General features: G+C 40.2%; 2 protein-coding genes and 2 long non-coding RNA genes across 7 annotated transcripts; 3 read left to right on the forward strand and 1 right to left on the reverse strand.

Annotated features, from left to right (window-relative positions):
* The first annotated feature begins 40458 nt into the window (after nt 1-40458).
* Nucleotides 40459-52636, forward strand: LOC109194740 (uncharacterized). Of its 2 annotated transcripts, XR_002056500.1 has the most exons (4): nt 40459-40531; nt 51198-51284; nt 51834-51930; nt 52434-52636. It is a non-coding gene; the product is annotated as an uncharacterized LOC109194740 (long non-coding RNA). The 2 variants fall into 2 exon arrangements; XR_002056499.1 differs by lacking the exon at nt 40459-40531 and having other exon boundaries at nt 51022-51284.
* A 28294-nt stretch (nt 52637-80930) lies between these two features.
* Nucleotides 80931-229130, forward strand: man1a1 (mannosidase, alpha, class 1A, member 1). Its single transcript, XM_003456632.5, has 12 exons — nt 80931-81673; nt 119893-119989; nt 142319-142434; nt 150460-150540; nt 192489-192583; nt 207933-208056; nt 208458-208551; nt 215637-215752; nt 219068-219287; nt 219991-220163; nt 220429-220544; nt 226461-229130. Exons 1-12 carry the CDS (start codon nt 81164-81166, stop codon nt 226585-226587), a joined length of 1869 nt encoding a protein of 622 aa, XP_003456680.1. The 5' UTR covers nt 80931-81163; the 3' UTR covers nt 226588-229130.
* A 4925-nt stretch (nt 229131-234055) lies between these two features.
* LOC112842378 (uveal autoantigen with coiled-coil domains and ankyrin repeats-like) lies at nt 234056-236806 on the forward strand. 2 transcript variants are annotated; one of them, XM_025898732.1, is made up of 3 exons: nt 234056-234567; nt 234924-234953; nt 235105-236806. In XM_025898732.1, exon 3 carries the CDS (start codon nt 235598-235600, stop codon nt 236516-236518), a length of 921 nt encoding a protein of 306 aa, XP_025754517.1. In that variant the 5' UTR covers nt 234056-234567; nt 234924-234953; nt 235105-235597; the 3' UTR covers nt 236519-236806. The 2 variants fall into 2 exon arrangements, with proteins under 2 accessions (XP_025754517.1, XP_025754518.1); XM_025898733.1 differs by lacking the exon at nt 234056-234567 and having other exon boundaries at nt 234813-234953.
* Nucleotides 236807-240060: 3254 nt separating this feature from the next.
* Nucleotides 240061-242231, reverse strand: LOC109194734 (uncharacterized). Of its 2 annotated transcripts, XR_002056494.2 has the most exons (5): nt 242065-242231; nt 241658-241750; nt 241103-241275; nt 240938-241014; nt 240061-240687 (listed from the first exon to the last, which is right to left on the reverse strand). It is a non-coding gene; the product is annotated as an uncharacterized LOC109194734 (long non-coding RNA). The 2 variants fall into 2 exon arrangements; XR_002056493.2 differs by lacking the exon at nt 241658-241750 and having other exon boundaries at nt 242065-242228.
* Nucleotides 242232-257739: the final 15508 nt, after the last annotated feature.

Here is a 257739-nt window from a genome sequence, read left to right on the forward strand (position 1 = left end):
ATATAGTTTGATGACCATTAGAATAGATTCTGGGTTTTTCTAAAGTCAGTAATCTTTAAAGTAAGATGTATAGTTACTGTAGGTGTGTCATTTCAGCTTCTTTACCGTCTTTCCAGCTTGTTTGGGAAAAAAACTTACTCAAACAGCACTTTCATGCAAGTGTCTTAAAAAACCCATTCATCCATCCACACACAAAAAAATGATAAAAATTATTTTCTTCTAAAACCTTTATTTTCAAACACATAATTTTTTGTACCTGCGGGCCCTCACTCTGCCACTGTTTAAGTTTTTTTTAACTAAGCTAGTACTACTTGCATAACTTCTTTTAAGACACAAAATGTTCTCGTTTTGGGAAAAGAAGTTATCAGAAGTTTATATAAACTGATATTTTATATTATATGCTGCACTGTATTTGGCAGATATGTGACAGCGCCAACGCTGCTCACAATTCTCAACACGAAAACATAAAAACAATAAAAGCAGCAAGCAAGAAAAAAACATAAAAGCAAGAAGGGTAACATCAAAGCAAAAGATAAAAGAAGAAGAGATGTGAACAATTAATTAGAAATCATTACCTGAATGTTTTTCTATACCACTGGGACTGATTACACGGATTTAGCAGCCAGAGATGCTTAGACAGTTTGATTCAAAGTCTAGAGGCCCTGCTGGCACAGAACCAATCACTGCTCATTTCTATTCTAAACTTGGTGTCATCACCATATAGTGAAGTAAATCCAAAGCTCCAAAGCCAGGCACTAGGACAATGTATATGATTAAACTTACCTAAAATTATTTGCAGTCTTCAATACTGATCAGTTACTGTAACCACTTCAGTGCTTATGTTTTCTTACTTGATGAATCAGACGCTACTAAATTAGACCTTTCTTTAAGAAGCTGCTTAAGAACACACAGTTTCTAATTTGGATTTGGGAGATAGATACTACCTCTACTTTAGATATTAGGCCTAAAACTTTCCTTTTTTATAAAGCACATAGTTAGGGTTGGATGAGGTGACCCTGAATTCTCCCTTAGTTATGCTGCAATAGGTCTAGGCTGCTGGGAGATTCCCATGATGCACCGAGTGTTTCGTCTTCAGTCACCTTTTTCACTCAGTGCGTTTATACACCTCTCTGCTCTCTTCATCCACTCACCCAGTCGCAGCAGATGGCCGCCCCTCCCTGAGCCGGGTCGCCAAAGCTCTTGCTCATAGGGGGTCATATGATTGTTGGGATTTTCACTGTTTTCTTTATTTTATTGTAGGGTCCTTACCTTACAATATAAAGCACCTTGAGGCAACTGATATTGTGATTTGACACTATATAAATAAAACTGAATTGAATTTAATTAAAAAACACCACATTTTGCCAACCTAGCTGTCAGAATGGGTCGATCACCAGTGTGACTAAACCCTTTATCCATGTTCCCACATGGTATACAACCTTATATGCTGTGAAATGCTGTCAGCGTAGAGCTCACAGACATTAAGGCAGGCAGCACAGGTGTACAGAGTACGGTTAAGAGAGGATAATATTTGAATTGGCTTTGTTTTACCTCACATGTCTGGATCAGCCTGTGAAACCAGCTCAAGGGATTTCTGTTTCCTTTTTTTAATAATACTAATTTATTTTATTACTAAGATAATATGAAGCCCCAACAGTGAGTGTATGTAAAATATGTATGTAGCTACCGTCACATCTGTAAACTGTTTTTGACTACTGATGTCTTTAAATACTGGGTATTCACTAATTTATTTATCTAACTAACGATTGATGAGAGCTGGATCTGACTACAAAACCAGGCATGTGCAGACAGTGACTTCTCAAAATGCAATATTTTATGTTTTGTTTTTTGATCATCAAAGCTGTAACCAATAATTCAGTATCACTCTTCAATAAATGAGACTTAAAACTAATGGCTTAGAACAGAAACTCATTTGGAGTTTGTTTCCATCAATGAAGAAGTAGGGTTATTTTCTTATAGATTTCAACAGAGTCAGACTTTTCTTAAGCCAAAGGGGTCGCCCCCTGCTGGCCATTGGACTGAAGCAGTTTTTAGGCACTTTTGCATCGGTTTAACTTTTCGAACATTCATCTTTTATTCTATATAAAGTCTGTAGGCTCTAAAAAAAAATTATTAGTCACATGTTAGATTCATGTCATGTTTTTTTCTGTTTTGTGCATTTGATTCATTCATGTCCTCTCGTTGTCCAAGTCTGTCTTTTCATCTCAGCTGCTCACATGGCTATCCTTAAAATGCAGCTGGGCAAGAGGACCAGAAAGGCATGTCCTGCAGCATGTCACAGCCTGCCAAGGTTCATGTCTGCAGCATGAATGCCAGTTTTACTCCCCGTCTTGTTCTCAACCCTTCTGGCTTCATCATACATAGAAAAAGGCCTTGATCGGTTCACTTGATTCATCTTTATTCATCTTTATTCAAAACTACTTTTTTCTCCTTTTATTTTTACAGCAGGTAGATGGCAAATGGCAAAAATATATTTTTTGTCCAATTTCTGTTATGGCAAAGCGCAGTGTGAGACTTTGTTACAGACGATTTTACATTACCTGAATAAAATTAATTTAGAAGAAAATAAGTGTCAGCAGTCAGGGCTGGTACATGAGCTGTTGCCACAGTAGGTGTTTGTGAAACCTTTATTTTTCAGCTGGAAGATGTTTTGACTCCTTTGGTGACTTTTATGAAGCAGGAGCCCAAAGGTAGTAAAATTCATTATGCTGCCTGCTTTATCTCAATAGGTGTGAATCATATCACAGCTATCTCGAGATAAGTTACTTTAGTTAAGTCAGTCAGTTTCCAAAATCAAAGCAAATTAAATGTGGCAACTGTATAGTGTCTCAAACCATTGGCCAAAAACACTTCAACACCTTATCATAAAATCATTTAAATGTGTTTTCTCATGTTTAAGATCTGTTTTGATGGTGTCCGTCTATGTTATTTCACTCATCTCTACTGTATGTCGGACCTCAGGGCATGGTCACTGTCTTCAATAAGCTATAAAAAGGCAGAGAACTGGATCATTCACTGGAGCAACAAACTAAAGTTGAAGCTAGTCTCAAATTGGAGCCCTTTAGCAGCTCACAGGGTTTTCCATCACAGAAAAGTGATGGAGAACCCTGTTAACGCCATTTAGTCGAAGAATGTGTTTTGGGGTTGTTTTTTTCTATGGAGGACAGTCTGGCAGAACGCCTACAGGTTGACACTCCAGACTGGATTCATACTTTTGCAACACAGTGTGGGAGGACTATCTTTTGGGGAAGCCAAAAAGTTTTAAAGGAAAAAACTTATATGCTTTAACATGCAGCACCAGACTAGGGGCCAAAAGGAGGAACAGAGAAGCTTGGGATTCCCACATGTTTAATCAGAACCTTTAAAGTTTTCCCGCTTTGAGGTCAGAATTGGAACTCTAAATTTAATCTGACAATAAATGCACCAACTAGATGCATAGCTGAAAGTACAAACATCATATGTCATTGTTAAGTGATGTTTTTTTTCCAGTATAGCCCAAGCCTGTAGTCATGCCTCCTCCTCCTTCTCACCTCTTACATCCATTTTCAGTCATCCATCCCTCCTGTCTTTTACACAGTCCACAGCATCATCAGTTTGCTTGTTTTCTGCAGTCGACACAGCAGGTCAATCTGACAAGGACAAACAAGACACTGAATTCTGTGGCAGCTTGACAGCGTGTGTGCATACCGCATGTATACTGATGCATACAGGCTCAAAGCCAAGTCTTCAATCAGTTTACTTCCTCTCTTTCTCCCGTTTGATGATCTCTACATAGACAAGCTTACACGTTACAGTACGTTTCTTGTTTTCAAAGTCCAGTAATAAATTTCGTTATCATCATGCTCATCATCCTCATCAATAGACTGCATATAATTTTTCATCAGCCAATTAGGTGTTTCTAATCATGAAGAGTAAAACCAATGACCCTGTGGTGCCAGGCAGAGCATTCTTATCCCAGGGTTGTAAATACTGCTGTTTCGTCTGAAGTTGCATGTGTCAGAGATATGCTTAAGGTGCTTTTTAAGTGTTGGTGCTTTGATGCACAGGTTACTGAATGCTGACAGGAAAAAGATCTTGTGTGAAAGAGCGACAAAGTCTGTATAAGAAGGTGGGATGGGTGGTGTCTGATTTGGATTTTGCACTTTTGCTGTTTGGTTAGGATCAAGAAAAGGTTATGATTTGGGCTGAAATATGTAATTTCCTAAAACAATATCATGTGGGTCCAGAGCAAGCATCCATCTACATGTCACACGCCGGGTGTGTCTCACCATTGCAATAGCTGTTGCATCACAGCACCAACACAAAAGGATAACCTCTGTGCACCTCCCAGAGCTCTGATACATTTGCAGTATCAAGGCTGTTGGTATGTGGTCTTCCAGAGTCAGCTGTCAAACTTTATGTTGATTTAGTTTTAGCTTGTTTTGCCTATTTAGACTAAAAAAGCTTTGAAATGAGCCATTAAGTAAGATAACTATAAAAGAAATGATAAAAAGCAAAGACAAAAAAAAACCCCCACTGCAAACCAACTCATCACTATCTGATTCTACAATGTAGCCGCTAAATTACCTGAAGAAATTATCTCAGCAGGCTACTACCCTGATATTTTCATTCCTCAACAAATGTTCAGCAAAGTGACATAAAAGCCCATTGTTCATTGCTTTGTAAAATTTGAGTTTTACCAAATCAGCAATTCTGATTAAAAGGGCAAAAGATGTTTGTTTAATCTGAAAAGGAAAAAAAATGCATAATTTAGAACACGAAGCTTCAACAGCGGTTCCTCCTGTTTAAGCCTTTCACAATTAATTCCACAGATGAATTTCTGACAAATGAACCCCATCTCCAGCTTTCCTGGATTGTCAAAATATCTCATCTGTTTTTGCATACGCTCTCCCCCTGTGTGACATTTTCTAGCTTCCAAAATAGTCCAAATCATGTTAGATACTGCAGGTGTCTTCCTTGTTCTGTTTAATGACTGCAGGAGCTTTTCCTGAAATCACAGCAGTAGACCGATACTAACGCCAAAAGCTACATGAAGCTCCGTCTTTGTCAAAGTCCTATCCATCTGGTTGCAGGTGGAAAACAGGAGAACCCAGAGAGGGAATGTAAACACTGTCAAACTATCATACCCACTACAATGTTGGAGTGCTGAACAATCAAGCCCATGCTGCTCTGATGCAAAAACATTTTTTTTAAAAAGCATCAGCCATTTGGCTTAAGGAAGCCAATAGTTCAAATTAAAATCTACTTACAGTCATCAAGTTCTATTATTTATCTCAAGGACAGAGTGGATAAAGTACAATTTGTTCAAAATATGCATGATGTAACTCATAAAAAAAGGATTTGCAATTTTAATAACACCTAAAAGGTACTTACACAACTCAAACCATGCTAAAAAGCCATTCACACACACTGAATCGAAAATCAATAAAGAGGTGTGCAACAGGCCTTTCTGTGACAGAGAGGAAATTATGAAGTGAGGTGAGAGGATGATGAATGGAGGGTGCTGAAATGGGTCCCAGGTGTACAGCTGTATGGCAGGTAAGGACAAAGGCAGACAGAATGATCTGTGATGATGGGAAACAGATGACGGAGCACTGGAAGGAGAGAAATGACAAGCTGAAAGGAAGAAGGAGGGAGAGATCTGATCACTGCTGGCATTGTTGCCAATGCAGGGCATATTCTTATGTAAGATTCGGTGTCATCAGCCGAGGCCATTGGGGGCAACGGCAACAGAGAAATGCATGCCGGTGAAATAAATTGAGGCCCTGTAGGATTCTGTTTTTCGCCCCCAACAGAAAGTCGTTTCCACAAGAGACAGCAAAGTCAAAAATTCAAGCTTTCAAATATAATGCTGTCTCCTCAACAGCTACTTTGAATAGGAAGAAACCGTGTTTCTATTAAGAGTGTTCTGTGAATGGTTAATACGGGGTATTTTCTTTTAATTTATTATATTAGATGTTTTTTTGAGGGTTTTTTTTTTGGAGGTTTGGGTGATAGATCAAACATCCAAACTGTGGCTATCCATCCCCCCCAAAACAGTCATTGTAGAAGGAACCAGTGCACAACTGACACTGTATGAAGACATAATGAAATGTGGGTAAATTCCCAGGCACTTCTACCAGCCCATTATTATGTAGGACACACAATTGAAAATTTCTGCTTCTCACTGTCACCCACCTTTTCTTCAACTCTGAAACTGCACATGTACACCTTACAAAAACCATGCAATGCAATCTAAAACCAACAGCAGTGCAAATGTTAACTCAGTGGAAATTAAAGGAAAGAATACAAGAAGCTGGAAACCGAAATATTCTTTCTACGTGATTGATGGCGAGCAGACATCTGTGTATTTATGTCTGCTATGTGCCCTGTGTGTCAGTGAGAGATATTGTGTCTATTGTTGCTATTTTGGTAGCACAGTCCAAACACGCAACAAACCGGTTATTCAACTGACAAATGAATATCTGGATGAAATGTTCTTTTCCTTTTAAGCAGGGAAAGCCGAGCGCAGAATAGATTGGAGTGTGAAATCCCAGAATTGAAATTTAATAGGAAAAACTCTACTTGTTTGGACAGCAGAGGAGTACTAAAAGTTGTGTGTTTACCCACCGTGTAAAAGTTTAATAGCAAAAGTATATTTGTGGAAAGTAACAAAAGCAAAACGCCATAAGAAAACACGCTGGACCATAAGAGAAGAGGAAAAGGAGCACAATGAACATCCACCAGCACACATACATGAATGAACAGATACAGCACATACTGCTTATATGTATGAGAAAGACTGATGTAAAGAGACCTATAGGCAGGCAAGATCTCAGAGAGAGTGAAAGGTGGCAGTTAGGGATAGATAGGGGTGTATATCCCAGAAGACGGGCTTATCCTGTGAGGTAAAACAGCGCAGGCTGGTCATCCAGAAAATAGAAAGTGAAAGGTGTTTTAGAGAGAGACACTGGATAAAAGGTGATCCTCTCTCACTCTCAATCCCCCACCGGTCGCCCAAGCCAAAATAAAAGCTGTCTGAGTGCTGAGACAGGAGCAGGGACTGCTGGAAAAAAATGGAAAGAAAGGGAGGCTCAGTGCTAAAATGTACTGTTGACATCTACTGTATGTGGAAGTCAGGGGGGAAAGGAATGATGCTTCTCAGCTATTGTGCAGTAAGATTGGAACTGTTCTTCCAGACTACAGTGGCTCAGTTTGAATTTTGAGTTATCATAATGCTTCTAGAAAGAATTATTATCTTATCTGATCATCAGCAGGGTGAACAGATAAGCTGGCCAAAAGAGGAGAGAGAAGCCACTGACATCAAGACAAAGAAGTTCCTGACCGTGCATGGAGGGTTTCACCCCAAATCCAGCACCCTGAGACTGTATGCTAAACTAAAGGAAAGGAGGCCAAGGACTGTGAGTGTCAGAACCACTGTCCAGGAACATGAGAATATACTTAGGCACCAGAAACTCAAGAAAGAAGAGGAGCTAGAGAAGAAATCATCATGGATGGACAGGCTCCTGCACGGTATGTACCACCTGCAGAGAGAGGTCCTTAGAGATCCATAGAGGCTGGGGTCTACCACACCAGACAACATCCTATGTGCAGGCTGTGTAAAGATGCCCCTGAGACAATCCAGCAGGGTGAAAGACACTAGCAGGCAGGGCATGCATGGAACGCCATAACCAAGTGGCCAGCATAGTATACAGGAACATCTATGCCGAGTATGTCCTGGAAGTCCCGAGGTCAAAATGGGACACGTCCCCTAGGGTGGGTGAGAATGAATGAGCTAAGATCTTGTGCAAGTTCCAGATACAGACAAACTGGTGACGCTAACCAACCGGACATGGTAGAGGTGGACAAGCAGAGGAAGACAGCTGTAGTGATAGATGTAGCTCTACCGAGTGATAGCAACATCAGGAAGAAGGAACAAAAAGCTGAAGTACCAAGGGCTGAGAAAAGAACTCTACATCTCGGTGAAGGTAACAGTGATCCCAGTGGTAATCGGTGCAGTGACCCCCAAGCTAGGCGAGTGGCTCCAGCAGATTCCAGGAACAACATCCCAGGACCAGAGCTTGAAGGAGATATACACTACCAGTCAAAAGATACACACCCACTCATTTAATGGTTTTTCTTTGTTTTTATTCAAACACAGGTTGAAAACTTTAGGATAATCTTTAAGATGAATTTGACATTTGACAAATCAGTTCTGTGGTCAAGAGCACGTTCTTCCAGCTCGCAGACTACTTTTCTTCTTCTTCTTTTTTAATAAAAACCATCAGATCTGGGAAGTGTTATAAATGTTTCTACTACATCTTGTAGACTACTGTAATGCACTGTATACTATTGCTCATTTACAACAAGTCCAAAATGCTGCAGCCGTATAACTGACTGTGATTAAAAAAAGAAAGATCACATTACTCCACTGTTGGCAGCCTTGCATTGGCTCCCTGTGCATTACAGGATTCAGTATAAAGTGTATTGTCTGTGTTCAAAGCCTCTGAACAAAGACACAAACACTCTAAGGTCTTTAAATCTAAGATAAATACATGTGTTCAAGCAATAACACACATTATAGATCATGTCAGCTTAACCCCAACAGATATAACAGTCAAAACTTCACCTCCACTAGCTGAATTATAGACAACCCATTTTGACTGTGTCTCTCCAACTTCATTTCCAGACTTGTTCAGTCTTCTGATTTTGCTTTTTTCTCACTGCAAAGTCTGGCTTACATTAAAGAGAGCTGTTGCACCACGGTGTCAGTGGTGGTGATGATGTGGTAGTCTGTATTCTTCTTCACTTCCCATTTTCCCATACTATCAAAATCACCTCATTCAAATCTGTCCACATTCTCTGAGCCACTCAGGCCCTAGTTCCTGTTCTTTAAATTCATTATGATCTGTCACTCTTCCTTTTAGGTCATCTATCGTGAAACCCTCCTCCTCTGCACCTCCAAGTGTATGTGGGTTGTCCACATCGTCTCATCCAAAGTTTCTATCAACCATCTGCTCATTCTGCTTAACCTCCACAAACAGTCAGACTCCAGTGGATCAGGCTACTCCCTCCTACGTTCATTACCGATTCTGCTCTGATGTCACATCTCTTTGTCTAACCAACAAAAATACATATTTTTTTCCTTCCAAATGATCTGCCCTTGTTGAAATAATATCCTGTGATGTGTGTAGTGGTGTTATTTCCGAGCCTTGTAGTGTGTGCTTGTTAGAATGAAGGAAAGTTGTGTTTGATGTAACCCAATTTCAAAATGAGTTAGGATTTTAAGGAAGCTGCAGTCTGAGCCTGGCATATAACGGATGTCTCCTCTCTGCTTCTTCGCCACATTGTTCCTGTCCTTGCAGCAACTGGTTTACATGTAAAAAGCACAAAAAAAAAAAAAAATGCTTTTCATGCTTATATAGAACACTTATTATCTTCAACTGCATATTACACACAACAGGTTTCCATTGAGACTGTACGTTTTCAGCCAAAACACCCTTTGACCAGATGTTTTCATATTAGTGCACTCATGCTGTTACATATCTGAAACACAGCACATGGTGCTGGATGGACAATCATGACGCTATCAATTCTGCTTCCCAGCTAACAATTACCTTTTCAATTCACCAGAATCAAAACCCATTTGCTTGTTCAGAGAGAGATTCAGACTGGGGACAAAAAGATTGGAAGGCAACAATGGGCAGAGAAACAAATGATGTAAGCTGGGGATTATAATTTAAATAATTGCGCCTCTCGTGACCTCAGCTGCCGTTTCTCATTGCCCACTCGTCGATCTGGATCGCTCAGCAAACAATAAATAAACATCAAAGTGCGACTCTCAGGACAGTTCTCTCGTTCGCTCTCCTCTGAAATTCCTAACTCTTCCCGCTTTTCTCACCATTATGACTGCTTCACAGTAAATCAGTGAAGCGAAGTGACTTTCCAATTCAAATCGTTTCTAAAGCAACACGTTCAATTTTATGATTAAATAAGCCGGAAATATCCTCCCAGCGGGGGATTCTGCAGAAATTAGATTTTTACAGAGCAAAGGTTTCTTATAAAAGAATAAAAAGGCCGCTGTTTGTCATCTCTCATTAGGACAGACAGAGTTTGTCTTCTCCTGGTGTGACATGCCGTTATGTTAGGCAAAGCTGCGATCAGTGTTGTACATGTAAATACTGTCACACTGCAGAAATGGAGAAGATGTTTCTTCAAAGCGGAGCAGCATTGCCTACGTCTAATGAATTATTTAAAGCAACAAGGCAAACATGATGCGTGCAGCACTCAAATATAGGTAGACTGAGCGCATGCACACCGACACATACACAGAGAAACATCTGAGTGCAGCCAGCCAAAAATCAGCAGGTGCATCATACATGTATTTAATCTGTGAAACACGAGATACGCACCTTCAGAGCAAAGTGCTGCTGGCAATATAACATTCCAGACATGTGTAGGGAGTTTAATTGCCCCTGAAATGGCTCATTTGACATCATAATTGTACTGTTTCCATAAAATCCTCAAGTTAAATAAAGACATTTCCCACAGTGTGAGGTAACCACTGGTGGTGCTTATTGAGCTCCTTATTTTTTGATTGAATTGCGCATTGACAGTCGTTTGACTAAGGACTGTAAGTTAGCGCTCTTATTTTAAGAACGTGGCAGATTTAATTATCTCTGATTTACGATCACAACATTTTCAATTTCAGCCCTAAAACGTCACCATGAAGGTTGGCTGCAAAACAGAACAGTGCTCAGTGTCAGGCAAGCGATTACAGATATTTTTATAAGTCTGTGCAGTCTTATCCTGGAAGTTTTAAAATAAATATAAATTACGCTCTCAGTGTGGTAGCAGTGCATCAGTTCTTGTCAGGTGTATGGGAGCAAAAATAATTGCACAAAGTACAAAAGAAAAATGTTAAATTGACTGGTTCTTCTATAGTGCTTTTCTAGTCTGCTTAAGCTCTTTACGCTACAAGCCTCATTCAAACACACACTTCCAGCTATTCGACATTCATGCAACGATAATTGCATCCAGAGCAACTCTGTGTTGCATGCAGACTGGAACAGCCAGAGATTGAACCAACAACCTTCAGACTGGTAGATGACCTGCTCTACCTGATAAGTGAGAGCAACACTCAAAATAATAAGGAGTGAGAGCAATGAACTCAAGTGCAAATATTGTGTGTGCAGCAAACACTCAACGTACAATCATTTATCTGGAAGACTTGTCGTTTTACTGTTTTTATACTTGACCAGCCACCATGCAGAGCTCTCAGTGAGCATTAACACCAAGCTCAGCACTGACAGAAATTAAGAAAAGCAGCGCTACTTTCTGCAGTTTTAAAGCTTTTATAGATCAGCTCTCAAAGGCAAAGTGTGTCCTGACATTACTGACCACAAAGAACAAATAACTTTTTATGATTCCAAGCCCAATAAGTCTCAGTTAGGTCATAGCTACTATCTTACAAAAAATAATGACTTAATCTCATTTTTAAATTATGATTAAAACTGACCACAAGTATAGAGGCAACCAAACCACTATTCATTCTTTCAGTAATACTTCACTGCCTGCAATATATCCCCTGTTCCTGAAAAACACCCTTTGAGAGAGACGTAAAGATCTTATAATCCTCTGGTCACGTTGCCTGAATTTGTAGCTATTTAAAGCAAGCATGCACACATGCATCTGTAAAGTAGGCTGTACACTCACTCAACCCTCAAATAGTCCCAGGAAGAAGCTGATTCTTAACTGTGGATTATTTACTTTTTGATATCTAATCAACAGTAATAGCTGTTGAGTTGAACTAAACCATCTGGTGCTGAGGGCACTTACTAATGACGTTTTTCCACGATGGAAGATCGGGACAGCACAGTGATGAGTGAAGAGACTGAGAAATGACTTTCCATATGCTGAGATACTTTATACTGATCCGAGATGATTTAAGCTAATCTGGCAACACATCCCAGCGGCAAAACGGGTCACGACAGTGACAGCAGGATAAAACATAGATGACACTGAACTACTGAAGAGACACTAGTTTGATTTGCTGTGTTTGTCCATCCCCAAAATACAGCAGTCTGAAATTTACAACACAGGTACAGTTCCCAAGAAAGATATAATCGAAGGGTAGTCCTTAATGCAATTTAAGGCACCACTAATTTCTGTTAAATAGGCAGTGAATCAAGTGACTTTATGTAATGATGTGATAAAGGATGAACTGAGAGACATTCACCTCAGAGAGTTGTTTTATTGGTGAGATGCTCACAGTACCCAGATTGCCCAACAGCAAACATCAATAAAACACATCAAGAAAATTAACAATTTAATGTAACTTTTAAGCGTAAGTGCCAAGTTATTTTTAAATGTTTAAATTATTGTGAGATTGAACTCAACCAGATGTTCTTTTAAAATCCATTTTTTTAAAAAAGCATTTAAACATGGCAGTTTATGGGGATTGCCTCACTTTTGATGCCAGCCTCCAGTGGCCAGTTTTTGACACTTTCAGTTTGGCTTTATTATTCAGTCCTGAAGGTGTTCAAGTCTCAGAATTAATATTCATGATGTGTCTTGCTTTTCAGCATGCAAATAGGCAACTGTTTGCATTGAAGTTGGCCAATTTTATCCAAAAGTCCTTAATCTTTTTTTCCTCTCCCTTCCTTATGCAAATCTTGGAATGAAATGACCCAGGACGTTGCTGGAAGAAATTAATGCTCCACAGACATTTTGTTTTTGGCTCATGTTTCTTTCTGATCACACCAAAGCAGCTTAAACCTTACAGGCACAGCAGAACCTTCTTTGGACAAATTGAATTGCTCCTTATGTGGCCATCAACACGCACATTCTGCATAAAGATAAAGCATTTTTCCCGTGCTTCCTGTACGCTTCAAGCAATGATTTCTCAGCATGCACCGAAAAGCTCACTCCATCATATAAAATTAATAGAGATGGGAACTGGTCACTTGCTAAGTTTTGTTGGTGTGGTTTCACTTAAAATTGGGGCAGCCACGGTTGGTTGGCGGTGCTCTGACTGATTCACTTTGAAGACACTGTAATTTGTGAAACCTCAACTACAATCTCCAGTGCTAGGCCATGCATCATATTTTGAGTACTTTAAATAGCTATGAGAGTAAGGTAATGCCCTCCGGCTGTTCAACCTGTGTAAAACCACCTATGAATCGTAACCAGAGCCACAAGGACGATGAGTGCATTTAAGGGCACAAATGAACGAGTTAAATTCATCATCTAGTGGAACATAACTATCTCCCATTGCCAGGTAAAATATTCATGTATCCTCATCTGACATTTTCTTCCCACAGACTCATACCAGCATTGAACTGATATGAACAAAACTGAGCCTTTTAATATGTAGCGCACATGGATGCACTTTAAACAGAATACAAAGTAAGAAGAGCTGATGTAAAGGTTTCAGTTTATTTGTCTATGTGTTATTGACATAACGGTACGGGCTAATTAATAAGGAAATTTGCTCAGTCTCAAGTATAAGCTCCTTTGCTACACAACAGATTTATACTTCAAAAAATGGTTTATTTATGACATGAAACTAACAGATCAATACTGAGCCGTAAATACCAACAGAATCTAGAACGCCTTTGCAATGATTATCCACAACAGAAAATCCACTGCTGATTATCTTCTTACAGTGATATATTCTGATGGGAAACCTTTGATCGTTAGCATTTGCCAGAGAACACCAGAACTGGGAGCACTGTTTTCTTCACAGATTAGCACAGGTTCACACTGAGCATAAGGGAAATATGTGAAAAAGTTGCACTGCATCAACATCACCCACCATGACTGGTTTGGTCAGTGATGGTCGAAAAAGGCGAGTGCTGGGATGCGAGCAGAAGTCCCACTAAATTATACGAGGACCCTTTCCACCCTGATGGAGTCTATTTTTGGCAGTATGGTCAGAAACATGCACGAGTACCCAGCTCGAGGTTATTATGTAGCTCTTCCTGTTCCTCCTCATACAAAGATGGCAATACCAGTTTTGTGGCCAACACCTGCAAAATCATTCCTTTTGGGGGGGTTTCTTGTTGTTGCTTTTTTCCCCAGTGCGCCTATTGTCATTTTCATTTGCCACTGAAACAGGTGTAATGCATTCAGAATGGCTTACACTTCTTAACTGAATAGACCGATATCAGTGATGTCTACCACTTTGTGTTATACAGTGATGATCAAGTGTTCCCTTAATTTGTTTGGGCAGTGTATACAGACGTAACAAAAATGGCTCACAGATTATTATCATCAAGTGTTTCTTTTGTTTTGATCCACCAGTAGAACATTAAATGACTATAAAACCTGCACTGGTATTCGGGTATTGTTGCCTATATTAGTACTTCGTTCCCACGTATATAAAATATCACAAATATTTTACATGGTCAGAAATTATGCCTATGTATCGTTTAAACTCCTTTTCTTATTATCAAAATCAAATCAATCAATACAGCTTTCAAAACTCCCCTATCAGTAGAGCTATCATAATAATGAACACTACATCCTTTAAAGCGTTTCCATTTAAAGATTGAATCAACCACCTTTCAAGGGAATGTGTTTGATTTTCAGAAAAGCTACCAGGTAAAAAGCACTTAGCTTAGAGAACAATTTTCTTAAAACATCAGCAATTACAGCTTATGGCCATTTCATGTTTCACACATGGCTGACCATGTAGGAAACACAGCTCTCTGTGGCTTCTTCTGTGGCTTAAGCTGCTGCGCTGCCCTCTTTAGCTATATTGCCAAAATATAGCAACATTTTTAATGTTTAGAGAAATATCAGTTTTTAAGCTCTGGATAGCGTTTTTTAAATTACGTCCACTGCAGAGGTATTTCTTTGAGGAATAACCTTTTGTGCTGAAGTTTCATTTGTTCATGTTTTTAGAGAGAGTGCTGTCGTTTTCTATGATTTTATCTGGTTCTGCTTTAATTTGATATCACATGAAACATTAACTCAAGAGGTTGTCAAGTCAGCAAAAGGTGTCCTCCTTGCTCACACTCCAACACAATGAAAACATTGCTATATCACAGATTGTTAGCAATGTGCATAATGTAAAGCTAAGCACAAACACACAGAATCGCATTCTGTACATTTTAAATGGTCCACGTGTACACACAAGAATCTGAACTGGTGCCAAGCATGACTTCTAACCTGTGTGTGTGTCAGTGTAGAGGTGAACAAATCTTAATGGGGAGGGAGCCATCTAACAGACCGACTAATCGCTAACACAAAGGGCTTTTTTCTTGGTCTGCTGCCATCACATTTCACTTTGTGTATAATCTAATCTGTTTAATATCCCGGGTAGTCCTTTCCACCCCAAGAATGCTTAGACAGACGTTTTTACCATAATTGCCTCATAGATCAGGGTTGACTGCGTGAGGCCACAGTATCCAGGTGCTGTACATCAGCTGATCACAGCTTCAGATACGAGATAACCCTGCCTCTCAAGGTGAGTCGGCGTGGTATGTGCGAGTGTGTGAAGCAGTGAGTGTGTGAAGCACTTAGGCTCAACAGGGATGCTGCATATAAAACGGCAGCTCCTCAATGTCAGAAAAAACTCAGCTGTGTGTGTCCTACATTTTATATGCTGAGGTCAGCCTCATTATGCTACTGTAAACTGGTGAGGTCAGGACCCTTTGACCACTTAAAAACCTGCACACCTGTCTGTACAAGGGATGGATACTAAAGGGTGGTATTATATCAGCCAATGCAATTCAACTTTATTGATATAGTGCAAAATTACAACAACAATCACCTCAAGGTACTTCACATTGTAAGACCCTACAGCAATACTCAATCACATGACCTCTGTGAGCAAGGACTTGGCAACAGTGGGAACAAAAAACTCAATTTTAACAGGAAGAAACCACTCGGGGAGGGGCAGCCATCTACTGTGACTAGTTGTGGGTGATCGGAGGAAAAAAGGACAAAAGACATGCTGTGGAAGAGAGACAGAGATTAATTATAACAATTAAATGGTGGTGTATAAAAATAGTGAGTGCATAAGGCGCTCAAAGTGACCACTGCCAGATAAAGAAAGGAAACTATATGCACAGGTGATAAGAACTGGACACAGGTGAAACTAATCAGTGTAGGATAAACAATCACAAAGGTGGGAAAACAAAAGAAGTAAAAGTAGAAAGAAGGTCATTACCAAAATAAAACAGGAAGTGGGAACAAGAGATGACAAAAACAACATTATAAACATGATTACAAATATCAGTTAAATCCCATTATGACTCAGAACTCTGATATTAGACAGGAAGCCAAGACCGTGACACAAACCGATCTTCTGTCTTTATGCTTCGAAAGTTGGTGCAGAGTTCATTCTTCATTGTAGGATAAATACATAATTTTGGTCATTTTCGTTTAAGTTCTATGAACATTTTAATTTTTTTTTTTTAATAAACACAATGACATTCACTATTCGCCAAAAAAGCTTGAGCCAAAACAGAACAGGTGGGCTGTTATGCTTAAAACACAAGATGCAAATTCAGGGGATGTTCATTTCCCCTTGTTTAATCTCAGTTTTTGGCAACACGCTCTCATTATTCATCATGAGGTTTCTGCACAGCAATTCTAGGTCAATCAGTTGTTTACTGTTGGTCAACATTTCTTCCTGTGCTGCTCATTTGTTTGTACAGTGTAACAACAAATCAGCTAATTTAGCCTGCAGCTGTGCTCTGACAAGGCATTTAAAACAATATGAACCCAAATTACTTGTAAAAAGAAAAACATTCTGTGTTTTTATTAAAAATGAAACTTTACAGCTGACATAGTTCACTGTTTGTACTCCCAGAAACTAACTCAGGGTTAGCATCTGAAAGCTGAGGTGGACTACATTTTGCTGTAGTATATGAAAAAAAATGCAATGGTTTCAAATGCATAATAATCCAGGCATCATTACTCGGCCATCAGTCTTCCCCAGGTCCTGTCTGTGTGACTTATAGTAACTGCTTTCTCTAAACCTCAGCATTTCATATTGCTCACTGGCACAGTCTAAAATGAATTTTAGTCCAGAGAGACATAACCCTGCTGGAACAGGGCTGTCTTGGGATTTTACAGGTTTAAAAACTGTATAAATCAGCTCAACTCAGCTGACTCCCCCTGCCAGGTTTTAAGAACAACCTTGAGCTAAGCATACAGAGTAACAGACATCTGGCTGAATCTATGCAGTCACAGCCACAAATAAAAGTTAAGAGTAAGGATAAATAACAGCACTTCAGCAAATGGTAGAACATTGCAGCCCTGACTATACATTGTAAAGCAGGGCTTTTTAAAGACTTTTAATGACTCATTGCCCGTTTACAGAGCCAGTATATGCTTCATGGCCACACGGGAAAAAATGCATAAATCAAGAACTTCAGGTTTCTGTAAGTTGTCTGTTCAGAGAACGGCAGTTTATGCTGGAAATTGTTATTCATAAATTCAGTCTTCTTTAAACACTGAGGCGGTGGTTACATTTCTTGACATTAGCTGTCCATTTGTCCATGAACTTGTTGGCCATTAGGATTGGCTATGATGGCTAAAACTGAAGCGATGGAGTGATTAGTCACATGGTCCGGTCACATGGATGTAGTCTCACGTTTTACCATGAGGAATGAAATGTAAATGTGTATATAGTCTTAAAAATCGACCTGAAACTGTGGAAACATTCCCGTCTTCACCAATGTGAAACTTTGTTTAATGAGGAGCAGTTAAACTTGAAACATAATTCTTTGTGGAGATGAAAAGGTAAAAGTGGAGCCCTGCTGTGTGAGCTATTAGTGTGAGCTATTGATCTTTTTCTTTTGTAGAACTTAAGACTTAATTTTTAGGGGGAAAAAATGCTCCTTGGTCTTCTTCTGTGCTGATATACAATAGTTTGACATGTAATGAGAGCAAATGAAATATACAATAGTGCATTCTGTCCTGGCCTCCAACAGCTTTGGAGCTGCATGTAACCCTGGTTATGGATTAATCAATAAGAATAAAGAAGATATGACTGGATCATATCAGAAGTACTAGCAACAGCAGGAGTCCAGGGATCAAACATCAATAATGAAAAGAAACGCCGCAGTATATTTTGCACAAAATGTGTATTTAAACACACAGCAGCTGCAGTGCAGGTATCTTATACAACTATTTATAATCCAATAACAAACTAAAATAATGGAGCACACAGGTGAAATAAAATGTGTCTCTCAGCCAAGTGTGTAGGTGAGTGTCTGCTGGCAGATTGATCACTGAGGCCCAGTTTGTGTTCGTTTGATCATCCTGCCAGACTCTAAAGTGGAAACAATCTGTACCAACATGTACCACAATCTCATCAGAACCATCCAGTTACCTGGAACTGAGGAATCGCTTCGATGGAAACTATGTGCTGCACTGGATTTGTCCTTCAATCCACTGTTTTACCAAAAGAAGAAAACCTTATCTATAAGCAGGTCACATAATCCATATGGTCACATATACAGTTATGAAGCGGCCACACTCACTCCTAATACTCAGTGTGAATGATGAGTATCAGTGTAACCTTCAATCTCTCATTTTATTTCTGTTGTACAACAAGATAAATTACTTTGAGGTCATGTTATGCTAAGTGAACCAAAATCCTATTAGCTTTACAATGTTACAGAGAAACAACTTTAGTGTAAGGTTCAACAACTTGCTGAGCAGGGTGACATTGGGAACAGGAACTCATACAGGAACTCAGTAAGATGGATGCATCAGAGCACAACTTGGGGTTAGTGTCTTGCCCACGGATATTTGGAATGCGGACTGGAGCACCCTGGGATTTAACCACCAACTTTCCAATTAGCAGATGGCTTGCTCTACCTCCTGAGCTACAGCCGCCCCGATTGGTTCAGCCATCTTTTTTTGCGAGACGTTCTGCTTGTTCTTTTTCTTGCTCCCTTTAGAGGTCATCACAGGGGTCATCAATCATGTCCCTCCATCTCACCCCATCTGTAGCATCATCTTCTGTTACAACAACCGACTGCATGTCCTCGTTCACTGTGAACCCCCACTGTCATCATCCTCTGTAGCTCAAAATCATCATCAGGCAGTTCAAGACAATTTTTTCAACTTCTTGAGAATTTTTCGGCCTTTCTTAAATAAATCACTCCCACCACACAGCACAGATGATGCGATCTGGGTCTCCAGCCATAACTGAGCAGTTTTCTGTAGTTTTCAGAAGAATTTCTCACCCGCCTGGGTGAGACTGAACATATTACAGTAGCATTACAGTCCTGAGAAGGAGGACATTCAGAGGGAATGATATGAGCTGCTCTGCATGCAGCAGGCCATCCTGTGCCAGCTCAGAGCACATGGAAATGCTGCCTTTTTGTTTTGTTTTGTTTTTTTGCCCGCACACATACTGCTCGAACTGCACTCCAGGTTTGCCTCCATCTCTCGTTGTCCATTTTTCATAAAAGAAAATCGAGTTAAAGAATCACCATTACAACACACTGGATGAGATCCAACACAAATCATAGCGGTATAAGTATAATGTGGACACAACGCTGCTTCCACTGTGAGATCTGCAAATAACAGAGACACTGAAAATGATCAGAGGTGCACAAGAAGATGACTTTTTAAATGTTTATTCATGTAAAGCTTTAAACTTTTATCAACATGTTCTCTGATCTCAGAACCATTGGTGAAACCCTGTCTTTGTCCTAGTCCTTGTTGATCCACAGCAAGCTGGACTGGACCAGAATCAACAACAAATAGAAAGCTAGTGCCGCTCAGAGGCTTTAGAAGAGGAAGACATTACTGGAAATTCAGCTGATAATTACTCCATTATAAATAGTCAAAAACTATATGCAGTTTTATTTTTAATTTATTTATAAAAGTGCAGGTATGCCCTGCATGTGCCCCCGCACGCAGCCACTCCCACTCTACTGTCACATTTACAATGCAATTCAGTGGGAAACACTACAATGTCACGTAAAGTGGAATTAAGTGTGACAGTTGAAGTAGCAAAGCAAAATAATAACGTGGGTATTCGTGAGTATTAAAGAGAGATATAAAGAAAAGAAGGACTAATGAAGAAAAAGCAAAAATGACTGTCTCTGTGAAAGTGGAAGGAAGCAAAATAATCCTTGATTAATTATACACTTAAGCTGAAGCGAAGCAGTGGCCAACCATTGAACTCCTCGAGGGAGAAACAGAGATACAAACACTTTGCCTCTTTTGTTCTTCCTCGTTTCTTTTTTTATACAGTTTTTTTTTATTCCTCATCCATTTCCATCTCTACTTTGTCTTTTCCTTTAACTCTTTACTCACTGTTCTGTTATTCTACTCTGGAAACTCCTTTCTATTCCTTCTCAGTCACTGTTTTCTTATACTTCTCTTCAAGTCCTTTATCCTCACGCTTGTCTTCATGTTCCTTTTGCCTCTTTGTCTTCCTCAATCCACTGTTGAGAAGGTTAACCTGTACTCAAAGCCCTGAGAACATCCTACAATAATACCACAACTCTCCTACACACACAGAAATAGATGCACACTATTACACACCGACCACTGTTAATTCCCCAAACCCTTGAGCTTTCCTTTAAAAGGCTACATCTACAAAGGCTCAAACTGTGGATGTTCCTTCACTGCAAACACTGCCTGATTGTATTGCCCTCACAGCAACCTTGAGAAAACTGGTTGTTGAAACATCAAGGTGAAAGAATCCATTGCTGCATTCTCAATGAAGCCAGGTTCCTGGACAGGAGAGCTGATCTGAGAGGATTCAGATGGATATTAGCAATAAAGAGGGGAACACGTTTGAGGAGCCAATAGGTCAATCAAAGGACGACAGAGTTCAGGCTCATTTTCAAGGACTTCCAATTGTCAAGCAAAATAAATTTCTGTAGGTCCAGGCATGCCAGGTCAAAGAAAATGTAACACTGACAGCTCCACTGTAGCACCAATCAGCACAAATTTACAGACCTGCTGAATTTTGAGCTTTTGCTGTGAGAGCTGAAGAGGCATTATGGAGTGAGCAGCATCCAGCTGTGAGCAATTTCAATATCTACAACTGTAAAGCTGACTCACAGCTCTCTGCTGGATTTATACCAAATATTCAGATTAGCATGGTAAAGTGCTATAATCATTCCCATTGATATTTATGTTGTGAAAGCTTTTTCCACAGTAGGGAGATTCTCAGCTGGATTCTTATCACTACAAAAAAAGGGAAATGAAAGAAAGGTAAAGCTGCCTATACTTTTAAAGCTTTGGCATTCTGGAGAAGCACTGTGTAGTAAAATCAGTCCATTGCAACAAAAAACCCAAATCAGTGGATTATCCTTTCTTTTCCGATGCAGATGCATTATATGGAGGCCAAAGTTGATCAGCCACAGCCAGTACTGACCACAGCTCATTAGCTGTTCTGCACTGTCAGATCAGAGACTGCAGAAAAGAAGAGAGACTGTTTACAGTTATGAGTAGGGGGTGGAGTGGTACGTGTACATATCCCAAACAGTTAGCTGCAGGATAGTCGTCCTCACTTCAGTACTCATTATATCCAGTTGCTGTCAGGTGTACTGTGTACTCCCAAAATGATATCCTAGAGCACAAGTTCAACCTAGAAGATTTTAGCAAAATATTAGTTGTTCTTCCTCAGTTATAGTATGTGCTTCATTTAAATCTTCTCTTTAAAAAGCCCTGGTTAAGACACGCACACGAGATGTTTTTACTCACACCCTGCACCACGGACAATGACTGGTGGTGATGGTTAGCAGGTTGTCTCCACTGACTACAGTACTATGCAAAAGTCTCAATCCACTACTCATGTCTTCATAGTCTGCTAGGAAAATTGGAAATGTGTAAAAATACATGGAAAAGCAGTATACAAGGCAAAAACAGAGTTTATACAAGCTAATAAAGTCAATATTTGTTAGCTGTGTTTCATTGTTCTGTCAAATTGTTTCCACACTCTGTCAATAAGTTGAGGTGTGGGGCCAATAGTTTGAAATGAAACTGTTGTCAAAATACATTTGAAGCAAAGATTTCAAGCCTGGACTCATCACTTATCACTGCTGCCACTGACTTTTCAGTCCAATTTTTTGTGTTATTATACCTAATGCCGTGGGTTTGTCTGGTTTTACCTGCCTTGTGAAGCCTTCTTGACAGCAAATCTTCCACTGAGACCATTTCCGATATGGATTTGACACTAATGTTTGTCAAATCCATATCGGAAATGGTCTCAGTGGAAGATTGATCAACTCTGCTGGATTGTTTTCCTGCTTTGCAAGGACATGACTTTCAGATACAACAGATGTTGTTTTAGGTCTGAAACTTCTTCTTTTGTTCTTCACTTGTCCGTTTTTATCTTGTTTTATTCGTAGTTCAGTGTTACGTGGCTAATTATTAAAAAAGAAATGCCATTTGAAATGGTCATGTACAAGGACTGGACTGTAAATGAGTGAAAAAAGAAGTCAAACAAAAGCTTTTAAAAACTTGCAGAAAGTCTTGAGAACTATTGCTGGCCCCAGGCTGGCTCCTTGGAAGAAATTTAAAAAACAAAAAATAAGGAGTGGCTCAAGATTTTGGCGTGGTGTTTGAGAGTGCAACTGACATTTTATCTAAGTCAGTAAACACAAAATAATACAGAACAAAATATGGTAAAACTGTACACCGTTATCTCCCTTCTGATATGAGACCAGGAGATGTCTTATGACTTGAAGGCTTGGGTTATATTTCCACCCAATGCTTTGACATGGTCTTGACAACATGTTATAAGAATTAATGGCATATATATGGACGTCTCATCGGATAGCTACTGTGACTGTGTTAGCCACTAGCTTTCTAGATCAACATTAGAAAGTCTCTAATATTATCATGTATGAATGTTACTAGTCTTGAGGACTTAAAGAGGTATATATATATATATATGTACTTTTTTTTATAATGTCACAAGAAACTGATTTTTAAAGTCTGTGCTTTATAGTTATCCTGCTGAGCAGGTTAACATTTCTCATTTTAAGACATTGCAGTAACTGAGAACATAAAATCTTCTGTAGTCAACATAAACTTAAAGGGCTGTTGCCTGTAGCTTATTCAGATTCAAATATCAGCCCCGGGCCCCACCTTCTGACTTTCTGCTGCATACACAATACTTGGCCAGCATTGTTTCTTTGACTTTGGCTAATACAATTCAGAGATCTGAGGGCACTGAAAACCTGATTATGCTGCTCCGGCTTTCCACAACACTGCCCGACAGTCTGATGCTAAGTAAGTAAAGTGATTTGCTGCTGAATTAATATAGTCGTTGAATAATCTAATTAGGATGCGGTTACAATGACTGTCAGACTCTGTTAGACTTTCCTGCTTCTGCTCCCAGAGGACAGGAGGTTGTAAGCTGCCATAAGACACAGGGAGAGAGGCAGGGGTATTAATCAAACACACACCTGAACTTCATCGACTCATTTTTCATTCTGAGGAGAGTGGACGTAAATCTAAATGCACTTTATACCAGTTATTTACAGTGTGGTGTTACTATTACTGGAAAGCTGAAAGGGTTCAAATACACCACCACTTCTATAAATCTCAGTGTTAATATCATGCATGAGTACATTTTTCACTGTTAGAAATATGTGTGTAAATTTAAAACTTGATGCACTGTTCCTTCTCCTATTGAGATTTACAGTATTTTAAAAACAGCTTCAACAAAATCGTGTGAAAGTCTTGATTTGTTATTATATTAAAGCAGATTTACTGTTTTTGCGTTCTCCTTTTAACCTTTCAGATTTTTTTTTTTTTTTTTTTTTAAATGGGGGAATTCAACTAGGTTATAGACCTGCATGGCAACTGTTTTGAAGGTAAATCCTTCAAAGCTTAAATACTCTGGTCACTTGGTAGAAACCATGAAGTTCATTGCACAAAAACTGCTTTTTGTTTGTATCTATTGTAGCCGTTAAAGCTGTTTTGAGTTTGATTAGATGTTTCCCACAGTTTTAAATTCTATTATCTAGACTCCAACTAGAGATGCACTGACTGTGGATCTCCTAGTCAAAGCGTGACCTGCCAATACCACAGTTTTATATTGAATGCACAAAATAAATAATGAAACTTCCTCCAAAATGCAAAAAGTTACAGGATCCTCTCTCACCCCCGATATTTTATGTCGTCACATTTTATACTAAACAAAAGCAAGTGTAAGGTGGTTTCATGGTGGTCCATCTGCAGTTTACTTTGCTGAAATTTGCATCTTCACTCACAGTGAAGACCTTAAACACTAATGGGATGTTTGTGTAAGGGTGAGTATGCACAACACAAAGCAAAGCAGGACTAAATACTGGAGCAAGCACATATCTCCGCTGCGTAGCGTCTATCACTACCCATCAGCACAATATAAACAGGCAATATCTCACTGTGCTGTCTGGGGAGCTTCTTGAGCTCACAGCTAAAGTCAACCACTGCCAGCTACAGTCCAGGACAGACAGACTGCAAACCAGGCCAGCAAACCACCAGGAAAAACACAGGAGCATGGTTAATTAGCCCTTACTAAAATATAAAGACAAGGGCAATAGCAGTTGTCCACTAGTAAATAAAATATACACCATGAAATTTGCAAATTGATTAAAAAAAAAGAATAAATACTTTTAAAAAAAATCTGTTGTAAGTGATTTCTTACTTTTAGACACGTGGGTTAGTCTGAATCTTTATCTGTAAAATCAACCATGAAATTATCTGTAAAAATAGCTTTAAACACACCTTAAAGACACTTCTAAAGATTGTTTGGTCAATATTTTAATGTATGTAGACAAGTAGATGTGTAAGAATATTTTTCCCCCGAACTTAATTCCACTTAATAACTATTTAACCCTTTCTTTATCTGAGGAACAACAGTCAGCAGTGGGCAAAATATGAAACATATAGCAGTTTAAAAAGCTGGAATTATATTCGTTTTTATCAGATGTGCATGTTACTTTTACTTTTTGGACATTTTGAAAGTAGTGATATGTTAAAACTTACACTGTGGGTACTCTTGATAATAGCTGGTAAATAAATTATTCTTCTGGTTACAAAATTGGTAAATTCTCTAAATTGTTTGTTTTGTCAGAACATAAAAAACAGAGAAAACACTGTTTCTGTGTAAGATTAGCAACAGAAAGCTTGAAGGCTGAGGCAATCTTCAAATATCAAACTCAGATTCTCCTAAACCACTCTGCACTGCATGTCACTAATACATTGCTGTGATAAACCACTATAGTTTTGTACACAAACAAGCTGTTTTCTTACCCTTTTAAAATAAATGTAGAGTTCTCGAAACATTGCTCTGAAATGTAGCAGGCTTTCAGCCAGCAGTTTGAGATATTTCCATGATATAAAACAAAGATAGGAAAACACGGTCACACATAGGGTTCACAGATTGTTCAGTGCAGATAGTAAAAAGCCCAGAGGCAACAGTGAATTTTTCTATTCCAAATAATTCAGAACGCAAAAATTCCAGGATGCAAAAAACAAAGGAGAGAAGTGCATTCATCGGAAAAACATTTGTTTATGTTAAACATCTATATGCCGCTTTGGAACAAACATTAATATGAATAATTAAAGAACTTTATGAAGAAATAATGCCACTGCTCAAAACTACTGCATTTGCCTTTATTTAGAGATGCCTCTGGGGGGGTTTTTACAGCCCCTTCAACTACTGAAATACAAAAAATGTTTAAGGTCATTTCACTTTATACCAGTTATTTACAGTGTGGTGTTACTGTTACTGGAAAGCTGAAAGGGTTCAAATACACCACCACTTCTATAAATCTCAGTGTTAATATCATGCATGAGTACATTTTTCACTGTTAGAAATATGTGTGTAAATTTAAAACTTGATGCACTGTTCCTTCTCCTATTGAGATTTACAGTATTTTAAAAACAGCTTCAACAAAATCGTGTGAAAGTCTTGATTTGTTATTATATTAAAGCAGATTTTAAGGTCATTTCAAAGAAAAGAAAAAATGTCCTTAAAGTTTGCATAAAATTAAAAGTAAAATCACATGGATTTTGAGGCCAATTTGCCATTATTTCCATGGTCATATCATGCATAACATAGACAAAGGTAGACACAGGATTAAATGAAGTTGCTTTCAAATACTTTTTTACTGATTCGTCCAAACAGGATTGGTAAAAGTTCCTTAATTAGCTATTTTGCATTATTTAATACAGACTTTCAATGGCTTCACCCACTCTCACTCACACAACACCTCGAGCAAATCACCAGTTACCATCTGCTTTATGACTTTCTAACCCAAAAGTCCAAGGTGGAAAAGCAAGAACAATGGAACAAAACTACCTGCTGTGCAACAAGGACCACTCTACATATTTAAAATGTAGGGTTTATTAGAAGTCAGTCAACCCAACCGTAAATGTCAACAGAAATAGTATAATTAGAAAAACAAAGGGAGAAAAAAGGAAATGCAATTATATGGAAAACAGTAATGATAAAAGTGTGAATATTTCTGAAGATGAATGATTATGTATATGGAGAACACAATAATCCACCTCATCATCACCCACTTGTGTTGTTCTTTGTACCTCCCTAAATCAGGAGTAAACCTCTCAGTAACGTAGCCATGTTGGAGACAATATCAAGCAGTAATTATTCTCAAGTCTTTTGGCTTTCTCCTGAGACATTGTACATTTTTGGGAGAGGTTTCATTTGGTTGTTTTCAAAAGCCTGAGGACATTCCTTGGCCATGTATAGTGTTGTATTCTGGTAAAATGACTGGACATATTTTGTCAAGTCAGATATCCATTCATAAATCAGTTAGCAGCCTGTGAAAAAGCGATAACAAAGACAAACTGGACCCACCAACACAAGCTGAAAATAGTAAGTGAAATTCATTGGTTCATAAGGTAAGAATTCAAGAGGAACAATGTTGACAGAAATGGAAGAAAAAGAGGTTGAAGACTACAAACCACAAAGACAAGGAAATTCTGATTGTTCTGGGTTGCTGTATTTATTATTTGGTTATGTTCTTTTAAATGTGAAAGCAATCCAAAAAAAAGGGAGCGGTGAAAAAAGTGTCAAGGAGAACAAAGTGAAAGGGAGGTGAAATCAGTTTTTAGAAAATAACCTTTGACCTGAGACAGCTACACTGTTGTAACTAACAAGAACAAAAAGTGTGAAGCAAAACTTCACTGATCAAATGAAGTTAAATCCACAAGTCATTTAAAAAATAAAAAATACTCCTTCACCCAGACGAGTAAACAGCCACAACCACACAACTCAAACGCTGCCAACACAAAGGAACTCTGGCCTCAGCCATCTCCTCTCTGTCAGCTTAAGGACTCCCAGGCCTAAGTGGTGAGGGGAGTCAGTCAAGGAGAGAAGAGAGAGAGAAAGAGCAACATCCCACAACAACCCACGGTTGGTCTGTGGGGACATAACAGTGAATTCATAAGCAGAGACCGAGGTTTGAGATGTTTTAGAAACTGCATCAACATTTGACAATTTACCCATCAGGAAGCAGCGACAAATTCATTTTCATCGTTTCTTTCAAATACCCTTCCCTCAGTGTTTCTTGGTTCTTTTACATTAAAAAAAAACATGTTTGAGTATCAGTATCAGCCTTTAGAAGTGATTGTGGAAATGGGCTCATTCAAATTTTATCCTCAACTTCTATTTACACATTATGTTAATATAGGAATTTGCTGGAAACATTACACATAGATTTTGGTCCACACTCACATGACATCATCACACAGTTACTGCAGATTTGTCAGCTGCACATCTCCCAGTCCACCACATCCCAAAGGTACTATGTTGGATTGGGATGTGGTGCCTGCAGTGAACTCACCGTCAAGTTAAAAGAAAAATCAGTTTGAAATGAAGGCAGGATGGATCCGTGCTTTCATGTTGTTTACAACAAACTCTGTCCCTACCATCTGAACATCACGGAACAATCAAGAATCATCAGGCAACATTTCTCCGATCTTCTACTGTCCAATTTTAGTGAATCCATGTGAATTGTAGCTTCAGTTTCCTGTTCTTAGCGAACATGAGTGGCACCGAGTGTAGCTGGATGCCACTCCTGTCAACCTGTTGTGCATTTAGAGATGCACTTCTGCACACCGTGATTGTAACAAGTGGCTATTTGAGTTACTGTCGCCTTCCTATCAGCTTGAAGCAGTCTGGTCATTCTGCTCGGACACAAACGAGGCATTTTCTCCGGGAGAACTGCCGCTGACCGTGCCTGCGTGCCTAAATGCACTCAGTTTTTTTCCATGTGATTCACACAAATATAAAATAAAAGTTGTACCTCAGATTATATATTATATTGTTTTTGTCATCTTATAATAATATGGCTTAAGTAAAGAAGATTACTTGATTCACTGGAGAAAATAAATCTGAGTGAATACAAATGTAATGTGATTAAATCGGTGATATTCACAACAAAAACAAAAAGATACAGGATACATTTGCTCAAAGCAGAAGACACTGGACATTTTCTTACGTCATCTCTCAGAATAAACATCCAGTCGTTATGGAACAATATAAACAACTGATAGTGGCTGCTGCATACTACGGTGGAGAAATACTTTGCAGTAAGTAGGAGATAAGTAGGTTGAAAGGTTTCAAAAACAAATAACTCTCACAATCAAATTCAACAGTTAAAAAAACCCACAACCTATGCTAGAACTGAAACTTTAAGAATAATAAAAATACAAGTAGTTTGTGCACAAACTATTTTTCAAGCAGGATTTTTTTTCCTGTGTAAGATACTCGGCTATCATCGCTGCAGTCCTATTATTTGAATTAGTTTGCTTGCTTTTTACATGTGCAGCTATACTGACAGTATCTGTAAGTGTGGGTGAACTACACAACAGCGCTGTGCCTGAATCCCAAGTAGACTCTGATAGAAGACTGAAGCTGCTGTGCTGCTGCTTTGCATGTCGACACAGCATTAAACACAGGCAACATTTATTTAATATGACACAGCATGACTCGGTATTATATTCTTTATATGAATGATGCAAGGTATTAAAATATCTGAGTAGGTAGTAATCCTCTTAATGCAAACTCAGTTTTGAATGGACGTGACGTTAGAGGTTGTCAGTCTTTCTGCTTTGCATTCGCCAGCACACAGATCCATGAAGCATTTAAGGTGAGAGGGATTTCTTTCCACCAGTCACTCAGCTCAAGAGACTGTCGACAAAAAATAAATAAAATAAAATAAAAGTAGGGAAGTTATTCTCCTCACAGTCGATGGAAACTTTTGCCTCCACTTCTGAAGAAAATGCGAGGACACCTCTCAAGGTGAGGGACTGTCCGCGAGAAGAATTTCATTAAACGAAAAAAAGCAATTACTATCTGAGTGTAGGTAGCACAGTGTTTTCAGCCCACTGCAACTGAGGTCAGACATCCTCATTATGACCCATCCTCTTCATTAGTGTCCATCAGGGAAGTTTATATCACATACAATTTTGTTCTGTTTAAAATGCATAGACGGAAAGTAAAAAGGAGTAATCCGTTGTCTATATGGAGGGAAAACCACAAGGGTACTGAAACGCATTCACATTAATTCTGTGTCACTGTGTCTACTACATTTATCTGAAACTAGTTGCAACTTAAAAAAAAGTTTTAAGGAGTCCATTGCTCAACGAACATATGATAACAGGGTCTGCAACCAGGCATCCAGATCAATTTAATGTTAAACTCTATTAATATAGTGCTAGTTCAATGTTCAAGTACTAATTGAAAATTGTGCCGTAGCACAGACAGAACAGCAGGGCTGCTTATGTTCAGCCACTTAATTTATTTTCCAGCATAGAAGAAAAAAGACATATTGTATCTAACCTTGTTTACAGTGATGATTGATGTAACCAGCTTCAATAGTGGCCATAAGTGGATGAATATCAGCAAAGCAGGTAAAGATGTATTAGGTTATAATAGCTGGCTGGATGGAACATTTCTGTGTGGTTTCCATGCTCTCCCTGTGTCGGTGCAGATTTTCTCCAGGTACTCAAGCTTCCCCCACAGTGCACAAACCTGCATGTTAAGTTAACTGCTGATTCTAAAAATCAGCGAAAGGTGTAAATGGGAACGTGAATGGTTTGTTTTACTCTCTCTGTGTTACCCCTTCAATAGCCTGCTATGTCCAGAGTGCACCCTGTCTCTAGTCTTTGTCTCTGTATGGACAAAATGTGTTTCTTCCATCGTATTTACTTCAAATAAATACAATTGCTGCAGTACAATAGGGCATGTCCACTGAAGCTTAACGACTGGGACCAAGAGAGGTGGGGAGGAGTAACATTTCTTAAGTTTCTTATCATTATTGTCTTATCATTTCTTAGCATTTTGCCCCATTTTCTGGTCAATTTTCTGATTCTTTCCTATAAATTTCTGTATTTTGAACTTTTGACTTTTATATCTGTATATGTATCTGTATATGAGATATATCTATATCTATCTGTATCTCAAAGTAAGTGTCTTTTTTTTGTACAAGATGATAAACCTGTTCAGCTTGCTCTGACTGGAAATATGAAAATATTAACATATTCTAACAGCTGCAGAGACCCATGTCCTGTCTCTTTTAGACAAATTGATGCAGTAAGATTCACGAAGCAATCTATGTCTGCAACTGTAGGCAGTGCACAATAAGGCTATTGCCTATATGGCTGGGTAATTTATATATTCTGCAGACATGGGCATGAGCTCTTCGCTGTATGAGTCAAATAAAATGTAAAAAGTTGAAATTTTGATTTGTTTAGGAAGATCACAGAGGCCACGAAATGTTAAAAATCACACTTTTCAGGAGGAAATGCACATTTTCAGTTAAGAATTATGAGATTTGTTTCACTCTCTTGTTGGTCAAAACTTTCACCCTCAGTGATTTTCTTTTTAAAAAGCCCAGGAAAATTATCACTGCCATCTGTGCACAGCTGTAGATTTGACTACAACTGCTGCTTGTCATTCATGGGTGAATTTGCAGGAAGCTTTTTAAACTTCACCATCACTCTACAGGTAAGTTCTTGGACAGTGAGTCCAAATGTGTTCTGTGTAAGAAAAATGTTACTCGAGCTGAGACTCCAGCAGCTCTCAGCACTTCTAACAGCATCCTAAAACACCGACTGGAGTGGTTAAAGTGCCTTTTTATTCAGTGACACCCAATCCAGTGTCTGCACTGAAAAGTCTGCAGATTTTTATTCCAACTTAACATGTCATAGTAGCAGATTTCTCCAATTTCAGTTTCTCTAAAATGAGCTGCTGATGCTTGATCATGCATTCATACAATGAAACAAGCGCTCAGTAGCAATAAAATTGAACAGTAAGATCAAAACTGAAATGTTTTTGAGGAAATGTGGCCTCACATTTGTATCCCTCTCTGCCTTTTTCTTTAAATCACTGATTACTTTACAGTAAATGGAATGTACTTATATAGCACTTTCCCACTCTATTTGAGCACTCAAAATGCTTTTCCACTACGAGCTTCCTTCACAAAAGCAGTTTTTTCGATGCTTAAATGCTTTCACTCAATCTCCAACAGATGCATCAGCAGCAAATCGGAGGGCAGTAGCTTGCCCGCAGAAACTTGGACATGCAGACTGGAGGAAAGAACAAACTTTCTTCTACTGCCCCAATAAATGGAGAATATTCACTGTAAATATAAAAATTCAATAAAGATAAAATGCAAAAGCAGTCAGATGATTCTACAAACATTCCTTTGCATGGTTTAGGAAGCAAAACATGGGCCAGAAAAAGCCTGCAAATATCAGTGTTTTTATTTCCTTCTTGACAGAAGGACGACACTGATTGAAGAGATTTTTAACCATGAAATCAGGGCCAAAAAATCAAAATCATGCCCAATGGAAATTGGCTAATGAACGTGCTTCAAATGATATGGCTGGTTAAAAGCAAACAAAATTATGCTAATGTGAGTTAAATGCATAGCTTTTATTCTTTGTGATGAAATCTGCACAATGAAAAGCTGGTGACACATTCAACATTTGCTAGTTGGTTAAATGCAAAAAGCTGCAAATGAATATAATAATGAGCATTGTTTCCTCAAAGAAGCTATGATATCGAGTATTAATCTTCAGTGAGAGTCAACTATAAATAATGTGTTAGTAAAAAGAATCTGGCCGGCATTGCTTCTCTGAAAGTCCGCTTTACTCTGCAGTTTGAGGACTATTAGCTCAGAACTAATTATTTGCATTGGTTTTTACTTTCTTGGGTTCCCTGGCCTTTTCCCTAGGATCTGTTTCATCACAGCGAGTCTAGCCTCAGGCGTTTCCTTTCTCCACTCAAGTGTACAAGAGACTAAGCATGCGTTTTATGCAGTGGAGTTTCAGAAGGGTATAGAGAGGAGAATTTTTTTTTTTGCTGTTCAAAAAAGAAGAAACTTTTTTCCTGTCAGAACATAATGCCTCAAAAGCCTCCCAACCAATGCACTCTAAAACCATCATTCATGTCTTGCAGAGCTGAAAGCTAAAGTTAAATAAATTATGACATCTATGAGATGCACACCTGTGAACCCCCAATATATTTGTCACTCAGAGAATAGAAGAAAAAAAACATGCCACTGCTAAGACTAGTATGTCTTCTTGAAACTAGAAAAATAATCACATTAGTCTTTTTTATTTGTCCTCCCACCACCTCCATCTCTGTCTTCTTCACCACAGTCATTATGTCTCAATGATCCCCTCTCAGTCCAATTCTCCCTCTGTCTCGCCCTCCCTGCCAAAGTGCCTCTCTCGGCAACAGTAATTCTCATTAATTATCACTGCAGGCATGTTCCGGTGCCAGAGAGCCCCAGGTGTCGAGCCTCGGTCAAACCTCCCCGTTCCTGTTAGGGGGGAGTCAAGCTTTTCTGGAACAGGCAGGGGGTTAGACATCTTTACCACCCATCAGTGCAACAGAGCTTAACTTTATCTCAGAGATAGGGGCAGATTAATGAGCTGGTTTCACTGATTATACAACTAGAGTGTGATTGTGGAGGCCACAGTCAGGTTTTTTTTTTTCCCAGTGGGAGATACACAAAGAGATTGTTGCTCCTTCACCTCAAAAGGAGCCAAATGTATGGTTCAGGCATCTGGAATAAAACCAGAACTCACTAGACAAATTGTGTCATTTGTTTAGCCTGGTAGCACCATGGGATCGGGAATGCCCTGCTCAGTCACTGCACCCTGACTTACTAACTTACTTACCTTACTTACTTACCTTAATTACCTTCCTTCCTTCAGTCAGTCAGTCAGTCAGTCAGGATGGATGGATGGATGGATGGATGTTCATCTTGCACTTTTTTAACAAATGGGTTCTTGATTCAATCAATCAGTCTGCACTAATTTTATTCACATACTTTGCATGTATTGCATTTTGCTGTTATTTATGGTCAAGCTACTTTCTTTAAGCTCCTCTGCTCTAAGCTTCAGTGTGTGTATATACATCTGTCCATGTGCAAATGCCCTCACTTTAACCCACACCTAGCAGAAGGATGTCAGCCATAGAGAAAATAGTGAAGTGAAACTAACTTTCCTCGAGTTCAAGACAACTTAAAACCTCACAAGGTGTACCAGGGGAAAATTTCATTTGAGTTCATTAACAGTTGTCAGGTGTCGGTTCATCAAGATGAAACCTGAGTATCTGATCAGTAAATATAAGATTAAGTAAGTTACACTGAGCGACCTCCATCATATTTGGTTGATTCACAGCAGTGAAAGAGCAATGGTTTTGTTGCCTATTCCCTCAATTATTTCTAAAATTAGCAAATATAATGCATTTATTTTAAAAAAAAAAAGATATATATACTTTTTTTTAATTTAATTTTTTTTTTTTTGTTTCAAAACAAACAAAAAAAAGAGGTATGACGGGCATCACCAGGTAGGGAGTTTGGCACTGACTAGAGTATTTTTGGGGTGTAAAGCCAGTCTCACGAAGGCAGCTGCTGGTCCTTTCTGGACTGCCTCCAATGCAGGTAATTCAAGGCGCAGCGGAAAATAGAGGTCTACGCTGTAGTAGATTTACCATGAGTGACAGAGACCTGAAACTGACAGTGAACTGTCTGCACTGCAGAAAACTTGACCGTAAGCAACCAAGAGTTAAAGGCAGCTGCAGGCTGTCATTAATAATCTTTCAAAGAAAACCTTGTGAGTTTTACTTCCTTTAGATTCCTGTTGTTGACCACAGATTGTCCTGTAGTCAACTTGGCTCAAAGTGAACCTAACAAGAAGAAAGTCTGAGCTTTCAGAGATGGCACTGAAAAAACAAGAAGTGCACTTTATTTATAACAAGAAAAAAATGAGTGTTTCATACTGTAGTATACAAAGGATAATCAGTTTATCCAGATTATTCTGTTTTCATAATCACTGAAAGCAAAATCCTAATTAAAATTTAAAATTTGATTAATCTCCCAGCCCAAGATTAACCCTGGAAAACTATTGGAGCTTCCTCCTATAAAAATAACCACAAAAGCACAGTCAACCAGTCGAATCTGAGACTTCAGTTTTGCTTTTGACTATATTTACATTATTTTTTTAAGAGAAAAAGGAATCCTGGACACCTCAGGTTCCAGATTTGTGATCACCTTTGTCTGAATGGGTGCAAGGCCTCACATGTCCGTGGTTCTTGATCCAAGGCAAACTGTAGTAGTCTGAACAAAGTATATTTAAAGCAGACAGATAATGTGCAGTGTCCCAAAATGGATTCTAAAATCTGGAAATCTTAATGCACTGTGATGATAAAGCAATAAAAAAAAATGTATGTACTGCTGTACAGTACTTGCATCCTACTTCCTGTATTTTCTCATTTAATGGTGAATAGGAGATCACTGTTTTTTTATATGTTCAATAATTTCAAATTACACAGTTTTTTGTTTGTCTTTAAAGTTCCTACTAAGTCAATATGACTTTAAGTTTAAAGCTCCTGGCTGAGTTGCAGTTTTTGGTAACGCAGTAAATTAATCAAAGATCAACGACCCTGACCAGGTCTTTAATATTTGCGCTTCATAAATCAGCATTATTGAACATTTCCTACACTGAGGAGTATCCTCATGTTTTAATGTGACTAAGAAGCCATCCTCCTGTATCACAGAATCTATTCCACACTAACTGCATGTGTCTGTGTAAAACACCTCTGCAAGCGCATCTTCCCAGAGTAATGGACTTGACTATAAAATAACCAGATTGGACAAGCACAAAGCCCCTCTCTAGGCCAAATAACGTGATGGTGTATAGGAGCGGGGTAACACAAACTATAAGAATCAGACAAACACTCCCTCTAGCCAAAATGGCAGATAACACAGAGGGAGGGAAAAACAGCCTTGGAGGATTAGAAACGTGTACGATCTCCTGGGAAAATGAGGAGGCTCTGGATAATAGAGTAATCCAATCTACATCAGCACAGCTTTATAATCCTTCACCTTTTTGGCCCCTATCCCACCATGAGAGGATGTTTTTCTTCATCTCTATGACAACATAACATCTTCCAAATACAATACGTGATTGAGAGGCCACAGTGTCTCGTTAACACTTAATGAAAAATGTGATGATATGCGGTGTTGTTTATCGCAGTTTTGCAAGATATTCTTATGGCTACAGTGCGCTAAGGATTGTACGGTTTTCAGCACAAGTGATTTTTAGTCAGGCAACTTCATCCTGAAACTTCATTACACCCAGATTCAGAAGCAGCTGTAATGTAGAAAATGTTCTGTTAGGGCTCTGCACAAGCCGCGGTGTGGCCATTCCCCCACATACCACCTCCAGCCAAGTGAAATTAGATGTATAAATCTACACTCAGCACTCCAACAGATATTCAGCAGAAGATAATTATTCCATTACGCATATTAAAAATCACAAAAATACATGGCTTGGAGCAGACAATCTCTCCTTGTGAGGCCTTACGTAGCATTGATAAGCAGAAGAGAACCATCAGTACGTGGAAATGATCTTAAGGTGTGCGGCTGAGTGTAGCAGCAGCAAACGGTAGAAAGGCAGCTCAGCAGTGGAGATGTAATTATGATATGTCATATAACCATACTGCTGAAATATCTTTTAAAGCATGGCATGAATGAAAAATGAAACAGGGACAAGAATCAGTATTTGTCATGAAACACAAAAAAAAACATTTGTAGGCCACTTGCAAGACAACAGTGAGGTTGTCATGCATGAAGGAAGAATACAATATCATAACCTGGGTCCAGTCTACATATCCTCACCTGTGATGACTGACTTTAATGCTGCATCCTGAAACAGTGGAGAGTGGAAACAATAATACAATAAAAAAAATATGCTTTCACTGTCAGTCCGTGAAATACTTTATATCAGCAGAGATGACGTGGTTCTATCTCTGCTGTCAAAGTAGAGGTGGGGTGGTGATCCTGGTGCAATTCCAACCCTACTTTCATCCATGCATGGTCTTTCTGTATGGCAACAAGCATAAACTACCGCAAGCTAATTTTGGTTAATGCCTTGTGGCCTAGACACCGGACCCCGGCCTTGCAACATCTGATTGCTATGGAAAAATGTTACTACTCCAGCAGTTGATGGGTGGTTGCTTGAGGTTACTGGTGGTCACCAGCACCAAAAATATTCTTTAGATCGTGGCTCAAGAGTTGGCAGTTCGTCTTGTAATCGGAAGGTTGCCGGTTCGAGCCCCAGCTCCGACAGTCTTGGTCGTTGTGTCCTTGGGCAAGACACTTCACCCGTTGCCTACTAGTGGTGGTCAGAGGGCCGGTGGCGCCAGTGTCCGGCAGCCTCGCCTCTGTCAGTGCGCCCCAGGGCAGCTGTGGCTACAATGTAGCTTGCCATCACCAATGTGTGTGTGAATGGGTGGATGACTGAATGTAGTGTAAAGCGCTTTGGGGTCCATAGGGACTGAGTAAAGCGCTATACAAATACAGGCCATTTACCATTTAGATGGCTTTTGCACTTTAAATATTAAATGGACTAGTACATGTATAGAGCTTTTCTACTCTGAGCACTCAAATCACCTTCTTATTACAAGCCTCATTCACCTATACACATCCATAAAAGTACTTTTTGTCGATACCTTAGTGCTTTTAACCTAACCCTAACATTGTGTAGGAAGGCTTGTGTGGTTGCATGCTAAATAAAAAGCAAATGCAAAGGATTGATAGCAGTAAAACTCTGTCTACATTTATATCAAAATCTCCAGATCAGAATTCCCTGCTTGAACTTGTTGATCTGGATGCACTGGAGTTACTGTCTGTAGCATCCTGCTACAAGACCTTGGTGTGAAGGTGATCATATAAAACAGTTTGCCTACTTTTCTGTCTGGAGGTTTGCAGATGTGGAAACCAGAGAGAACATCATGTTACTTCCTGTTTTATTTTGTTACCCCTTTGTCTTGTGTGTATATTGGTTCAGTTAGTTTAGCGTTACTTTCCCCAATTGCTTGCACCTGTGTTGTTTTCTGCAGCTGTTATAACTTCCTTGAGTTTAAGTAGCTTTAGTTTCCCCTCTTTCGTTGTCAGCGCATTAGTTAGTCCCAAAGTGTGGGGGCCCGCCCAAGTGTGGGGCAGAGCCATTGCAGGGTGGGGGGCGCGGTATGAAAAGAAAAAAAAAAAAAAGAGCGCTTGGACACTGTGGACAGGTTTTTGACGGGGCTCCCACACAAACGCAAAGCAGGAGATGAAGCATCGCCAAATATGTTTCCAAACCAACTTCCTTCCAAGCCAAAAACAGGAAAATATGGTGAAGCATATCTTCCCTTTGGCTTCACCTGCACAAGTGCCAAGGTAGGTCTCCCCTGCAAAATTAGTTTCCCTGCGTCGGGAGCAGCGCTGGGCTCTCCAAATCACGGACAAACAGGATCCCACATTCTTGATTTTTAGTTCACAAACACTTCTTGTAATAACTACTCCTGACATTTTGGACATGTTAGCTCTTTATGCAGTAAAGTTACAGCGGGATACAAATAATATCAGGCTGATCCTGCCGTATTTGTTCCCCCGGTTCAAATCACCGACAAACAGTATCCCACAGTTGTTTATGTTTTTAAACCCATTTTGCACAGAGAGGCATTTTTTGAAAAATGTATTGATAGCAATGTTGAATATTATTACACAGGAAAAAAAACAACTACACGTAAAATAATTACACCGTGACGCCTCTGCCTTTCTAAATGGAGGGACAGTAACTGCGTGTGTATATGTAAGCGTGTAAAACCTGAAGATAGAGACAAAATACTGTTACTGTTAATCTGAGTATCTGCCATTCTGCAATCCAGCTCATGTAAACAATAACGTGGCGCACAGCGTGACGTGAAAAGAGGCACATACCTTTGACGTTGCGTGACGAACTCTGTAGTCCTCGTCCACACGTAAACGCAACAAAGGAGTTTTAAATAATCTCCGTTTTCGGTGAATCGCAACGCCGTTTACGTGTTGACGAAAAGCCCAAACGCATAGAAACAGCTGCGTTTTCAAAAATACCCGTGTAGGTGTGGACGTAGCGTAAAAGAGTTAGTAGTATATTTTATTACTGCCTGTAATTTATTGCCGTTTACTTGTATTTGCTTAATTGTTTACTAAATGTTTGAGGTGTGAAATAAACCGCAATGGAGTTTGTAAACAAAATATGGGTGTGTGTGTTTGGAGGATGTGTTTGTGCGGGGGGGGGGTTTAGGTGGTGGGGGGCGCGAACATTTTTCTTGTGAAAAAGGGGGGCCTGGCAAAAAAAGTTTGGGAACCACTGAGTTAACCCTTCCTGAGATGTGTCTAGTTGCTTTATGTTCCTCATCTTCTCTTCCTACTGGATTTTGTTCACTGCTGGACTCTGTTACTTTTGGACTGTATCCCAAATGATCATTAAAAGTACATTTTGAGTTTTCAACCAGCAGACTGCCTTGGTCTACATTTGGGGTCCACTGCCACAACCACTCTCACCATGACAGGTGTTATGTCAATCAGGATATAATTCTGGCATGTTAAAAATATTATGTTTAAATGCATCCCCTGTGTCTGCAAAAGAAAACATGAGTTTGAGAGAAACGCTCAGTTGTAATTGAACTAAAAAGATGAAAATATTCTTGCCGTGTTTATGTTCCAGACTATTTTTTTCAGCTGAAATTCATACTGATCCTATAAACACTGCACTGACTGCAGTATTAAATAATAAATAACCTAATATGGGTCCAGCTTATAAGACCAATGTGATTCCTGAAGTCTTTTTAAGAAAATAACATTCAAAAACTTTCCCCCCCTCGCACAAAACACACTTTGATTATAACTTGATGCTTCAAACTTGTTTTTTTTCTGAGACAAAAGGAAACCCCTCAAAATAATGGCAACAACGAGAAGCACAAACACACATATGTCACAAGCCAGGCAGCCAGCAGAAGAAAAATGAGCCGAATAGCTACAAGAGACTCATTCAATATCAATAATAATAATACACACAATGCACTTAGATTGGCAGCAGTATAATTTAGTGGAATATCACACAGCCATATTAGCCATAAAACACATTTGAGAGAGCAGCAACAGCCAGCCAGCTATATCACCTGACACATAAATGATGAACACAACCAATATCCATTCACAAAGTGCATTTAGAGGAAGCTGCAAACATTTACCTCCATACTCTGTATCCCAGTGGAGAATGGATGCAGTGACAACCTCCGACATCTACCAAAAACAGCAGGCTTATCACAAAACCAGCCGCCAGCTCACTTTTCTATATAAAAACATGACTTTGTAAAGGAAACACTCGTTACACCCTACTTCGCTCAGTAATAAATATTCACTAAAACACACACTTCAAGACCAAACACAGCAAAGGTAGAAACAAACTGGCTTACCTGTATACCATACGGTGCTTTCCTGGTTCACTTTCTCGTTTAGGTAGCTGGGTCTTCTTCAATTTTTCAAACTCCCCACGTTTCCATATTTACAGGCTTCAAATGCCCCAAAAGAAAAGTAAATGCTAATAAAAATGAAAGTAAATGAAAATGTAAATGCTAATTTAAAAATTAATAAATAATAATTATAATTCCACGTAGGTGAGTTAGCTCCAGAGTGCAGGCACTGTACAAGTTAAAGTGGAATAGCTTGTGAAGCTTCTGTTTCACCTGAGCACTTCCTGTCATGACAAATCACCTACAAGCAGGCCCGGAAGGCAGCCTAGCAAAGCAGGCTTAGCATATCAGGTGTGTAGGCCTATGTAGTTTAGTAACGTAACTCGAAATTTCAAAATACTCAGTAAGCTGAAAATGTAGCCTCATTTTTCCCAGTGGGAGAAACAAGATTTCATAGTTCTTCGATATTAAAGTATAAAAAGAAATGTTCAAAAGAGATAAACAGTAAGGTTATAATGTCGAAGTCTTTAATTCAGGGAAAAAATGTCCACGAGCAATTTTAAGTTACCATAAATAAACTTAGATTAGCGTGATAAATATGAGGAAAATATAAAAATGAAAAAATCTCCTTTTTTTTGCCTTTACTAGATGGTGGATCAGTGAAAAGTAGATTTAAAAAAAAAAAAAAAAAAAAAAAAAAAAAAAAAAAAAAAAGGGGCAGAATGCAGGAGAAGAGGCATGGCAAAGGATGGCAGGTTTACCTGATATTGACTCGAAAAGGTAGGTTCTTGGTGAAAATCTATTTTTATGAAATGTGTATTTAAAACAGGCATTTTTAATGTCCTCCACAAGCTTAGAGGTTGTCATATCGTGTAACATTGACCAAACTAAAGATTTATTAAGTTTTGAATTGTAACACTTTATATAGAGCCAATTTATATAGAGTTACTCTGATTCTTGAAAGCGTTTTAATGTAGACGGTGTTCAAAAATAAGACCTTTATTTATCTATGTTCATCTGAAGCAAAGCAGGAAAAAAATTAAGATTTTATATACTTTCCCTTTTGTTCCAGAGTTCAATTTATAATATTTAAAGCATAAGAATCAGTTTTCCCCTGTTCACTGTTTCTTTAGTTACTGCTTCCTGCCCTTATGTGGCAGGGCAATTTTGTAACTAGCAGGCCCAACCCTGCTGCCCTCTGCCTGCACCCTGTCACCCATGGAAAGTGCCCAGAGGTGCCAATTTAAGTACTGCACACTTATTTAGTCAACTATAAATACACACACACATTCGTACACAGGCTTGTGCATGCCCTGTATAAATGCTCTAAGCAGTCATTATTCTGGGTCCTGGCACTGGACTAGCAGGGACTCAGGTCACCTCGTGCATCATCCTCACAGACTTTAAGTTATGATGACAAGCACTTCAGGCATATCACGCCTCCCTTAATACGCTGTATCTAAAGATCATGTTTAGCAGTACATGAATCTGATTGAGAGTGCAAAACAGGAAAGTTGTACTTTTTGGTTTTTTTAGTTTTTATAATGTTGCATTTTCGTTACATCATATAAAGCTGAAATGAAGCCGCAGTGTTTGCTTTCACAGCATAAATAACATCTCGAGCTACAAAATCCACAGCAGGACCAGATAATTCTTGCTTTGCATAAGCCCCTCTTTAAGCAATAACACACTTGTTTATCTGCTCTCACAGAAATTGTGCTTTTCACTATCTCTCCAAAATGATGTTTGTTTTTACAACGAGAGCCAGGATGAGGCTGAAGATGAACAGTTTGTCTCACTGAATTTTCCTTGTCTGGTCCATGAATTTGACTGCATGAGTATTTATTTGCTTCACTGACAGTTTTTTTTTTTTTTTGTTGTTGTTGTTGTTGAAATATTGATTTAAAATTTAAATGAAGATTTGATGTAATTCTAAGGTAATACATCAAATAGATTTCCTGTTTGCATTATCTTGGATCACCTGTACAACCTGCAGCCTCAGCCGACTGACTTTAATGATTCCATCACAATTGTCTGAAAAGTTGACTTTTACTTCTTGGTGTAGCTTTTTCAGCTTCTTTCACCTGCTCCCTTTCACCGGCAGATCATCTGCCTCCATCTCACCCTATCTCCAGCTTGCTCCTCTGCACATCCTACTTCACTACACCCACGAACCTTGCCATGGTCTTCCTTTTTTGTCCTGCTTCAATCTTCAAAATCCACTGTCTCTCCTCTGTTCATGTCCAAACCATCTCAGCCATGCCTCTCTAACTTTGTCTCCAAAGCGCTCCTGAGCTGTCCACTCTCAATGGAAATCTCAGAATTTTCAGATCAGAAACCTACAGATGGCCCACTTGTCTTTTTCTCACTGCCACCATCTCTAAGCCATACATCCTTGCAGTTCCCACTACCATCTTGTAAACCTTCGCTTTCACCCTTGCTTCTATCCTTGTGTCACAAATCACCCTTGACACTTGTCTCCATCCACTCCACCTTGCCTGCACTCTCTTCTTCACCCCTCTTGTGCGCTTTCTGGGGTTTTTTGGATGGTCAAACACAGATTTGCTTCACTATTAAATGGTTTAGCATTAGAGTCAAGGTATGTTGTGTTGTCTGCTATCTGGATTCCGAGCTAAGATCAAATAATGACTGTTTTCATTTAATTGTTACGTCGTCTTGTGTTAGGTTCCTATTGCCCTCAGTATGTCCTGTCTTTGCCTCCCTAACTTGTCTGTATATTTATGTGTCCTTCTTCCTATTTTTTGGGGGGGGGGATTCTTTTTCCTTGTTTTTTCCTCGTTGTGCTTTTATTTTGTGTCTTTAATCTTCTCTTCTTTGTGATTGCCCCACATGAATTTCCAACCTGTTCATACCTGTGTCAACTTGTGTAATTTGTCTCCTACCTACATACACACTTGTGTTTCCCTTTGGTTTTGTCGCTTTATTGTTTCCTACATTTTTGCAGTTGACCAATAAGAGCTCATTTTCTTATTACATTGCCTGAGCGCTGTCCTCAACATCAGGGGGTCTTGCTCCATGTCATTCCCTCGATCCCACTACCTTTCTGTCACTATCCAAAAAAGGGAAAATGCCAAAAATTAAACCCATCCGTCCTGTTATTTTTCACCATAAGTTGATAAACTGGATTAAGAGAGAATGAAGACTTTATTGCATAGCTTTATAAAGTTTCGCTCTCTGTGTAAAAGTAAGCACAACAGCCACACAATACTTCTGATAATGTTCTTCAAATACGTATTGTTATCTTTATTTGTGCCAGCAGCAGTAGATTAATGTAATTTCTCAATACAAAGCTCCATGTTCATCCAAGCTTCCTATAAAAAAGACCAGCTTAATAAAAATTGAGATACATCATACTGTAATCAGCAGCTGTACACCCAGGGGGTGCATTACTACAAATGGTCATTAAAACACTGACAGCTACAGGAACGTATTACCTCCTATAACTGCTGAATGGAACATTTTGGCAACATGCTCTTTTTGTTTAACAGTTTCTAGGTGTGGGTGAATTTACTGCAAACAAAAGTATTTCAGATATTATGACAGAGAGTTATGCTGCAGGAGTTTTCAAGAGGATGCCTAGTGCATCAGAGATGAGAGATGGCAGTAGCTGTTTCATAGGTACAGATCTTGTGTTTAGGAAATGGAAAGGGAACACATGAGGGTCGAAGTGAATTTGCTTTCATGGCCCAATCTGAAAGCAGGCGCTTGCTTGATCAAGTCGACATTTAGCTTGAGCACAGAGGTCACTCCACTGCTTTTGTGGATTGGAATTAAATGAGTTTTAAGATGGGGTGTACTCAATTTAGGATGAAAGAAAGGAGCTTAAACGGTTCTTTAAGGTGAGCTGAGTCTGTATGTTTGCACCAAAACTGAAAATCAGGTGACTTCAGAAGCTTATTGATGAAATCACATGTTTAGAATCGATTTAGTCTCTCATGGTCTCAAAAGGAAAATTTAGCTCTGAGTTATTTGAGTTCTCTTTTTTTAATTTCCTCGAAATTGATGTGTTTCATGCAAAGAGAAAAAAAAAGTCTGTTTACACAGGAATGTGTGCTTTGCATACTTGCAGTCCAAAGACATGCATGTAACATTATTTGTGTTTCTAAATTGGCCATATGTGATTAGACAAAGCGTTTAAAGTACACTGAATATAATGATTCATGAATGCGTGTGCAAATAGGTTGAGCTAACCGGCTTTGAATGGTAAAAATAGAAATGTTAGTGCATTTCAATACTGGACTATTTACATAGATGTTTTATGTAAATCAGTTATTCTTAGTTTTCTTTGGTTGATAGTCATGTTTTTTCACTTAGTGTATTAGTTCTATTTAAACTAAGCAGCCTGTCACCTTTAGTGAAGTTAAGAATTTTATGATAGATAACATGTCAAATATCATATCTCAGATTATATTAGGGCATAATAGAAATAATAGAAGCTGTCATGGTCCTGGGCCACGTTGGCCCAGTATTCTTAGTTTTCATGTGTTTTGTACTGTTCTTTCATTATGCCGTGGTTCCTAGGTTCTGTTAAGATGTCCCTTATTTTGGTTACCCCCTGTGTGCTCCTCTGTGTATCTGTGAGCCCTCGTTTCCCCTCCTTGTGTTTCATTCCATGTCTCCACTTCCCTCGTTACCCTCTGTGTATTTATGTGCATGTCTCTCTCAGTTCAGTGTCGCTTCGTCAACGTCTCTTTCCCGAACCTGTGTGCCTTCCCGTGTTCCCTCGGTCTTCTGTTAGCATTCCCAGTTTAGTTCTGTTTCATTGTATAGCCTGCAATAAAGCAGTGATTTTGAGTTCAGTTCCTGTCTCCGTGAGTTTTGCGTTTGGGTCCTCATCTGCCTCCACACAGCGAGTTCATGACAGTACGAAGCGACACTGAACTGAGAGAGACATGCACATAAATACACAGAGGGTAACGAGGGAAGTGGGGACACACGGGGAACACAGCTGACACAGATAATCGTAACAAGACATGGCAGGAGAAACGCGACACTGACGGGAGACTGTCAAAGTAAAACAGGAAGTACAGAGGTGCAGACAGGAGGAGAGAGAGACAGGAGAGCACGGGGAAAGCACAGGCGTAGCGGGCTGGGGAGACATGGAATGAAACACAAGGAGGGGAAACGAGGGCTCACAGATACACAGAGGAGCACACAGGGGGTAACCAAAATAAGGGACATCTTAACAGAACCTAGGAACCACGGCATAATGAAAGAACAGTACAAAACACATGAAAACTAAGAATACTGGGCCAACGTGGCCCAGGACCATGACAGAAGCAATAGCCACAGTTTACTTCTTCTACTCATTTAAATGGTTACCAATTGATGTTGGCACTTGTAAACCAGAGTAGGGTAATTTAGGACCCCATTATTCTTTATACTGGAATGCTTCTTTTAGCAGCTCTAGCTAAACTGTTTCTTTATCTATGATAGATATTCTGCAATGTTCTAACTAGTTATGGTTTTATTTTATATACAGTCTGCAAGGTCTGTCATCTCAGTTGTGGGCAACTGCAACCGACAAATAAAAGCATTTCTCAACTCAACTCAATCATTTTTATACAAAAATTAGCTTTTAGCTTGACATTTTCACCAGAACTTCACGCCAAACTTGGGTGGTTTCAAAGGGATGTATAGCCTGAAACTTTCATCTACACGTACAACACAGCAAAGGATATTGTATATTTGGCCTAAGCCATAGGTTACTCCAAAAGATTACACGAAAAGTAACAAAGTCTTATTGAGTTAACTTTAAAAAGACAAGTTGTCAAGCAGCTCCACACAACTGGATTACATAAGGCATAAGAAATAGTTTAAGTTTGCTTGACTGGTTTCTGTTATTATGGTTTTTTCATTGAGTAAATTTGAAGCACTTACTTAACACAGGGGGGTCCACCATATTTTAGTGAAATAACACAAATGACTAAACAACAAATCGTTCCTCCTGTTTCCTGTTCAAACTGATAGTAGATTGAAAAAATCATAGTTGGAACCACTGTTACCAATAAAACTGTCACCATTGCTGCTTGGAGACTTTAAGGTTAAAGACAGCATAGTTTTATGATTCATTGCAAATTATTTCAAGGATCCTTCAGCTGTAAAGTTGTGTACTGCATTCTGAGCATTTCAATTGGTCTTTAGAGGAAACTTTAGGTGGAGAAACTGATATCTTTGTATTTTCTGTGGTGGATTTAGTTCAGTGGAAATGTTGAACATCAGTGTTTGATGGTTAACCAAGAGAGGAGGCTGACAACAAACTCCAAAATTCAGCTTTAAGCCTTTGATCACCGACACTTATATTCTCTCATCGTACTCCAAAGTAGCTGCGCTGGAAACATCTCCGGTTAGAGTTGTCTGCAATGGGCCTGGGAGCAAAGGCAATATAGAAATCTTCTGACAACAAATCAACAGAACCGGCTCACGAGATTGAGGGTGAACACGTTGACCCTTGAAACTGCAGTTTGACAAAGAAAAAACTTTGACTTATGGTCCCCTGAGCTTCTTTTCTGAAACGGTGGGATTATAGCAGACATAACAAAGAGCTTGTTCTATTTCTCAGTAAGTGAATATGGAGAAAGAAATTTCCATTTTTCTCCGTAGTTAGTCAAAAGATTTTGTTCCGCACTTCTGATACCAGAGGCTGTTTACACAATAAGTAGAACAAACTGCTATTTGATTTGAATTACCATGAATTTTAAAATCTTCTCTGACCTTTTTAAGAGAACAACAGTCCCACAGAAAAAAGCAAAAGTGCAGAAGATTAAGCTTTGAATAATCCAAACAATAAGGCAGTTTTGCAATAAGTTTACTTTATTTGTGTTGTCAAAGTAAAAAAAAAAAAAAAAAAAAAAAGACATGTAGCTACAATCTCTCTTATAAACGTAAAATCAGTTAACCCACCTTTCAATTTGCAGAAACGGAAAAGTTAATTACATTTGCATTATATCCCAGTGAAAGCAAAATTTGAGCTATGAATCTTTGCTGTGTCACTGTTAGTGTGTGGACATTTGTTTATCCTTTTATTTTATCTACACTCTAAATGAATTATAGCAGCAACCCTTGACATTTTGAATGAAATCGTGTTAGCCCTTTAGAACTGGGATGGATGAAGTTTCACAGCGTTACATGAATGCAGAGAAACTCGAGCGTGACAGTCTGCCTGTGGACAGATGGTCACCGGTGCTTGTTGCACTGCAGAGCTATAAAACTAGCATCACTTCCTTGTACTTGGGAGGAATATGCAGCATGGCTTCAAATGCATCAACGTCATATCTAAATCTGCATTGTACAATTAATTATCTGTCAGATATATGAATATTGTTTACATCTAGGCCCTGAAATTAGCTCCTGATTTGTTTCTTTCACAACAAATATCAGTACAGATCAGGTCAGTTTTTTAAAGGTACAGTCAACTGAATAGAAGACAAGAATATACTTAATTATACATTGATTAGTGTGTACGTATGACTTCCAAAAACTGATATTTTCTCATGGACAACCAATGAATCCATTAATCAGACTGGACACTGGTCTGTGAATACGGTGGCCGAGATGGATATTGTCACATATGTAGTACACCAAAGATGGAGAAAAAGAGAAGTCATAGGCATTCACAAGCCATGGAGGCAAATTCTATTTCACATCTGCACCCTCAGACTCAAGATGTAAAGAATCAGACCTGTGTTTTATCTTAGGAGAAGATAAGAAGTCCTAATGACCAAAGAAGCTAAGCTTACGCCAGCAACTTACCGACAGAAAAGGTCACCATATCCTCAACACCTCGCCTCCCCATCGCTGTCATTGGACAGAAGTGAGCTTCACTGACTCATCGGCTCATATTTAAGTAAATGGATGTAGACGTTTCTCACTAGACATTGGCAGCTGAGGTAAACAGTGGACAGACAGCCTTCCACAGATCAGACAGAAAACGAAAACAGAATTCAGATGTCTAGCTGTGAGATTTTACACTCTGTAACTTTAAGATTGATAGATTCTTCTGTGTTTTTAACTAGCTGCCAAATACTTCAACAAATGGCATACTTGTTTCACTCCTGCGTTCTCTTTATGTGATATACAAACTTAGCGTTTCAATTTAGACATTACTTGCACAAAACATTTTTTTCTTTTCTGCAGATGGATCAAGTTATGCTGAAAAATGACCTTTAAATAACTACTGTTGTGAAAAAGTTTCTTCATGTGAAAGGAAATTTATTAGACTCAGATGTCTTATGCAGGGGCATTTATTGCAATAAGCTCCGTATCAGAGAAGCAAAGATGACCACATACCATCAAATTTGGAAGGGTGACCTTTCAGGGCATATTTTCACTCAGTCTCCATGTCTACAATTTGTTCTTATCAACTTATCTAGCCAGGAAGGTCCATGTAATTCTTATCTCATTTCTAAAAATTGGATAACAGTTCCTAAAATTAGATAAAGGATGCTCTTGCGAGGCTTGGGATGTGTGCAGACCCAGTTTCAGTGATGCCCATGCCGAAGTCCTGAGTCATTTGCAGAGACTTGCGGATCCTGTTCTAGCTAGAGGCCCGGCTGTGTATCACTTTATGAGATTTTACCAGAGAGAGATTGTGATCTGCTCTAAACAGAAACCATGTTTTAGAACAACATAATCATTAATCTGAATGAAATTTGTCCTTGTTGAAGGTGTGATTGATGATTGTCTATCATTTTGTGTATCAGTGTGTGTGTGTGTGTGTGTGTGTGTGTGTGTGTGTGTGTGTGTGTGTACTAGTAATTTTCTGTAGCTATAATTTACCAATGTCCCCCAAACACCTTGCATGCGGGTAATTGGTTGCTATGAAAGCTAGCAGACACACAAATAATGTTATAAGGATACACCCATTAAACATTTGAGAATGTTGCTGATAATAAACACAAAGCACATGAACCGAGCACAGAGAGCAGGGCTAATGCTAATGGATCCAGGTGGGTGATAAATAATAAGGGGAAGTCACCTTGAATTTATAATGTCACAAACACAAGCATGCAAACGTGTTGCACTGAAGTAGTTGCTGTTACTGTGACTGTTACAAACTGGCTTTTGGTCCAATCCCATTAACTAGTGGTATATACAAGGTCCACAAAAGAACACATATAGCATGATACAATTTATCAACTTTATCTGTATATTGACAGCAAAGAAATATGTAAAGTTTTTCCACTCAAGCTCAAAAAGGCTCTCAGTGGAATAGGGCTAAAGAGTCAATTTTGGAGTAGTGTGGTCCTTTGACTTTACTCAGGAGTGATCGCTTTCAGGAGGGACTCTTTGTATAGCATAAACGGTGAAAGCTTCTCAGGGATGTGTGTTTGGTTCGATAGATGATGGGTTTCTGGGTTTGGTGAGGTGTTTTGAGGATTACCAGGACACCAGACTGAGCATGAATCTAGCAAATGGTAGGTTTTTTCATTGTCTGTCGGGCTGCTGACAGACAGCCAGACACATGTGTCCTTCCTCCCAGGCAGAGTGGAGCAGACAGCTGTCAAAAAAAAATGGAAACTTTGGTAAAGGAGAACCATTTTTAGCCAAACTAGAAGAGCTGCTCAGCTGAACAACCTCAAACTTGGCACTGCACTTAATGTAGTCCCCAGCAATACAGCCACCAAATTTGAAGTGGATTGGATGAATGGTTGTAGACAAAAGCAAAGACCAGATAGGCAGACTCACACTTGCATACACATTCCTGGATTGATTAGTGAGATTTTGATTCAGGTCTACACACAAAGGCAGTTTAGGAGTCCACATATGATTCAGTGGTTTGTTAGCTATGCAGCAGTGAGGCAGTCAAACGTATCAGACAGCTGTAGCCATTTTAAAACCATCATGCTCTTATGTTGGGATTGCTGGCAGTATTATCACAGCAAGTCATGTCACTCCAGCTTAGACGCCTTGCAGGGAGCCCAGGTCGTTGTTTAGCTGGATGGCATCATGCCTCTGCTGAGTGCACAGCAAGGTTATGTCATTCCAGCAGGCATATACACCACAGAGGAGTGGCTTCTGCCAGGCTGCATCACAGCATCCCAGCTCCTGTCTGAATGAACACGGCTTATCCTCTCCACAGTCTCACTTTCTGCCTCACAATAGAGCTGCTTTCACATCACCCGGAGGCTGTCAGCCAGGCCGCAGTCGCCTCACTCTCAGCTTACCGTAAATGAAAGCAGCGACAGATAATTAGGTTTCTGAATTATCTAGTATTTGCACACATCAAAAGATTTAGCAGGTGCAAAATAGGCGGGGAACAAAAAAATGAAATTTGGTCCTCGTAAAAATCAGAGCTTTCTTGTTAACGTGTAAGCAGTTTAGAGCTGTAGACTTATGTTGTCCGTCTTGTTGACTTGTGCTGGTTAATTTGCTATTCTCCCTCTGCTTCTCTTAGTAGTTTTATTACAGCTGCCACTTGAAATTCTTCCACTTTTCAGAAACTGTAACTTTTGAAAGCACAGAATTTTCCAATTTTTTCATATATATATATATATTTTTTTTTTTTATCTTGGCATTGTTGAAGATTTTTCACAATGCATCACTGGCTCTTTATCTTGTGAGATTGTTTATGATACATTCATTTGCTGTCTGTCCCGAGGCAGAAACTTGAAAGCATTTAAAATTCAGCATATTGTGTCCCTGTTTTTGTCTTTTCTGTTGCATAAAATAATATTTAAATGCCAAAGAAATCATCTCTGCCGAAAGGACTAGCACACATCATTTGGCATTAGATAACTCTTGTTCCTATTAGCCAGCGGTGGATAGTTAAGCTGTTTAGTCACGATTAAAAGAGAAGAGCATAAAATGGGGAGGGAAAGATTTTAGTTTTTAAATAATGAGATTCACAAGAAAATCCATATGTAGATGGATTAGCATGACACGCGCTTCTAAAAGTCAAATCATCACAACATACTGACATTTTAAAGTTTTAAAACTTTCACTGAAATTACTTTTGTCGCTCAGTTTGATTGAGGAAAGCCTGGCACCATAGAACTCATTAACAGCCAGCCTATTATTCAACCAATTGTTCTCTTGTTTTGGCATTGGTAATTTGTCTACACAGGAAAGGAAATTACTTTGTCTTTGGTAGTTACTCATTAGAAGTGTGGTTCATTAAATTCTCTGACCTGACGTCACAGTAGATTTTTCTTGCTGGTGCAAAATAAAGGCATTCATTTATTGCAGTTAATGGCTTTTCCCATTTATATTTGACTTGTCCTTCCTGGACGACACAGTTTCCTAATGAGAAGACACGAACCACATATTTACCTCTACATTGTGACAGGAGGTATCCCTTTAGAATTAGTGTAAAAAAAAATTTAAAGCAAAAGTGAAACACATGATGTGATACTGGACTTGAAGGAACCTATGAGTTACTGCAAATGCGACTGTCCTAGCCTTCTCTCATAGAGTCACTCCACAGTCAACAGGGAAACGTGAGCAAAACAGACGTGCAAAGCAAAACAGTTTCAGCTGTGAAGTGGCGGGCAGATTTATCCTTCCACTGTAGGTAAGTGTACTTACTTCTCTTCCTTGGCTTACCACATCCATGCACATGAATTAAAATGCATTTATTCCATGCCACGATCAACTGCCTCAGACAGACTAAAATAAAAATAGCACTGCAACCTCCTTACAAGTAGGAAAATCTACTGGTGATTAGATCAAATTTTAATTATTCTTTTATTTATTTATGATTGCCCACAGGTTTAGCACACAGTACTTTTGCACCTATAATTTACAGGTGCAGACAGATTGCTACCATTTTGCAATCTTTCTGATTTAGTTTTCCCCAAAAGGTGCAACTCATCTTGCAACTCACCAAGTACATCAATTCTTGTGAAGGAATTTCTGAATTTCTCATTTAAATCTTTGATATTCTGGCTGGACTCTGAATGTAAGTAGTGTGAATTTCAGGGCATGTAGACAGCAGCAGATTTTAAATTCATCTGTTAATTTCTGTATTGTCACAAGCAGATTGCATATAACTGCTAAGTTAACCCAATTCAATTGCAAACTGATGGCAGACTCATTGTGTTTTATTACCATTTTATTGCAGTTGTGAAGCACCAAACATGCGTTGAAACTGGCAACTGACAAGAAAGTTGCAAGTAGTCACAGATGGGGTCCCTGTTTTCAAAGCAACCGTTTCAAAGGTAACGAGATCACAGTTTTATTAAATGTGCTTCAGTCTCCAACCACTTAGTGTGACTGCAGCATGACTGTGTTGGCATTCTGGATTAAAATAAAGCTGTATTTGTAGAAATATAAGGTGTAGGAGGAAAGCGCATTATTTTGAGACTATGTTACCAGACAACCTATAATTCTATACATAGATATATACTTTTTATCTCCTGTTGACAATAAAAATGAACATCCACCAGGTCACCGCTGAACTACTTAAAAGCAGTTAGATTGCAACATGCTAAATCATGCTTTGTTATGCTTTCAGAAACTAGAAGGTGTTACCTTTGAAATCAAATCTCTTACATGCATCCTGGCCTTACACTTAAAATAATTCCTTTTGATTATCTCAAATAGAAAAAGGTGGAAGCATGAATTTTAACACACCCTCACTTCTAATCCTAAACAAGTTATCAGCAGTCTGTTGGCTGTTATTAGGTAGAAGTAATCATTCTTTTTGTATTTATTTACATAGGGGATTGACCTGGTTAGCTCAAACCAGACCAATGAGCAAACAGAGAAATGGCAACTGAGTGGGAGGAGGCTTGTTTTACAAGGATGTAGGTATAACCAGAGCCTGTTCACCTCCAGTGAATGCCATTGTATCGAAATTGGCTGCTTTCTACCTCGAGGAGCTCGGGAATTTGTCCTTGATGAATGGGAGTGAAGTCGGTTAAAAGGCAAATCAAATTATTTACACCTGCTCTTCCCTCAGTGGCGTCCGTTTCCAAACAATAGCTACAATAAATGTGGCGACTGCTATCAGGTGGCTGCTGAAATTCTTTGCAGCTCCTTGTACCATGCCCCAGTAAAGTGGCTTGTGGTGTAAGATGTCATCAATACTTATAGAAATATAATTTATTACAAGGAAATGTCTAAATATGGCTGTACTGGTTGTTCCGACGTCTTATATATAAAATATAATGAAAAACTCTTTATTTCAGTGCATTATTGATTTTTTTTTTTTACTGTAGCTCTGTAGGACTAAATTCTTCTTACCCTGCACCCATGGGTTTTCTCCCTATGCTAAAAATTCCTGGTGAATTCTTTTTATTAAAAATAGAATTTAACAAGCATTTTTTCCTCTTGCAGAAATAACATAAAAAAGTCATTTAATGAATTAATAAAATAGGACACATTTACAGGACTTGTTATTTTGAGATTTGGCAACCACAATTAGAATTGTTGTTATTCTCACCCATTGCCCTTGGAAACTGAAAGGCACTGAAAAGCCTGACACATGGTGAAGTTAAAGAAGTGAGCAAGTCTCCCAAAAAAATGGAAAAAGGTACCTGGAGTGCTGGCAGCTGTGGCGAGCAGCACTGTGCTGAAAGCATGATGAAAACAGGGCTGCACTTGACTACCAATCTACCACCCTTGGGAAAAGGGTGTAGATTTTGAATGAGCTTGATATCCACTGAATGAGAAATAAATGCTTCTCTTAAGTACCTGTCAGCAATGTGAGCAGAGCAGCAGCTGTGTTACGCTTCACTCAAAGCTTTTTAAAGAATCTTTGGCTGAATACTTAGGATGTAGGGGTTAGATGAGCTCATAAAAAAAGGAAAATGCTCACATAAATGCATGACAGATTACGTTTTCATTTGACCTTTCAGACTTGGAGCTGACACTTTAAGCCAGAGGAGTTTTAAGCGAGGGGAGAGAAAAAATCCATTCCATAAGTAAAACCAAAAACCAGGATTTGATTGTGATTTATTTGAAAATACAGATGAATATGATACACATGGCAATCTTTCAGTGACTAAAAATAAAATAAATGGTAAAAACAGGCATTAGAAAGGAAGAAATGTAAATTCAGATGAAGGTTTTTTTTAATTATATTGGTTGGTTTCCATGCATTCCAGGAGAGGATGTCAATTTGGTGGAGGACTACAAGAATGTGGGTGTCTACACTGACAGCATACTGAACTGGAAGATCAACACCAAGGCTATATATAAGAAGGGGGTGAGCTGACTCTATTTCCCAAGGAAGATGAGATCCTTCAACATGTGCAGCAGACGGTGGAAATATTTCACCAGTGCAATGTACGTAGTCTGCTAAGAGAGCGGCACCGGAGCCGATGCAACCGACAGACTGAATAAACTGATCAAGAAGGACCACTCTGCAGCCGACTGCAGGTGGAGAGAAACTGTATGCCATCAACCTGATTACGGACAGTGGTGCCCCTGTCCCACTGCTATGTACAAGATGTCTGCTGAGACACCCAGTGAAATTTAAGAGATTTACTAGGTCCATGTTAGAAGGTTACCGGGTTTACCAGCCCGGAGAAAAAAATGGTTTGGATCTTTATGTTTCGCCTTTTTTAAACTTCCTGATTTGTCTTTGTTTTGGGTGTGTGATTGTGTAATTAGGTTTAGAATAAGATGAAAACATCCCTTCACAACAGTAACCCTACATGTTGGCAGATGACTTGTCCTTCACAAAGCTTTGAATCACACCTAGAGCACAGAAGGTCTTTTTATTTTTGAAAAGTGACTCAATTCTCTATGGTCTCCCTGCCCTCCTCATCTGCTTTGTCCATTTGACATGGCTTCTTGGGAAAAAAAATAGTGCTGGCAGTATTTTAAGTGAAGTGCAGCAGAGAGACACTTCTGGGACTTTTCTGAAATGCAGGTGTTCCCAGGGGGGCAGACCCAGGGCATCACACACCGCTGCAAAAGGACACCTTGTGAGCAAATGTGACCCACCACCCAGTTTGACAAATCGGCATTATTTGATGCCCTGGGAATGAGAACAGGGATTTTGGAGAGAAATGATGGATCTGGGTTTTTTTTCCTAACAGACTGATTCAACTGTCATCTTATTTTTAGGATAACAGGAATGATAAGCTAAGTTCATACCAGTTCTTTAATATAAATAGAGGCTACAGCCACGCTAGTGGCTCTGAGGCTTTACAGAGGCAGTTTGAACAAAGACGTTTTTTAACATCTAATGTATCTAACAAAACCAATCTGCAAGCATTTTTCTACTGCTGTTTGAATTCTCTGCAGATCTGCCTCGGAGTTTTTCCTCTCTTTACCTTAGTTGCCAATGTTGAGTGAGAGGCATCCACCTTTATTTGCTCTGTAGGAGGCTGTAAAACTTTCCCAAAGGATCCGAGTCAGTGAAGCTCACTTCTGACCAATGACAGGAATACTGAGGTGAGTTGTTGAGGATATGCTGAGGTTTCCTGTCAGTAAGTGTTGCTGGTTTTGCTTCTGTTAGCCTCTTTAAAGTGGATCTAATGCTGGACTCTGACTCTTGTTGTCAGCTGTCTGAAAATCCTGCATGTCTAATCTGCTGGTAGTAAATAATTGTGACAATATCAGATATAAATAAGCATGTTTATGCATGTTTTCATTTTTTCTGACTTCAGTTTAGAAGATGAGGTTTGAGGTGAAGAGGAAGACATTTTATTAATATGCCGGTTCAATTTTCTCTTTCTTTTGCATTTTTGCTTTTTTGGTGAAGGGTGGGGTCCCACCTGCTCCTGTGTATTAACATTTATGAGTACAGTATCTTTTTTCCCATTAAATAACTTCAATTTACTGACTGCTTACTGACTGTACCTGTAAGCTCATGGACATCTGAAGAAACCTGCCCGTACTGAAACTTGTGGGAAGTGAATATTTGGATTTTACTGGAGTTTGATTTTTAAAGCCTGAACCTGCTGCAAACATTGACCCGTTGTATTTACCTGTGCTGCTCATTTAAACCGCTGAACCTTTTCCAGCCACTGAGTCTTTTGGGTTTGCCAGATATTGGCACAAAGATGTGATGTTTAGTGGCAAAAGCTAACAGTGCGTTACAGTGGCAGCATAAACTAAAAGTCTGTCAACCAGGAAACGATCTTGGTGCTCTGTTTTTGTACTATGTTTGGCTTTGATTCAATTGTTCTTTGGTTAGGTTTGCAATAAGAAGGTAGTTTGGATTCAGATGTGTTCAGTCACATCAACTCTTCACATTAGATGAAGGATTGTTTTGAAAAGTAATACCAAGGGCTCCTGACTGAGTGTGCTGTAACCGTTGCAGCACAGGCTCAACAAAAAAAGCACCTTCAGCATATCTCCTGCAGACTCCTGCAGGTTTGACAAAATAGCAGTATTTGACACCCTGGAAGCAATAAACCAAAGCACTGCATGACATGAAAAGTCATATCACCAGGGTCCAAAACCCAAGATACCTTGGAAAAAGAAGTTTGATGAAATAGCCCTGAAACAAGGTGTGCTGTCTCTCTGTAGTTTTTAACCATATTCCAATCATTAGTAGAGTTTGCTCTGAAACTTCTCTGCATGTCATCAGATGTAAGCAACAAAATGAATGAGAAATTTATATATCCGGCTCTGAAGTATGGGCCTTTTTTTGCTCCATCACAAGAATTGTTAACGATCCCCTTCAAACAGAGAATCTGCCTCCAAAGCTCACAGACTGCATTAAGATACAGTGAACGCAACCATGACACAACCATTTCAAAGCAAGTCTGTAAAAAAGCTACAAAATCTGTTAATAAAATGCCACGTTCCTCACCTACTACATGAGCTACATCACCTACTAGAATCAATTAATGCAGTTCTAATTTTAGCATGACAGGGAAAGGGGAGAAGAGAGAGAGGCTGGTGTCTGTAAGGTATGTTCAGAGTGTGGATGCTTCGTTGTCAGGATTTGGAGAGTGCTGACACAGTGCTCACTGTAAGTACAGTGTAACTTCTGTGTCCATGCTTGTCAGTCATCTCTGGGCCAAGTTCCTGCTTTCTCTTGCTGTTAGGGACTTTAATGATGCTGTACCTGTCCTCCCCTCATTTTTCAATCTTCTTTTCACTACAGCTCGATTCCTCTATCCTTTACTCTTTTCTGCTCCTCTCCCTTTATTCTCTCTGTTTTGCTCACATCCGGTCCCCCTGCTTTCTCCTCGTCTTCTTCCTCCCTTTTATCAGTATTCATGATGATGTGGCCTAGCTATCCTAATGAAATGCTGTTGCATTTAGAAATGTTGGAGTGCTTCAGCCCAGCCACCAGACTGCCAGCTAACTTTGGATCATTATAATGAAAAATAACTGGGACTTCCCTAGAGTGTGTGTCTCTGTGTGTGTAAGAGAGAAGCAAGTGAAAGTGTGTGGGTGTTGCAGGATTTGCTATATTAAAAAGGATGACAGATATTAAATGCACACTTTTATCTTCTCAAAGCATCGTCATATGATCATATTTAAATAATAATAATTTACACATTTTCAAATATGAAGTGAGTGTGTGTGCATCTCTACCTGTTTGCATGTGGGTTTGAAAGTCCCATGCTTCTGGTTGACCCATAAAAACAAGCCATGTCCACACCATTTGCAGATTAAATACAGATTAAAAAGCCCCATTCAGTTAGTGCTCAAAGCTGTTCGTGTTAAATGTAAATTACTTCTATAGAATTGTCACAACAAACTATGACTCCAATGAATGGCATGAAAGTAAAAACAAGATTCCAAATTCTTACAATAAATACCAGGAAAGATGAGTCAGTGACATCAGCAACAACCATGACCCTGGTAAGATGAAAGAAACGATGAGAATTTAAATGTTACAAGGAAAAAATGTCAATAATAATATTTTTGACTTATGAGTGTTTTTTTTTTTAATATATATATTCTCACAGACTATATAAAGTTTCCAGGAATCTGAGTTTTTTTCCATGTTGTGCTGCTATTGTGCGTTTCTCTGCTTGACAGATTAGCCATTACTCTCTGGTGAATAACAACCTCATCTGATTACAGTGCAATGTTTTCCCACAGATCTTAGTTCTTATTTTCATAGATACCACACAGTAGTGATGCGCGGATCGATACTGAAATATGGATTCCTCCGATACCAGTTATTTATGTTCTAGAATCGATTCTCATATTAAAATATCGATATTTTAGTAATTTAGGGTAGATTTGTAGTTTATCATTAACAGGAACACAGTGGAAAGAAACTATATCATTCGGATCGTCTACACTGGAAGGAACTACTTCCTCTTCCGCCTTTCATAGTCATGTGCAAAATACGGCTGTATAAATGTGTTACAGCCCCTGGCGTGCGCACTCACAACAATGGCTGAGCCTAAACGGAGTCATGTGTGGACGTATTTTACCTCCACAAACAGCCGAGACGTGGTTTGCGATACATGTGGCAAGAAAGTGAGGTGTTGTGGCAACACCACTAACCTCGTCAAATACCTCAGAGTAAATCATATCACAGAATATGACGAGCTTATGTTGCAGGCGGGCAAGGTGTTCAAATAGCGCACAACTTCAGTTTTTTTATTTGTATATGATGAATTCTGCATTATTAAGTGATAAGAACAAGTAATCTGATGTCCTGTAATCATTATGACGCTATAATTTGAGATACAATAAAACATACAATAAATAAAATACGTTTTTGTACAAAGTTTTGGTATCGGATCAGTATCGTCGATACCACCCTGAATTTTACTTGGTATCCAATCGGAAAGGAAATCAGTGGTATTGCACATCACTACCACACAGGTAGTCACTGCTGTAGACCAAACTCTCCAAACAAGGCCTCCAAACTTCCCATATCATAACTTTATAGAGCAACTGTGCGCTGCACCTAAACAAGCCTGATCTATGAAGGACCCACTCCCAGAGCCAGCTTACCTCTGCCAGTCACAACAGGACACCTCCAGAGGTGCTGTGTCCATGCCCTGATAGGTCAGAGCTGTGTTTGTGGTAGGACAGGAAAATGCCGTGATAAGGAATGTATATACCCAAAATACAGACTTGGAGGCTGGAGCTGAATAAAAAGCAAACTAACCCATATTTAAAAGAAGGAATTTTTCAGCAAGTGTCAGAAAGCAAAGTCGATAAATACAAATGACAAGTGGAAGAAAATAATACCCAGGAGGGAAAACCTCACAGGTAGACACAGAGAGTGAACACTGGATAAACCCTATGATGCATCACGGTACTAAGGTGGGGAAAACACACAACTGAAAGAAAGGGAAGCAAAACTAAACACAGTGTACACAAGATGAGAGACTATCAAAAGGAAACAGGAAGTAGCCAAAGGCAGGAATACTTAACACAGAAACATAGACTTAACAAACATGGGAAACACAGGAACTGAAGCTAAGAGAATTAACTGGACAATAACTATGATACAAATGAGAGCCTGAAGGGAGAACAACGTCATGGAAAACAAACGTAGCCAGCATACGTCACTCTGTGACAAAAATAAAAAGCAAACTAAGCAGGAAACATGACAAATAAAACTAAAATGTTGAACTCAAAGCACAGGTTTGAAGACCCCCAATCATGAAACCTATGTATTAACCAGGGGGCAGTGCTGACTCACGGGGCTTTTTGAGTGGCTACAGACATTCAGATCTCATTTCTCTGACAACAACAGACCAACATATTTTGCTCCACTCACCAAGTGAGATATCACAGCTGCCCAGATATCTATTATGTGCTGTCTATAGTAAGCTTGGTTGCAGTCAATCTTCACAGGTCAGTAGCAGTCAATGGGGAAAAAACATAAACACATGCACCCAGATGCACACACCTGCTGTTTGTAGCAGCGCAGCTGACTTTGCATTTACAGTCTTTTTTACAGCTCGCTTATTGGCTTAGCCAATGCTGACTTTGCACTTTGCAGCCAAAATGAAATAACTGTAACGCAATATGTACAAGCTACAACAATAGATTTCAGCGTCCATATACTGTATTCGAGTTATAAACCATATCAACAACCACTCCATAAGCCATTCCTGTCAGTCATAGGAAGAATAAAAATACTTTATGGATGGTTTGTAATAGGTGTGCACAGATAAAAATCAAACTGAATTAATCACCTTAATTTATACCAATAATCTTCAAATATGTTTCAGGGATAATCAGTTTATAACTATGTTCACTATTTGTTATCAGTGACACACAGGTTATGTGTGGATTATTCAGAACAGGCTGATAACAACAGCCAATCTTTTAAATCATCATCCAATGTGACCTTGAACACCATGTCAGGCGATTTCATCAGCTTTTCTACAAAGCCTCCCAAAGGGTCCTTTACACTTGATTTAACCTGGATTTCACATGAATTTCATATCTGAGCACAGACTGTGTGATGATGCATGTCTTTTGTTTCCATCTTTGACTCTCCATATTCAATATGCATTTCTGTTGCTTCCAAACTCACATCTGTATTTAAATTCAGGGAATGGACTTGAAGCAATTTGCTGAATTGCTTATGAAAATATGCATTATGAAATGAAAAGAAACAAAATGAGAGAGAAACAGTGGGAGTTCTTTATGGTGCTTTGTGATGCATTATTGTAGTAGACCTGTTTATAATTCAATTGAGCATGAAAATGTCCTAATTTTGTAACACATGTTTCATCTATAGATAATCTTCATTTATATGTATTGAAATAATCTTTTTTAAGCCTTTGGTGATTGCAAAAATGACCAAAGGAGGCCTCAGATAAGCAGTGCAAACGTTAGTGATTGAGGTTGCGTAGCCATCGATCGTAGGCAACCTGAGAGTGGAACAATCTCTAGTGATCTGAAGCATAAACTGAGTTTTGAGCCTTCCATTCGTTTCCTCAACTGAATCATAACAGTCTTCTTTGTAAATGTGGTGGTTTCTCCAAGCAACAGGGATGGAGGTCCTTGCGCAGGACCCTCCACATAATACAAATGATATTTTTCTCCACTTTTTCCTCCACCATCTGTAAAAAGCTGGCAGGCTATTGTCATCACTCCCCTGAGCAGGCAACGTGGACACCCAACTTTGTGAATACAGTCTCAATATTAGTGACCTCAAGGTAAGCTCAGAGGTAAAGTTTTCTAAAAATCTTGAATGTGATATCTCAAGAAGAAAGTCACCTAGGATTTTCACATTTATGAAAGAGGTGAATCTACTAAAAATCTCACGAGTTCACATCTCGAGATCACAGATCAAGTTTTCGGAAAATCTTTTCAACGTGAAACCTCAAGAAAGATGTCACCTAGGATTTTCAAATTCATACCATTGGTGCATCTACCAGGAGGCTTAGAGGTAGCAATAGCAGCTGCCAGTATTTTTTGTTCAGTTTTTAGACAAACCAGCAAACCATAACTTAACAGTGGTTTACCATCAAATGTGGTCCAGAAAGTCTCCTAAAGATGAATTATACTGACTTTGTTGATGCCCTGTCTGTCTCCAGATAACCTCAGTCACAGCAGAGCTGGTGCAGGACAAGCTTTACCTCCACGCTGTTTGAGAACCAGATATTACATAGCTTTATGTAGCAGACGTTAGGGTAATATCAATGGGACAAACAGAATCCAGGCTGCATATGTCATCATTGAATTTTTGATCCTCCAATATATGGATCAGCAGCGTGGTGGCATGCTGGTGTCAGCTTTCTGATACTGATACCATCCAGTTTTGTTTTGTTTTGATTCAACCAGGAAGTAACATCCTTGATTAAGATTCTGGCCTCCGAGGGTGTCAACATTAACTACAACATGTTTTTTTTCTGATTGCAGTAGAAATTAGTTCTCAGGTCCAGGACCAAGTTGCTGTGAGGCATCAGTGCTAACCATGCTGTATTTTCCTTTTGGTAGAAATGCATAAAATCGGTTATAGAATTGATCCCAGAAGGGAAAAAAAGGTACCTGCAGGTCATCAACACGTTCATCAGCTCATCAAGATCATCAAGTATTTAAACCCTATGTCACAATGGCCGAAAGCCAGTACCAGAACTGGACTCAATCGCAGAAACGGCAAAATGTTTTAAACTACCACAGGTTAGACTTAACAGTACGGGGCACCAGGAGAAATGACATGTAACTATGGCATGTGGCGTGGTGCCGTGGTCGTGGACCTAGACGGGAATGGGACTTGGAGGAGCGACTGGAGCGTGACAGGTACGGCTGGAGGTCGTACTGAGGAAAGAGGAGAACAGCGTTAGAATGGTGGATATCTGGATGTTTACCTTACTCGTAGCTGGAGTGAAACAGGCTTTGAGGGTGAGACGGTGAGTTTCCGGGTGAGTTAGATGGTGCGGACTGGTTGACCTGAGTTCTGCAGGATCCGATAGTGTGTGATGGCTGGAGGGCAAGCAGGTGAGGCTCAGAGAGATTTCCAGAGTAAGATAATTATCCAAGACAAGAAGCTGAAACCAAAGGCAAGTGTCGTAGAGAGTCCAGGAGAGCTAAGGCACAGGAAAAGTAGATATAAAAAAAAACCCCACACACTTAATAACAAGAGCATGGAGCCAATTACCAACTTGGAGTAGATGACAAACTGTCAGTGAAGCAAAGGCAACATAGAGCTTAAATCTCTCAGCCTGATTGCCTTGAATCAGCAACCAGGTGCGTGGAGCTGCTGGAGAGGTGGCAGCCCTGCCCAAGGGTGGAGACTAGAGAAACAAAGGAACCTGGCGGAAATTTCCAGCCACTCACCCAGTTCATGACACCCCAGAAACTATGCTAGAGAATTTAGTCGTCCAAAGTGGTGCACTAATGCTTAAGCTAAGTTTAACTTTTTTGTACTGTTTTTTGTGGTTCTACTAACCTTTGTCATATGCTTAGGTCTGGTTCTTTCACTCATGTTTGTGCTCGTTGCCTACCCCAGATTTCCACCTCTACCTAAGCCTGGACAAAGCCAACATAATTTCTTTGCTTTGGCATAATCTCAGCGCTCATTAGCACCAGCAGTACCTCACTGAGTTTCAGCCAGTTCTTCCCAACACTCTCCAGCCACTTGTCTACAGGGTACTTTGTACTCATGCATGTGAACAGACAACATATTATAAACGTTACTGTGTGTTAGCATGCTCTAAGAAAGCTACCTTTGAGGCCTAAGTAGCCCCACTGAGTTGCTAACATAGTGGTAGACTCTTAGCATACCATTGTCCCATAAATTGGAATACTGCATCGTCATTTTAATCAGGAATTTGCATTAGAATTAAGTTCCTCACAGCAAAAAAAAAAGTAAATAAACTGCACAGGCTGGTGAAATGGACTCAGAAATGCAGTGGAAAACTTAAAGCAGTAAATCTTAAGTGTTTTGGGTTTTAGTTTAGCCACAAGTGTTATGAAATTGTCATTGATGGATGTCTGATGTTGAATATATTGCACATGTCCATACAAATCCATACAAATAATCAGTATGTATGAATTTTGGACTGAGGATAATCTTGTTTGCTGTCATGTACCTGTCATCATGATCCACAATATATCACAAAGATGCCGTCGCTGAAGTCAGCGCAGTTAACTAAATGCTGCTTGACCAGACAAGTGTGAAAAGGTTTGCCTCATATCAGTGTAAGTGCTGTCAAAAAGATGATGGATGATCTAGTCCATGAGGCAGAGTGGATGGGCTACAACGCACTTAAAAAGGCACTAACAGACTTGGTTCTACTGGCATGACTGGACCCTCAGATGAAAATTAAAATAGTTTTGCTAAACCTGCTAATTACAGTAAAAGGTGTCCAAATGCAGGCGGTTTGATTATGGATGTGAGACATATCAGCTGCAATAGAAACTGGAAACAGTGACGTTCTTAATCATATAAATGCAATTTAGTTTATGTATATTTATTTGCACTTCATGACATAGAAATGAACATAACTTTTCAGGAGATGCTCATTTTTAGGGTCTTCAGTAGTGCATCTGGTCTAATTTAAGTTGCCACATGGCTGTGGCTCAGAATATAAAGCAGGGCATCTACTGGAAGGTTGGTGGTTTGCTCCCTGGTGCCTCCAGTCTGCATGTCAACGTGTCCTTGGGCGAGACACTGAACCCTGAGTTGTGCCCGATGCATTCACTGATGTGTGAATGTTACACAAGGTGCTTAGGCATAAAAAAAAAACACTCTGTGATTCGGTGGATGAGGCTTATAGTAAAAAGCACTTTGAGTGCTTAATTAGAATTGAAAAGCACTTTATAAGCACCAGTTCATTTACTTCCTATTAAATGTTTTACTCCACCTGAAGGACTGATACATAGTTGGTGCATTATATTACTATTACTGTTAATGAAATTATTGTCACTGGGATATGGATACCAAATGGCCACAATAGCACAGTTGTCTTTTAGTTCATTTTAGTTAATATACTAGAAAATTGGTTTAAGAGGGTTTAAGCGCTGAAAATAAAGCATATTTAACGTCAACTTAAGACAAACAATACATGAAACAACTTCACTTATCCTCCTTTCAGCACAAATAAGACTCGTATGTTTAATATAGTATAAAGAATTCAGATATAGGCATGGAGGGAATGCGTAATGAATTCATGCTTTATTTTAAATACATTACACTGTGAGCCCACTTACAGGGAGCTGCCTTGGACCCCCTGCCTCTGTGCCGATGGGAACCTTTTCAATTTGAATGTGCCCAGATAAACATAATTGCAGAATCATGTGTAGGCTCACTCAGAGACATGGTAAATGTATCTGTGCCAGCCTGCAGCAAAAACAAACCATTTAAATGGAGTATTTCATGGGACTGTGACATGAACAGCGTTGGCTGATGCAGCAGAAGTCCTTGAGCATGAAGCAGGAGATGAGTGTGCTCGGGGCTGCAGATGAGTTGGTCTTTCCAGTTTATTTAATGTGAGTTTAGTTAGAACAGTCGCAGAGCACAAAGGAAAAAAATCTGCACTGTTGGGCTGTCTTAAATTTGTCTTGTCCACACTTTACTAATTATAGATTAAAGTGGAGGAAAAAACAACAAAAATGACACTGAAACATCACATATAGCGCCACATATTTGATTGCTGCATTCACTGTGTAATACCTCAACAATAATTCACAAAAATGTAGCATCTACATAATGTGCTGATGAATAAGGTAATGTATCCAGTAGCTTGTTCTTCACACACTTTTTTCACTCACTATGTGTTTATGCACAACTCTGTATTTAAATCATTAGTTATTATTAATTTCTGGCTTTTCCTGTTAAAATGATGTTTTTCCTTCCTACAAAGCATTTGCTCATAGAGGGTCATCAGATTGTCAGGATTTTTCTCTGATTTCTCTGTATAATTGTAGGATCTTTACCTTACAATATAAATCACCTTGAGGGAACTGTTGTTGCAATTTGGCACTATGTAAATAAAACTGAAATGAATTTTCACAAAACAATGTAGTTAGGTGATCTTTAACGTGGTGGTAACTTTTTATATGATCAAGAATAAATCATCTATAACTCCAGTCTACTTTTTATATCGTTTTATTTCATCTTGCCACGCTCTGTCTGTGTTTTATTTACAAAAAGCAACATTTCATTATTTTATCTAACAGATAAAATAAGTAAATAAGTAAATTGTCAGTGACTTCTGAGATAACATGTAAGACCTTTTCTATCTTTGCATGCTGTTTAAAAAAAGATAAACTCTGCATTCAACGGTGAAGGCCAATGGTGGTTCGGTAAAATAACAAGACCTGACTTCAATACTGTTTTAACCCTCAGCTTTAGGTAACATAACTATCTGTTTACAAAGGATTTGAGTTCAAGTAGACCCTCTGTTTGGTCTTGCCCTCGGCTTTTCTTTCTGGTGTCAATACAATCTGCAGACAAGACACAAACAAGAACTACTTCCTTCTTCAACTTTACAAATATTCAAGTTCAAATAAACACCTTAAAGGTTCAAACTTGGATAAAATTGTTATATATAAGAAAAGAACATGAGAAAACATGAGAGCTGGAGATGTACCAAGGGCTCAGGGTCCAGTGGTCCCAGTGGTAATCAGAGCGCTCGGTGCAGTGACTCCCAAGCTAGCTGAATGGCTCCAGCAGAGACAACATCTGAGATCTCTGTCGAGAAGAGCGCAGTCCTAGGAACAGCTAAGATATTGCGCAGGACCCTGCATTTCTCTGCTTTCTTTTTAAAGATGTTTTGCATTCATGTTACTCCCACAACTAGACTTTAACCCCCTTCAAATATCAACCACTTCTGCCTGACAGCTGTTATTTTTCCAGTGAGGTGGACCAGAGTTGTACCAGTAAGACAGCAACCCACAAAACAAAAGTTACTCTTAACTCATAAACATGAACGCATGAATGCCCTTGCTGCATACAACTTTAGCTTAATGAGCCAACAAATAATGATTTACTGAGGAGAAGTCGACCACTACAGGTAGCATTTGCTGCTGAAGTTCAGACACAAGTGAAAACTGTCCAAAATAAACCTTTTTTCATTATCTGATTATCTTCTTGTTTCTGCAACTTCCTAGAAAAAGGTAAAGGGCACATGAACCAATGTTTTGGTTTGAAGAATTAATCTTAGAAGAATCATTTGAGTTGCTGTCTTCTTTTACTCAATTCGTAGAAGCTGCTGAAAAGTGAGAAATTTGAACATTAATCCTTTTTCTGATATTTCTTTGTGGGATCAGCAGAAGCTTGGATAAAAAAAATGTTTCTCCCTTGAACTACCTCGCTGTCATTTACAATCTCTGTCTCACAGTCATGGTGCGTGGGGCGGTAATGGGAAGTGAGGCCGCATTGTTAGCTGTGAATGCGTGTGTCTGCTAATCGCCTAATAATTGGATATGATGGCAGAATGTAGGCCCGTGATGATGAATTACCGGCAGCCGAGCAGTGAGCACAGCAGGTAGGTGGCAGATGCTGCAGGTGCTGAGTTGGAGAGTCTTGTGGCTTCCTGCTGGTTTTACCCACCCACACACACACACGCACACACACGCAGATACTGGCACATGCAAAGCACACAACTGTGTCAAAGGCACACGCTACAGGTGAAGAATCTGCATATACGTAGGCTTCAACATGACAGTCGCACACCCATAGGAAGACTTCAAACGTAATGTCAGAAGGATACAGATCAGTCATAGCTTTGACACACACTCACACATTCACAGACTTGCAAGTCAGTCATATGGGAAATCCACTGGAAGAGAGCTTATATAGAATCTGCTCCCCATGCTGAGGAGATCTATCTCATGTGGCTAGCTGCACAGACTGCTGAAGAAAACTTGTCTAATCTACTCTGTGAAGCGGTGGAAGTCACACTGGTTCAATCACGGTTTCGGAGCTCTGAAGGAAAAGGGCTTCCTGCCATTTTCTTTTGTTCTTTCATTTCATTGTGAGGGCTGATTTCTGGCCTGCATAGAGTTGTCATCCCACAGAGTCAAGCTCGATTAAACTGATGAGATTGGCACTTGATTTCCCACAGAACTGAAAAGATTTATTCCACTTAAATCTTTCAGTGACTTCCTAATCAAGGCTCAAGAAAATAACTAGAGAAGCAACAAGTATCACTCCAGGAAATTGTGATTCATGAAATAGACTGTGCCTTAAAGTATGTGATCTAATTGTGTCAGGTTGTAAGTAGGGTTTGGTTGGATTTTTATGTTTCCTGATATGTTTTTTTCATCATCTCTCTAGAGTTTTTTGCTTCCTGTCTTTGTCTCATTTTCTTGGCATTATAATTATGTATATTCTTAGCACCATCTCTCTTTTTGTGCCTACTATCCCATTTTATTCCTCCTTTTTCTGAATATTTTTCCATGTATTCCTTGTACTTTCAAAGTTTTGAGATTGTTTCCCTTTTCTTTAAATCTATAAATGGTGTCTTTTTAATCACTAAGGGTCATGAAATATGCATTTTTTCCTACCTGACTCCATTTGAATCCTCATTTTGATCTTGCATAACAGTTTAACTATATTTTCATTCAAGGGGAGAAATAGTGCTCCTCAGAGATGGTGTTTTCCTGTTGTGCTGTGTCATATGCTTACTTTGCAATAATGCTGAATGACAGGCAGCATATGAATGAAAAGAGTAAATTCAGTAATGGCTGAAGCTCACTGAACTGTAAGATTATTGGACATGGCCGCTGAGGCTTGCTGCACTTCTCTCACAGCACCTACAACGTCCCCTCCCCTCATCGAGTGATACAGAGGACTTGAGTCCTAGTCCCAACAGCAAGCTGAGATTGTGTGGCTTCTCCAGCAGCATTAAGCACTTTGGTTGATGGATGATATCCATGCCAGTGATAGTAGATTTAAAAACTGGCTGTTCTAGTGTCTGAGTCCTGTAGAATTTAAAGAAGGAGAAATAAAAGGAAAAGCAGCAGGACTTAGGATCCAGAGCAGTGGTGAAACAACAGAAATTACCTCTATAGTAAGACATGTTACACTTTTAAAAGAGTAAATACATTCCCTGTCAGGCCATTGGCTTCATTACCATCTTAATCTAACCTAATCAGTCTTAGTTTAACTTTAAGTTAATAAGTATTGACTTAAAACATGCTGTTTATGAGCATTTTGCATCAAGAAGGTGTGATCAAAAATCCCCAAGACTGAGCACAAAACAGAAGCACCCATCCATCCATCCATCCATCCATCCATCCATCCATCCATCCTCTTCCACTTTTCCAATTCAGGGCTGTGGTGGTGGTTTCTCCATGTAGACAGGCCCTGGCCAGATGGTGGATTCAAACCTACGATCTTCTTACTGTGAGGTCACAGTGCTAACCACCACTCCCCCATGCTGCCCACAGAAGCATCCATTTCTCCATTTTTTTTCTCCTTATCAAATTCACAGTCATGGGGGGTACACCCTGGACAGGTTGCCAGTCTGTCGCAGAGCTAACACATAGAGATGGACAGCTATTCACACTTACATTCACACTAATGGCTGATTTAGAATCATGAGTTAACATACCATGCATGTCTTTAGACTGTGGGAGGAAGCTTGGAGTACCTGAGAGAACCCACGCGGGCACGGGACAACATGCAACCTGCACACAGAAAAAGCCCCAGATGATCAGTGGATTCAGGATATTCTTGTTATGAGGTGACAGTGCTAAGCCCCACACCAGTGAGCAACAAGAAAAAGTTCTCTTTTTGTGGATGAACGTGGAAATTGTAAATGTGGCATGCTGGGAGAACGATGAGTGAAGATTGTGCTGGCGTGGGCAAAAAAAGCTCTTTCGATGAGCTGATGCCTCAGATTCTTCACGCAAACTCACAATAAGGAATAAATTCACTGTTCACTACTTTGTGAGTGTGGAAAACAAGGACAAGGTCCTGGTCACACTCATTCAAATGAACACTGGTGGATCGAAGCTCAAGACCCATCACTTTCGAACAGAAGTTGATGCTTCCTCTCTGCAGGTGTTGGAAGACCGTGAAGGGGAGACGTCCAAATTTAAATAAAGTGTTTTTTCATTTATATGAGCTGACTCCTGGAGCTTGTTGATCACATCTTTTATACTCAATGTTTAAAACATTCTTCATTATCTTGATTAAAAACAAAAAGCATAAAACTTCCTTGTAGGATTAGTGATAGAACATCCAAAAAAAGCAATAGGCAGTGATAATGAGTAAGGACACAAAGCTTGTTTTTGATCTAATGTGCTTCTCTTTGTTTTTATATTATACAAAATGTTCACTTTTTCTGGTAGTTTTGAATATTTGTCTTTGTTGTGATCTTTTATTCCTTTTGTCTTCTGCTGAACAAAACCCAAATCAACAGCTTATCAAAAAGAAAAAAATCTGTTTCAGTTGACGGCATTCTCATATTATTTTTCACAAAATTCCAGCAGTCTAGGCTTAAATGAAATGTTTTTTGACTTGCACCACTGCAAAAATTGATTATCCTCCCTGTTAAATAAAATTGAATTCACATCTCAGGTTTTTGCTTTGCAGGTTTTTGCCATTGCTGCAGATGTGCTTGCTTGCATGCCTGCTGTCATAGCGTACAAATGTTAAATGATTCAGAACTAGCCCCAGGACAAGATTTGGAAAAGAGTACATTTCAGCAATGACAGAAAAATAGAGAGAAGGATCCCTAAAGCCCAGGCAGAACTCTGTGTTCCACAACAATCTTGTTGGATTGTCAAGGACCTCTCAACTTCATCCTGCTGTTCACAGTCAACAGTTTTGGAGAGCTGCAGTTTTCTCACCTCTTCCCCGGAGAGTCACCTGTTCAAAGGGTGCACTCTTAACAGCACACCTGACTTTTTCAAACTGTTGTCTATCACCTAGAGCTCCTCCATCATGCCCATTCATACATTTATTTGAGCGTTTATAAGGCTCATATCATGGATTAAAGCTGCTTTTACCTGTGCTCGCAGAAAGATTTCATAGGTCAAGTTTACAAGGTGTTGGCATCTCCTACAACAATGATTTACTTTCACAAGTGTCAAGTATGATTTAGGGAAACACTGTGTGAGCTGTATGCTAGAAAATGTCCATCAGACATTAAATGAGCATCTGCTCAAAAGCCAAAGAGGATCCTACATAAACTGAGGATGATCTGTTCTTCCTGAGATATGAGGGCAGATTCTTGTTGAGGTTTTCGCCAGCTCCACGAGAATTAATGGGATAGTTCCCACAGTTTGTCTAAAGCAAGGGTAGGGAACTCCAGGCCGCGAGAGCCGGGGTCCTGCAGGTTTTAGATGTGTCCTTGATCCAACACAGCTGATTTAAATGGCTAAATTAGCTCCTCAACATGTCTTGAAGTTCTCCAGAGGCCTGGCAATGAACTAATCATTTGATTCAGGTGTGGTGACCCAGGGTGAGATCTAAAACCTGCAGGACACCGGCTCTCGAGGACTAACGTTCCCTACCCCTGGTCTAAAGAGGTGTACACAGATGACTGACAAAAGAATAAATAAATAAAAGTTTATAGTGTCTGTGTTTCTGAAAATTCTTGAGCAATGCAAGAACATTTGTCCAAAAAATCTGACCTCATTTGGTATTCGATGGCACTAGAAAACACTTTTTAATGGACCCGTCCAAAATCTGCTTAGCTGCACAAATGGGTTCATTGCAAAGGCCTCTGGCTTATAAGGAGCGTCATTTTCATACTCATCAAATCATTTAGTGACCCCTGAATGACATTGTCATGCTGGAAGAGACCACTCCCATCAGGACATGAGTGTTTCATCACAGAGTAAAAGCGATCGCTTAAACTTTGTATTGATTTGCAGTTACCCTTTCCTCTAAGCGGGCAAATGGGCGCAAAACATGCCAGCAAAGAGCTCTGCACAGCATACAGATGCCTCTGCTGGAGAGATTGCACGTCAAGGTTTTCCTTTAAATTTGTATATATGACAGACTTTAGTAAGAGTCGGTTTAAGAAGCTTAATGCAGTTATTTTTTTGGCTTGTTGATCTTGACTGATAATATTTAGTCTCTCCTTGAAGGTGCACCAATTCAAAGAGCTTCTTTTTTCCCCCCTCAGCTCTATTGAAAGGGGCCATTTTTCAGCTCATTATTTTGGTTTTATGGACTTCAACTTTTCTGCAGTTTTGCTATAGTCCCCCACCCCACCTCCCCACCCCCAGATGATGAGCTGATGAGCTTTAATGAGATGTTATACCATATACAAAAGCGGGTTTTGGAGGGTAGAGGGTGTTTGATCTTTTTTTGTTATGTTTTTTTACACCAGACATAAGCCAAGGTTTACTTGGCTCATGATGTCTTAGATGATTAAGAACTAAAGGGATGCGGTGCACTTATACTTTGCTGACATATTAATTACAATGTAGGTCCATCCTACAGCTTATCCTCCTTTATTGCTTGTTTTGTTTTTTGTTTTTTGCATGTACAAAATGAAAATCAGCTTATATCGATGAAGACTTAAATCTAGCATCTGAGAGTATTAAAAAAAAGCCAAGGTTGGGGGTTGATCAAATTCCCATAGACATCTACACAATCGATTTGCACCTATAAGAGTTGCCCCCCTGCTGGCCATTAAATGAGTGCAGGTTTAAGGTGCTTCACATTAGCTTCACTTTTTAGTCTTGGAAGTTATGTCTATCCTCTGGATACAGTCTTCAGATTCAATACAATAAATTGCTACCACCAAATGAAATATGAAGACAGCTGGAAACATGTTTGAACAACAAGAAGTTAAAGAAACCTCATCTCAGCAGTAACCAACAATGGACACTTAATCCACTTAGAAAGAGAAAATGTGATCCCTTTGACATTAGTTTGACATTTTCATGATCACATGTGGAACTGCTAATAAAAAGTATGCAACACACAATGAAACTGTCTAACTGCATGACTACTCACTGCCCACTTTGTTAGGTACATCTTGTTAATGCAATCTAGGCATGTACGCATGATGAACATTCTGATGTTTGCTTTGAACTGCTGAGTTCAAAGCAAACATCAGAATGGGGGAAAGGGTGATTTAGCTGGATGTGGTTGTTGATGCTAGACAGGCTGGTCTGTGTAAATCAGAAACTGCTGATCTACTGGGATTTTCCCAAATTACCCAAATTTTCCCATCTCTAGGGTTTACAGGGAATGGTCTGAAAGAGAAAAAATATCCCGTGAGCGGCAGTGAGGGAAGAAAATGCCTTGTTGATATCAGAATTCAGAGGAGAATGCGAGACTGCGACGACCTTGTTTCGATTCCGCACGTCTTCTCCCACTCTCTCTCCCCACTTTCCTGTCTAAAGAATCTTCACTGCTCTGTCAAATAAAGGCAAAAATAATCCCCTTAAAAAACAACCAACATATGTAGAAGAACAACCAGTCAACCTTGAAGCAATAGAAGACAACACCAGACACCCCTCCTGTCAGCTAAGAACAGGCTCACAAACATTGATCAAAAATTGGCTGCCTGATCTGATGAGTCTCAATTCCTGCTGTGACATTCGAATGGGGTAGGGTCCGTTTTGGCATACACATGAAAGCATGTGATCAATCCTGCCTTGTATCAATAGTTCAGGCTGGTGGTGTAATGGTATGGGGAGTATTTTCTTGGCCGACTTTGAGCCCCTTAATACCATTTGAGCATCATTTAAACACTGCAGCCTACCCGAGCATTGTTGTTGACCGTGTCCACCCGTTTATGACCACTATGTACCCAACTTCATCCACAGTCACCAGATCCCAATCCATTAGAGCACCTTTGCGGTGCGTTGGACCAGGATATTCGCGTCATGGATGTGCAGTGGAAAGAAATCGGCATCAACTATGTATGAATGAATGTATGAATGTTTCCAGCACCTTGCTGAATCTATGCCATGAAAAATAAAGGTGGTACTCTTCCACCTGTCCTCATCAGGGTTAAGAAGGGGGCCGTACCATAGGGTGAGATGCGTGGCACCTTTTTAAAAAACATATGTACAAAGTTTAAAGTATTTCGTGGTGATTATTCAGCTGGAATCAGCATTCTAGTTTGCACAAAGAAAAAAAGAAAATCTAAATCAGTGTTACAGCACATGCTGTTTTTTAATAAAAAAGAAGTATCTGATCACAGTTGAGAGCAGGGTTAGCAGCATCACTCTGTACCTAACTTTGTCACAGTTGAAATATCTAATGAAAGATGACCAGAAACACACGTCAGAGACTGTATACGCTGGCCTGAGCTTTCTTAAGTGTCTTAATTCTGGACACTTGTTATTGCGTTCCAGTAATGTTCCCCTGTCATTCAGTCTCTTGTATTCGTCACCGTGTGAATTAACATATTTCTTCTTGCTCTTATTAAAGAATTTTCAAAATAATTTGACTTCTGTCAGGAACGAGGGGAAGGGACTGCCGGGGAGCTACAAGTCTCAACCCAATTAGTGACCTCGTTCACTGAGCACATCGTGTCTTTTTTTCCCCTCCTCTCTTCATCACGCTTTCTATTCACTACCACCCTACATAACCCTCCATCCTCTAAAGCCATCCTTTTCTTCTCCACAGGACCTTCTGTACTCCCTTTTCTCTGCTTTCTCCTGTTTCTCCCTTCCTGTCTCTTCGCGCAAATGAGTCCATTTTGCCCCGGGGATGAGACCACAGTGGTTAAATCAGATTGGGGCGAGGTTATATTTGGACTGTGGAGAGAGAGAAAGAGAGAGAGAAGGAGGCATCAAACAGCTGGGTGGTGACTGCATGGCCTATATCAGCAAATTGGCTGACAGTGAATTCTCAGGGCACTTTGAGCTAACAATATTAGTAATATTAGTTTATTAAAAAAAATCTCCAACTCATTTGAAGCTTCCTTGCCAATTATAATGAACACACATCGAGGAGATACAGCCCTGAGCCACAGTGCTGTTATGCAGGAAAATAAAACTGGAGATCAAACTGTGACCTTCAGCCAGAGTTAAACAAATATTTGACAATGACTAAGATTCAATTATAACGCTTTATGCTGTGATCCAGATTAAATGAATAACTGAAACAGACAGATAAACGTTTTGACTTGTTTTCGCAGGTTTTGTATGTTGCAGAAATAAAGACTATTAAAGGCTTTAGGTTCCCTTTAGTTTCCTCAGATTTCACAAAGACTTTCAGTGCCACATGGAAACCACCAGCATCTCTGTGCCAACTGCTATGATTCATACTTATATAATGGCATGAGGTGTGTGGAGGCACTAAGAAAACAAGTGAAGGAACATAGTTTGGACAGTGGCTTTCATCCTCCACCAATTGTACCAAACTTTGCCTCAGAGCCACAGTTAGAGTATATTTTCATATTTTACATGAGTTTGTTTTGCTTTTTAATGGCATTAGTTTTACGTTAGTTTCTAGCCTTTTTTGTATCTTCATTTTTTTCATTCAAAAAATTCTTATAGTTTTTGTCAATATCAGTATTTTAGTTTTATTAGTTTTATTATAACAATGTTCAGGGGTATTTATTAGGGGCAAGATTTCAGAAGTTCAGAACAGGCATTGCAGTAGAAAAACAGCTGGCAGGGTCGCTAGGTCTTGAACCCAGGGTGTTTAAGTTTGACTCTATTAGTAAAGTTGCTATTTTCCTTTATGCTATTTAATTTATCCTCCGTTTGTAGTATCTGTTTGTATTCATTTTATGATATACTCCTTTTGTGATCCCTTTCTGTTTCCCCAGTCGTGTCCTCATGTCTGTCCGGTCTCTCTGTGTCCTGTCCACGTGTCTGTCTGGTTTTGCCATGTAATAGTGTCAAGTTTAAATGTTTGAGCCTGTGTTTTGGTGTTTCTGTTTCACTTTGATAGTTTCGTGTCTTGTGTGCTTCGTACGGAGTTTCGCCTTCCCTGTCTAGTTTTCCTGATTCGTTGCAGCTGTGCCCTATGCTCCAGTGTTTCCCATCTCCCTAATTACCCGGTGTGTATTTATTGTCTGAGTTTCCCTCTGCCCTTTGTCATGTCCTCCCACACGGCAGTGTGTTTTCTTGCCCTCTGTTATAATCAGGGTTGGTTAAATTCCCCATTCAGCATATGTTTTGCTTTATCCTATTAAGTGAGTTCAGCATTAAAAGCATTTTTTGTGTTCAAGTCATGTCTCCTGATTCCTGCACAGGGATCCACTTCCTGACTTCCACACTGTGAAGCCAGTTGACTCGCAACCATTTAGACATTCCAATTGTGCTAATCAATGTTTAGGAATTAATATTTCCTGAGTTTTATTATGGCAAGTTTTGCAAACACAAAATATTGTTTCAATTAGTTTTTTTCTAAAGTCCAGTTTTTGCTTTTAGTCCTGTGAACTAAAATTGGGCACTGTGGGTTTTAAGCAACTGGATAAGACAAGCGATTAAGGAAATTCAGGGATAGACTAAAATGTATTTCAGCGTATTTTAATGTGGTTTTAGTTAACCTTGTTTGGGTGTGAAGAAACTTCACAGTGTAACCAAGTATGTGATCAGCAGATTATGTTTTAAAAAGCGTACATTTGAGAAATCCATAGTGGGGAGATGAACTGGAGTGCACACCGAGTAGGAAAGTCATTAAAGCTATTGTCTAAAAATGAGAAACAGCAGACAATTATGCAGCCCTACTTATCTTTTTAATGTTACCACTTTGTCCTCTTGTGCTGGCCCAGCCTTTGTTTTCTGCATCTTCTCTGCATTTAGTGGGTGGGGGCAAACCCAGTGCAGTCAGTCATCCATCCTTCCACGAATCATGTGCTGCTCAGCTCTCTAGAAAACTTACAAAATAATCGGTTGTAATTCTGATTTTGATTGATCCCCCCGAGTGTGCTAGCCTTTTTGGCTTTCCTGAATGTTGCCCTGCTCTTCTCTGGAACAGCGCTCCCTCTTCGCTGCCAATTCTTTGCTGCTGCATTCAACACTACTAACTGCTACCTCTGCTTCTGCCTCAGAGCGTCCTACTAAAAAATTACGTCTCGCCTCCTTTTGTTCATTGTTTTGCTTTCTGTTCATGTCAGTTTCAGTGATCTCATCAGGATGAATTCAAAAACTGACATAAAATTTTGTTACAAACTACTGTGAGAAACCAGCCATTCAATGACTAAAAAGAACATTCAGTTTCAAACAAACGTTTTCTGTGGTTCTGATGGAGACCTTAAAATATATTGGAACAATCACACAGCCTGCATACATGAATGCAAAGAAAACTGAACCTGGGCAATAACATAAGTCCCATTAGACATTGAGTGTGGTGAATATAAATTAGGAGGGTGGTGATGGTGGTACACTTACGTAGTGTTTCTACATGAAAATTCTATTCTGGTCTCTCATTCTCATTCTTCTCATGTTGCATGGGGAACTTGCTGAGCAGATCCCCTTGAGTGTCATAGTACACAATGATGTGTACTGAGCTATTCGCCAACAATGGACAACAATGGCAAATAGCTCAGTGGGTTAGGACAAGGTTTAAGTAATGTCACAGTTGTGGGTGTGTGAACACCACCCTCTTTGTCGGTCCAGCTGATGGACAGATAACAATTCAGATGTGTCTGTTGCTCTTTGAACCAAGAAGGATGTGCTGGCTACAGGATGTTGCAGTGTCTGCTGGGATACTAGCAGACACTGCAACACTACTGGAACGACAGTGATGTTGATTATAATGGTTGCTTTGAACCTATACTGATCTGTGAAAATTTCACAGCATTAATATGTCTGAATTTAGTCACAATTTCAGCAATTTTACTCCACTCTTTTACTTACATGTATTTGTAGGGATCCACCCACGTATATAACCATGAAGTGGCTGTTTTTTATACCCAAACAACAAAAACAAGTTCTGGGTTATATAAATTCAGAAAAACGCTCACTAAAGAAACTCAACCTTGTTATTTAAGATAGAAAAAAAAGCGGCCTGAAAACATCAGACCAGATCCAACTGGATGAATCTGAATTTCTTTGCTTGACTTTGAAATTAAAAGAAAGAAACATGATTGCTACAACAATCCTAAGTATTTGGCGATATACTGTACCATAGATTTCTCTGTTAATTTTGTTGAGTATATTATCTTCTATGATAGCTGTCCACTAAAGCAGGTGATCCAACATAACATTCAGATGGTTCAGTTCCACCCCTGCAGACTTAGATAAATACATTTCATTCTCCCATCAATCACGATAAAAGAGCGAAGGCCTCATTCCTGCTTAAAAATTCAAAACTGATGTCTACAAAACAAGATAATTCATCGCGGCGCAGTAAGAATGACACGCAGTTATTGTTGGTTTGAAGGCTTCATGTGTTTATCTCCTTTGAAGAGACGCATCTAACATATCTTATGAATTTAAAATATGTACACAAAAGATTTCTCACTTTCTCCGAGTGGGGTTGCAGCTGATTATTTTTGATTTTTATTATGCGGGACTGCTGACATCAGTAGATTTAGTAGAGTGCTTGCCTCCAGTGTTGACATGCTGTCACAATAGTTTATGATGTGAAATGAAAAATATTGCAGACTACAAAAAATGCCCCTTGTCCTATTTGTAATTGCCATGTAAAGGTCGACGTGAACAGCTTTCCCCATGGGGTTAAAGGAAAATGAGTACAAAAAACTAAGTACAACTCTTCATTTCTAAAATAACTCTTAGGGACCTTTAAGATCTAATAGTGTAGGAGTGTACAGAGGGGACTTTTTCTTTGAGTGAGCCTTAAAAGTGGGTTTATCCTCCAATGCTTCTCTACAAGTTAAACCAGCCTCACAACAAAGGATTACTTGTTCCTCCTCACCTAGAAAACCACAGCACCACTGGGAAGCTGTTGTGTTTTTCAGGTTGAAAAAATACAAATGTGACTGAAAAAGCTAAAGCCAACCTTCGTGCAGTGACGGAGTAAAGACTGTCAGTTGTCAAAACTGTTTCCACAAGAGAGTCTTAGTTCAATATTGAGATGCCACGCATTTCATCTAAGATTTAATTTTCTGCTTGAATCTCGGAGAGAGAAAGTAATCATACGGACGTGTGTCATCATTTAGACAAGTTGTCATCCCAGCATTGGAATTTCAAAATGGCAGCAAGCATCTGTCATCCCCAGATTAGACTTTCCATCTCTCCACAGGTGAAGTATGGTATATACTAACAAAGATTTCCATCCAGACAGTTTCCACTTCTCTAAGCTCTGTGATTCCTATTGGCGTGACAGTAGTTTGTCAGACATGTATAGAAATGTAAGCGTTTATCAGCCAGCAAGTAAGATGAACTTTTCAGTTTGAAATCAGGTGCACACACACACATCAGTAACAGAGAAGAAATTCAAAATAGATTATTTCAGTTCTCTCTTTCATAAAACGTGCTCTTAGCTGTAGCTAATTCCAGTCCCATTTAAGGTTAAATTGCATGTTTTATAACTGTCTGGTTCCTCGAGCCATTACGAGTATGCAGTGGAGACAATTGAAATGATTGCCATTTATCTCTCACATTCAAAAACGGACTAACAAAGATCGTGGATCTCATCAGTAAAAATCTATGTGTGCAATCATGCATGTGTGCATGTACTTGAGCATCGCGGGACTGAGGTTTTGTCCAATTTGTTAAGCCTATGAATAATAATCAGTACCCTGCACAAATGTATTATATGAGGTTTTCAATGGCTGTCAGCTGTGTATTATGAGGCGCGTCACTTGCTGCACTTCTGCATAAACAAGTCTGGCATTTTTCTCTCTATAGCTGCAACTCTCTAAAGATCAGACCACGTTTTATGAGTGATCAGCTTAGAAGTCTTGGTAATTGCAAAAGGTTCACACAGGTCACGTTAACAGACAAAACAATCTGACTGATTAACACGTAAATGGTTGTACTTTTCATGTCTTTGTTACAACGCTGAATAATCTATCGCAGCGTGTTGGAAAAAACAAGTCAGCTCAATAGGCTGGATATAAAAGATGGATGTAGTCACGGTGATATTCCCCACTTGTTAGTGAACTCTGCGTTCTGAAGCCTCCGTTTTAGCTTTTATAACGATAACCATCTTCATTTCCTGAAACGAAAAGTGGCCATGTCTTAATAAACAGCTCATGATTAGCCTTGACATAATCTAAGAAAATGATTTGTAAAATAAATAAATAAATCTAGGTAGCAATTAGCTACAGAGACCAAAAAAATTCTTTCACCAGATTTTAAACATGTTGACATTACGGGAATAAAATCGGAATCTATGAGGACTGACCCTTTTGGAACAGCCTCAAATGGCCATAAAGAGCAGCTGGCGTTTATAGCACTTCTACAGTGGCTTCATTGTTCTTATATTGTGTTTCCGGTTACCAGCCTTCTTTAATAGTGTCAGTCACCATCTGATGTTTCCTGTAGCTGCTTATAAGCCTTGCACAACAATCAAAAGGAAATGTAGACCACCACTTCCTCCAAAAGCCTTAGTGCATCAACATTGGAGGAAAGTCTTGGTTGAATAGCCCTATTCAGGTCATGGCAGAGCATCTCAAGGTCAGTACTCTGACTTCATTTTCCACTACTTTCAACTGCTCTGATTTACCTCTGTGCTTTGAGTCTTTCCATTAAGTTTTAAGTCATGGACCAAAGCTATGTATTGTCCTGAAAGATTACTTGATGTATTCTTGAATTCATTGTTTCCTCAATAATAGAAGGGATACAAACTATCTCCAAACCATGATGCTCCCTCTGTGATGCTTTGTGTTGGTGTGTAGTGCCTTTTGACTGCAAGCACTGTGGATTTTTACTTTCTAGATGAGCATCGAGGTCATTTAAGACATGGGGGCGTGTTTTATTTTTTTTTAGTGACCAGTTGTTTCCTTTGAGGTACCTTTCCATTAACACCCATGGTGTTCACGTGTCCTAAAGTGGACACATGAACAAAGATTTTAGCAGGTTGCAGATATATCCGTAGGTGTTTCCTGTTTCTCCTGGCCTCCTTTTCAGCTCTTTCACCTTATTGCACTCTTGGTGTGATCTTTGCAGGACATTCACTCTTAGGCAGTTCCTTCATTTATTGTCTTATCATACACCAGAAACACCAAGGCCCTGTGAAGGTTGTTTTCATGGTTCACACTAGCCAGACTTTCTTGAGAAGATGGACGTTTGTCTTTGATTATATATTCGTTTGGCATGCAGAACATGAGATTCTAGGGTTTTCAACATAAAAGTCAATAAGGTTTTTCCACATCATCTGGCTTAATGGGCCTAAAGCCACTATTGTTCTGCCCACCCTCAATCCCCCCCAAACATGTTAAAATTAACAGATCACATGACTGAAGTTCAGACAGAAAGTCACATGATATGCTTTTCTCATTTGTTACAGAGGACTAGACTTACAAATGAGCCAGTGAGGAATTTAGCTTATGGCAAAAAGGAGTATTTTACTTTGTAATGCAAAACTGTTAATACAACAATAATAAACTATTACTACAAGTAATGTGCTCTGTTAACATGTTTGAAAAAAATAAAAGTACAAATGTATTAGTGTTTTATTGTTGTTGTTGTTTTGTATGTGCTGTTGTTAGCTAATCATGGTTGTGTTGCATTTGTGCATTGCATTGCAGTGCATTCTATGATGCTTTCAGGTAATTCTTAAAATTCCTCATTCAATATCATACCTACTTGTCTGTATGTCGGAGAGATGGTGGACAATTTCGTCTAATAAATCCTACTTTTGTGTATATTGTTTAGGAAAGTAACAAGCTTAAATGCCCGTGTGTTACATTCCACTCCAGCCCTCTCCCCGATTAGTGAGAAATGACGGTTTACGAGGCTGTCAGCGCTTTTATACCGAGCAGTTAGCGGGACACGCCCGCATCCAAGCTCCCACCACTCACAGGGACGAACGTGATTCGGTCATCGCGGCTTTCAGTCACGCCCATCTACCGTGGCTTCCTGTGTGAACCGTTGGACTCGCTCTATCTGCAGCGAGTCTCCGGTATGGACACAAGCTTCACAGCAGAACTTTTCACAGGAGATTTTATCGCTGTTGTTTTCTATCTGACACGGCTCGTATCACTCGGAGATGGATTTCTGAACGGAATAAGCCGAAGCTGAGCCCGACTCTAGTTAAATCTCCCATTTGAAATCGTTTTATGTGTGTTGTTTGAGTTGTTAAAGCAAGAGGGGAAAATGCCAGTTGCAACTCTTCTGCCTTTTACCGCGACCCCGAATAGGAAGTCTGCCAGCCCGACTTCTTTCAGGTTGACAGAAAAATTTATTTTGTTATTAGTGTTCAGCGCTTTTATAACCCTGTGTTTCGGGGCAATTTTCTTCCTTCCGGACTCCTCCAAGCTGCTCAGCGGAGTTTTCTTTCATTCCTCCGCGGTCGAGACGAACACCCACACCGGTCCGGACAGCAGCGACGCGGGTTCGGCTGGAAACGACGACAGGCTCCTGGCAAAAATCAAGAAAGACCACGAAAAGGCTCTGTTAGAGGCTAAGGATACTCTACAAAAACTTCCCGACGTGATACAAAATGACATTCTAGCTGATAAAGCGAAAGTTACGAAGGAGAGCATGGGTAAAGGTGGGAAGGATGGCAATAATTTACCTTTCATAGAGTACCACCGCCCGCCGGGGGCGACGGGACTAGAACCCCAGGACCCCGAAACCAGGGAGAGACGGGCTAAAATCAAGGAGGTAAGGATCTGGAGAGGATTCTTGTCAAGCTGAGCTCCTTCTAAAATCCGATATTTTAAATGTGCCTCGGCGTGGGGCTGTTTAGAGTCATGGGAGAACGTGACTCAACATGTTATAGGGATCGTTCACAACCTGTCTGCAATTCGGCACACACATAAAATGCAAAAAAGAACTAATGTGAATGTAAATTTAACTTTAGCCACGACAGTCTTGTTATCCCGAACCGCTGATTTACTTCTCGCAGAGCGGTGGGAGTTGGTGAACACCAGGTACACAATTAATGATTTTTAGTTAGTCGAAACAAACTGTGAGGTGGTTCTTATAACCGAAATTCACAGGATATATGTTAATGTTTATCTAATCATATTTCCACGTGAAGAGATCTCTGTATGCTCTTCGGTGTACTTGGCAGTTTAATTAGGGAGCTTTTTGAACGCAGTTAGTAATACCGTTTTGCCTTTCCACTACACCGGGGGAAAATCAGGAATGCTTGCGAGATCCACTGCCCCCCTCCGGGCTGACCTACCTGTCTTTCAAGTTTCCCAGTCTCAGGACAATAAGGGGCTGGTGCAGAATCAACTGGTATTAGTTGGCATATTCTCGGATGGTGGCTGGGAGAGGGGGGGTAAAACACACCTTTTGCATCATTTCATAGATCTTTATGTGACCTAGATTTTCAGTGAGCTCCATCATTCCTAACCTTAATGGATTTGTTTTAAATAAAAAACGAACGTGTGCGTCTCTCTAATTAATACTATTAATTATTGCAACAGAAGCTTAATTCACTCTTGTGTTTATTTACAGTGGTAGTGTCACAGCATCTGTGTTTTTCGTTATTGAATGTTTTTTTGGCACAGCAGATGGAAACAAAACGTTAGCCTTGTTGCCTGCAGCAGGGTGAAAATACCAACAGGTAGCATGTCTGCTATTATTGTGTTATGCCAGTGCACAGTGTGTGTGTAGAAATAAGGGGAAATCCCAGCCTTGAAGTCGCAGAGGTGGTTTCAGGCAGCATCTTATGAAAGCAGCCAACCTGCTGTTTCATCTGTGATGTTATGATCCTCTCAGCCCTAGACTGTTACTAAAACATCCTCACTAAAACGTTAAATCAGATCTAAACCACTGTGATAGTCGTATGTGTTTGTGTCATTTTGAAAATGTGCATGGGTTAGCCAAAGCATTGCAGGTGATGATCTCAACACTAAACATATGTTTTGAAAAGTCCAAAGAGGGACTTTTTCTTGATAAAATGCAAATTGATTGTGGTGCCAAGACTTGGGAGAATCTATAAAAACAAAAACAAAAGCATTGGAGAGCAAAGAGATAGGAAGAGGGTGACGACAGATCTTAGGGGGTTAAAGCTACCAAACTAATATAGTGCCTGTCCTCTTGTGCTTCCAGAATTCCTCTGACACATTGGGGCATGGACAAGGGGGGCCTTTAGGGTTGTCATGTGGTGTCTGGGGACTCCAGCTTATTAAGCCAATCCTATGGGTGCTGAATTATATCTGCACATGTAGTTTTTTTTCTTTGTTTTATTCCTTGAGGTGGTCGTTGAGGAGGCTGCTGCAGTCGCAGTGTGTCTGCCTGTTCTTCAGGTGACTGTTATATGCCAAATTAGCGTCTGCAAGAAAACCAGGAGAAGATTTCCTTGCAGAGCATTGCCTTGTAACCAAATAACTGATGTTATTCACTTCTCCTGCCGGTTTAAATCTTGCAGCTGACCGGTGACGTTCAACTCTGTGAGGAGGCTTGATTACTTTTTCACGGGGGTGCACTAATAGACACACAGAGAAACCCGCTGAGTGAGTGAGCACAGAAGGGTCCTGATTGAGAACATGTGGCTGATAGACACAAAATCATGTGGGCTGATTTGAAAATCACTTGTAAATCAGATATCGGTGAGTCATTGTGAAGAAGGTCAGGATATGACCTCCGGCATGGCCTCCAGGATGTCTGTAGACCCGTGGTCAATATTAGCAGATACAAAAATCACAGCAGTGGATTAGGCTGACTCCTTAAATGATCCCTGACATTAAACCATGATATTTTTACTCTCAGGAGAGAATTATAATAGGGTTTTTACCTCAATACCAAAAACACCAACCAAATCATCAGGATTGTTGTATGAAAATATAGTTTAGGGATTTACTTTACTCAAGAGTGAAATGCATTTTTGGCAGTGGCCAAAAAAATGAACAAACAGACTCACTAAAGTAACTGCATGGAGACCAGTTGTTTATGAAATCTTGTCATTTAACATTGATGTAGTTTACTGAAGCTTTATAACAATTTAATATGGCAGGAGATTTTATTGATACATCACACTGTATCTGTACTAAAGCCTTTTTCTAGTGTCTGTTATTAAAGACACAATGTACTGCAGATGGTTGACAAGCCAAGCTTAAGATGTGTCAAGTGCCATTAAATAAGTCAGAAGTCCTGCGGTCATGCCGTCAGCCACATGAATGTGGCATTAAATAAACCATGTCAACAAGAGGCCACTCTCTTTACAAACTAAGCCATGCCAATTGTGCATTTACATGTACCCACGGTCTTCCTGCACTTAGTATCATGGTGTTAGGCAAAATAACACAGTGTTAATGTTTGTGTTTTGTTAGTGAGCTCCTAAATCCCATTTCCAACATCCCAGCTGGGTGTTTATGCTTTAGAGTTCAGCTGTGATTTTAATAACCTGGGGGGAAAGTCAGCACACAACTGTCCCATTGAAAACACAATGGTTCTGAACCCTGTGGGGTTTTGAGGTCAGATTTTCATGTTTATAAAGTACAGTTGTAACACATTGTATTGCTGCTTTGTTTTTTGTTTTCAATAACAAAAAAATATTAAGTGCTGTACACAATGCTTTGTTTATTTTCTTCCATTTTTGAAAATATCAGACGCTGTGTCAACTTGCATGCACCGTTATAAGTTTGATTCAGGTCAGGTGCTCTGTTCAGAGCATATTTTTCCTTCATCAGGAGATGAACTGTAACATCCTGTAGTAGTAAATCATAAAAAGATCCAGTAGTGCTTCAAGCAGTAAAATGCAACTTTTTTTCATGAGATCAGCTCCTGTTTGCTTGGCAGTAAGAGACTTTGAGCTGTGATCTTCGTTCAAAACAAAATCAACTATGTGTTTTATTGTTAAATGAGTAGACTGAGGCTAAGGGGAGGTCACTTTAGATCTCACCCAGACATGCTTGTTAATCTCAGTTTCTGTAAGTCATAGTGTTGCAAAAATGGTCCAAGGCAGAAAATCAAACGTGTGAGGCTTCACCAAACCCAACTCTAATGAAGTGGCTAATAAACATATTGTAATCTTCTGGGAGAAGCCACAATGCTTTGAACTAGAAAACAACACTACATAATAGTTGCTTTATGGTTTCTCATCATGGAAAAAAGCACGTGGCATATATAATAAAGGGTCATAAGAACTCAAAAGAAGTGTACTGACTAGATGTGTACTTGTACCGATGAGATGGTTTGAGCATGTGAAATTGTGAATATATTGGAGAAAAAATGTTGAACATAGAAGAAGACCACAGAGGAGGTTTGTGGATGTAGTGAAGGATGACATGCAGAACCGGCTGTTGGTGTAACAGAGAAGATTGCAAGGGATGGGAGATGGAAGAGGTGGTCGTTGTGGCGACCCCTAAAGGGAGCAGCTGAAAGAAGCCTCTTTAGTCACCGCTGTTGATTTGAAACCTCCAGTAGTAGCTGACAGTTAACAAGTGCAGTAAAAGAAAAATAGCTTTTTTTTCTCCTATCACACGTTTATTACACTGGGGAAGTGGCTTCAGAGATATTAGCACCCTTAAAGATTACATAACAAGTATGAAGCTGATTTGCATGAAATTTAAGCACAGATGAAGGAAGAAGTCATTCAGTTTCGTTTTGAGAATCACCGACTTGATAAGGATAAGCACAAGATGATGGATGGATGCATTGTTCACGGTGGGGCATGTGCTGTATCAGTGCCCTTCTAGAGATTGCTGAGTTGATTTTAGCCATTCACTTAGCACAGTTGGACCACACGGGTCTCCAGGCTTGTGCTGAACTCCTCTACAGATCACACTTTTATCTTTCTGCCCCTTCTGTAAAGCCAGTAAATTTGCTGACCAAACACACTCTTACATGCACCCCATGATCTTTTGTGACCTCCTGTGATTTTTCTTTTTTATGTGGAGGATTTTTAAATTACTTGAAGATCAACTTCTGAGATCTGCCATCTCCCAGCTAAACTTCACCATCTGATCGAGTTATCAAGGGATCAGCCCTGCACTGAGCTGTCGTGTCAGCGGGCGCATGTTGAGTTTGAGATGGGCAGAGCGCATACAGCATGGGTCGCTCTGTAAAGGATAAATAGCTTGTTGGGAGTGACCGCCACAATCCTACAATCAGCTGAATCTGTTTGTCTGACTCAAATCAGGCTCTCTGGAGAACCCCGCCTCCCCACTGTCAGGAGCCCGGGCTTTCACTCGCTCTAACAGGGGCTTTGGTGAGAGAGCAGCGGGAGGGTAATGATGAAAACCTTTACTGATAAATGGATGGGAAAATCAAAGCTTATGAGGTTGACATAGCAAGCTACTTTTCCATTAGTAACAATTTCTTCACCAAGATTAGATTGGATGACATTTCAGTAACATTTGCAGGAAATTCCCCTCCTGGAACGCCTTGCGATTTCATGAAGTATGAGAAATTTATTTTCTACATTTTTATTTTAACACAACCTTGCAATGCATTGAATAACAGTGGTTCCAGTGATGCAGATTGAGCTCTTGTTAGTGGTTGAGTTAATGGGCTTATTGCTGACCCGTGTGCTCTGCACTTCCTTTGACGTAGGCTAACCACAGGTCAGATGCAAAGCCATTATGCTTTGCTGTGGACATGGACAGCTGGAGACCTGATGGCCAAGTAGCCATTCCTGTTATACTTCTTTGAAGTCCACCACCTGGGGTGCATGTGTAGTGTGTGGATTGCAATGCAAATTCTCCACACGTAACTCCACGTGTACACAAAAAACAAGCAGGCGCCTGGCACCCACCTTCTGATGAAATTTGTCACTCATACCTGAGTGGGCCCTAGTGGACGTGGAAAGTATAATGAAAGCTTGAGGGTAGTTTTCTTATTCTGTTCGATTTGATTTGAATGTGAATGTGTAAACCAGTGTGTTTAACATTATTGTCAGCACTGTCTTCTGTAGCTCACAGCGTCTTTTGAAGTTGTTTTTACACACATGCAGTAGCCACAAAGCTTTTTAGGTATAGTTTAGTTTTTAAACTTGTCAGCTCCCTAACTGCTTTGGTTGAAAGAAGTAGTTGGATCTGTTGTTTCTCAAAAACCAAAAAATGATCGGCGATGGTGGACAAGTTAAAGATGGTCCTCCCGCAGTGCAGTCGCCTGTATAACATGATAGTTAACATGTCATAACATTCATTATAAAGAGACTGTTTAGAGTCACTTTCTTTTTTTGTTTTGTTATGACTGTGTCAGATTAAAGAGGCCATTTCCCAGTCTGCAGTGAGCTGCATATTGTCCACAGCTCTTGTTGGTAGGCAGCATTCTGTGCACCATACTGTGCCCTCCCCCGTACAATGTTATGCAAACACAAACATTAGGGAAAACGCCATCCCCGTCTCTTTAAGTTTCAAAGACAGAGGATGAGGCAACTGTTTGCATTTTTTCCCATCTTGTACTGTGGAAATTTTATCTTTCACAAGACATTTTTAGCTGCTTTTTTAGACCAAACAGTCCAAGCATTTTTTTCTACCAGTGAAAAATGCTCTTTGTGCTAAGAGTGAGCACAGCCTTAGTTTAGGCAAAGCTGCATATAAGAATGCAGATTTCTGTATCAGTTTGATAAGGCACACAGATACAGTCTTTCACCTACCAACTCTCCTATAAAAGGCCTACATGATGCCTGATTATATCCATAGGAGCAGGTAATTGTTGAAAAACAGGAAGTGGCAGTCACGTGCCTTCTGCCCTCCTGTGTTTAAACCCATGCTTCCAAATTGTGTTAACATTGTCTTTGACCATTCTTGTATGGCTTCAGGTGATGTGTGGATGCCAACAAGTCAAACGAGTATGCCACCTAACAGGAGAGGTTAGCTACTGTTAATAAGGTGACTCATCAACACTAAACATTCCTTTGGAAAGAAACGTGGCCTATTTCAACAAAGAGCTCAGGCTGAACCAGAGGCAGCCAGACTGTTTATTGGACTGTGTGAAAATGTTTAATAATGTATTGGAGACGAGTAAAGTACTGTATATGCTAATGGAGTGGTGACACGCTTGCAAAAAACAAATTGCAGTTGTCATGCTATGTGCAAATTCTACAAGGGGGCTGTCTGAAATATAATCAAAAGAAGAAGTGAACACGTGTCAGATCACATAAAGGCTGTGAGTACATTTTGGTATGCTATTTGCTGTGCCTTGGGCACAGAAAGTTTGGAAGCCACAGGCTTAAAGAAAAGTGAACCTTTCTAGTAATGCCTGTGAGAAAACGTGACTGCAGGCTTTGTTCCAACTTGATTCTCCCGGCACTGTTTAGAGTTTGTGTGAGAACGTCAAAAAAGCAGGGACTGGAAAAGCATGTGAATACAGCTTAAACACTGCAGGCCAAAGTACATTTGAACAGTAACAGGCAGAAATTTAGCCACAGATCAAATACATCACATGACAATTTGAAGGACATGTCATCCTATTCATACAACCATGAGCAAGGTATCAGTGCTGGAACCCAGACTGTTCTCTAAAAAGACGTGTATTTTTCTCCAACCTGATTATGAAAAGCTGTGAGACAACAGAAGAAACCCTCGACAGCTGCTAGTTATGTGCCTGCCCTGTATATACAGAAAACCTAGCCTAATGGCAAACACATTGTCTTGCCCATTCCCCATTTTAAAATGCCTCCTAATCCGTGTCTGAAGGTTCACACATTTTCACTTTGGAAAAATGGGCCACTGTTATCAGTTGACGCCTTAAGCTGGAGTATTTAAAGTTGTATAGGAAGACAAGGAGTTAGGGCTTTGCTAGAAACTTATTTAGAGAGGTTAAAACTATTATGGCTCTACTTGAAGCCTTAGTAAGGGGTCACAGGATATTATTAAAATATAGGCAGAATTCATACAGTTTCTCCTGGAGAACTCAAGTAAGGTTGTAAAGTAAAGTCGGTATCGCCTCGGTGGGGTGACTGTGCATTATGAATTTCTGATCTAGTGTGCCCCTTCGTAAAGACATACCAGCAGTATAAAGTGCAGACATAATTGTGCTTATGGTTTGATTTTGAAGCCAGAGTTGAATCACAACCTAAAACACACCTTGAAACTTTTCCTTTAACGCTGGGGATGTCCTCGTCCTTAAAGACTCAACATTGAAGCTCTATATTTTGAGGAAGATTTTCGGTGCAATGAAAGAGTTGTTGCAATTTATTATGCACACACTCACCTTTTCTGCTCTGAGCAACTGCTGCTGTCCTAAGTGACTCATCATCTTGTTCCTTGGTGAGTGTTTGTGTGTGATGAGGTGGAGCTTGTTGTTGTTTAGTATGCAGATGAAATGTAAATGAGTGTTTGGCTAGCTATAAGGACAGTGTGCCTGCAGTATGTATCTTAAAGGACACTCACTTGTCATCCTGTCTTTCCTGTTACCTCTGTCAGCACAGACTCGTCTTTAAACTTTACACAGTGGAAACTCTAAGGAGGGGCTTGTGCGACCACATCCTGCTGTTCAGAAAACGACAGATAAGGTGCTGGTTTGTGAAGGTCTTTGGTTATCACGAAAGCCAACTGCTGAGCAGTGATGAAGCATTAGTCTTCACTTTCTCTTCTGACATCTGTACAAGCCAGTCATTTCCTTCCCCTTTATTTTCTTCACTTTCCTCCGTTCTCTTCATCTTCTCTTCTGCTACCTTCTCTGCTTTTAACATTTGCTGTGTTAAGGATTCAGTTCAGTGGTTTTTGCCCACTCCCAACACAGTTATGTGCTTTACACTGTGTCTGGTGTGTGTGTGTGAGTGTGGGTGCGTCTTTGCAAGCAAGCATGTGTTTCACAAAAAAGTAAAAGCTGCTTTGCCAGGCTTTGGAGCCTGAAATAAAATTCCAAGTCTTTTTTTCAGGGTAACTTGGCAGCCTCTTAGTCCTATTTCTGTATTGACCCTGTATGTGTGTGTCTGTGTGTGTCAGATAGAGTTACTGCCGGCCCCTCCAGGTGCTCTGTTTAATTGTCTAATGGCTATAATAGCTGAGGCCCACAAGCAGCCCAGCAGCCTCCTGCAGAAGTGTGTGTGTGTTTATACAGAGTAAAGGACTTGTGTGTTTGCCAATCCTGACAGTGGAGCCTCTCTTCAATAGCAGTGCCATTATTTTGTAAAGACATTAGTCATCAGTAGCTGTGTTTACTTGGAATCTTTCATGTCAGTAATCTGAACAAAAGCCCGATCGAAATGGAATTGCCCGACGTAACGCTTTAATCTGAACAAATTGGCTCACTTGTAAAGTAATTAAATGCTTTAAACGTTTTTATAATTTGATCTCCAAATGAAGATTTGTCATATAAAAGGCCCTTTGATTGTGCTGTTGTTTTATTTTAAGGCTATCTAAATTGTCTTTACATGCACTCGTATTTAAATGAAATCGATAGATGTCACATCTGTTTTCCAGTTTCACAAAACTGACTCTATGCCCGGCTGAAAGGAAACTAACATCTGGTTTACTTCTTCTTCAAAAAGCTGTGTAATTAATATGATTTTTATTTGAATTACAGTGTTAGCTTCTACTGATTATTAAGATAGGATAATGATTGTTGTCCTGCATCTACTTTATTCTCTGGAGATGCAAATATTAAGGAAAAAATTCTGAATTCACTTCCCACCAGGCAACAGCATGTTTAGTTCAGTTTACATTTATTTATTTTATTTATTCAGTTTGTAGTTGTACTTCGTGGAAATGCACTTAATTTTTTTCTTCTTCTGTTTTTAAAACGTAAACACATCACAATTTTTTCAAAGTATGTCAGTAGTGGAAGTAAATTCTGTATTAAACTCTGTATTAAATTGTGTATTTTGTATTTACTTTGAAGATTGTTCTCCACGCTGAATGACCCTCAAATGACAACACATAACTTCGGCAGACTTGTGACATATTAGCTTCAGCTTGTGGCATTTAACCTAATTTTAATGTTAATTGTTCCACACTGCACTTTTTTGACGGCTAGTTGTCGTTTCTGACTTTGAGTGTTTATTCTGTTTCTACAGAAGAAGGCAGCTGGGAATAGGAATAGAAAAACCACACATTCAGACACATATTAGCTTGTTATCTTGCTTAAGCAATTCAAGCATAAAATATGTATCTGTATAGAACAGAACTTTCAAGATTTGGTTGTAAATTCTAATTGTTAATGACTAAAAATGTTGTATGTATCAGGATGTGTACTTTCTACCTTGTGAAGACAGATTATACTGCACCTCTACCCTGAGGCCAGGACACTGGGTGGCACGAAGGGCCGAGGAATGAATACTGTATTAGTGTAATAAAGTCACTGTGAATATACGGTCCTAGTGGATAGCCCACAAGCCTTTGGATATTTTAAATCCATTTATTAATATAGATCGTTACTACAAGGCTCTTAAAGACTCAGTAAGGATTGATTGGTGCAGTGTTTGGGTTTCTGGAAGGTATATAGTATTTTGTACTGGGAGAGGATGAGGATGAATGTACTTGTTCCTGGTCTCCTGGCTGTGAGGTCTCTCTAATGACTCAAGGTGAATGATAGGGGTAATTCTGCATATGCGCACATACACATGCACGTACACACATACTCATCCTATTGCTGCATGGGTGTCATATTTGTGTCTATGTGTGTCTTGTAGCCTTTGAATAGTCAGATCATATCACAGGGTGATTTCCTGCATCCCACACACAACAGACCTAAATGCACTGAGGTTATGGTGTATATTAAGCCTATAGCCTGCATCCATCTCAGTGTACATCAAGGCCTTTACTGCTGTTGTTGCATCCACCCTCCCAGCTCCTTTTTACCTCATGCATAGTTATTGGTCTGATAAGCATACAGAAATTTTATATCTGCCATGTGTAATTGAAAAGCTAAAATATATATATTTTTGTTGGGTACACTGGTCAGACAAAACGAGTAATTTCAGTGTTTTATTTTCAGCTTTAGAGGGTCATGACATTTCACTGGCGAATGTCATCGATTCACTGAGAAAATTGGGAGGCAGATTTACCAATGCTGAAAATAGTTTGCATGTTAATATTTCGCAGCTTTCTCACACATAGACTTTACTTTGTCTGTATATTTTAACAACTCAGTGTAATAGTTTTCTGGGGGTTTTTCTATAATCATCTGAAGAGCAAATGAAATAACTCTATCTGCCCTTGATTGACCTGCGAATCTTCCCATTCCCCAACGTGTTCATTGTTTTGATAGAAATCAATGTTTTTCCCCAAAAGCTGATTTCATTCCACTGTGGGATAGACGCTGAGCACAGGAATGCCAGCTGCAGTCCATGATGGTGGATTAGTTCATCCACAGGGAGAGAGACTCACTGGAGTTGCAGCTGATAATTTCTCGGTTATTTATTAGCTTCAAAGTAGTGTTGACAGAAAAAAATATTTGCAGAAGAGAAACTGCTGCCACAAATACATCATATTCTGTGAGGAAACACTGTCTGGTAACAGTAATTCATAACATCGATTTGGACTGGATCTAGAGATTAATCAGAATCAGAATACTTTATTGGTCCCTAAGGGAAATTATCTTGGTTACAGCGCTCCAGTACAAACAGTAACAAAAACAGACAATACAAGAAGTAAGAAATAGCACAATATGTACAATATATACATATATATAAGTCACTTACTAATAAATATCTGAATAAGAAAGAAGAGCATGTGCAAAAAAGGCGTAGCAGTAGCAGTATACAGTGTGTTAGGTGGATGAGTGTCTATACACCATTATGGCGTATAGACTGGCATAAAGTCTAGGTTATTGCTTACTGGAGAACTAATTTTGATTTACAAATCTTGGTAAGGTATTAGCAAGTTAAAAGCATTTTATCCTGGGCTTCATTTCGGAGGTTTTGATGAATTAAGATGTCAGGCAGTGCCACTTCAAACTGTTAATACTGCATGTTTTTAAGCATTAAGTGACATTAAATGAACACAGTTTGCTGCACAGGATAATGATGTTTTGTTATGAGTCATATTGTGAATCTGGAGGTTTGAAATGTGCCTTCACTCATCCAACAAAAGTAAAATTGTCAGCCTGCTAATGCGGCAGTGCCTTTAGCGTAGACACCACTAAGAAGCTAGCTAAATGAAATGTCAATAACGATTCATAAGTAACCCTTCGTGGGCCCTCCACGGATCATCCAGATCACCTCTGTCTCCTTCAGCCCTCTCTCCTCCCTCTCTCCTCCACTTACATCATATTTTTTAAGCTTCCAGAGTGCTTGCAGTCTAACCATCAACAACAGGCAGAAACAAACTGAGGGGCTTTTAAAACTGTCTAAAGAAACACATGTATTTGTAGTCCCACATAAAAAGATCTGAAATGGATTTGTAGGTTGGTCTGAAGGAAGTCTTGTGGTGTTTCAATTGGTACTCTCACACTCAGACCTCCAGTGTACACCGGCTGACATTTTTACCTAAAGGTGAGCTTTGCTTCTCTTTACCAAGTCCTGTCGATACACCACAGGCTTTGGCTGGCAGTAGGTAATCAAACTGGTTTTTGGCATTGGTGCATATGTGTGTGTGTTTTCTTCATCTTCATGCTGTGGGGAATTGCCTATTGACAGATTTCGGTGACTCTACCACTGTGACTGTGATTTATCTGTTGTAAGAGAGCATTGCACGTGGATTCTGTTCTTTTTTTCCTACAGTCATTGTCTTTATTTCCACTCACGTTCCTGTTCTCTTTTTACAAACAGAAATCATAGTCATATATGACAGGGCTGTATTTTTTATTTTTGTGTATCTGAATATACTTTGATAAGAAGGCTTCTTGCTCTCTGATCCATTTAGTGTGCATTAGTATGCTATCAGAAGTTTGCGGTGAACCCCTACACATCACTACAAGGTTTTTAATGTGAAACATTTATAGGGAGTGTGTTAACTGCAAGGTAAACCTGGAACAAAGAAAGGAATCAAAACTTATCAATTAATTAGCGAGTTACAACAACAGTGATGTTGAAAGGAGAAATTAGGCTGCTCAGAGTGCACTGGGGCATTCAGTATGTCATGAAAATGTATTTCATTTCATTCGAGAACTATTATATGGATAATTAGTCCGTCTTTTCGAACCTGACTGTTGTTTGAAAGCAGGCTTTTGTCGTGTAAATTGGACTATTTGTAGAAGCTGAAAAAAAGAAAACAGGGAAAGAATGGGAAAGATGCAGGTCCCAGGCTGGTTTCAGATCTGGAGTGCATGCTGTGGATTTAGTTTTAGATCATTAGCTATCTGCAGTGGGAGTGCAATATTATTAGCCTCTGTTTTCCTTTATACAATAATATATGCTTTGTAGTGCTGCTGCATGGACTTTGGGCAAATACATGCATGTAAAACATGTTAATGACCATCCACACTTGTAGATTAGTGAGGCCGGGAGGTTAGATTGTCCTAAAATAAACAATCTGACCAAAAGAGAGAATTGAAACAGAAAAAGTGATTTAAAGTCGTTTAAGAAGAGGAAATATTTAAATTTCTGCCAAGATGCATAAATTCAACGCTGTGAGTCTGCTGATCTCAACTAAACCAATATTATTCTTTGTTGTAATGACTTTAATCTTTAGTCTAATCACTTTGTTTTAATAGCATTACCCATGTGAGAGGAGCTCGTGATTAGAGTATCTGTGAAAACAATTAGATACTAATGACAGAAAGTCAAGAGAAATAGTTTTGTTGAAACACTTTTTTTTAACTTCTTAATCATCACTATATGATAGTATAACATTTTTATGAACCACCTACATTAGAATAATAATTTAAGATTGTGTGAGGATGGGCTTCATCGCTCCTATCTGACTTTAAAACTGAAAATTATATTAAATTCACATAGATTGATATTACTTGTCATGTTGACTTTGTGTTTATTGTTTTTTAATTCTTTAAACAAATTGATTTAACTGTTTTTGTAGTTTACAGCGGTGTGATCTATATCCCTTTGTTAAGTACTGCAGTCAAAATGGGTCATCTTTGTCATTCATGTAGATCTGAGGAGGAAAGTTAATGACAGTCATGGGGAAGTATTTCTCTGTCATGGCTTTCATTGTCTGCATGCCTGCTGCAAAGGATTTTTGAAAATAAACAGTGGGATAATCCCTTGACTGTTAATTAGCATGATAAAAATGTTTGTTTTGTTTTTAAGTGTGAGGAAATGGGAGCATGGGCTGCGTGGCGGGTAACTTTAACTATCCTTACAGTAAAATCAACCAATAAATCAACATTTTAAAGCTGGCATTTAAAAGCTTTTCTTCTCAGGGTGGTTTACATCTTTGTCACATTATTTTCACCCTTAAAGAGCTCGCACCCCTGAGCCCTTTCGCGTTCTGACACACAATGATAGACGAGAACTGAGCTAATCTTGTTAAAAGTTTCTTCCCTTTATACAAGACACTGAACTTTCATATTTTACATTTGATGCCAGCTGCAACAAACAACATTGATTTGAAAAGATTGAAAAGACCAGTATTCCCATGAGTCAGTTTAGAAGGGCTGATTTCGTCTCAGAGGAATACGGTTTTGATTGAAGTTCAACATACAGTAACTTTGTATTGGGATTCTGATAATGATATATTTTCTTGTGTTATTAAGGCAAGCTGTAGGTGGATTTCTGTTTACTGCTGATAAGTGATGTTAATTCTGGTAAGCATTATGGTTGTTTAAAAAGTGCATAAATATAAACACAGAACAACAGTCATCTGATATATATATATATGTGTATATATATTATTTGTAAAAAATAAACCCTGAACACAACATGTCAAAACAAGTCAGTGGTGGTGTTTTGGTGGATTGGAGTTCCTCTTTGTAACACCTAGAAAATGATCAAAGTTCAGGCCATAATGATCACATGTCATTTGATAAGAGGTCACAGTCAGCTGATCATGTATCCTATAAGGTTAGGTTACACCCACTCAAGTTTCCTGTTCAAATAACTGGTTAGCTTTGATGTCAGCATATCTTTATATGCTGCTCAAGTTTTTGATAATCATGTAGAAAGTCCAAGAACACAAATGTGCAAATTCATCTCCCGTCAACAACTTCTCTGCGTATTCTTGGCAACCATGAGCTTTTAGAGGCTGGCACAAACAGGCTGGCAGCTTTCAAATGCTTGAGTTGGTTTGGATTTGAAGCCCTTCAGGCTGTGTTCTCCGTAGGAGATACGGTATTTTGTGACCAAGCTTTGTAGCCCACTGATGGTGAATGCTCTTGGATATTCAATATTAGTGCGTCTCAAGCACTCCAGGGGTTATGGCCGGCTGATTCTCTTCTCGTAATCCAATTCAGACTAATACCCAGAATCACAGGCTGTCAATCACATACTCCATTTATTTTTCAATCTCCCCTTCCTTCCTGCTTGCCCTTTTTTCCCAGTGTGAAGGCTAGCATTTTAAAACTGCAGCCCCTGACTTCTTGCATATTATATCAGCTAAAGACCTGCTGATCTCCTTTCACAGGAAAAGAGTGGAAGGATTTTGTTTTTTGGGCTCTTGCAGGGAAAAGGTTGTGTAGCATATTGTGATTCAACAAGTGTGTGGCTGTGTAGACCACAGAAAAGACCTTGTCCTGCTTTGTACTAACTCTTATTACAAAGTGAGAAACTTTTACTGCTACTGTTGTTATTGTTGCTGCTGCTGTGCTGTGGTTTTGGTTTGAATCTGGATGCTTTGTCCTTTCATTCAATCCAAACAGAGCAGCTGAAATAAGTTTTAAGAGCTCAAGCAGCATAATAACTTACATGTCTAACTGATTAAATAGTCTTGGAAGCGGGGCCATGTTATCCACCAGTATCTGTCAAGTAATAAAACACAGATTAAAAACAGAGTTGATATATATTTTTCTGTAATTTCTAAACTGGTGCATCCAAGTACCATAAGTTGATACTGCTTGCTGTCCAGGATCATCAAGTCATCATCAGGCATTTGATCAGGATGCCTCCTGGATACCTTCTTTTCAAGGTTTTCTGGGTTGACCTAACTAGGAAGGAATGCTAGGTTGGACCCAAAATGTGGTGGAGAGACTGTATCTTTCCCTGGGAGCGCCCAAGGATCACCTCATAGTAACCGGAAAATGTTGTTGGGGGAAGTCCATCCATCCATCCATCCATCCACCCATCCACCCAACCATACTCAGGTTGCAGTTAGCAGGATACAACAAATATTGTTATCCTCAGCAACACTTTATAGTTCCAAAAGAAGGCCCCCAGTAATTCTGGATTCAGTAATGGATGCCTGGAAGCCACTGCTATCCAACTTTGGATAGGCAAAAGCTGATTGATCTGCCTTATTAAGATGTAACAGAATTGAACAACAGGGCAGTGAAAGACTGATGTTTTGGTGAAATTATGTAAATATATATAGCATCTACTTATTAATGTTGCTGATGATAACACAGTCAACTTAAAGGATTGCCTTGTGGACTTGGAAGTTCATGTTCAATACTGGAATACTGAGATCAGCACCTTGAGATGTAAAGTCAAGATGCAATTATGCTGAAATACTAAGAAACTAATGACATCCAAAAACATTTCAGAAGACTACTCAATGCCTGCTGCGAAGGAAGCAAAATACTGCTTATCAAATCCACGCTGCCTGTATATAAATGTCTGAGAAAGAGGGTGAGCGCAGTGCCAGAGTGTCTGTGCATCACAGTGAATGTCAAGTTTAATGACCAAGTGGCTGTTACTTTGGTCATTAAACTTGTTTTCTCTTTGTTTTCGCAGAAATGTTCATCAGGTAGTAACAATGCTTTTCTCTTTATAAGGAACTTTCCCAACACAGCTTTCCTGCACTTTTATTTTTTTTAAAATTACACGCCCAACCACTTCTGTCACATTTATGCCATCACCCTTAACTTTTAGGCCACCCACCACATTCTCCCAGAACATAAGATGCAGAAAGTTGTCCATGCAAAATTTTTAATTGCTGTGAATCTTAATAACTCAGGCCAGACAATTCACACCATTGTATATGTTGCCATGCTTTTATATAACAAGGTGCAACATGCTCACAAATTGCTTCAGATGGCACTGAAGTAAAAAAAAAAAAAGACACCACACGGCTTGCAGTTTTGTATTCAACAGTAGAATAAACTCAGAGGTTAAACCCCAATTTGTTCTCTAATGTGAAGGTAGGTACTGTAAGGCTAAGTAGTTTGCCTTCTGCCTACCTGTCTTCTCTTTATTTATGCCCTCTCTGCTTTTCCCCCAGTGGTTTGAACTTCAGTGTGCATCCTTTTTTTCCCCTCCTGTCAGACACTTGCACTGGCTCTGTGCTGTAATGTGCTCAGTTCAGTTTACTATGGAGCGAGGCAAGCCAAATACACAAGCTAAATTATTCAGCCCAGCATCCTGCAGCCACTCTAACACATAGGAGAAAGACGAGTGTCTTTGTGTTATAATGGTAATAGCTGAGAAGTTGCATTCAGTGTGTTTTTTTAAACAGTTTAAATAAATGGAGTTAATGTGGCTTGAACACAGATGTTTGTGGGCATTTTGCAACTTTACTAGAGGTAATTAAATAGAAGAGTCAGCAAAGGTATCACACAACCATTGATCCAGCCATCCGTCCATCTGTCCATCTTCTGCAGCAATTCTGGATATGAGTTGTAGGGGCCATAGACCCAGACCCCCTTCCCAGCTACCTCCTTCAGCTCACCTGGGAGGATACTGAGGCATTCCTTTGCCAAAAGTCAGACTCTCTACCGAGTCTTTAGGGTGGGACCCTAGTGACCTTGTCCTGGTTTTACCTTGGGGTCTCCTAGTTGGCCAAAACGTCTCACTTATAAGCCATTCAGGAGACATCACATCAGAGATTTATTGAGTGCAAAAGGTCATTATCACCAAATAACTACATCTGTGTAGCCATAATGATCTCAGAAGCCGTTTTCATAGCCATGAGCTAAAACTCTCGTCACCTGATGTCGGCTGTTATGACTGTGAATCTCGGTGTTTAAACACATCTACCAAACAGCAATAAATGTATCCCCGTGGCACTAAACATGACCAAACGCCACACCTTTTGCTCCAACTCATTATCTTTTTTCCTTCTTTGTGGATTTACCTGTTTTATAGATTTTTCTCAGAGCAGACAGTGTTATGGCTGAAAAAATCCAAGCATATCTAATAACATCTATAAAGGCTTTGTTTTGCCTTTTAAGTGAGCCAGTAAGTCAAGCCGGTGAGTCAATATGCACAATACCGAGGCCGTGGTATTATGTCCTCCCACAGGTTAAATTCTCTAGCAGCAGGAGCCGGTGCCCTCACATTACCCTCACTGAATGGTATCTTTACTTTAATGGTCACATAAATAAAGTCGGGGCATTTATGAGCCATCGAGAACTACTGGAGATGACTTGCGCTTGTGTGTTTGTACCACAGCGAATGTAGTTTATATTCAAGCTTACTCTCTGAATCTTTAGGTATCTTTGTAGAAGTGGTCTAGGAGAGTTCTTGAATTAATTTATGGGATTTTCTTTTCCCCCACTAAGGAAAAAGACTGATTATCACTGGGAAACATTGACTAATATTACAGAAAACTCTGGAAAAACAACAGTTATTTCCTGTTTTGGTTTCTTCTCTAACCTCTAAACTCTGTGTATGTCAGTGAACATATGTCCTTAACACCGTAGATTGATGAAGATTGACCCCACCCCCACCAGAGACTGCTCTAAAATTACCGTGCACAGTTTGACTTGTGACGTGCTAGCTTTACCAGGAGGAGTTTGCACATCTATGTGTTTATGTAAAGGCGTTCCGAGCAAGATATTTTGACAGCTCAAGTCATTTTTTGCTTTACATATTTATAGCTGCTGTGGTTTCTAAACACTTTCAGCTTGGAATAATGCCACTGAGTCGATTGTGTAATAGGAGGAAGGGAAGAAACTTCACAAACTAGTCATAACGGTTACATCCTATTACAGTGCCACACTCAAACTCTTTAGAACGACTCATTCTTTCATGCATGTTTGTAAAGGCAGACTACACGGCTAGTTGCTTCATTTTATACACCTGTGGCAATGGGTGTAAAAAAAAACTGACTCAGTGATTAAGAGCTTTGTCCACATAGTATATGTTTTACTTTTCCTGAGCACTCAGTGGTTTTACACTACAAGTCACATATACCCACTCAACAACACATTCATACAGTGTTTTATTAGATGCTTTCACTTGTTTTTTTTTACCTTTCATGTGCACACACGCTGATGATGTATCAATGGCAATTTTTGGGTCATTATCTTACTTTCTGAGTTATAGCCGCAACTGTTTGGCTGCCTTTTCTGTGACCTCAGTAACCATTTTCCTGCTGAGTTTCCTGCTGGGCTCATTCTGTAGATTTAGGTCTTAATAATACCAGCAGCAATGTTGATTTTGTGAATTACAGTCCCTGTGCAGTGGTTGTACCCTCATTTTATATATGCAGTCTATGGAAACAGCCAGAATCTGGATTTAATTTGACAATTAATCCAACAAAAACTACATTCACATCAAATCCTCCGGCTGAAATCCACTTGTAGAAAGTACGCCAGTCTCACACAGCCACTTCTGCTTTTCTGGGAGAGGAAAGATTAGGACCGATCTGTTTCACAGAAAAGGAAGAAAGGATTTGGGCTGGCCATGTCCTACCACTGCTCTAATAGTTACAAATGGAAGACTTAAACTGTTTTAGCTGGCTAAAGAAGATGTATTGGATTAATGCCCAGATAGTGCAGTAGAGGGATTTGTGGGTTTCCCACTGGGACCTTTCCTGGACAATTTCTCCTGGAGTTTATCTGTGTGTCTGGGATGAAAATATATTCAGAGAAAAGCTTTGTTTTTGTGGGAATTAATAAATTGTTTCTGTCTTGAGTGCAGCAACTTTATAAGCACATTTTAACCAACAAACTGAAAAAGCCCATTCTTGTTTGGTCTGAACTTGTTAATGTATCAGGTAGGGTACCAGAGCTTTTACTGTAGTGCTTAAACAGCTGACAACTTTATCCTCTGCAAGGTTGCACAAATTATAATAAAAAAAAAGGTAACACCTGTTTTCCTCTACCTTTTTTAGGATGCTATGTACCACATCCAGCCTTTAATGTGATATTCAGTAGTCCTAAACTGTACTTCAATTGGTTTTTAATCGCTGCATCTTCCATAGCTGTAACTGTACAGTAATTATGGCTGTGACTTTCCAGGTAATTTCAGGTAAAAGATTAGAAAATTCCATGGCAACCTCTTTTTAATAGGGAGCGTAATTACACTGGAGCAGTGTGAATTTTATTTGGTCTTTTTAGTGGAAACAGTCTAATTGTTGCATTATCACAAGTTGAATTGTCAATACCAAGAAAATAATGAATCTAAAAAGAAGAACAGCATCTGAAAAATAATACGTAACAAGAGAACCGTACATGTTTTTCTGTTCCTGGTTTTGCTTTGACAGCAAATTTCCCTCATTTATGTGGATGGTTGAAGACAATGAGCCTCACATATTTTATGGAAGTCTATGGGAAAACTGCCTATGACCTCAGTGAAAAGTTTACTGATGGTTTCAATTGTTAGTTTCCAGTCTAGCTAAATACAAATGATGTTCATTTATATGTTATTGTTGCTGTAGGAGTCAAAAAGCAAGGGTTCTTTGGGTTCTTTGGATTGATAGCTTAGATCTGTACAAGTGTGCAGTCAGATCCAACAAGCTGGTGGTTAGGAAAACACTTAGATTGAGGCTTCATCTTGGGAATACAATGGGAGTGGCTGCATCATCCTGCACAGTGTGGCAGGAAGTCGTCGGACACAGGAGTGGTATAAAGAACTCGGTCAAATTTTTATATAAAACGGCCTCATGCAGACTAAACCCAATTGTGAAATGCTCCTACAATGATTTTAAACTTTGCAGACGATAGTGGGTACATAATGATGGTCATGCCCATAGTTTGCAACCCTGTACTGGGTGAGTAAACATGGTCTACATGAAGTTAAGTGGGAAGCATCAATTAAAGAGTTGCAGTAATCCAGGCCCATTTGTTTCCACTTGAACCCTAGTTACCAGTCCAACCGATTAATTGTCCAGTGTCATTGTTGATGTCATAGAAGTGTTTGAAAGCATGTTTAGTAAAAAGGTTAAAGCCATAATAATGTGGCAGCGGAGACGAAAAGCTTTTTAATTTGTTTCTGTCAAATGGCCAAAATGGTCCGTTTCCAGATTTTCCCCTCAAATCAGCCAATTCAGTTTCCAAATGTTATTCGCTGGCCCAACTCATTTGAACAAGTGCATTTCATTTTCTGGCGTCCTCTGCCGTTGACTTCTCATCTCTGCCAACCTGTTAAGCAGATGAGTGATGAGCTCAAGCTCGGCCGCCTCCTGCCTTCTCTCCCGCCTGCTTGTACTGAAGTGGGCAGTGGACGTAATAGAGGGCAGCAGAGAAAAATCAATTTGCTTTTCGCAAAGTCTTCATTAGTTTGCCTTTCGTCACGTCCTGGGTCAAACCCAGTTGGACTGCATCCTACAACCAAGAGAAAGGTCAAGTCAATAATTGTGTGTGCACGTCTTCCGATATAGCTGTACAGAGCCTACTGCGCCACTGGGAGTTTTGAAAGGGAGTGTTTACTGCTTAGAAGTATGGTGCCAAAGTCACAGTGAAATAACAACTTTTGCAAACTGTGTTTGATAATGCTCAAATAAGTAAAATAATCAGAAGATGTTCTTTTTATTGTTTAGAAAAAAGTTGCCAGGAAGGAAAGGAAAATTTGGCTCGTAGTTCAAATTCCTTTCCAGCATTTTGAGCCAATGTGTTGTCAGTGACCTTTCTCTTGACCAAATACATCAGGGTTCCTCCTGCATGTGAAAGATTTTGGCCTTCTACCAAAGGATTGTAATAAATATTTTTAAACTAGTTTCTCTAGTTGTAGTGCAGCCAATAGCTGTCACAATAATTTCAAAAGTGAATGCAAGCACTAGATTTGTTTGTTTGTCCCCCTGCAGCACTGAAAAATCCAACTAGCCACTTTACTTTTTACAAGATGTCCAAGTTATTTTACCACAGTTTCAATCAGTGATTAATTTGATTTTAGTGTTCTTGACTATAAAGTAGCCAAATGCACAAGATAAAAAAAAAAAAAACTTCAGCAGGTTTTTTTTGGTCTATGTGCAACAAAGAAAAGAAAAAGTTGCATTTGAAATAATCAAACTATATGACGCATTTTGTTTTGACAGTGTATAGAAGGAAGTACTTTGTTGGAGCTGTAGATGTGATTTGGAAAAGCTGTAAGAAGAGCAACAAGTCCACCATTGAGATTAGGCTTAATCAAAAGTATTACCTCTATTTCAACTCCACAGATCTGGCAGAGCATTTTCAAAATAAAAAAAGTTTATACATGGTTTATACATGGTTTAAAGAATGATTTCACACTTTTAAAGATGATTGTTACATTGTAAAGCTTTAATACTAAATTTGACACTAAATTCACTCAAAAAGACAAATCCATGTATCTAAACAAAAACATTTTTTGCTCATGGCTATTTTTCAATCTCAATTTTCAAACAGATGTTGAGCTCAATCAAAATATAGTCGTGACATAGTTTATGTGCCAATTTTGATACTTGATACGTATCCATTTATATATCCATTTATCCAAATATTTCCCTCGAGTATTAAATCATCCAGTGCACTAATTGGGCATGATTTACTTGATCACAAGAAGCATTTTTTTATTAATCACATTACCAGAAACAACAGGAAAATGCTTGATATTATTTTAAGTAAAGAAAAAGGTCCTTATGTATACATACATATACTCAGTTTGTCATGTTTTTCTGCAGATAAAATGGAAACAATGACGTCACCACTTTTTTAATGTTCATGTTTTATTGTAACATCTTTGTTGGTGATAATTGAGCTTCCACTTCCACTGTTATTTAATGTCAGGTCTTTAACCAGTCAGTCACAGATATAGATTTTCTCCCTCTCTTCACTTTCATCCTCTCCCTTCCTCTGCGGACTGCCGTCGGCTACTATTGATTAGTGTGTATTGTTGCTTTGTAGGTAGGCTCGGTCTGTTGACCATATCATCAACACTGTTAGGCACCAATCAGGCTCTTGGAAGCAACACATTTATGACCCTGATAAGGCCAACGAGTTGTGGTACAAGCTTGGAGGGACAGTCTGTGGAGATTTAAGAGATTTTACCTGTATAGAAGAAGTCCTGGGACCCCCACCCCCCAAAAGGAAAATCCACCCATATTATAATAACATTTTTATGGTGAAAATGTTAATTATTTATTAGTATTTAAATACATTTTCAACTAGATTTGCTGTAATACAAGATAGATTTGAGTATATCATGGCTATAAACAACAACATCCATGGTCACCCTCCAAGGGCTGATTCTGAACCAAGAAGAAAACACTGGATACAGCAAATATTAGATGTGCTGTCTGCAAATGCTGCCGAATATTGTGGGTTCTATCTGCCAAAAAAGAATAATTGCTTTGAGTGAAATTTGCCATTAGCAGCATGAAAGTATAAATCTTACACTTTTTTTCATAGGTTTGTAAAATGTCAGTTATGTGGTGCATATTGGGTGTTAAGTTAAACAACTATCATTTAGCCCACTCAGATTTCCCCAGTCCCCCTTTTTGTTGTTCTTTCCAGCCATTGTTGTTCTTTAGAATGCTGCGTTTATTATTATTTTAATCACCACATGAACTTTTTTTTAAAAAAAAACTCAGTTTTTTAAAATAGCCTTGTGTTTTGGTGTTCTTTTTTGAGAAAATGACTTTACTGAATTGCAACTGAAGTACTCCTTGAAAGAAGTCCAGCTTTATTTAGCCAGGGAAGGTTTGACAGGATAATTTGTTCGTCTCTAGCTCAGAAGTGCTTTTTTTAAAATGCAGAGAAAAACCTCTGAACCCTATCCATTCAACAGAGATTACTAGATACTGCATCAGATTGTGTGTGTGATAAAGCAGACTGTGTTATTCATTATTTTTACTTTGTTTTGATATAATAATATCACAAAGATGTCTTCCAAAAACATGAGTTTGACATGAAACTCAGCGATGTTGTGGCTGCTTCTCTTTCATTTAACCTCAACTCGTCCTGCTGATCGTGTTGGGAATAAAGTATTAAACTCAGGATTTTGCCAGCAGACTGTGAGGAAGCACTACAAAACTGACCCATACAGTATATAATTGTTCGAAACACTTAACTGCTTAGGAAATCCTCCCATGATCCCTTAAGACCCCGGGCCCAAGAGAGGGATTTCTTCCTGGGTTTCTGAGCGATGAGGACATGTGAGGAAATGGGGTGGAAAAATGGCGAGGTGGGGAAGTTGTGTCTCAAAGCGGCAGCAATGTCAGGGATTTGTGGGCTGTATTTTCTGATAACTTCCATTGGCACAAAAGCAATTGTGGCTTCCAAGGCATTGTTTTCTGCTTAACTAAGTCAGCACACAGGGGAATTGTCCTGGGAATAGTGCACTGATCTGAGTGACACAGCTCTCTTGTCCTTGGGGCTAATTGCATATGCATTCATGCTGAGTTAGTGCTATCAAACCAGAACTCTGACAACAAAAACCTGTCAGAATTACAGCTACCGTCCTATATCTCAAGCTCAGTTATGATACAGCAAATACAAGAGGGAAGTGCCTCTCGTGTCATACTTATGGTTACATTTAGGTTTTTTAGCTGCCAGCTTCTTCTTTGAAAATGCCAATTCATGCTCATTCTTAAGTCTGAGATGTGCACGATGTGATATCAGCTGAAGTCATCATAGTTCAGGCTGTTGGAGTTTTCTATGGCAGCTCTGGATTTTGACTGCAAGAACTCAATTTTCTAACTGACATCTTTGCCCTGTGGCAGTGGTGAAAGTTAAATTGTTTTGATCAAGCTTCCAAGTTTTCAAAGTTTGGAACATCAAGTTCACTGTGAAAAATCATCTTTGTATCAAAGTTGTACTTATCATTGTGAGGGTTAAGGCAAAAATCTCAGGGACTAATCATGCTGATGGAGATGCTAATATATTACCACTATTATACATCTAAAGAAGAGCTTCAGCTCTTTGTTTCATTTTAATTTTTACTAAGATCTGGTCAATTCTCCCATTCATCTTCTCTCATTTATCCTATCTGGGGAAAAAAGTCACTGTACCTTCCTTTCCCCTGCCTTTAAGCTAGTCTTCTTTTGATTGGTTGCCCCTCATAACAGGTTGAAACCTGGGTGGGTGTGGCTTATATTCTATGGTTTTGAAATGACCATATAAAGTAGGGGTGGGGAACTACAGGCCTCCAGTGCCAGTGTCCTGCAGGTTTTAGATATCACCCTGGGTCAACACTCCTGAATCAAATGATTAGTTCATTACATTACGACTGTTCTCTCCTCTGATCTCTGTTTTGCCATGTCTGCTAGTGAAACTGGAGCTTAGGAGAGACCCGTAAAGTGGCAGTATCATTAGTTATCCGTGTTATGTATCTTACTGAAGGTCACCAGTGATGTCAAATGTACATACTCTGACCTTTTGGAAGAGTTCCTCTGCTTTATATACAATGATTTCTCTTCATTCTCATCAGCTTACATAAATTAACATGTGTTACTGTTCCAGATAGTTTTCCATGTAAATGCATTTCTGTGAGTTGATGGATAACTTTTATGACAATAAAAAACGGAACACATTATGCTTACTGTAGACAAACTACATGACTGAAATGATGTTTTACAAATTGATTTCCATGCCATAGAGGGAGCAAATGACTGCCTGGGAGGCACGAATCCATGCTGAAACAAAATCAAAAACACTGCAGCATGTTGGAAAATAGTCATCAGTTAAATGAAAATGTGATTTATAGTAAAAGAGTAAAATGATAATGATCCGTCACGCCTTGAGGAACGAAAGTCTAACTGCTACTCGTCTACAGCTTTTACGCCTTCACACGTAAATCCAAATCTTGTTGCTTTCGTGGAGCCTTTGTTTCTTTCATGCTCGGGTCTGGATAAGCATTTTGTGTCACAGGCTTTCACTTTGGTTTGATTATTTTTTAGTTGCCTTGTCACGAAAAAATCTGCCCCTTTATTTCACCCATTAAACTGCAGCTCTGTGGGGAAATTGCTGCACCTGGGTTACTGGCCATTATATTTGCGATGCTAATTATTTGTTCCTGCATTCATTTCCATGTCATACATGCATAAAGAAATACTGAAAATACACTGGCTGCACAAAAGGCACCCGCAACTGCTTTTGTGCTGTGCCTGGATGACAGCGTTTGAATGGTAGTCAGTGTGAACCACCTAACACGGGTGTTGCTATTAGCTCAGATAATGGCTGCATTGTATTGTATTTAGGTGTGCTGCTTGCATGGTATTAGTGTTGTGAACAGAGCTTTAACAGCTCCATCTTTTGTCTTCACCCAGTGGACCCATTCCCTTTGCCTCTTGAATCTTTTGTATCTCATTTTTCATGTTTTGAACATAACGATTTCCTTCACCAAGTTTCCTGTGCAACGGCACAATAGTTCATACAGTCTTCCAACATCCTCTCTAATATACAACGTTTGATTTTAAAGTTTCATAAAACTTGAAAGCTTTTTGTCCGATCTCCCATGCAAGATAAGGTCATCTCCTTGTGCATGTCCAGTCAGCTTCAAGAAGAGCAGAGAGTTTTGAGATTGCTTCCTGGAAGTCCCTTTCTTCCTTCTATCAACTTTATTTCAAAGTGGTGCAAACACAATGCTAAATGGGGTTGGCTGAGGCTGTTTTGCCTCAGTGTTGGAGATGCAGTGCCCATTGTGGGGGTTCAAGTTGAAGGCACTACTAGCAGATGATAGCTAGATAGCAGATGATCCAGAACATGAGATCAGCTGAATCTATAAAATTTTAAAGACTTTTGAAATGTAACTTCTAAAGCTCCACTATGATTTGTGACATAGTATGCATCTAATTATTGCCAGGTAGCTGCAGTGGCTGTCTGGGCTCAGAGATGGAAATGAGAGGCAGTTTTCTGTATCCCCAAAATAAATCAGGGGTTGGATAACAAACAGATTCCCAGTAAACACTCAGAGCCTGATGTGAAAAAAGCAAAAAAGCCAATGCTAGTACTTAACCAAACTTGATGTGCTTCTCTGCTTTTGCCTTATTGTTTAATATATGGTTTAAAATTTATGATGAATCACTGCCTTTTTTTTCTTTTGCTTTCTCGTCTCTTACAACTCTACATGCCTTTTCAGTCAGAAATGTTCCACAAAGGCTTCACCTGCAAAGATATTTTTAATTTAAGACATTTAATGAAAGTCTAAGGTTTGTTCTTATAAGCACCACCCTGCACACCGAGGAGGACCGAGCAAAAAAAGCCCTGCTTATCTGTTTCTACCAGAGGTAAACAGGAAGTCACATATTTAACATAACCGCTGTCACAGAAATAAAAAGAAAAGCAAATTGTATCTGATTTCTGGGTAAGCTCACGTCCGCGGCTGTTTGTGTATTCTGCAGCTATGATCGACTGCTACCAGTGTCTGGCTCCTGTTCATGTTTCCTGCAGTTTGTTGGCTTGTAAATAACATAATTGGGCAGGAAATGTTCATCTGAAAATACTTATAGTAACAGTTTCACACACACCCAAAGTATAGAGGATTTATTCTAGTGAATTCATGTAATATGAAAATGATTTGACTCACAAATATCTTATAGTTTAACATTACCTGAAGCTAAAGTCACACCAAAATTCATTCTCGAAGCCTAAATGACTTTTTGGGAGAGCCCAACAACTTCAGATATTTGGAGCAGGTACCAATAGAGTTCAGCAATACCAATTTTATCAGCTGTGGTGCTACCCTGCTGCATGCACTATGCACTGAAGACAGTTATTATGTTTTGTCTGTGTATTTCTCATGCTGTCGTATTTGAGGGTCTTTAGCTTACAATATAAAGCACCTTGAGTGTAATTTGGCTATCTAAATAAAACTGAACTGAATCTATGCCAGTTATATTTGTTACGGTCTTTAATAATTTCTATGTAAAGAGGAGCTTACTTCCATCTCACAGTGCTGGATATATTCGAAGGGAGAATTTATTTGTGGTGTCCACGTACAGTTGGGTTTTCTCATGTCCTTATCTACCCGACAACCATCAGGTCACCTAGCTTTCTCTGATCTCACATTCACAGTCACTCTCCTTTGCACAAGCCACCTGTTACAGGGCGTTGGCACAAGCATCTCCGCAGAGAGATGCCGTCGGAGGATTCGGTTTCAGCTTCGCTTTCAGCACAGCAGCCCCGGTGGGAGCGCGCACACACGGACTCACACCCACACCCCCATCTCTTTCACAAAACCTGTTTTACACACATTCCCTCAGTTACAGAATACTAAAGAGACCCTAGAGCAAAGAGGGTCATTAACCCCATATCTTTCCACAGCAGTTAATGATTTCCCACAAAGTGTGTGTACAAATAGGAGTAAAATACACACACTTTTAAACAAGGCCTCCATGGACTTCTGCACCCCATCGCTCACCTGTAGCAACACTTGCTTGTGCTTTATGTCATTGGCATGCTGCTCAGTAAGCAGCTGTCAGACTTGGAAAAAGCTTCTCTTTTGAGTTGCTGTGGGAAATCCAATTTTTCCATTACTGATGTTTTTTTGAGAACTTCATGCCCACTTTGATGGGCTGTCCTTATTGTTCTGAAGGTGAAAGTCTTTCTAGTGGAGGAAATTTGGAAAAATGTTTTCTTTTTAAGCACAATTTCTTAACAGATTGATTTAAAAATGTAAATAATTCAAATCTTCTGGAGTCAGTGAAGTGAAGCATAAAATCTCACAGTGCTCATGTGAAGCAATATATGTTGAATTCTCCCGAGTTTGAAGTCTGACCACATTTAAAGTGATTTGCTTACCATGCGTAGCGAGCTGTAGTTGGAGCTTGGTCCCATTGGTAGTCACTTCATTTGCTTTACTCAAGGTTGAGATTTGTTTAACCCACCTGAAGGTTATTTATCTGACACTGCTAAACACTGCTCTGGTTGCCACATTGCTTCCTGTGTGGACACTGATTTTGTATCAGGTGGGTCAAACTCGTTTACAGTGTGGGCCACAGACATCTTAGTTTGATGTTGAGTGAAACTCCACTTTCTGTAATTGTACGAAGTTACTTATTTCATCCAAGAGATAGAAGAAAAAGAAATTCAGTTTTAATAGCATGTGTCAATATTTTTACATGATAAAGAAAAGCTGCTGCTAGTAAATGAAAGAAGTCTGTCAGCATTGACTCTATGGGCTTTAATCGTGAGGAAAAAATGTGTAAAATAACAGGAAGTTCTGGTAGCTCATTACCCACACTATCCTGTAATTATAAAACAACATTTTTGCTTTTTTTGCTTTTAAAACTGTGCAACCACTGTAACAAAAAACTGTTGCCACAGGAAAGTTTTATATTAGAAACAAGTTGTAAAACTAATGAAAACAGTTAAAAGTCCAAAATTTGTGCACTTCTTCAGACTTTCCAAAGCTGTCCGGTGGAGGCTTTGGAGTGCTTGGAGGGCTTATTTTATTATCATTGTGTACTGTACTATTTAGGACCATGGGTCCAGATCAATATAAGTGGAACTTTAGGTCTTTTGTCAAATGTTTAAAACAAACAAACAGAAAAAATACCAGCACAAAAATCTCCAGAAATCTATGTATGCAGCCAGATCTGGACACCTGGCACCTCCTTCCTTGCAAGGCTGATGAGATTGTTCTTGTCCGTTTACCCAAACAGTATCCCCACTTCTTAAAAAAACTGTATGTTTTCTGTCATTGTCACAGTCTTTCTTATGACCTTTGCATTATGGTGTAATCTTACTTTCTGGTTTTGCCTTCATGTTGCTCAGTATTTTCCTTTTCTGGGTTCTTCCTGTCCCATTTACCTTCTTGGTTTGTCTTTATTTTGAAGGTTACGTGCTCGTGTGGCTTTGTGTTTTCACTTTCCATCTTTGTTCCTTTTCCAGCCATTATTATGTTATATTATCTCTTTCCCTAATTATCGACACGCCTTTGTCACATCTTCCTCTGGTTCTCGTGTCTATGTTTTTTTGTGCACTTCTGTGCTTTCGGCTCTTGCATCTTATTCTTTGATTATGTTATTTTGTGTTTTCCTGCCATCACTTTTGGATTTGGGTTATCACGCATATTAATGTTATTCTAAATGTAAGATGGTTGATAGTTGCCTTTTCTCTTTTTCATAATAGTAGAAAACTTTCAGAGTGTTTTTGTGTGTAACTCTTAGAAGTTGATGAATAGGCCTTTATGACTTAGAAGGCTAAATGCTCTGGAGTTATTTTATATTCATACTCATTAAAACCCAGAGGTCACCTCTCGTTCCTTATGCTGACGCATCTCTGTTTGTTTGCACTGCACTCTCTGTCATTTATCCCAGTTATTTTTCTCTCCTTGTCTGAAGGAGAGAAGTGACTTCAGAGTATACAAATCAGATCCCAACCTCTTTGAAAGCCAAATGACCAAAGAGAGAATTTATCGGAAAGGAAAATGGGCACTCATCGCGTTAATCCCCTGCGAATTTAAGTACTCACGAGTTAGTTTTTAGAAGTAAAATCTTCGGACCTTTCGTCAGAATTTCAGAGTCGGTCATTAAAATTAAGTTCGAAGTTGAATTGAGCTTCGAGAAGAACATGCCGTGACCGAATTGTGCTCCTTTTTTGTCACTCGGTGAATGGTTGCTGTGAGTGTTTTGTGTTTGTAGTCCATGCTGATGCGTGTTGGCATGCTGTAACACTAATTTTCCTCCATTAGTTGTCCTGCTGACAGGAAACGGTTTTACAGAGGCAAGGTTCTGGCTCTGTGTGCGGATCTGTGGGTTTGTGCTTGTATTATATCAGTGAACACAGCTCGGATATTGAAACAAATCAATAAGCGGAGAGGGGAGGTGGAGCAGGGGGGACAGTGGTGATTGTCAACACTTTTCACACAACCTTTTCTTCTTTTTGTAGAAAATAAGCTCATCTTTGGTCTCTGTGTGTGTGCGCGTGTGCATGTGTGTGATGTTTTGTGTTTGTGTATCTGCATGCGCTCAACAAGAACAGGTGTGTGCATACTTAAGATCTTCCAGCTAGACTGCCCTTGATGTTAGTGCCCTAGAAAGCCATTGCACCTTAAACACAGAGCCAATTAGCATGGAGCTGTTGTGTGTCTGAAATAGCTTCAGCCACCATATCCACCGGTCAGCCTCGAAAATCCCAGGCAGTTAATACAATTAGAGTCAACACATAGGGATCCTGGACATTTAATCCAATAAGAGTCAACACACAGCAATGTTTTGGTAGTGAGAGCTACGATGTGAGCCAGCCAGTGATTTAGAACACTGGTTGCGTGTTAATTGACTATAATTTTACATTACTGGCTCAAATTTATAATCATGAGCATTTACTGTGGTGATATCATGGTTCCAAATCTCTCACTGGCAGTTTCTTATGTTTTCAAGGGTTGAGTAACAGTCCCACTTGAATTCACCCATTATGTTATTACAGCAAATCTTTGGTTAAAGGGCTCTTCCTTTTGTCAACACTGTTTAAAAAAACAAAACTGGTGAGAGCACACAGTCTTAATAAAACTTTTACACACATCTTAGCTTAAAGCACATTTTAAACACAAATAGCACATATTTTCTGTAATAACATGTTTACAGTACACATAAAAAACTGGTCAAGTACCAGAAGTCAACAAGTTTCCATTATTGTGGTGAAGGCTCCATACAATATGCACACTTTTGCATGCAAGCAGACGTCCTAAGACAATAATCCTAATTTGACTTTTAATGTAGTTTCGACAGTTATTTATAGGAAATTAGGCAGAACCAGGACAGATTTCAGCTCCTCCAACAGTAGCAGCATTGGACTAAAGCTATATGCAAAGTAGACAAGCCTTTACTTCATAAAAAGTGACCTACCTGAGACCAAACACTTTGCATAGATTTCCTGGACATGCAGAGGACCAAGATGGCTCTATCAAGTGTATTAACATACTTTGATCTCAATAACAAGATCAAGGAAGGTTTCGGTTAAGAGTCGGCAGTATCTGAGTGACTGGAAAGTGTATATATGTAAGATGGCTGCAGTTACCATGAAGATTTTTGCATTTTGGAGTATCAAAGTTAGCATTTTGGCTACCGCCATCCCAGTTTTCCATCCATCCATCCATTCGCTTCCGCTTATCCTTTTCAGGGTTGCGGGGGGCGCTGGAGCCTATCCCAGCTGTCATAGGGCGAGAGGCGGGGTACACTCTGGACAGGTCGCCAGTCTGTCGCAGGGCCAACACACAAGGACAGACAACCATTCACACTCACATTCACACCTTGTGACAATTTGGATTATCCAATTAACCTATCCCCACAAGCTGCATGTCTTTGGACGGTGGGAGGAAGCCGGAGTACCCGGAGGGAACCCACGCAAACACGGGGAGAACATGCAAACTCCACACAGAAAGACCCCGGCCTGATGGTGGAATTGAACTCAGGACCTTCTTGCTGTGCAGCAACAGTGCTAACCACCGTGCCACCGTGCTGCCAGTGCATCCCAGTTTTATGAAGCTAAAAGTTACAGTATTTGGATTAGAAAATTGGATGCTAAGTTAGCAGCTAACATCAGCAAGCTTGGTTTTCTCGCTACACGGGTGCTTCAAATAGACATGCAAAGTAATAAACTGGTCTGTCTCTACTAAACAAACAGCCAAGGTATTTGTTAGGTAATTTCATTCAAACACTGCTTTTACTATTACACCATGAATTCAGAGAGAATCCATTAGAATTTCAGGGCTATGCTATGTACATGCTATCTAGTGACTAAAACTGAAACAATAGCAAAAGGAGCCTTTGGTAATAATGTAAGTTAGAACTGATCCCAGGGTTTTAAGTGAGCCAATACTGATCATGTGGAGTAAAACGTGTGTTTGAGTGGATCTTTTAATGTGACATGCATATAGGAGCTGTAATTAGCAGCTTCAGTAGCTTTAATTAGGGGGGTTAAATGGAGCACGGCTATCACCTCACGTCCTTTAGATGTGCGTGGGAGAGGATATCAAAATGAAGTGCCATTTGTCATGTGTTTGTGTGTCTACTTAAAAGAACAACACATTTGACAGATCAATATTTTCATGAAATGCGCTAACTATTCTTGAACCAGCTTAAAGTCCATGGATAAATAAGAGACTATGTGAGTGAGAGATGCACATGGAGCACATGAGACAGGAGATGAGTGTAACACTAATTAGGACGCCTCTATTCCAGCAATGCTATGGCATATTTTCCCATGCAGGGCTCTCTAATAACCAGTTATTCTGTGGAAAAAGCTTTAAATCAGAGGCTATTCATGCACAAGCCTCTTCAGCCTGCATGATGTAACCTGCCTAAGACCCAAACTGAAACGTTGTCAGTCATCTGAACAATGCGAATAAAAGAATGAAAGCAGAGTTTTATTCCTCTTCTGCAGTGCACAGCTCATGCTTTTAAATCACCACAGATGCACCGCTTCCTTCAGCAAAAACATTCATACCTTTCTCCTGCAGTTGTAGTCCTAGCATGTTACCTCCTATATATAAAGGCAAATATGTATAAATAAATAACATAAGTGGCCATTTTTACATTAGTCTTCAGCTCGACTGCACATTCCTCCTTGTAGTGTTTTATCAGAATATATGTGTGCTTTGAATAATTTGAAAAATGCATTGAAATCCAAATACTTAATAGTTAAATGTTTTTTTTATATAGAAGTGTTTTTGGAAGGTCTGCATTTGGTGAGCTCTGCAACCACAACCTGTTTTGTTTTGTTTTGCAGTATTTCCAGGCTTTTGCCTGACAAACAGTAACAGTAAGGGTCCCTAACCTTGTAATAAACTCTTGGTCTTTTATTTTATTTAAAAAAAAAATTTCTTAGCTTTTCTTTTCTTTTCTTTTTTTAAAAAAATAGGAGGAATAAATAACTTTAGGAAATTCCACTGTTAAGAGATATTTTTTAAAAAAATATTTTAAAAAAATAAAAGATAGCTAGGAGTTGTTTGAATTGCTGCTAGTTGTTTTAGTTTTTTACTGAACAAAATATATTTTAGTCAAAAATTGTGTCACCTTGGACCAAAACATTGATTAATAGCTGAGAAAGTTGATTGGTTCTTAACAGAAATCTCTTGGAGCCTTGTTGCCGGCCTGTTTCATTCTGAAACCTGTTGGCCTGAAACCAGCAAACTGAAGGGAGGTTTTTTCAGAAATGTTTCCAGATCTTGTTTTAGTTTTTTTTTAATAGTGAAACTTCTTGTTTCACTATTTCATAGAACTACCATAAGGCTTCATTCATGTGCGTGGTTGTGTTGTAGCAGTAGGGAAACCCCCTTTTCCAGGATTCTTGCTTAAAGTCCTGCCTGACCGACTTCCTTATTGGCTGTCTTGTTGTTTGACTGCTTTACCAGCTGACTTTGCTAACTTTCCCTGGCAGCCAGTCACAGTGACCGAGTGCCTCGTTGACCTGTTGGTTTGCTGCCTGCTGCGGTCATTTGTGTCCGCCGTTAAAAGTGATCAAAGTTAATTGTTGATACTCTCAGTGAGTGTGTGTCCTTGAGTGAGCTAGCTGTCAGTGAGTCAGCAGCAGCTACAGAAGTAGCTTGCTCACTCAGATCTGTTCACCACAAGCATGCATGCAAATGAATGCACTCATACATGCATGTACGCTTGAATATGAGCAGTGAAAGAAGGGTGTGTTGTACAGAAATTCACCCAGGAGAGACGGTGCAGGCTGTGCTTCAGCCTGACTGAATGCAAAGTTTGTACTGCACTTATATTCAGGTGTATAAAGATGGCAGTGTGTTGCATGTGGAAGGAGGGCATGATATTTGCTGTTGGTTACATACAGTGGCAACCTCTCTGTGATGAGAAAACAGTCATTTAGGAGTGTGTGTTTGTGTGTGGGCAGACTTTTTGTTTCAAGGTGGAGGATAAAGAGGCTTTAGTGTGTCTAATCTGCAGCTAGGTTCTAATAAGATCCGGGACAGCGCTACATAACCTGGATTAGTTGAACGGACGCAGGCAGAGCTGGAGGAGGAGCCACATCCGAGACTGAAATAAGTGTTTGGGTGTTAAATTGGAAAGCAGCGTTCACATTGCAATCGAGCCCCAGCCAGCGCCAAAATTAAAATGAGATGGAACCTCAATGACTCTCGCTGGGGAATCAGGTGGTTTCAGCAGCAGATAATGGGACTGAGCGGAGGAAGATGTCCCTTCACACAGGGAATTGAGCGATGTGTGGATTTAGCACAGATAAGGCAATCAATCAGCCACAGTCATAACTGGAAGAGAGAATAACATTAAGTAAAAAGCTGCTTTACCACATGATTGATATGTTTGTCCTGATGTGTTCAAATAAACAAAATGTTATAAAAAATTTACAAATGAAATGAAAAAATATAACTCTTACATGTTATGTGTTGTGTAATTTACTGGTAATAGAAGTAATGGTAATAAATAATAATTAAATAACTAGTTACCAGAGGTCGGCTGAACATCACCCTGAATGTCGACAGCGTTCCTGCAGATCTTTAAAAGCTCGTGAAATACAAGGTTTATCAAAAACAATAATACAATTTAAGTAAAGGTCAAGTTTTAAAATACATGAAAGAGTATGAAGCTAAATGTAAAGTTTTACATATGATACAACTCCTCCCATACTTGAGCGAAGTCTGAAGTAACTGCAGTTCTTTTTTTCCTTAACTTGGGAGGAAACAAATAGATGCTTTTAGTTAGGGTTACATTTTGTTTGTTACTGTTGTAATTGCAACTAGAACTAACAATTAGAATTTTAAACTACACAACTACATCAATAACAACTACAACAACTGAAGTTGCCTAAGGCTATAATCTGGCATATTTACATTTGTTAAAATGTTCATTAATATGCATTGTCCCTCTTTTTTATTAAAAAAAGGAAATAAATAAAGTAGCTACAACAATACCTAGAACAAGTACAGCAATATCTGGAAAAACAACAGCAATATTCTATTTCTAGAACAACTGCAACCAATAACTATAACAACAACACTACAAAGACTAAAAATAACTTGAACAAGTACAGTATTACCTAGATACATTATTTATAGATTACTTTTCTTAACAAAGATACAGAGAGCTTTACGGACAGAAAATTCAAATATAGTAAGACATTCCAGGAATAATTAAAAACAGAAAAGAACAAAAAAGTCAATACAAATACTGAGAAATCACTTCTTGTTTAACACGCTTTAAAAGAAAATAAAGAAATTGTCACTCAAAGCGGCCGGGTTCATTTCTCAGATCAGGTTAGGTGTAAATTCTTTGTGCTCATGATAAACAGATGCCATTCCTATAAACCAAACAACAGCATTAAGACAGTTTTATGATGTTGTTTCTGGACTACAGCAGACAGGGAAGACACTGGGATTAAAACACTCTGCATGGCTAGAATTAGGATTGTTCTGCCATGGAGTTTTCTGTATTTTGGTCTTAAAAAAGTGCTGAAAAAAATCTTTCGTTTGATTGTACTCTGTACCACACATACCCTGCTTTTTTCATCACTTTTTTTAGGACCTTTTTTTTGTTTGCCTGAATTAATCTCGACTTTAAATTCAGGTCTGTGACTTTTAAGATCGATTCAGAGCTTAAAATTTCACAGTGCTCCTTTTTATTTTTGGGAAACATGATCAGTGAGCATCTTCAAGAAGAGATAATTAAATCTGATATCTACTCAGTCCATTACACTTGTAATTAACCAAAGAAAATCTTCACTGACTGGTTGGAGAGTGGGAATAATTTCAGTCTGTTGGTTGCAGGGAAAATCATTTGCCCATTTTGATGAGAGACGCAGCTTCACAGCTGGAGCCCGTGAAGCTCTGGCTTCAGGTTTTGTAGAACAACTTGACCAAACATACTTAGAGATGTTTGGATATTTTTGAGCTCAAAGTCAAAGCTTCAAGTGTTCTACACAAGCTTTGACAGAATACCCAAACACTGACAAGTTAGCTTAATGTTTTGTGCCTTGTACGTGGATAACCTGCAATATGAAAATAGCTGCTCACTGCTGAAATTTCAATATATTAACATAAAAAACCCGGCAGGATACAGGTTTGTCATAGATCAAATTAATGACAATTCTACTGCATTTTATTTGAATGAACCTCCCTCACTGAGTACATATAATCTGCTTAAATAGAATTCAAGTTTGTTTTACAGTCTTGCCTATGTTCTCTCTTATGCTATTTCAGCTGCTGTTCTGTCTGATAATCTCTTTTGTGTTTTACATGTTTATCGATAGCTTGCATGAGTTGACTTTTGCAATCCAAAGACATTACATCAAAAAGGACGGAGGACAAGGGATGAAAATGCTAAAAATCTGTCATAAAGTTGGATAACTTGTCAAATCCCAAGTAAATCTTGAGTAAGCATTAGAAAAAGCTACAGGGAGCAGTCTTGGTGTATGATGGCCAAAGTTGTCAAAAGCCTGGGTCTATTCAGTACACCCTGTTTTTTTTTTTTTTTTGTTGTTGTTTTTTTAAAGTAGTCTTTTACCAGCCTGCTGCAATAAGTAATGAGTCAGTTTCGGTAAGACTACTGAAAGGAGCTACATGATAAAACCTGTGGATGATACAGCACTGACGAGAACTGACGAGAGCCCAGATTTAAATATCCTTGGGTGTAGTCAATACATAGTTCAGATATCCAGAGACTTCTGAAGCAAAATCTTTTCCATCTTTGGATAATTTCACAGATGCAGAATTTATTTCCCTTAACAGTGACGGGGAGATTAAGCAGGCACGATGGTTATGCTATGTTACTCACTGTTCCTGATTATTTTCCCGGAAGGAAAGTTGTTCTTTTATGGTAATGGTGTTTCCTGAAATCTTGCACTGCAGTCTCAGACTTCCTGAGAAGAAACTTTCATTGTATGTTTGAAGGAAAAGAATGACAACATGTGCTGACAAGACACATTATCACCCTCCTGTGAAGTTTATTCTCTGCTGTATTTGTCATGTATTTGTCAGTCATGTGTCCAGATAAGACAGACAAAAATAAATCTCTGAATATCTTTTAAAATTTTGATTGAGGGGACGCCACAACAGATAATCTGATTCACTATATTCTTTCATGAAGCTCTAGACCTTTGAGACCGTACCAAATAGAAGGACTTGCCCTAAATACAAAAATCCTTTTAGAAGAGAGCCTTTGGTCAAAAGATGTGACTGAGAGGAAGTAAACCTCTCAGGGTTTCCTAGATGAACCTATGGAAGGATCATTAAGGTTTGCCTGCAGCTGCCTTTATCCCCAGATAGCTCAGGGCCTCTCGTGCTGTTTGCAGTATGCAACAATTTACTGCTGGCTTTGGCTCTGTGTAGCTACAGTGGACCAGAGGCTCCAAAAACCTCCAAACCGCCTGCTCAGGGAGTAAATCCTTACACGTGTCCCCACTACCCTAACCCTTAACTTTTAAAGTTTAAGGAAATCCTCTATAAATAAAAAGACGCCTTACTTTAAGTTCAATAAATACACAATGAATAATACTAGTAGGCAGTCCATATTACAGCATTGTCCAAAACATCTCTGACTATGATGTTTCTTTTCTACTATCCATTATTTTTCTCAGCCTTCAGTGACATCAATCTGAAGAAGTTTGGGTCTTGGAAAGTTGGCTGATTAAAGCAAGACATTTTGCTATGTCAGCTTGAGCTGTGGGAATATCTTTCCGACAACCATTGATTGAATCTGGGGTAGTTGATGTTAGTTGCAGCTCTGTGTTTATTCATGCATGTACTGGATATGTTTTAGGGTAGTTTAGAAACGCATAGTTAACGTACAGGCTGATTCACCAAGTGAAAAACGAGCCTCATCACTCGGTTAAAATGATTTGATTCTGTTGTTACGGCTCTCAGTTTATTGTCCCGTTTAACTCTCTTCATTTCTCATCTTCTCCTCCTCCCTCTTTCCCCTGCTACCCCTCCTCTTCCTCTCTCCTGTCAGATGATGAAGCATGCGTGGGACAGCTACAAGCGGTACGCCTGGGGTTCCAATGAGCTCAGGCCCGTCTCCAAGCAAGGCCACTCCAGCAATCTATTTGGTGAGTGAGAGACCACGTATGTGCGCACGCCCACACACACACACACACACACACGCACACACACACACACACACACACACACACACACACACACGCACGCACACACACACACACGCGATTGATCTCTTGTCCCTGCCACCAGCAGCCTTGGCCTTTAGATTAGCAGCCAAATTGGCCGTCAGTTAGAGTCATCCATCTACACATGCCTCTAAATGTCAACTTTATCATATATTTATATTCTGTTTGTGCTTCTTGCCAGTTGTCAGTGTCTGTGCTCGTAATGAGTACGGTGATGCGGGGTGTTTTATTCTCTCTCTCTTCTTTTTTTTTGTTTTGTTTTTCCCTCTCCTCGGTTTCACACTTTTGTAACTCTTCTCTGAAAGTCTTAATTGTCTGTCAGCCTTTCAGTTTTGAGAGTAGAATTACCACCTCTTGGTTGGATGTCTCCTCCCAAATCTGTCAAGTTTCAGTTTACATCCATGTCTGTCCACACTTATAATATATGCAGTGAAGACTTTGAAGCAATTAAATAGGTGGGCACCAGAGATTAGTGTCACCAATTCAATAGCAGACTGAATGTGAAATATGATCACGGTCTTCCCTTCTGTTCCATAGTGATAGTGGTAAATAAAGGCCAAAATAATGCTTCATGGCGGTCTCTGACCTTTCTCTTATGAGTCTGCTCAGTTTAGTTTTATTTATATAGTGCCAGTTCACAATAAATATTGTCAAACCTACAGTATTAGAGATAAAACGCAAAGAGATGATAACCTCAGAGCAGAACTCTGCAATGCCTCTTATTTGTTTCATTTGTATTTTTTAAAAAAAGACCCAGACCCAATTTTATCCTATTAGTTTTTGTGCAAAATTTTACCATAAGTACCATATATTTTTGAGTTATTGCCAGAAATATTGTCAAAAATGTCACAAGTAACCCTGACCTTTGACTATCAAAATCTAATCCAAATGAACACAAAGTAGTACAGTGATAGTAAATGTATTTATGTTGCCCCCTTCAAGATTCAGATCACAAGGTCCTTTACATCAAATGCAACCACAGAAAAACAACACACACAAAAAAACAATGAAACTGAATGTCCCAGTGGCAGTTTAAAAAGATGAGTCTTCAGCTGCTTTCTGCTCGAGTCCACTGAGCTTACTGGCCGTAGGCTGGAAGGCAGAGAATTCCTAAAATTGCAAATTCCCTCCAACTTTTAGTTTTTTAGTGTAGATTTGGGGACAAGCCCCGATCAGACCTAAGAGCTGGTAACATATCGCTGCACAAGTTAAATCCTTGAGATCTTGACTGCATTTAGCTGGACTCATAAAGACAGTATACTGACAGTATACTGCTACAGTAATAACACATTTAAAAATAGGTATATGATAATATTGCAAACAATCCAGTGCCAGCACAGTTATAGTTACAGTCTCACTACTCAGTTCATCACGGCTCTCTTCTTTTGATTGATAGAACTTTAAAAAAAAATTCTTCATTGCAATCTTTCAATAAAAATGGTCATTATTTATACTGTATATTCTTTTAGCCATGATAGTCATACAATGAAAACATGATCTCATTGACAGGTGTAAGATTAATAATATTTTCATTGTTAATGTTATTAAATGGAAGAGAAGCATACATCATTTCTGCAGGTGCTTGGTCTGTATGCGCCACGATAACTTTAATTAATTGCGACCGATTGAATAAACGGGAGCAGAAACTGTGTTTTTAATTTAAGATCTTTCTCTCTTTTGTCTTAAATAACCCCAGGGTGTTTGTTTGGATTCCTTTAGCTGTGCATATGTAGGTGGTGGATGACGGTTTAGTGTGGGGCCACTGTGAGCTTTTGATAAGATGACAGCCCCGTGTGACGGAGGTAGCTGAGCCTCTTCTGCTGATAAGGTTGACGCTACGATACTCGCTAGCTTGATCTGGTTTGAAGTTTTCCTACACTCTTGCATTTTTTTTCTTTAAAAGTTGCCCTCTAATGTCACGGTGCAGTGAAGGCCTTTCATTTTTAATTCCCTCGATAATTTCAAGTAAACTCCCTGTAATTAAGAAAAGAATGAATGTTAAATGGGTCTGTCAGCTGAGTGGAAGGAAACTGAATAATTGAAGTGTTGTTTAAACTGGTATAAATTAATTATTTTTTCACTCAGAAGCAGCTGTAAAAGCTGTAAACACAACAGTGACACGTAGATTTAAAATCTAGTGGGTGTTTGTCAGTTTGCCCTCCTTGTTCCTAGGGTGGTGTAAAGCTTTAACAATCAACCTGTATCCCCTCCCGTCAGATCCATCTGTTTTGGGGCAATATTTCCAGTTGTTGGTATATAAAGCGGACCGTGTTATGTGGATCCGGTGCATAAGTAGGACACGGCAAAGCTATTGCATGCATTTAGTATTCCTTTTCCTCTGTTCTTTTTATATTTTGAGGTTATTTTCCCTTAATATTGGCTTTAAAAATCAAATCTAGGAGCTTAAAGATGCTAATATACTCTGCTGAGCTGAGACTAACCAGAGAGATTACATAAGGAGAAGACATGGAGCTCAAAGATTCCTGACCTGGAATCTATGGGAGGATTCTGCAGCAGATGGAGGGAGAAGTATAACTTCATGTGAAGGTGGATTAAAAAAACAAAACTTTTTAAAACCTTATTTCTGGGGACACTCAGCAAACTTTTGAACAAGTTTTCATCAGATTCGACTGATTCTATACATGCAGCTTTCAAACCCTGACGACAATTGAATTAAATTTAACTTAACCTAGAAGAAGTGCCTTAGGTAGTTTAATAGCTGCTGGCTTGCCTCTGGAAAGTCTTGTGGGGTAAACTGCAGATTTGGCTTCTCAACTACAGCCGGTTTCATAATATATTGAGAAATGATTCTACTGTTAAAAATATGAGACAGTGAGAGGTGTTTTAAAGAATTGTAATTTCCTATTTGTTTTAAATAAAATAAGCTGTACTTTCTCAGGAATGATTTTCCTAATGGCCAACGAGTCCTATCTCTAAGTGAAGTAAAAACCTGGTACAGTCGTGAATATTACTGCACCACTTGTCCACAACTGTTTTGTTATGTTGCATTACAGTTACAGGAGCTGTGATTACTTCCCTTTTTTCCTGCACACAGTTTTATGCAGAGTATAAAAAATAAAGAAAGTGAGGCTTTCTTGTTCCTTCTAAGCAGAACTTCAGAAAGTTCAACGCCAGGCTTGTCTTCCACACAAACAGACTTTTCTGTTCTTTTAGCAAAAAAGACAACCAGAGATGGGCTCTTATTTAAATATTTGGCCAGAAATATAAATCGTAGCATATCAAATGTAGACTTGGCCCCGTAAGACAGTATTTTTAATTTTAGATTATGCGACTTATGCGACCCTCAAAGTCTTTTTCAGTACACAGTCAGGAAGATTCGAAGCTAATTTTTAATGATTGCCTTCTTATGTTTAGTGAGGAAATTCAATCAGCTTTGTGTAAATTTCATCTACAGTTTCATTACTGAAATTTATCAAATGTAAACGTAGGACTAGGGAGGAAGCTGCTGTGTGAATATTAATTGTCAGATCACCTCTTAGAGTTGGTCTTTCTATGTGTTTCTCCCTTTCTCTATCCGTCCCCGTGTCTGTGTGATAGAAAAGTAAATAGGTTTTAGTTGGTTGCTCCAGTAGACCCACTTCCATCAGTAAATAAGACAGCTTGGCCCCAGGGCCTTGTCACTGCCTTTTCCAGCTCCTATAGAACATGATGTAGGACGATAATATTAGCCTGACCTGAAATATTATGCAATGAAGCCACACACCTAAGGCTGCTTCCATGATATATACGCTTACTTGGATTGCTGAGTCAAACTAGCCAGGAGAGGTGTCAATTAGAATGATGACAATGTCCTCTCAAAATCAACAAAAAGAGCACAAGAAGTATTACGAGACCTACTCCGTGTTTTCCTCGAGACAGGATTTAAAGGATTAGAAATTACTCATGATTATTCTTTGCCTAATACCACTTAATGTTAATGTACTTTAGCGTGTTGCATAAGCGGGACAACTGTCAGGGGGATAAAAATGAAACTTCCAGCTGCCCGTTTTATTTTGGTGGTGTTCAACTTTCTGGCTCAGAAATTGTCACAGCGCGTTTGAAACTAACGGTGGTTAAAACCTTTCCGATTGTCCCATTTATAATAAATATTAGGACTGCAACTTTAAATTATTGTAACGTTGTTATGCCTCTAAAATCTTTATTAGTCAAACAATTAAACAAAACGCACAAAATTGTTACAGTTATTCATGTAGACTAAGAAAAGTAGTAAATATTACAAAAATAGTTGTTAACTTGCTTTTAGTTGAACATTTCATCCATAATATTGTGCATGGTGCTGTCAAAGCACAATATTGATCATTGTTCAGGAGTTAAAAAAAATACAATAAATTAACAGACAACCCAGTGTGCTTATGGACATTCTGATCCTTTTTTGTGAGTTGGGCTCATGTGGGCTAAATATGTGTTTTGAACAGTGTGATGTCTTGAATAACGCACATCTTATTTTTGTGAAGCTGTTCAGTGGAAGAAGCCTCCAGGGAAGGTTGGATGCGTCTCCTCTGTGGTCACTCCCTGAAGCAACAAAACTCCTTTTTCTCAGACGCCAGCTGTGCTGTCAGCTGTTTCCACTGTATCTAATGCGTTTGGCTGGATGTTGCGTCACTTTCGAGATGTGTTGCAGTGTTTTTGTTTGTCCGCGAAAAATCTTAGTGTATAAAATCTCAAGACCTTGAAAAAAGAAGGCAATTGGACTTCTTTAAGTTTTGTGAAGACGTGTCATCCAACCCAGAAGACCAGGCCTCTCGGTCTTCTGGGGTCCTTCGATAACATGGCGATGGCTTCTGCAGTCTTTTATGCGGTGGTCTGCTGGGAGGTGGCAGCACAGAGAGGGACAGGAAAGAACTTGTAGACTGAAGAGGGCCAGCTCTGTCCTGGCCAGTCCCCTAGACTAGACCACAGAGGAGGAGAAGGAGGGGGGAATGAAGTTTAGCCAACCTAATGTCCATTATGGACAACACCTCTCATCCCTGCATGAGACTGTGGAGGCCCTGAGGACCTCCTTCAGCAGCAGATTGTTATAGCCACGGTGTAGGACAGAGCAGTCAGACATAGGATAAACACCAGCTAAAAAAAATATATATATATTATGATTCCCACTGCACTTTATGCACTATAAAGAATGTCAGTAACATGGTTTTAGTGCGTTTTTGTGTAAATGGTACAATTTCCACAAAGTAAAAATTACTTTTGTATTGTATTTTATTGATTTGGACTTTTAGAAGTTTTTATTTATTGAACTTTTACTTTTTATTTTTCTATTTTTATTGTGTGACAATACTATCTCATTCACTGTGTCTTTCTGACCCTTCCACTGCTATAAAACGTCTAATTCCTCAGTGTGGGATTAATCAAGTCTATATCTATACCTATCTATCTATAGCAGAAGGTGAAGAGCCTGCTCTGCTCATCATTCATTGTTGGAGAATAGTTTGGATTTAGAGTGAGTGTTAACCAAGATAAAATCAAAGAGCACTATAGAGTTGTCTGCACAATAGAGGATCTCAACTAACTTATTCAAACACCCGAAAAAGACACCGCAAACTGGAGTGTAAATAATGAGTGAAGGCGAGGAAAAACAATGCAACAATTGCTAACGTGAATTGGCCAACATCGTCTCGGACGTCCATGAAAACGAGCCTGTACAGCACATTAGCGCATCCATTCAGCTCACAAAGATGCACTGGCGTCACCGGTGCAATCGCATTCCATTTAGCCAGCTTTTGGCAAAAGCTGTGTTATCTCTTCATGCAGTTACTTTTCCAAAGTGGTAATACCTGCACTGTGTGCAACGTACAACCGAGGACACATAGAGGAATCTCACTGCTGTCAGCCACTTTGCTGCAAGTTTTAATCACATTGATTTATAAAGATTAATTAGCATAATGTATGAATGTAGCATATTACGGCAGTGTCCTGTTGATATACTTTTGTTTTTGGTACAGTTTGCTTATAAATGTACTTTATTGTTCATCTAGGACATGAATATGGCTAAATATGAGTGAATATGGAGGGCCGGTTTTGTTTTCATGCAAACATTTGGACAGATTTGAATATGTGAAAGGTTTCTCCTCACATGGCGGTGCATTAAAAACATCAATGAACATTCATGATCTCAATATTTAACAAAGTAACCATGATTATCATTTTGGCCATAATCAAGTATCCCTTATTATACTTGCACCGCAAAATATTAGCAATATGCAGCAAATTTTCCTCCATTCTTTCAGCAACTGTATACAAAATGTTTGTAAGAATTACATGATGCATGGAGGTGCTCGGGATAAACTGGGAATAAGCTGAATTCTTTCCCAGGGTGGGAGATTTACCAGCTGCCACATATCCTCCTAAAATATTGGCAGACTACTGTGTTTATATTCTAAGCCCTCTACTTTGGCAGACTACCAACAGTGATTGGGATGTTCTTTATCAACCAACATTACTAAATCTTTCTTAACCCAAACACTTTAACAAGAAAGAGCCAGAAATAATGAGGTGGATCAGGTCCACTTCTGAGCTTGTATTAGCACCGACAGTCAGCATCTAATTAAATAGCCCTGCCCATGCCTTTCCATTTGTGTAATACAGTTGCTCTCTCCATACAAAGTGTCTTCTAATTTAGATAGTGTTAAAGGGAAGCCAGTATTTAAGACTTTTTTGAAAAGGTCAAGATGTTGATGAAGTGACTTGAAATGTGTGGTAGAAAATGGCCTCTTGACCAGAGGACAGCGCAGAGGAGCGTCGCAAATTGATTTCATATACTGTTGCAAATAAACTGCTTCAGTTTTGGTTTGAAATTAAAAATGACTTTCAGTAAAAGTCTATTATTATCACATTTAAATGCAGGTTTCCATTAGAATGATAATTGAATTGCACATTGACTCTGTAAATGAAGGGCAGACTAATGTTTTCATCCAGCGTCTAGACTGCAGCAGCAGCTTTTCATCATGGTGCAACAATTTCAGTCAGGAGCAATATGTCAGCTGCCCACTTTTCAACACTGATCAATAAATACAAATTGTGCAGCTCACATATGATCTGCTTAGCTGCGTAGAGGCTGTCTCACAGTGGCATTTTGGATGCCATTTCAATACAACTGTTCAGAGCTGAGTGATTAATTTAATAAATGTGCGCCGTCTCATCTGTCTCAATGTAGGTAACAGTAGTGCTGCTCCGTGGCAGGAATATCAAGTCGCCTTCTTCGCCTTCATCCGTGTTCTCCAGATGTTTTTAAAATAGTTTTGAAAAAGAACAAAACTGGTGCTTTTGAGCAAATATCTTAAAATGTAGCCGAGACCGTTTCAGCTCCCGTCCCTTGAGATGCTGTAGATTCAGCGTGTTTGCTAAAATTAAATACAGCCCGAGGCATTGATGGCATCCATCTCTCGTCCTGTCATTTCCACTCCAACTCTTTAGCTCGTAGCACTCACCTCAGCTGTCTATAACCAGCTTATTGCTGTTGAGAGTCACCGACAAAGAACAGGTCCAGGCACATCTATGTTTCCAAATCCAGAGGGAGGATCCTATCCTGGACTTTGGAGTTCGCTAAAAGGCACAGCAAGTGCACTTCTTTTATTTATCAGCTTTCACAATAATTCCCACGTTTTTTCCTTTTGTAAAAAAAATCGATGTTTCTGATTAGCATCACCTTGTTCACCTATTTTCATGAGTTTACCTCGTGTGTGTTTCTTTTATTAATTATATCTGGCTGAAAAAGAACCCGATTGGTGGTGAAAATGCCGAACTAGCTTTCCAAAAACTCTCAGTTAACTCTCAATTATAGGATTATACACTCCAGGATATTTTTGAGTATTACACAGACACAGATGTCTTGTAGCTGTCCTTTAAACTTCCATCATTAAGAGCTTTTTTTCCCCCATCCTAATTCTGATGACTAGAATATGGAAAATGTCCCCTGGAAACTGAATTATCGCCTTATTAAGTTTCTCCAGATCATCTAGAGCTCATTTGGATCTGGATTTATCGACCCCAGCCTTCAGCTGTACCCTGACTCCTGTTAGACATCATTGAATTTAATTTAATCTCAGCCCCATTATAAGCCAATTATCCTGAGGTGAGTCTTGTACCGGGACATGACCTCAGTGTCTTCAGTGGTAGCAGAGAGCTGGAGTCTGATAGTCATATACGGTATGTTATTATCCTGTATAGTAAAGATCATTTAATGTGATACTGAGCACAGATATGGTGGGTGGATAACACCTTTTTAGGCCATATCTACTCAAAAAAGGGGAAAAAAAACAATCCCACACAGACTCCTCTGGTTTCTTTTGGAGCGTACAGCAGTGGCTCCAGTAATGATGTTTGTGTTGCTCCGAGTGTCTGTGTGGTTTCCTCTCTTTAATTGACAGCGCTGACAGGCCACTGGTTGTGCTTCACATCCGCCAAACAAGCTAAAGCGAATTGTTTCCCTGTGGCTTGCCTCTCATTTCAGCCGAGGGCCGGGCCGGGAATGCTCTCATGTGTTCAACCAACAGAAAACTCAAACGGGGAGTGTGTGTTGTTGTTTTTGTTGTTGTTGTTGTTGTTTTCACCCCGCCCACCTTTTGACTATGCCACATTAAAGGTCATCTCTTGTCGGAGAGAGAGAGAGTAAAAAAAGCAAAAAATTTTAAGTTAAGTGATTGAGTGCGTTATCTGGTCATGTGTACGTGTGTGTATGTGTGTGTGTGTGTGTGTGTGTGTGTGTGTGTAAGAGCTACACTGCCATCTGTCTTGCTGGTTTAAGCTTTCGGCTGTTTTTGAAAACACCTGAAGATCTGACTGTGCTAAAAATTCAACACGATGTTCAACATGTTCAAGTTGCTAGATCACACGTACGGGTTTGTATTTTTATTATTTTTATAATGTGAATCATATTAAACAGTTACACCACATTAGGGCTATAATTCTATAGTTTCTTTTGTAGTTTTTGGAGTCTGCCCTGTGCTCCAAGTTGAGTGTTCCTGAAAGAGTTTTTTTGAATCAGCGAATGTTATTTCATTTTTGCAGATGCTGTTAGACAAGGAGATCTAAACCAATGTTGGGCTATATGTCTCACAGTACAGTTTAGAGTCTTATTTTCTCTATCCTCAGCCTGCTCCCCTTTTCTACTCGGCGCTAGCTAATTCACATTGTCCTCTGACAGCCTCTTAAGGTTGGTTATTTGCTGGACAGTTGGATGGATCCATTGCCACAGGCAGTGTGAGGAAGTAAAAGGCTTGTGTGTCTCCTTGTGAGACACACGGGCTTTGCAGTGGGGGTTATCTGCTTGGCCCTGCCTGCAGTGCTTTGAAAGCCCATTGGATGAATGGCAGGGTTTGCCACAGATGCTGCCAGGGTTTTGTGATGGTTGTTTTTCTTTGTGTTGTTTTTCCTTCTTGTCTCCCGTGGCCCTCTACTTCACGCCAGACCTCTCAATGGCTTCTCTGTATGCTCAAATGCTTCTTGTAGAGTGATGCTTCAGCTCCTTGTATCAGTTACGTGACAGTAGAAATACCCATTTGGTGTAAGCCTCTTCCTCGACTCATTTGATCTTCAAATGTCAGGTTTATGTTGCATTATAAACAGCCGTTATTAGCACTCAGTAGCACAGTGATCACAGAAAGAACAATGGTACTTGTAGTCTCAATTTTCCATATTTAATGGGCATACGCTTTTAATGAGCTGCTCCCTTTACGGCTCGCCACAGCAAATCATCTGTCTCAATCTCACCCTGTTCCCAGCATCCTCTTCTGTAACACTGCCCTCTTCGTGTCCTCTTTCACTATGAATCTTCTGTGATTGTCCTCTTTTCCTCCTGCCTGGCAGCTCCATCTTCTTTCCTCAGTACATCCACTTCTTTGCACTTGTCCAAACCAACTCCGCTTTGCCTCTCTGACTCTTATCTCTAAAACTGTTCAACCTAAACTGTTCCTCTAATGGACTCACTGCTAATCCTGTCCATCCTGGTCACTTGCAGTAGAAATCTTAGCATCTTGAATTCTGCATAATTCTCCATACATCATAGCAGGTCTCCCTACCATCTTGTAAACTTCCTATTTGAGTCTCGCTGCTATCCTTCTGTCACAAATGACCCCCTACACTCGTCTCCACCCACTCTACCCTGCCTCCACTCTCTTCTTCGCCTCTCTTCTGTAGTGCCTGTTGTTTTGGATGATTAACCTCAGGTATGTAATACCACAGAAAAACAGTCCACAGAGAAGCACAATAGCCCTCCTTTAGTGGTTAACACATCCACCTGACATGCAAAAGATCCCTGGTTTGCAATCTGTGCCAAATCAACTATGGTGATTCATCTGCTGTGGCGACCCCTCGCAAATAAGGAAGAAGCTTTTATAATAGATCTTTAAGGTTTTACTATAGTCTCTACAATTCTATATACCAAGACATTTTGCTCACCTGGGTTTGATTATTATAGCTTGAAAGCAATTTTCTGTGCCTCTGCTGGTTTTCTGCTCCAGCTGATTTCCTGAGCACTATTTCCTGTTTCTTTTCTGTGAATGTTACATGAGATTGAGCAAGTCTTTGGCTGCAGTAAGCTTTCTGCCAGAAAAACTGATTTGGGTTGTTGGTTTAAACCCAGCACAGATGCCTGTTTAGCCCCGGTCTGTTGTACCATTAAATGTCTTCCAGCTGGCTTTTCCACTGGCTTTTAAAAAAACAACAAAATAATTTGCCCTTGACTTCAATATGCCTTTTATTTATGACACAAATGAGTCAGAGCAATACAGTTAATGAAACATTAAACTATCTAAATATCTGTTTGGCTGCTCTGTACATCTCATGATGCTTATTAGTATTTTCCCACCTTTTATAGATGAACGAGGACGTGCTCTGTGGTTAAAATTTGATGGGGTTCACAGAGGAGAAGGTGAAAAAAGAAAGAAATACACCTGCAATTGAGCATTGTGGGATCATTTCTCTTCATCTCTAACCATAAATAAAAAGGAGAGGAACTTCTTCTGTTTTCAGATCACAGCCTGCAATATACAAACTGTCTGATGCAAGGTCAGATGCGAAGAAGTATTTTTTAGGATGGACTAAATAATTCCACCCATGCTGTATTAAGCAGAAGGCTACACCACAATAGGGATGATTATATCAGTGCTGAAATGACTTTCAGCCTTGAATGCAGCAGCCTTGTGTAAGAATAGACCTCGGAGATATTTCGGGGATTAAAATGTAATAAGAGGCCAGACTTTCAAGAGCTGGGAGTTTAAACCAAATGTTTACAGGGGACATCAGTTAAGCGAGGCGAGCTGAAAGACGCGGTGTTGAACTGTGCTGATAGTCTGCAGTTAGTTGATGTAGCACTGTAACAGTGATTGTGTGGTCCAGATGGGGCAATAGAGCTGTGCTGGCAATGAGAGAGAGACTTTTTACTTTACTTTACTTTTTCATACTGACAACATTACAGTCTATTCAGTATGAGAACTGGTTAATGTCCATCATAAAGGGCAAAGAACTTACCTTGCTACACTAGCAAATAGTGGACATAGATCAAGTAAAACAGCATAAAGCTTTAACATTTGTCTGGTTCATCATTACTTTTTGTAGCTTTATAGGTTGTTTCGTATGTGTAAAATGGATAATAGAAACAGTGTTTGTATTGAAAACCAAAATAAAATCCCTTGTGTTTAGGCCTGGCGGGTCACTGGGCTCATAATACCCTGACAGAAACCCTCACAGGTCCACAGAGCCGGCTCCCCACGGTGCCAGAGTGACGCCGCACAGCAGCATTTCAAGTCAGAGCTTTTAACAAACCTTTTGAAAGGTTATTTTGGCAGCACTGTTTTATTTTCTGGGGTTTTACAATTAAATCAGGAATGGCTTCAGGAATCACTGCATTAGTTTGCATGACAGACTTTAATCATACATAATTATTATTGTCTTTTTTATATATATATATTAGCTGCAGGGCAGTAGAACTCAAACTCACACATCAGAAGTTCCATCATGACATCCATGATCGCATGTGATGCTGTTCTGCACGCTGTTGAATAAAGTGTGTATGCACTGCAGCCAGGAACCTCTGGTTTCTCTTTCCTCCCACCCTATACCCTCTTACAGCCCTGCTGTGTTGCTAGTAAGGCTAAAAATAATGTCAAGTCATGAAGGCTTATGTTTTTGGTGTCTTTCTATTTCCAGACAAGTCATTTAGTTGGTTATATAGTTTGACATTGAGTCCTGGGCTGCAGCTTCGGCTTCCACACAGCACTGTGTGTGTGTCTAAATCAGATATTCAATCTCGATAATTGAAATGGATGGAGTAATTCTGCTGTGGCCTTCCCTCAGGTTTTTGGGGTGGGTGGGTTGGTGTGTGTGTGTGTGTGTGTGGGAGGAGGAGGGGGATGGAGTTGTATCTGGTGTTGTCTGAAATGATGTAGATCACACTCTGCACAGAGGTGGGTGGGGCACAGATAAGGGAGCACCGCTGCAGCTGAAATCGGGGTATCCATCACGCCGATGGACACCCCTTGCAGCCCCGTGTTGTAAGAACTCATCTCCTGAGCCTTTGTTATAGAACCTGGAGCCTGCTTCCACATTAATTAATCACACACACAAACACACACACTCATGCAGCTCAACAGCAAGCCGTCTCACCTGGGCTTTGCACGCCCGCAAGGCCTAGAACAACACGCTGCAGCAGTGCCGCCCATCCTCTTGAAAGCTGTGAGCGAACACACACACACACACACACACACACACACACACACACACACACACACACACACACACACGTGTTTCCTCAAGTCTGTCTAATACCTGGAAGTTCTCAGGCCTGAATTAAAGAAGCGGCCAAACAAAATTTACTGTGCTTGGTGTTATCACAGCTTTCCTTTAAATCCTTCCTTTCTGTATCAGCATCTCATTTTTCAACACTTCCTCACACACACACACACACACACACATGAAGGGTGGAAATGCCTTTCACTGTAACCTTGACAAAATGTGTTGACGCTCGAGTATCTGGCAGCTGAAGTCAAGAGGTTAATGTACTTTGGGATATGTGTGTGTGTGTGTGTGTGTGTGTGTGTGCACGCATGCTTTTTGCCTACGATAACACGATTAGCCAAAGGCTTAGCCATCACTTTTCCTCACCTCCCCTCTGCGACCACCCAGAAAACTCGGTGTAGACTCAACGTTGACATGCTAGTTGGGGCTAAATGGGATCACCAGCAGGGCTGCGAGTGTTCAGATCAGGATCAAATTGCAGGATTAGGGATCAGCCCTGGAGTTTGCATTACATTAATATTAGGATATGGGACACGTTGTATCTTGGAAACATTCTTTTGCTGAAAAAAGGCAGTGAGCTGAGGAGAAAAATTCAGAAAAGGATTTTTTTTTTTAAAAGACTGAATTTTCATAAAATGAAAGCAGTCTTGAGGCCTGTGACACTTTGGCTGCTGTCAGTCTGTAAAAGGCTGAGGCTGCTATTTTTGAGGCAAAGCTGCTGAGTCAGGGTGTTATTTCTGATATTCATTTATCTCTACTGGTAAAGCTGGAAATATGTGTTTCTGCTGGCTGCTCGTTTATATGTATGAAAGTTTAAAAAAGTAGGTAATCTGGTTTGGATGATGATATAGAACCGATGCTTCTCTTGTGAAGCAATTGGCACCTAAGGCTGCTCGATCACAGCAGCACACTATCACAGGTAATTGTTGTATTATCAGAGACAGATTGTATGTAACTGCCAACTTGACCCAAGTCAATCACAGGGCGGTCTCATGATCTCATGAAAACCACCAAACTTTGCTAAAAAAAACAATTTACTTTTATTTAAGTGGATTTCTCAGAATTTTAATAAGTGAAGTGAACTAAAAACTAAATAAAAAATCTGATAATAATATGAACTGAATTAAACATGCCTCGGTGGGGTGGTGGTGGGACTTGAATGAAGGTGTAAAACTAAAGAAAGGGAATGAAGATAATTATTGCAAAACATAATGAGGCACAATTATTTCATCTGGATTATCTCGTTTTAATAATCACTAACTGTGCAGCATGCTGTTCCCTGGCAGTTCTCATTTACTTTTGAGGAACATGTAAGTTAATTGTTTTTGAGTCGCTGATTTATTTCTAAACGCAAAGGAGGTAACATGCAGCGAAGGTTTGTGTTCCAAATTTGACCTGGGCTGTTGCAGGGATATTTCTGGCTGCTCGCATTGCGTCATTGCATTAATCACTTACTTTCTAACTGCTCCGGGGTGTTCATTAACCCTCCACATGCACTGTGAACTTAATTTTTCCTGAAGAGAAAAGTAATTCTTTCAGGCTGTGGAGGTGTGGGCTCAGGCTGGGCTTTTGTCCTCCTCAAAATGATCAAAAATGCAGCAAATTGTGACTTTAAAACAACTCTACATAACATATAAAGATTTATTCAAGAAAACTGTACTCCCCCCCCCTGCTGCCGTTTTCATTCTGCATGCATACTGTATAACGTCAGTTTAGTGTCTTTGCTGAAACCTGTGGTGATGATCAATTAATCAGATGGTAATTTCAATTATGATTTTGGATTCCTAACAATCATAAAAACAAGATAACTGGGATAAAATAATTACTTTTTTTGGAGTCATTCTACTCAGTTCACTAATTAATTAATTTTACATGCAACCATTTCCTTTACGGTACCTTTTGCCACTTCATTTGAATGATATTTAAAGCTAAAAAACACACAAGGTTTGCCTTAACAGTGCATCAGATTTTGAGGTCCTCGGTGGAAGGACAGAGCCCTTGTTTTTCCAGTGCAGTTCAAGGGAAAGTTGACATCGGGGGAGTAAAAGTCTTCAGGCCAAAAGGCGCCACAGATTGAGTCAAACTTTATGTGACCTGCAGTTCTAGAGCTGACTTTATTTTGGGAGGGCACATTTGCTTCACAGGGCTGCTGTGACATAATCTGCTGCTCCACGCTGGGGTTGGATTGTGCACAACAATGAGCTCTGAATAAGTGTGAAAGGCAGACGCGAAAGCTTCATCAAGGAGTTCAGTGTGACCCACAGCTGGAGGGCACAGCTGGCTGTTGAGGCCACGCTTTGTGTTCAGTGTGTTAATGATGTAATCCACATGACACGTGCTCCAGCAAGAGGCAAAGTCTGAACATGTATGTAGATGTTGCATTATCTTTTTCACTTAAAATATAATAATTTAGTTCAAGTGATGAGTTGGAAAATGGAAAGCTTTTCATATAAACAGTCACTGTATATGGGAAATTAAGCACAAGAGCAGTCATCTTTGTTAACTCAATTAAAATGGTGGACTTTTTAACACAAGCTTGCTTTCACGGCCTGCCTCCACAAACTCTGGCATTGCCGCTCTACTTTTCAGGTCCAGATGTTGCAAAGCCAAATGTGACATTTTGGCCCTTTTTTCTCAGCTGGGATTACGCTCCCTCATATTTATCTGCTCAACAGAGCGATGTTTCTTTTGTTTTCATCAAATCTGAACTATTTTCCTCTTTGAATTAAGTTGTTGCTCAGTTGTTCATCTTTCCATACTTTTAAGTTTGAATTAAATATATTTTTTTGCACATCTATACTTGTTTCCATTGTCACATGGACAACCCGTCGCTAGAAATGAAAGCCTATACTTTCCTACACTGTTAGCACATCTTAAGGTTTTCACCTTGTTTTTTATCATTCGGACTTTCATGTTATCCCACACAGATATAAAAAAATACAAATTAGGAATATACTGTATACAGAAATAGGAATAGCTACATGGTAACATGTGTGCAACATGTGTATGCAGTGTAAATGCAAATGTACTAACATGTGAAGTAATGGCTTATAAATATGTAAAGATATTAGAATATTTTTCTTTAATGCTGAGAAATGGAAGCAAGATTAACATTTTGACCTCTCAGTGTTACCTGCTTTTTTGTGTGTGTGTCTGTGTGTGTGTGTGTGTGTGTGTGTGTGTGTCAGTGAGAGAGCAACCACACATTTGTCAATCTTCCTAACTACCTCAGTCACTCATGCACACACCCACATCACAGATTACAGCTCTGACTTTGCTGCCTGATTGCGTGAAGTGAAGGTTATTTTGTTCTGAATAAGCAAACAATGCATCACTCTCCTGTCCAGCACTCACATCCGCTCACACAGTGCGACAGTGTAGGAAGGGGAGGCATTAGGTTGGTGTTACTGAGTGGTAGAGCACATTCAAAGTTTTCAACTTGGTTAATTATTATGCTGTTAACACTGAATTTCTCCTCCGTGTGTGCGTCCGTGTGAGTGGAGGCTTAGTGCGGCTTTTACAGGTGACAGATGACGATGCCTTCAAAGTGTGCTGCTTTCTTTTTTAATTCATCCATCATCATCATCATCGTTTTTTGCTTATTATCTGTTAGATTAAGGGGGAATAAGAGGTGAATGAGGACACAAAGGAAAAAAGAAAACAAGGTGGTTAAACTCTTTAGAACGTGAAGTTAAACACATTGAAGAAGGAGAACGGATTGATGGATACCTCAATAAAAGACAAGTGGGTGTTCGAAGAGGAGCAACTGGATGGATGATTCACAGGGACAGAAGGATACTGTTGGTTAATGACTTTTGGACCTTCACACTCCCATTTTTCTGTCATCCCTCTCCCATTTATTGTTATTCTCTGTCTTAGAACAGAAGGGTAATCATTCTTGTCTTTGCAGGACACTGGCTCTTTCATTTTTCATTTTTCCATCCATTTCTCTCTCACTCTTGCTGGGCTCTATAGGTTATCTCAAGAAGGGGTGGGGTTGTAGCCTCTTGCAGTCTTCTAGTAGCATTTGGCAGCATCAGCAGAAGTGAACGGGAACTTTAAATTCTGATTTTCACATGACAACAACTCATTGGAGCCAGCCTTCATGGGTAGATAAATCTCAGGACTGTTGGTTGGTGAAGTTTGAAAATTACAGTGGAGGTATTAAAAAAAAAGGGGCGTACCAGCTTTGAAGCCTCAGTTTTGGTGCTTTAACTTTTCTCGCCATTGCAGAAATGTTGTTAATCTGCACTGTTTTAAATAGCCAGCAAGGCTCAACTTTCATGTTGCAAAGACTTGTAGTTGTAGTGAAATGTATGGGAAAAGAATGGCTTTGGCTCCTTTATTCTCTGTAAATAATTTTCTGTCAGCCGTCAACAGAGGTGTGGTCATTGATGAACAACCAGTCAATCACAGCTAGACTTTAATAAGCGGATGTGACGGCTAGCAAACGGTTGGACAACATCCTTCTGTCACTCAAAGGACGCACAACTTTAATAATACAAATTTTACGTTTCAGTACAGTTTTATTATTTACCCCTGATACTGCTACGAAGGGATAAATTAGCTATAGAGACTAAAATCATTTCTGTACCGAGCTGTTAACATGTTTATTTCACCCACATCGTTGGGCATTTTAACGTCAGAATTTTTGGACATTGACTTACTGTTAGAGCCTGCCTCAAGTGGTCATTAGAAAAACTGCAGCTTTTGGCCTTCAGAAACAAGCAGCAACCTTCTGGAATTGGAAAATAAAGCCAGTGTTGCAGTTATTCTAAACCCCATTATGGCTTTTTCCAAAACAGAATCAATCGTCATGAACTCCTGTGGAAAAACACCAGATTAAACACCTTTAAAAAGCAGGTTTTGTTGGTTGGTTTAATTTTAACTTGAATCTCTCAACAAAGCATGGACAGTCCATTTGCAAATGCAAATAAATCCATGTAGAATAATGTGTGCAGTTGTGCTGCATAAATTTAGTCTTTGTTCCCCTTCCTCTCCCTTTTATCCCAAAGGGGATAACAAGTTCAAAAAATAACTTTCGTCAAATAAATCCATGTTTATCCTTTTCACCTTGACATGCAGATATCAGTTTAAGGCTAAATCCAGAAGACAGAAATGATAACCACAAAAATAAACAGAAGCAATAGAGAGATGGTGCTGAAAAGAGTCTTCACCAATAAAATACTTGAGATGTTTGTATGCAGCATTTTTCTGTGTATCTGCAAACTTGCATGCAGACTTAGCTTGTTGCTGTGGGCAATAACAGCAACGAACCCAGAACTATTTGTGGATACGTGGAGAGAAATTTTGACTAATGTAAGAATTCCCCCATGGCGACAAGCCTACTGCCTACAGCGAATATCAGAAGGCCTGCCCTCCCCCTATACTGCTCCATCTTTATAGCAGCCTCGCTGTGGTTCTCCTCCTCCTCCACTACCACTCATGTTTCTTCTCAAAGACTCTGCCCTCTGCTGAGCCATCTGCTTCCTCAACATGCGCACAGTCGCTAACAGAAACAAAATCCTCAGCAGCGCACACATCACCTCCAAGATCATCAGACTTTGCTTTCTCAACCTCACAGACCTCCGCCGGATCTCATCACGGCTTTTTTTTGTGTGTGCATGAAATCCCATCTGGACATTGACACAAATCCTGGATCTAATAAAGAAAAGGGAGAGAAGGGGGAGCTGATTTTAGAAGATTCTTGGCATTATGACCCTGCACAAGCTGTCAAACTAACATCACAGATCTTTAACAGATCTTAAAGCCCCAATACATCTGTGCACTCTCTGAAAAGGACAAAAAGACAAGTGTTCTTCATTTTATGAGGCATCAATCAATGAGCAGGAAGGCAGGGTCACAGCTAGCTACTATTTTTTATTACTGATCAATCTGCCAGCTATGTATGTTGGCATTTGCAGGGTTTATCTGCGCTCAGAAAGCAGTCTGTTATTTTATATAATGTTGACCATGCTTACACTTGAAGTCTTTGGAGGGGACTTCAAGTGTGAGCAGGATCGACCTTATATACTATAAAGGACTTTTTGGGAGTGATGGGGTGGAGTACACCCAGGACAGGTAACCACTGGCAGTCACTAGAAACTCTAGAAACCATTACGTTCCTCACAAATACCTTCTGTTTCAGTGTTTTTGTATGTGGCATTAGTATTCTGGGCACTGTTTTGCCATTTGTATCTCTCACATCTCATACACACACACACACGCACACACACAGAGGCAGATATAAGATCAGTGAGGGGAGAGGAAGCACAGTGACAGGACAATGGACGGCAGGAAAGTGTGTCGTCCTCTCTTTGTTGCTCTGAAGGCTTCAGTGAACAGAAAATGTGAGATGGATGAAAAACAGGAAGGACAAGTGACTACAACAGTAACTGTATCTGCTGACACTTCCAGTTACACGCTTCCTTTATCACTGGAGTAAGAGTTTGAAAAAACATTAAAAACAGATGACCATAAGACATCAGTATTGTTTCAGTGTTAATCTCTCATTATGAGTTGGATCTTTGGCCCATTTCTGATCATTTTAATGCTTAAATGCTGATTTTTCTGCCACTGTTCGTCTTAATCGCTTTATGTGGGACTGCACAGCATCAACCCACATTTTGATTGGATCTGGTTTCCAAATGCAGGAAGTCTGGCTTTAGTGCAATGGATGTGAGGGAAGAAGGGGAAACTGTTATCATGGGTCAAGTAGAGGTTAACATGTCACCGTTTTTTGCTGCTCGTGCCACGCCCAAATGAAAAAAATTGTGAGTCTATGCATTTTACTAGAAGACGACAATAAAACTTGACAGAGAAAAGGAAATACAGCAACATTAAAGCTGATGAAACAGCTTATAACTTCTCTCTCACTCAAAAAAAAAAAAGGTGGCTAATCTAAAAAACGAGATGTACCAACCTATCTGTGCACCCTTAGTATAACCCAGAGACGATTACCTCAGTTATTGAGATGAAAAAAGGAATACATGAGCGTGAGAAGACATTCTTAATGCCTACGGTAATTTGCCTGTATGGGGTACCAGAGATCTGTGCTTGTGCACAAATTCTCAGACTAGTTTTCCACAGTAGCAACGTGTCCTACATTTAGTTTGTGGATATCTGATCACCCTACTCTCATCTGCTTGCAGTGTAACTGCAGCCTGAGATCCTGTGATTGATACTGAAGCCTGGAGGTATTGCTTTAGTGTTTGATATCTCATTAGTTGAATCGGTCCACAAACATCTAGCAGATGCAGCCATTTAGGACAAAATAGTCACAAAACCAACACCCTCACTTTATAGTTAAACTTCTTGAACACTCCTTTCAGTCATTTTAAAGGCTATTTATCGCAGATTAGTTAGTTTTATATTGGTTAATTGAAATCATCAAACTTTGGCAAATTGTGGCCACGGGTGAGGCTGTAGCTCAGCAGGCAGAGCAGGTCATCTACTCATTGGATGGTTGATTGTTCGATCCCTGTATGCACCTGTCTGTATACCAGAGTATCTTTGGGTAACATACTGAACCCCAAGTTGCTCTCTGATGCATTCATCGGAGTGTGATAGAATGGAAAGCACTTACGCGAAGAAAAAGTCCCTGTATGAATGGGTGTGAACGTGTGAATGAGGCGTGATGTATAAAGTGCTTCGAGCGCTCAAGTAGAGTAGAGAAACACTATGTAAAATCCAGTCCATTTAACATTTATAGAACACCTTTATTTCATTTTTTCCCCCATTTTTTAAAAACATGTTTTAAACTTTATTCTATTTAGTTTTCTAACTCTAACAAAGTTCATTTATGTGTAATTTCTACTTTACTGAGCTGTCTTGTCTCATCATACCGTCTTTATATTTTATTGAGCTATTCTACGTTTTGTTGTGTGTGTTGTATCTCAGATTTTGATTTAATTTCCCAACTCGGGATCTCTAGATGATTCATGTAACTAATGCACATTTGCTAATGTCATCAACTTTGTACAGATATAGATTGTACAGAAAAAAACAAAACAAAAAAAACTACTGGTGAATTTTTCCCTTAACATTTCATATATTGAAAATTGAATCAAGTCTTTTAATGGCATTGGTTTCTGCAGAGGCCATGAAGCTCCCAGTGCACAGTTTCTGTGCTGATGTTAATTCCAGAGGAGGTTTAGAGCTCTGCACTCACTGAGTCTGTAGACTATTACTCGACAACTCTAAATCACTTGAATTCAAAGATTCAGAGGAGAGGCCCAATACTTTTTGTCCTTTTTACTTCTTATTGGTTGTTTGGTATTATATAGACATAGACAAACCTCTTTAGTGGACATCAAAATCTTTATGGGCAGTAAAAACTTTGTTAACACATGTGGGTATTAACGGCAAAGAGCTTTGGTATTATCTGGTAATGAATGTGCTTACTTGTTATTCACATATGTATCTGAGATGTGTAATTATAAACCTTTTTGCAACTGGAAACAGTGCAAAATAGTTTCTCACAATGATGTCTCTAAAGAAATAATAGATATTTCTAGGGAGTGAGCACAGTAGTTGTGATGGACAACAGTGTCTCTGTGCCTCGGGCTGATGATTCAGCGATGTGTCTAATGGAAAGCTTTTAGCCGCTTTTGAATCTTCCCACCACTCACAGAGGAACATAAACCAACAGATCCACACAAAAAACAAACCAGCCGCTCTCTCTGGTTTTCCTCTTAACTCGAGCCACTCTGTAGCCGCATCTTTTTCAAACTTGCTTTAATGACTTGGACTGTCCTTATTATTATTTCAGTATGTTCTCCGCTCTCGCTGCTTTTTTTTCTACCTCCACTCCCTGCCCTTCTCTCTGTAGGTCAGCCTCCTGATGCTGATGCACTGGTGTTTTTGTTTCTCCTGTCTCTCTCCCATCCTTTGCCTTTTCTTTCTCACCTTTAAGTGGTCAGATACCGTAACTCCTATCTGGTGTTTATAGCAAGTATGCAGGAACTAAACGCTTTACTGAAGGCTCTACTCTGCATGCATAATGATTTATTGAGGTGTTGGGATTGTTGGGTGGGGGAGCTTGGATAATGACGGTGCTGAAATTATGGTTTGTGTCTCTCTGTGTGTCTTCCCTCCTACTATGAGGCTAATCACTGGAGATAAGCAATACTCCTGCCGTTTCATCAGTGCCGATAATCGCTACCTCTCACCATCTGTCGAGCAAAAATAATTTATTCAACCTCCATACATAACTTCTAGCTTCTGCTGTTTATTCACCGCTTTTCTAGTGAGTCTGGCGCCAACACCTGTTGTCATCCCTGCTATAAAAGGAATGGTTTGCTGACTAACAAGCTTTTAACATTTTGAAAGAACTTCACGGGAGTTTTTGCTCATTTCAAAAGTTCAGCTTGAGAACTTTTGTTACCAGCTTGCTTTCTGATATTCCTCTGTTTTTTAAATCGGGTGCTATATGTAAAAGACAAAGGCCTGCGTGAGTGTGTAATCTGTTTTTAACCTTTTGTTCTGTGTTCCTTCTAGGAAGTATAAAAGGAGCGACAATAGTGGATGCTTTGGATACCCTCTACATCATGGAGATGTTTGAAGAGTTTGATGCTGCTACTGACTGGGTGGAAAAGAGCCTTGATTTCAACGTGGTAAGTTGCGTGTGTGCTCTTGTTATGGTCAGGTATATAGCAACAATAAAATATTGAATATTATATTTTTTTGTGCAGGTAAATATTATTGTAGATTTTTTTGAATATACGATATAATTTGGAGGCTACATCGCTCACCCCTACTACCCACTGCACCACTGTGTAGCCCACAAAATGCATCCAGTATTAGTACTGCACGAGTCTCTTACTGTGCGGGTAATCAAAGGTTCTCGACAGGTGTTATGTTGAACCAGCATCCTTCTACCTTCTAAAATATATAACTCTCTGATAAATATTTAGCAGAGTAAGGCGAGTTTCAGTTGTGTCAACTAAACCGCAGCTTGTGGTTAAGTAAAAGTTATGTAAACATGAAATGAAAAAGCTGTTGGCGTAGTCGGCCTGAAACGCCTCCGAGCTGGTGTTGCTTTACAGTTAGCTTCCTCTTTGCCGTGTTAGCTCTCCTGCATGGTATGCTGAAAAACTAACATAGAACTGAGCTGACTAGATTGGCTTGCTGGCAACAATATCTCTTTTGGGATCAGAGCAATATCTGATCCAAATATCGGATTGATGCATTCGTAGAGAAAATGCCTCAAACATTTTGCACAGAAGACCAGTTTTCCTGTAGGTCAATAAAAAGGTCATTGAAGAATAAGGTTCTAAAATGTCTTTTAATTTCCTGATAATTTGCTGTAGGTATTTAATTTGAAAATGATTTTCTAAAGACTGGTAGAAAAGAGTCATAGCTCATGAATTTGACCTTTTTATACCACCATAGTGGATTATAAATTAAACAATGAAGACTTCAGCTTTAATTCAAGAGGTTTAATAAAGTATTGCATTATTACATTTTAAGAATTTCAATGCATGTAAATTTATGGTTCTTAGGCCATGCATTTTTAAATAAATTAATAAGTTGGGAAAAAAAGTGGGAAAAAAAAAATCAAATTTCATTCAAATAATCATCAGCACAAGCATTTTTTTATTTTTCCCTCTATAAAAGTGACATACATTTAACTGGGTTTCACTAAATACACCCCCCCGATCATCCATGCTCCACCTTCCCTATTTGAGAATCACTGGCTTGGCTCGTAAACAGTGGATGCAAAATCTCAACAACTTTTTTTTTTTTTAATAACTAACTCCTCACTCCCTCAGGAACTTTTCATATATAAATTCCTTACTTTAATTAAAAAAAACAAACGTGTATTAGTTCACTTTCAGTTATACAAAATAAATGTGGTGTACACATCTCTCTGTTTATATCTGGTGGCATGATCGTGTGGCGGTTAGCACTGCAAGAAGGTCCAGTCTGAGTACTTTGTGTGTGTCATTTGCAAAATCCACAATAACTGTGGTGGTTCATGTATTTGGATCTTGAAAAACGTTTGATTTGGATAATTCATGCCATGTCATAAATTATCTTCTAAGTGTTCTAAGTGTCTGGCATCTAAATAACTGCAGAGATGAAACAAAACTCAAAAAGCAGTTAGCAGCTTTGGTCAAGTGGTGCTTACACTCAGCATTGTTTAGTTTGTCATGTGACGTTGAGTTTCCTGCAACAGCAAATGAAATCATAACTGTTTGCACACAGATTTCCTGAATACAACAGTCCCACTTAAGAAAAAAAAAAAGAGTCTACCGCTGGCGGAAATCCCAAATTTAGATCACCACCTGTGTGCTGAGCTTCGAGCCAAATCAGTTCTCATTTTGAGATTTGTTCCTGACCAACACACAGGAGTGAAAATAATTTGTCGAGAAGGTGGGATGTTTACTGTCAGTCTTAAATGGTCTTACAAGAGGAGGTGTTGTGTATACAGACATTTAATTGAAAGTAAGAGAAACCACATTTGGAGGCCTGGTTTCTTTTCTGTCCATGTGTCTCCACTGAGTCATCACTTGGAATTTAAAAGCTTTTTTAATCCACAACACGCTGAATTACAGAAGTATGGATGTCTACTCAGTATAGCACACTTAAAGAAATGCTTCAAGTTGAAAGCCCCTTAGCAAGGACATATGCTTTCACGCAGCACTCCTGAGGCTGTAAAGTTTTACTGTGAGCTTATGAAAAATCGAAAAACATGTCATTACTTCCTGTAGGTCACACGATGCTACTTTCCAGTTTGAAAGGCATGTTTTTATTGGAAGTTTGAATGAATGTGATCCAGCCCATGACGTAATGTATGAAATCTAACCTTTATATAGATACATGAAAAGGTGAGCAGGTGTATAAATACATATCACAGTGAGGGCTCTTTATTGCTCTCTTAACTTGGATGTTAGATGAAGCCTCCTTGTGAGTGTATCTTAGACTGTATTTAAAAATGGATGGTACAAACACCATATTTGGAAGGGAGTGTGTAGTGCCGACTTATCGGCCTAAATACACTCCTGTAATAAGTTGTACTAAAAATGATTCACATAATACCAACAGCACAAATGAGATCCCAAAACTAAATTCAATGAGCGGATATAATAGAGCACAGAAGTGACTACAGCTATAGTGACTAGCTCAGTACTCAAGTGTTACAAAAAACTAAGGCCCATAGTGTTGTGAACTTAAGCCTTAATACTATTTAAATGGGTAAATAAAAATTCACTGATGCTAAGACCTGAAACCAGTGGCTGATGGGGAACTGGCTATGTCCATCTTTTATATACAGTCAGTGCATAAGCATTAGTTTCCCTTTATTTTAAACCAAAGATGTTACCACGTTTTTGTACATGTGTGTTAAACAGCTGCTGGATGCAGCCTATGAGCATGCACATTTATTTTATCAGCAATAACAATTTAGTTCAATTTAAAGTGCATTTCCATTCCTAAGACATAAGCTTGTGCTCATATTAAGCATAAGACACAATTTAATAAACATACTAAGCTCTAAACTGCCTGACATTCCAGTATTTAATGCAGGAAATGTATCCTCAGTGAGATTATATATAGACTAATGTAATTTTCTGCTGTCTATAAGGTTAGAAACAATTACTTGGTGTTCCAAAGAGCTCTGCTGATAATGGAACCCAATACAATAAACGTGTTACCAAAATTGTTGAAAATTATGCCACTTTGACTCTTCTGAACATCCGGAAACATCCAGGAAATTGGTGTATGGACACTGAATTCTCTTCCATAATGGTATCAATAAAAACCCAGAGGCAGAGAGCCCACGTACAGGTATAATGTTTGATATGTTGCTCTTGAGTTTTCCAGGTTTATTATTCATCAACTTGTAATTGTATGCTCATGGTCCAGGAGTTTGCTTCTAATGAGTGCATGGGAATATGTAAAGCAAACAGTGAATAATATTAAAGTGCTTTTAGAGCACTTTGTGCATGAGTTGCTCAGTATTTGCATACATTTACACAAAGGAACATGTTAAACTTTAGTTTGTAGAAAGTTGCGAGCAAGCACACGGGATCATAATTGCCACCTGGGGATTGATTCATCATATATAAATCCTGTCAACTAAAACTTCCCAGCTTTTATGACCACTCATGGAAGGGCTTATAATTCTAATAAAAGATTAGACTTAAAAGTTACAAATCTAGTGCCGATTTCTTACACAAAGTCTGATGTGGATATCTCATCTACTGTATGTAATTTCTGCTTTTGCTGATTAATTGTGTGGGCACATGTTAAAGAGTAAAACACAAACATTTCCCCTCCTTCCTTTGATGTTTGCCGTCCTCATTATAACATCCCTGTTAAGAGCTCCTCATTAGGGGGGAACAGCAAAGCAGTTTCTTTGTCTTTCTTTTAGCATGGTTCTGATATCAGATTTATGAAGTCTGATTCTGAAAACCAAAACATACATCCACCAAACATGATATATAAAAGCTCAAGTAGTGTTGTCAGTTATGCCTTCAGATCAGCTTTAATCCTCATTACTGTCTCCGAAACTGTGCATGTTTTGGATGTTTTACTCGTTGAGGTTTCCACGTCTGAATTTTTGGTACCACCGCTTTGTGCATAATCCTTCCTGATTTCCAGTATTTGCCAGCAGTCGCCCTGTCAGTCAAAAGGCATTGTAGCAGCAGGAAGCCCATTGTTTTGTGATCATTTCCTGCAGTAGCATAATGTCGAGATGTAAAGCTGATTTTGATATTCTGCTAAAATGCTTTTTAATGGGAAGGATTCTGTAGGCGGCTTTGAAACCACCCTCACAGGGGTTAAAATGTCAGCTGAGTTAGCCGATGTAAGTCTGACTTTTATTTTAAGCATCTCTAAAAAAACAACAACCCAGATTTCACTGAAATTAATCTAAGAAAACAATCAACAATCAAAAGAAAAAGTTCAACTTTATGTTTGGGTTACTCGTTTTTGAAGCAAAGGAACAAGGCAAACAAATGAAAGAGATTAAAACAACGAAAATAATAGCAGTTGTTTGAGACTTAATATTAAAGTGATGCCACTACTAATGAGCGTTTGCCATTGAAATCTGTACAAAGAGGACATGAGGTACATAGAGCATAAATATTTCTCTAATATTAGGCAAAGTCAGTATTCTCCAGTAGTTGCTGTATGCGCTTGCCAGGATTACCGTCCATCCTATAGGCCATCATCAGGCTGCCACAGAGAGGCGTACAGTCCTTAAGCTTGGATGGAGTTATCCGTTTTTTTCTATGACTATATTTGCACCACATGCAACAATATCTGGCAAGATTGGAATACTATTTTGTTCTTTAAACTCGGATAAGCCGTTAAGAAGATGGATTGATTAATGAAATTCTTCCTTAAGAGCATATGCCAGATCATCCTTTAGAGCTCCTCCCTCCTTTGTAAACCAATAGATTTTACACTTGCCTGTGGGATCACACTATCTCTGTATGCAGCGACTGGCATGGTGTCCAAAGTTTGCTGGTACCACAACACCTGAGAAAGCGTGACACCTCACTTAGAGTCTTTGGGACTTTAAGAGCCCCACTGGTAATTTATTACCATTTATTTTCACTTAAATTGCGAAGTCCTGAATCTTTTGAAAGGCAAAGAGGAATAGAGTTGGAATTGTTACACTCTTGGGACGGCTTGTTCATTACGAAACACTGAAAGAACATTTCTTGTGATGAGATAAAGGGAATTATAGGCCGGTCCAGTTATTTTTTACAACTGGCCTCGCAACATCTGTGGATACACTTTGATCTGATGAGTTGTAGCTGGGAACATTATCTCCTGGGCTCATCTTGTTTCAGTCCTTAATTAGTTCTCTGCTTGGAAAAGCCCGTGCTTAGTCAGTTTCCTGTGCGGAGTGTAATGGACCGAATGTTGCAACATCAGGAGACTTGACTGCTTGCCTGCCAGCTCTGTCAGGAGTGAGATAATGTCACACAGCTGCTGACTCAGAGGGTCATTGTCCAGCAGTTTAAAGCAGTGTTGGCTTCTTCACACAGTCACAAAACACCACAGGATGACTGCTGGCTGAAGATGTTTCAGTCTTTAAAATTAAAGTATTTTAAAAATTTTGACTTTGATGTAAAGCGTCATCTTTTAGCTTATTGCCAATAAACATTAAAACGTAGGAAGAAGTATTTATTGTACTTTTGGATTACAGCTGCCTAAGTGTTAAAACAAATAATTAAATTGTAATTAGAACGAATTAGTGCTGCAATCTCCCCACTCAATCAGTCACTAAGACTTGGGGATGAAAAAAAGACAGGACACATTTTGTGTGGCACATAATTTGTTTTTTTTCACCTCCCCCTTGCAGAGTCTGTTGTCCTATCTCTAGTCGACAGCAGTGACTTATGAGAGCTGTCAGTCAAGCACAAAAACTTCATCCGCCTCGGGAATCTGTTCATAAAGGATGGACGTGAGAGAGAAATGAAGCTTCATTGTTCGACTACTGAGACAAATGGCTATACAACGTTACAATTTTTGTTATTTTTCCCTCCATTAATTCTGCCCAGAAATAGATGTATTGTGTTTTTAAAGACGGCACACTTTATCTCCGCCTTTAAAGGCGGTTTTTGGTACCTAAAGATTTCTTTAAAAAACTTTGGAAGTCACTGCTCTTTTTCAGGCTGCCGTACGTGTGCCCTTCAAGGTGTGCGGTGCTTTGTCAGCATTCTTTTTTTTCCTGTCAAACTTGAAAACATGCTGATGAACCAACGGTCACAATAACTCAAATTTTGACACGTCTACCTTTGCATAAACTATAACAAAGGATTACATATTATTAACCAGGCAGTTCTTTAAAAAGTCATTTGTAAAAGTAATGCTTGAATAGTAGACTAGTGTTTATCTTGTGTTTTATAGCTAATTTGTTTGAATTTAATAATACTCATCACATGAGACTCATCACATGAGAGCAATGACACTCAAATAATACTCAGTTAAAATTTTTGTCTAACATTGTTTATTATATTTAAAAAAACTCTTTGTGAGTCACCTCTATGGATAAATTTCTAATGCTTATTCAAATCCAGAGTTTTGCTGATTGTTCTTTAACAGAAAAAAAGCATAATAGTCATACAAATAGACAAATATCGCCATTACTATTAGTCTTTACCATTAGATGTGATTTCTGTTTTCCCCAGTATCCTCTGAATAGGGTAGTTTTTAGTGTCAGAGACGTTACTTGTTCTGTCTTGGATCTCCTGAACAATTTTTGTCCATTCCAGTGATTGTTGGAAAGTCTTCACGCAACCATTTCTTAGTTATTTCTTTCCCAGGTGCAGTTTTTAAGTATCTGTCTGGTTTTTTGAGTACAGTTGGCAGATTCCCCAAACACATAACATTAAAATCAAAGTTGATCTATGGGCAGACTGATGATCTTTCTGTTTCCACATTCAGCCAGTCAGAGTAAACCAAAGAATGGTCCTGAAAGACTTCAGGAAGTGTCTTTTTTTTAATATCAGTTTTGCTAACTAAACACTAAAGCAACATCTTGAATGGGCTGCCCACAGGGGCCCATAATGTTGGACCGATAATCCTGTTAAAATGCTCCAAAATAGGAAGGAGAGCTGTGACTCCAGGCTGTTGGCTACATTTGAGCACACCTGTCAGACAGAGCGTCCACTATGCAAACGGATGACATTCAACAGTCATGGGGAAATTACCTGCAGAGATCAAAGACATTTTTGTACCAGGCTGTAAACATACTGTGAGGGTTGCTGGATTGCTGCCCGGGAAGAATATGTTTCGGATGGTTTGGAAAATTTGGTGCTGGTTCTCAACTAAAAACAGTTGGTAGATCCCTTCTTTAATGTAACATCCTCAGCCATACACAAAGCATGGCTAACCCTAGTTATTCGAAACTTCTGAAACTTTTAGTGAGGGAATTTCCTTCTTCTTGGTCTGTGAGAGATCACTTACCAGAGTCACCCCACCCCACCCCCAATCTGGAGAAACCGAGTTCTTCCCTCTTCTGAGCTTGCCTCGCATAGTTAACATGCCTTAACTCCTTTATAAAACCTGCCACATACCTAATGTTGTGCATTCAAGGAGTGACCCATGGAAAGGAGCGTGCAGCACACATGATTTGCTTCAGTATAAATGCTCCTTGTTATCGCATCCTTACATATGTCAACCGGTGTAACAGTCCTCTTTTGTCCTTGGCCAAGCGTGCTTGCCAAGTGCTTCTGCGCAAGTTTGCTGAATGTCCTCCCTGCACGAGTGAACCTGATCTCATAAGATTTCCACAACCCTACTCATGCGGCGTACTTGCACGCCTCCTGAGCAGATGCTTTCATGCAAACACTTTGTGGGATAAGCCACTTTCTCTTTCATTCATCCTGGCTCAGTTTTAACACACTCATTGGGCTACTCGGTCATTTGTAGCAGCACGGAGAAACCTAGTATTCAAATTTATTCAGCTGTTTACAGCATCAGCCTGAAAATATCTGTCTAGACTGTGAAAAGCTCACCTCTGTCTACTCCTCCCTGAGGCCAAGAAGAAGCCCAGGAACGTTTCAGTTTTGAGTTTTCTGCTTTCTTAGCTCGCTGTTTGTGGGAGAAGAAATGTGTATTCATGAGTAGTTCGCGGTTATATTTCGTCTCATATTTCTTTTCTTTTGTCTTTGTCGCAGAACGCAGAAGTGTCGGTGTTTGAGGTGAACATCAGATTTGTTGGAGGTCTGCTGTCCGCCTACTACTTGTCTGGAAAAGAGGTAAGTAGAGAAATAAACCTTCCTGTGTTTTGCTTTTATTTATTTATTTGTTTTTCTGCCACCTCTGCATTGAATGAAACTTTGGGGAGTCTTTGGGGAATCTCAGCCTGTAGTCTGATTGATGAAACAGATGGTAGAGTAGAGACTGAATGAATTAATGTTTTCATGTGCTCAAAATCTTTGGCATTATCCCCTTTAATAGCTGGTGCAGTTAGATGCCTCCCATATGGCAGGGTGAATTTAAGGTCTTCGTTTGAGTACCGTTGCTCCATCATCTAATTTGATTGATTTGCTTCCAGCCTTCCTATGGGTGGAAGATTAACTTCTGCGTTGTTGTTCTTGGATCTTGTCTTCTGTAGCGCCTTTTCGCTATTAACAGTTCTATTTCATGTGCTTTAAATACTGAAAGCTGTTGTATTATTAAAGAGTTGAGCAGGGAATTTGCTTATAGACAAAGAACCTTTAGAGGAACTACTGCAGGGACCAGGGCCTGAATTAAGTTCTGGAATCACCCCCTAATGTCCTTACTTTGGTGCTGGTACTTTAGGTTTGTGGCTTACACCACCAAAATTTGCAACCGGTCAATCTTCTGCATTACCACAACCTTCTGGACTTTACTGGAGACCAGTGGCATTCAGCAAATCATGAATAGAAATCTATGGGAGAATTCTGAAATGCCAATGATGGTTGGTTATCTGCTTCCAGTGAGCCATCAACAGACAAAATGGGAAAACACATGACACATGCGAACATTAAGCCTTACACCACTTTCGGCTGTGTGGTGGCAGCCATGACTGTCTCCCCTTTATAGTTTATTAAATATACTTTGTTTTACTTTTTCGTTGCATATTAAATCCACAGTGCAAATTAGCGCAGCATTTGTTCAGTGTTCTGGTTGGATAAGCACAGATACTGTCTGCATTTTGAATTTCTTTCTCTTAATGAAGCTGTAATGTTGTGAAACTATGTGCAAGTGTAGTAGAAGTGCAATTTTAATAAAAACCAACCAGATTTTACTGCTGTTTTTATGTCAGTGTGACCGAACGGCTTCAAAATAACTGCCCGGAAGTATTTCAGAGATGGCTGCTGAGTGGAAAGGCTTGCTTCAGGAACACATGTGAGGAAAATATAAGCCGAAATTGGCCAGCAGAGTATCTCACTCATGTTTACAGTGGCCTGAAAGGTGTAAGAGGCAGCATTATGCAGTTATTCAGCCTGACACAATTCTGTGAATGACTTCAAAGAGCTGCTATTTAACTCTATTCCTATGCAGTGGGGTTCATTAGCGACCTTTGCAGGAGTGGATATCAGCCAGATGGCAGCTAAGGAAAATGTAGGCTGATTTAAATCTCAGTTCAGTTGGATTTCTTTATGTTCTACAGTAATATTTCACAGACACCTGAACCATGTTTTCATTTAGTTGTTAGCTTGTCTTTCACTTACTTTATTTAAGTTTGTCTCACAGTCTTTTGGGGGAAAAGAAGTTGCTGTGGCCTCTTTTAGATGAAGTTTTGGCTGTGCACAAAATTGGTTCAAGTTTGCCTTTGATGCTTTCTGCCAGACGGGCTCTGTAAGATGTTAAAGATCCTGCCAGTGAGGTTACTTTTCTTGAAAATGTGTGTTTTAACCCAAACCCTGAGATCTTCTTCCAAATCTAACCAAGTTGTTTTTGTTGCCAGACTGGAAACTTCTCTCACTTGTACAAAAATAAGGTTTAAAGCAGCTATCCCTTTGTCATATGTCAGCAGACTAATTTTCCACTTCTCTGCTGGTGTTTACATTGAAATGCAGCCAGTCATGTGGTCTGAAGCAACTTTTACTTTCTTCTGTAGTAAAAGAGTGAAAGTTCAGGACACTTGGGGTCAGCGCTCTGCTTGACTTTATAGGTGAAAGGGAACTGAGCGGTGGTGTTCCCTCCACCCTCAGGGACTGAATATGTCCTGAAGTGTCTGAGTGCTGAAAAACTATTTCTGCAGCCTTGTTTTATGCAGGAAAAACGAGCAAGGAGGGAGATTCCACAGGGCTTCTCACTTTACTCATAGTGCCAGACCTGTTGTGCTTGTGTGCATGTGTATAAATCTGCTCAGCGACAAGAGGCTGTGAAAATGACACCAGCAGGGTATTGCGCTACTCTGCCGATGCAGAAGTGGTGTCTTAAACTCAGTTTTTTCTTGATGCCATATCTCCTTCGTCTCTTCAGCTTATGACATTCAGTCTCTAAATGAATGATGAAGCCCCACTAAAGAACAGATAATTCTGCACATCATTACAGCCCCAAAAACCTGATACCAGCATAAGCATACCCCATACCCCAAAGATCTTCACAGTTGATTCCTGTTTTTTAGACTGATGTCACCAAGTGGGATTTTCCTTTAAGTGGCTTCTTCATTACCGCTGACACTTCAGCAGTAATCAGTTCTTTACATGCAGGTATACACCCTAATCTACATCTTCATCCCGGCAGTGAATGAACGCCGCTTGTGAGGCTAAGCGCTTCTTTATTAGCAGAGGGAGGCGGTGTGGGCAGAAGTCAGACTGGAGAGCCAAACCCATTTCCAAGTTCAGTGAGCATTTCCATGCTTCACCACACACAGAAAATCTGGAGGAATATTATTTCTTACTTCAGATGTATGGATCATGACATAAAGCTAAACAGTAAAACTAATAAGAACAGCGAGCGCTACTTAAAGAGTGCAAAGTGGTTAAGTTGTAAGAAGACAATAGTTTAATCTTTCCTACTTTGAGTCCTAAAGCTGATAACAAAGTGGGCAGTATAATACTAATGACAGTGTGAGCCTATGTGTGTGTCACCATAGTAAAGCTTTTGCATAACCATATGTGAGTTATTCTTTCTTTTTTTGTTGTTGTTTTTCTGTTTTTTTTTTATTATCCCTCAGTCATAAAAAGGTGATTGGGTATTGTTGTCACCACACCGGGTGGGTGGGTGGACAGAGTGGACACTAAAATTTGTGGACACAAAAACTTGATAAATATGTCTCTAAGGATTTTCAAATGGATACCATAAGTGTATCTGTAAAAAATCTCAAATGAGGTTGAACCTTGGTGACCTTGGCCTCAAGGTCAAGGTCAGAGGTCAAGTTTTCTTAACTCAAGAAGGAAGTAAGCTTTGATTTTCAAATATATACGGGTGGCTGTAGCTCAGGTGGCAGAGCAGGTCAGCCACTAACCAGAACGTTGGTGGTTCGGTCCCAGGCTGCTTCAGGCTGCATGCCAAATATTCTTGGGCAAAAAGGTCCGGCAGCCTCGCCTCTGTCAGTGCGCCCCAGGGCAGCTGTGGCTACAATGTAGCTTGCCATCACCAATGTGGGTGAATGACTGAATGTAGTGTAAAGGGCTTTGGGGTCCTTAGGGACTAAGTATACAAATACAGGATATTTACCATATTATAGGAGCAACTACTAGAAGGGTCAGGGGTAGCTCTGGCAGCCGTCAGTACATTTTTTCCCACCCGCTATTTGTCTGTGGTGGGTTTGGCTACAGTGTGGTTCAAGAGGTAGAGCACAAGGTCAGAGGTTTGATCCCCAGCTGCTCTGGTCTGCATGTAAAATGTGCTTTGGCCAGTAACTGAACTCTAAAATTGCCCCGATTCAGCCATCAGAGTATCAATGTGTAAGGTAGAAAATGTTTGAAGGTATTCAAAAAAACCTAAAAAAACCCCCAACATTTTTTAATGTTTAGAAAGCTGATAGCAAGCTTCCTGCATTAATCTTTATTGGCAGCCATAATAATGAGAAAATTCGAAGCTTTTGGTATCATCTGAACTGATTATCCTCTCAACATGAGCGAGACAGTGAATTGAAAACTGACTCCCCATCTTTCTCACTCACAGTCACTCTTAGATCCATTTCTTTTATGAGTGTCGCTCAGTTCACCATCCTCTTCTATTTCATTGCCGCTACACAAGGTCCCATTCATTCACCTCAAGGTCAGGGTTGTCTCATGGATAGATGGCCAACAGGTAGCCTCGGAGGACTGAAAGCATGTGATAGTGAAGATGACTGAATGTGGGTAGTGGTGATGCTCTGAATGTCCGTCAGTGTATGGTTGCAAAACTGCTGGGTAAAACTGCTTTCATGGCTTATGCAGGCTTATGCTTTAAATACACATGTTCAATTGCTCATAAATGTAAATGTCTAATCAGGCATTTAGTCATGGCAACATGGTTAAGATGACTTGATGAAGTTCAAATGGAAAGGAAGTTCACGTGAGTGATTTTGTAGCACGGATGTCAGAAACTGCTGATCTGCTGGGATTTTCCTGCACAACTATCTCTCGGGTTCAGAAACAGTCAGAAACAAGACTGTCTAGACTGCCTCGAACTGTAACTCAAACAATCGCTCATGGCAACCAAAGTATGCAGAAGAGCCTCTGGATGCTCAACACATTGGACCTTGAAGCAGAAGACGACAACTGGTGCCCCTCCTGTCAGCTAAGAACAAGAAACTCAGGCTACAGTTCACATAGACTCACTAAAACTGGACAATAGACGATTGGAAAAATCTGATGTGACTTGATTTCATCTTTTGATCATCGATTGATCATCTCAAACTGGTTTCTGGCACGAGAATGAGTTCACTGTACTCAAATGGCTGTCACAGTCACCAGATGGCATAGAGTTGCCCTGTCAACATGGACCTAAATCTCTGAGGAATTTTCTCAAAACCTTATTGAGTCTATAAAGCAGTTCTTAGGGCAAAGAGGGCCAAACACAATACTAGCAAGGGTTTGAATCTAATGGAAAAAAGATGTGCTCCGTGCTAAAAAACAGTTAAAGTTAAATTCCATCCCAAAGAAAACAAAAATCTATATTGTCTTACAGGTGAAGTTTAAAGCAGAAAACACAAAATTTGAATTTGTGTTTTTCATTTTCACTGCTGGTAGAATTACAGACCTTTAATTCTTCATTTTCACCTAGCGCATTAGAAGTTTTCTAGATGAGTCCAGTTCTTCTCACCTACAGGCTTAAACTCCCACTACCCACATCCAGGTACATTATGTGGAGAGATATTTTTATAACAATTGAACACTTGATAGACATTATGTAACTTCCAATTCAGAGTAGCCAAAGAAGATACTTTTTAAAGCGTGAGGCAGCCAGATGAATACAGAAAATAATACTGTAGATAAGATCATGACCTTAGAAAGTATTCCGCCTCTTGACTTTGTCTGCATTTTCTAGTGTTGTCGTCTGAATTGAAAATGAATTCATTAGAGATAGGAGACCTTGTCAACAGCCCACTCAGCATATTCAGAAATGATCCTTTCAGTTAAACAAAACCTCCCTTAAATGCATCAAAGTGTCCGCTCTGACCAGTGCAGGTCTGTGTGAGGCCTTTTATTTGTATTTTAATGTATTAGTATTAAAAAAATGCTATAGAGTGTAGTGACAACCTAGTGCTTGCTTTAGTACATGTACGAATAAAATACAATGGTCATGTTTGAAGACTAGAGTTTATATTCAGAGTTTTTACATAATGTCACACCATTATGTGACAAAACAGGTTTTTCTTCTTCTTGCCTTTCAAGTATATTTACTAGTTTTTGTTCAGCAAGGATAGTTTTTAATTCAGATGCAGTCACTAAACTTCTTAAGAATAATAAGAATAAGAATAACTTTATTTATCCCGAGGGAAATTTTTTTGTCATGTACATACTCAAAGTATAGGACTGCATGTGCACATGCTTCTTCAACCCCTTTCAAACAAGTCCTGTTGACCAGTTGCAGAAATCCCTTCTCCACAGCAACTCAGATTGTCAGTTGTTGGGTCATCTAAACTGACACTGGTGAGAATTTTAAATGGATCGAGCTTTTGAAGTTTTTCGCTTGATCTTATGACGTCTGCACTCTTGCAAATGAGATTTTTAATCTCAAGAGTATTGTTGTGCCATGAAGTGAAGTTTAAGTTAATAAAAAGTTCTAATGACCCTGAAACTAATGAGTGATCTTAGATAGCTGGCTAACCTTTGCTAATTAGAACTCACCACTGCAATAAAGAATATCCTGTCCTCCACCTCCCAACCAGCAGAATTATTGACCCGTCTCTATTGAAAATACATGGAACGGATTCTCCAAGGGATAATGTGTAAATCTTCTTCAAAGTGGAGCTCTGGCAGGAACTTTGCTCCTGTTAGTGACTGAAATACTGCAGCAGCTGCTGTACACCTGCACATGTACAGAAATCTGTGTTTTCATTTTTTCAGGAAGGATTTTGAGAGTGCCTTTATTAGATGGTTACAGCTAGATGACAGGAAAGTAAAGGAGAGAGCGCCGGGAGGTGACAAGCAGGAAATGGCCTGCAAAATCGAACCCAGGCTGCACAGCATCTGCGCGTGTGGTGTGAATTCCACCAGGTGAGCTGTAGGGTGTCTGATAATTGGTAGGGCTTTGCTGCATTCATGTGGAGTGTCCAGCACTGGCCAGCATGCTGTAAAACTTTTTTCTTCTTTTTGCCTTTCAAGGCTCCGTGACAAAAAAACAAAGAACTTGAATAAAATGAACTCAATACTCAAAAAAATAAAATAACATGAAATAAAAAAAAACCTTGCAAAGGCCTACACCTGGAGGTCTTAAGGTGTTTTCATGTGAGATGTTTAATGGGTGTTAAGGCTGAAGAGCCAAGAACACCCGAAAGGTCACTTTAAATGTTGAAATATCTTTTATATCAAAAAGCCTTAAATAGGAATAAATTTTTTTAATTGTAGCTGCTGAAAACAATTAAAATTTTAAATCTAAGGCCTGTTGGTGATTGGGCTTGGATGTGAAAACCAGTTTTTGAAAGTTTAGAAGATGAAATTAAATGAGGTGTCAGTTAAAGTCAGGTGTCATGTTTTAGGAGCATTCAGCAGCTTTTATCCATTTTGGAGTCTTCGCCAGTCTCGACAACATCCGTCTTGAAAGCAATCTGAACTGAAATGCATTTTGCAGTTCTGCTTACAGCCTAAATTTTGGGACAGAGGAGAGATTGTTGTCTTGACGAGTGTGATAAACCAGGAGAGAGCGGTGAAAAGTGCCAAAGACGCCCAGAAGGAGCAGCTAGAGGAGCAGAGGGACTCTGTGTCTTTGGCTCTGACTCAGAAACACTGACTCTTTGATGAAAATTTGATCAGAAAAGTACACCCGGTACTGGCTGTATGCACCCTACTGGCAAGCTTTTAACGTCTCCGGCTGCATACAGATGTTAGCATGTGACCTCATCTACTGACGAAAGGGGGGGGGGAGTGGATTTGTAAACAAAGTATAGAAAGGTGTGCAAAGTATAAGGCTTCCAGTCATCTTCATAATCAAAGCTAAGTGCTTAAAGTGGGGGTAAGACAAAGAAAGGACAAACTGAGTAAGAAATGTGAGCAGGTAAGCTGAGAGAGTGAGAGAATAGGAAGAAGGAAGCAGTGCATGAAGGAAGATATTGTCTGTGGGAGACCTGAAAGGAGTGTGGAAAGAGGTGATGATGGATGGAGGAACGAAACTGAAAGCAGTGATGGAAAAAGTCTGAAATAATACAAAATAGAAAATCAAGCGGCTGGTGCTGTGTCCCAGCTTCATCCACACAATAAAAGCAAAGAGAGGAATTTTGAATTGTAATGTGTAAAATTTAAATTACAGCTTTGGAAGAATTAACACGTCCTCGCTGTGAAAATCTAATTAAATTTTGCATTATTCATTGTAAGAAGAGATTTTCATCCTCTTCAAACCTTTATTCCACAGTGATTAGAATGAATTGAAGTGATGAATCCTGATTATGATGAAAACTAATCCCAATCTCCTTTAGTTGTGTCTGACAGAGTAATCTGATGATTGCAGGGATGAGTGTCCCAGCTGCTTACCCCATCCCTTAAACCAACACAGATTAAACTGAAAAATCCTGTCACTCGATAACAAACCTAGACACTCGACTCTCGGGTGTGTTGTGGACCTCTTTCAAAGACAGATGCCAAAAATAATCATATTTATCTAAAAGTAATGTAAAAACTGATCCTGTTGTCTTTGCAACTTTGCTTGTAGAAGACAGAGCATCCACACTCACGTGATATACAAATGTAATGGTGCAGAATTCGACCAAACCATCCTGACATTGACAGTATAGGTGGTGTTAGGAAATAGAGCCTTAGTAATGGTTAAAAAAGGGGTACGTGTAACTAGTTGACTAGACGATTTAGTGTTGCTGTTAATCGGTTAAGAATTATAACGCATGTTAACTGTGTCTGTTGGTTAGCCAAGGCTATACAACAATGGCTTTATCATTTTAAGGTATTAAAGGGAAGCATCATGGTCATAGTGTGCAGGTATTTCTCTCATTGGTGGTTGCTTCAGTTGCTTGCCTCTGAAGTTAAGAGAAGTCAAGAGAAGCCCCTTTGCTCTGCCAGCAGTAGGCTTTTCATTCGATATTGCTAAAGGTCTCTGGTCTCCATGTCGCCGCTTGTCACTTCCTGTGTGGACATCCCTTAAAGCAGGGATTATACATGGACATCTACAGAAACAGGTGAATAGTCTCTCCTGTTTTAGTTGTTTCAGTCTGACTAAAAGGGGCATACATAGTTGGTGCATTATAGGGTATTGCCTCTTGGTCTAGTAACAAAAGTTACGTCAATCGGCCGCAAGTGGTGGAATAGTGTGGATGCTACACTGTTAATCGTACCCATGTGAGAATAAAGCTTATTTCAGCTGCTTCCTTATTCACACAGCAGGCGGCACACTATGGTACTGGGTGGTCGACCCCAAAGGGGTTTGTGTCTCCTCCCGGGCTCAAACCAGAGCTCTTCGGTGCTTTGGGCAAACTTGCAAACCATTGAGTGCATTGTCATCCTGTGTCTGTACTCGGGCCTCACTCTGCCCTAAACCTAACTGAGTATTTCCAGCTGTGTAAAGGCATCTCAACTAGACACTGCTGTTGTGTTCTCATAGGAAAAGGAACAGTTTTAGATAACATGCTGTCAAAAATAAACACTTCTAACTGCTTAAAAGCTTCTCACCCAGATGATCTTAATCTCAATTATGAGATATATGAATGGGTATTTGTGACAGGGTTCCGCTCAGTGCTGCTTTCTTATAACTTAGCCATTTGTCTGGAGAAGCATTAGCTGTCTTGCCTCCCCCCTGTATTATTGAAAGCACTTGATTGTTTCATGGATCTCAATGGCATTGAACAACAGAAATTAGCTGAACATTTGGTTCCTCTTGCCAGGCCTTGATTCATTTCCTGAAAGGTTTTATTGTCACTGATTGATCCGATGGCACAAGAAGCTGGGCAGCCTGGCTTGGGATAGCACAAAACGCCTTTGCCAATTCCTTCTACTAAATTATAGGTCTCCATTAAGATAAGTTTTCCCCAAGTATATTCACAAATCTTAGCAACACTCTAATCTCCAGTCTTCCACTCTGATACTCAGCCTTTGTGATTCAATCAAACAGTTAAAGCTGCTTGAAATAGCCTGTGAGTGAGCTGAAATCAGGCTCCTTGGAGCTTTCATTAATAATTTTCAGTAAGCCTTGCCCATATTTCAGAGTTATTAAATAATCCTAGCATTACTCTCATGCACACTGTTAAATCAGTTACAAAAACACTATTACCAGGTTATTGCTTAACATAATTTTGTTTGCTTTGTCACTTTTCTATCTCTGTTATTAAGGTACAAACAAGGTTTACATATGTCAGGATTAATCTTTATCTTATAATTCTTGCAGGACTACATAGAAATACACAAAGTGTTTATCCTTAATAATATGTTAAGTCAATATGAAGAAATATAAAATCTTGTTCTGTGGACTGCCTCAACAGAGAACAGGCGTGTTCACTTCCTGCATTTAAACACTGCGCCTCATGATGACAAGTACAAGAGCCTATAAGTGCTGTTTTGCTTATAATAACATTTCTCCCAGCCAGTAGCTGACAGTCAGTCGTTCTAATATGACATGAATGCAGCATTACACAGAAAAGGAAACGAGGCAAGATCAAGGCAGAGAAACGAGGAGGCACACTGAAAGAGGCTCAGAGAGGAGTCGGCACTCCCTAAGCTAAAGTTGAGAAACAGCAGGAAGTCTACATGTGCACTTTTTTTATGTTATGCAGACATATGGCTGACAAGGCGGTAATTTGAACAGCTGCTTCCTTAAAGAAACAAAACAAAACAAAAAAAAAACAAAAAAAAAGATTTTTGTGGCTTCTTTACTTTTTTTTTCTTCTAAATTTTCTTAAAAATTCCAAGCGGCTTCTTCACAGATGTTAGCCCAGCAAATAAAAAACAGAAGCAAATAAAAACAGCTTTAAATACTATGCTTACCTCTGTGCTAGCCCTTATTAGCCCTGGGCTTGGAACACTCATGTGACTTGTAATAGCAGATAGTTATCCCAAAGTCTGACTCGTGGTGGGCAACAAAGCAATTGAATGTTTATTGCCTAAGCAGAATTAAACTAGATGTCTGCCATCAGCAGTCTGAAAATGTTCATTCAAGGCTGTATTGTTGAAGCATGACTCATAATCCAGCATTTAATGACATCCCTGGGTTAATAATAACAAATAAAATTAGGGTTCTTTTTTAATCTGGGATTTAGATTAGTGCATGGATAAGCAGTACAAGTTCATCTTTGACATATTAAAACCAAAATATTATCAGAGTTTGCTCATACACTCCATCTTCTTGGGTCCTCAACTCCAGACTCCCTCTGGCATTTCTTTATATTGTAATCAACTGTGTCCAGTCATTTCCCTCATTTGGTACCAATGAGGATGTGCTCAGCTATGGCAAATCTACTTTTCTGGTTGTTCTGAACAAACCACGTATCGAGTTGGGTGGATAGAGAGTCATGTCCAAACAGAGGTCCTGTGTTGAAAACAACAAATGAGATGACGATGTGAAGGTGTGGAGATAAAACGAATGTGCTCCCGCTGTTAGCCAGAGGCTCAGACAATGAAAAATACATCTGAAAAAGAAGAAGAGCAAATACGGTTACGATAGGTGGCTGGCTGGCATGAGAAAATAGAGGAAGGATGATTGTTTGGGACAAGGAATGAGACGGGAAGCTGCAGATAACAGACTGTTTTGTTTTTGTTTGTTGTTTTTTTATTTTAATCTAGTTATTCAGGAAGTACAGCAGTCATAAAACCTCTGCGTTCTCACATGCATTTTCCTGACCTATAACATGTCTGCTGACTTTCAACTGCATATTTTTATTCGTGGAACCTATTAGATTAGCTTTGTACAATCCACAGATCAAAATAATCCTTATTTGTCTTATACTGAGCCTTTGTGCTGCCTCAGTCTTCATCCTCTGTTTGAAACAAGCAGCTTATATGATAAGTTTATGGTGCTTTTATCTATAAGTAATTTTATCTAAAGTTCGGAGTCTAGTGTATCAGGGGGGAGTCTTGCCCAGGAATACTTTGGCACATGGACAGGAGAAGCTAAGGATCAATCCACAGGCCTTCTGATTGGTAGATGACCTGCTCTACCACCTGACCCACAACCAGCCCAATCATCACAATGCATCCATCACTGTATGAGGCAAAGAATGATGCTGCATGAATGTGTGTGTGTGGGTGACAGTGACTTTAGATTTACAAAAAAACAGCAGTCCTTGGTAATAGAATATACATTACATATCAGTAAATATGGAAAATCACAGTAGGTCACCTTTAAGGTCATATCGGATTGTTTAACCCACTTAAAGCCTTTGATTAAAAAAAAATTAAAAAAATGAATCAGACAGAAGATGAAGCCAAATGCAGTGATCGAACATAGACGGCGGAGAAAAACTCAATTTATGGATTGAACTGGAAGCAACATGGATACCTACAGACAGGAGCGCACATGTGCGCGCGCACACACACACACACACACACACACACACACGCACACGTAACAAAGCCAAAGCAATCCACATTGATAGACCGCCTCCTGAGACTGTGACTTCCCATCAGACTCCCATCGAGCGTGACACACAAACACACACACCCACTACCACAGCTTTCCATTTACCTCATCTCACTCCATTGTGCTGCCACAAAACAGAGGGAAGAGAGAGAAGCTGGCTGGATATCATTTTATTTCACATTTCATTCAATCAGTGTTTTATTTTTGTTGTGTGTTCAGTAAGGCTCTTAAACAGTCAAGGTTCAGGTTTGATTTCCATTGGGACCCGCGATTCTAAAAATACTGGCAGGCATGGCACAGTAGGGCACTGTACCTAGACTTAAAAGCATCCAATAAATGGTGAAACCTTGTGTAATTGCTATGAATGTGAAAGTGTAGGGCTCTTGTCTAAGTGGATCCATGAAATCCTGCAAAAAAAGCACCACATTTTGTATCTGCATTTGTCTGTTTTTGATTTATTTATTCATTTTTTTAATGTAAATATAAAGAGATTCGTACACATTGAGGAAGCTTGATTCAGTTTATTAAAAACTATTTTGTGTATGTGTTTTCATCCCCATGTTCAGACCCTGTTGGGTATTGAGAGTTCATTTTAAAGTTGTAAGACATCATATGACTGGATTATACGAATCTGAATAGGTTTTGTTGTTAATACAGTAACACCTATTTGAATAGCTCACCAGCTACACAGGCCATTAAAACCCTGACTGCTGGAGTCATTTTTAAGAACTGCAGCTTATGTGCCTGAGAGGCTTCAGTATATTCAAAGATTCCTAACAAATTGTATAGATTTTTAGAGAGTGCCAGGTTAAACCAGTTGAACTTAAATTCTTTTTTATTATTATTCTTTTTTTTATTCTTTTTTATTATTTTAGCCCATAAGCCATTTTCTGCCAGTCTACTGCAATCTCTCCAGATATCACTACAACAACTATGATGGTTATTTTGTATCAACGTTTAGTTCAAACTCCTTATGTGAAGAAAAATGTAGAATGGAGCAGACTGTAATTGTATCTGGACTACAGATACAACACTAATGCGGTGTAGCATCTGGTGGTCAATATGCAAACTCAAATCAGTTCAGAGGTTTTCTCACTTTTTGTCTTTTTGTTGCAATCATTTTTGTTACAGTGACATTTATTAGCTCCAAATGTCACATTGACCAGCATACCTGACTACCTAGACTGCCATCTAGCATTTTCACGGTGTAACTACAGAGCCATGGAGACATGTAGTCCTTAAAAAAGGGGGGATGCACCGCAGTTCAGACTGTTGTTTAAAAAAAAATCGCTGTTCTGTAATGCTGAGCACAGAGCGAGCATGACAGAAGTAATGTGTTGTAGATCTATCCATTTTCTTCTGCTTTTCCAGTTCAGGGTGACAGTGGGGCTGGAGCCTACCCCATCTGTAATAGAGTCTGGGTGCACCATGGAGAGGTTGTCACTGTGTCAGTTAAAGAAAGACATTCATGTTCATATTCACACCATGGCCATTTTAACCTAGCATCCATGTCTTTGGACTGTGGGAGAAAGCCAGAGTACCTGGACACAGAAAGTTTCCAGCTGGCTGGTGGACGTAACCAAAATTTGTCCTGACTGTGTTACTGTGTTACTGTCAGCAGGGGCTCTGCAGAGCTTGTTGTAGCCATGCACACAACAACCAGCCACTCTTGTTTGTAGTCATCCTGCTGTTGGTCCTTTAGCTTACCTGTTGCTCTGCAGGTGACAGAGGTCACAACAAACACAAAACTTCTTTTGTAGTATACTGTAACTGTTAAAAACAATGAGAACCCCTATCATCATCCTGCTGAACTCAAGTGCATCCCCATAGCATTAACACTGGTTGAATTCCCACAACTCCCCTTTTTGTGGAGTCAAAAACCAGCCAACTCCACACAAACAGTGGGGGACCACAGGTAGTCCATTAGTTTGACACACCGCACTGTTCAGCTTTTGAATGTCAATCAATAGAAGATAATTGTTGTTCAGTTTTGAAAATGATCTTTTGTGTGTCCAATCCCAGAGAGAATTAGCCTCTTGAGGTCCCATATCTCATCATGGTGCTGCTCTGCTCCATCAGAAGTACTTCTCAGGTGGTTGAATTGGTTTGGAAATCATCTCTCAAACCATCTGATATGACAAGAGAGAATATTTTGTCCAGTAACTCCCTCCAAAAGATGGCAGTCTGTGACATTTACAGCCAATTCGTTATTTTGATGGGCACACATGCAGTATATAAAGAAAGATGTAGACTTATGATCACTACCTGACTCTGATACACACAGAAGCAGGCAGGGACAAGCTCATTGACACAAAGCCACCCAGGGTGTAATCCCATCTCTGACCTCTTGCTGTGCAGGTCAGCACACAGCACTATTGACCACTGACAGGTGAGACATCCACAACACACACAAACACACACACACGTACACGCACACACAGGGTAATGCATTGTGTTGGGCGGAGCTGGCAGACAGCTTCTATCTTCTGTCCTCAGGAAATCCATTTCACTCACTGAGAAAATTGGCTTTGCTGGAGGGGACGGAAAGAGAAAAACAGTTCCCCCCTCATCCCTTTCCCCTTTTGGCCATCTCTGCTTTCCTCCCAAGTAAAGCCCCTTACATATCTACACACATTCACACACATACACAGCCGAGTAAAGGTTATTCACCAAGCGTAGAGAATGGATATTCTTCTGGATATCTATCTTAATCTCTTTTTAGACCGGTCTAATCTGCGCTGAGGAAAGAGAGCAGGGCTACAGATGGAGAGAGAAGGATTGAGGACAGAGAAAGGGAAGGAGAGGTGTCAAACTAGCGTGATACACTATTTTGTGTCCATTTCACAAGTAATCCTAGTTGACTTGTTCCTTTCCTTATTCTCAATCAGATTAATCTCTTTAATTATTGTTGTTATTTGCAAACCTGTGAATCGTGGGGCCAGAGTGTTAAAGGTTTACCTGTCAAACACCCACCTAACATTTACCGCTGCTGTTTTGTTGTTTTTTTTGTTTTTTTTATTCAACAAGTAAATTGAGATTTTTTCATCTCTGTAGTTGCACCAACCAAACCATTTATATCATGTAATGTTAGGTAGACAATTTAACCAGTAATCATAGGAAATTTACAGGTAATTTGCTTTAGATTGAGTTTTTATGGTTGTATCATTGAACTTGCACATTACAATACTTGGAAATAACTGCCGTAGTAACCGGCAACAATGTTATTTTCAGATCAATTTGAACCACTTACCCTTGAATTTATGGCCAATTTATCTGGAGCATGGTGTACTTACTAGGGAGCACGTCAACAGTAGTATACACATCGTTTTCAACAAGTCACTTTGCTCTCTGTTAGTGTCCGTTTAACAGCAATGGGCAAGTGGGAAAAAGGTGCAAATGTAGGATCATTGTTGGGCATAAGTAAAACGTCTAACAGTGCAGGTAAAATAAAACAGATGCTGAAGAATCTGTTATACCTGGTTTGGGGTGCTACAGTTCACGGCACGTTTTATTTTGGACTCTACTGAGCCTTCACTTACAGGTCAAAATAATCCTCATTTATCCTCCCTATTATCCTCATATAAAGCCTACCTTCTTCTTACTGGCCGCCTCTCTCAAACAGAAGGTGGGTGGGAGTGGTATGTGGTTAATATGTGAGATGATCAAATTACAGACCTCCTCTCAGGCTGTGTGTGTAATACAAAAATGCACACTGAGTAAAAAATAGTTTTACTATAAACAACTTAAAGATGCTCAGTTATACAAGGAAAGTAGAAAATGTGTACATTTGTGGAAGTATTGCTTGTATTTTATAGTACACCATTAAATTGCCTGTTTGATGAGCAAATTTGTTGCGATTCAGCTTCCCGTTGACCCGCCAGCTGATTAATTGAGTGATCCCAGCTCTACCTACCCAGTTATCAGTTTTAGTCATCATCCCTGTCTGGTGGCCCAGACCAGTTTTCCACTTGTCAGGACACACTAATCTCACCATAACCTAAAAGCCTTGAGTGGGTCAGCTAACACAGAAACAAAGGTAGTGTTGTGCGTTTCTGTGTTTCTCTCATTGGCTGTACTTTCCATGAGCGAAACAGGAACACTGTTAATACCACAAATTGATGGTTATGAAAAAACACTCATCGGCTATGATTAAAGGAGTAAAGGGGTTTGCGGCTCATGCTGTTCTGTAACACTACTGAAGTTTAATAATGTATGAGTTATAAAAAAAAGGCACCAAAGTCCTGCAAAACATAAATATTTAGGGTTTCACTGTAAAGCTGTATTCTTATGTGATCTTTTATGGGAAGGTTACAAAAGAGCTAAATTAAAAATGCAACCACACAAGTCAAATCACACGTGTTAAAGGTGAACCATGTTGTGACGACAACTTAAGTGAATTAGCAGTATACATGAAATTGATGAAATTGATTATCATCCCACCATAAGATAATTGATCAGCAGAAGGCTGTAAAAAGATTTTCAGCACGTCACTCTGATCTGGTTTTTATATCGTATGTTAAGGCTAAAATTAAAGTAGTTCATGGTGATGTTAGTGCTTCACGGTGAAGTGGTAACAAACTGGAGTGGATAAAAAGATAACAGGGTAGTCGGGTAAAATTATGCAACATAATAATGTTCACGAACAGCAAGAAAAAGTAACACAAGGAGATGCTTTAAAGGGGTGAAATAAGGCAGTGTAAAGTGAAATACACTGACAATAAGGGAGCAATATTTAAATGAATTGAAGACAAAGCAGATAATATTTTTTGTCAGTAAATCTAATCCCGACATAAATTAAATGTATGATTTTGCAGGGGTTTCCAGCCTTATGCTGACATGTGCCATTGAGATATTTCAAATCTAATCGCAACAATGTTTTTTAATTTAATGGGAATTGATACTGGAAGTATAGAGGAAAGCTGCGTGGAGGCATTTATGTATATATTTTACATTTTAGGTTTTGATTTTTTAGTGAGTTTTGACTTCTAATGCTATAAACCGGGTAGCAGAGTTGAGTATCCATGTTTCCCGTGGCTTACGGAGTAGAGCTGATGGTAAATGCCGGCTCAGTTGATGAAGATGAGTCAGGTTAACTCCTTAATTCCACATATCATTAATATCTGTCGTGGATAAATAAAATGGTATATTTGTATATTCCTTGGTCATTTTAGTCTTCACTGAATCCCCAATCCTGGTTTATTTTAAACTTTTTTTTTTTCCTGTTTCCATTGCTCTCTTGCACGCTCAGGATATTTTACAGGCTGTTCACTGAAGGCCCGCTCTCTGTTGTATTAAAGCAGTAATTGGCAGATTTGTGTCTTTGGAACAGAAAGCGGTGAGAATAAGTGTGTGTGTACGTTGGCAGCATCTATTTATCTCCTATTACAGATTTGGAGTGAAGGATGTAAGAAATGCACCCTATGCTTGTGATATTAATGAATCACAAATGAATCCAAATCTGGGACAAGGTTAACGGTATCATATTATCATCAAGCTTATTATCTCAGAAATAGGTTGGTATTAATAGCTTTTATTCTTTAATGGTCTCTGAAGTTGTTTTGATTCATTTGTGGAAACAATTCTAAACATATCATGAACAATGATATGTGGCTATATGTACAAAAGTATGTATGATGATTAACATGAAGGGACACATTTTGCAGGAATCATTTCCTCCTGTCCTGCAAAGTGGATTCCTCACATGCATTAAACACTATTGTAGTTAAGCTCTTATTGATGTAAAAACTATCGTATCCAATCTCAGTGCTAATGTCTGTCCACATGTTAGGTAACGACGTAATTTAAAAACTTTTTCCAGGACCAAGCATCTCTATGAGGCTTTTGTCTCTATTGTCTAACATGACTCAGAGTTTCTCTTGTTTTTGAATGGAAAAAAATCTTTCAAAGCTTCTCATTTTTACCCCCCAGCTGTAAAAGGCTGATGAGGTATTGTCACCCTGCTGGGCGGGCAGGCAGCATGGACAGTTTATGAATAATTCGAGAACGAGGCAATGTTGAACCTTCCAGTTAATACCGTCGCTGCATGTACTAAAAATCTCGGACAAGTTCGAATCTCAGTGACCTCAACCTCAAGATCAAGTTTTTTGAAAGATTTGTAAATGCGATAACTCGAGAAGGAAGTCGATGAGAATTTTCAAATTGATACCATAAGTCCAGCTACTAAAAATCTTGCATGACTTTGAATCTCACTGACCTTGATCTCAGGGTCAAAGATCAAAGTTTTCTGAAAATCTTGTGAATGTCATAACTTGAGAACAAAGCAACATGGGATTTAGGTGGGCAATTAATAGCATAGGTGTGTCGACTAGGAGGCGGAGGGGGTAGCGCTGGCAGTCGCTACTGTTTTATAGCACAGTGCATGTGTCGTGTACATCTTTAAGTTTTTTAAAAAGTCACTGATACACCGCAGATCACGCTTAAAAGAATCACTGTAGGGTCGACTAAGATTTCAATTTGGACAAAAAACGTTTTCACAGGAAGTAATCCAAACCCTCAGGAGCATAATATTATGACCTGCCTTGTGTCCAGGATGGGATCTGCTTACATGTCTTTTTGGCTAAAGTTTTGTCTATTTTGGTGTCCTTTTACTTATAGGATAGATAATTTAATGATAACTAGGCCAACTTCACTAACCTTCCAAATGCTGTTGGTTTTCCATCTTCATGTCCAAGTTATATCAGTGCTAAATGCTTTATTAGTTAATTAGTTAGAAGACGTTATATCATCCTCACCAGGGCTCGCAAAATTTCAAAATCCCTGGTAGCCCTTCGGGCAGGCACTCTTCAATTTTTGGTAGCCCAAAATAAATTTAAGTAGCCCGAATTGAAAAAAAGAGGACAATTTTTTGATTGATGTTTTGTTTCCTTTACAATATTATACTTTAATGTATAATATTGTAAAGGAAACAAAACATCAATCTAAAAATATTTAAAACACAAATTACAACAACAATTTCAACCATCAACTCAAATATTTGGTTCTAATTGAACAGAAATTTCTATGAACTTGCAAGAACTGTGTACAACATGAATCAGTCTGTGTCAGATCCTGAATCTGAAATTTCCACTGAAATCACAGGTAAGAGGCAAGTGGAACCAAGATCTAGGACATTTGCTTTTTGAAGTTTGCAAAGACTGCTAAATTTTGCCAGTGGTAGTTCACTCTTTGCAACATAGCATGCAAACAGATTTTTCAGGACTTCTTGTTATGCTTGGTTTACTTTTAGTATGCTTTTTGCAATTGGTGTTTGTTCTGGGAAAGATACTGCAGACTGAGCAATAATGTATTTCTTGCATTTCTCATGGGTTCTGATGGGGTCTTTCTTAAAATGACTGGTCCCAGTAACAAAGGCGCTTATCGACTCAGAAATCGAGGGAAACTCACGACACACCCGGCAGAACATTATGTTATTTAGCTCGTCATATTCCAGCCACATAAATTCTTTTGTCCATGAAACCAAAAAAGCTGCGCTTTCTTTTTCCCTCATTGTCTGATTTGTCATAACTTTTCCGGTTTGTGGTCGGCTTTTCTTTGGCTGCCCCTTCTTCACCCTGACCTCTCTTGTTTGGCTCTGCAGAACTAAAATACCTGCCTAAAGCCATCTGCTCTTACACACCTACTTACATAACGATCAGCAATTCTCTGCGCAATCAACCTCTATCACATGTTTAAGCTTGCTGCAGGAGATTTCACTTGTCATGTTTGATAGTAAGCTAACGATTGATAAGACGATGTCAGAGGAATTGGTGCGCAATTAATCTGTGACTCACCAATCAGTACTGCCGCTCTCTACACACAGTTCGCGCGATCGCAAAGTGAAAGCAAAAAACAAGCGCAAATTCAAACGCGATTTCAATGTGTCACATATTGACAGTGGCTCATCGATGACATAATTACTCTGCTACATTTGTGAAAGAATGCAAAAGCATTGACATATCTTTCATTCCTATGATAGCCCAACGGGCAGGGCTGAGATGGATGTTGGTAGCCTGACTGGAAAAATCGCTAGCCCCGGAACGTCGGGCTAGCGATTTTGCGAGCCCTGCTCACACGCTAACTGCTAACTAATTCAACTAAACCTTGTAAATCCTTTTTTTCTCTTATTTTAATTTTAAAACCAAGGTGAACGGCCACACCGATAGATTTGTTTATCTGGGCTGGTTTGAACTCTAAGTGATGCTTCAGGGTTTTGTTTTTTATAACTTAAGGAGCATTTGGACCCGGAAATGGGGAATGACGTCAGACTTTAAAATCAGATACGGCTGCAGTTCATTTAACAGTCTGATGTAAGAGGATTAGAAAGCTGAGCAGACAACAAACTACGACAGGATAATCCATGTTGTGTTACACATACAAACACACACGCCTTCAATTCAGGGTTAACTTTGTGTGTGGCAGGGGGGTGGGGAGGGGGTCCTTATATCAGTCTTGAATCAGCCTGTGGCTTAGTTCCCTAAGTGCTTTATTAGTACACACTCTTAACTCCATTCGGCTTCAGAAACACACACACACACAGCCTCTCACAGCAGTAGACTACTTGACAAGGGGAAAATTGGTTTGGTCAACAGGGTCACACATGGGCTGAGTCTTCCCTCTTTCCTGTAGCTTACCAAAGCCTTTATCAGCACACTGTGTGTGTTCGTGTGTCTGAGAGCACACATGTAATTCAGCCAGTTGTGAGGCGTGACTTTGTAGCTCCCTAACAACTACACACTCTTGAAGAGTGTGTCAGAAGAGGAACCAAGCCTTTCCTCCTGCAGTGCTTTGACAGACTGTGTAATTGCTACACCACACTATGCTTTATTTTCCCCTCGCTCCCCTTTTGTCCTGTGCCTTCACACACTGCGAGCAGGAGGACACATTGGTCTCTGTAAATCATTCATGCCAAGTAATGTATGAACCTCCACCATTTATAAATATATATATATATATATTTATATAGAGAGGAGAAAAAGAGGATGTGCAGCTGTGGTTAGCTCTACCAAATGAGGGGATTTGCTTACATGTGCAGTACAAATACGCTGCTCTACAGCCTCCTCCTAACAGGCTGCAAGGAAGAACAAACACACAGGCTGTGCTGGTACCTGTTATCATGCTGTCATTTTTTTATTCACTTTCTGTCCTGTATTTTTTGTCTTTGTTATATTTTCATGCTTTTTTTGCTGCTCATATTTTTCAGTTTTACTATTGCGTTAATTATGTTTTTGCACCTCTGTTTTGTTCTTGTTGGTGCTAACTCTCCATTTCTAAGTCCATACTTTTATTCTTGGACTCTGTTGGAGTAGATTTACATAATTCACAGTTGAACATGATGCTTTCTTGTCTAATAGTGGGTGTTGGTAACTCTCAGCTTCTGCCCTCTATCACGTGGCTTTCTTCTGATTGAACGCTGCTTGCAAACAAAAGGTTTAGACTATAGTAGGTGGGGCTTTTGTGCATGAGGCAAAGCAGGAAACAGTCCTACAACTTTATAGTTCCATTATGTAGTGAGTGGGTTCTTACTTAAATGCCTAAAATCTGAATGTCTGTTTATACAAGCTTTAGACATTTTCAATAAATTGCACAAGTACATTTCCCCTTTGGGAAATTTGGAGACTTTTCATACCCAAAAGAAGACATTTTATAAGAAAGTGGCAAAATGACACAGCTGATTTGTTTTTGGAAATTTTGTCTCTTTTGGGATTTTTTTTTTTAACATAGAAAGCAAAGTAGGAAAGTAAGGAGATGGCAAGGGGGGTGGGGGGTGGTAGCCTGGGGCAGCTTGAACAGGCAGCTCGGTAACGACTTCAGTCTTCAGTACATGGGTTGCTACAGGAGCACCTGTCTGGAGGGTTTAGCATCACTATGCCAAACGAATTTATCTGACTGTAGTGCACTTTATCTATGGTGTAATATTGGGTTTTTGTCTTCTTGTGACTGAATTAACACCTTGGAAATCATAGAAGTAGCATCAATTTTTGGAGATTAGTTTTCTGAACAAAACTTGAAGTGTTACAAGCTGTTTTCTTCAACACTCCAAAGCTTTATGGGAGACTGTCATTGGGGGTTTTTTGGTCGAGGGAGCCACAACAACCCTAATATCAGGGGTTGCTTTTAAAAAAATGTCATTGCTGCAGTACTTTGTTGTGAATATCCAATCCCACTGACATCACACAGACCCAATGGTAGAAAAAATGTCAAGCAGATCTTTTAGAGCAGTCTAAAGCCCGAGTTTGGCCCTGGTTAATATGAATATGCACTACTGTAGCACAACATATACGACGAAGAATAAGCAAGTACACTTTAATCTTACCTTGATGTTATTTCTTTGATCCTAACTCTATTTTTGCATTCTACTCTCAGTAACTTTATTTATATAGCACCTTGAAACAGTTATTATAATCTTTCTCGGTGAGCACTGGAAACATTTAAAAAAAATCAATATTTATTATAGGAATAAGAGAAACTTTCTGCTGGGTTGGAGAAGAGCAGCTGCATGGCTGCAGGCTGACGCTGCAGAGGCAAATTGTGTTAGAAAATGGACACTAAGATATTTTGATGGGTTTTCTCCACAAGGTTTAAAGAGTTACCCTCCCTGCCTGCCCTAAATAAACATTTGTCACACAGCCTCATTTCTGAGATTAAACTTTCCACCTGCATTAAATACCAAGACATGCCTGCCAAAAATGAGTTTTAGGAGCATATTTGCACATGGATTAACACGTAAGTTTGTAAATTCACCTGAACTTGTCTCACTATTTTTTTTTTCTCTTTTTAAGCTTCCTCAGATGTATCTCTTGAGTCTTGGGTTAGCCTATTTAGACATCAAAACAGTAATAAATAAAGGCACTGCTGCTGTACAGGTGAGAGCTCTAAAATCAAAAATATGATGAAAGCAACAAAACCATAGAGCAAGCACAGGAGGGCAAAAATGTATCTATACTTAAACTATTACCAGGGAGTCCCAGGCTTAAAAGCAAGGAGAAACTATTTTCCAGCTCAAAAATAAAATCTGTGCTCTAAAGGATTAAAACAGAGTGAACAAAATACTGTCCAACATTAATGCTGCTGCAGTCTGGGGTGAAGATGATAAACATTGCATAAGCTTAGCATTAGCATTCCTGCTTACAGGGTGAGATGCATATAAACTTTTTTTTTCATACCACGATGATGCAAGATTCAAACCTAATGGAGTAAAGACTCCTGTTTCCTGTCTCATGGTAGCAGGAAGAGTTTAAATTTTTATTATCTACTCAGGACCTTAACATTATTTCACTTTCCTTTAAAGGGAAGATCATATGCAGGAGATTTCGTTTGCTTGGGGATTGAGTAGATAACTTTGATATTTCTGAAACTACAACAGTTGGTGTGCAAATGACCCATGAAGAAAAACACCAGTATATACTTGACTATTCCTTGGCTTTTATTTAAGGCAGACTGAACCCAGTTCTTTAAGGAGATAAAAACTATTAATTATTAAATTCAGAGAAGTTCCTGGCAACTTATTTAAAAGAAGGAAAACTGAAAATTGACCTGAATCTGACAAACGGATTAAAAATGGTCCATGCAAATATATCTTGTGTAGTTATGAGCTATTTGAAATTGCTAATCACATTCTTTAATAATCCAAAACTGGTTTAAATGCCAATGCTACAGTTGCACAACAGAAAACGGTGATTTTGGACCACTGCACAGTCAAAATGACACGCTTTAAATCAGTCGCACTCATTGGTGCAGACTGGCCCGGGTTAATTGTAAGATGTTGTGAATTTGTCTGTTTTTATAAATTAGACGGCAGTTATTTGCAAACCTTCAACAATCTGTCTGAAAGTGATTGCAGTCGGTCCGTGTCAGACCAGGATGCCAGTTATGCTCAATCGTCTTCTGCCATCTTTGCATTTGAATAATTTGATCAAATCCAACAACAAACAACCAAAACAGTTTTTAGTGAGTATATACGTTTATCACAACGTTCATACAGGAGGTGCCACTGATTAGATATCTAGTTTTTGATGAAAGACTCCCACATAATCATGCTTGCTTTTAGCATTTGTATAATATTTTGGAATGTGCTGATTGTGAAGTTCTTGGCCAATACTTTTTGTTTGCTTTTGTTGTTGTTATTTAATCCCCGTTTTTTTCTGTCAGACAAACTAACTTTGAAAATTTAGACAGTGCGGGGCTGATGTGACACAACAGATGAACGTCCGCCATTGCCATCAGTAAATATTAAATGTTATCATTTTTGCTGATAGGTCAAAAGCAGTCAACAAGCAGGATTTTCAATTAACATATCACCCCACCCTTAGTGTAATATATTAAAATTATACATGTATGCATGTAAAAGTATGTTGATATGTCCCTGAGGTCACTGACTGGCAGATCTGCAGGAGGTTATTGTTAGAAACCTTGAAATATCCCCAGAGTTTCTGTCTGCTGCCTGGTTTCTTATTCCTGTCAGTTGGCCTGGAGGGAGCTTCCCAGACCTGCTCTCATTGGACCTTATCGCTTACCCTGCAAGGAAGATAAAGCATGGAAGCTATTTGCCTTGTTAATATACTCAGACACACACACACACACACACACACACACACACACACATCTCTGAGTGACAGAGGAAGCAGAAAAAGAGTCTCTCCTTTTGCTCTCACATTTGAGTATTATCAAACCGAGGCGCTATCTAATCACAGATTAGCAGTTGACTCTGGCATGCCTATTGTTCAGCTTTCTCTCTCCACTCTTATCGCTGCCTTGTTCGCCTGTCATTCATTCTTTTTTTTGTCTTTTTTTTAACACCGCTTTATCTCTAATTTTTCTCCCTCTTTTGTCTTTCCTTTGAATATACATGAATATATCGGGAAATGTTGACTTTTTGATAAGTTTAAAGCCAGCTGGCTTAATTTAGCCTTCTGGGTAATTAATTACATATAGCATTTTCATTATAAGCACTTTATGAAAACCCCTGAACTTTGCAGGTTTGTATGAAAGAAGGTGGCCCCTGTAGTGCTCTAAAGCTGAATGACCACCTTTCTGTTGCCACAACAGCATTTTAAACCAATGTAATTAACTAACACGTATTGCCAGAGCGCACACCAGCTCACTGTAGCACAATATTTCAGGTCCAGCCTCAAGGCTTTTGCACTCATTTTGAAACAGTTCCAGCAAATGCTCTGATTAAAAAGCTATTGACCCAAGCAGTTTCACTTTTCCCCAGCACACACTGTGAAATACCAAGCATCTCGGCTTAGTGTACTCATTTTTATTTAATTACAGCTCTTGCGAGCATGCTGTACCTAAATGTGGCATTAGAATGCAGCCGGCCTTTGCTCTGCTCAGCAGCGTGAAAAGACCAAGAGTTTCCTCTGGTGAGGCCGCGGGCCTGCGGGCTCATCCGTCAAGATGCATCTCTGGGTCGAGCCCAAGATACACGTAAAGGACGAGCATGGTGATATTCTGTGTTTTTCTTAGCCAAAACCAGCAAAGACCTGGCTAATAAAATATTGATTGTCTGCCGTCTTATTCCTCTGTGTCAAAGAGTTTCGTTGTTGTTTAAAAACTCACACATAACTGCAGTGGTCCTTTAAGCCAGAATTTAGGGTAAGTGACACTGGTGGGCCGTATAGCCGCTGGAGATTGTGTGTGACTGACGAGGGAAAAGAAGCAGCATAGTCGTGACAGATAATGCCACTAATAGGTGGCTCGCTTCAGCACCAAACATGTAGTAATCATACACTGTATATAAAAGATGGACGTCACCATGGGGCTGTCAGCCAGCTGTTTGTGATCACCTATTTTTAAAGCCTCTACTTTAGCTTATTGGCTCTTCCAGTGTTGGTTTTCTGTAACCAGACGTGATCATATTTATAAAGGACAGCAGACTTATCAGCTAATATGAGCAAGTTTGGTTTAAAAATGACCCACATACATACAGATACCTGCTAACTTGTTGCAAGTAACACACAAAATTGACACATGGCTTTGAGATGGCCTCAGCTGGCCATTAGAGGAACTACAGCTTTTGTATTTCCCCAGTCAGCTTTACTTTCAGCTCAGTTGACACATGATAATAATTTGCTACTGGAAATGAGGCTGAAACCAATTAACAGAAAAACATAAACTAACCAGAGATAATATTCAATTTATTCAAAGGATGATAGTGGGTAACATTAGGTACGTAGTGTAAGCCATCGTCACACAGTCAAGAAATAGCTTGTTGAAGTTGTTGAGCAGAATTAATAAAGGTGGTTTAAAGCTATATGTAGAAAGTTGGGTACTTTTATGAAATCTACAGTTCATGTTGCTCCAGGCACAAAGCTCTTGAGGTCAGCTTTGAGTCAAACACGACTGTGTCCATATTGTCTCATCTTTGCAGCGAGGAGGAAAAAAAAAAAAAAAGCCCAAATTTCAGTGGGCGAAAGTGCGCCGTGCCCCGCGGCTCTGTGCTCAATATTAATGCCCAGTGCCAGCTGCGTGCCTCTTAACTCTTCACCAGGCAACTCGCTGCTCTGTGGGACTTACAGTCCAATTACATCAGCTATCTCCCAGGCTTTGTTAGCAGGCCTCTGTGCGTGTATGTGTAAATCTGTACATCTGTGCATGTGCAGCAGCTGAAGTCCCCTCTGATGCCTTTTTGATGTTATACCGGTGCTTTTAAGGGCTAATACAGCATGCCTGTCTTTCTATCATGTCTAACCTGGCTTTGAAAAAAAGTTAGTGCGCGTATGTGTCTCGATATGTGTGTGCCGTCTCACTGTGGAGATCTGAAGACTTTTTTTCCTCTTGCAGACAGCACTTTGACAGGTAGCTTTGTTTAACACTTGTGCTACACAATGCCTAAAAGATCTTTGTTCTCTGCTCAGCCTGTCTGTCTGCCTTCCTCTCCTCCTAACAGCTTCTCTATTTATTTTTTTATTTTTCACAACAGCAACAACGCTTCTTTGTTATTTTAACCAAACTTACCTGATTGATTGCCCCTCTGTCAGCTTGTTTCACTGTTAAGGATGCGTTTATTAATATAAAAATTGCCTCCGCACTTACTTTGGATGCTAACAAGCTGTGCCGACTTGACGTTAAAGCCACCCTAATCAATATTTCTAAATTCGTGGTGTTTCCGAGGACTGTACTGGATAACAGACATGCATCCCTCTTAGCTCCAGAGAGAATTTAAACATCTTTCCACTAATTGTTTTGTTTTTGTATAACGGCAGCTTTGGCTTCATTCTCAGCACTCTTATCAATAAAACTGATAAAGCCGCAGTAAACTAGCTGTATGGGGTGCGCCAATAACAACTCAAAACATCCAAAAGGACCACAAGCTGAGATTAGTGTTCACAAATTCAGAGTGATTGTACTGCCTGTCTTTAACGTTCCAATCTTTCTTTGTAGTCTTTCATTGTCCTCTGAATCGCTGAGCTCGTTATTTATTTATTTTTTAAATGACAGATAATAATGTTTTTGGCTGCTTATTCATCCAGTGGGAAGTCCATCCCTGGTGGATGCACTCCAATACCAGCTAATTTAAGTATAAAACACACATTCAGAACATTATATTCTAAAAAAGCTTGCCCGCAAGAGTAAAGCATTAAGCAAAGAGCTCTAATAAAATGTCCTGACTTGACTGAAAAATGTTTCCCTTGTCACAGGTTTGTTGGTGTATAAAAGATTTAAGTAGCCACCGTGACTCCACCCACTGGTTAGTGATGTCCCATTATGAAACCAGGAGCTGAGCTTTTTCGCTGCTTGAAACTGGTCGTGATATGCGAAGGATGGATCTGAAACCGATGATATGAAACAAATGACACCGCACACTCATTGGCTATAGACTTGTGATTGATTGCCACTGAGGATACTCTGGATAATTATCCTTTCTGACTCTAATAATGATCCTTAATTATATAATGAACTTCTTAATGTATTCACAGAGATTGCGCCTATAAAGTCATCGGCACAGTGTTTTCTGAGTTTCAGTCGACTTCTAGACGATCAGAAGATTTTTGCCAGCAGAGAAGTTGTCCCCCCTGCTGGCTATTAGAAACAATACAGGTTTAAGGCTTTGCTTTTCATATGCTTTCACGCTGTCTGTGGTTAAGCTGCTGTAAGGTTCCTGCTGACATTACAGCACTCATAACTTACTGAATTAATCCTCTTTCCAACAAAACAAAAGTTGCACACTGTCAAAGTGCTATAGCTCAAGTTAGAGTCATATAATAATCATATAATAATATTTGACTTATTGGTGCTCACTGCATACTGAATGTCCGGATCACAGCCTGCCTCCTGTTTTATTGTCATTATCCATTAGCCTCATTAAATGCTTTGTTTTTCAAGTTAGTGCCTTTTTAAAAAAATTTGTTCTGTTTTTTTTTTTGTTTTTTACCTCATTGTTAATGCATTTAACCACAGTGTGCCCCCTCCCTTTTTTGTGTTGGCCAACAAAACTGACAAGGACGCACCTTGTTTCGTACCTTGTTTCGTACCTTGTTTCCCACTCACTGTGCACTCCCTCAGTTCATTTAGCTGCACTCCATTAAACATTATTTCCACTGATGGTTTTTATTGAAGATGTTATGTTTAGGCTGTTGCTGTTACATTTGACTAAGATGTTGGTGCATCAAAGTTAAAAAAAGAAGTTTTGTGGTTGTGTCAAAATGACAGATGTCAAAGGCGGAGACAGAATCATGTTGGCCGGATTTAAAGTAAATTCCTCGGAGCTGTTGTGTCTTTAAAAAAAGCCTTGAGTAAGACGTTGATTTTGATGTTTGTTGTCTGTGTCTAAATTTACCAGTCGTCTAAACACAAACTGTTCTCTGTAGACTTTCAGTCTGTCACTTGCAAGAAACCCCTATAAGCTTGCTATGTTTTGTTTTGGTTTAGGGTTTTTTTTGGCAGGCAAAAAGACAAAACTCACCAAGAACTGAGTGGTTTCACAAGAGAATTAAACTTTTTAAACTTTTTTGGGGTGTTGTTTCAAAATATGGAAATATCTTTTCTTTTTTTTAATCAATCAAACCATCCACTAGGGCAGGTCTTTTTGCTTGAAAGCCTAATTTTTTTTTATCGCAGACCTTTAACAAGAAGGTCTTGCCACAGACGTTTGCATTGACTGACATTTGCCAGAGACTCTGTGACATTTAGTCCCGCGTGTGATCCATTTTAATACTTTCGATTTATTATACCTTTTGAAAATCAGGTCTGTAGCTTATTTGTCACCACGCTGAACAAACCAGGTCATCGGTTCTCTTGTGGTTCGCAGCACTTTACAAGCTCCCTTTTCTCATATTAGAGGCGCCCAGATGCCCACGAGGTTGGGTTACCACATGGGTGCAAATCCCATCAGTGGTCAGGCCTTTGGTGCATGACGCTGCTCCTGCTCTGCCCTGTATTTTATTCCCTATTTAGCCAAATATCACCCCAGAAATGATCTTAAATAAATTTGTGTGTCAAATATTGCACAACAGAATGTGGAAGACCAATTTCAGGTGTTTGAGCTGTGAAATGAGTTAGTTTTGCTTTTCCTGGGGTGAGTCAGCCTGTTTATGATTTTTGGCCTTGGGGAAGTGTGCGGGTGAATATTTGACATTTTCTATCACATGCAAGCCTTCCAGCCTTTTAGCTGAGTCTTGTTCTATGACAATACAGACTTTTCACAGCGACATTTAAATGATACCTCACTACACTGAACACTTATTCACTCTGTCTCTCTTTCAGCTCTACTTTTTGTTTTATGTTTGAGAATTATTTCTGTATGCATTATTTATCATTGTTTGAATTAACTCGTTTGAGTTCGTATGCTTCCTGGTTATTCCGAAAGTGGCTGCTGAGGCTGGTGAGTCGACCTTAATCACAGGTTAAGGGCAAAAAGATTAGGTGGGAGATGTTTTGTGAAGCTGGGAGTGTTGGGTTATTTAAAAAATTCTGATTAAGATGATAATCAGCATTTTTCCTGACTCAAACTAGGCTCTTGAGAGGGTGGGTGACTACAACTTTGATAATTAAAAATGCTATTTATGAAACTCCTGGTCAATCTTACTATCGTAGACTACAAAAATATCTTTCACTGGTCATGCAAACCACAACATGATGAAGCCGCCTTGTAATATGCAAATTTCCAACACAGCCCTTTTCCCTGGCTGCTGGGCTCAAAACTGTTTTCTGTTTGTCAGCAGTTGAATGTTGTTGTTTTTTTTCCCCCTTCGACAGATAAAATCAAATGTGAGCAGGGAAGCAAAAATCCAATCACAAGTAGCCACTTGTGCATTTAAAATCAGAATATCAGGTGTGAACCGCAGTGTGTCTCAGCTGGATCCAGACGCGAGCTGGATATGAGATCTTCCGTCTGAACTGATTCCCATCCTCCCACCAGACTAGACACTTCATTACTCTCCCTGAGTGATATAAAACTCTTCTGCTGACAAAAAACACGCAGTGTCCTCTGACTTTTTCTTACGTTTCAAAATGAATTGATTCGTTTTAGACATCTATCTTTAAAAAAATACTATAGTGATACAGGAAATCGATACAAAAGGCTTTTTGCATGACAAAAGTAAACGCTCATTGCAGCAGAGCATTAACCTAAAATTGCTGCTTGATGCTCACATTGCAGTTTTTATCCCTCCAGCCCATCCAATTGTGCACTCCTCCCCTGTAACTTTCCTACAGAGACGGCAATTTTCTATGTAAATTCGCTTTCTCCCGATCGTCTTCATTTCCATACCAGCGCCGTCAAAGGAGCTGACTGTCAAAAGTGTGCCGAGTCAGCACCGACTCTGCCACGAGAGAGCTAGGAAATAATAACGTCAGTCGATCCTCTTTGCACCTGTGCACGCACATGTGTGTATGTGCCTGTGTGGGGTTTTTTTAATACACAAGGTGAGGATTGCTAATTTCGTGATGAAAGATAAAGCCAAAGCTTTTACCCGTCTTAGAAAGAGATTCTGCTTCTCCTATCAAGTGTCAGACTCGAGAAAGGCTTCCAGCTGTGAAGCCAAAGGGGATCCAGAAGTTCTCTGTCATCTTTGTTTGACTGACATGAGCTCAGCAGTGTCTTGTTTTTTTCTTTTTTTTACCTTAATACCTGTTAAAAGAGTGTATTTGAAACTTTTGTTTTATTTCTATGAATTACACTAGATTCACTAATAGATGAGTAATGTTTGAAATAACAGCAGAAGAAAAAAAAAATGGTTTGCATAAACAAACACTGCATGCCCTATAAAAGTTCTCATGAATAGCATCGCTGTTACGGGTGCCAACCAGAGACGTGACATTATGATCCTGATTTGTTTAATGTAGTAAAATTAAAAGCAGTGGTGGAGAACATGACAGCGGAGGCCCTTCTTGCAGGGTGGATACGATGAGTGGAGCATTGTGCTAACTTTGTGCGTGCTTATATGCACCGCATTCATACACTGTGGAAAATGGACGCATGAGAAACACAAAAAGGCCACATTCATTATATGTTCTGTCATAGTACGCTTTTAGAATAAACTCAAGAAGCTTGTAGTGGCTTTAATTATTCTGAACATGGCGAGATGAAAGAAGATGGGAGCCTTTAAAGGAGCTCCAGCACGGAAGGCTAATTACTAAGTGAAGACCAGTCTGCTCTCAGCTGCTATACAGTACCTCCAGGCTTGACGTCTGGCCCGAGTTGTATTGAATTAGGGCCAATAGATTAGCCGACAGTGAGCAGCATCTGTTTTGCTTTTGTTTTTTATAACTCAGAGCTGCATTCGACTCTGTCAGCGCACTCGGTGGATTGAGCCAGTCGTTAGCACAGAGTATGGTCAATAAAACATCCATACATTATTCTGCTGGATTCAAAACTGCACACAGTAGATGACAATCTGAAAGTGGAGTCGTTTGAACAAGAAGATCTCAAGTTTCAGAGGCTAAAAGTTCTGTTTTGTGTCTACTACTGATTTGTATTTAATGTAAATATTTAGGTCAGTCTATGGTTAAAAGCCTTCAAATTTTATATGTCTAATAAACTGTCCAAATTTTAGATTTTTGATTGATCCATTTTAAATGAGCTTGGACCCAAAGAAGTTGGTAGTTTTAAATTGTTGTAAATGCAGCGGTGAGCTTCTGGCAGTGGTTCTTAGAAATGTTCCTAAGCCCGTGCTGTGATTTCCGTAACTCGTCGTGTCTTTTTCAGTGCAATTTACTGCCTTGCAATCTGTGTATGCTTATTGTTGTCACCATCGCGAACGGTGGCGGGTGCCAAAAGTGACGCCACAACTGCTGGCACGCGGCCTGCTTTGATGTTGTTTAGGCTTGCCATGCATTTCTCGTTTTCTCTTTTGTAACTTGGCCTACACACAAGTTTAAACTTGGGGACAATTTTACTCTGTCTTCACCGCCATTTCAATTATATATCACAGCAGGAGCACAAAGGTTCCTCGAAAACCTTGAGGAAAAAACCCTCAGCGATTGCTTTGTTTCCTTTTTTAACTTCTTCTATTCTGTTTTTTCCTTCTGAGTTGTGACACCTAATATTCATTAGCAGACTGCAACAAATGTAACACAACTTTGTTTCAATTGTCATGCTAAAGCAAACAATGCAGGGGCCATCAGTATTCGGTCCCAAGGGGCACGGTTTCTCTTTTAGCCTTGTCGCTTTCTCTTGATCCTGCGAATTATTCATTTTTATAATATGTCTCATAAATGATGTCCCAAAATTCTTGCAATCTTTGGTCGAGAAATGTTTTCCTTAAACGACTGAACAGTATACTTTTCTTCTTTCTCCTGAATACATACGTCAGTGTTACAACCTCATTAATTATGAGAAATTTGACCATTTTTTTGACTCTCTCATCTTTTCACTTTTTCCAGTTAAATGTAGGCTTTAAATACTTGTAGATTATTGCATTCAGACTATTTTGGAAACAGGATTGTTGTTCCTTTATATTACACTATTTATTCTCACAATAACAGTGAAATGTTCACTGTCAATGGGTGACATTTGGGACACAGACCACAAAGGACAACTTGCATACATTATAGCTCATGTCAACAATCTCTCTGTCAACATTTTTCATTCTCCGTCACCTTTTACGCTAACGGCCGACCTTCTAAACGAGAGGTTTGTATACCCTTTTGTGTGTTATCATGGCTGACAGGTGGCCCCTGCCGAAACACCACAATAACTCCGGAGTTGCTCTCTCTCCATTTTCTCCATCCAGTCTCATTAGCATTCAAACTGCTTCACCTGCAGGGCTCTTTAGTAGTTGAGGGTGAGTCAGAGTTTAATTATTTTGGACAGTAAAAGGAATTTTTTTTTTTTTTTTTTTTGTAGTCTGGACAGATCCACCTTTTAACACCACAGTGACCCTGGGGGGGGGGAAGAAAACATGCTGTAAGAGCGAATGCATTCATGGGGTCAGGAAAGTGCCAGCATATACCAGTGAACTGTAATGCTGAAGTTCTGTTTTCTCAGTATTTCCATATCATTTAGATAGACTTGGAGGAGAGTTCCCTGTAAAAACCATCAGTTACCTTGGTTAATATTCCACCCTGAGGCATCCTGCCAGGAAATGTTTTTATACCTTGCAGGTATTTGCATTTTCCACCTTGGTGAATGCCAGCGTTGCTTCCTCCTGTTGTAATTCAAGGCTATGAGTTCAGTCTCTGCTCTGACCCACACAGATGACTCAGTAAGTTATAGTCCGGGTTTTTTGCTGAACTTTGTACGGTTTTACTTTTATTTGCATATCAGACAACATGTAAATCAATACTGGCATTTTTTTTCTGTTCTTAGTTTCACTCCTTCCCATTTGCTTTCCTTAAATTATTACGATTCCATCTCTCCCATCTCAAATCTGTGTTTGGTTTTCTTCCCTCATTCATCCTACGTTTTCCCTCCCCGAAGCAAGTTATTAACCCAGAGTGAGCGAGCGAGTGAGACGGACACAGACAGAGAGAGAGAGAGTGAGGAGGACAAGAGCAACCATTCACACAACAGCAGGCTTCTTAACTACTGAAAGCTGTCACCTCCTCAGAGTGGTTTGTGTGCAAGCCTCTCCAATACAGCTGTCAGGGCAGCAGTCTCCAAACGGGCCTCCTTCAGCTGACACTCAGTCGTACACTCACTTATTTTTTCCATATTCAATCTGCACTCATCGCTGAATGGATTAATTAATTCATGAAGTGAAAAAACATAACACTTCTGTGTCCCTTTAACGCTGCGCTAGACGTGCAGCCCCATATACAGGGTAGGGAATGCTGTGTGGTACAGGAAGAATTAAAAATTGGGTGTTTAATTGTCAGTTCGGAAAGAGAAAATCTTTATATTTCAGAGGCAAAATTGAAGAGATATACAGGAAGGTGAGGGTGGACTGCTAAAGGTCCCGGCACAATAAAAACCCATGTTTTGCCAGGTACAGATCACATGTTAACGCCACATGTTAACCGAGTTCTATGGACATCCCACATCATCATTATTTAAACCATTCGTTTAAAGTCAGACTGGACGGTGTAAAAAGAAGTTTGTAAAGGTGGTTTCTTATAGCTCCATTCTGATGCTATTAGCTCATATTCATGACACGGGGTGCGATGCAGTGCTGGAAATTGATCTCGCCACTTAAAACTGTGGTCAGACTGTGTTGGCCTGCTGCATTGAGTTTGTTTTAATTGACTACAGACAAAGACAGACGGTAAGGCAGAAAGAAACAACAATAGAAAAGAACCACATCAAACCCCTCACAGCTTTGGGAACCTGTGTTACCTGCTACTTAATAATCAGTGACAGATGGCTGAATAAAAACAAAAAACAGTCTTTAAATTAATCATGAACTAGTCATGTGTCTGTAAATACATCTGGGTGACCATGCTTTTCAGTTTTGTTTATAGCCAAGATAACAGAGCAGATGCAGGGCAGGAAATGAAAGAAAAAGAATGAGATAAAATGCGAGTGTTATATATGCATGAGTAGAAATTTGAATTGAAGATGGGAAAGGGGGGAAAAGGGGGAGGCAAAGGAATAAATCAATTTTCATCAGGTGTTTAGCAATGATGGGCACTGTCAGTGAAATGAGGAAGAAAGGCGGAGGAGGAGGTGAAGAAGGACAGAGGGGAGGAGAAGAGGGTAGCGTGTCAGGATCTGGGAGGGAGGGAGGTGTCGGCTCGCGCCGTCCCCGCAGACGCCGCTGTAATCTGGGCCACGTGTCCCAGAATGCCTGCTGGTCACCCAGAGGCTTGGCTGGGTGATTCATCTTAGTTAGGGAGCTGTCCAAGCGACTCTCCGCGGACTGCAACACATAATCGTACACGCAAAACACACACACTGCAAACATATGTGGTTAGAGAAGAGGCGGAGATTTGATTGGCTGAACACCCATGCTTAAAACTTTAAGGTCCTTGGTTCCACCTTCCACTGTCATCTCCTCACTCTGAACATAACCCGAATCTTATAAATGACTTTAACTCTGACCAAAAACGTAATAAATCTAATTTATCTCATTCATATGAGTGCGCACACCTGTCAGCTATAATCACAACAGGAAAACGCAAGGTGGAGGCATATGTTAGTTATTCTCTACTCGGAGATTACTGAAGCAGATGAAGCTTAAGGTTGTCGGGAGGGCCATTATCTTCTCCAAACAGTTAAGGCAGCTTTTACACAAACATGGCTGATGTCTGCTCAAATTCTGGATGTTCTATCATCTACCATCTTTTGTAACAACAAAATTTACTCATCACTCCCTCATTTTTGAAACGCTACAGCAACATGCGGTGTAAGAGCTTAGCTTAAAACTTCATTCTTGAGCTCAACTTTATCCCATACAGAGCTGCAAAAAAATAAATAACTAAAGATTTGTTTAATTTTTGATAAAGAAGCTATTTTTTCTTTATTAAATTATTAATTATTTGGCCTAAAGAAATGCCAGAAATACTATAAATATTAAGTTTTCCAAGGATAAAGTTTGTTACCATAGAGAAATAAACATTGTGAAATAACTTGAGAGCAAATCAAAAACTAATATATATATTTTATATTTTATATATATATTTTTATATTTTCCAATGTCCCAATTGCTTAAATGTTTAAATATAAGTAATCAGTAATCAAAATTTTGGACATGCTGTCACAGCCATTGATTCTTCACTTATGGTTGATAGCTTTAGGTAATCTTGGAAAGACTTTTAAAAGCATGAATTTACAGTAAGTACTTTTGCCATCTTTCACTTTAATTGGTTTAAATAATTTGGATATGCTGAACATTTGCTTGCAGCCAGCCTAATTAGTAGTTCTCATTTATTGTTGCTGTACTTGAGTCCTTTTTATTTATGTTGCTTAGCAGTTTGGTTGGTAAACTCCAAATTAATTGAGGCTGTTGTCTGTAATGTTAACAGGCTATTTTAATAATGTTTTGTATTTGACTGCAGGACTCACTGACGTCGTTTTTGTTTCCTTAGTGTTCCTGAGATCTAACTCTCGATCATTCCAGAGAGCAAAACACCCATATCAGTGTTAATGCCTGTGCTGTGTTTTACACCTCATTGACAGGTGGCCTCCTCATTTGTTGACAGTGGTGATAGCCAGTCTTTACCCTGTGGAAATAAATCAGTCTTCTTTGTGTAAAAGCTGTATTGACGGGCCTGATGCTCTCACATTCCCTTCCTCATTTAGTTAAACCTGATTCAGTGGCTGATGTTCAGTGAATGTCTCAGCATGCGTTTAAGTATAGGAGAATGTCACAATTCCAACCACTAGCTTTTCACACTGAGCTCAAGAAATCAAAGTTTAACCATCGTTTCTACTCCCTTGTATTCACTCTGACGAGCTCTTTGAATAACACACTCTGAACTCATTTGTAGACTAAAGACTAAAGCCCAAAACACCTAAGGGGAGGAAAGTAGAGTAAATTTTCCTTCTTTCTACCTCCTTTGTTAATGGTCATTGCATTAAAACCATGGGAGTGTGTCACATTGAGAATAGAGGTTTCTGACACAGCTTCACCTACTTCCAAGGTTCATGGAGAAGAACAAGGCTCTAAAGAAGCTAAAGCTCCAGCAACACTATAAACAGTATAAAGAGCAGCTTTATTACTTGACCAGCGTGTTTTGGGATTGGTTGTTGATGACACTGATGAAGCTTAAACTTTATATTGCAAGTGTTGATGGAGCGTTGACCTCTTTAAACCCCATTCAGAGATGAAGCCTAGCAGACAGCTAGCAGGTATAAGCTGCCTGTCAGTTGAAGTAGCAGCTCCCTTAATGCAAACTTTAAACCTTAATACAAATTAAACAGATGAGTTATTAAAAAATTGGACATTTTAACATTATGCGTAATGGAGATTGACTTGCGTTTCCACGACAGGAGCCATTTTCAAATGTGAAAATAATACCGCTTTTTGAAAACCTATCATAATGACTGATGTTTATTAAATATGAAAAGTTATTTAAAGGTTGTCTCGCCGTAAAGGTCACACAGAAAAGTCCTGGTACTTGAGCTGTTTGGTGTGCAGATTGATCTGTTTTCAAATCTCTAAAGCAGATGCATCATGAGTTGTCGGATGCTGATATCTGTTTCATCCATTTGCTAGGGTTAACATATGCAAACAAACACACTGGTGTGTTTTCCTGAAGCCTTTGCTGTCAGAAGCATCGAGGTGTGAAATGTGATTATCAGCATCAGCTTTTACTACTGACATCAGCCACAGGTTTCGTGTGTGCTTTTCGCTTTCTGTAGTACTTATTAAAGCTTGTTGGCAGCTTGCTTGATGGCCTTGGACGCGGAGTGTGTTTAATTCATTCTTGGGCGCATCCTTGGGAGTGTTTTTATTCTTCCCCTCAGTGTGCTTCTAGCATTATTAAAGGCATTAATCACTGCGATCTGATGCCTTGTTACGACACGACTCTGCTCCCACTGCGCACCCAGCTAAACACACACATGCATTTCGGTGGCCTCAGTGCCATCAAACATCTTGGCTTGAAAGTACTGCATTGTGAAAGTCTCCTTGGAATACAGAAGGAGCCCGTGTCAGCGGATATATCAATGTTTTCATCTGTTAAATTATTTTTTGCTCATGCCATGAATCCTGCACAAGAATCCGTCATCTTTAAGGGAATTTTTTAACAGAGAAAACATCGACTTTCAGATCTGGCTGCTTTGCTGTTTCTCAAATTCTTGTTAATATCCCTCTCAGCAAGGTGCATGTTCTTGAAATCATATTTAGGTCCCCCATCATCCAAACTCCATCCATCCAGTTTCTTAACTGATTTTCCGATCCGTGAGAGGAAGTCACAGGAGCAAAAAAAGGATTTAACTTATCCATATTTTTTTCTTCCAGTAGAGGGAGATATTTTAGATATTTAATTTCAAGCCAGCATGAAATAATTTCGGGAAAGTGTTCAAACAGATATTAACACATTTACACTTAAAATACACATTAGCCGCCTAGCTTAATGGTTTCTATCCATTAAGTAACCTGGAACGAATGTACTTCATGTGTTTTTTGCTCATTGCCGACTTTGTGGCTTTAAATATTTGATCTCCCCCTGCTGGTAATGCAACCTCTGCATGCGTGTCCGTTTCATGTTTTGGAGATTACACATTACATCTATTACACGTTTTGTCGTGATATTGGGTTGATAATTGTAGATTATTAGATGATACGCCTCAAGAGGGTTCTTGAGGGTCCTCGGTATTTTTACCGAGCTACTACTCTGCATTTCCTTCATCTTAGGAATGTACAACACTGGTGATTTGAAACTAACCCATTATCTTGGCAAAAACAAGGTTAGAAACTCGAGACTCAAAGTCTACTGAATACATTTCTTACTTTTACAGGAGGTGATGTCATTTAGCATGCATTGTTAGGTAATAACTCAGATTTAGGTGTGCGCGTGTAATAAAGAGTAAACATGTTTGTTCAGCCTGGTAAGAAATATCTCCTGGCTTTTTTCATCACTAATTTGCCTTTTTATGAATCTGTTACTTTATTAAAAAAAAAAAAAAAATCTATTAACTTTTGTGTTTTTCAGGTAATGTATAAATAAAAATTGATTAATTTAATCTCCACTTAGCAAAACATGTTAAATTTCTTTTAGCTCAGGCTAGAGACTCAGTTCCTTCAATTTAGTCAAATTAAAAATATATGAAATATAAAGAAATATGTGTCAATATTTGGTAGATCTCATAAAGTCTGATATATTGGAAATACTCCTATCATCAGTCTCTGTCTACATCTCAGGTGGACAAAAATGTAATAGGAGAAACATGGCTCATCTTGACGGTGTCAAACACATCGACATGTTGCTTCGTCTCACACGCGGATGTCTGACATTTATTCCCAGAAGGCCAGCAGTTAATTTTGGCCACATTTCTGTTACCTCTCTCGCTAGTTTAACTCACAGTAACCTTTCCTGCCCCTGAATTTTGAGGAGAAAGTCATAGAGTTGCCACATTGTTTTGACGAGTGGCCTCTTGAGCTTTTCTTCTTCGCAAATCTTTTTCTCCCTCCTGCCCCCGTCTCTCAGACCCCGCTGAGTGGCTGATCCCTCGAGTACAGAGCTGCCAGCTCATGACGCAGTGTGATACTGCACTGTCTCTGACTCGATGTGTGTTTAATAAAGCACATGTCCACATACAGTAGAATAATGCATGAATAATAACAACAGAGCTCATTACCAGTAGTTGGATAGTTAGTCGGTCCTTTATTCGTGCTGATTAAATACCAATTTGGGGTGATCATCATCATCAGCCAATTATTTCACAGCGTCAGTCACAAAATATTGGAGGAAAGCTTGCAAATTCATCTCCTTTAGATATTTGTGGCTAAGTGTACACTGCTGGTAACATCTGGTTTCAAAAACATCAAGATGGAGACAGCAACTCCATCTTAATACTGTGAACATGAAAATCTGCATGTGCTATTAAATTAAAATAAGCTTGAATTGGCTTTGAATGGCAAAACTTTACATATATTTTCTACTTTGTTGCACGACTGCGAGCTCATAGCAGCCTCTGGTTGAAAGAAATAGCGCTGTGCAGTTCAGTCACACATTTCAACAAGAAACATCTCTGGTGTTGTTGTTTTTTTTCTCCCCTTATGAACTAAGGCAGCTCCCAGAAGTGGGAATAAGTCTCACATGTGCGAGTCACAAACAAGTCTGAAGTCTTAACCTTCAAATCCCAAGTTACTGTGGGGAAACCAAGCAAGTCAAGTCCTATGAGATTCTGATGATCTACCCCAGATTTCACATTTTCTGTCTTGCACTGGTCATGAATGTTCAAAAGACATATTTTTTAGCAATAACCCTTTGAAGCTTTCTGATTTTTAACATTTTGTGGTCTCAATAAAAAATCTCCTAACAGCACAAAAACAAGAGGATTCAGAGGTGCTTTTCAAGAGAGGTGTGGCAGGATCTGATTGACTTGAATCTGTGGGACAGGTGGCACCTAATTCTACACCTAGAGTTAAGTTAAAAAGAAAAAAGTCCAAATCCATGTGGGCTGCATTAACAGACATGAAGCCATTCTCACTCATGTCAGTGGGCAGCAGCACCAGTTTGAGTCAAGCCGCTGAAACCCTGGCAGCAGTGTCAAACTGTCCACTATGTCTTAGGCTAAATCCCATTTCATCTTTACTGCTTTAGTACACTCACACCCGGAGCCAAATATGGAAGTACACTTCACTTTTACAGCCAACAAAATCAGACACCTTGGAGACAACCAAAGCCCTCGGCTAGAACTGCTGCAAAGCTGTCTAGTCAGATTTGCTAACACAAAAGATTAGACAGGGAATTTAAATGCACTTGATAAGAGATCACCACTCAAGGAGAAAATTTGCTGTTGCATTGCAGCAGAAAACACCTGAACTTTGTTAAAAAAAAAAAAAAAAAAAACTGGAACCACAACATGATTAGCACAAGTTTTATACAGGTTAAAAAAAAAATCAAGTCTTACATCACGCTTTTAGGCTGTTACACAGTACTGCAAACAACCAAGAAGTGGTAGACATCCAGGAAAAACACCAGATATTACCATATTAATCTAAGAAGAATGAGCATTATTCGTTCCTGTGGAAATTGAAAGAGTTAAAAGTGCATAAATCCACTTTTATAGGGCACCATTTCCCAGTTTCCTGCAGGTCTGAGCTCCAGGTGTATTTGCTCTTATTTTCAGGTTGAATATTCATGACACTATTTAAAGCCACACTGGGCCTCTGTGGTGGGTCCAAATGGAGCTGAAGGTTACATGCATTGAAAATTCAACTCTAGCACTCCGTAACTGTGTAAATTGATGTTAGTACACTTAAATACACACCACAGGCTTGTGTTTACCAGCACAGCCTGTGATGTCTCGCCCTGAAAGATACCGAAGGGATGAGAGGAGATCAAAGATCCGCGAGTCCGGCTCTCTGTGGATGGAAAGCTGACTTACTGCTGTTTTTTTTTTGTTTTTTGGGTTTTTTAAAGATGTGTTTTGCTCTCACGTTTAAGTTAAAGTTTTGTTAACTCTAGTGAGCAGAAAGTTTTTAAGGCATCAAAATTTGATTCGTTTTTTTCAGGTGGTTTTCTCCTTTTAGCCTCAGAGATTGTGATAGAGTTGCAAATCTTACTTTCTTTGGGCAATCAGTTTGGTGAAAGCAGCAGGATCACATTAAATAGAGGGGAAATGAAACATTGCTGGCCATATAATCGCAAAATGGTGAATTAGACGTAAGCTGGAAAGCCATAAATCTATTTTTTTGTAGCGAGAAACTGTTTTTAAGATATCTATGTTGAGTCAGCGACATTTTAAACAACTAAATGGGCTAAAGTTTCCTCAGATTACACATGGAAAACATCAGTATAGCTCCAAGCAACAGTAAAGCAGGCAAGGAAAGATACTGGCAAAACATTACAGGGATAAAAGGAAGCAGACAGGAAAGAGGAAAAGCCTGGAATAAAGGGATAAAGAGTGGAAGGATGGGGGAAGCACTGAGCTACAGGTGTAAGCCTTGGATTTTGAGCAGAGATGGAGATTTGCAAATGTTGAGTTATATTTTCTGCTAAAAATGCAAGAAACCAACTCGAACCATCTTGTAATGAGTTGCTTGTTTTTGTTCTGTTTCTTTCTCAGGTGTTTCGGAGAAAGGCAGTGGAGTTGGGCGAGAAGCTGCTGCCTGCATTCAAAACGCCCACCGGCATCCCCTGGGCTCTGCTTAACCTCAAGAGGTAAAACAAACAGACAGCACACACACTTGCTCTTTGTCTCCCAGCAGTCCACTTTCAGGCAGCAGGTCTGTTTTGATGGCCTGATGCTTTAAGGAGCGCCATGGTCTGGCCCTCTCTGTTCCACTCGCACACACTGAGCTGAAATGCTTTAGTCTTACATGACAGAGCAAACTTGTCAGACAGAAACTGTTTGATTTTTTTGCATCCAGGGCTTCATCCTTGAAACTGAACTGCATTGGAAAAGACAAACCCAAAGTTCCCGAGTACTGAGGTTGGGGTTACAGGCCTTGTATCGGCCTTTAGTAATAGACTGTGACACACTCTCGAGAGGTTGCCCCTGGGTTCGACTGCTGAAAAGCCTTCACCACTAATATGTTGCAACATGATCCATACTGTAGTTCAGATGTTTCTTTAGGGGCATTGCAAAGAAAAATATTGCTTTTAATTTTTACTGGAAACTATTTGACATCCCTTGTTTTTTCTGAGCTGCATTAATTCAACTTTATTAGTAATAATAAGTACTGAGTCATCAAGTATACTACCAAGTCAAATGAGTCTTTCATGTTTGGTTGTTTTAAAAAGCATCTTAGGACAGAATAGTTAGTGGCAGTGCTGGTGATGTTTCCTTTCCTCTCGCTGAAACCCTCTTTGTGCTCCACCAAAACCTCCTCCATATAAAAAAAACCCTCATACTGGTATTTTAACATTTTTCCATTTGTAGAGCTATAAACTGATTTTTTAGAAGCTAAAAAAATTTTTTTTTACTCATCTAATTTCCAAGTAACAGTCAGTGCTTTAAGAAATTGCTTTAATTTGACTTTAAGAGGTCTTCCTTGTGAGCCAAAACAGGCTTTAAACTACTCTAAATCCTTAGTTTCACACTGCATTTTTGTATCTTTGTCTCTGTATGATGTCATTCAGCATGATATTTTTTTAATAAGGTCATATAAAAATCACAGGTGTCTCACCTGTGGGTTGAACCTGCTGTTCAAACCTTCTTTGTTTAAGGTGAGGAGCTAAAATGCTGCATTTCAGACGATGGATGAACTGAGAGATTAGAGGGTTAAGATAAGGAGGGATTATTTTGGACTCTCAGTCATGCAAAGCTACTCAAGCAGAGTCCAAGAAGAGATATGTGCTAAGAACACAGTTTTAGTTATATATATAAAATAAAATGTGCAAAATGCCAAAATTAGAACTATAAAGCAATTAAAATAAATTCCAACCAATAAGCATATAACATTTTGGGGTCTTTAATATGAAAATATGAGTATCTCTGTATAAAAACAATTAGAGGTCTACAGCTATTTTTTGCTACAGTCCTTCTGTCAGTCACACATGATGAGGGGAGCACTATTTTCTTTCTATCAGTCGTTCCCCAAAGAGAGACATGACATCCAGTCTGTTTGTCAGCCCGTTAATTAAAAGGCAGGTTGTCATGACGATAAGCGTGCTGTAACAAATTAATTTTCTCTCTGTCTGTATGGGTGAATGGACTCTGCCCGCCTTGTCCTCTTCCCTGAAGTGAGAAACACCCCAGGGAGAGTGAGTGAGTGAGTGTGTGTGTGTTCATGTCTGTGCACATGTATGTGGCTCTGCACACATATGTGATCCCCAGAGGCCTGAGCAGATTGCTGTTGATGATGACTTTACCTGCATGACTGAGTTATGATAGCTTAGAACCACATAAGCACAAACCCACATTCCTACACACACACGCACACACACACGCACACATACTCAAATAACTCTGGAAACAAATTACAATAACAAATATAAGAGAGCATAGGCTATTAAACTAGCTTTTTTTTTTTTTTTTTGTCTATGAAATTGACAGATTAGCATTATAAAGATGTTGGTAAGTTGATTTCTTTACAACACTAATGGATTCTTGTTTGAGAAGAACAATTTTAATTAAGTTATTTTTCAAATGATCCAGATTAGCCATAAAATTTGATGGGTTCTTCCTTTCCCTATCCAATTCCTTGCCACCAAATTTCATAAACCTTGTCTTTTAGTTTTTGTATACTTGCTGACAGACACCTTGGTTCTTACCTTAACAGAAGAATGAGCCAAAGGAAGAACTCCTAACAGGGCCAGACTTTGTAAAAGGTGTTAGGTTTCTTTGTATTCCAAGATTGTACAAGAGATATAGGGACAGGGCCATGGTACTCAGTGAACCCTGAACAGAAAATCTTTGGGTTACAGTAAATTCTGTAAGCACAGCGATGGTAGTGGACTGAACTCTGGCCCCAAATATCCAACCACCATCTGAACTGAGAAACCTATCAGCCAGTTGTGTTGTTTCACTGACACACAGACACAAGTTGACATTTATCGTGGTTTCAGCTGATAGGTGTATGTCCTTGTTTTATTGTATTGTAACAAGTCTGACTTGGGCTGACTGCAGTTATTCTCAGATGATGAGGGTAACCTGACTGTAACACTTCTCTTTCCAGTAAGGGACTCGACTTAAAGGGACGAAGACAGAAACTAACTGCAAGTGGTTCTGGTCATGGCAACTACTGTTTTCCTTAGTGTGACTATAGTATTTGTCAACTGTAATGTGAATTAGAGTGGTATTTGTTAAACTCCTCCAGTGGTATCAGCTAGAAACACTGATCATTGCAGCCATCTGTGAGGTTGTGAATCCTTAAAATAAACTGAGTACAAGAATGCAAGTTATTCTTTATAATCTTTTTATAAAAGATTCCAAGATAATTTCAAGATATCTGTTTCCTCCCCTTCCTACTATTGCAGCTATGTACCATCTGGAAATCCCTATGCTCCTGCATTGATACATCATAAAAGATCAACAGAACCATGCCCATGGACATCAGTGGGAAGCGTAATGTAATCCAACAGACAACGGGGTTTATGGTAGCTTTTATTCCCATCCTGAGTTATGTAAAGACCCAGAAGATCTATAAAACTATAAATCTAAACTTCCATACCCACTGATACATATCAGACAAGTGTTATCAATATGTCTCTCTGGTGATAAAAACTCGTCTGTGCTTTGAAAATTGTAGTTATTTCATTTCTTTTGTTGTTAAAACATCAATAAAACAGTCTGTTGAGGAAATTAGACCATGTAGACATTATACAGAGAGAGAGAGGGAGAGAGGTCAGTTGCAGAAATCCTAAACTCAGAGTGACGGCTCTGAATGATCTGTGGGATAAACAGCACTCAGTCAAAGTTAGATTATGTATAATTCACTATGTGCAGGTCAGAGAGAATTGAAGCAAGAGGAGATCAAAAGATTTTAGAAATGAGAAGTTGAGAAGAAACATTGAAAGTGCTTTTGAAGTAGGATAGTTTTGAGTTAGAATACTGCCCATGCAACCTTGACCCAGATTGAAGTAAAATAAATCTGTAAAACACGCTTGCAAACGAGGCCCAATTACTGAATCATCTCTCCCTTTATCCCCACCGTCCTCCCTTCTCTGTTTTACTCTCCATTCCTTTATTCATCTTCGGGTTTTTTTCTTTAAAGTTTTTCTCACATCCCAGTCCCTTGTATTTCTGTCCTTGTTCAGGCCATCCATCTTATCTACGGTGACCCAGTATCTCCTTCTGTTTCAGGATGCGTACTCCAAGTCCACTCCACTCCATGGCCTTGTTCTTTGTATTCCCTGTCGGTAGCCTTTCATCGCTCTACCCTGCAGCTATCTGCAGAGCCCAAGAGAGACCATAAGAAATAAGGCCACAGTTTAAAACATCTTCTTGCTTCTATACCAAGTGAACCTTGTTTGCTCAATGGCCCTGTGTTAATTTCAGAAAACAAGATAAATGCGATGTCCTCACTTTGGAGAGGTCTTTGCTGCGTTTCCTTTGGGAATTACGAGTGTGTTCAGACAAATTAATAAAAGGCTTAAGATAAACCTGCAGAGCTGCATTTAGTTAATTTCTAAAGATAAAATCTTTGGCTTGAACACAGCACGTGTTAACATTTCAAAAATCAGGGTGTTTTACTGGGTTCTATTGGGAGTATTTTGGAAATGAAATGTTTGAGATAATTTTTATCTTACTAAATCTGGTCTTTGGCTGGATGTTGGATCTCAAGAGAAAATCTGAATATCAGGTTGAAATCACTCACTGTCTGGTTGGGTATGTTCAGTACGTGTTAACATGGTAATCATAAAATAGGAACAGATCTGAATACACTGGTGTGTAGCTCTTTATTTGTTTTCTTCTTTCCACTCTTTGTTTGCTTTTGGTTTTTGTCACACCCTCACTTCACCTTCCTTTTATGCTGGACTTTTTTTCTTCTGCCAGCATGTAGAGTTTCCATAGTTACTCCCCCGTCTACCATTTCAGCTAGGGAACAGTACCAGTACCTACTGGGGAAAAAGTGTTATCCTTTTCCCCTGGAGAATTTGTACCCAGTGGCAGACAGAACTGCAAATTGAAAGAAAACCCTAGAGGGAACCAATTGAAATACCAATGATGCCATTCAGTAGCTCTAACATTAGTTTCATGGCTGTAAGTAAAGTAAAAAAAAAAAGCTTTTCTTTTTTTACTTTAACATTTAAAACCTGAAACTAAAATCTGCTTGTCGTGGATCATTATGCTGTGTATAGACCAAAGTTTAAATACAGAGATGTTGCAAATTCATTAGAGAAAAATCTAATTTATCAAAGGTCATAAGAGCTGATCACATGTCTCATCCTTTGAATGACAAGCCACCAGGAACAAAGGACGATGGAAGGTTTTGAAGGCCGTCAGAGAATGTAAAGGAATAATTCATCAACGTGAGAAATCTCGTCTTGATGTCCAGTTGATTTATCTTCAAAAGGCACTTGAAGGTGGATCAGCTTGCTTGCAACATCCAATAAATCAACAGTTCCTCATACAGAGTCAAAGGCTGGCCCGGCCTTCCTCTCCGACCCCCCGTGACCTTTAGTTTGTACATAAACCCATTGATTGCTACTAACCGAGTGGAAAATGCTGCTAAGATCCAAATGATTATTTTTTCCGGTTGATCTGCTGCAGATTGGGGCATGTTAGGGCAGGAATGCAGCCAGATGGACAGAGACACAATTGTCCCTGAAATGAGCTTTAAATATTTGAGAAGGTGAAGAGGCGCATCACTGAGAAGGCTGAGGTAGTGCTCCTCTAAACTAGTTTTTGCATTTGACATGATTATTTCTTTCCTTTTTGGTGCTTCTTATTTATTCTGTGTGCTTAATTCAAATTTTTGTATTTAATTTATTTTTTTTATTTAAGACAAAGGGAAAGGGAATACACTAAGCACATAACAGTCATTACGATATCGATTACTCATATTTTCATTTCTTAGAATAGCATGACTCATCGTTTACCTTTGCAGTGTGCCCCTTAATTAACACTGAGTTACTGAATCGAGATATTATAAGGTGGGTAGTGATGAAAGGGTTTTGGGAAAGAATAACTTTATTTGTGCTGTACATGGTTGCAACGTGATTTATAGTCTGGATAAAAAGTTGTTCATATTACATGTTATTGAGCTATAAAACATTCTGGGTATTAAGCCATTTAAAATATTTTTGCTTATACTTTCTCAATTTTAATATCGATAAAACATTTGTTATCTTATATCCCAGCTAGAGCCCAACCAATTTATTGGAAAACTCTCATCATTGGTTTATATTAGCTATTTCCCAATCTCTTTGTAGCTCCATTAATATTGGCTCATAAGTGAAAATTTTGATTGTAAGGAAAAAACACCCTTCAAATGTGTTACAAGTATTGACTTTGGACAGTTTGTCCACCAGGGGGCACTCTGCAACTTCCCTGTAAATAACTAGGAAATAGCCTTATGTTTCACTGGATTGTATTTAAAAGATTAATGTAAGCGGTAGGAACTCAAGAACTCACTTTTTGCAGATGACCCTGTTGCATATCTATTTCTGGGAATTCCTTTCTGAAGGTGCAAAATACAGGGAGGAGAATATTTAAAGCAAGCACGCAAAATAATTTACTAAGATTTGCAAAAGGCAATTTACTGCTAATTGTGTCAATATTTAATGCAGGAAAAAAAGCATGTCTTATTATTTGCACTCGGTATTGAAATGAACTGAATGCATCTGCGTTTAGAAAAAAGTGCAACTTTTTAAAATCACCCGTGAAGCACACCACATCTGAAAGAGCTATTTGATGATTGTGTTTACGCACCCGTTTATTAAATCTGGCCCAGATATCTGCATCGGTCTTAAAACCACTACATCGATTGGGTTTTAATCCAAACATAGAGTACATAGAAATGTACTATGTTCACACTGGCACGTGTGCAAGCCAAAATATTTTAACCTAATGCACTGACTTTTGTTTGCATGTGCATGTCTCTGTGTATAGTGCAGAATACAGTGTGTTGTATTTAGTTGCTGTGCTTTAGCAACCGACAACATATAACTGCGCTGTACCAACTAAACTTCTTTCCCTTTTCCTCTGACACTTTCTCTAACTTTTTTACACACAGGCACACACACACAAACACACACATGCACACACACACTAGTTTCCCAGTTGTTATCTGCTTTGGCCAGTAAGTCCCATAGCTCTTCTATTAACATTCAGACTGATAAAGCCCTTGCAAATCACTCCCACTGCACTGCATACTGACTGGCCTTAATGGGATGAGGCATTGTGTAAATGTGTGTCAGTGCGCAAGTGTGTGTGTGTATGTGTTAGGTTTTGCTGAGGTATCTGGATCCGTGCTCCACCCTGAAATTAGCTGCTCATTCCTCTCTACAGGCATCATGGCGATGATTGCTTCCCACACACACGCACACCTCTGATTGGCAGTAAGGCATTTAAAAAGTGCTCGAATCTGCATCACCATTCCAACAAAAGACTTGGTTAAAATGACAAGTGGCAAAGAAATCATGCTGAAATGTTAAGTGGTACCTCTGAACAGGTATTTATATGTGAGGTCTGACACCATGCGGTGAATTTATGGGAAAATTTGAATCTTTTTGCCTTTTTCAGACTGAATCAAAGAGCTGTATACATCTCTGAAGTGGCTCCCCCACCACGGCCCCCTGCATTACAAAACGCAGCAACTTGTGGGGAAGTGTTTGCTTTCCAACCGAACTTCTCCTAAAAGCAATGTCATCATCTTCATGACGTTGCAAAGTTAAAACTAACCCTCGTTCCCTTTCCTTATCTCAGAGAGGAAAGTATTTTAGAAAAAAACTGTCAGCTTGAGGCAAATTTGCTCCTTCAGCTCTTGGCTCTGGGACTGAAGCTATCAATCCTGAGCTCTTTGGGTCTTGGAGTTTGATTAATAGGTCTGCATTTGAGAACGGCTCTATTAGTGCAGCCTAGTGAGGGTGTCACACTGGGTGACCCTGTAGTGCCACTCTGTCATGGAGCCCTTTCTTCTCGATGCGATAGGAAAATGAACTTGTTAATCCCGAGCATGTCCAGAAATTCTTTGCTTAGCAGAGACTGATGAATAATATTTAAAGCAGCTAGCTCATATTTTAATTTAGAGCTACAAGAGTGCTGGAAGAGTGCTAAGTGCTGAATGTCATCAGCATAGCAGCAGCAGAGAAACCAGTAAACAACCAAGGTCAAGAGGTTGAGGTTAAGAAGAAGCGAGAAAAATAAGTGTCAGAAAATACAAATTCTCTCATGCCCAAATTCCCTGCTGTGTCACATATTCACTGGATTCAAATGCACGGTTTTCTCCAGTGTATTTGAAGCACTTTGGGCTCCTCTGCCCTTTTTACTATACAGAGGCTAACTCCAGGTACAAGTTTTGCCATTAGCAGTTTTCCACATATAAAAGCAGATTAAATAAAGATGAAAAAAGACAATAAAGAACCAGGCAAACGTCGAAACTTGCTGGTTTAACCGTTCAGCTGATACCCGTCCATTTACGTCGAGTAATTACGGATTATGGTCGGCTACTTAGCTCTGTGCCGCATATGAACAGCAATCACCCTGACTCATGGTCTCTCCCTGATATAAAGAGGAAAATAAACTCACCATGTCCGTCTCTCTGTGTCATGTCACCCACTGTGTGCGCAGAGATGTACTTAGACCAACACAGCTGTTCCTGCTGTGCCTCACAATTAACATTATAGCAGTTTAATAGCACTACTTTAACTGAGTGCAACATTAAATGTGGAAAAAGCTGGCTAATTGGAGTGAATTAGGAACGAGCTATGAGAAAGAGGCCAACCAGTACTGATCTTTTTGAGACAATACAAACAGCAGTGTGTGAAATTAATATCAAACAGTGTCGATGAGAATGCTGGATAAACCTCAGCATATGGCAATAGGCTGTAGGGTGGCACTGCAGTGCAGGGAGTTGTCGCCTCACAGCAAGATGGTTAGTGTGAAAGGAGAGTATGCCAGGGATGGGGCGAGATGAAGGCAGCTGTGGTGACCCCTAAAGGCAGCAGGTAGAAGAAGAAGAGTTGAAGTTTCAGTATCGGCATTGCTATAAGTGTAGTGCAATGAGCTCTTTTAGTGTAGTTTCATTCCTGTAGCTGTCATCTAAAATTTTAGGGTTGGGTGTATCTGGATGAGCAAATGGCAGCACCTCTGTTTTGGCCTCAGTTATTAATACACACAGATATATGCAGCAGCAATGCACTCTCACTGCCCTAAAGCACGTTTTTAAAGCAAAGAAAAGGCTAGCGTTCGGGATGTACAGAGATTTCTTTAAAGAACAAACTACACAAAGCCAGACATCCATTCTCAGTGCAGCTCTCCTCAGTTGTAACCTGAGGCGGTGGAAGGCAGCCATGATTTAAGGGCTCTAATTAAGTTGCTAACTGTGAATCTATCGCAATGCACATTTTCTCTTTGGCCGTAGGGGAAGTACGATAGATTTTAAGATGTAGAGGAAGAGATGTACAGCAAAGGAAATCGTGAGGAAAAGGAGAGGTAAGAGAGGTCGTGGCAAAGATGAGACGGAGGACAGTGAAAGGCTTTCCAGAGAAAACAACAAAGAGAACTGGGCCAAAGTATTGGCTTCACCCAGCTACAGAGTACAAATGAATTGGAGTGCTTCCTGACATAATTTTAGAGGAGCGTGAGAGGGCACTGCCTGGTGTGACATGCTAATTTATGGAGATGTATTGCTTTTTTCTGTTTTTCCAGGTTATAGCTTGGCACCACAGAATTAAAACCTCTGTTTTTTGGCTCTGCAGAACTCACTGGAGGGTTTGAAAACTAGCAGGCTATGATTTGTTGTTTTGCAGCTGGCCAGGAAATAGCTGTGGGCGTTAGAGGTTGAATGATAAGAACATTGGACAAGACACCAAGAGGATGGGAACATGTCCTCCAATGCAGACTATTTTAATTCACAGTGGCATCGTTTTGTAATGACCTTATTTATTTTCTGGGCTGAGGCTTTGGATCTTTATTTGTTGCATGCAACCCTTGAGCCCCTAGCTATCCCCATAGTGAACTTAAATGTAGTGAACTAAGCTGGTCTTGGCGTTCTTGAAGCATATATAATGTAATGCATGACAATGCTCTGGAGTCTTTGGGGTAGGGAAGCTAAGCACGTTAGCATGATTAGCACCAAAGGCAGCAAAATGGTTAAAACCACAATTAGACTTTGAAGATACACATTGTGTATTTTTAAAGGTAAGAATTTGTTTGTTAGAAAACTGCAGAGTGAACCTTTGAGGTTATGGTTAGATTTAGATTGAGTTTAGACTTTAGATTGAGTTTTCTTACCTCAGAAAAATAAGAACAGTCTGGCCACATTTAGTTTACGTTCTTTCACTTCTGGATATAATCAGAACTGGAACCACAAACATCATAAACCTTTTCAGAGAGGACTCTTTCTCCTGGCAGTCTTTCCAAACAACCCATACTTGTTTTTTGCCTTTCTAATGGTATTGTCATGAGCTAACTGAGGCCTGTAGAGTCTGTGTAGCACTTGGGTTTTTTGTAAAAAAAATTCCCAGGAATGTTGTGGCATTGTGTTAACACACACCTGAATGCTGCAGACCAGCAAACAGCAAAAATGTCTGCTTTTATAGAGTTGCTCACATTTGCTGATAATCAGATAATCAAGTACAGTGATCCCTCGCTATAACGCTGTTTCGCTGATTTTTTTGTGTGTGCAATTTTGTATGCTGGTTTTTTGTTTTTTTTACTGTGCATTGTGTTCTGTGTCCTGATTGGCTGTAGACCATTGTCAATCAATCTCGTGCCGTGTCTCCTGTACAGTACAGAATGCGTTCAGCTTGTCAAATTTACATAAATCTTTGATAAATCGAACTTTGAGAGTGTTTAAACAAGAGAGAAAAGTGTGAAAATGTCAATGCTTGTCTGAGAAAAGTGTATAAAGCATGTAGTGAGGGGTTTTACAGCCTTAAAACAACTATAATACTTGTAAAAAATAAAGTTAGCTACTTCGCCTACTTTCACCTATCGCGGATTATTTTTGGAACGTAACTCCCGAGATAAACAAGGGACTACTGTATCTCTGATTAGTAGCACCTGGCTGCTTTTTACCCTTTTAATTCCTATGGAAACAGTAGGACTGTACATAATTTTTCATAGGAGTACAAAAATTAGGAAGAATGGCATTGCTTTGCTTCCAAGAAGGCTTTCAAATGTATCCATAGTGTTTTTATAAGCAGGAGCTTGTCAAACTTTACCCAAGTGACCTGGAATCATAGGTTTTCGAAACTTAAGTCAAAAGTGAAACAGTGAATAGTTACCGTTTGGACTGAATGATTAATAGTCAAATGTAAGTAGTGTGATATAATCTGTTCTGTTTAACAGAGAGATATTACTGGGATTACATTCTGCATTGCATAATATCTACCCCTTAATGAATATAAAAGGGAAATGTGAGGCAAGGAAATTAATTTAAAAAAGAGTTCCTGTTAAACAAACAAACTGCATCATATCACTCCTATCAGAGGTGGATCATGTTGGCTCATCTTCTTAACTGATAATGAAAGTTCAATAACGGCTTTAATACGCTGATGTAAGCCTCATATAATCTCTGAAAGTCCTCTAGTTCTAGGTCACCGTAGCAAATTGATTAACATTTACAGCTTGGTTTTTAAAGAGAATAACCAAACGTTTTTCAGTGTGCTGCACTCTAATATTACTGTTTGGTATAAAGCGTGGCTCATCGGCACAACATTTTATCAAAAGCCAGCATGTCGATGAGAAGTGAGAAGCACCGCTGTGACTGTTCGAGAACTGAATTCAATAAACCGAGACTTTATATTCATCCAGAGTTTAATATGAACCTTCATACCCCTCGCTGTTGTGGAAATGAAGCCCACTGAGATCACAAAAAAACGAAAAACAGGCAACAGGGAGGACTTGGTTATCATTTTGGATTAGACATCATGGGTGAAAATTTTCTGCAAATTAGGATGAAAGCCAGCTAAGGCAAAACTTTGACCACTTGTACAACATTTTTATAATATTGCAATTTATGTATTCTGTAGTGCAAAGACTGCATAAACTGAATAATGTGTTTCAAAAATTAGAGCTAATAAGTCCTATTACATGCCATGTGAGAAATGGGATGTAGAGCATGCTGTTGTCAACAGGGCCCTGGAAACTGAGCCACTAGGACATTTGCATCAGTAGTCAAATAAAACAGCAGACTCAAATAGATTAAGACAGATGCATTGTTCTGTATGCCAATGGATGGATGGAGGCCAGTTTCCAGTCCCAGTACAGGAGGGGACTGGTTTCCATCAGAATAGCGATAACAAAGTGTCCCTCCACAGGTTAATTTAGTCCAAAATGGAGCAGAGGCGGATCTCTGACCCCAAATTATTGGGTTTATGAACATTAATGCATCATTTCATCCACACATTTGTTCACACTGAACTGTTTCTGCAGTTCAGAGTCAGCCTTTAGCCCTATTCACACAAAATTAGTCTCACCGGGAGAATGCATGTGCTTTAGGAAATAAATCACATGTTTATGCTCACATAGGATAAGCAGCTCTGTGTTTTACTCAACGGCAACATCTTTGGTCCCTAGCTACAGAGCTAGCATTAATATTAATAGGCTGTTAAGCATCTCATCTATCTCACCACCCTTCGAGATTTCACTCTTCTAATGGATGTGACCTGGATCTCTCTGTTGATAGGTCTCCATGTTGTTTGGCTACAACAGCACAAAGTGCCGTCCAACCTTTCTTTTGTAATTACCAGAGCAGCCTCTTTTGTGCAAGAAAAAGCCAGGAGAAAAACATTTAAAAAGAAAGTTTGCAAAAGGGAAAAGTTAATCCAAAACGGCCTCATGGTAATTTTCACCAGACTATTAGTATCTGGCTAAATGTGGAGGGTAATCTTCAGTGGAATTATGATTATTTTTTAATTATGGCACCGATTACCTTCACATTTATTACAAACGATTTGAATTCCCCAGGTAAAGACTACCACTACCTGATCTACCAGTGTTTAATCACACAAATACAGTTGCTGGATTGTTTTTGGAAGCCCACAAAAACAATCCTGCTGGTTGCTCACAACAACCAACAGGAAGAGGAGGACAATCAATAGCTGGACAAAAACCACATGAACAGATTTGTAGAACTTACCAAAAAAGTCTTACAGTTTTATTGTCTTTTCTTCAAGCCATCCCGTTTTGTCCTGTGTTTGTAGAAAAGACAAGTTGAATCACATTGCTCTGGGTGCCCACAAGAATCGATGTGAACGTCTGTGAAGCAAATTTTTCACCATCATTTCACCCAGTGCAAATTTGTTTCAGTAGGTGTTTTTAAAACTGAACATGGACACCAAAATTGCTTCTTTGAAACTGGTAGTAAAAACGCTTTGTAGTGCTGTAAAGTTGGACATTTTAACACGAGAGTCTGAGGATTGACTCTTTCTATGAGTCAGCGTCAAGTGACCGTTAGAGGAACCACATGTTAGCTTTATTTTTTAGCTCTGAAGCTTTGTTTCAGTCAATCAAATTAATTTCACTTTGATCTGCAACAAATTGAAGTGATTTCAATAGCTTCTTTATATTAAGCTTCAAACTGGAAAAACATTTCCAGTTTGAAGTTTCAAAGCTTTAATCTCCAGCTGTCACCTTAGAACTAAACAGCAGCACAGAGAGCGCATTCAGCGATAAAATAATTAACTTGAACAAAAATGTTGGTTTTACCACTCTGTGGACTAAATCACCAGATTATTTTTCCATCATAATTTGATAACTTATTTGATTGGGTGACGCTCACAGGGATCTTTCTGAAATGCCCCTTTTTATGTGGGCACACTCAGAGCCTGAAGCAGAAAGCCCTTCTTAACAGAGAGAGTCAAGAGGCACCGTTGGGGGTTTTAGGTTTTGTCTGGCTCTCTTTTGTTTTAGACTCCCTAACACGGATTTGGTGCTTCTTGCAGCGGGGCTTTAGGGGGGATTGAGGTGGACAGGGGCGAGCTGGAAAGGTGTGCGTTGTCTCTCAATCCCACCCACACAAGCGAAGGGATTTACTGTTCATCACAGGGTTTATAAAGGGACTAAAAAATATGGATAGACAGATCAAAACTACAGTTGAATGAGAGGCGGCGGAGATGAAGGAACAGCGTTTGACTAAAATGTTGCTTAAAAATTTAATCCAAAATATATGTGTGTGTTTATACACAATCTCAGCCATATGACAGTGCCAATTAAATTTTTGCTGGGAGCTGACCCCCAAATTAATCAGGGTGTGCAGTGATGGGATGTTTTCTCACCATTTCTGCTTTCTGACACTTGCCAGACTCTGTGTTCGCTGCCTGATGCGGCAGTGGTCGTCCCTGTGTTTGGTTGACTTGATTAAATCTGTGGTGTAATGGGAAACAAATTATGGCTTATGCAACATGATGAGATGAAGAAGGGGGGCATAATTAGTATGTTCATCCACCTCTTTAAAGAGATGTGTGGGTTTGTCTCTATGTGTGTGTGTGTGTGTGTGTGTGTTTGTGCAGCACATCTCCCAATCCACACTCCTTCTCCTCCCCCTTCTTCTCATTTGTTGGATGTCTCCTTGGCTTCAGCGTGTGTGTGTTTTTGTGTAGTACATGTGTCCACATGTAGTTGCTGTAGGGCCGACATCCTGGTGTGTGCTTGACAGTGTAGTGAATAGTTCATATGTATTCATGAGTAGTTACTTCAGGCATCGCCACCAGAGTCATCAGTCCTTGGCCTGGAAGTGATCTGTCAGTGGCTGTAATGATCCAGCACACACACTTACATGCACACGCTCCCTGTTGCAAGGTCTTCTGTCCTTGTCAAGCATGCCAAGGTTGGTAACTCTCACATATGGCCCGAGAGCAGATGCACCTTTTTTTGTTTCCCGGCAGAGGACGGGCTCCAACAAGTTTCCTTTTGACTGACGGGTAAACACAAAGAATGATGTGCTGCCAGGTGAAGACTGTGGGAAAAACAGACATGTGCATAAATATAACAAATGGAGTGTAAAGTGTGGTTTAATTTTAGTGTCATTAACATACCCTGCTCTTTATCTATTTAAGGAATCTATTTGTAAATGCCTTCAGAGTGAAATAGGTTGAATAGTAATTACTTTTAAAAAATAAGATCCAACTTTTAGGAACTGTTTAGCAGTCTCCAGATTTTTAAGGAGTTTGGTTTCTAAGAAAGAGTTTCAAGATGGCTTTTTAAAGACTTCCTGCCTGTTTAGTCATGAGAATGAGTGCTGTAAGTTTGTGGGTATGTGCCCAAGTTAAAACTTTTATTATGTTACTCATTTGTTCTGATTTGCATTATTTTTGTCATGCATCTGTTCATCATTCATCCATCCATTTTCTGTCACTTATCTGAGTCTGGATCACAGGGGCAGCAGACTAAGCCCATATCTCCCACTCCTTGGTGACCTCATCCAGCTCTTTTGGGAGTGGATACCAAGGCGTTCCCAAGCCAGCCAGGAAATGTAATCGCTGTAGTTGTTCAAGAGTGAGGGAGCAGGAGATTGACAGATGGATTAGTTCAGCATCAGCAGTGATTTGCACGCTATACCAGTCTGTTGTGGTGAAGCAGAACCAAGCATGAAAACTAAGCTGTCAGTCTATGTTCTTACGCTCACCTATCGCCATGAGCTCTGGGTAGTGACCAGAAGAGTGAGTCTGTGGATACGAATGCAAGCGGTGGAAATGAGCTTCTTCTGCAGGGTGTCTGGGCTCTATCTTAGAGTATGAGGAGCTTACTCCATATCAAAAACACCCAATTGAGGTGGTTTGGACATCTGGCTAGGAAGCCTACAGGGGCACCTCTGAGTTGAGATGTTTCTGGCATGTCCTAAAAAAATATTCCATACAGTGAAAATTGAAAAATGTCACACTTCTACACTTTGCTTGTTATTGTTTTTGTGTTTAACATACATTTCTGTCTCCTTCTGCTTCTGTGTTTGTGCAGTGGTATCGGTAGGAACTGGCCATGGGCATCAGGTGGTAGCAGCATCCTGGCAGAGTATGGCACCCTGCATCTGGAGTTTATGCACCTCAGCAGACTCTCAGGAAATCCAGAGTTTGCTCAGAAGGTAACAGACACAGAGACTTGAAAATGTGTTTTCCCACTTAATACAAAGACTTGTTTTCTATTTGCTCTAGTCCGTAATGTCAGGTTATTTTAAAAGATGTTTTTTGTAATACAAAAATATCTAAGCAATGAAAAATACCAGTCCAGAGTCTAGGTAAAGGTGCAGTATGTAAGAGTATTAGTTCTTTATAACATAAAGAAAAACAAAAATCCTATACCGGAGATAAACAGTTCACATTAATTTATATCAATTACATCTTAGTATTGTTGTTCAGAGATATTTACTAAAATTAGCATGCTAACTAGCTAGTCCCTTGTATAATATAATATAATGTGCATATTTTGCAACTTTTGAGAATTTTAAGAAATATTTATGTTCTTTTTTCTTTCTTTTAATATTAGGTAATGAACATCCGTAAAGTACTCAATCGCCTGGAAAAACCTCAGGGGCTGTACCCCAACTACCTGAACCCCAACAGTGGACAGTGGGGCCAACGTAAGTCCTGATTCCCAGTTTCACACCCTGTATATTGTTCTTTCTTCCCTTTTTATTTGTATTGCGTACATGTATGCTAATAAATGTTTGTATAGTACTTTTCAAAACCAGTGTTACAAAATGCTTTACAAAAAGAAATAATCCACAAAATAAAATACAGTTATACAGCAGGGAAAAAAATAATAAAAGAAGATGAAAGCTCAAAGGATAATTTATGAGGGGGGGCCTCAAGCACCAATTAAACCTCTGTGGACGTTATTTTCTGGGATAAATCCAGTCAACCATTCAGAGGACTTTATTTAGTGTCTAAATTTAAAAGTGAAAGGTGAAAAGTTGTGTTTTCACGCTCTTCACCAATTAACTTTTAACCGCTGAATATTCTCACTAGGTTGGATATCTAATGAATGTCTAAATGGCACTGGCTAAAATCAGGTAAGAGTTCAAAAAATGATGTGGTAGACATCTACATTGGGTACTTTTAAAAACATATGTGACACCACATGCAACAAATGATGCAAATTTTAAATGCATTTTCCTAAAATTTGAGAACTTATAGATTAACATGCAAAAAACAGATATTATTTTCACTGCATTTTGAACTTGTTAAACTGTGGGTTTGTTGAATTATTGTGGTTTGTTAGCAATGCAAATAGATGAATACTCCCATGTAGCACATTCGTAAATTATTTAACTTAGTTTTTGTATAAACTATCGACTGATTACAGTCTACACAGCGTTGTTGCCACAGGTTAAAAAGATGGAAAAGTCAGCATTGCCAGTTTGGCTGACCAGTCAGGCCATACCCACACACATGTGGTTCACTGAGCCGAGAGGTGTGCTGTACGAGGACTTGAGGCAAAATGGTGCACTGTTTATTTGCAGTTTACATATCAGAAGCTGTGCAATAAACTACATTTTTTGGATATAGTTATGAGAGAGCTTTATATCAAGTCAACTTAAGATAACAAACTTTGGGAATCCAAGTTGTTCTTGATTGCATCATTGCGAGGCTGTTTTTGTGCACATGATTCTTGCTCCATACTTTTGGCCATCATTAGATCTTTCTTTTTATTTTGTTTGTTTGAAGTACCTACTTAAGAGAGTGAAGGTGCACAAGCATATTTGTTTTTTTTTAATGTAAAATTCATTGCTGCAGCCAGGGGTAGTACAAAAGTGACTGCCTTAGACTGATTTATAGGTTTAGTGTCCTCTAGAGGTATTGGTTCTGTCACTAATTAGCTAACATACACTATTGCAGGCCCATTAGCAGCACCCCAGTGCTGTCACGTTCTTTATAGGCACAAGATGATGCTAACAGGCTCTTAAAAACTTGAACTTTAGATCCTTTTAAACCCAGTTTCACAAACAGTGTTAGATCTGTGAGAGTTTTTGAGAGTAGGCATCCATGGTTTCAAATAGCCCCAATACATGTAGTGTTTTATGTCCACTTTAAAGTTCCTACCTACTCACCAGATGCTACAGTCAGACAGCTGAAGCTGATTTCAGAGTGTGCCAGATGTTTCACAGATGGCATAACTGCATCCAAATCAAAGTTAACACTTGCATCAACTGTTTGCGTTTGTTTGTCTTGAAACAATAAAAAGGCAGTAACATTTCAGTCCCAGGTTTCCGCTGGCTAAGCATCACCAATCACAGCCAACACCCTTCACATGTTGAACTCTTTCTTTCGTTCTCATTGGGGATTTAGCTGCCCCCAGTTGTTCCATTAAAGCTTATTTGAGATATGAGTGTTTAGGAGGGTGATTTGAGTACTGTGGGCCATCCTTATCATGTGGCGGATAAAAACTGTGTTAATCTTCTCGGGTTTGTTCACTGATTAACGAGAAAGTAAACATCTCCTCTGTGTGCCGTAATGCTCGACCCTTGAACTTGTCGTTTTCTTGCTAGTTTATGCCTTTGCTTTAGACAATAATTTTTATGCGTAATACTAAAGTACGTTAATCAAGCGTTCCTGTTGTGTTCGCACATTTTAAGATTTATCTCGGGCACAAATGCAAGACTGAGTCATAACTTCCCCCACAGAATAAAGGTGAAATGGATCAGTGTGTAATTAAAATGAAAATCGTGGGTTGAAATCTTTGGGTTAATAATTAGCTAGACTTTGAGTCTGGTATCAGAAATATTAATAAAATTTGCATTTATCACTTGAAGAATGTCAGCAAGGTTAGATCGTTTTTATCCACGATGACAATGACACAGTAATGCATGCAAATTACAGCTCGTCTAGATTACTGCAGTGTACTTTGTGTCAATCTTTTAAAGAAAAGAGATCTACACCTGCAATTTGGACTGACTAAAACCAAGAGATACCATCTTATTGTACTCATTACTCTGTCTTCAGCTCAGATTGACACTTTGAAAGGGTGGTAATTGTATTTTTAATTTTCTGTGAACTTACCACCATGTTTTGTGCATTAATGATCCTTTACCATAATTTTAGATAACTTCTCTATATACCATGCCAGAGCACGAATGTCCCCTCCCCTCCTGATCTGGGCCTGAGTATACTTAACATGCCTCCCTCTCTTTCATGCACTTTGCTGTTTAATTGAGGCTCTTTTTGACAGAACTGACAAACTTCCCTCTTAAACGTTGGCTTATAGATTTGCTAATTACTTACTGCATTCATTGGTGTTATGTGCTTAGGTTGGGTTACAGAAGACTATTAATATGACTCTTAACTTGATGCTCTGGTTTATTGTCATTTTTGGTTCCAATGCGGACCATAATTTACTAAATGCACATGGTGTTGGTTTCAGTGAGGCTTGAAACTCACAGTTGAAACCTTGAGTTCATCAGCAACGTGCATTTTACGGTGCGTTGACGCCAAAGTCACGAACACGAAGGTTTGGCTCAAATTACTCACATGAAAGCAACGAAAGCGAACCCTGAGAAAAGAAGCATCACAATAAACAGTGATGAAAGTAACTGCTGCTGGTGGCGCTTTTACTTTGTAACCATTTTAACCTTTGGAGTATTGAGAAACTTGACCTCTACATTATCTTAAGGATCTGCACTTACGCCATAACGATTGTCACTTTCATAACTTTCATTCAGATTATTTCACTTTCTTCTGTTTTTATTTTATCTGTCTACTTATGTCTTACCCAGTTGTGTTTATCTTAAATGATCCCTATGCAAATTAGATTTAATTAAAGTTTACCGAATGAAAGTTCTGTATAAATATTATGGAGCTCTGTTAACAGTGACTGAAGATAAAGAGTGCCAATATTTGTCCGTTAAACAAAGTTGATATAAAAGGGTCAGCATGCTGTTTCAGTAGTTTCAGTATTTAAACAGGCTGACAGAATGATCCAGTATTAGTTTAAATTAGCCTAATAAAAATGTGTTAAGTTGTACTGCTTGTAGCTGTTGTGGAGCTTTTGTTAGGCCAGGGAAGCTGGAATGAGTCATGCAGAATTACTTATGCAGTAATCTTGATATAGAGGATTAATACATGTTGACGCATTGTCCCCCAGTCCCGAAGTTTGTTCCAGAGCGGGGTATCTTTAAACTAATTTGCCATGCCTCTCCCTCAGTTATTAGTCTATTAGATAACCCTGACACTACTCTGTGACACATTTTCCTAAGTCCAGATAGGAAAGATGTCAGTTGGGGCTCAGATTAAGAGACTAATCTCCAAGGCTTTTGAATGAGTTGGACACTTCTAAGGTCATGCCGAAATGGAGAGGCCCACTCTAAAGAGAAAATCCTTTACACTAGCAGCAGAGGAAGTGTTTCTGCACATGGGCCTAAAGTGGAATATCCTCTTCCTGTTCTCTTTCTTTCCCCTCACTGTGTCATCACACTTTCCATTTGAACCTTGACTTTCTTTACATTATTGAAACCCACTATTTACCCGTGTCACTGTCAGGTATTTTCATACTCACTCCAAGCCACGTCTTTAACATCTCCGGTGCCGCACAGGTCCGTCCGCACGCTCGTGCTTCTGACAAGGCGCAGGTAACAGGGTGTAATTTTAAAGCCATTATCGGACTCGTCACACCGTGCAACTGAACAGGTAATGATAATAATGATAGAGACGTGAGGCTGGAGGAAGAGGAAATAATGGAAGTCTTGATCACAAAGAGAGAGGAGAAAGGACAAGAACATAAAGAAAGGTGTATAATGTGGAGGTGATGTAACTTATAGTTTGGGAGAGGAACCCAGCACTAAAAGCCTCTCCTTTCTAACAGCACTTGTCATACGTTGGAGGAAACTGCCAGCTGGGTACATATAATTAAAGTGACACTGACAAGCGGAAAGAGTGGGCCTGCATATCAAAATCAGTTTTTCAGCCTGTTCTTAAAGCTGGTTTAAGTGGGGTTGACCACTAGAGAGCAGAAACCAGTGGCTTAATCAATTTATTATAGCGATTTAAATTAGAAGGTGGATGCCAGGTTCTTGAAGCTACAGAGACAGACAGATGTCCAAGCAACATTTAGTCACCTTATTACAAGAATGCCCACATGGAGGGCAAAAAGGAGTTACACAGAGAGATTGTTATTCTCCCAGATTCATAACTTCTCACTTGCTCTCTGTTAAATCCTGAATTTGTTAAGTCCTCACATATATCAGCATGAATCATCAGGCCCCATCATGCCTTAAAGACCTCATAGCATCATGTTATCCCAACAGAGGACTTTGCTGTCAGGCTACAGGCTGACTTGTTCCTAGAGTTTCTAAAAGTAGAATGGGAGGCAGAGCCTTCAGCTTTCAGGCATCCAGCTCCTTGTTTAGTTTCCGGAGACATTCTTTCTGGTTTTATAAGATTAGTCTTAAAACTTTGCTTGTTTTTATAAAGTTTGTAGTTAGAGCTGGGTTAGGTAAGCCTGAACAATCCTTTATGGTGCTACAGGCTCAGGCTGCTGGGAGGTTCCCATGATGCACTTCAATAACCTCTTTTCACTCCCGATGTGTTTATATGCCACCAGTGTATCTCTTTCATACCTTGCAGAGTTTTTTTGGTTTGTTTGCTTGTTTTTTTTTTTTTTCAACTTTAACAGGCATCTGCCCCTCGCTGACTCTGGTTCTGCTGGAGGTCTCTTCCTTTTGAAACGTCACCTTTGTGATCACGGTGTCTGGCTAATATTGCAGGATCTTAACCTTACAGCATAAAGCATCTTAAGGCAACAGTTGAATTTACTGTACTGCCTTCCAGATTATTTTTACCAGGTTTGTTTAGCCAAAAGAAAAGACATGCAAACACGCGCTTCTTCACAGCAGCTCAAGCAGTCAGCAGGGACAGATTAAACCAGTGTGAGACTGGAGAAAAGTTTTGATCAGGTGCCCTTTTTTGAGCATTGATCTAAATATCCATGGCTTCAAACATATCTAAAATTGGCAGGTTACTGCCAAACAGTTTCTCCTGATATGTTGCATATCTAGAAAATTCTCAGTCATCATGCTGCATTTTGACCAAATTTAGTCACAACTGTGGAGCCCCAGGAGTTAAACACAACATCGGGAGCGGCAGCAAAATTGCCCTTTAGCCTGCTGCGTTTTCATTTCAGCTGCCTGCCAAGAACTGCAAAGATTAGGCAAATTAGCGTAATAAAGGATTAGAAAGTGACTTTGCTTGAACCATTGTTTTGCATACACAATACAAGAAGGATCATGCGCGTTGTAATTTATTGCAGTTAGACTGTGGAGTGTGACCTGATAGGTAGCAGACGCACACAGAGAAGGGAAAGAAGACTGAAATTACTTTAAAAACTGGTTTTTCTTTTTTTCCACTTTTAATTCTTTGTGAGTATTTTACATTTAAAATAAACGAGCTCTATTATTCCAGTTTACATTATGATGGTGCCATGTTTGCAACACTTTTCCACATAAAATCTGATACATGTCTTTTGATTTCCACAGCAAAACAAATTAGAAATCCTTTAATTGACTTTTATTAATGTTTTTTTCCCTTTCTTTTTTAAACTGATATGCATTCAGCCTTTATTAGAGTTCTGTCAGGTATTGTTTTTTACCACCTACTATTTTATTAAAGGGGTGTTAGTATCTGTAGTATCCTAAATCTGAATCTGCACCTGTGGTTTACTTGCTTTTATTATGTGATGAGCTGAAAAAACCACTGAGAGCACATCCACGGTTATAATGGTTGGCATTTAGCTGACACTCTTAAGCAGAGCCAGCTACTATGATTTCATCCAAGTATTTTATGCAAATGATGACATACTCAATTAGAATAGAAACTGGAAGTTCAAACAAAAGAAGGAAAAATCGTCGCTTTTATGCTCGTCTTAGGTTTTTTCATCTAGACAGAAATTATGCAACAGTGATGGGGAAGGCATTTGTTGAATAAATTATAACTCGGGGATCTCTGATGCCTAATGCTGTCTGAAAAAATATCTCCACACCGCAGCTCTCCAGAAAGGCTCTCTCTTTTACATATTGTGATTTGAAGTGTTTGTATTTTATCCAAACAGCTGTGGCAGTGACTTGTGACGATTGAGTCATAGTTTCCATCCTCTCTCTGTTTATAATAATATATTAAAAAAATGTTTGCACAAATTTATTCCAATCGGACAGCTGTAATGCCGTTTGGCAGACTGCTGATGGTCTGTCTGAAGCGTGTGTCATCTCTCCTGATTGGCTGGTGCTGCTGTTCCTGGTTTTTTGTTATTGAACTTGAGGAAGGCCAGGTACCGTTATCAGCTCAGAAACAAACTGTGTTCAGCTCCGTCCTCCTTTTTGCCTCACTTTAACATTATCACAGCTGACATTTAATCTCTGCACTCCACAAACAGCCTCAGACTCTGTTAATGATGCATGCATATGGATGAGGCTTTGCTGACCATCAGCAGGACGAATGCAAAAATGCTGCTTGGCTTGCTCAGCTCTGTGAAGGCTCACCAATAAAAATACAGCGCGCACACACATTCAGAGTGCTATTGTTTATCTTGGATCACCGGTATGCCACATACACCGTGTCATGTGAGGATGATCTTTGGATGGCAGTTGTGATCTAACCCAGAAGACAGACGGGGAGGCTTGTTTGTGTGTCTCTGTGTGTCTGAGTGAGTTTCACTCCTTTCTTTATCTGTGTGTTGCAGATCACGTGTCCGTGGGTGGCCTGGGTGACAGTTTCTATGAGTACCTGCTCAAGGCCTGGCTGATGTCTGACAAGACCGATGAGGAAGGCAAGAAGATGTACTACGATGCCCTGCAGGTACACACACACACACACACAATGACACGCTTTTCAAAATGAGCTGAGGCGACTTTGACTGTTTGTGATTGAGGAAAAAAAAAAAGAAGTATTCAGAGTTTCAATCATAGACTTCACTGGAACTGCAGCAGGTAGTAAAATGAGCTATCAGTCAAGTGATAGTGGATCTCTTTATAAACAGATATCTGTGGGAACGTTTTATTTTTGCACCAGAAGCATTCTAGTTTGGCACTTTTTGCGTATTTGCGATTTAGGTGACCACATCTGAGCAAACCAAACGTGACACAAACTGTTTGTTTGTGTGAGTAACACCACTAATGCTGAGAGATGATCCTTTTTTTTTTAAATATACATATATTTGGCACATAAAGGACGCTTATACAATAGTTTATCTAACTAAATTTCCAAGTCTCCTTACAATCATATTCCTTTTTTTCTATCCAAATAACTGTTAAAAGAGGTACCTGTTAAATCAACTGTATTTTTGTCTCTTTATTATAATAATAGTAACAAGAGCAATAGAAATATCTGTAACCTCTAAATAAAGCCTCTGAGAATTACCTTTCAAAGTTTCATCCTTGTTGTTCAGTTGTTGCTCTAAAAGTGTCTGTCCTGCTTTGGTAACTTTTGTAAACTCGAGCCAATCAAAATGTGGAACATTGTCTCATTATGAGGTACGAGGGGACAGGGGATGAAAACGATGTGCAGTCTCACATAAACTGGGACACATGGTCAACCTTCTGTATTTGTAAAGAATGAGCAGCAGATGTAATGGGAAGTTTTGGCCCAGATATCGCTTATTTATGAAAAAAAATTGCGGCCAGAGGCCAAGTCAGCAAACAAGCCTGTGGGTTTCCGGACCGAGCGATTATGATAATCATTCAATCATTTTTCAGGCAAAATGTCAAAAATACTGTCCAGGTTCAGCCTTTAACTTAGAGGGATTTGCTGCCTTTCTCTGAATATTTGGGGTTTTAACTGTTGATGAAGATATTTGAACGTTTTTTAAATTTTCACATTACACCCTGATGTAATATTTATACCTTTTTCTTTTTTCTTTCTTTTTTTTTTTTACAATTCACTGTACAATTGTAAGATTTTCTGCTACAATAGTGCATGTTCATACAAAAGCTTAGGATAATGAGGTTGGTGTATACAGGTAATGCTGCTCAATATGCTTAGTTACAAACATTTGTTCTACTCTGTTTGTGAGGGGAGCCAATCAGAAGACAGTTGGGTTAAAGGGGGAGGAGCTAAACTGCTTGTTTAAAACATGGAGTGAACTGAGGGCCTACCCAGGGCCCAGTATAAGATAAATAAGGATTATTTTGAATAGTGAATCATGCAAAGCTGCTCTAGTAGTGTCCAAAAGTATAAACAAGTCTGTTTAGTACTAAATAAATTTTAGAAAGTATTAGTCGTGGTTCTATTTTCCAGTCTTTGTCATGTCTTAGCACTTAGAGAGTAATGCAGACAGTATTGTGTAACTGCTTTGTATTTTATTGTTAATATATGGGGAATCCCGAGGTAACCTCTGAAAGGCTGTGAGTGTATTACATATACAGCCAGTGACCTCTAATTTGAGGCTGTTCTCGCTGAACTGACAGCATAAGGGTCTGTTTACAGATGGTGAACTGCGTGGATTTACTCCGGGGTTTTGCATCCTCCGTGCACCCTCTGAGTCATAATAAATGGTTGTTGGGTAATAGCGGAAAACAAGCATGAGGTCAGCTTTTGATATTCAAAAGTGGTCTTTTTGTTGTATTTATTTCTGTCTAGCTTTGAAGCTTTGCAAGTGTTGCTCGTTGCCTCTGTAGTTTTATGCTAAAATATGCTATTTCACAGATTTGATTTAATTTTAGTCTAAAGTGGAGAGTTTTGCGATTTTTATCTCAAGTAATATAATCTTCAGGAGCTTGATACAGAGTTTGAGCAGATGGAAGGATGACACAGCTGACAGGACTACTGCTGAATAACAAAAGACACATCTACAGTAACAACAGCACTCGTAAACCCAAAGGATGGATGACACACACGCACAGACAGACACACGGAGACAGCTTTCCTCTGTTAGAACAAATTGTCAACTTAAGTTGTGGTGACAAGCGACGGGTCTCAGCTGGAGAAAGCTTATTGTCCGTCTGTCTTTCTGTGGCACACTGGGAGCGAATATATTACACAGCGACTAAAATACAGACTTAAACACGCTGGGATAGTTTACCCATAATCCTTCTTGATCTTTGAGGATTATAGGCATTCTTGTTTTATTTGTCAAGGAGAGGCTCGGGAGGAGAGAAGCAGCAGGAGGTCTATCAAAGTCACAACAAGACAGAAAAAGGAATAACTTTTACTTTTTGTACAATTTGTGCTCCTTAAAGGGTCTGTAAATAGAAAAATACAAGGTTTTTCATTTTGGAGCACTACTTATCCATCAGAGATAACAACTGGAACCGACACAAATCAGTAACTCTTTTAAGATGGTTTAATTGTAGTTTTTCAATCATATGTAGCAATCTAGTCTTTAGTGATGAAGGTAAATCACAGCCACAAGCATTTCTATATTTCCCAATGGGATTGACATGTTTTCCTCTCTGCAGATATCTGCTGAGACTGAGTACAAGGAGGAAATTATTATGACATATTATGACTAGAAAGAAATGTTTGTGTGCAGCTTTAAGCATATTTTTTCTCATGTGCTCCTGGGTCATCCCAGATCTCTGGTGGTATCAGTAGTAGCCATGTTATAACAGTTTCAGTTTAATACAATTGATTTTCCCAAGGGGCCACATGAGAGACTGGGACTGTTGTGGAGGGCGACACGAATATGATGAACTCTCTTATGCTCAGTGTGAATTTTATCCCTTTAGAAACTTATTGGTCTATAGAGATAAATCGGTATAAAGAAATCAGTAGTTATTGGGCATACCTGAAGTCAGCTAATTTATGTGGGCCTCCACAACAGTCCCAGTTTCTCATGTGGCCTCTTGGGAAAATTAATTGCCCACCTCTGGTCTAAAAGGTCAAAGTGGATTTTTGTTGTTCAGTGATTCAAATTAAAGCAGGTCAAGCTATGAAGACTCAGATTTGCTGCACTGGCATCCACCTGTCAGTCAAATAAGCCAGTAATAATGAATAAATTTAACCCATATTATGTAAGCATATTACCATGGTCACTTTCTAGAGTCTTAGGAGATCCTGCAGTTTAGGCACATCTGTGTTGACTGTTAATGTTCTCTTCGTCACCTTTAAGGTGTGACAACAGTCACATTTATTAACCAAAGCTAACACGTTTGCAAAAATCTGCATTTCTTTCAGGCAATAGAAACCAACCTGATGAGGAAGTCCACCAATGGGCTGACCTACATAGCAGAGTGGAAGGGGGGGCTTCTGGAGCATAAGATGGGCCACCTGACCTGTTTTGCAGGCGGCATGATCGCTCTGGGTGCTGATGGGGCGCCCGGTGACAAGACGGGCCACCAGATGGAGCAGGCAGCAGAGATCGCTCGCACCTGTCACGAGTCTTATGCCAGGACAAGTAAATAGACACTCACTTCATCTTTTTGCCCCACTTGTGATTTGGTTTGTTAAGCGTAGATGCATTTCATTGTAGAAGTGAATCTGTTGCCATAACGTGTGGATTTCTGAATATGGCTCAGTCTAAACAATTACTATTCTCCAAATTATCTTTCATGTCAGGTTTTTGAATGCTGTCCATGCACTGTTCATTTTTTTTAATCAAGACACTCAAATTAGTGCTTACTGAGGGGAAAGTGCTTTTAGACTCATTTAAAATTCTCATTTTTAATCAATGCCATATTTTAAGAGGATGCAGTTTTTTCCCTTTTTCCTCTTAAATCAGATAATTGTATTTATCTCCCTCATTTAAATGCATCCTTAGGTCGTGTTCTGAGTCATCGTGATTTGAATGCAGTTCTGGAGAAACCTCACCGGTAGCAGTTGAATAGCATTGTTCTTTTCAGTGACCGCTGAGCCCTAAGTTAGTGGTGTTGCTCTGCACAGCATCTACATATATTACTTACACTTTACATTATGTAAATATATAGATAAATGACAATAAAAACAAAGTGAAAGGGAAGAAAATCAGGCATGTTCACTATTCTGTAAACCTTACATCATGTGGTTTTCCATACATGTGCAAACATGCAAAATATATGAATATGCTGAAAAACTGTTCTTCATCTCTGAACATTTTCTTGTCTTGTTCTCGTCTTTTGCAGCTTTGAAACTCGGGCCAGAGGCGTTTCGTTTTGATGGCGGCGTTGAGGCCATCGCCACCCGCCAGAACGAGAAGTATTTCATCCTCCGTCCTGAGGTCATCGAGACCTACATGTACATGTGGAGGTTTACCCACGACCCCAAATACAGAGAGTGGGGCTGGGAGGCTGTACAGGTAAAATATCTATCTATGAAAATAAAGATTGCGTTAATTTGAGAAAAACTGGAGACAAAATTATAAAAGGAAAAGAAAAGTTTTTCTATTTAAAAATCCATAAATTGCCTGTAAAGAAAAAAAAAACTGACACAAGGTCACTCGTGATTATATTTAGTAAACAATCCTCCCTAAGGTTCAGTGATTTATGTCGCCAGTCACCGATGGCCTTCTTTGTCTCCCTCTCCCTTTGTGCTGTCCGTCTCCATCACCGTCTCTCATTCAGGCCTTGGAGCAGCACTGTAGAGTCGAAGGAGGCTACAGCGGCGTCAGAGATGTCTACGCTTCATCTCCAAACTACGACGACGTGCAGCAGAGCTTCTACTTGGCCGAGACACTCAAGTAAGACACAAACTGAACACCCTTCACTTCTGTCCTCTTATGATTGTGCTGTCATTGCATTTTATGGTGCGACTGGGACCCTGCAGCCCTGAACTGACAGAGATGTCAAGCCCCACACACACACAGGTTGTCATTCATTCAAACTAAGCTCCAGAGAAGAGTGTCACACACTTACTGGAAATGAGGGACTTTTGTAGATGTACAAAGTAAGTAAAGTACATTTTAGACCCAAAATTACGAGCTACTGCCAGACGGAAAAAATATTAGGTTCACAAATGAGGCAGAAATGGAGGGAAAAGTGTTTAAACTTTCAAAAGCAGAATCTTTAGGTCTTTTTGCTTTCAGCAGATAGTTTAATGTGGATTTCTTAGGAGGAAGAATGCAGGACAGAGGGAAAGAGGGACAACTTGAAGCGTTAAAAAAAAAACATGAACAGTGGGATTACATTGCTGTTAGCTGTTATACCTGGATACCCCAACATTGTAACCAGAGTATTTACATGTCCTTAAAACACATTTAGTATCAAATTGTCCTAATTTTTGTTTCACTGTTTAAGTTTTTGCAGATTTTAGTCAAAGTGTGAGTATATTCACCTCCTGTGCATACTGTAGATCATGCATTGTTATAAATGTGCTGTTTTCAGAATAGGCCAGAATCCAATTCATAGTGAAATTCAGAGGTCAGAGGCGGAGAGAAAAGCCACAGTTAACCTAGTTACAGTATAACCCAAAGATTTAGCCTTCTGTGTTTAACGAATATGAAGTAGAGGGATATCAGCTGTAAGGATTTTACCTATTTATTAAAAAATAACTACTAAGAAGTACTAAGAAATATGTACAAAGGAAGACTGCAGTACAGGGTTAAAAATAAAATGCAACACAGTACAAACCTTAATTCTTTCAGCAGCAGGCTATAAAAAAGAGCTTTCTTCTTCTATTGCCCCAGACTGTGCAACTCAGTAAAATGCACTGTCATTCCTATAACAATTAAAACAGATGATTTCTTTAGACTGGTTATGTTTAATCAAAAAAGTGCATTTTTTGGCATAAAATATGACATGAAGGAGAACCAACGTGACTTACCAGTGGCAAAGGTATTTCTGTACTGCTGTAACACCAGTAGCATCTACAAGCTTAAGCCTCATTTATACACTGTTGTGGACAGACAGCTGGAGATATAAACGGCCAAGTTCAATTGAAGTCCACTCCAATTAATGTCCAATTGAAGTCCACTCTCTCATGCACATGCATAGTTAGTGGATTCATAGTTTTCATTCTGCCTGAAGTATTTGTCAAAGTGGTGCTAAATTGATGAATGTGGAGTTAAACAGTAGAGCTAGTTACGTGGGATGAATTTACATTTTAAAAAGCCAAAACAAACAAGAAATATTATGTCTACAGAAAAGCTGTAAGACATCTGTCATCTCTCATTTAGCCCTAAATATTTAGTAGCTTGTAATTTCAGGACTCAAAAAAACTTCCCTTTGGTTAGTTTTCTTTGTCAGAAGTACAGAAAGTGGGATGCGGTCAACGCCAAAGGCTTGTAATGTGGATGGTTTACTGTTATGTGGCTCCATTCTGAGTCTTGTCTTGGTTAGAGTTGACATTCCTGGTGTGAATGTCATATTGGTACCCTCCTCTTTTTGTTCTTCTGGAGTAAAAAAAACTCAAACGCAGCTGGGACTTTCTATCCTGTAGATGACAAAGAGGCTTTCAGAGTTACTGGTAAACCAGAATATGTTCATCTTTTTTCATTTCAACATCTGTTTTGCATTTCCAAAACAGTCCAAAGCTAAACTAGGATGATTTCTCCTCTGGGACGTATAATAACATGAAAAGAATTGGATCCAAATGTGCACAACTTGTTTTGAATAAAAGAATATTTTGCAGCATTATAAATAAACTTCCTTTTCACGACTGAAAAACGGTGCCTTGATACATTAGATCTGAAATAGCAGAAATCTAGTAGAGAAAGCCAGAAACTGTGAAAAACACCACATGTCCTTACACACCACAGGCAGCACGCCGTCTCACTTTTTCTTAATACTTGGCTGATATTTTTACTTAACTGCCCTTATGTGCACGTCTCAGTTTGAATGTGTTAATGTGTGCGTGAGGGTGTGAGCGTTTGAGTGTGCAGCCACAAAATGGCTCTTTAAACGTGTTGTCAGCCACGCAGTATGATGTCTGGTGGCTAATAGGGCTTTCTCTCGCCTCTCCAGCTGTGCTCAAGAAGACAAGTCTGTTTAAAGCACGAGGAAAAGTCTCGGCTACAGCTTAACGTGGGTGGAAGCGTGTGGTCATGCACTCTGCTGTGTGTGTTTGTGTTTACTTTGTGTGTCTGACTACGCAAAGAGGAACAAGGAGAGCGTTCAGTGTTAATGTCATTATGATAAATGTGGTCAGTAGTTCCAGAGTCAGGTAAGTAGTAGTAGCAGCTACACGAGGGTTATTCATTACATGTTCTTTTCAGGTACTTTCATAGTATTTTGCTCAAAGTTGCAGCTTCTAGTTAATGTATTTTTTTTATGGATGTAACACAATCAACCATTCACAGCGTATTAAAATTAAAGCTTAAAAGAGCTGGGGAATCAAGGCTGAAAATTCTGCATTCATCGCTCCTGTTAATTGAACATGGTTTTAGGGCACGGTTTTCTGACCAGTTATCCATTTTTACATCAATATTTTTAAGTTGCCTGAAGCAAATAAAGAAAAATGTTCAAGGCGAATTTAAAGTCAGCTGTCAGAGACTCAGCAGCATTGAGAAAGCACGCACAGGCTGTAAAATAGCTTAGTGCAGTTTAGCTTTTGAGCTGATCCGACTGGTGATCAGATATCAATACTTTGGCTTCAGGTCTCTGCTGATGCCGAGTGCCAATCTGACAGGAGTGTAAAATTATGCCAAGGGTCACGCTAGAATATAAACAGGTCAACAATCTCCTCGTGACGAGGAAATTTCGGTGGTTTGCATTGAATGTTTTTGCTGTTGGCGACCGATTGCAAGTAGTTATGGCAACCAGCTGTGTTTTACACACATATGATGATCACAAACAGACTGCATGTAATTCCCAACTTGGCTCTGCTTGGTCACAGACTGATAGCAGACTGACTCTGTCTTATTCCCACTTTTATCACCGTCTCAGCCCTGATCCCCATCTACAAAGCAACCAAATCACACAGCACACATATCCAAACACTTTTTTTTTAGTAGCATAAAGCACTTGTTCATCTTAACATTAAACATCCAAAATGATCCTTTGTGCGAGTTTTTTCTACTGTTTCTCAATCACGCTGGGTCCTCTTTTACTGCTCTGTGTCTGAGGGCACGTCTTTACTGCCCGTCTCTTACACGCCAACTGTGGAGCTCACGAAAACAAAAAATAAGATGATATGATGGTAACACCTTAGGTTAAGTGCAACAAAAGCTTCCCAGCAACTGTTACACCAAAACATAATGAATGAGCGATAGAGGGAGAGAGGCCAAAGCTTCATCGTCTGAGCTTTTCTGCTAGTGTCAGCTCATGGTGACCACAGTTTGAGGTTAAGTCGCAGATTTCAGAGGAAGAGCCAACGGTTTCTTTGCCCACACGACATATAAGAGTGTGCAAATTAACCCAGGCCTGCCACAAACAGATTCTGAATCTGTGGTATTATGTCACGTGTTTTAAATGCTGCTTAGAGCTGTTTTTAAGTTTTGTGGAAATGTAATGATGACTCTTCAAAGGTTTTAAGATCCAATGAGTACAGAGACAAGGACCCTTTGGTTGTTCTCTAAAGAGCATTAAAGCTGTTGAGAGTTATGTTTTTTGTTTTGTTTTGTTTTTTTCACAGTCAAATATTCGTTTTTTTATTAAGCGGTTAAGCTTTAAATTTGAATGGAATGCATTTATTAAAGGCACAAGATACCAAATCAATACACTGATTTCCCACATCTGATATCAGCGTTTCCCACAGTTACCATTAACGTCAGCATGAATGTCTTCATTACTGTGTTCATCTGCTGATTATTGTTCAAATTACATCCTTAATCAACAAGAAAGAGTTTAAAATATACATTACAGTTTTCCACAGCTTCCCTGATGTTTAGTATTTGATCATGTGAGACAAATATAATAACATCAAATCAAAACCTGTGTGCATGCATGAAGCAGTGGACGTCATGGATGGACTGATTAAAGATCAAAGTTTCTATTCTCCTCTTTCTCCTTCTGCAGATTTATCATCCTCTCCGTTTCCTTTACTCCCTTAGAAATTATATCAGCCACTCCTCCATCTCCCCCTCCTTCCCCTTATCCACCTCCTCCTCCACCTCTTCGTCTTCTATCATTTTTTTTTCCTCCCCACATACCAGACAGCTGTTGACAGGAAGTCAAGGTTATCCTAACAGAGCCTTATGGGGGCGAGGTGCCATCCAATCCAGCTTTCATTTTATAGGCAGTATATTTTAACAAGCGTCACCTCTACTCCTGATTAAAACACTCACGGACACAGAAACCAACACAGTGTCCGACTTCCTTCTCAGATCAGTTTGTAGAGATTTATTTTTCCTCTTCGACATAAAAGGGAGAGCTGGCTATTTTTCCAGGCAAGTGGAACAAAAAAGAAGAAAGTGTCCCCGAATGCTAATGTGTCATTAGCATTATCTCACATTAAAGGCCCCCCACAGACAACTGGAAGGCAGAATAACTGCGTAACTGACCACGAGCCTGGACACTAACATAATAATTACCCCATCGGTCAGGCAACTGAAACAGACCTCAGCAGACACAGAAAATATCAATCCCATTTAGCTGCGAACCCACAAGTCTAATCCTCCTAATGTGACTCGGGGACTCTGGCATCTTCCAGCATTCATCTTCCCGATGCTGCCAAGGACACCGCCGTACTTCACACTCCTGTCTGCCTTCAATCACTCGTTGCTGTCTGCTTGTTTGGCTGGCAGGCAAGCAGAGGAGGACGGGGGCTCGTCCTGGAGTTTGAAGGCTTCGTGGACAACCAGCTTCTCTACCGAGTCATTATTTCATCCTTAGCTCACGCTTTCTTTTTAAGCTTGTCCCTTTTCTTCAGCTCCATTGTTTAAATTTTCATTTTCGACCCACTGAAAACAAATCGTTTGTTTTTCACTCAACATGATGAAATCTGATAAGATGCCACAGGACCGCCAGCTGTCCTGAAACTCTCTCAATTTGCTTATCACTCCTTTGATGGATAATAATAATAATAATATTTCAGGGCCGTTTCATAACAGGGAGGTTTGATGACAGCGAAGCACAAAAATTGCATGACTTCAAGTTTCATAAACCAGTCTGAAACAGAGTCGCACCCATCCTTCGCTTTCAGTTCCACATCTGTCTCATCACGGCTTTGGCAAAACCATCGAATAAATATTGCAAAAGCTGAAATGCTCAGGAGTAAACTGTTTTTATTTTATTTTATTTTTTTTAATTTCCACAAGTAACTCTCATAAAGAAATGAAGGAGGGAATTGAAGCACATTTAAACAGTTTATGAATAATGAATTTGGGTGGAACCAGAGCACAGTCACAAATGTTACTTTATTTTGGATCATTTATGCTAAATTCAGCTGCAGATTGATTCAGCTTTTAACTTTGTCTCAATACTACTTAAAAATATTCTCAAGAGGGGAAGTTTGAAAATCAAGCTGTAACAGTACCAAAAGAATTAAGTGAAGCCCAAATCATAGCAATCTTTGAATACCTTCAGAACGATGTAAAAATGTCAAAATTGACAGGAGAAATAAACAGGTTTACATGGTAAAGCCATCAGAAAAATTGACCCTTTAAACCTAAATCATATGACGAGAACTATGCTATGTTTGGGAGTTTAAGCAGTAAATGTGTTTGCTGCAACATTTCTTAGTTTGGCAACTTGATCTGACCCCTTCTTCTCTCCCACAGGTATCTCTACCTGCTCTTCTCTGAGGATGACCACCTACCATTCGAACACTGGGTCTTCAATACCGAGGCTCACCCCCTGCCCGTCATAAGGAAGGATAAAACGGACAGACCCAACGAAGTGGAGTAACGGACCTGCCTGCACCGATGCCCAGAAACATGTGTGAGAACCTCGATCCTGTATACTGAGCCTCCAGCTGTCTGAAACTGTTGAGCCGCTTGGAGCCCTGAGTGGTTACAGATCAGACTTCACCTGATATTGTTGATGGGCTCAAAACTAAACCCACTTGTGCAGGAGCCGGGTTCTCGCTGGAGACTCCAGGGTTTTTTTTGTTTTGTTTTGTTTTCCTTCACTTGATTTTCTTTTTTCTTCTTCTCTGGTTGAGTCCAAAGGCTGACCCAAAGCAACATATGTACTGCTGAATAACATGATAGCTCATCAAAATTTAGACATAATAATTTGAATCAAGATCTAAAGAAAAAAAAAGGCTGTTTATTTCACTCCTCGGTTTGACTTCCTTCGCTTTTCTGTTCATTTGGAGGGACAGTGTGACCAGCTATCACTTTATTCATCAGTTTAATTGTTGCTAGTAGCCATTTTTGTTGAGGAGGAGGACGCTGACAGTCATTCACCACTGATATGAACTACCATGGACCCTGAGTGTTGGGCACCACACCAAGGAAAAGCTCCCCACTGAGGATCACATGGCTGGCTGGCCGCGTGAACGGACACTCAATTCCCTTCACATGTGTCGTCTTTTACCTGCTGCTCTACCACAGCAACATCTGAATAGGAACTAGGAACTGGTCTTTCCTGCACCGACTCGAGCGTTTCATAGTGTCGTCAGAGAACCGCTGGTTTTCTTTAAAAAAAAAAGAAAAAAAGGAAAGACGCAGCACAACCCGAGCCTCTTTTTATAAACCTAACCGACTCTGCTTCCTCCTTCCTTTCTCTTGAGTTGGATGTGACAAATGACGACCAGCCGCACCAGCTCATTACCTGCCAGTAACTCCACTTTCTCCCCACGATGTTTACACAAAGCCATCCTCCTCCGTATTCTTATTCTGCTTTTCATCTGCATCTTTGACCCGCTTTGAGATTTCTTTCTCCTTCTCATATGTGCTCTGGGGGTTCGACCAGCACAGGGATTTTAAAAACGGAATCAGAGTTTGTTCGACAGTTTTTCTCCATTTACTGAAAAAAAAAAATACACATTTGGAGGTTTTCTTTCTTCTTTTTTGGAAAGGAACAAAATTCACAGCCTATGATTACAGGCTTTTAAACACTGAAAAGAGCATGAACCAAAAGAATAAAAAGGAACATTTGCCTCAGTCTGATGGAGCGTTCAACCACTTTTCACAGTCTTACTCCAAAGATGAAGTCTGCACGGCTGTAATGGAGCATGGAGATTAGTTGGAGTGCGGATGAAAGCTGTAGAAAGAACTAGGTACTGATTAGGTCTTGACATTCAACAGAAATCTTCTGAAAATGCTAATATCCTCACATTTGACCATGTGTATGCATTAAAAATTTAGCTTCCAGGCTCTCTACAAGAGGAAACTGATTTATTACAGTCCTCTGTAATCCTTGTGCATCGGTCGAGCCCTCGTCCTCGTCTTCACCGCGGTGTTGCTTCTTCTTGTTTCCGTCCTCCAGGTCCGCGTAGGGCAGCCTGTAGGATCTTCCCTCCTCTGTGAGGAGACGTCGTCGCTCGACTCTTCCATAACTATCCACCTTCACATACACAAGAAGCCATACTAATGCAACGCAGCTTCACCGTGCTATCGCTAAGTTTTTTTTCCCGTCCTCCACTCTACATGTAGAGTGTGTGACCGTGTTTGCTGCTTTTGTGTCTTCAGAGTCGCGCTCGCCTGGTCATTTTAGTTTAATTTCACGGTGAAGACTTCTCCCGATGCCACACAGGAACCAGATTTAATCCAGTTTAGTCTTCGATCTAGTGCCTTCGCTGTAGAGAAGGAGGGAGAAAGCAGCTCACGCAAACACAAAAAGCAGTTTCAAAGCAGTATTGCAGCTTTAACTAAAAGCTCCCATTGCTCTGATGAGGATTATAATAAAACTAGACACGGATTAAAGGATAATAACTGCTTTTTAATTTGACGTTTGGACTAAGTTGGGCTTGATAAATGGCTCAAGAGTTGGTAAGAACTTGGGCTTTGTTGTGCTAAGAGGGAGATCAGAACACCAAAGTCCTGAGTTAAGAATTAAAATCGAAAATAAGTCCTATCCGCTTTACTTTTTCCGTCTCCTGAGTCTGCATCTCTGTTAGGAATCGCTGTCTAATCATTTGAGACCTGTGCAGGGCTCAGTCAACACATATTTGCTTGGCTATACTGACATCTAGTGGTAAGAGCTTCATATTACAGTCTGAATAACTGCAGTCTGATAAGTCAACAGCTACTTCTATGTCCATAAAAGTATTTTCAGCTCATCAAAGGAAGAAAGGGAAAGCATGCACTGTTGTACTTTGAGCCTTTGGATTGAATATTTGATGGAGCGAGGGCGTAGATCATAGAACTGCACATTCAGTTCTGCTTATCTTCCAAATGAGCTTTAAACTGACAGATGATGAGTCATTAGAACGTTCAGTCAACAACAGGATCACTGCCTGAGCTGATTTATTTATGCTGGCTGAGTGACGCCTGTGCGGGTTATTTTTCTCAGCAGGTTAAAGAACATTTGCCCCAGGTGTCTCAGAGCAGGTAAATCAGTCTGTAAGGGTTTCAGAATCAGTGCTTTCTGTTTTTTATTGTTCTTGTTTGGTCATCAGTTATGCATCTTTCAGTTTTATCCATCTAGATTGTTTTGGTGTGAGTCCTCCAGTTTTGGAGAAAATGCCGTTTAATGGGCGCGGATTGATGGAAAGAAAATACATGCAACCGCTCACAAGAATGTTTGTAGAGTTTTGTGGATTCATAAAAGGTTTATCCGCAAAAGTTGATTCTGTTCATCTGGACGTAGCGTTTTCAGTGGGGGAAACGTTTCGTCACACATCCAAGTGACTTCTTCAGCCTCAGCTGACTGCAGGTTTCTCCAGTGTTATAAACAGTGCATAAGATTGGGGAAACCACAGTTAGCTGAGACTGCAGAAGTCACTTGGATGAGTGAATGTTTCCCCCACTGAAAACACTACGTCCAGATGAACAGAATCCACTTTTGGCAATTTACTTGGATGATTGAGCATAAATCAAGATATAAAAGACTTAGTTTTTAAAAGGTTGCCACAATGTCTCCACCATCTGTTCAATATTCAAGAAAGGGCAGAAATCTCTACAGCCAATATCTACAAAAACAGTCGGCTAACAACAAAATAAACTAGATGGATGAATAGCACTACAGCATTACTTCTCTCCCTTTAGATGAGCCTATTTGTTCCTGATTCAGTCCCCAAGCATTCAGAACTTTTAATTTCCTGCCATCTCAAATTCACAGTAAAAACAAAAGATGAAGCTTTGACAGACCATACCACAGTCCTGTGTTTGCACAATACTAAACTCCCAGATTTTTTTCATTATGTTTGGAAAAGTAAAGCCCAAAATGCTCAAGCCCCGGTTTTTACCAACACTGACATATCGTTTCTTATTCTCTGAGCTGTGACCAATCTCTTCACGTTCTTTCTATCACTGTACAGACGGCAGAGCTTACTGTTTGGTTTAGTTAGAGTGGCATTTATTACCCATGTGATGATGTATTATTGTAATTCTGCTGATTGTGTTAATTTATTCTGTGCTAGAGAACGTAGGAAACGTTGGGAGCCGACCCCTAGGTGGCGCTGTGGGTTTTTAATTGGATTAGAGACAAAGACTGGCAGAGAGAAAGCTTCACAGCTGCGTGCTGGTTTGTGTTGGGTTTTAAAGAGCTGGCACCTTTACAGAACAGCAGAGAAAAGGGGCGAAGGAACCACCTGGGAGTCGATGGGAAAACCTATAGAGAGGAGAGGAGCCGCATGAATGTACCATCCAATGTGAAGCGAAGAATATTTTGTTTGTATTTTTGTCTTTGTTCGCTTCAGTGTGTTTTGTTATGTTTGTTTTTTGGGGGGGTTGCTTTGTTTCGGGGTTTTGTTTTTTGGGGTTTTTTTGGTTTTCTGGTATCTTGGGACGCCACAGGAAGTGGAAGCCATGTGTGCAGACAGGAAAAAGTTTGAGAGCGAAACAGATGGAGAGCTGCTTAATGTAGCTGTTTATATGGGAAATGACCAAATCTACCACATTTTTTTTATTTATTATTAGTTTATTTCTACACTGTAGGGACATTTTTTTTTCCTCTGGATGTGACTAATAAACATAAGAAGAGTTAAAGACATAAAGTGTTCATTGTACAGTAGAGTGTTAGCACACTGTGCAGCTTTATATGAAATCACAGAAACCAGTGAGAGCTGATAACAGCAAGGTTAAAATATGTACACGTCCCTGTCTGATGGCTGCTGATCAAAGTAACAAAATTCTGCTTCATCCATGTTTTGGGTTCAGTGCGACGGGCTCGCGAATCTTCATCCGACAAGTTTGGCAATAGAAATTTCACTTAATTGAAACAAAGAAAGCCTCTAATGAGGGAACGTATGATTTCTTCTGATTTCTTGTTTTTTTTATGTTGCTGTATGAAAAAAATGCAAACTACAGAAAATGTTTACTTTACTGGTAGTAAATGTTAAGATACTGAACAGTGACAGTTATCAGCTGGCTGGGTATAATTTGTAATCGATTACCTTGATCTCTGCCGACTGTTATGCCAGGCTCAGACCACACGACAAGTTCTAATGTGTCAGATTAGATTATAAATTCAAAATCTTATTTTTTACTTATTGGCTACACCCACAGGCACAGAGGCCTAGAAATTTGTCAGCTACCACCTAGAAACCTAGAAGCGTGTATTCCCTGAGTGATTGGTGGAGATTGTAGACAGTGATGAGGTGAAATTGAACGCCATGGTTGCCTGTAGTTTTTATGGAAGACACTGGCGTGTCTGCAAACACTCTTAAACTACTTTCTGCGCTCTAGTGAAACGGTGAAAAAGGGCAGCACAAACCAGAAACATAGACCGTAATTTCCCTTCAAAGTAGTAGAAGTTTTGAAACATGATGTCGAAATAAAAGTCGAGCTTGACAGTTGGAGCAACTGTCAAGCTCGACTTTTATTTTGAAAGAAAATGTTCTCCGTTTTTGGGTTGAGTGACACTTTTTTTTGCTAGCAAGTTTTTGCAGGCAGGTCAGCGTCTTCCGTGCAAACTATGAGGAACTACAGCAATGTGCTAGTGACCAAAGAAATCACAAGGATGTTTTGTTTCACCCCGACCCCGTTACGGCAGATGGCTGCCCTTCCCTGAGCCTGGTTCTGCCAGGCTGTCCTTCCTGTTAAAAGGGAGTTTTTCCTTCCCACTGTTTCCAAGTGCTGGGTTTTCTCTGTAGTAGTTGTTATTTAAAAAAAAAAAAAAAACTGAATTAAATTGAATCCGGGGCACTAATGTGAATCATTTCTTAGACAATTAATTCAAGTTTATTTATATCGCACTAAATGATAAAAACAGTCACCTTAAGGCACTTTATACTATCAAAAGACTCTAAAATATTAGAGCAAAAACTCCAACAATCAAAGAATCTCTTATGAGCAAGCACTAGGTGACAGTGGGAAGGAAAAACTGTTTTTAACAGGAAGAAACCTCCAGTAGAGCCAGGCTCTTTAATGATGCAGACTTTGGGAGAAAGAAGATAAAAGTCTACAACATGTAGCAGTGGTATCTAAAAACATGGTGAGAAGAGGTCTGTGGAGACAAAATACTTCTTTTTGAGACCAGAGAGGTCACCCCCTGATGGCCATTAGAAAGAAGGCAGGATTAGCCTCACTTTTAAGGTCTTGGCGTTATTTTTATTTTTTCTTACACTTTCTGCAGTCAGGACGTGGTGAGGCATTCTTTCGTCCATAACACCAGTTTTTGTTCCCAAGTTCAACTTCTCGCTGATGCCGTGTAGTCTGAACCTGGCATTGGTCATTCACATTGGTCCTGGTGGTTTTAGATACTTTATGTACTTTGCATTTAAGACCTGCAGCTAACAGCTCGAGTATTTTCTCTATCACGTCATTCCCTGAGATGGTCAAGTTACAGTCTAACATGTAAATGTTGGACAGTCCTGAACCCACAAAAATGTCCAGTGTGCAGTTAGATATAAGAGAGGAAAGAGTTAAGGCTACATTTCAGCATTAAGGTACTGATATCACTCTGATATGAATTAAGTTATTTAAAATTTCTGATGATTTCTGTCCGGTTACAGATCAAAACATTTAATGGTGTGTGGGTCATACTTTCTTTTCTTTTTTTAAGCCTCAGGTAAATATGATCGTTAATAGAGATTTGAATGGGTGAGATTTCCTGATATTTTCAGCAGTCATTTGCAGCATTTTGAGGAGTAATCTCCCAACAGGGAAAATTGCTTTGCAGGCATTAGTTGAACACAGTATATATATGATTATAAATGTTGTTGTTGTTGTCGATTTTTAAGCCCTGTGTGCAGACTTTTATTTTGAAGGTTTGTATTCTTAGAAACATTTGACCCGTTTAGACTTAAAGGGCTGAGTCACAGCTTTTTCTTCAAAAAAAAAAATTTCATTTCTCTTGTGCTCGTGTCCACCTGGATTTTTATCATTTTAACCTTTTCCCTCTCTCTCTCTCATTTGACACTGAACTGGTCGTTTCACTACCTACAAAAGGAGATCTGGAGAATGTATTTGGTTTCTGGTGTTTGCTTTAGCTTCACGTTGTGTGACGTCAGGCTTTTGTTCATTATCACATGCAGACTTGATTTTTTTTTAATCTGTTGTTTTCATGATTAAGCTGCAGTGTCTTTGGTGATTTTATGATTATTGTGTTGACGGTCTGTTGCTTTCCAATGCCTTTCTATTAGTGAATATTAAAGGAGAATTACACCAGTTTCAGGAATTCAAACCAAAGTCAGTCAGTCCTCTTTGAATATACACCACTTTTCCTTAAACGTCTCATACAGACATCACTGACATTTGTTTTTCATGGTGGTACACAACCACTAGAAATGACTGGAACTCAATCTGAATTCCTCAAAATGGTCGTCAATCTCCTTTAAAGGGTTTAAACATGTGAACCTCAGAAATGTATCTGTACAAAATATTGCTGATAATCTTTCCATTGCACATAGTTTACTTTGCATTTACATGAAATATTTTAATTTTGTGGGGAAATCTGTTTTATTGTGTTAATATTATAATTATTGAGTAAAAATGTAAATATTCCATTCCGGCAAACTGGCCGCTCGACATTTATATAAAAATCTCCCGAGCTTATGGATTAAGATGATATTAATGAGCAGCAGACTTTTTAATAGACTATATTTGTTACACTTCAATTGTGAATAAAAAAATCTTTTAATATGTGGTTTCTTTGGATTTGTACTGTGTTATTTTAATTTACAGACCTGTTGTGGAATTTATTGAATTTGTTTATTGAATTTAAAATCTGTCCTAAAAATTTGTCTGGGCTGCGAACGCAAAAGTACTTTCAGATTTAGAATTCTAAACTTGTCTTTTCAGAATAAGAGCATGATATTAATGCATTTATTGGGATACCTATTTAGATGGATCCACTCTTTCAAACTTTTTACATCAAATTATGACAATCAGTTGCAGCAGAAATTGAATCTCACTAGAACAGGCAACATTTATTTAGGCTTCTGTCCAATTTTCGTGAGCCTGTGTGAACTGTGTAAATTGTAGCTTCTGTTTCCTGTTTTTGGCTGACAGGAGTGCCACCCAGTGTGGTCTTCTAGCCCATCTGCTTCAAGGTTTTGTGCATTCGTACATGCTCGAATGTACCAAGTGGTTATTTATTGCCTTCCTATCATCTTGAAGCAGTCTGGCCATTCTCTGATGTCATCAAAGCATTATCACCCACTCTGTTTCCTCTTTTTCAGACCATACTTCTCTAAACTGTAGACATAGTTGTGTGGCAAAGTCGCAGCAGTTCAGCAGTTTCTGAAATACTCGGACCAGCCCAACACCACCAACAACCGTCCTGCGTTCAATCATTTAAACCAACTTTCTTCCTGTTCCTCATGCTCCATTTGAGGTGTCTACATGTCTAAATGCTTTGAGTTGCAGACATATGGTTGGCTGACTAGGTGTTTGTCTGAAGGATCAGTTCAACTGGTATACCTAATAAAGTGGCTGTTATATTTGAGTCAGATTCACACACTGCTTATAACAGGTATACCACGCTGACATCACCCATGGGCTTTTGGACTTTGCGTTTTGAAGCTTCAACTTTACTGTTTTGTCACCACAATGCTGGTGACTATATGTGGAAGAAATTTACGTTACTGTTATCTACTGTGGTTACACATATCTGCTAATTATTAGACTAATAAAATGCTGGAATTTGACTCAATGAAAAAAACTCACACAAAATTCTCAAACTTTCTTTAGGAGGACCCCAGCACGCCTGCTTAAAGAAAAGTAAGTGTGCTGATGTGGATGCTTGCAGCGACTGCTGTATAGAGGCCATCCTGCTACACATGAAATACATCAGTGTCATAATTGTTAGTTTAGTCACGTGTTTGTTTATTAGCCTTATTCTTTTATCTGGGACTCTTTGCAAACATCTCAGAGAGAGGAGACACCAGCATCTGAACAGAGACTCAAACCAGCAACCTGCAGGTCCCTGCTTGGCTGCTCCAGTTTTCTCCTCACTCATGTTGCCCACCAGTGATTTCTAGCTGGCCACCCACACAGCAGGCTAGAATATGCGCTGAGCCTCAGCACCATGGTTGCAATACTTGGACATGTTTTCTTTATTAAATAATGAACCAGACCCCAAAAAGTGAACAGCTGTTATTGCTAGGCAACGGGAGCAGCATTTGGTGATGCAGCACCTGACATTCCTGACCATGTGGGCGGAGCATGCATGAGATGGAATGTTTAGTAGAACTGTGCAACACAAGCACTTAGTTACAGCATTTTTCATTTTATCCAGACACAGCTAGAGACACATCTACAGCAGCATCTCTGTGCAGGACAAACCACAGTTGAAGATAAAAAACCATCGAAAACTTCACTTCACTTCTCTACAATAAGTTGGTTCCTTTCTTTAAAAGGCCAAAATGAATCAAGGGAGATCGAGAAGAGGATATGTGAGTGCTTCACCATACAGTAGAGTGAAGTCTGAGCTGATTAACCTACAAGAAGAATTTAAAATAATACAGGCTGAAAATGTCAAATTAAAAGAAGAGGCAGAAAAATCAAGAGGAGAAGCTAAATATTCAAAGTTTGAAACTGAAGTAGTATTGAAGGAATTACTGCATGTGGGTCTAAAACTTAAAGGAGAGAAAATGGGAAAACAACAGGCAGAAAATGAGAATGAAAACATGAAGAAAGAACTGTTGGAAGCTGAAAAAGCATTGGAGGAAGAGAAAACCACAGCAGAAGAAGCCAAAAATAAATATCAAACTGCAAAGAAGGAGGCAGAAAATGTGATGCAGGAATTACAGGAGGTGCAGGAAGCTTTTGAAGAGGAAAAAAGGAAAATGCAGTCGGCAACACAAGAAGCTGAAAATGCAATGGCTGAAGCTGAAATACTGAGGAAGGAATTAGTGAATTTAAAGCAACAACTTGAAGAGGAGAAAAAACGTAAACATGAGGCAGAAAATGAGATTGAAAATATGAAGAAAGATTTGTTGGAAACTCAAAAAGTGTTGGAGGAAGAGAAAATTAAAATACAGGAAGCAAAGAAAGAAATGGAAAATACAAAGAGTTACACTCAAAACATTAAGAAGAAGTTGCTGGAAACACAGGAAGCACTTGAAAAAGAGACACATGGAAAATGGGAGGCAAAACAGGAAAGTGAGACTCTGAAGAAAGAACTGATGAAAGTGCGAGAAGAAGTTGCAGAAGAGAAAATTGAGGTGAAGGTACTCAAGAAAGAAATGACAGGCTCTCCGGTGACCAAAAAAGACTGCAAGGATGCACTTAAAGAAATAAAAAGCAGAAAAAGGAAGCTAAAGAGCTCCTCAAACAGAAAGTGAAACTGGCCAAACAGCAGCTGAAAGAAAAATTTGAAGACGCCGAGGAGCAGCTCAAGAAAACCTTGAAGGAGCTGAAGACAAAAGAAAAGAAAGCGGAGAACAGGAGGGGATTCTGGAGCAGACTGCTGAGAAAAAACTGACCCAGCAGCGTCAAGTTTAAGGAGATCAATAGTTTCTTCCTCCTTCCCCCTGTCTCCACCTTTCTTTCACCCCATCCTTCTTCTTCTCTCTCTGTCTCGCTCATCTTCTCTACCCCCACCTCTCACCTTTAACCCACTTCCTCCTAAAAATCCCCCCAAACTTTACTTGGGATGTTTGTGTCTTTTTTTTAAAAAAAACTCTATTCTGAATACATCTACTGAAATACACAAATAAAATTGCCATAACTTGACCTCATGTTGCCTGCTTCTGTTCTTGTGTGTCTGTGGATGTAAAACAGTAACACACTTTCTGCTCTGTGTGTCTTTAATTGTAAATAAATGCAATATATCTTCATTTTAAAATGCAGTGCAAAAAACTTCTGCTGTAAATCTTTTTTTAGCAAAATGCTTTTTTTTGCCCCTTCCTGATTTCTCATGTTTTTACATGTTTGTTCCACTTACATGTTTCCAATTTCAAATGTTAACACAGATGGTCAGAGTAAATACAGATTGTAGTTTTTTAAATCATGATTTCATTTAGTTTGGGAAAAAAGCTCTCCAACTTTACCTCATGTGAAAAAGTAATTTCTTTCTAAACCTAATAAGTGTTTTTGTCATCTAGCAAGAACTGCAATCAAGCATTTGCAATAACTGGTGATGAGTGTTTTACAGCGCTGTGGAGGAAATTTGGTCCACTCTTCTTTGCAGAATTGTTTTAATTCGGCCACTTTGGAGGGTTTTCCAGCATAGGCTGAGTTTTTTAGGTCATGCTAAATCATCTCAATCTGATTCCAGTCTGCACTTTGACCAGGTCAAAACCTCCATGTTGTTTTTTGAGCCATTCAGAGATGATCTTGCTGCTGTGTTTTGCATTATTGTCCTGGTGCACTTGAGCTTCAGGGCACATTAAATGAGACAAGTGAGGCCTTCAGGTTTTCTGCATTTTCTGGATTAAGGCTGTCAATAGAAAATTGTATTTTTTAGTCAGTATAAGCTTTTAATGATATAAGTTTGCTTGTGATAGAATGCTGCATGATGATCATTTCCTTGCTTAGAACTGGTTGTTCTTTTCATTGTTCAGGACTGATTGTTCTTTATAAAACATGTTCTGATATTTGTATCTGAGTCTTCTCACAGCGATAGGAAGAAGTCAAACAAGCAGTTCTGACCTCACACACACACACACACATACACACACACACACACACACACATTCCTACTTACATATAAAAGTTCACACATATACATACAATGCCTTAGAACCATGTGGGCGTTGCTTTGCTGTGTTTTGTGTGAACTGTCTCTCAATAAAAGGCAGCGAGAGGAGGCCGGATTTGGGGTCATTTTCATGCTGGACACAGATGAGGCCTCCCTTGCGCAAGTAATCGATCGATCGCTGACTGTCTTGTTTTCATTCATGATGAATAAGTCTCTAGAATTAGCGGGGTTTGTGGGAACAGACCCAACAACTACATTTAGCAAAAGTATTCTCTGTGCATTTCTTTTCCTAAGCAATAATGATTCTGAACAAGCAGGATAGAAATTCTTCCAGTTATATTAAAGGATCCACATACTTTTTTGGGGAAGAAAAGTGAGTTAGGTAACTTTAAACTTTGCATATTTGTTGGTGTAAGACAGGCTGGTCTGAGTATTTCAGAAACTGTTGATCTGCTAGGATTTTCCCACACAACCATCTCTGGGGATTAAAAAGAGGAACATATGCAGTGAGCAGCAGTCCTTTGAGTAAAAATGCCTTGTTGATGTCAGAGGTCAGAGGAGAATGGCGAGACTGCTTCAAGATAATAGGAAGGCAGAAATAACTCAAATAACCACTCATATCAACCAAGGTGTGTAGAAAGACATCTCTGAATAACACATTGAATCCTGTAGCAGATGGTCTACAACAGCAGAAGACTACATCAGGTCCCACTCCTGTCAACTAAGACAGCACAGGCTCACCAAAATTGGAAATTAGAAGACTGGAAAAACAATATGAGCAACATTCAGAAGGTAGGGTCAGAATTTTGCATAAAAAACACGAAAGTGTGTCTCCGTCATGCCTCGTTCAGGCAGTTTTGCTATACTATTGGCTGTAAATTACTTCAGGTGAATGGAATGTCTCTAAATGCTCATCTCAGCCAAAAAGCTAAGGATTTTTTTAAAACTGTGAATCATGCAAAACCGCTCTGGTAAAATGCAGGAATTGTTTTAAAAAAGGGAAATGAGCATAATAAGTTCCCTTTGACAATAATTTTTTTAAAAATCACAAATTATTATGATCCTACTTTAAGTCTAATCTCTGTACTCAAGTAATTACACTAAGTCATGCAAATGTTTTGTGTTGTTCTTGACAGGGAAGCACGTTTTCTTTCTGGCTGCTTCTCTGTGGTCTGACCAGAAACTAACTCATCCTTATTCTAGAAAGTGAACCACAACATGTGGCAACAGAGCCCACAAACATGAGCTCATTCCTCTTGAGGGGAAACTAGCAACTGAAAAAAACAGAGATAGAAAGAAAGTCCCAGTGTTCCTCTCCATATCCATTTGTCTTTGGACTACATTCCTGCTCCTCTTCCTCAAATGAAATGGTTATCCCTGCAAACAATGAGAAGACTGAGCTGCAGGAGCATCTGCAGCATGTGAAGTGGGACATGAAACAAAAATTGGCTCACAAGGTCGAGGTCAACTTCAGCATCAGCACATTCTTTGAGCCAAGGCGTTGGAGAGAAAGCAGGCGCGAACTGAAAGTGGCCCAAGTCTCTTCCTAACATGCTTTTATTTCCCACATACTTCGTGATCATCGGGCCTCAGTATGTTATCAGGTAATACTGAGACAAACAGCTGCTTACGTGCTGAAATGTGGATGTATTATTTGAGTAAAGCATTACACATGAATCAGAAGAACAATACATTTTGACCAATAGGCTAACAATTAAAGTAAACTCATCAGTATTAAAATACAGCTGGAAAGGTGAACTGTTCCTACTTTAAGAGCAAGTGCAAGTGCAGGCAGATATGTTGCAAAATGTATTTACCATCATAATTAAATACAAAAAGAAAGAATGTGCAGAAAAAATCTGAACTCTAAACTCACACCTATGATATTAATTTAAAAATCATAGTTGACCTTTTCGAGTTATTGTAACAAAAAAAGGAAAAAAGTCTTTTCTGTGGCTAAGTCCTCAATTTTCCTTTATTCCTTTTAATGTTGTCAGTCTCCATATGAGTCACGTTGACCACGTGCTGTGTGCTTCATGCTTTGCTCTGGAATGTCAGGTTTCAAATTGCATGTACCTGATATTGCCTTGCCATGCCATGCCAGAGATTTAAGATTGTGTGTAACTGTAAAATCAAATGACTATTATTTATTTGCAATAAAATAACATAAAACACACACCAAAGTACACACAGGACTTTTTATTAGTAAGTTACAATGCGGACACATGCACTGCCAAGGACATTTAAAAAAAATAATACTATGACATTTCATCATGTTTCAGTTAAACAAGTTAAGAATCAAGCAGCTAAGTAAAAAAAGATTTTTTCTGTTTATAACAATTAGAAGATGTATGATTGAACATAGAAGAAACATGCACTTTACTGCACTGCAACATAGAAAATTATCCTAAGTGTAGAAAAACATATCATTTTCATTTGACAAACACTTGATGATACAAATGTGTTTGCAGTGACTGACTCACCCGAGTTTCTTCCAGAAGCCACAGGTTAACAGGTTAAAGGATATTGTGTCACACAGCATGTTCTTTGGAAACTTGTTCAGCGCAGTGGTTTGAGAAAATATCACAGGCTGTCTGAGCGAGCAGGGTTTCCTTGATGTCATACCCCTCCAGAGGCAAGTGCGGTGTTGGTGGTGCATCACGGTGTAGTGTGATGTACCGGGTTGTCAAAACCGGCTACTGACATGACAGAACACTGCCCTCCTGCACCAGCCCAAAGGCACTTTCCACAAGGGGCTTGTCAGGTCAGGGATCTGGTAATGGACCCACAATGCCTCTGTAGAATCCACTCCTAAAGAAAACATCAATGACAATAATGTAAGGAAGAAGGTTATTATACTGAACAACAACTAAACTAAAAAGTGTGAAACAGTGGTGCATAAGTTAGAGACTGGGATGTATATATGTACATGACTGAGTTAGCCGTCTTCAGAAAGTGTAATGTTGTATGTAAATTAATACCTATTCTGACACATGCATGTATGAACAAATAGCAACATGCATTTGTAACACAGGAAACCAAATTTTACAAATCTAATTACCGTACTCCAGTCTGGGCCATCCTATTTGGTACCGGCTTAGTGAAGATCATAGAGTTGATAGGTCCTGGCTTCACACCCTAACAGAAGACACATTTACTATGGATGGTGTTGCTGTTCATATGTAAACATGGTCTAATTCAAAAACTTTAACCTTATTTAAATTACCACTGTCCGTGGCTTGTGCCATTGCTGTTCAGATTCGGTGCAGCTATGCACAGGGGACAACCGGCACTCTGAGTTGTGAGTAGTGTGCTGTTTGGAAGAGCAGTGCCACTGTGTGATTGCACATAACAGCACCTGCCACACAGGAGCACTGGCGATGAATCCAGAAGCTTAATCTAAGAAGAAAGAACTAAAATTAAAAATGTAACATCATCTTCATGGAAGAGCCAAACAGGAACATAGTTCAGTGTTATGGTTACTGACCCCTACAGGCTTACCCTCCTGAATGCTTAGTGTTTCCTTCTCTCCCTATTAAAACAATTTAACCATCCTTGATAACTGTAATAACTTAGATTGTGTATATTTGCAGTATTAACTTGGTGTAAATTTGTTTCTGATCACCCAAACACATCTGACTAGTCAAATTAGGTGTGATAAAGCAGGGGGACAAGGAAAACATTCAAGTTGATGGGCCTTCAGGAATGAACTTAACTAATGCTTAAATGAACTGAACCCCACTGAACAGGGATTAACAACTTTACACAGCTTCCTGCCTACACTTAGTCTGTGTGGTGCCTCACTCTTCCTCATTGACCTGTAGCACAGGGCTCTCACACCGACCTCCCCTGTCAACCTGTGTTTTTTTGGACACTGAATAAAGATACAAGAACCATTAGCATTATTTCTGTACTACTCATGTCAACACGTCTTAAACATATATACTTTATACGTAGCAAGAGTAGCATTGGGTAGTTAACTACCTGCTTAGTTAGCCAACTACCTAACGCTATTATAAAAGTGTCTAACAACAAAAGTGACATTAGTTAAACCTCAACTATAAACACCGTTTAAGGAAACATGTAATGTAGAGAATTGACATCAAATGAAACACATAGCGGAGTAACGTAGTGTTTGCATTTCACGTTAGCTAACGTTTCTTTGTCGGTTAATTTACGTTTTCTTACCTTCGTAGTTGTGTATATATGATGCAGCATATAACTTAAATCCTTTATCTAACATGCTGACGGGGTTTGTCGTCACTCTGTAAATCCGATGAACATCAGTGATGTTCAAATTTGGGAGCTCTTGTAGGACGAGTGCAAACGCGGAGGTCGGCTTATGAATGAGTGGGAGGAGTTGCGCCATTAGAAGGAAGATTACATGACGCGTCAAAAGGCTGAGTGCTTTGAAGTTCGGCCGTGCTTTGAAGTGCGGCCGTTAGGTTACGCCTACTGAGGGCATAAATAGAAGTCAAAAACAACATTAGTGTGTGTTAGTCTGTTCCTCTGGCTTTGCGTTTCTTAACGTTTTGTCCATTTCCATCAGCATCGGCGGAGCCTTGGGCATACGCTGTGCGATTTTTTCAGTGGCGTTATTCAGCGCCTGCTCAAACTGTACGATTGACTCGCAGGGGTTAGAAGTTCGTAGGTCACGATGCAGGGTCTCACACTATACGCCCGATGCTCTGATGCGACCTGAGAGCTCACACTAAGCATCAATCTGTCCCTCTCTCTCCCTCTCTGTCTTTCACTCACACAGACACACACACCACCACCATCAACTGTGCTAAATTGCTAATGAAAAATATTGATCAGGCAGCTGTGATTGAGCAGCAATGTCCATTCAAATATTTTCACGGTTGTTGTGGTCGTGATAATTTTGTGAGGAGACATCGAAAAGGCTCGGAAGAGCTTGCAAAAGTTCTACAAGTTGTGCTTTCATCGCTTGTGTCCAGATCACATGCTGCACTACTGTGCAGTGTTGCCAACTCCTCAGTAAGGAAAATCGCTATTGGCTGTCCTAAAAGTCGCTAGAAGTCGCTAAATGACGTCATCGCCTAATTTGCATAATTGGTCATGCTAATGTAATTGTAACCTGTTGGAGAGAGAAATAACATCATGGAAGACACAGTCAGTATAAAACGTCCTAAATGCATTTAGAATTTATTTAGAACTACAAATTAAATTTCTTTTTGCAATTATTGTTTTTTAATGTCACAATTCCAACCCTGCTCCTTTATTCAGGCTTGGACCGGCAAAAGTGACCCGAAATTGGCACTCTGGTGGAGTTACTTTGTGTGTGTGTGTGTGTGTGTGTGTGTTTATAAGTAGTTTTAAAGCTTGTGATCCACAAAACAGCATAACAGTAAAATAAGATCTGACTGCCTTACAGTCAGTGTGGGAGCAGCGGCTTTGCTCATGCGCGATTCATTTGCCGTTTGGACGCATAGGTGTGAACACGTCCTGCCCTGATAGCAGCTGGGGGAGGACTATCCTCCGCCTGTGAGCGCTTTGGCACGGGTGAGGTGCCCACGGCAGCACCGCTGCTTGTTAACAGTAAGAGTGATATGCGCTTTCACGTCAAAAAGTCATCATAAATAAGTCTCCAATAACACCAGAAAAAGTCGCCAGATTTGTCGCTAGTCGCTTTTTAGAAAAAAAGTCGCTAAGGGGGTCTGAAAACTCGCTAAATATAGCGACAAAGTCGCTAAGTTGGTAACACTGCTACTGTGCTGCTCCGTCTTTTCGCCTTCATTTCTGTGTTTGCGCGTGCGCAGTGTGAGAGGCTGCAGTGACCCTCACGATGGCCGACAGGATTTCAAACAGGCTTGATTTTCTTATGACCAAACGATTGATGATCGGGAGCTGGTCGAGGTGTTAATCGCTTCTTGTTACCCCATGTATACAACACGATGCACGATGAAGGCAAAACTCGGGCCGATCACCAAAACGGTCGCATGACTGAAAGACTCGGCTCAAAATTAGCCAAAAATCGCACAGTGTATGCCCAGCATTACCTACGAACTTCTAACCCCTGCGAATCAATCGTGCAGTTTGAGCAGAAGCTGAATAACGTGACTGAAAAGATCGCACAGTGTATGACCAGTTTTATTCAGCTCCTGCTGAGCATTTTTTTTACATTTTTATGAATCTTCATCAGTTAAACTAAAAAAAACAAAAAAACGGCGGGAATTCGCAGGGGGCTAAAGGAGCTTCTGGGTTGGGAGATGAAGCATCTTTAAAAAATTTCAAGAATTCAGGAGGCTTTCTTTCCAAACTCCTTATGTTTCAGGTGTTGGATCTGTTTGTGGGCTCCTGCACACTGATATCCATCTCACCCGCTTCTAAGTGTCCGTCACAACCAGCGTGGAAACCTGGCGGTTCCCTCCAGATTGCACAACGCTTTCTTTCCACTCTCCTTGTGTTTCAGGTCTTGGATCTGTTTGTGGGCTCCTGCACACTGATATCCATCTCACCCGCTTCTAAGTGTCCGTCACAGCCGGCGTGGAAACCTGGAGGTTCCCTCCAGATTTCACAACGCTTTCTTTTCAATCTCCTTATCTTTCAAGTCTTGGACCTGTTCGTGGGCTCCTGCACTCTGATATCCATCTCACCCGCTTGTAATTATCCGTCACAACCAGCGTGGAAACCTGGAGGTTCCCTTCAGATTTCACAACGCTTTCTTTCAAATCTCCTTATGTTTCAGGTCTTGGACCTTTTCCTGGGCTCCTGCACTCTGATATCCATCTCACCCGCTTGTAAGTATCCATCACAGCAGGCGTGGAAACCTGGAAGTTCCCTCCAGATTGCACAACGCTTTCTTTCCACTCTCCTGGTGTTTCAGGTCTTGGATCTCTTCCTGGGCTCCTGCACACTGATATCTATCTCACCCGCTTGTAAGTGTCCATCACAGCCGGCGTGGAAACCTGGAGGTTCCCTCCAGATTGCACAACGCTTTCTTTCCACTCTCCTGGTGTTTCAGGTCTTGGATCTCTTCCTGGGCTCCTGCACACTGATATCCATCTCACCCGCTTCTAAGTGTCCGTCACAGCCGGCGTGGAAACCTGGAAGTTCCCTCCAGATTGCACAACGCTTTCTTTCCACTCTCCTGGTGTTTCAGGTCTTGGATCTCTTCCTGGGCTCCTGCACTCTGATATCTATCTCACCCGCTTGTAAGTGTCCATCACAGCCGGCGTGGAAACCTGGAGGTTCCCTCCAGGTTTTGGATCTGTTTGTGGGCTCCTGCACACTGATATCCATCTCACCCGCTTCTAAGTGTCCGTCACAGCCGGCGTGGAAACCTGGAAGTTCCCTCCAGATTGCACAACGCTTTCTTTCCACTCTCCTTGTGTTTCAGGTCTTGGATCTCTTCCTGGGCTCCTGCACTCTGATATCTATCTCACCCGCTTGTAAGTGTCCGTCACAACCAGCGTGGAAACCTGGAGGTTCCCTCCAGATTTCACAATGCTTTCTTTCCACTCCACTTATGTTTCAGGTCTTGGATCTGTTCCTGGGCTCCTGCACTCTGATATCCATCTCACCCGCTTGTAAGTATCCATCACAGCCGGCGTGCAAACCTGGAGGTTCCCTCCAGATTTCACAAGGCTTACTTTCCACTCTCCTTGTGTTTCAGGTCTTGGATCTCTTCCTGGGCTCATGCATTCTGATATCTATCTCACCCGCTTGTAAGTGTCCGTCACAGCTGGCGTGGAAACCTGGAAGTTCCCTCCATATTGCACAACGCTTTCTTTCCACTCTCCTTGTGTTTCAGGTCTTGGATCTGTTTGTGGGCTCCTGCACACTGATATCCATCTCACCCGCTTCTAAGTGTCCGTCACAGCCGGCGTGGAAACCTGGAAGTTCCCTCCAGATTGCACAACGCTTTCTTTCCACTCTCCTTCTGTTTCAGGTCTTGCATCTCTTCCTGGGCTCCTACACTGTGATATCCATCTCACCCGCTTCTAAGTGTCCGTCACAACCAGCGTGGAAACCTGGAAGTTCCCTCCAGATTGCACAACGCTTTCTTTCCACTCTCCTTGTGTTTCAGGTCTTGGATCTGTTTGTGGGCTCCTGCACACTGATATCCATCTCACCCGCTTCTAAGTGTCCATCACAGCCGGCGTGGAAACCTGGAGGTTCCCTCCAGATTTCACGACGCTTTCTTTCCAATCTCCTTATGTTTCAGGTCTTGGATCTGTTCCTGGGCTCCTGCACACTGATATCCATCTCACCCGCTTCTAAGTGTCCGTCACAGCCGGCGTGGAAATCTGGAGGTTCCCTCCAGATTTCACAACGCTTTCTTTCCAATCTCCTTATGTTTCAGGTCTTGGATCTGTTTGTGGGCTCCTGCACTCTGATATCCATCTCACCCGCTTCTAAGTGTCCGTCACAGCCGGCGTGGAAACCTGGAGGTTCCCTCCAGATTGCACAACGCTTTCTTTCCACTCTCCTTTTGTTTCAGGTCTTGGACCTCTTTGTGGGCTCCTGCACACTGATATCCATCTCACCCGCTTGTAAGTGTCCGTCACAGCCGGCGTGGAAACCTGGAAGTTCCCTCCAGATTGCACAACGCTTTCTTTCCATTCTCCTTGTGTTTCAGGTCTTGGATCTCTTCCTGGGCTCCTGCAAACTGATATCTATCTCACCCGCTTGTAAGTGTCCGTCACAACCAGCGTGGAAACCTGGAAGTTCCCTCCAGATTGCACAACGCTTTCTTTCCACTCTCCTTGTGTTTCAGGTGTTGGATCTCTTCCTGGGCTCCTGCACTGTGATATCCATCTCACCCGCTTCTAAGTGTCCATCACAGCCGGCGTGGAAACCTGGAAGTTCCCTCCAGATTGCACAACGCTTTCTTTCCATTCTCCTTGTGTTTCAGGTCTTGGATCTCTTCCTGGGCTCCTGCACACTGATATCTATCTCACCCGCTTGTAAGTGTCCGTCACAACCAGCGTGGAAACCTGGAAGTTCCCTCCAGATTGCACAACGCTTTCTTTCCTCTCTCCTTGTGTTTCAGGTGTTGGATCTCTTCCTGGGCTCCTGCACTGTGATATCCATCTCACCCGCTTCTAAGTGTCCATCACAGCCGGCGTGGAAACCCAGAGGTTCCCTCCAGATTTCACGACGCTTTCTTTCCAATCTCCTTGTGTTTCAGGTCTTGGATCTGTTCCTGGGCTCCTACACACTGATATCCATCTCACCCGCTTCTAAGTGTCCGTCACAGCCGGCGTGGAAACCTGGAAGTTCCCTCCAGATTGCACAACGCTTTCTTTCTACTCTCCTTGTGTTTCAGTTCTTGGATCTGTTCGTGGGCTCCTGCACTCTGATATCCATGTCATCCGCTTCTAAGTGTCCGTCACAGCCGGCGTGGAAACCTGGAAGTTCCCTCCAGATTTCACGACGCTTTCTTTCCAATCTCCTTATGTTTCAGGTCTTGGATCTGTTCCTGGGCTCCTGCACACTGATATCCATCTCACCCGCTTGTAAGTGTGCGTCACAGCCGGCGTGGAAACCTGGAAGTTCCCTCCACATTGCACAACGCTTTCTTTCCACTCTCCTTCTGTTTCAGGTCTTGGATCTCTTACTGGGCTCCTGCACTTTGATATCTATCTCACCCGCTTGTAAGTGTCCTTCACAATCAGCGTGGAAACCTGGAGGTTCCCTCCAGATTTCACAACGCTTTCTTTCCACTGTCTTTGTGTTTCAGGTCTTGGATCTCTTCCTGGGCTCCTGCAATCTGATATCTATCTCACCCGCTTCTAAGTGTCCGTCAAGGCCAGTGTGGAAACCTGGAGGTTCCCTCCATATTGCACAACGCTTTCTTTCCATTCTCCTTGTGTTTCAGGTCTTGGATCTCTTCCTGGGCTCCTGCACTCTGATATCCATCTCACCCGCTTGTAACTATCCATCACAGCAGGCGTGGAAACCTGGAGGTTCCCTTCAGATTTCACAACGCTTTCTTTCAAATCTCCTTATGTTTCAGGTCTTGGACCTTTTCCTGGGCTCCTGCACTCTGATATCCATATCACCCGCTTGCAAGTATCCATCACAGCAGGCGTGGAAACCTGGAGGTTCCCTTCAGATTTCACAACGCTTTCTTTCAAATCTCCTTATGTTTCAGGTCTTGGATCTGTTTGTGGGCTCCTGCACACTGATATCTATCTCACCCGCTTCTAAGTGTCCGTCAAGGCCAGTGTGGAAACCTGGAGGTTCCCTCCATATTGCACAACGCTTTCTTTCCACTCTCCTTGTGTTTCAGGTCTTGGATCTGTTTGTGGGCTCCTGCACTCTGATATCCATCTCACCCGCTTCTAAGTGTCCGTCACAACCAGCGTGGAAACCTGGCGGTTCCCTCCAGATTTCATAATGCTTTCTTTCCACTCCACTTATGTTTCAGGTCTTGGATCTGTTCCTGGGCTCCTGCACACTGATATCTATCTCACCGGCTTGTAAGTGTCCGTCACAGCCGTCGTGGAAACCTGGAAGTTCCCTCCAGATTGCACAACGCTTTCTTTCCACTCTCCTTGTGTTTGAGATCTTGGATCTCTTCCTGGGCTCCTGCACACTGATATCTATCTCACCCGCTTGTAAGTGTCTGTCACAGCCGGCGTGGAAACCTGGAAGTTCCCTCCAGATTGCACAACGCTTTCTTTCCACTCTCCTTATGTTTCAGGTCTTGGATCTCTTCCTGGGCTCCTGCACTGTGATATCTATCTCACCCGCTTGTAAGTGTCCGTCACAACCAGCGTGGAAACCTGGAAGTTCCCTCCAGATTGCACAACGCTTTCTTTCCACTCTCCTTGTGTTTCAGTTCTTGGATCTGTTCCTGGGCTCCTGCACTCTGATATCCATCTCACCCGCTTGTAAATATCCATTACAGCCTTCGTGGAAACCTGGAGGTTCCCTCCAGATTTCACAACGCTTTCTTTCCACTCTCCTTATGTTTCAGGTCTTGGAATCTCTTCCTGGGCTCCTGCACTCTGATATCCATCTCACCCGCTTGTAAGTGTCCGTCACAACCAGCGTGGAAACCTGGAGGTTCCCTCCAGATTTCACAATGCTTTCTTTCCACTCTCCTTGTGTTTCAGGTCTTGGATCTCTTTTTGGGCTCCTGCATTCTGATATCTATCTCACCCGCTTGTAAGTGTCCGTCACAACCAGCGTGGAAACCTGGAGGTTCCTTCCACATTGCACAACGCTTTCTTTCCACTCTCCTTGTGTTTCAGGTCTTGGATCTCTTCCTGGGCTCCTGCATTCTGATATCTATCTCTCCCGCTTCTAAGTGTCCGTCACAACCAGCGTGGAAACCTGGAGGTTCCCTCCAGACTTCACAACGCTTTCTTTCCACTCTCCTTGTGTTTCAGGTCTTGGATCTCTTCCTGGGCTCCTGCATTCTGATATCTAACTCACCCGCTTGTAAGTGTCCGTCACAGCCGGCGTGGAAACCTGGAAGTTCCCTCCATATTGCACAACGCTTTCTTTCCACTCTCCTTGTGTTTCAGGTCTTGGATCTCTTCCTGGGCTCCTGCACTCTGATATCCATCTCACCCGCTTGTAAGTGTCCATCACAACCAGCGTGGAAACCTGGAGGTTCCCTCCAGATTGCCCAACGCTTTTTTTCCACTCTCCTTATGTTTCAGGTCTTGGATCTGTTTGTGGGCTCCTGCACACTGATATCTATCTCACCCGCTTCTAAGTGTCCGTCAAGGCCAGTGTGGAAACCTGGAGGTTCCCTCCATATTGCACAACGCTTTCTTTCCACTCTCCTTGTGTTTCTGTCATGACCCTGTGCCTCCTCGGCGATCCCTGTATGGCTACAAGTATGTTGCGTCTCTCTCTCTCCCTTCCTGTGCACTGCGCTCTACGGGGCGGAGTCGTGACGACTCCAGCCCCTGGCTCAAACACCTGCGACTCATCAGCTCATCACCACGCTCACTTAAGGCGGCGGCTGAGGAAGCTTCTTCGCTGGATTATTGTGTAACACTCGTCAGTGTCACTGCTAATCAAGCCTTTGTCTCGAGTTTCTTTCGTGCTGCGATTTACCTGTTCTTCTCTCTGTGCCAGATTCTCGCCAGCCTGGGACCACCACTGGGTGAGCTAGCCGGAGTCCGAGCCAACCTGAGCCGCTGCAAGGATCGTGTACATAGCCCCTTTCCCTTCTGTGCCTGTGTTCTCCGGAGACCCTCTTCCTGTGCCCCCTCCTCCTCACCTGTAGATATTCGCACCTGGTGTCTGTATTGTGGAAATAAATTGTGAACTCTAGTAACGGTCTGCCTCCGAGTCTCTCCAGAGCCTGACAGAATAATCCAGCCATCGTTATGGACTCGGCAGACCCAGCCTCGGCAGCGACAGCCCCCATGTCTCTGGAGGAGCTTCTGCACCGACACGAACAAATGCTAGTGAGGCTCAGTGGAGAAGTGGCGTCTCTGACTCAGGCTTTCGCCCAGCGGATTCCTCTTGCCGACAACCCGCTTTCTGCGGCCCCTCCCCAGGTAACTCACGCTCCTGCCGTCACTACCGCAGCCATTGCTACACCGGCTGCTAGCGCGGTAGCTTCAGTAGCTTCCGCGGTGACGCTAGATAAGCTCTTACCTTCACCTGAGGCTTTTTCTGGGGAGATGGGGAAATGTGCGGGATTTTTGTTGCAGTGTTCAATGCAGTTTCAATTACTACCGCATGTGTTTGTTTCGGACGGAGTTAAGATTGCTTACGTCACCCAGCTACTACGAGATCGAGCCCTGGTCTGGGCCCAGGCCCAGCTGCAGGCTTGCCCCGGAATGTCTTATGATGACTTTCTGTCTCGCTTCAAGTCGGTGTTTGACAAGGGCTCTAGTACGGAGGCTGCCGGCTATCGTTTGATTAATCTGAAGCAAGGTAGGCGAAGCATGGCTGATTTTTCTGTTGATTTCTGGACCTTAGCTGCACAGACCAAGTGGGGACCTGAGGCTCTGAAGACAACTCTGTTAAACAATATCCGTGAAGAGATTAAGGATGAGATAATGATGCGTGAGCTTCCTGCCTCTCTTAACGCTTTAATGTCCCTGTGTATTCAGGTGGACGATCGCCTGCGGGCGCGCCAAAGTTCACGAAGACAGCCGTTTCGCGAGCCTCTGGCTTCCAGGGACCCCCAACCCGACGCACGGGAGGTTAGAGCCTCCGGAACTGAGGAGGAGGTACCCATGCAGCTGGGACGCTCTCGACTCACCCCTGCAGAACGTCAACGCCGGTTTGCTGCGGGTGAGTGTTTGTATTGCGGTCGCAAGGGGCATTACATCTCTGCCTGCCCGGCGCTGGCAAAAGGAGGCGCCCGCCAGTAATGGAGAGGGTACTGGTGGGCGACCTGTCCGGCACCAAACCTCTTCCCCGTCTCTTGCTGTCTGCTAAGCTCACCCTCCGGTCGATGTCCCATTCCCTCTCTGTGTTAATTGACTCTGGTGCAGAACAGAATTTCATTGATGCGTCGCTGGTCTCCAAGTTCTGCATTAGCACACGGCCACTGCCTCATCCTCTACGCGTGTCCGCCCTGTCCGGTCACCGGCTGCCAGACATAACACACATCACCTTACCTGTCACACTCACTCTGTCCGGTAACCACATTGAGAACATCTGCTTCTGTGTGTTTAAAGCACCAGTGACCCCGCTCGTACTAGGTTATCCTTGGCTTTCACTACACAACCCCCACATTGACTGGAAGAAGGAGCGAATTTTGGGGTGGAGTACAGACTGCCACATGACCTGCCTTCGGCCGCCTCGCCGTCTGTCCCTTCTCTCCTCCCCGAGAGGTCTTTCAAAGCGCCAGAGTTATCTGCAGTCCCTCCCGTCTATCATGACCTCGCAGCAGTGTTTAGTAAGGATCAGGCGAGCTCGCTTCCACCACACCGACCCTACGACTGCGCCATCGAGCTCCTCCCTGGGGCTCCCCTGCCCTCTGGCCGCCTTTACAGTCTCACTCAACCCGAAAGGGAAACCATGGAGAGATACATTAATGACTCTCTGGCAGCGGGGCTAATCCGACCGTCGTCTTCTCCAGTGGGGGCAGGTTTCTTCTTTGTCGACAAGAAAGACAAGACGCTCCGGCCGTGTATTGATTTCCGCGGCCTCAACAAGATCACAGTGAAAAACAAATACCCTCTTCCCCTTCTGAACTCTGCATTCGAACTGCTCCAGGGGGCCACAGTGTTCAGCAAACTAGACCTGCGAAACGCATACCACCTGGTGAGAATCCGTGAAGGAGATGAGTGGAAGACCGCCTTTAACACACATATCGGACACTTCGAGTATCTCGTCATGCCCTTTGGCTTAACCAATGCGCCTGCGGTCTTCCAGGCTCTAGTTAACGATGTTTTGAGGGATTTTATTAATCGATGTGCTTTTGTTTACCTAGATGACATTCTCATTTTTTCTAAGTCTCAGGCTGAGCACGAGAGTCACGTGAGGCGGGTCCTGCAGCGCCTCCTGGAGAACCGGCTGTTTGTTAAGGCAGAGAAATGTGAATTTCACGTGGACACGGTGGCCTTCCTTGGCTACATCATCTCTCATGGGGATCTCAAACCTGACCCTGAAAAGGTCCGGGCTGTGGTGGACTGGCCCCAACCACCGAACCGCCTGCAACTCCAACGGTTCCTAGGATTCGCCAACTTCTACCGACGCTTCATAAAGGACTACAGTAAGATCGCTTCACCTCTCACAAAACTTACCTCTCCCAAAATTCCTTTTCAGTGGGACCCCTCGGCCCAGGAGGCCTTTTCCCTGCTAAAGGAGAGGTTCGCTACCGCCCCCATCCTCCGTCAACCCGACCTCAGGCAACCGTTCGTGGTGGAGGTTGATGCTTCAGACACTGGAGTGGGAGCTGTTCTGTCACAACGATTCCAAGGTATACTCCATCCCTGTGCGTTCTTTTCTCGTCGTCTCTCGCCTGCAGAACAGAACTACGGCATCGGTGATCGGGAGTTGCTGGCAGTCAAACTGGCTCTGGAGGAGTGGAGGCACTGGCTCGAAGGCGCAGAACACCCGTTCATCGTGTGGACCGACCACAAGAACCTTGAGTACATCCGATCCGCCAAACGCTTAAACTCCCGGCAAGCCAGGTGGGCCCTCTTCTTCACAAGATTCAATTTTTCCATCACCTACAGGCCTGGTCCCGCAACGTGAAGCCCGATGCACTCTCCCGTCAGTTCTCCAGTACGGAGGGGGACCCTGATCCTGAACCGATTCTACCAGCTACCTGTGTTATTGGAGCAGTCACGTGGGAGATCGAAGCTCTTGTGCGAGAGGCCCAGGAAACTGATCCCGACCCGGGCACGGGGCCCCTGGTCGGTTGTTCGTCCCTGCGGCCGTCCGCGCCCAAGTGCTGCACTGGGGCCACACTGCCCGGTTCACTTGTCATCCCGGAGCCCGCCGCACCATCACCTTCCTCCGGCGATTCTTCTGGTGGCCCTCCTTGGACAAGGACGCCAGGGAGTACGTTGGAGCATGCGCCACATGCGCCCGGAACAAGCGTTCCAACCAACCACCCGCCGGGCTTCTCCAACCGCTTCCCTCGCCAGGGCGGCCTTGGTCCCACATAGCCCTGGACTTCATTACGGGGCTTCCGCCGTCATCAGGTAACACCACCATCCTAACTGTCGTTGATCGTTTTTCTAAGGCAGCTCATTTCATCGCCCTCCCGAAGCTTCCTACGGCCCTGGAGACCGCCCGGCTGCTCACCACCCACGTCTTCCGGCTTCACGGCATCCCTATGGACATCGTCTCTGACCGCGGGCCCCAATTCACCTCTCGGGCTTGGAAGGAATTCTGCACTCAGATCGGCGCCAAGGTCAGTCTCTCTTCGGGCTTCCACCCTCAGAGCAATGGACAGACTGAGCGTACCAACCAAGAGCTCGAAGCAGCACTCCGCTGTGTCGTCTCTCACAACCAGACCACTTGGAGCGAGCAACTGCCCTGGATCGAGTACGCCCACAACTGCCTGACCTCTTCTGCCACGGGACTATCGCCGTTCGAAGCCTCACTTGGCTACCAACCACCTCTGTTTCCAGCCGTGGAAGGTGAGCATACCGTACCTTCAGTGCAACATCATTTCCGCAGGTGCCGCCGGGCCTGGCGGTCCACCCAAGCCGCTCTACTTCGGACGGCGGAGCGCAACAAGGCGCTCGCCGACCGCCGCCGGATCCCTGCACCGGACTATACGGTTGGGCAGAAGGTATGGCTCTCCTCGCGCTTTGTTCCCATTCGTGCTGAGTCGAAGAAACTTTCCCCAGCATTCATCGGTCCATTCGAGATCGAGGCCCTAGTCAACCCTGTGTCAGTTCGTCTAAAGCTGCCTCGCAACATGCGTATCCATAATGTTTTTCATGTCTCCCAGGTCAAACCCGTGCTCTCCAGCCCGTTGTGCCCTCCCTCCGGGCCCCCTCCGCCCGCCCGGCTCGTGGATGGGCAGGAAGTGTTTGACATCACCCGCATCATGGACTCTCGGCGGCGGGGGAGGGGCGTCCAGTACCTGGTGGACTGGGAGGGCTACGGGCCAGAGGAACGTTCCTGGGTGCCCCGGTCGGCGGTTCTGGCTCCTGGTCTGCTCCGCGAGTTTCACCGGCGGCATCCGGGTAAGCCTGGTGGGTCGCCGAGAGGCTCCCGTTGAGGGGGGTACTGTCATGACCCTGTGCCTCCTCGGCGATCCCTGTATGGCTACAAGTATGTTGCGTCTCTCTCTCTCCCTTCCTGTGCACTGCGCTCTACGGGGCGGAGTCGTGACGACTCCAGCCCCTGGCTCAAACACCTGCGACTCATCAGCTCATCACCACGCTCACTTAAGGCGGCGGCTGAGGAAGCTTCTTCGCTGGATTATTGTGTAACACTCGTCAGTGTCACTGCTAATCAAGCCTTTGTCTCGAGTTTCTTTCGTGCTGCGATTTACCTGTTCTTCTCTCTGTGCCAGATTCTCGCCAGCCTGGGACCACCACTGGGTGAGCTAGCCGGAGTCCGAGCCAACCTGAGCCGCTGCAAGGATCGTGTACATAGCCCCTTTCCCTTCTGTGCCTGTGTTCTCCGGAGACCCTCTTCCTGTGCCCCCTCCTCCTCACCTGTAGATATTCGCACCTGGTGTCTGTATTGTGGAAATAAATTGTGAACTCTAGTAACGGTCTGCCTCCGAGTCTCTCCAGAGCCTGACAGTTTCAGGTCTTGGATCTGTTTGTGGGCTCCTGCACTCTGATATCCATCTCACCCGCTTCTAAGTGTCCGTCACAACCAGCGTGGAAACCTGGCGGTTCCCTCCAGATTGCACAACGCTTTCTTTCCACTCTCCTTGTGTTTCAGGTCTTGGATCTGTTTGTGGGCTCCTGCACACTGATATCCATCTCACCCGCTTCTAAGTGTCCGCCACAGCCGGCGTGGAAACCTGGAGGTTCCCTCCAGATTTCATAATGCTTTCTTTCCACTCCACTTATGTTTCAGGTCTTGGATCTGTTCCTGGGCTCCTGCACACTGATATCTATCTCACCGGCTTGTAAGTGTCCGTCACAGCCGGCGTGGAAACCTGGAAGTTCCCTCCAGATTGCACAACGCTTTCTTTCCACTCTCCTTGTGTTTCAGATCTTGGATCTCTTCCTGGGCTCCTGCACACTGATATCTATCTCACCCGCTTGTAAGTGTCCGTCACAGCCGGCGTGGAAACCTGGAAGTTCCCTCCAGATTGCACAACGCTTTCTTTCCACTCTCCTTATGTTTCAGGTCTTGGATCTCTTACTGGGCTCCTGCACTGTGATATCTATCTCACCCGCTTGTAAGTGTCCGTCACAACCAGCGTGGAAACCTGGAAGTTCCCTCCAGATTGCACAACGCTTTCTTTCCACTCTCCTTGTGTTTCAGTTCTTGGATCTGTTCCTGGGCTCCTGCACTCTGATATCCATCTCACCCGCTTGTAAATATCCATTACAGCCTTCGTGGAAACCTGGAGGTTCCCTCCAGATTTCACAACGCTTTCTTTCCACTCTCCTTATGTTCAGGTCTTGGAATCTCTTCCTGGGCTCCTGCACTCTGATATCCATCTCACCCGCTTGTAAGTGTCCGTCACAACCAGCGTGGAAACCTGGAGGTTCCCTCCAGATTTCACAATGCTTTCTTTCCACTCTCCTTGTGTTTCAGGTCTTGGATCTCTTCTTGGGCTCCTGCATTCTGATATCTATCTCACCCGCTTGTAAATGTCCGTCACAACCAGCGTGGAAACCTGGAGGTTCCTTCCACATTGCACAACGCTTTCTTTCCACTCTCCTTGTGTTTCAGGTCTTGGATCTCTTCCTGGGCTCCTGCATTCTGATATCTATCTCTCCCGCTTCTAAGTGTCCGTCACAACCAGCGTGGAAACCTGGAGGTTCCCTCCAGACTTCACAACGCTTTCTTTCCACTCTCCTTGTGTTTCAGGTCTTGGATCTCTTCCTGGGCTCCTGCATTCTGATATCTAACTCACCCGCTTGTAAGTGTCCGTCACAGCCGGCGTGGAAACCTGGAAGTTCCCTCCATATTGCACAACGCTTTCTTTCCACTCTCCTTGTGTTTCAGGTCTTGGATCTCTTCCTGGGCTCCTGCACTCTGATATCCATCTCACCCGCTTGTAAGTGTCCATCACAACCAGCGTGGGAAACCTGGAGGTTCCCTCCAGATTGCACAACGCTTTCTTTCCACTCTCCTTGTGTTTCAGGTCTTGGATCTCTTCCTGGGCTCCTGCACTCTGATATCCATCTCACCCGCTTGTAAGTGTCCATCACAACCAGCGTGGAAACCTGGAGGTTCCCTCCAGATTGCACAACGCTTTCTTTCCACTCTCCTTGTGTTTCAGGTCTTGGATCTCTTCCTGGGCTCCTGCACTCTGATATCCATCTCACCCGCTTCTAAGTGTCCGTCACAACCAGCGTGGAAACCTGGAAGTTCCCTCCAGATTTCAAAATGCTTTCTTTTCAATCTCCTTGTCTTTCAAGTCTTGGACCTGTTCCTGGGCTCCTGCACTCTGATATCCATCTCATCCGCTTGTAAGTATCCATCACAGCCGGCGTGGAAACCTGGAGGTTCCCTCCAGATTTCACAACGCTTTCTTTCCAATCTCCTTATGTTTCAGGTCTTGGATCTCTTCCTGGGCTCCTGCACTCTGATATCCATCTCACCTGCTTATAAGTGTCCGCCACAGCCGGCGTGGAAACCTGGAGGTTCCCTCCATATTGCACAACGCTTTCTTTCCACTCTCCTTGTGTTTCAGGTCTTGGATCTCTTCCTGGGCTCCTGCACTCTGATATCCATCTCACCTGCTTATAAGTGTCCGCCACAGCCGGCGTGGAAACCTGGAGGTTCCCTCCATATTGCACAACGCTTTCTTTCCACTCTCCTTGTGTTTCAGGTCTTGGATCTCTTCCTGGGCTCCTGCATTCTGATATCCATCTCACCTGCTTATAAGTGTCCGTCAGAACCAGCGTGGAAACCTGGAGGTTCCCTCCAGATTTCACAATGCTTTCTTTCCGCTCCACTTATGTTTCAGGTCTTGGATCTGTTCCTGGGCTCCTGCACTCTGATATCCATCTCACCCGCTTCTAAGTGTCCGTCACAGCCGGCGTGGAAACCTGGAAGTTCCCTCCAGATTTCACGACGCTTTCTTTCCACTCTCCTTGTGTTTCAGGTCTTGGATCTGTTTGTGGGCTCCTGCACTCTGATATCCATCTCACCCGCTTCTAAGTGTCCGTCACATCCGGCGTGGAAACCTGGCGGTTCCCTCCAGATTTCAAAACGCTTTCTTTTCAATCTCCTTATGTTTCAGGTCTTGGATCTCTTCCTGGGCTCCTGCACACTGATATCCATCTCACCCGCTTCTAAGTGTCCGTCACA

Source organism: Oreochromis niloticus, linkage group LG15 (assembly GCF_001858045.2).
Source record: "Oreochromis niloticus isolate F11D_XX linkage group LG15, O_niloticus_UMD_NMBU, whole genome shotgun sequence".
NCBI lineage: Eukaryota > Metazoa > Chordata > Actinopteri > Cichliformes > Cichlidae > Oreochromis > Oreochromis niloticus.

Coding starts and splice junctions, on each gene's coding strand:
- man1a1 (XM_003456632.5), top strand. CDS start 81,164: ATGCCAGTTGCAACTCTTCTGCCTTTTACCGCGACCCCGAATAGGAAG. Junction 81,674..119,892: donor GACGGGCTAAAATCAAGGAG/GTAAGGATCTGG, acceptor CTCTCCTGTCAG/ATGATGAAGCATGCGTGGGA. Junction 208,552..215,636: donor CAGTGGACAGTGGGGCCAAC/GTAAGTCCTGAT, acceptor TGTGTGTTGCAG/ATCACGTGTCCGTGGGTGGC.
- LOC112842378 (XM_025898732.1), top strand. CDS start 235,598: ATGAATCAAGGGAGATCGAGAAGAGGATATGTGAGTGCTTCACCATAC.